General features: G+C 42.5%; 1 protein-coding gene across 2 annotated transcripts; it reads left to right on the forward strand.

Annotated features, from left to right (window-relative positions):
* The first annotated feature begins 26,950 nt into the window (after window positions 1–26,950).
* Window positions 26,951–185,925, forward strand: STAC3 (SH3 and cysteine rich domain 3). 2 transcript variants are annotated; one of them, XM_073613823.1, is made up of 11 exons: window positions 26,951–27,117; window positions 77,971–78,235; window positions 111,849–111,946; window positions 115,942–116,023; window positions 158,931–159,028; window positions 165,172–165,235; window positions 165,641–165,690; window positions 177,365–177,456; window positions 178,263–178,314; window positions 181,095–181,232; window positions 184,652–185,925. In XM_073613823.1, exons 2-11 carry the CDS (start codon window positions 77,989–77,991, stop codon window positions 184,748–184,750), a joined length of 1,020 nt encoding a protein of 339 aa, XP_073469924.1. In that variant the 5' UTR covers window positions 26,951–27,117; window positions 77,971–77,988; the 3' UTR covers window positions 184,751–185,925. The 2 variants fall into 2 exon arrangements, with proteins under 2 accessions (XP_073469924.1, XP_073469923.1); XM_073613822.1 differs by lacking the exon at window positions 26,951–27,117 and adding an exon at window positions 54,527–54,678.
* Window positions 185,926–288,358: the final 102,433 nt, after the last annotated feature.

The following is a 288,358-nucleotide window of genomic DNA, read 5'->3' on the forward strand; positions in this document are numbered from 1 at the left end:
AACAGATTAAATGACTTACAGAGACACCCATTCTAAGGCTTCAAAGAGAACTAAAAAGAATAATAAACTGACGAGCGGGACAACCTTGTGGACCATACCTCTACCTTTCAACCCTTTTTCTTCTTTCTCTTTCCTTTTCTCCACCTTACGATTAAAGCTCATTATCAGAATTTATTTGACCTATATACACTCTACTTGTAAACAATATGTATAGCAGGTATAAATCATTTAAATACCTACAAAAGTAACTAAGGAAATGATATATATCTTTAATTTAGGTTTACGTGAACCCAATGTTTAATATTTGAAATTTCATGATATTTACCTATATAAACCCTACTGTAAAACAATGAGCTTACTTTATAGATCCTTGTAAACTTACTTTATGTATCTTTATGTATCTTTATAACATTGTATACTCAATAAACTTCTTTTGACAAGGAAATATTTTATTGAAGAACGGCAATATGTACATATATAAGCAAATGTCTACATATAAAGGAATAGTAAAAAGGGGTACAACAAGGATACACAAAATATATTGTAGCATCAAATGGGTCGTTTCAAGAACTACAAGAGCTACAAAGAAGGGGGCTTGAACTGCCATGTAGAATGTAGGCGTATATGACAAAAGAGGGCATGCCCCTGGTAGGAAGAGGGTGGGTTGCAAGGTAAAGTCGGTATAGGAAGTAATAATCAATAGAGACAGTAGTTGGGATAGCATTTAGAGATATATCTGGGAGTTACAAAAAGGGGTTGGTGGGGGAAGGAAGTTAAGAGCAACCTCAGTGTTCCGAGAAGGGCACCTAAGGAGTAGGGATGAGCCAAACACCCCCCCGGTTCGGTTCGCACCAGAACCTGCGAACGGACCGAAATTTCACACAAACCCCATTGAAGTCTATGGGACTCGAATGTTTGAAATCAAAAGTGCTAATTTTAAAGGCTAATTTGCATGGTATTGTCCTAAAAAGGGTTTGGGGACCCAGGTCCTGCCCCAGGGGACATGTATCAACGCAAAAAAAAGTTTTAAAAACAGCCGTTTTTTCGGGAGCAATGATTTTAATGATGCTTAAAGTGAAAAAAAAAAAAGTGAAATATTCCTTTAAATATCCTACCTAGGGGGTGTCTATAGTATGCCTGTAAAGTGGCGCGTGTTTCCCGTGCCTGCACAAAATGACATTTTTAAAGTAATAAAAGTAATTTAAAACTGCTTACGGCTTTAATATAATGTCCGGTCCCGGTAATATGGATGAAAATCAGTGAGACAAACGGCATGGGTACCCCCCCAGTCCATTACCAGGCCCTTTGGGTCTTCTATGGATATTAAGGGTAACCCCGCACCCAAATTAAAAAAAAGAAAGGCGTGGGACCCCAGGCCCTCTGAACAGCAGTATACAGGCGGTGCAAACAAGACAGGTACTGTAGGTTTGTTGTTAAAGTGGGAGTCCGGCGACCAATCTTTTTTTTTTTTTTTTTTAGGTCATTGAGACACTTTGCTAATCCCAAAATAATACTCACAGTTTGGGTGTAATATTTATGCCTCTGTCTGTTTTCGTACTGAAGAATAACTTTAAAAAAGTGATGCTGGCTGTTTCCATCTTGCTTGTGGGCATGTGAAGCCCACAAGCATTGATTTCCTGGATGCAGTGAATGCTGTTCATTTACAGCTTGTTCACAAGCAGGATCATTGTTCCCGCACTGAATCTTGGGAAGCCTGACACTAAGCTCCCAGGAGACAGTGCGGCGCCGGGGAAAGGCAATAAACACGCCTACTCCCATGGGAGGAGAGACAGGAAGTGCCACAATAAAGTACAATATAAAGGTAATTATAGTGATAAAAAAACTGTTCATGCGGCATTTGAACATCTATGCAATTAACTGAAGGGGGTAAGATTAAGTTAAAAATTTTTGAATGGAACCCCGCTTTAAGTAGAATCTGTTTGTAATTTTGAACTGGTACATTTTTAAAGTGTTTAGCTCCAGCAAAAAATCTATTTTAAGCTTTTTGGAAAAAATAGGGAAGGGTTATCACCCCTGTGACATTTGTTTTGCTGTCTGTGCTCCTCTTCAGAAGATTTCACATCACTTTCTGTCCCAATGACAAATGTTTTTTGAAAATTTGGGGTTTTTAGTGAAACAAGGATTGGTGATGAAGCATCAGTGGAAAGGAGAAACGTTTTTCCCATATTAACTCTTACAGGAGAGAATTTCCCTTCCTATGGGGTAGATTTCATCTCACTTCCTGTTGTTTCCTTCTGTGTGCAAGTAGGTAGTCATTTGTAAGTTGGATATTTGAAAGTAGGGGCCTGCCCTATATACTCTGCAGAAATTCGGGCCTTAGGTGTTGGTGTTGCCACAACACTGTAAGCCCTCACAGGGCCCTGCTGTGAAATATTAGATCAAGAATTGTAATTACATGCACCTGTTAGAACAGGGACAGAAAAATTGGGCCTTTGGTGGTGGTGGTGCTGGTGCCACAACACTGTAAGTCTTCACAGTTACTCTTGGTGGGCGCAAAAACGGGCCCTGATGTGAAATATTAGATCAAGAATTGTAATTACATGTCCCTGTTGAACAGGGGCAGAAAAATTGGGCCTTAGGCACTGGTGCCACAACACTGCAACCCCTCACAGATACTCTAGTTGAAGTGCAGGAATGAGCCCTGCTGCAAAGTATTGCATCAAAAATTGTAATTACACGCCCCTGTTAAACAGGGGCTGAAAAATTGGGCCTTAGGCACTGGTGCTGGTGCCACAACACTGCAACCCCTCACAGATACTCTAGTTGGAGCACGGGAATGAGCCCTGCTGCAAGGTATTGCATCAAAAATTGTAATTACACGCCCCTGTTGAACAGGGGCTGAAAAATTGGGCCTTAGCCACTGGTGGCGGCGCCCAGAACCAAAAATATTCTTACAAGCTATCAGCATGATCATTGAGGAGGAAGAGGATAGTCACTCAGCATAACAGGATAGTCACTCAGCATCAGCATAGGGAGTCTTGACGAAATCTGACATTTCAAAAAAAATATTCGGTTACATCAGCATCAGGTGCTTGGTATCTGGTGATGATCCAAGACTGATTCATTTTTATGAAGGTCAGTCGATTGACCGAGTCGGTGGACAGGCGCACCCTGTGATCGGTTACAAAGCCCCCAGCAGCACTGAATGTGCATTCCGAAAGAACGCTGGATGCAGGACAGGCCAGTAGCTCAATTGCATACTGTTCAAGCTCTAGCCAGTGATCCATCCTCAAGACCCAGTAACCCAGAGGATTTTCGGTGGGAAAGGTGTCCAAGTCAGATCTTGCCCCTAGGTATTCCTGCACCATGTAAAACAGACGCTGGCGATGGTTGCCGGAACCGATCATACCTTGGAGCTGCGGACTAAAAAATTGTCTGAACGCATCGGTCAGATGGCCACCTTCTCCACCGCTCCTTCTTTGACTGACCAAAGCCTCAGCAACACGTTGTCCAGGAACAGGAGTTTGTAACCTCCCGGTCTCTGGAAACGCGTTGCACAGACCTTTCTGCAAGGCCTCACGAAGATGTTTCATGCTCTGCTCCCTCTGCTACAGCAAGATAAGGTCCGCAACCTTACCCTTGTAACGTGAATCAATGAGGGTTGCCAGTCAGTAACGATCCCTCTCCTTGATACCACGAATACGAGGATCCTTCCGTAGGCTTTGCAGGATCAGGGAGGCCATGCAGTGTAGGTTTGCTGAGGCATTCGGTCCGGAGTCCTCTGGGTCACTAAGGACGACATGATCCGCAGCCACCTCCTCCCAGCCACGTACAAGTCCATGGGTTTCTTGGGACTGTAAATGATCCCTTAAAGACTGCTGCTGATGCTGAGTGCCAGGCTCCACCTCCATGCTGGCACAATCCTCCTCCTCCTCCTCCTCCTCTTCCTGTGTTATCGACGGGCATGCAGGAACACTGTCTGGATAAAGGGGGCCTTGAGAGCTAAGGAAGTCCTCCTCTTCCTGCCTCTGTTCTGCCTCAAGTGCCCTGTTCATTATTCCATGCAGCGTGTGCTCCAACAGGTGGACAAGGGGGACAGTGTCACTAATGCATGCACTGTCACTGCTCACCATCCTCGTGGCCTCCTCAAATGGTGACAGGACAGTGCATGTATCCCTGATCATGGCCCACTGACATGGAAAAAAAAAAACAAGCTCCCCTGACCCTGTCCTGGTGCCATAGTCGCACAGGTACTCACTGATGGCCCTCTGCTGTGTGTGCAGCCACTGCAGCATGGCCAACGTTGAGTCCCACCTGGTGGGAATGTCACAGATTAGGCAGTTCTTGGGCAGGTTAAATTCCTTTTGGAGGTCAGCCAGCTGAGCACTGGCATTATATGACCGGCGGAAATGCACACAGACTTTCCTGGCCTGCCTCAGGACATCCTGTAAGCCCGGATACCTGCCCAAGAACCGCTGCACCACCAAGTTAAGGACGTGAGGCAAACAGGGCACATAGGTCAGTTGTCCCTGTCGGAGGGCGGAGAGGAGGTTGGTGCCATTGTCGCAAACCACCATTACTGGCTTAAGCTGGCGTGGCATCAACAACCTCTGAACCTGCCCCTGCAGAGCTGACAGAATCTCTGCTCCAGTGTGGCTCCTGTCCCCCCAAGCACACCAGCTCAAGCACCGCATGGCATCTTTTGGCCTGCGTATTTGCGTAGCCCCTTGAACACCTACGGAGCACCGCTGGTTTCTGAGGACAAAGCACAGGAAGAGGCCATGGAGGAAGAAGAAGAGGAGGGGGTGGAGGAGAGAGGTGTGTCAGAATCACCAGTAGTAGCATTTTGGAGGCGTGGTGGCGGAACAACCTCCAAAACTACTGCAACTTGTCCTGCATCCTTCCCAGCTGCCAGCAGAGTCACCCAATGCGCCGTGAAACTTAGATAATGTCCCTGTCCATGCCTGCTGGAACATGAGTCAGCAGTAATATGCACCTTACCACTGACCGCCCTGTCCAGCGAGGCCAAGACATTGCCTTCCACATGCCAGTAGAGAGCCGGAATCACCTTCCGTGAGAAAAAGTGGCATTTGGGAACCTGCCACTCAGGAACTGCACATTCTACAAACTCGCGGAAGGGGGCAGAGTCTACCAACTGAAAAGGTAGCAGTTGAAGTGCTAGCAATTTTGCCAAGCTAGCATTCAACCGCTGGGCATGTGGATAGGTGGGAGCGAACTTCTTTCTGCGGTGCAGCAGCTGGGGCAGGGAAATTTGCCTGGTACAATCTGACGTCGGTGTACCAATTGCAGATTGCCCGCAAGTACTTGGCTGTGACACACCTAATTCTTCACCTTCATTCCTCTCAGTGCAGGTCTCAGAGAGGAATGAAGGTATAGTGGGGTTGGAGATCCCAGCTGATGAGGAGCAAGGAGAGGTCCTCTTTGTTCTTTGGTGTGGGTCTTTTAGGTACGCTTGCCAACGAACTGCATGGCAAGTCAACATATGTCTGGTCAAGCATGTGGTGCCCAAGCGGGAGATGTTTTGGCCACGCGAGATACGCTTGAGACATATGTTGCCAATAGCAGTGGTGCGATCTGATGCACTCGTCTCAAAAAAGGCTCACACCAAAGAACTTTTGGAATAACGCGCAGAGACAGCAGTGCCCTGCACATGCGGAGCTCTGCGGTGTGAGGCAGTCAGTGTGCTGCCCTTAAGCTAGCCCTAGGAGGGCATCCTGCCTCATTGGTGATGTGCCTCCTCCTCCTCTCTCCTATCAGGCACTCACGTGGAGTCAGTGACCTCATCATCCCCTCCCTCCTCATCACTGGAGCAAACCTGGCAGTATGCTGCAGCAGGGGGAACATGACTGCCAGATTGCTGTCCTTCTTGGGCACCCCCTCTGTCTGAGCTCACATTACTGCCTTCCTCTAGCTGAGTACCATCATCGGAGCCTTCAAAACGCTGGACATCCTCCTGGAGCATGTACCCAACACTGCGGGGGACTCCTCAGGAGGACATGGTGGGGCTAGGGAAGGAGTGACTGATGCCATTGAGCCGAGGGAGGAGGCCGCGTTGGCAGCCGCTTTGCCAGACAAAGTACCCTGAGCCTGGGTGAGAGAGGATGAGGACGGCTTGGTCATCCACTCGACCAAGTCTTCTGCATGTTGCGGCTCAACACAGCAAGCTGCCGAAAAAAAGGCCAAGCGTGTCCCACGGCCACGTGCTGATGAGGATGCACCGTGTCCATGACCAGCACTGTTGCCTCTAGACACAGAGCCTGGTTGCCCTCTTTTATTGGCTTGTGACTGTCTGCCTCTCCTTGTTGGCCTTCCAGACATACTAATGGCCTGCAGTGAGATGTAACTGCACAAAACTGGGATGTATATATATATATATATATATATATATATATATATATATATATATATATTGATTATACTGCAGCTAGCAGAATCAACTGCCTGCCTGTAGTATTATTAGTATGAGGACATCTGCACTTGTCTTCAGGTAGCTATACTGTAGGTGCAACTGTGCAGGGTACACAGTACACTAACTGGAAATACTTCAAGGGCCTGCCTGTGCTATTAATAGGATCAGAAGAAGCACACAAGCACTTGGCTTCAGGTAGCTATACTGTGGGTGCAACTGTTCAAGGTACACTGTACACTAACTGGAAATACTTCAAGAGCCTGCCTGTGCTATTAATAGGATCAGAAGAAGCACACAAGCACCTGTCTTCAGTTAGCTATACTGTAGGTGCAACTGTGCAGGGTACACAGTACACTAACTGGAAATACTTCAAGAGCCTGCCTGTGCTATTAATAGGATCAGAAGAAGCACACAAGCACTTGGCTTCAGGTAGCTATACTGTGGGTGCAACTGTTCAAGGTACACTGTACACTAACTGGAAATACTTCAAGAGCCTGCCTGTGCTATTAATAGGATCAGAAGAAGCACACAAGCACCTGTCTTCAGTTAGCTATACTGTAGGTGCAACTGTGCAGGGTACACAGTACACTAACTGGAAATACTTCAAGAGCCTGCCTGTGCTATTAATAGGATCAGAAGAAGCACACAAGCACCTGTCTTCAGGTAGCTATACTGTAGGTGCAACTGTGCAGGGTACACAGTACACCAACTGGAAATACTTCAAGAGCCTGCCTGTGCTATTAATAGGATCAGAAGAAGCACACAAGCACCTGTCTTCAGGTAGCTATACTGTAGGTGCAACTGTGCAGGGTACACAGTACACTAACTGAAAATACTTCAAGAGCCTGCCTGTGCTATTAATAGGATCAGAAGAAGCACACAAGTGCCTGTCTTCAGGTAGCTATACTGTAGGTGCAACTGTGCAGGGTACACAGTACACTTACTGGAAATACTTCAAGAGCCTGCCTGTGCTATTAATAGGATCAGAAGAGGCACACAAGCACCTGTCTTCAGGTAGCTATACTGTAGGTGCAACTGTGTGGGGTACACAGTACACTAACTGGAAATATTTCAAGAGCCTGCCTGTGCTATTAGAAGAAGTACACAAGCACATGGCTTCAGGTAGCTATACTGTAGGTGCAACTGTGCAGGGTTACAAAGTACACTAACTGTAAATACTTCAAGAGCCTGCCTGTGTTATTAATAGGATCAGAAGAAGCACACAAGTACTTGGTTTCAGGTAGCTATACTGTAGGTGCAACTGTGCAGGGTACACAGTACACTAACTGGAAATACTGTAAAAAGCACACAAGCACCTGTCTTCAGGTAGCTATACTGTAGGTGCAACTGTGCAGGGTACACAGTACACTAACTGGAAATACTTCAAGAGCCTGCCTGTTCTATTAATAGGATCAGAAGAAGCACACAAGCACCTGTCTTCAGGTAGCTATACTGTAGGTGCAACTGTGCAGGGTACACAGTACACCAACTGGAAATACTTCAAGAGCCTGCCTGTGCTATTAATAGGATCAGAAGAAGCACACAAGCACCTGTCTTCAGGTAGCTATACTGTAGGTGCAACTGTGTGGGGTACTCAGTACACTAACTGGAAATACTGTAAAAAGCACACAAGCACCTGTCTTCAGGTAGCTATACTGTAGGTGCAACTGTGCAGGGTACACAGTACACTAACTGGAAATACTTCAAGAGCCTGCCTGTGCTATTAATAGGATCAGAAGAAGCACACAAGCACTTGGTTTCAGGTAGCTATACTGTAGGTGCAACTGTGCAGGGTACACAGTACACTAACTGGAAATACTGTAAAAAGCACACAAGCACCTGTCTTCAGGTAGCTATACTGTAGGTGCAACTGTGCAGGGTACACATTACACTAACTGGAAATACTTCAAGAGCCTGCCTGTGCTATTAATAGGATCAGAAGAAGCACACAAGCACCTGTCTTCAGGTAGCTATACTGTAGGTGCAACTGTGTGGGGTACTCAGTACACTAACTGGAAATATTTCAAGAGCCTGCCTGTGCTATTAGAAGAAGCACACAAGCACATGGGTTCAGGTAGCTATACTGTAGGTGCAACTGTGCAGGGTTACAAAGTACACTAACTGTAAATACTTCAAGAGCCTGCCTGTGCTATTAATAGGATCAGAAGAAGCACACAAGCACTTGGTTTCAGGTAGCTATACTGTAGGTGCAACTGTGCAGGGTACACAGTACACTAAATGGAAATACTGTAAAAACACCTGCCTGCCTGTCAGTATATTAGGAAGAGAATAATAGGAACGGATCTAGCTAAACTGAATACAGTGTATATATATATATATATATATATATATATACTGTATACAACACCTGGGATGCATATATATATACACTGTAAGTGCAGCTAACTGACTCGATCTGCCTACTCTAAATTAAATCAAATGACACTATCTCTCTGTTTATCGATCTCTCTCCGCCGCAACACACTACACAAGGCCGCCATGCAGGCGGCCTTATATAGTGTGGGGTGTGTACTAAACCCCCTGCGCCATAATTGGCCAAAGCCAGGGAGACTTTGGCTAATTATGGCTCTCTGTACACAAGGCGCTGTGCTTGAAAAAGCATGCGGGTCATAGTGCATGCTTGGCCAATCATCAGCCAGCTATGCACTGCGATGCCGCAGTGAATTATGGGCTGTTACACGCCACTCGATTTTGGTGCGAACGGTCCATAACGTTCGTAATTCAGCATGCGTTCGACTCGAACACGAAGCTCATCCCTACTAAGGAGGGAGCTTGAGGCTGACCATCCACACCAGTCAGCAGAAGTGTGGCCATAAGGCGGAAGAAGGGTGGTCTGGTCTCTCTAAGTATCAGGGATAGGTATGGGAGAGCAGAATTGAGGACCATTTGGGGGGGAGCCTAGAGAGGACCGCAGTTAGGGTAGCGAGCCGATTATGGTAGTAAGAGAGAATCATCAAAATCAGGGTGTAAAAAGTGGGTAATCCAGGGCCTCCAAAGTTTTTCATAGGGAGCAATTTTGTCTAGAATGACAACTTCCGTTTTAGCATGGATCATTGCTTGAGTGAGTCTATTTGTCATTGCTAGGATTCCTAGTGATGGAGATTTCCATGCCTTAGCATTGGTTTGTTTAGCTGCCGTGGTGATGAAGAGTAATGCCCCGTACACACGGTCGGACGTTGATCGGACATTCCGACAACAAAATCCTAGGATTTTTTCCGACGGATGTTGGCTCAAACTTGTTTTGCGTACACACGGTCGCACAAAGTTGTCGGAATTTCTGATCGCCAAGAACGCGGTGACGTCAACCACGTACGACGAGACTAGAAAAGGCCAGTTCAGAACCAAGCGCGGCACCCTTTGGGCTCCTTTTGCTAATCTCGTGTTAGTAAAATTTTGGTGAGAGACGATTCGCGCTTTTTTAGACTCATGGTTTTCAGATCGTTTTCTGCTGTTCAGTTTGTGCTTGTGGGTTTGTATCTGCTCTTCAGTGCATGCAAGCAAGTTACGCGTGACTTTGATTAGTCATTGTGTTCTTGTTCGTTCATTACTGTTTTTCAGGTCGCTCTTCACAGGCCTTGCTGTTCTTCAGTGCGTTCTGTTACTTCGTTCTGAGCAGCCGACCGTTTTCTAGCCATGTTGCATATACGTACTCCTCGTAGAGTTCGTGCTGTGCGGGGGCTTGGTGTTGGGGTCCTGACCTTGACACAAGTCCAGTCCATGAACAGGGTGGGGAGGAGTTCATGGACCAAGAATTGGTTGCTTCAGCGTGACTAGTTCTGTCATATGCCTTTGCTCCGTGAGATCCGTGAGAATAATCCTGATGATTTCAGGAACTTTCACCGGATGACGGACCCCGTATTTAACCATTTTTTGGCTTTGCTGACCCCCTATATCAGCAGGCAGGATACCTGCATGAGGCAAGCCATCACTCCGGAGCAGAGGCTCGTTGCCACCCTGCGGTACTTGGCGACGGGGAGAAGCCTGCAGGACTTGAAGTTCTCGACAGGCATCTCCCCCCAGGCTCTGGGGATCATTATCCCAGAGACCTGTTCTGCCATCATCCAGATCCTGCAGAAGGACTATATTAAGGTTAGATTTTTATCCTTTAATATCACATTTTATTGTATTTAATGTTTGATAATATATTGTATTTCTTTCCTCATTCCCTAATTACCATGATTGTAATATGCTGTGAATATCCCCTTTGTCCTCATGCATGCTGGATTTTTATGTAATTATTTTTTTTGGTCCTTCATACATATTTGCCTTCACTTACCTCCCCAGCATGCTCTCCTGGCCCTATATTCACCTCATGTATTCACTTAACAATGTATTTTATCAGCTCCATAGTAGTGCTTTACCCCAAACACCCCTAAAATGTTTTTAAATGTGATTTGTGCTTTAAATTCAGGCAGAGTGCCAGAGGCTTTTTTTGGGGGGGGTCCCCAAATCATTTGGAACCCTCCCTTCCCCCAACTGCTAAGTCAGCTGATACCAATTCTCTATCTATCCTCAATCATCTATCTGCTGACTTTGCCAAACCCATACACACTACACTCATCTCTTTTGTGGTCAGATTTATGGATGAATTCCCCAAAGCATGTAGTGCAAGGGCCTGCCTGTATACTTTCAAATGGTAATGTTTAAAGTTTTTGTATCCTATTATTATCTTGATAGGTAATAGCAGAATTTCCAAATGTGCTCAAATGTGTACAGTGTGTATTGATATCTTTGTATTATGACACTTCTTACCTGTCCAGTGGGCTGCCAATAGTGTAACTAAAGAGGGGCTGGCCAAAGTAATACCTATTATTTAGGCATTCATCTCTCAATGACGTGGAGAGGGTTACCTGTCCAGGAGCTCCCCCCCCTATAATGTTAGAAAGGGCCCAGTAGAGGGGGGGGGGGCGGAATATGATAGGTGTACCTTATACTTTGGTCTTTAAAAATTCCCATTAATAAATGTTATCTTGATGTTGGCCAAGAAGGTTTGTGTCTAATCTGCTTTCCATGTTTTAATGTGTAAAAAGACTAATTTTTTTTTTGTTTTCCTCAACAGTTTCCTTCCACGCCACAGGAATGGCAGACTGTGGCCTCCCACTTTGCCCAGCGGTGGGACTTTCCTAACTGTGGAGGGGCAATTGATGGGAAACACGTCCACATCCTCCCACCACCCAACTCGGGGTCATACTATTATAATTATAAGGGGTTCAATAGTATTGTGATGTTGGTGGTGGTGTCAGCTAATTACGAGTTCCTGTATGTGGACGTGGGGAAGAATGGGCAGATGTCCGATGGTGGAGTCATCGCCCAGACGGAGTTTTACAGGCGTCTCCAGAATGGCAGCTTGGACTTGCCACCTCCAGAAGACAATGTGGAAGGACTCCCATTCGTCTTCATTGCGGATGAAGCTTTTGCGCTGGGGGACCATCTTATGCAGCCATTCCCGATGAGGACCCTCACCCCGGACCAGAGGGTTTTTAATTACCGGCTGGCCAGAGCCAGAAGAGTGGTGGAGAACACATTTGGAATCATGGCCAGCCGGTTCCGCCTATTTCTTACACCCATACATATGGCGGAGTACAAACTGAATCACATTATCCTGGCGTGCTGTGTTCTACATAACTTATTACGGCAACATTCTGCCAACTATGCTGGCTCAGTTGGGCCTGAGGCCAGATCTATAAATGAAACAACCCTGACGGCGCTTGAAAGTGGCCGTCCTGGCTTGCCCTCCCTGAGTGCCCGTGATGTCCGGTTAAGATACCTTGAATTCTTTGCGGTTATGGGGGCTATCAATATGCCAGACAGTGTGTGAAACCTTTATCAAATAAAAAAAAAATTCTGCAAATCTTTGGTGACATTTACTGCTTGTGTTTGTTTTAGCTGACCCTGACAGAAATGTGGTGAGTCCTGAAAATGGCGTGATTGTGTAATCTTATACAAAGCACTGTTGGGTGTTATTTACTAAAGGCAAAGACACTTTGCACTAAAAGTGCACTTGAAACTGCACTGAAACTGCACTTGTAGTGCAAAGTGGATTTGCCGTTATGAAATAACCCCCATTGTCACAGAAAGCAGCAATTGGAGCACCACAAATGTGTTGTAGCGTTGAGACAATTATCCACACATTCTTGATTAACAATCTTTTTAATACCAGCACAATCACATGTGCATTTAGAAAAGGTTTGTAAAACAAACCAACATGTTTGTTGTAGAACAATTTTTGGAGTGGCATTAGAAAAAGTAGAAATGTCCATTTAAGATAAAACAAGCATGTTTCAAACCAACAAGAAAGACACAAATCTTGAACTTACAAAGTTCACATTTGGTAGAACTTGAAGGCAATATCAGACATGAGTATTTAGGAACTGTGTTTGATTTTGCGTTCAGATGGGGTGAAGTCACCCCAGGAAAAGCCAAATTTTGAAGATGCACACAAATGTACAAATGTCAACATGTGCTAGCTGCCATCACGGGGGATCAAGGGACGTGTTTTGGGGGAGCAACCCCTTCCTCTCAGCTACTTTATTATTGAGGAAGGGGTTGCACCCCCAAAACGCGTCCATTGATCTCCCGTGATGGCAGATAGCACATGTTGACACACTGTGTGCATCTTCAACATTTGGCTTTTCTACAATTCTTCAAAAAAGTTAAAAATTGTAGCACACCATAAAAGAAAGGGCTTTGGAGGGGTTTTAAACTCTCCCCAAAACATCAATGATGTTCTTATTTTTTTGAATAACATCATTGATGTTTTTCTTGATGTTTTCCAATGCAACATTACACCCCATGATCTCCCTGATCAGGATCTGTGCACTTTCCGAGGTGAAATGCCCTGAATCCACAACATCACGATCACCTAAAAAGATAGAAACAAAAACACACCAAGTATTATAAATATGCCGGCATCCATCTCTTACCTGAGCCTGTGGTCGCAGACACTAACCTGTTGTGGTGACTAGTTCCACCACGTCTTCTTCCTCCTCCTGCTCTTCTTGTGTTTGGGGTATTTCCCCTTCTTCCAGAGGTGGGGGGTCTCTGGTCTCCTCGGATGAGGGGTGTCCTCCGAGTCTTTTCTCCCCTATGTAAAAAAAAAAATGGTAATCTTAGCACACAGATATTTGAGGCAAGAACTATAAATATGAAACATTGCTTGGAAGTGGGGTACAATTGTCTATTTTGGCAGAGTTCCAAGATGTAGAATTTTCAGTGTCCTTTGTCAAGCTTCAATGCTTTACCTGTTTTGTACAAGCTTCACAGATGGAGACACCCCTATAGTATACACTGGAGCACCTGTGTGGGCACCCTAATAAAAAGGGTGTTCTTGTGTCCCACACTAGTGCTCCAGCGTCCAGATGTGTAAACAGCTGCTGACTGTCCTCTCCTTTTTTTGGTTGTGAGCCCTTAATAAAGGCATTTTTGGTTCAATTATACTCGCCTATGTGTGTTTTCCTTCAAAAAAAACAGTTTGTTGGTGAGGAGGCAGGTACATTTCAAATATACAATGTGAAATTAACAAGGGACACCAACACCAAACAATCTCATTGAGATTCAATAATATAAGATATCAATGGTGTTGTGGTAACTTGACACACAAAACACACCCAAAAAAATTCTTTATTAAAAAGCATAAAAAAATTTTTACCAAAAAACAGCCTTGAAAAAATTTTTTTTACAATTAAAAACAAACCAAAAAAAAATTGGTCAGATGTGACAAACCAAAATATATTGAGGGAATCACAATAAATAATAAAGAAAGGAGTTTGTGAGAAGTCTGTGTGAATATAAGCAGCAAAACGACTTCATTCTTCTCACATTATAAAGAAGAAGAGAGTGCGCTGTATTAAACTATTTTTTACATAACACTGTGATGAAAGTGCTGTATCCATTGCGTACGCTAATTTTACCAGACCGAGCTGTTCCCTCTCAGAATTTCTTCTGAGCATGCGTGGCACTTTGCGCGTCGGAACTGGCCACACACGGTCGGAATTGATGCGATTGTATTTTGTTGTCGGAAAATTTTATAGCCTGCTCTCAAACTTTGTGTGTCGGAAAATCCGATGGAAAATGTCAGATGGAGCCCACACACGGTCAGAATGTCTGACAACACGCTCCGATCGGACATTTTCCATCGGAAAATCCGACCGTGTGTACGGGGCATTAGCGTTTGAATTAGAGATAGGTCACTGACTGGGGTTTGTTGTTAAGGAGAGCCACATTTGGATCAGGAGGTAGGGGGCGTATCAAAGAGGGTCAATAGGATTTGGAATATTTTGGTCCAGAAAGTTCAGTTCCATCCAATATGAACATGTGTTCCTGGGGCTTGACAGCCTCTAAAGCAATGTGAGGGGTATTGGGGGGGAAAATTTGGATTAAAGCGGAGTTCCAGTCCCCCAAACATTTTTTTTTAAAGACTGCTCTGTAACTGTCTCAACCTGTAAATGAACATTTCTAACATGTCATATTTTTTGCACTTTTACTTTCTTTAAAAATAGTTACTTACTGATCTCGGAAGCAGGCAGGTTCTATTTTAGTTGTGGGCATCTGAAGCCCTCCCTTGTTCATTTCCTGGATTTCTGTGCAGCTGTCTACCCATCATGCACCACCAAATCTTGCACGTGTTCAGTAATGCCTATATATAATCTATATTTAGATAATCACTATATCAAGCAATGTGTAGCCCGTGCTGAGACTGTATAACATAGAGTCACACACAACGGATCTTACAAGCACCAATATATGTTCAGTGTTATACGGTCTCAGTGGTCTTGTAATGTAACTGTGTGCAGGGAGAGAGAGGAGTTGTCAGAATTAATCGATGATGTTGGGGTGGGCGGGACCAAATAGCTATCGAACACCAGCCAATAGGATGGGGTCAGGGCAGGCCGCTATGTGTATGCGGCTCCGCCCCTTTTCTTAACAAGCCCAATAATTGGCTGGTGTTCGATAGCTGCTCGGTCTCGCCCACCCCAGACATCACCGATGAATTCTGACAGCTACTCTCTCCCTGCATATGTGAGATTTCAGCAGTAGGTGATCCGCAAGGAGTCATGGGATACATAACGCCGCTATCCCAGGAACCCTTGTGAATCGCCTAGTGACGCAATCACCTAGGCGATCTAAAGGAGGAAGTAATGCATACATTAAAAAAAAGGTATTTACCAGCAAAAATAAAAAAAATTGCCCATTGTGAAAACTATGAGCTAAGGGCATGCAGCACAGCCAAAGATAAAAAAAATGGGTGGAACTCCGATTTAAGGTCTCTTTCCCATTTATTCACGTATGGCGTAGGGTGCCCACATGTCCCGGATTGCCCGGGACATTCCCGCAATTAGCAGGTCTGTACTGGGTCCCGGACAATACAGTGTCCCGGAATGAAATTGACAGAGTGCGCAAACCCCGCTATAGTGCTGGCGCTCGCTCTGCCTCCAGCTGAGGAGAGCTGAGACCGCCCCTCCGCCCGAGCACAGCCAAGCCGCGGGGGGCTGAGACCACCCCCCCACCTGAGCACAGCCGAGCCCGCCCAAGCCAAGGGGAGCTGAGACCACCCCCCGCCCGAGCACAGCTGAACCCACCAGAGCCAAGGGGAGCTGAGACTGCCCCCCGCCTGAGCCGAGGGGAGCTGAGGCCGCCCCCCACCCGAGCAGAGCTGAGGTCGGCCGAGCACAGCCGAGTGGAGCTGATGCCACCCACCCGCCCGAGCAAAGGGGAGCTGAGATCGCCCCCCAGCACAGCCGAGCTGAGACTATTTTTACTGCTGACAATTACCTTCTGTGCTACTTCTCAATCTGTTAGCTCTGTCCAGCACAAGTGGAGTGGGGGGTCTGTACTAAGGGAGGGGGATCTATACTGAGAGTAAGGGGGTCTGTACTGAGGGGGGTTTGTACTTATTGGGGGGGGTCAATACCTATTGGGGAGGTGTCTGTACTGATTGAGGGGGTCTATACTGAGGGGGGTCTGTACTGAGGGGGGGTCTATACATATTGGGGGAGTCTGTACTGAGGGAGGGGAATCTATACTGAGGGAGGGGGGTCTGTATTTATTGGGGAGGGGGATCTATACTGGGGGGTGGTCTGTACTGATAGAGGGAGATCTATACTGAGGGAGGGGGGTCTGTACTGAGGGAGGGGGATCTGTACTGAGGGAGGGGGGTCTGTACTTAGTGGGGGGGTCTGTACTGAGGGAGGGGGATCTATACTAAGGAAGTGGGGTCTGTACTGAGGGAGGGGGGTCTGTACTGTTGGAGGGGAGTCTATACTTAATGAAGGGGGTCTGTACTGAGGGGGGACTTTACTTGGCAGGGGGTGACACCATGTTTTACCGCACTGGTGGGGTGACACCAACCCTAGCGAAGCCACTGCCACCCACCTCCTCTATCTTCTCTGGGCCCACTCCAGCATGCTCTAAAACAGTTCCCCGGGCCGCACTGCCATGGTGGCAAGTGACATGCTGCATCTAGTGGCAGTTGACGGTGGCAAGTGACACACTGCATCTGGTAGCAGGCGACGGTGGCATGCTGCATCTGGTGGCAAGTGACAAGCTCAGGGTTCCAATGATTCTGCATTATGGTGAGTTGAACTATTTCATTATATATTACAATGTAGTAATGTAGTAATAGAAATAATATGATTTGATCATCCTGACACCATATCAAGCATGATGTTGGGATGATATAAGTGCTAAAACCAGCCATTGACCTGACAAATCACTCGCCCCTGAAATCCCCATCAACTCCGAGACTACATTCAACACCCCCCACTGTATCCAGGCAGTGAAGGAAGATGGTGAAGTCCAGGCTGGGTAGAAGTTGGGGTTGCGAAGGAAAGAAAGAAGGGGGTTGTGGGGGAATTGGAGACCATAACAAATTTTTAGTCTATCCCAGATGGCCAGATTGTGTTTAGTGATGGGGTTGATAATGGAAATTCTCTGTGAGGGTGTTAGCCAAAGTATATTAGCTGTGGAGAGCAGATAGCAATCTATGCCCTATACCCAATCTATACCCAGAGCAGTGTTTCTTTGGTAGCATGATATTTGGGAAGCTGAGCTAATTCTGTTGCATAATAGTATTTTGCAAAGTGAGTAACGCTGAGGCCTGGGTGGTGCTCCTTTATACTCCACCCGCACCTAAATGCGGGAGCCTCATGCACTGGGACTAAACTTCCAGTGTGCATGGGGCCTTACATCTTTGTTCCGGTCAGTCTTCCCACACATTTGTGTCCCCATCAGAGCCCCCCGCACATTTGCACGCTGTGTAAAAGATACATGTTAAAAGGGGGGTAGGACACGGAAGGTGCAGCAAGGGGGGAGCAGGGAGTGCCTAACCCGGGTGACACATCTAGGTTATGCCGCCCCCACCTGCACTTGGAACCGCTGCTTGAAGGGTGTCACTGCGGCCCGATTAAGTGTAATGGACAGGCAGGTCCATTACACTTGTCCTGCCCAGTGTCCAAACAGTCTATGTTTTTTCTGCGTGAGGCATCCCAGAGAAGGGGAGGCCTCAAAGAAGGCCCTGGACTAGAGGGGGGTGCAGAGGAGGCCCTGGACTGAGGGGGGGGTGTGGAGGAGGCCCTGGGCTGGAGCTGTGCAGAAGAGGCCCTGGGCTGGGGGGTGCAGTGAAGGCACTGGGCTGAGGGAGGGTGCAGAGGAGACCCCGGACTGGGGGTGGGCTAGAAGAGGCCCTGGACTGGAGGGTGCAGTGGAGGCCCTGGGCCAATGGGGGGTGCAGAGGAGGGCTTGGGCTGGGGAGTGCAGAGGATACCCTGGGCTGGATGTGCAGAGGAGACCCTGGACTTGGGAGATGCAGAGGAGGTACTGGGCTGGGGGGGAGCAGAGGAGGTGCTGGAGTGGAGAAAGGGGGTGCACAGGAGGCCCTGGACTAGGAGGGGAGTATACAGGAGGCCCTGGACTGGGGGGTGCTGAGGAGGTCATGGATTGGGCGATGCAGAGGAGGTCCTGAACTAGGAGGGGAGTACACTGAAGGCCCTGGACTGGGGGGTGTAGAGGAGGCCCTGGACTTGAAAAGTGGGCTTAATAAAGGACCTGGATTTGGAAAGCAGGATGCAGAGAAGGCTCTTAACTTGGGTTGGGCTATAAAGGAGGCCTTGGACTAGGAGAGGAGTGCAGAGGAGGCCCTGGACTAGGGGGGTGGGTGCATAGGAGGCCATTGACTAGAAAATGGTGATTGGTGTGGCAAAGGCTCCTGGATAAGGGGGGTACAAGGGAGATACTGGACTAGGGGAAGGGGTGCATGGAGGTCCCAGATTAGGAGAGGGGGTGTCCGGAGCCCCTGGACTAGGGCAGCAGATGTCTGGAGGCCCTAGACTATGAGAGGGGGATCTTGGAGCCCTGAAGGACCTTCCAGCTTCAGGGAGAAAGAGGCTGGATCTAAAGCCTGGGCTGAGGAAGAGCCTGCCTGGGCCCTGGAGGATGAGTTCACAACATAAATGGGGACATTTATCAATTGTCACAAGTAATGCCAAACAGGAGCAGAGAGACAGGTCGTGTGATCGTGTCGTGTGTGTAAACGGGTCGTGTGTATAAACCCTGTTTGGTTGTACTTCTGTTGATAACATCAGTGCAGATTGTTTTGCACTCCTGTTACCCATTTTCAGCTGAGAGCGGGTTTAAGCCCACTCTCGGCTGATGTGACAGAGTCGGTCCAGGCTGGGGAAAGATTGCAACCATATAGTTGGGATCTGGGATCTGCTCACATGCCTGGACCAGTGTCCTATCGAAAATAGTCCCCCATCGGATAGTGTCCGCCCTGTAGTGCGCAGGCACTGAGGAAACCATCGGATAGTGTCCCGGCCTGTCAATTTAGGTGGCTGGCCATGTCTTGGTAGGTTTGCAGTTGTGCCATACTCTTTCTATTTATGAATGATGGATTGAACAGTGCTTCATGAGATGTTCAAAGCTTGGGATATTTTTTTAGAACCTAACCCTGCTTTAAACTTTTCCACAACTTTATCCCTGACCTGTCTGGTATGTTCCTTGGTCTTCATAATGCTGTTTGTTCACTAAGGTTCCTTAACAAAACCTCTGAGGGCTTCACAGAACAGCTGTATTTGTACTGAGATTAAATTACACACAGGTGGACACTATTTACTAATTAGGTGACTTCTGGAGGCTATTGGTTTCACTAGATTTTAGTTAGGGGTATCAGAGTAAAGGGGGCTGAAAACAAATTCACGCCACACTTTTCAGATATTTGTAAAAAATTTTGAAAACCATTTCATTTTCCTTCTACTTGACAATCATGTGCCACTTTGTGTTGGTCTATCACATAAAATCCCAATAAAATACATTTACGTTTTTGGTTGTAACATGACAAAATGTGGAAAATTTCAAGGGGTAAGAATACTTTTTCAAGGTACTGTAGATTTGTTTTACCCTTAGGCGCGAAGGGGTTAAAATTATTACATATTAAAACTGGGGGGAGAGGGGATACACAAAAACTCCCATCTAGACAGGAACAGTGTGGGGAATTATGGCGAGAAGGTCTCTTGGTCAGATTATTTTAGGCGTAGGAGAAGCCGGGGCCAGACTCCGCCTCCAAGTTATACCCAGAACTAAAATATCGATTTTGGGTGGACTTTGCCTCAAACCCAAAAGTCCATGTAAGTGCAAGATAAGTCCAAATAGTTTTCCCATCATCAGTGTCTGGTGACGCTTGATCTTCCCAGGCCAGAGTCCTTCAACCCACTGAATGGCATGCCTCTGGGTCTGGTAACTGGCTACGTGCCCCACTGTCAGGGTCTGGAGGCTGACTGAGTAACCCACTGCCAGGGTCCAAAAGCTAGCATGTCAGATCCTTGAGAAAGCACAATGCTTGGAGCTTACAATTTCCTAATACAGCAAATGTGCCAATGCTGGGATTCCAAGTGTCACCTGAAGGCTTAACTCGAGTCCCAGGTCCATACAGGTACCCTGATGCCAGTGTGTCCCATTGCAATAGGACCTTTCACATCTGAGTTACTAGAAACTGCTCCGCATTTTAACAACCATGCAGGTTAACCTGAGGTATCAGTTACCTAACCTGGCTCCACTGATGCACCTGGGATCGCAGAGATTATGCCCAGGTCTGGACAAGGCTCAAACTGAACTCTGCCCTTACATAAAAGATCTTTACTACTTGGGCTGTAATAGCGAGTGCAACTCTCACTTTCAAAACAGGTTTCTGGACCACCGGGCCTTGGCACAACAGAAAATGGCTGCAAAAGGAATTCATCGGGCACTAGACCATCAGAGGCAGGCTGGGCATCAGGCACTGGCCCATCAGTGGCAGACTGTACATTGGGTACCGGACCATCAGAAGCAGGCTGGACATCAGGCACCAGACACTCAGAGGCAGGCTGGGCATTGGGCACTGGATCTTAAGAGACAGGATGGACATGGGGTAGTTGACCAACAGGCTGGGCATCAGGCACTGAACCATCAGAGACAGGTTTGCACAGGGCACCAGAACATCAGACTAGGTATGAGACTGAGGATCAGCGAAGTCAGGCTGGGCATCAGACACTGGCCTATTAAAGGCAGGCTAAGCATCGGGCACAGAACCATCTGAGGCAGACTGGGCATTGGATCAGGATCAGAAAAATCAGGTAGAGGATCAGTTGTCAAAACTGGACAGTAAGCAGGGGATCAGGGACATCAGACTGGATGTCAGAAGGCATATCTATGGAAACAAACTAGGTAGCAGGTCGAAGATCAGTAATCAGAATGGGACCTTATACATACTGGTTTTGAGAAATGGTTGAGTGCCCCATTTGGCCATTTAATCAATCTGTACCAAAGATGACTAGAACTTAGGCTTGAGCAGATGTAATTGCAGTAGAGTACTGAGAGTCCTTAAAATGAAAGGGCAGAAGTCAGAGTTGTGGATGAGTCAAGAGTAGACTGACTCAGTTGCTGGAGTGGCAGGCATGACTAGAGCAGTTGGCATAGACAGGGCAGGCACAGTTGACATTGGCTGGACCAGAGCGAGAGGCAAGGAGGCAGGCTGGACTGGACCAGAAGGCATGGAGGTAGACTAGACTGGATCAGAGGGCATGGAGGCAGATTGGACCAGAGAAAAACGTCCTCTTCTTTTTTGGTTTGGGGTCCTGCAAGTGGTTGCAGGGCTATGAGCAGACTGTGCAGCTGATAGAGGAGAAGTAACAGTACTGAGAAATGGTGAAAAGGGGATAGCATAGGAGGATTTCAGAGGGGTATGTCAAAGGCAACAGAGTAGTATAAATAGAAAAATAGTAGAAAATAAAGCACTATACACCCAATCGCAGTCTTCGATCTTCAAACCAAAACCTCCTCCTTATTCCAAAAACCCGCTACAAAACAAAAAGAGAAAGAAGATTTGCAGTCCAAGGACCACGGCTATGGAACGCTCTACCTACCCACATCCGCATGGAAGAAAACCATCAGGCCTTTAGGAAGAAAATCAAGACATACCTCTTCTAAGGAGCTGGACAACACAGGAGAGATCAAGCGCCTCGAGGCGATTCAGTTTGCATGTGCAGCGCTATACAAATCATTAATTCATTCATTCATTCATTCATTCATTCATTCATAAGGAGTCTCCAATGTATGAAATGCAGGGAAAGTGTAGCTAGTGGAGACAGGGAATGATATACAGTTGAAAGCAAAGTATACTAAACTACAGCTGTGCCTGCTATGGGTAATGGAGAGGAGGATCTTTGAGCAAACTAGTGTCCAGAGGCAGGAATGGATTGATGCAACTTAGCTGAGGCTGAGTAGGGTAGATCTGACCAGGCTTGGAGCAGGGGTTGAAAAAAAACTTGATTCACAATCCCCTTGTCTAACTAGACCAGTGGTGCCCAACTGCTGGCCGGTGGGCCAAATGTGGCCCACAGCACCCTCTGATGTGGCCCGCCACCTCCTGCTCTGGGATGGCGGGTTGGCAAGCCCAGATCACAGGTTCCCGACCTGCCATCCCCGAGCATCAGTGTGAAGAACGGAGCACTAGAGGAAGCAGAGCCGATGCTTCCTGTATAGCGCCGGCTCCTGTCACAGAGGGAGTTATACCAAATGCACTCCGCCTGTGACAGGAGCAATACAGGGAGCATCAGCTCTGCTCTCTACTGCAGCCACATGCTTCCTCTAGTGCCAGCTCCTGTCAGACTGATTGCTGAAGGTGGGTCGGGAACCAGCCAGCAATACCCGCCAGCAGTACCCACTAAGAGTACATGCCAGCAGTACCCACCAACAGTAGCAACCAGCAGTACCAGCCAGCAATACCAACCAGCAGTACCCACCAGCAGTACAGGTCAGCAGTATCCGGCGTGTAGCAATATCTGCCATACCTGCCTGGGGCACAGCAGCAGCCACCAATGCCTGCAGGAATCCTGAGGAAGAAGTGAAGATTGAGGATAGTTGAGGTGCAGGTAAACTGCAGTGCATCTGTGTGAAAGCAGCCTTAGGCCCCTTTCACACAATCGGTCTGATCGTGTTCGCCTGTCTGTTTTTCAGGTGGACCCAATCAGACCCCCCATTCACCTGTATAGAGCGGCAGATGTTAACGGACTTGTGTCTGTTAACACCCTCCTATCTCCAACCCGATCCACTTGAAAAAAACAGAAGGGGATCCGTCCCCTTCTGTCTGGGCGGATCAGATCGGAGGGCCCATAGAGTAGAGCGGGCTGTGTCCGTGTCCGCTCTGCATATGCAGAGCAGACACCGACCTGTCATCTGCCCACTACACTCATTGTGGCTCATGACTGGTTACCAAGTAGCTAAAGTGGCCCTCGCTCCTTAAAAGGTTGAACATCCCTGAACTAGAGAATATACAGCATTGATACAATCCGGCAGAGCTTTTGTGAATACATAAATAATGCTCCAAAAAGTTGGGCTCATCTTCTAGTAGCCACAATAGATTCCATCTGAGACACACTAGAAGGAGGAGAAAAGTCATTGCCACCTTTAGAATTACAGTACAATGCCAGCTCTACAAAAACCTGAATCAAGGGCTAAATTTCTCCAAACAAAACCCTGCCTTGATTAACAACAGAATGAGCCAGATGGATGCATTCTGACAACTGTTCCCTGGTCTGCTGCTTCAATATTTGGTGGCAGTGTACCCTTTCCTCTGTCACTAGCAAGACATTGTACAAAACCTCCTTCTGAGCGTATCTTGCAGGAATTGGCAGATGTTGAGACTAGATACTTCCCGGTTCCCAGGTGCAGCCAATCCGATCGTTAGTGTCCTCAGTGTTATGTAAGGGATGCTGAATGCAGGTATCCTGAAGGGATGACCAGATCAGTGGACTACATGTCAAGGAACCAGGAACCAGACAAAGTATGATTAAATAAAGTTTATTAATATAAAAACAACTGTGACAACACCAACAAACCATGAAGAAGGTAAATGTGTGAAATAGATGTAAAAGTGCAGCAAACTTAGAAAAACAACCTAACACATGTTATATACAAAGATGGAGGGAGCTCACATGAACAGGGCAGGATCAAGACTACGACTGGCAACAAGCGGAGTATACAAGGTACTGGAAGCAGGTCACAAATTACAAGGAACAGGATCAAGCAGGGACATGGCTCAGAGGTGAAACACTACGGCAACAATAGTCATTTAGGGAGGGATTATGTACCTTCCCAGTAGCCATTGTGAGGTGCAGCCTAATTACTAGGATAAGCTGATTGCAGCCCGCTCATTAGGGGTGCAGGGGTGCTGCCCCCACAGCATTTCCACACACATGTGAGTCAGTAACCAGGCTGTGCAAGTCTTTTTTGTTTTTTTATTTTTTGGGTAGAACTTGGGTAGAGTTAGGGTGAGGGCAAGCCTAGGGATGTTCCAGTAACAATTAACTTGAATAATGAGGACACTACTTTGCACTAAAACTTCAGGGAGAAGGCTCCCCTTTTTGAAGTGTATAGAATAGATGAACAGTACAAACCAAGGACTCCTCAAGAAGAATACAGTCCTGAGTGTACAAAATAGAAGCTGGTAGTCTCCCATAAGAGCTAAGAAAAACCTTTATGCCGTGTACACACAACCGGACTTTTCGACCGAACTGGTCCGATGGAACAAATCCGTCGGACAATTCGATCGTGTGTGGGCTTCATCGGACCTTTTCTGTCAAAAAATCTGTCGGACTTTAGAAATAGAACATGTTTCAAATCTTTCCGACGGACTCGAGTCCGATCGAACAATCCGTTCGTCTGTATGCTAGTCCGACGGACAAAAAAGGATGTAAGGGCAGCTATTGGCTACTGGCTATGAATTTCCTTATTCTAGTCCGGTCGTACGTCATCACATTCAAAACAATCGGACTTTGGTGTGATCGTGTGTAGGCAAGTCCGTTTTGTTGGAACTTCGTCAAATCTCCGTCGAAAAGTCCTTCAGAGTTCAGTCGGACGAAAAGTCCGGTCGTGTGTACATGGCATTAGGTTCTTAGGTTCAGAAGGCTGGTACTCACTGTCTCCTGGCAGCCACGTGAAGGATCAGACAGCTTCAGTACTCCAGCAGTCTGTGTCCTGGAACAGAGGTCAGCCAGCCAAACTGTATCTTGGACCCCATAAAAGGTGCTGATTGTTGCAGGCAGATCTCCCAGGGAGGCCACAGCCCTCAGGCTGGGTCTTACGCCCCCAGGAACAAGCCCTCTGCTCTGGGGACTAGCCCATTTATACCTCTCTCAGGCCCCTGCAGTTCACTTGCCATATTGACCAGAGGCTGGTTGGGGAGATATTAACATGCAGGCTGAGGTCATATTCTCCCACCCACTATGTCCCAGGGTCCACTGTAATTGTAAATGAGTAGTAACTAAGCCTATAACTACAGAGCCCAGAGCAGACCTAATCAAATAATGCTCTCCCTGATTACAAGGAAGCCACAAACTAAATTTAGCAAACAGTAGCTGTATGGGGTGCTACATGTAGTTTCAGCACCAACATCACTTGGCACAACCAGAGACCCGGTACCAGTGATTATCAATGTAATTAAACACTACTCTAAATACCAATGTAACAGGGCATTCCTTTCACTTATCACTAATGTAATTGGTTCTTTCTCCCATTGGTCACTAATATAAGGGGACCACTAACCTCCAGGTTAAGGGGGCAATTTTCCTACTGACCACCAATTTAAAAGGACACTAAATTTTCATTGTCTACGTTTAATTTCTAACAATTATTACATTGGATTTAAACCCAAACCCAAAAATGTAATATATTGCAGCTTACCAATCCTTAGATGTGGTGGCATCTTTAGTTTCCCTTTTTTTGGCTTTTTTCCTTTTGTTTTCACCTGGTGATCTGGCCAGTGACACACCTCCTGTATTATAGTGCTTATAATCTGGATGAATAGGCATATAGACACCTTTGGACAGCAGCATTGCTAATCTGGGAGGTGGGTAGTGTTAGTGTATTTTAATCTGCTAGTACAGCCAAATAAAAGAAGCTGAACTCCAGCTAACACTTTTTAAGCAGTTACAGCAACAGTTTTTTTTTTTTTTTAGGTTTTACATGAACAAAAGCTGATAATTGTAAGCACCTCTGTCAGTGATAAATGGTTTATCTCAACCCTCTAACTGCTACATTTGCAGGACAGCTTGTTTTGTTGAAAAACAACAGACCTCCTGGCCAGATCACCAGGTGAAAAAAAAGAAATAAAACCTATAAAAGAAAACTAATTCAGCCGTCACATCTAAGAATTAGTTAGCTACAATATAATAAATGTTTGCTTTTAGGTTTAGTACCACTTTAACTTAATAGTTATTACAACACAAATTATCATATAGCATTGGATGTGATCATTCATGGGTATCAAGTGTTTAAGTAAACATATCCTTCATTCTTTTATTTGTTCTTATATTTACAACTTACTGATCATGCTAAGGTACTGTAAGCTTTAGATATAATCATTTTGCAGGAGAGGTTCCTTGGGGCCTGAACGTTATTTTTAGGGGTTCTCTGTGTTAAAAATGTTTTCAAAGGCTATTCTAAGAGATTTCTGGTTGTTGGTTATTGCACAGTTTTGATTATTTTGTTATTATTATTAGTTTTGTATCTAGTGGATATTGATATTATCGGAGTGAAAAAAAAATTTTCATTTAGTCATCTCACAAGAATGTATAATTGCTCATGGTGCGTCATTGCAGTTGCCTTAAAGTTTTAAAAAGTAACTCTTTATAAACCTGTGATGAAAGAAGAGATACTTAAGGAATTCTTTATTGCCAGCTCCTATGCCATGTGTCACCTCAGAGGACATGGAATGCCAGCAGCAACATTTAGAAAATTCTGGGATCTGTAGGAATGCAAAGAATGTAAGTTTCGAAATTTAGAATAGATGGTCTTTTTTTTTGCTCTATAATCATTCTAAATCAATTTTTTTAAGTTTACTATTCATTAGCACCTCCCTTTAGTAGAATATTCTTTCAGAGACACATACTGTATTTTTTTTTTTTAATCCTGTCTCCTCCACCCTTGCAATTCCTGCTTGGGCCCTCACCAGCCATGTTACTTGTAGCTTATGAGGGCTCCTATTTCTCTGTGTCAGCCTTAGCATCTCAGCTGTCCTGTCACCTCTACTCTTGTCACTCCTCCACATTCAAGGAGCAGTTTATGGTTGGGCTATCGGTGAGGAGTGAGGGTCCCATCTCTATCTCAGATCTTTGGCTGTACAAATAACCAGGTGAAGATAAAGGAATCACTAGTGGATTTATACCTGAAAATCTCAGGTAAGGAGCATTAATGAACCTTTTTTTTTGCTTTTAAACGCTCTGCCCAACTTATTATTAAATATGGAATGCATCAGTTTAGATATGTGAAGACAAAGTATAATCAGCCTTAGCTCTGCAGGGCATAATTCGTAATTATTAAACACCATGCCACAAATATCTCCATATACTGTAGTTCCTTTACTCTGTTTTCCTCCGTTTTTTTTTTTTTTTTGATATGGGAATATTGATAAGACATATAGGTGGAGTGAAAAGCAAAGCAATTCTATTAGGAAAATAATTACAGTTTTCTTTTAGATGGCCTATTCATTCGCACAACGTTCAATTATACTCCTGGTTATAGATAAAATACACAACACATATCGCACTGGTCAAAATACGTTTTAGTTTGTAAAATTATGTTTAGCTGCCGTGACTTCCATAGTTGGGGTTGTTAAAACTCTACAGCAATGGGTGAGAGTAAACTACTAAACTGAGCAATGACTCGCATAGCTCCCTCTGAATTTTGTGGAATTTAGAAGAACCTAAAAAATTATATGTTAGTGCAAATTAAAAAAAAATGTCTCTGTCGCAAGTGCACTAATATGGCTACAATCACCTCAAGCACGTGTAAATTAGAACAAATTGTAGAATCCAAAATAATTAAAATCATTTTGAAGTGCTTCACTGATATTTTATTTATTTTCGATTCTACATGAAGTGTACTGATAGCACTGTTAGGTAGTAGCTGGTTTCTATAATATATTATATATTTTTATGTCTGTGATATGTTTGGGGTAGCATATAGTAGCGCGGGGATATATATTTACTCATAAAACAAATTGTACCCATGAAAATTGGTACATCAAAGACAAAATCAATTGACTTAAAATCAAAAAACACTGCATAGCTTGAATTCAAATTCACTTTTTTCCCATTTTAAAAAAAAATTAAAATTATTCTATTTGTGAGATATGCACTTTAAAAAAAAAAAATTTGTAGCATCTGTGAATTAAAAACTGATTGCAAAATGGTGTTAAATGGTCACTGCTATTTTTGTTTAATGCTGAATAAAACTTTAAACTTGTCCTGGACTATTTTTTTTACAAAAATTTGAAAAGTTAAATATAACTTAGAAGTTAAAGGAATAGGCTAAATTGTCAAAATTAAAGTTTCTTTTTAAAAAAAAATACATATATATTTGAACTGAAATAGAAGACATTTCTCGCATTTTCAGCAACCCATTTAGGTTTTTGCACTGCAAAGAAAAGTCTTTTAAAACCTGGTGTACAGTATGGGAGGGTGGCAACATTTACCCATGCTGGTCTCAAGGCAGAGAAGCTGAATGTGCTCCGTTTCATTGTCACTCCCTCAGAGTGTTGCCAACTTTCCATGCAACACGCTGACTGGATTTTAAAGATGATCCGTCAGAGTATAAATATGGGAGCAGATGTTGCTGACTTGTTTTTGCAGTGGCATGCTCCAGAACATTCATTCTTTTCCCTGCTTTAAACTTTCATTCACTAAATAGTAAAAGAAGGATAAAGATAACAACCCTGGAACCTACATCTTCTAAAATAAATCAACATTTTCTTCTGACGGGTTCCTGGTAAACCACCTTCCCTCAAATGGAGATGAGAGAGCCATACGTTTCTAGGATTAGGTCACAGGTGCAATCAAAATATGAAAAAGTCACATGTAATGATCATGTACAGGAGGATAAAGAGATTGTTATTAGTTTGTAATGCTTTCATTTCATATGGATATGTACACAAAAACAATTAGTTAATACAATTTTGTAGGCTGTTGTAGTATCTATTGTGTTAAAAAGGGTTATGAATTTGCTTGGTGCCTTGGGGAAACTGAGGACATATGGGGGGTTATTTACGAAAGGCAAATCCACTTTGCACTACAAGTGCACTTGGGAGTGCAGTTGCTTTAAATCTGAGGGGTAGATCTGAAATGAGGGGAAGCTTTGTTGATTTTATCATCCAATCATGTGTAAGCTAAAATGCTGTTTTTTACTTTCCTTGCATGTCCACCTCGGATCTACAGCGACTGCACTTCCAAGTGCACTTGCAGTGCAAAGTGGATTTGCCTTTTCGTAAATAACCCCTGTGTCTGCAAACATTGCGTTGTAGATTACAGGAGACCTCTGTTGATAGATTACATGACTACTAGCAAATATGAGAAATGTCCATTGGCCCAAAGGATACTTCATCTGCATGTGTTCAATAAACTTAACTATGAGTAAACTTCCTTCATTGTGAAGGCTCAGAACCAGGAAAATCACTGGAATCAGCTTTCATGAAATGATTCTGCTCCAAGTCTACAATGAATGTGTCTATTTGAGTACCTGAATTATAATGAAAGTACATGCTTCACCTTGTTTTCTTTAAAGTGTTTTGTGGTCTAACCGTAAATAAAATGGCCGTACTACCTATATTAACTTTTGTCTTCTCACATACCCATGTATGAACATTGAACACAAAAACATCTATAGTAGCATAAGTCTGAGGGTGGCATCAAGTATTTAATAAAGGAAATAGAAAGGGCAGTAATGATGTGCAAAGTCCGGTACCTCCAACAATCAATCAGAAATGTGACTACACTAACAGGAACCTGATTGGCTGATATGGACTGTTAGCACATCATCATTGCTCTTTGCACAGCCTTACTGAATAGTAAAGAGGTATTTCATACCTGCCATTATATGACTCTGTAGTTTCCTTTTTCTCTTTAAATACAGTACTTGCTTTAAATCATTCATATACCCAAATTTGTTTACCTGTTTTACTTACACTGACTACATTAATAATGTTATAGGCCAATATTTTTTTCTAAATGATTTATAGAAGTGGGGCTTTTAATGTATGTCTGTCTGAGGAATGGCATTCTAAGATTCTATCCTATATCAAAGCGTTTCAAGCATTTTTTGCATTCTCATAAATATGTATTGAAAGAAAAGCAGTTCTAGTAAGAACAAAAACCTGTGTATACAGTCCCCAACACAGGCAATGAATCGTCCTTGTATCATAGCTGTGTGAACACTAGAAGATCTGTGTGTTTCAATAAAACCGATCTTTCCATTGAGTGATCAATATGCTCAGAGAGTGATGAATTCTCCCAGCATAAGCTCAGTGCTCAATACATCAAACATTGTAGAAAAAGTGTATGTTAAAAAAAAAATATCAAACTTTCACATACATTAACTGACCAACAACATAAAGTGAATATATGTGCAGATAATTATATTCCCCCATGTGATATTCCTTGGAAAACTAAACAACTCCACTTGTGAATCCTCCACCAATAGAATATTTCTCCGCACTCACCAAATCTCAGTGCCTATTTTTTTTCAAAAGGAAGGCATACACGCATGTACTTAACCACTAAACACATTTTGATGTATACTGTATTCACTTAAGTAATGTTGTTGGTCAGTTGTATGTGACTGTTTATATATACCCTGTAAGAGACCATTACTTTTGGGCACTTGGATTTTAGTGCATTGTTTTTTGTTTTTTTTTGCATTGTTTTTTTATTCCATTTATGATCCTTTTGGTATATATTTTTTAACACATTTATTATACAATATTCGATATATTAAGCACTGAGCGTATGTTGGGAGAATTCATTGCTCTTTGAACATATTTATCACATATTTGGGGGTTGATTAGCATAGCAGCTTTTTACACTGTTTATCATATATTTTAAGGGGTCACTCTATTGTGCAGAGTGGGTTGGTATTTTTATTTTTGCTTTTCATTAAGTTTTTAGACCGCATTATTGTGAGTATTTACATGTCGTGTATGGTGTAATCCGCAGCAACCAATCAGAAATGGTTCTTTAGCTGGTGTGATTACATTAATATGAAATTGTAACAGAAACTATCCATTACTGTATGTTGCTCCTGTCCTTTGAGGTGTCTTGTCAGATATAACTAGATATGCATAGGCCACAGATATTAAAATGATTATTGATGAATTTATTAGGATAAAAAATTAAAATAAGAATTCACTCACAGGGTAAGGGTTAAAATGGCTAGTCACAAGGGGAAGCTCGCTGTGTAGTCCTGATCCAGATAGCTGGCGGTGTGGCGCGTTCGGAGCATGCGTGATCACAGCCTGAAGAATGAGCATGCATGCTCCGAACTCGTGCCTACTGGCCCTGTGCCCCACATCCAGTGATGTCACAGCCGACGGGGGAGATGACCAGCTTGACTCAGAGGCTTGGAAAGCCCTGCAGCTAGTGAGACAACAGCAGCACCCCTCACTGAGGGCTTTCTGGATCAGGACTATACAAAGTGCCTCCCCTTGTGACTATTTTATTTTTTTTATCTTAATAAATTAATCATTAATAATTTTAATATACTACACTCAGATGAGTGCCGCTGTTCTTCACATTATATATCTACAGAGCTGCTTCCTCTTCCACAGCTGGCTGCACCTCTAGAGCGCTATATACATCTTTAACCCATGAAACTTGTTCCTAACCCATTAAGGCCTGAACTGAACCCCTAACCACTGGATTTTATTATCATAATCACCTTTACCTATAGTTTTGTTTCCCACTAATCTGTCTCTCTCCAAGTGCCACTATACCCCCCCCCCCCCCCTTCTGATACAAAGACATTTATTAAACAGACTTGTTGATAGACGTGATCGTGGTCTTTGACTGTATGTAAAATAGAGATGTTTTGCTTAGTTGTGGCTATAATGTACCACTATATATCAAAACAAGAAAACAAGAAGATATATATATATATATATATATATATATATATATATATATATATATATATATATATATATATATATATATATATATTTATATATATATATATATATATATATATATACACAGTATACACACATATATAAAATATATTACTACTTTAAAGTACACCTGTCATGAGATAGGTGTGGAGGTATCCATTACTGGCTTGCTCGGCTGTGTCTGGCTTCAATACTTTTGAAATACAGACCTAGAACAACATGTTGCAAATGAGTGTTGGAAATGTGTCAGCAATTTTTATTTATCTTTAACCTGCTCTAGATCAGCGACTCTGACAGCATTGAAGCCAAAGAATCAGCATGACAGTAAGGTAATTGGAATTCTCAAAGGAGAGGCCAGCAATGGCAGCCTACATCATTTTGCTGTCATTCAGCTTAGAGAAAGTATATCTAAAGCCCAAACTTTGTTTCTTATAGTTTTGGATAGAGTACAGAAAGAGTAAAAAACGGCCATATAATTTTTATATTTGCTGGCTATGCACCATTGGGAAAAAAAATCTTTTACTTCCTGTCCTAAAAGCACAACAGAAAGTTACAGGAAATCTCCCAAAGGAAGGGGATTTGTCCTCTTAGATGTCCCTGGGACAGGTGTCCCCATTGGAGGATGTCCCCCACCGTTGTTCTGGGGGTAACTCTCATACCGTGTACACACGATCGGACATTCCGACAACAAAATCCATAGATTTTTTCCGACAGATGTTGGCTCAAACTTGTCTTGCATACACACGGTCACACAAATTTTGTCGGAAATTCTGAACGTCAAGAACGCGGTGACGTACAACACGTACGAGGAGCCAAGAAAAATGAAGTTAGCCAGTGCGGCTCTTCTGCTTGATTCCAAGCATGCGTGGAACTTTGTGCATCGGAATTGTGTACACACTATCGGAATTTACAACAGATTTTGTTTTGGGAAAATTTGAGATCCAGATCTCAAATTTTGTGTGACGGAAATTCCGATGGAAAATGTCCGATGGAGCCTACACACGGTTGGAATTTCCGACAACAAGCTCCCATTGAACATTTTCCGTCAGAAAATCCGACTGTGTGTACGGGGCATAAAACGTTGGATTTCTCCTCGCTTTCTTTCATGCTGATCATGAACATTAGTACAAATAGAAGGGTTCATCTCCTCAATGGGGACATAGACAGCAAGAACAACCTGGCAGAGCATCTAATCTTTTCTTCTTTTTTTTTTTTTTAAATCGTTTATTGAAAGATCTTACAGTACAAAGTATATCCATCTCAGTATACTGCAAAATACATAACATCAACTGAGATCTTCCAGTGAGAAAAGAATAATAAAAGAATTAAAGAAAAAAGAACAAAACAAATAAATGCACCAATGCAAGAGCTAAAGCATAATAGAGCACTATAAACTTGGGACCGACCAGACACCCCATATGGGATCACACTGTATCCAAGTCTGGCCCTATTCAATAAAAAAAAATAGTGCTCTGTGAAGGATGGGACTTGTGCTACCTCTCTGTGACTACTGTAACATTCCAGAGAAACAGCACCGCCCCCTGTGGTTGTACGCCTCAAAGTTGTGAGGAGATAACATGTATGATCTCATATAAAAAAAGATGGATGAAGAACAGTATCCTTCTGTTGCTTAATAATCGATTAAATCTGACATTGTCCGAAAAACAATTAAAAAGAAAAGGAGGAAAAGAAAAGAGAGTAGGAGGAGGGGGGTTAGGGGGAGTGATGCCAACACTCAGATCAAGTATAACTATCATACCGTGATGATCCCTGGTACAAGGGATATACCTAAATGCCTTGCCCAGGGTTCCCAAATTGCTTCAAATGCTTTGGTGCTGTCCAATATATTGCTAACTAAACTTTCCTGGGACATAATAAAAGAAATTTTCTTTTTGGCGGCTACAATGGAAATTTTCGGTGTCTTCCAAGCTTTAGCGATCGTAATTTTTGCTCCGAGCAACATGAAAGTTATCAATCGATGGGAATATTTAGAAATTTTGGGGATGTGCCCATTCAGTAGAGCAATCTGTGGATTTTTAGGTATCGGAAGGCTTGTGACTCTACGAATGAGATTGCAAATTTTATTCCAAAAACCTCTAATTCTTGGGCAATCCCACCAGATATGCAGCGTAGAACCCTGGGCTTGGCACTCCCTAAAGCATAGAGGGGAGGAAGAGGGGAATATCCTAGCCAGTCTTGTCGGAACCAGATACCATCTAGACATCACTTTCCAATTAGCTTCTACCAATGAGATGTTCAGTATACCTTTATGAGCTCTTATTCCTCTTCTGTGCCATTCCTCCAGGTCCCTGGTTTCCTGTAGGTCTTTCTCCCAGGCTTCCATATATGAAAATTTGGAGGTAGGTTCTGATAAGGAGAAGTAGATTGTGGAAATACCCCCTTTTTGCTCTGTGCCCTGGCCGCACCAGCGTTCATAATTTGAGAAGGCCAGGGGGGGGGGGGGGGCGGGTTTGTTTTTCCAAATTGAGGAAAGGAAATGGGAAATTTGATAGTATCTAAATTTCTCCGAATCGGGTATGTCCAGCTTATCTGTACAGAATTTCAGGGAGATCGGACCCGATTGAGTGAAAAAGTGTCCAATCTGATACATCCCCTTATCCAACCACCATTGAAAGGATTTGATATTCATACCCGGTCTGAAGAGGGGGTTATGGAAGATGTGAGCCAGCGGCTGTGTTTCTGAAGTTAGAGAGGGCAAGTGTTTCATATCATCCCATAATCGCAGGGAATGTGAGAGAGTGGGGGACATAATAGGTGGTCTAGATTTGCGGGGGGTCCAAAAAAGGAAATCTAATGTGAATGAGGGAACCGCCTGTCTTTCTATATTGATCCAGTCCGGTATCTCGTGTCTAAAGTAAATCATTGAAAGTTGAGCTAGTCTAGCTGCTTGGTAATACTTAAATAGTTCTGGAAGACCCAGACCTCCTCGTGCTTTGGGGCTGTAAAGGATCCTTCTAGCTAGTCTGTATCCCTTTTTGCCCCAAATAAATGTAATTATCTTGCTTTGGAATGATTTAAGAATTTGCATGGGTTTCAATGGCTTCTCCCTTCCTTTTAGAATTAAAAAACTTATTGAGATGAGGGACTAAAGTGACAGCAAATGTTTTGTAATAAAGGTTGGAGAATCCATCTGGGCCTGGAGCGGAGCTAGTTTTTAAATTTTTAATCACTTCTAGGGTTTCCTCTGTGGAGAAAGGTGCCTCCATCAAATCAGCATAATTTTTGTTGAGGTGGGGTATATTTAGGTCTGCCATAAAGGCCTCTATTCCGGATTCCTCAACTGAATTGCCCCTTTGGTACAATTTAGCATAGAAATCTTGAAATGATTGCAGATACGCTGAGGATTTAAAGTGGACGTGCCATCCTGTTGACTAATCTTAGGAAGAGCGAAGTTGCGGGGTTTCGGGAAAAGTTTAGAGGCTAGTATAGTATTCATTTTATCTTTATGTTGATAAAATTTCGCTCCGGTCCAAAGCAGGGAAACCTCGGCTTTAACCGTGAGAGCTAAGTTCAATGCCACTCTTGCAGCATCCAATTGTGCAGTATTGACCTTTGACGGGTCTGATTTGTGTAGCTTACATAATGCTGCAAAGTTATTTTTCATCTAATCTTTTCATGGTCTATCCAAAGCCGAACAAAAGGTTTTGCCTAGAGATAGACTTTAAAACACAACTCCAACCAGAATGTAATTTTTGATTTTGATAAGGTGAGGAAGTGTTAGAACATTTATCAAGTTTTTACTGTTGTTTGCTCCCCCTAGATTTCTCATAGATTTGTCAGAGAACTGCTACCAGGACAAGGCGTGAGGGGAACTCTCCCCTGTAGGTCACAGAAATAAAAATGTCACGCTGTCTAAACCTTCCCTGTTGTATCTAAAGCTAGAAACACTACTGGAGGTATGCTTTGAGGTGCAATGTACTCTACTACATTTAACTCCTGCTAAACACCCCCAACTGCTGCATTCTCATTTCAGGTACATTTACAGTTATTTACAAGTTATTTACAGTAAAATACACAGTATTATGCATCTGCTGTTACAACATAGGTGATTAATCTCTACACTTATCGCAGGAAAACAAGATACAAAAGCAGTTTTGAACACCAGTGTACATATGCTCTAACTCCTTATAAGTATCTAAAGTTAGCTGTACACAGGCAGATGTGTTCTCAGTTCCACAGAAGGATTCCCTATTCTAGTCTCTTAGATCTCTTTAATTCAAGTGCCAAATCAAATGATTTGCCATACAAGCTATCTTTTCCTTGTTTTTTTAAAAATATTCTTCCATGCAGACCTTAGGTATATACCTTATTTTAAAATTTGCTACATCTACAAAATCCAAATAAAACTATAAATATATTCAGTATTTTATTAAATGAGGTATGTCACATAAAAGTAGCATAAATAACATTAATTTCAAGATATTAAAATGACTAGAAATACATAAAGTATATTGCCCTTTTACTAAAACCCACATGAGGACTTAAGCACCAGATGATTCCTATAGACATATGAATTTCACCAAAATAACTCACGGTTGAGCCCATCTCCTCTTTTCCTGCACCTTCCTTTTCTGCTTTCTGTTTGAAGCCTCTCTGCTACTTTTTACTCTCCTATTCAAACCGGTCTGGTGACAACAAAAGTCCTTCCTTTTCTCTAGTGGTGTCTCTGGGCATTTTTTTCCTCCCGGACATCATGGTGCTCATGCCAGACCAGCATGATGATAGACCCCCAAAGGAAATATCCATGATGGCCAGGGCTCACTGAGGTGGCTGGGCATCATTCAATCTAGGAAAGGAATCAGAAAATCCATAGGGAAAGGATCAGAGAGAAAGTAAGTAATGTAGCTAGCTAGAGTTGTGTTTTTTGTTGTTTTTTTCATTCATCAGATCATTCAGATCATTATGATTATTACCAATGCCCATTTTTGACTGGTTCAGTTTAAGTCTAGCCTTAAAAGTTAATTCTGGCCCCGTACCCCTCCCGCTATTAGTTGGCAAAAAAGAAATAAAAAAAAAAAATTAAATAAAAAACCCTACTTAATGCAAAAAAAAAAAATCCACAGTTACGTGGCATTTCAGTCCCGAGTGTTCTTCTATTTACAGCTTCTTACCTGGTAAAGCTGGGTGATCATCTATTATTAAACAGGTCCATAATTTATTTGTTTACTATGCTATCCTTTACCACATACATGGTGGTACTATCCCCCAGCTTATTAGCCTTTCAACATGGTTTGGGACTTTGGGAAGAGTCCCCAAACATAGGGGCAACCTATTAATGCCTGGAGTCTGCATGCTTGCTATCCTGCTGAACTAGACTGATTTCCCTTTAGGCAGTACTTTAGTTAATTGCTTTGCATCCAGGTGTTTGATGTTAGAAAACTTTCCCCATCACCAATGTAGACAAGTACATTTTAATTGCTCGTATGGATTTTTACTTATACCCTATATTTTATTTTGGTATATTTATCATTTAAAAATTAATCACAGCTGTCAAAACTAATACCAAATGAGTTACTCAATAAGGATGATCCCAATGTTCGAGTCGACATAAATTCGACTCGAACATCAGGTGTTTGTTTGTTCACAAATGAAACCAAACATATGGGGCGTTCACAGCAAATTCAAGTGCTGCGGAGTGCCCCATAATGCACTTCAAGATCGTAGTGCATTGGTGGCTCCTGATTGGCCAAAGGGTGCTAAGTCCACACCCCACACTATATAAGGCTGCTTACACAGCGGCCCTGTGAAGTGTGATATAAACGTCTTCTTTTGGAGAGGAGAATTGAGCTAGATTAGGCAGGTTAGTTAGTATATAATGTATATATATATACATTGCCTGCACTGTATATTTTATCTATACAGTGCAGGCAATGTATATATATATAATATTTTTATACCATGTAATATATATATATATATATATATATATATATATATATATATATATATATATATATATACATATATATATATATATATATATATATATATATATATATATATATATATATATACAGTGCACTCAGTGTAGACTATATATACAGTGCAGTCAGTGCAGAGTATATAATAGTGCATTGAAGTGGTTAAGGGGAACCCTATGACAGAATTAAGAGAAAAACGGCATGGGGTCCCCCTCAAAATCCATACCAGGCCCTTTGGGTTTGGTGTAGATTTTAAGGTGAACTCCACGCCAAAATTAAAATAAAAACAGCATGGGGTCCCCCCCAAATTCATGCCAGACCCTATGGTTCTGGCATAGGTTTTATGCGCCACGCCAAAATGTTTAAAAAAAGTTGGCGTGGGGTCTTCCGGTGGTTGTGGGGGTCTGCGGGTGGGGGGCATATCGGAATCTGGAAGCCCCCTTCAACAAGGGGGGCCCCAGATCCTGGCCCCTCCATGTGTACCCCTACCTATTCTCCAAAAAAGTGTCAAAAAGTAAAAACCACAATAGACAGTTTTTGACAATCCCTTTATTAAAAAATAGACCCGACGGGCCCGAAAAATATATATATAAAAAAAAAACTCTTGATGGGAGGCATCCCGCCGACTGCTGTCTCTTGGCTGTGACAGCTGTTATATAGGCAAGGGTGGGACCACCCGGTGATGTAACCAAGTGCCATCTGACATCAGAGGGGGGCGGTGTCATTTGGTTACGTCAGCGGGTGGCTCGGCCCTTGCCTATATAACAGCTGTCACAGCCAAAAGACAACAGTCGCCGGGAGGCCTTCCATGGAGGCCGAGTCTTTTCTTTTCTATTTTTCAGGTCCGTCAGGCGAGGTGCGATTGAAGATGGATAGACATCGCGGGACACTTTTAAATTTATTTTAAAATAAAAGGAATTGTCAAAAACTGTCTATTGTGGTCTTTACTTTTTGACACTTTTTTGGTGAATGGGTGGGGGGCGGGATCTGGGGGCCCCCTTGTTAACCTGGCCCCCCAGGCCCAGGTTTGTGGGGACAAGGCCCTTGCCCCATCAACATGGGGACAAGGTTCTTTGGGGGGGACCCCAAATCACCCTCCCCATGTTAAGGGCAAGCGGCCTGGTATGGTTCAGGGGGGGGGGGCACTCGCTCATCCCCCCTTTCCTAGCTTGCCAGGCTGCTTACTCGGGTAAGGATCTGGTATGGATTTTTGGGGGACCCCGCGCTAATTTTTTTAAATTTTGGCATGGAGTTCCCCTTAAAATCCAAAGGGCCTAGTATGGAATTTGGGGGGGGGGGGGGGGGGCACACATTTTAAAAAATTTTTGGCAAGTTTAAATTTTTTCCTTTAGAAATGTCATTTTGCTGTGGCACTGTTGTGCACATCAGACAGATGCACCACTTTACAGGCAGACTAAGGGACCCCCCCCCCCCGGAATGATATTTAAAGGAATATCTAATTTTTATTGTTTCACTTTAAGCATTATTAAAATCACTGCTCCTGAAAAAACGGGTCCCTTCAACCTAACCTTAGTCTTAACCTAACCCCTAAACCTTAGTCTATCTCCTAAACCTTTGCTTCAGTCTAACCTATAAATCAAAACCTTTCCCAAAATCGAATCCTAAACCTAACTGCTAAACCTTAGCCCCTTAACTTAACTTTTAAATCTAAGCCTATCCTCAACTCTTAGCCCCAAACCTCATTCCAACCTCTAAGTGTTTACCTTAAAGTGGAACTTCAGTCATTTTTTCATCTTTCCTATCTATTAAATCTTCTGCCCTTGTTGTTTTAACTTTGGATAGTAAACCATTTTTTTTTCCTGCTAGTAAATACCGTATACAGCCCACTTCTTGTTTCTTGAATGGTAAAAAGCCTAGGCTTTTGACATCATGCACAGCTCTCTCTCTCACTCTTGTGAAAGTTTACCAGGAAGGGAGGGGGGATGAGTCATAAGAGGGCCAATGAGAGCTGCAGATCTGGAAGTGTGCCCCTGTGTGTCTGTGTAAATCCAGGAAGTGAACAGGCAGCAGCCTCAGCTGCCCACAGTTAAAATGTTTGCAGCCAGACTCCGTGAAGGGAGATTTCTGCAGCATATTTGGCAAGTACAGAATCACAGTATATGTAAAATAATATGCAAAGTGGTTGGAGGGAAGCTTCAGAATGGCAAAGATGTTTTTATTTCAAATTATGTGAGCAGACTGCAGTTTCTCTTTAACTTCATTCTAACCCTTAAACCTTAGCTTCAACCTAAGCCCTTGAAACTTAGCTTTACAGTAGGCCCTAAATAGTCCTAAAGTTCAACCTCTGCCTCAATCCTAGAATTATCATGGAGATAATTCTATAACTATTATAGCCTCAACATTAGGATTAAGATAAATCAATGCACAAAACAAAGCTATGCTGTGAGATGCCAACAATAAACATTTTTGATTAAGAAAAAAACATTTACCCTCGTATGACCCATCCTGCAAGAAAAGAGATTCAGCACTGGACAGCACATTACCAAGCAATAAGCTTGCATACACACTCCCTCCTGAGCAAGACTCGCCAGTCTTGCCCTGCTGACAATGAATGCAGGTAACTTGTGTAGTCTATCTGTGTTCTCCCTATTATTAATTTTAAACAGTAACCAGCAAATAACGTTGAGAGGTTGCAAAAAGGAGTAATATTGGGTTTAGCAACATCTGTTTAGGTCCAAAGTATACAAATAACTAAAAAAATAAAATCCTATGAATTTGCTAGCCATTGTTATAAAACTAAGCAACTCAGGTTTGGAGGTATCTAAAAGAGGATCTAGGAGACAGAAACGTGTACATTAGTAAAGGTTTCAGCAATGTAACAGAATATAGTTTCAGAGATGGGGGGGGGGGGGGGGGGGGTGCGGAGTCTGAGGTTAAAGCTGATCTCTCTATTTTTTCAATCTAAAGCTGTCCCATGTAATTTAAAACCACTGTGGGGCCAATTAAAACAATGTAGGGTCTTCTTTTGATTTTTACATTTATGCTGCTATAAATGATTGTCAGCAGTGCATAATCAGTGTTTTTGGTGCCTCTATTTAAATTTGCGAAATCACAGTAGAACCCTACATATAATGAAGTCCTCTCTACACAGCTGTATACACTGCAGTATATTGTTCATAATGGCCTACTGAGGGTGATTTCTACTTTGTTAATGATTGGACTCCAGCTTGTTGAAGCCAATGGCCTTTAATTTCAAAGAGATATAGGTATTTTTGTATGCCACATATCTGTGATGTTGTTAGTTGTAGTGTTTTGAGATAAAACCATTTTTTCACCTTACAGTTAGGGGTCTTCTTTTAGAATATTGTTGTTGTTGTTATATACAACTATGTAATTTATAGTTTTATATTGTCATTTTTACATGGTGAGAACAGAATTTTATTTGGATAGGTTCAGGTTATCAGTGGTCTGCATCTAAAGTAAAGATAATCAACAATTACTCTTTATTGCACTTGTCTGATCATTTGACCACTGTGAGCTTTTGTATTTGATGTTTCTGTAAAGGTGGCCCTTTTATGGAGGATACTACATATGAAGCTGTTACTTTGGCTCTGTTCAGAAGACTTGCCTGCATGGAGGGGTGCTTGTTATTATCAAGGGCAACCGAGCAGTCTTAAATGTCTCATATATGTTGTTTTGCAGGCATTCTACAGAGAATCAGTAATCATGTGCATTCCAGAATACAACAAACATTTTCAGCAACACATGAATGAACTCATTATATGCCAAAGCAGGGCTTTTTTTCAGGGATGACTTGGTGGAACTCAGTTCCATCACCTCTGGCTCAGACCCTTTGGTGCCTGCTCACCACAATCACTTGTAAACACAGAAGTCTGGTTTCTGTGTTTACAAGTGACAGCTCTGCACTCTGTATGTAATGCAATCCTGGTATTTAATGCCCCTTTAAGACCCTCCTACTGTTTTTGTGAAATTTGACTGAACACACCCACTATTTTATGTGATTTGGAGGGTGTGTGTAGGGGGAGGGATTTTGTGGGGCCGTGGTTAAGTTCCGGCACCTATTGTTTAGGAAAAAAAGCCCTGTGCCAAAGCATATTCATAAAGCATATCCATAGCCTTTTGCATGGCAGATAAAGGCTATGTTTACAAAGTGGTAAAAATTGTTTGTGCACAGTGAAGACCTTATTAGATCTTATCCTGTAACCATAAAATACATTTATGGGCCAGATGTGCCCTCATAATTATCGAACTGAATTGCTTTATCAACATATCAACTTTTCCTAGGTTATAACCTAGTTTCAAATTTATTTAGATTTGTCAATCTTTGTATAAAACATAGTGTTCACTTGGGTAAAAAAAATATAATACCTGCACATAATTTGTTATTCCCTGTAGAATACCCTTGAGCATGAATTATGCAAATTGAAACCAGCTTTTACAGTAGTTCTGTAGCCCCAATGGTCCACACAAGAGGGAGCAGGGGGGAGAGGCTAGAGCTGGCAACCATGAGATCTGGTATCTCTTTGCATATCAAAGTAGGGTTGGCAGTGCTCCATATTTATTTGGTCTGGCACTGGAGTGGCTCCCCCGCAGTGGCTCCCCCGAAGTGAAGCTGCCGCTTCACACTTGTTACATAGCCCAAACAAACCTCAACTCCAGCTCCACAAGCAAACCCCCCACCAGTTCAACCTCCAGAGCTGCTCCAATTGAAAGATAGCTTGTAGTGTTATTTCTATATATGTGCACTAAGGCTGGCCATACGTGGTCGAATTTCGAAAGAATTTTCTTTTGAAAATCCGAAAATTTGTGCGTTTTGTGATCTGATGATGCCACCATTGATTTAGAAATTCAGCCAACCAAGCCTTCAGTTTCACCTCATGTTGCTACAGAAAATAATTTTCATGGCTGGGAATCTTCTTTTCTTTCCGGGAATTTTCTCTTCGCATTTCTTTTTTGATTACATGGATTGTTTGTACCTATAGTTAAGCCTATAATAAGGCTTACCCATAGGTATTGTAAATATCTCCTAAACATGCACCACCATCGTTGCATGCACTCTGAAGGAACAGCCACCCGTGCTGTTTCTTCAGAGCCCTGTGCTGTGACCGGCGGCTCCCGCGTGCATGCGCGGGAGTGACATCATGCGGCTCCGGCCAGTCACACAGCCAGAGTTTGCGGACCCAGAAGGAAACTATGAGTAAGCACTAACGTTACTGCGAAACATCAGCTCTCTTTTGTCCTCTGTCATTTCTGTTTTTGATGTGAATTTTTTCCATTTAAAGGCTAATTTTTTAAGAGTGCGGCTGTCCAGAACTTGTTCCTGTTTTCTGCTATTAGCAATCACCAGCACCTACGGCTTCCGAACCGAGAGGATATCTACTTTTTGTCTGTTAAACACTCCTAGAGCGGTGACGTCTCTTCCTCTATTATCTATTCCTGGACCCAGAAGGAAGACAGGCGAAGATGGCTGCTGTCTCCAGTGGTGACAATGAGGGCTTCATTTGCAGGTAAATTTTCACATAATGCTTTACTTTGCAGGTCAGGAAGAAGAAAGAAAAAAGAGGCAGTGTTTACTTCCTCTTTAATGCCCTGGAATATTTGGATCCACTCTTTTCACTCACAGATTGTAGGGGGGCCTGGTAGTCCTCAATGTGACAAAATGATATCTTGCGTCACAAATTTCCCAGCTTTCTATGCTTCATGTTACTTCTGACATCCCATTCTGGGTACTCCTAGAACTCCCTAACAGTGAACCAACCCCTGTTTCAGCTTTACTTTGTCTCCCACATAAATTATATCCATCTTTATTGAGCCCCTTGATGATGCACAGTTTGAAAATCTGGGGCTCTGTCTGCTACACAGGCAATCTTATGTCCCCCTTTCTACCTCTTTTACAGACCCTAAAAATCCCTTCTTTCTGCCTAGTATGGAACAACTGAGAGCATTTACGTAATGGTCAACCCGTTGATTCAAATGAGCACACCTCTTCTTATCATCTCACACTTTCCCATATTGGGCCTCCATACAGGGGACCTATGACGCACTTTCCTAGGAATCCTTCCGATATATTCAACTCCGACATTGGATCGTTGTCAAAGTCAACCTCCAACACTCCTTGGGGAGTATATGCCAACATTCCTTGGGGTCCCCTGGCCTCATTTCAGCTATCTATGCATCCATAAATACTGGTAATACCTCAATATCTACCTTTGAGAATGAGACCTCCATTGACCCTGAGGATTCAAGCAAAGCCTGGTCTATAGAGAAGAAATGTTCTTTTATCACTACCATCCCTGAAACAGCATAAAAAGTCATTTTAAGCTATTACTGGGTCCGGTCCCATATAACACATGCAAACCCAACCTGTATTGATGTTTCAGAGACTGTGGCTAGCATGGGGATGTTCTCCACATAGTTGTCTTGTTCACAGCTGATCAGATTCTGGTCCAGGGTCTTTGGTCTTTGCATACATTATTCCTTCTGAACTTTTGCAAAGATAATAAATTTGCCCTATTACATTGTCTGATCCCAGGCCTTTTCTCAAATCAACAAAAATTGGCAACCTACTTATTCTTGGCTGCTGAACGGACTATAGCCAAAGTATGGAATAAAGTATCCATCTTTTTTGTGGGGGGTGAGAGACTGTATGATCACTCTCATGTTTAATGAAAAGATATGTAACATTTTAAATGATTCCCATTCTAAATTTCTTTGAACATTGGAACGATGGAACCATGGCTAGCTTATACTCTTCCAATTCTGGACTCAGTTAGTTTAGGCCATCTGTAGTCTGTCACCTGGCTTGACCCTGAGCTGTTGGGGACTCCACCTACCTTCCTTCCCCTTTCCTCTCAACAACCCCCCTTTTTTCTTCTCTTCTTCCTTTTTTCTTGTTCCACCAACTTTTTTTTTACCGTATCCTTTGCACTCTTATGCCTGGCCTACATTCTTTTCTTCTTGATATACATATGTCTCTGTGTTGTTCAGCCTGATAGGACTTGTTGGGTCGTAGTATGAACCACAAGGTCAGACCCCCAGAAAACTCATGTTGCTGAACATTTCATATTTTTATTACTGTTTGTATATTAGGTCATGCAATTGTTTTTGTGCCCTTCATGGATGATTTGTTGCACACATTACAGTGAGTCATGTGAACCAGCATGAAAATGGCAGATGCAGAATGCCAGCTCTAGAGCCATTTCAATTTCAGCTTGGCTCCAGCTTCATTAAAGCCCCACTCTGTGCATCGCAAAACAAAAAATAAAATCCAATGGGGCCTCAACACACTGCAGGGGCTAAATGCTATTTAAGTCTAGGGTTGGAGAAATAAGCTGTAATATTTACCCTATTCCTTGCTCTGTTTCCAGTCCAGTCTTCACTAAGGCACTATTAGGCAGTTGCACTAATAATCTTGCATCATATGTGAGGATAGCAAGGGCCCATGTACAACCCAGCACATTGGAGAGACGTGGGTGACAGGTGCCTGCCTAAGCAAGGAATAAAGAAACGATTACAGCTTATTCCTCTACCGCTAGATTTAATTAGCATTTAACCTTTGTAGTGTGAGAGGCCATACTGCAAGGGTATTTTTATTAATTCCCAATTTCATCTTTAATGCCAGGTCTAAAGCTTATCTAAAGAATGCTCAAAGCAATAGAGGAAGCTCTGCGTATAAACTTGCCAATCCTTTATCAGAGTGCCCCAGTATTTAGAGCTCCTCTAGTGTTCTACAAAGAATCAGAAAGAAAGAAAATGACACACAGGTTCCAGGAGGTGCCGTTAGTATATGTTTATTGGCAGTTTTATATAATTTGATTGCTCATGGGTTTGCTTTAAAGGGAGGGTGTTATCATTTGCAGCCAATTAGATGCTTACTTTCATTTTCAATCTGTACAGGAAAAAATGACAAGTGGGATCTTAATAAATAAGAAAGTAAAAATATTCTTTCTCCGGTTGCTATGGACAAAACACCCACTTTCATATACCTTGGCTTATAAATATAAGCTAAAATATATGTAAGATTTTCAGTCGTCAAGAGTACATAGTAAGTAAATGTCTTTGTATATTGATGTTACAATAAGTAAACCAAAAGTTTAAAATTCTTCTCAGAAAATGTTTGACACTTCGTAAGGGTAGAAAAAAGTTTTCATATTCTCGTCTTAATTTTAGCAGAAGAGTTAAAGTATAACATATTACTACCCTGTTTCCCAGTCAATTGCTGGACTTCAGATATCTAATTGGGTAAAGTGGCCACATAACAGGCACAGACACGGCACAGCTGTTGTCAGACATCAAACATGGTTTTTAATATCTCTGAGTCTACAGTTACACAGTCAACGAAAATAGTGCACTCTCATAATCCTGGGTGGGGGGAATTGTGTGGAGCTCTTGTTATCAATGCCTTAGATTTTAACTACCGATGTGCTGACCAGTCCGAGGTGTATAATGGACAAGGCATAATAGTGACTAAAAAGTCTTATTTCTCAGAGTGTGTAGAATAAGAACCATAAGGGTCAAGTTACTTCTGTGAGTTGCAGCAACTCAAGTGTTGGAAAAGCATGTTATATGTGCTGACGCATAGTGGTGCCATTCATTTTCATAAGCACCCCAATGCACTATGGTAGCACACATGCATTGTGGCATATCTGATTTTTGGAACAATTTTGTGTGTAAAAAACTTGTTGGGTTGTCTAAATGCAATGTGCTGTAACCTGTGACATAATGGATGTTAATATACTGCACAAATGTAAATGGGCCCTCATCGTTTCTTTATGTCAGCAACCTAGTGCAAAACATATTGACATATAGCAAAGGATGGCAAGTTGAATCTGGCTAGTGTCTATTAGGCAATTCACACAATTTAAATTTAACACAATATTAATAAAACAGGCTGTCAACAGTTTTTGGGACAATTCACCTGGAGAACAGCAGCTGAAATAAGGACATTCTGTTGAAAAAACATTACCTTAGTCACCCACAGACACTGGGGAGTATGAACTAGCGTGATGCTTTTAGTAGATTGAGTGAGTAAAATGTCCATATCAAGTTATACTTTAACCTAAAGAAACTCAGGAGCAGTGCTAACAGGTGGATCAAGGCTTCATGGTGTCTGGACAGCACTTGCAACCTCTGTTAGAGATGGAGCACTCAGCTCATTTTCACATTTCGGCTTATGTCTTTTCATAGCCTTTGCTTATAGGTCTACAATAACTTCAAAGACAACTTCATTTTAAAAGTCTCCTACCTCCTCAGTGTAAGCCACATGCCTAAATTTGTACTTTCAACCTTATGGCAGAGACTTTTACTGTGAGACCCTGCCTGGTAGACATGTGCAATTTGTTTCAGTTGGAATGTCAATTCGGACAAATTTTTGGTAAGAGTTTCGTATATTCGTTTTCTAACAAAATACAACATTTCGGAATGATTAGAATTTCGATCGGTTGAAAAATGATCGACTGATTCGAATTCTGTGTGAAGAATAGCTTGTTGTTAAGGAGTGGGCCGGGAAGCCAGCCGCCACATACTTAACAACCGATGACTCACCAGCTGTCAGCGGGCTTCCCTGCTGAGAGCTAAAATGTAAACAAAAGAATGCCAGCAATGAACTGGAATCGTTTTGAAAATTTGGAATTTGTTAGAAAATTAATAAATGAAACACCATTAAAATAAATTAAACTAAACTAAATGAATCCCGAAAGGAATCAACAAAACAAATATAGTAACATCAACTAATCAATCTGAAATTAATTTAAACACATTTTTACGTTCTGCACGTCTACTGCCTGGTGGCACACAGCCTTTGCTTATACAAGCCTGGGCCATGCCCTGCACCTACTGAGCATGAGCATCACTCATTCTATTAATTTCTATAACTTGTCCGTACTCCTGGCAGTCCCACAATACACCGGAACATGGACTAGTCATAGTGCAGAGTAGAATGAGCAGCACACATGTGAGTAAACACAGGATGCGCCTGGGGCAACCCCATCAGGCAAGGGTTGTGGAGATGAGGCCTTTGTCCCCATCAACATGGGGACAAGGTGCTTTGGGGGGCTACCCCAAAGCACCCCCCCATGTTTAGAGCATGTGGCCTGGCACGGTTCAGGGGGGGTGCTTTCTTGCCCCCCCTCTTTTCCTGCGGCCTGCCAGGTTGCGCGCTCGGATAAGGATCTGGTATGGATTTTGAGGGGAACCCCTACGCCATTTTTTAAAAATTTTGGCGCACCGTTCAGGTCTGGTATGGATTTTAAGGGGGACCCCTACACCTTTTTTTAAAATTTGGCACAGGGTTCCCCTTAATTTCCATATCAGACCCGAAGGGCCTGGTATGGATTTTAGGGGGACCCCCACGCGATTTTTTTAAAATTTTGGTTCGGGGTTCCCCTTAATATTCATACCAGACCCAAAGGGCCTGGTAATGGACTGGGGGGGGATCCCATGCTCTTTTTTTTAATGATTTTTATCTATAGTGCCGAGACCCGACAATTCATTACAGTCGCAATCAGTTTTAAATGACAATTTTAACTTTGGAAATGTCATTTTGCTGTGGTACTGTTCTAAACATGGGAAAAATGCTCCACTTTACAGGCATACTATAGACACCCCCCAGGTACAATATTTAAAGTAATATTTCATTGTTATTGTTTCACTTTAAGCATTAAAAAAATCACTGCTCCCGAAAAAACAGCCATTTTTAAAAAGAATTTTTGCATTTATACATGTCCCCTGGGGCAGGACCCAGGTCCCCAAACACTTTTTATGACAATAACTTGCATATAAGCCTTTAAAATGAGCACTTTTGATTATTCATGTTCATGTCCCATAGACTTTAACGGTGTTCGTGTGTTCTGCTGAATTTTTTGCCTGTTCGGTATGTTCTGGTGCAAACCAAACCGGGGGGTGTTTGGCCCATCCCTACTGGGCACCAGCTGAGTTCTAAACAGTGTAGTGTAGCACAACATAGAGGCTGACTCTTGTTTCTTTTCCACAGCTTTCACAAAATGCCCATTTCCTCCTAAATTCTGCCCCTACAGTGACAGTCTCGCTTGCTGGGCACCCACACTTTAACTGGTGGAGGGGGTGTGAGGAAGGATCCACACACTCTGATTGGCCAACGGTACCATCCGTCAATTACACTAGATCTGCCCCCTGTATCTCGGCAGTGCATGTGAGGGAGAACGGCCGGCACAAGCAAAGCGACGCCCCATGAGTGATGGGAGAAGGTGCAGTATCCAGTCTATTTCTCATGTGATCAACAGAACTATCAGTTATATGAGCAAGAGCATTCTACAGTAAATGATGGCCAGCCACAAATGCTGATTGTTGTTACTTTACCACACTGCAATGTAAATGATGTGATTTGTGCAAACATCTTCTAGCTGAAAAGGTGACAGCAGCAAGAATGAATGATCACATTACTAAAGATTTGAGAAAAAAAATCATGACATCTGAACATCTTCCAGTAAATTTTAGGTGCATTCCTCCCTTACTATATTAGCAAGCTTCGTACATATTTTTTTTACCTTTAGGAAGAATGATGCAGACTCACCATAAGTACAGAGAGAAAACAACTTTGCCCCGTACACACGGTCGGACATTCCAACAACAAAATCCATGTTTTTTTTTCCGTCGGATGTTGGCTCAAACCTGTCTTGCATACACACGGTCACACAAATCTTGCTGGAAATTCAGAACGTCGAGAACGCGGTGACCTACAACACGTTTGACGAGCCGAGAAAAATGAAGTTCAATAGCCAGTGCGGCTCTTTTGCTTGATTCCGAGCATGCGTGGAACTTTGTGCGTCGGAATTGTGTACACACGATCGGAATTTATGACAACGGATTTTGTTGTCGGAAAATTTGAGATCCAGATCTCAAAATTTGTGTGACGGAAATTCCGATGGAAAATGTCCGATGGAGCCTACACACGGTCGGAATTTCCGACAACACGCTGCCATTGAACATTTTCCGTCGGAAAATCCGACCGTGTGTACGGGGCATTACTCTGTATGTGCTCTGTTCACACCATGCATGAGCTGTGGTGCGTTGAGTAAAAATGCAGCTCGTCTACATTTTTATTGCAGCACAACGCACATCATGACAGCACATAAAGTGCAATGAATTGTCTTTCATTCATTTTGACTATATTTAAAAAAAAAAGGAAAAACTAGGCAAATGCAAAGCATTTTACCAATTGCACACAACAGAGGGCACGCATTAAAAAACCATAACGCACGCCCACTGATGTGAACGAACCCCAAGTGCTAGTAAAAGACAAGTCAAAGACAAAAGTTTCCTCCTTCCCAATGAATTGATGATTTTTATAGCGAGTGTACGGCAGGCCAGACATTACTCTTTTTTTTTTCATTCAACCAGTGTTTTGAATGAAAAAAAAAGAGCTGATTCTCCCATCCACACAATCACTCCTGCTGTGCTTTTATATTCTGCTGGCAGGGATGATACGATGATCAATGCTGCCTGCTATAGCTGGCGGCACTGGTCATTTGGGAAGAACCAGACAGGCTGGTTGCACACAAGATGATCTATAGATCAACTTGTGTACAACAAGCTAGTCTGTAGATTAATAGAAAATTCACCCAGTCCCTGCTTAATTGGCCAAATTTCGATCCATGTATCCATGATCCATGGCTTGAACAACCCCACCCCCAACCATAGCTATATATACCATAGCTAACCAAAGCAGAGGGGAGCCTCAGGGCAATGAGCTGAGGGGGCCCTGTCATTCTGTATGGGGTCCCATGACTACTGCAGGCAGCCTGCTGCAATATCAGTCAATGCATTGTGCTGCTAAATTGTAGAAGGAGGAGAACTATGTGCCCAAAGACATTTTGTTGATGGCGCCTACTTAAAGCAAGCTCCCTGACAAAGGTGTGCTGACAGCAGTTGTGATATCAGTTTGGACAGCTGGCAGCACAGTGTCACTGGTTCTCCAGAAATGAAACCACCACACACACACACTGAACCCTTTAACGCACTTTAGCCACAGTGCAGGTAGTGATATCACAGCAGGTGGGACAACAGCAAGCTCTACCACTGGTCCAGGCTGACCAGAAGCACTAATTACTGCAAGAGAGGGTAGTGGATTGCTGGCATTCTCTTTGAAAAGCGGGATCAGCAACCCTGGATCTGCGCCTTGAGTCAGATGTCTGCTGAACAAAATAGACCTCTGGAGGAAGCTAGTGGTAACATTGACAAGGTCCCATAATCACACCTCCCTCCAACTCCATTTTCATTACAGTCCACCCCCTCTCCTAGTCACAGCAACTCCCTGCCACCACAAACCCCCCCATATCAATTCACCTTCTTTACACAGTTACAGCATCTCACACCCACCTCTCGCTGGTTACTTTGCCTCTCTACCAACTACTCTACTTTACAGATCACAGCACCTCTGAATGCAAACCTCTCCTCCTCCATTATGCTATCTCCAGTCTACCCATCTTTTACCTCTTTCAGAACTTCCCTCCTATCCATCTCCCCCACCCTGTTTTATTACACTGCCTTTGTGCCATGCATCTCTCACCCTCCAGGTCACAGCACCTACCTTCCACCTCATACACCCCATCTTACACCCCCCATCCCACCTCAACATCCAATTGCCAACCCTTCCCCTTTCCCTGTGGTGTGTGTGTTTTGGGGGGGTACAGCTTGGCATCTTTGCCTTGGGCACTGGATGGCCTTGTCCCAAAACTGGCGGCAGGCAGCCTTGATAGGTAAATCACAGGACATATTCATAGGTATATCATCACCACTGCTGAATGCTGCCAACATTGGGGATTTAAACATGCCCTGCCTGCCAATGTCACTGAGCCTGCCATCAGCCTGTATTGCACAGGTGAGCAGATGTGGGAAGAGGAATGTCCAGAGGTAACAGACAAAGGATTACAATTTGGAGTGTTAGCTCTCTATTTTCAGGATACATAAAATCATAAGTAATGGCAGTGTTTCTTTTTTTTTCTTTTTAATGATTGTGCTGAGGTTTGTATATTTCCCTGAGACTCTGGCTTGCAGGACAGCAATTTCAGCATATTTGATGAGTACAAGAAGGCTTTTGTTTTAACTATGCCCCTTTAAGCCTCTCCCACTCTTACCCCATGGTGGAGCCAGTAATGTGGCTCTTGTAGTTTGCATGCTACAAGAACCACATTACTACTCTACTTAAGCTACCCAGAGGAACCCTCTCTCTTCCCCCGTCTTTTACCCTCCTCTCTTTCAGCCCCCCTCTCTCTCTCATACGCCCTTACCCCATCTCTATTTAGTGTAATTTGTTTTAATAATTTATTTCTTTTAACAAAAATCGTTTTTGTTTTCATTTTATTTATTCCCAAACAACGTCCTCAGCAACAGGCCCATGATGCTCTTAATCTGGCCCTGTCCCTGCCCCTCCTTTAGTGTTCATCCATGTCGCATGCATGGATAAAGGCCTTTTATGAATGTTTAGGTGGACGCCATGCTGTTAAAGCAGTAGTAAACCGCTGTGTTTTTTTTTTTTTTGGAACCTGCAAGGTAAAGCCATAATGTACTTGTATGCATCGCATGCGAGAACATTATGTGAAACTTACCTTAGAATGAAGCCTTCCAGCGGTGAGCTGTCAGCACTGACAAGGATTCCATCTTCATCCGGTCTTCTTTCTGGGTTCGTGGACCTCGGCTGTTTGAGTGGCCAGAGCCACGATGACGTCACTCACGTGCATGCACGCGGGAGCTGCTGTTTATGGCACAGAACTCTGAAGGGACGCATGTGCTGGTGACGTCACCGTCTGCATATACAGTAAATATCTCATAAACGGTGCATGTTTAGGAAATATTTACAGTACCTATGGGTAAGCCTTTTTATAGGCTTACCTATAGGTACAAATTATGCATGGGAGTTTACTCCCACTTTAAATTACTTTTATCAAGGGAAATACTGACACAAATCAGACTTCCTCACATTTAGAAAAATCTAGGAAACAGTTTTTCTGTATACCCTTATCCTGGACAGCAAACTAGGACAGATTTTCAAAACTCCAAAAGATTTAGCAATGAGGATTTTCACTCCAAATAGACATAAAATTAAAAAGTAGGTCAGGTTTTATCCTGATGCAGTGTACTTAAAGGGGGATTCCGGCCTAAAAAAAAAAAAAAATTAAAAGTCAGCAGCTACAAACACTGTAGCTGCTGACTTCAAATAAGTACTTACCTGTCCTAGGTGCCCGCGATGTTGGCCGCACGAGGCCGACCTGTCCCTCGGATCTTGGGTCCCGGCACCGCCATCCTAGGTAAGGGATACAGGCAGTGGAGCCTTGCGGCTTCACTGTCAGTTTCCTACTGCACACGCGCGAGCGGCGCGGCACTCTGTGAATGGCCCCGTGGTGTTCTGGGAATACACACAGTTCCCAGAAGACAAGACCGCTCACCAAGGAGCAGATGACGCCGCGGAAAAGGAAGAGGCAGATTAGGAAGACTGCCTAGCAACAAGGGTTTAGGTAAGTTTAAATTTTTTTTTTCTAATTTTTTTTTTTTTTTAGGATTTTTGGTGTATTTTTTTTTTTTTTTCAGGGTGGCCCTCCACTTTAAAGCAGAGGGAGGAATTCATAAATTAAGCAAAACTCTTATAGTAACTCTGTCTAATAAGAAATACAAGCATGTTGGGAGTGTAATATGGTAGCAAAGGTAAATAATAATCTAAATGCACTCTACAGCTAATGCCTAGCATACATTTTCAGAAAATACAGATTTTGAAGAGATCGTACGATAATCTAATCATTAGTATTCATTAGTATACAGCTTTCGAGAGCTGATCATGACAGTTCATGCAAAATTATCTAAAAGGGTCAAACACAAAATTTTTTCTCAAATGATACCAGAACGTACAATTTTTGTTTAATCAGTATAGCATTCGTCTGAAAAAAATCGGAAGATCAAGACCTCGCATGCTCAGAAATTACAGAATACATTACAATACAAATCAACACATTACATCACTTTCAAAGTTGAATTCTGTAAAACGAGAGTTTCGTAACTTTAGTAACCTCTTCATTTTCAGTATGAGACTAGCATGCAAAAAAAAATGGACGATCATTCAGGGGCTTTAGAGTAGCTTCCATCCTCTAAAATTACACAATACAAGGGTTGGGAAGATGTCTCAACAAGGTTGAACAGATATCTGCCAACCCCTGCATGACTCATTGACCACTTTGACCACTGCGATCTTACCAATCCAGTCACTTAGTTAAAGTAGTAAAGGCACAGTGAAAGCTTTTTCAAGATGATGGGTTATTTAATTTTTTGTGTTATAAAATTTACTTTGGAAAATCATATTTATTGTTTTTTTCACACTTCTACATTGCCCAGTGGTCCAATGGGAAAATTGCTTTTCATAGACAGTATATGGTCAACCTGCATCCCTATCTTACTATTACCCTTCACTAGCTATAAAAAGACATGCTTTATTCTTAGTCACCAATAGTGGATGGCATGCATAGTTCTGTGTCACTCAGCTCTTCTTGCGTAAATGTTTTGCCCAGTAGTACTGTGCACTGTTCAGAAACTATTGCCTCATTCTGTTATTTGCAGGAAGTGACAAGTGCTGATCAAAGCCAAATATCCTACTGTATCCAGTATTAGGGGATTAGCTGATGCCCATATAATCCCAGTCATATAAATCCAGTCCATTATAGAACAATGCTAACAATTATGTAATACGGCTAGGACATATTTATCTCTCCCACCCACCTCTAATTAGAGACTGGAACAATAAAGTCCATCAACATCTTTCAGCTTGTCCAAATCTAAATGTGTTAAAGCACGCTCTAGAGAGGAGTAAAAAGGTTGCAGTTTCTGGGCTTGAGAAAGGGATCTTACCAGTCATGCAAAAGGTAACATAGAGTTCTTCCAGTGTGTTTTAGTACTGCCATGCGTGCCTAGTATCTTAAAGCTGGTGAAGTCTTTGTTTAAGTATGCTTATTTAACATGAATAAAGGAAGTACTCACAAGTAACAGGTTGCAGGGAATAACTGTTTCTTAATATAATTTTTTCATAGGACAAAACAAAATTCTGTGCAACTGTACAGGCATTCCTGGCTTCTGTAGTATGAAATAACCTGTGGATGCTTCATCCTGTGTCTGACATGTTGTATCTAGAATAACATGTGGGTAGGATAGGCTTCTCTGAAGAGAAGGGTTTTCAGGGATATGTATATGTGCATTTTTAATTAGTAATTTGTTTATTTATGCTTTTCAAATATAGGCTTATATTTTAGGTTGAGATGGTAACTGGTGGTGGGCAGCATAGCTTTGTCCCCGTGATACCATTCATATAAAGATAAGTCGCTGTAAAGACCCAGGACATACTGTATTTATAAAGCAATGAATGTGACATTCACCAAACATTCACAAATGGTTAAATATTCACTGTAATTTACAACATTTGCACCAGGAAGATTCACCTGCAGCAAATATTTTTGATACATATCACATTCCCTTTTATAGAAATATGCCCTTCAATTTACACTGACAAATTCATATGCAATAGCAATATAATATTTACCCAATGAAAATAATTAAATAAGAAGCGCTAGGAATATTTGTTCGGAAGATAACAGTTCACGGAGCACTTTTCAACATGGAAACAAACTGCAACATATATTTTCAAGTGTTTTTCTTTGGTTAAATAAGTTACATATAGAGAGAGAGAGAAAGTATTTAAATTGAAGAAAATGTTCCCAATAGCCTTTGGTATATAGAAAATAATTTAAGATGAAAAAAAACCTGTAGCTAATTAAAAGACATCCATAGTCTTCTTAAAAGTTTTTTTAGACATGAGTGTAAATGTCTATGCATTGATTTAATCTATGCCTTCATTTAATTATTGTGCTGAATGGAAAGATATTTGTACATGTGCAAAAATATATTTACCCATTAGCTATATACTGTAGGTCCTGCTTCGTGAATATTAGTGCTGCACAGTAATTGCTCTTTACTGATCTTTTATCTATGAGAAAGTCTTGACTCTTGACAGATGCCTAGAAAACAGTAGCCTCCCTACCTGAGATATTGTCTCCGCAGTAGTTGATTACAGAAGTTGTATGAATTACATTTGTATATGAAATGCAAAAGTCTAATTTGTACGAGTAGCATGTAACTACAAACACTTAAGCATACCCCCCCCCACCCCACCCAACAAAAGAGTAACATTTAGCAGCTTATTAGTCCTTAGATGTACTGGTTGCATTGGTTATCCTCTTTTCGGGCTTCTGAGCCTTTGGGGCTCATTTATTAAAGGCAAATAGGATGTTCACATTGCAAGGGAAGTTTTTTTTGAGAGCTTTGTAAATGTGGTGATATTACTTGTTTTCAAAGAATACCCATTCATCTGCAAGGAAAAAACCCTACAGTGTCCACATTAATTTCTTCTTTGTATCTATGGGGACAGCCATAGTTTTCCTACAGGCTGTACTTTAAACATGTCTGCCTTCGTAAGATGAATCCTACGTGCTCTCTTGATTGCTGGCGGTGTGATGTGGCTCCAGGGGACTTCTCACACATCTTCTGGACCTGTCCACACATAGGTTTTTGGGTGGAGGTGATGGCTCTGTTAAATTCCATTATCTTAGCACCTTTACCAGTTTCTATGTCTGTATGACTTTTGGGTTTGGTTGAGGGTATTCTTCCTGCAGAAGAAGAGAGGACATTGCCAATATTACATTGTTTTATGCCAGAAAAGCTATTGCTTTGTATTGGAAGAACATATAAAAATAAATATAGCGCCCGCAAACACAATAAGTGAAAATTTGTGAACCAAATAGAAAGTCCAAAATACAATAAATGAAAATAAAGTCCAAATAAGGTGACTGAAGGTGATCCAATCCAAAGTGAAGGAAATATAAGGTGCTTCAGAGAAATTTAGGTGTGCAACACCCCCTCATGTATCCCCACTCACCAGATCACAACGACCCCCAGCTTTTCAGTCTGGTGGGTCATTAAAAGCTTGATAGAGAATCCTGGGATGACGGATAAGGTCTTTGATGACGCCCTGTGGGAGGGCGAAACATTGACGCTATTTCCGGTATTACTGACGTCACTTCCAGTCCCGTGGAACGCACGCCAGCAACTGCGTTTTTACACTCACAGCTCCATTTTGAGGCTTGTTTTATCTTATTTGTTGTAAGTACCCACTCCCTTTTTCAATAAAACCTTTTTAATGGTACTTCACTATCAGTTTCCTTTTGTTTTTACTTCTGGGTACCTGCTGTGTTCTGGCTGAGAAACTCTTTAAAGGATTTCCGGACCTGAAGGCATATCACCTTATCCCCCATCCCAGGATTCCCTATCAAGCTTTTAATGACCCACCAGACTGAAAAGCTGGGGGTTGCTGTGATCTGGTGAGTGGGGATACATGAGGGGGTGTTGCATACCTGAATTTCTCTGAAGCACCTTATATTTCCTTCACTTTGGATTGGAGCACCTTCAATCACCTTATTTGGACTTTAGCTTCACTTATTGTATTTTGGACTTTCTTTTTGGTTAACAAATGTTCACTTATTGTGTTTGTGAGCGCTATATTTATTTTTATATGTTTTTCAAGTGATTAGCACTTTGTGTATAGCAGCTGCATTTTTTTTTGTTTGTTTGATACACCATTAGCGCAAGCGTATATATTTAGTATATATATTTTTCACACTTGTATTGGAAGAAACCTTCCTTGCCCACACTTTTATATTGGAAAAAACTGTCAATAACAGCTTACCATTACATAGAGATACTTACATGAACAGGGGTTGCCCCCGCAAGTATGATAGAATCTGGGCTAAGCGGTTGGCCGAGCCCTATATGGCCTTGGATGCCTATGCTAATTTTTTAATATGATACTGTTACATTTATTGTTATACAGACTATATGGGTTGTTGCTGACACGAGCTGTTATAGTTGCTTTTTTGATTTTTATTCTATATGAGTTTGTTGTTATTGCGGTGACTGTAAGGACTAATGCCTTAGTCACAATATATGTTTATCTTTTTACCCCGACCGCTGATGTATATACTAGTTATGACATTGAAAATGTGATCTGGTGAGGGTTTTAATGATGCATTAAGATTTCGCTCAACGTGTATTGTGTTGGTAATGTGTTTATATTTTGTTTGTATTTGTGTTAGTTTTGTTGATTTAAAAATAATAAAAAGATTTGGAAAAAAAAAACATGTCGGCCTTCATCTCCATTGCATAGTTGATTGATAGGATTAGTAGCTTACAGAAGAATGTTAAACGATTGCCTAGTCTCCTGTGAAAAAAAATTAAAATTTAGCAGCTATAAAAACTGTAGCTGCTGTCTTTTAAAAGACAGCCACTCACCTGTCCAATGATCCAGCGGTGTGCTCACCCCAGCCAGTCTCACCTGCTATCTTCTTTCGTCGGTGTCAGCATCTTGCCTGCTGTGCATGTACGAGCAGCGTTGCGCATTTTGAATGGTCCCGCAGTCTTCTGGAACCTGTCACGTGTCCCAAAAGACTGAGGGTGGAGGGAGGGATGGAGGAGAACTCTGATTGCCTAGAGGTGGTCGGAGCAGAAGTGGGAGATGGTACATGGCCAGATCTAGGGGAGTGCTGTAGTGGGCTGCACCCCCCAAAACGGCCACTGCGCATCTGCTAAGCTGTTCGGAAGATCGGTGGATCTTCGTTTTCGCTTGCACCAAGTACTACATATGTGAGTGTTTCTATTTTACTTAATAAATAAAGCTTTTACCAAACGGAGAGCACTATCCTTTTGCCATTTTTATTTTATATGGCCGTATTGGAGTATCCTGTACCTGGTCCTTGACTGATGTGCTGCATATTCATTGGTTTATGATAAAGGCGTTTGTGACCCTCTATAATCAAAGGGTCCATTACATCAGGTGAGAGGCCATTTGTTACCGTGGTGGTGGGCTCCTGGAATCACCGTTTTTGCAAGCATGCATTTTTCCACACTTTAAAGATTCTTGTGGACCGGATATATGGACTGATTATTCACACACTGTGGTGGAATGTATTGTGCTTTTAGTCCTTTCATATCATTCATTTATTAGCGCTGCACTTTCTGTTTTGTTACCCCCCAAAACCCCCTGAAAACCCCCCTCCACCCTGAACATAAAACAGGAAGATTGGGACTTTAAATGAGGTGGGCAAATGAGGCCAAGGGGACAGTCACAATTGCATAAACCATTTTATTGATACATAGTGACACATTGACACAGTTTGAATTCCAGTAAAAATAATGATATCAAATCGTATAACAATCACATCCTGACCGATACATGGGGAGCATGGTGAACAGCCCCCAAGTGGTACTGGAAAAAATATTAATTGAAGTAGCATGGGGTCACAAAATAAACAATAAAAGCTTGTAGGTATATGGACCTAATAAAAAGTATATGATTGTCTGGTGCATGCCGTAAGCCCGACGCGTTTTGTGTATCAAACACTCTTCAGGGGCGTTATAGCACCAGGATCTAAAAAGATGCTCTGCCCGGCAGCTGAGCTCCTTTCCCATCTCAGCACTGTACACAGCTCCTCCTCCCCACACTACACAGAGGTGAAATCACATTATTTTACTTACAGCCATGATCTTCACAGGGTGTATCTGGCTACTGCAGCTACACTGCTGTTCCAACCAGGGAATTTTACAGATCAGAACGGCAACATAGCAGCCAGCTACACCATGTGAAGATCGTGAGTAAAAGAATGCGATTTCAGCTCGTGCAGTGTGGGGAGGAGGAGCTACAGTGATGGGATAAGAAAGGAGCTCTGCCAACTGCCATGCCAGAGCTGATCCCTGTCCTCTGCCTCTCCAGCCGTGATCCTTGTCCTCTGACTCTCCAGTGGTGTTCCCTGTCCTCTGACTCTCCAAATGTGATCCTGTCCTCTGCCTCTCCAACCGTGATCCCTGTCCTCTGACTCTCCAGATGTAATCTCTGTCCCCTGTCCTCTGCCTCTCCAGGCCTGATTTCTGTCCTCTGCCTCTCCAGCCCTTATCTCTGTCCTCTCAAGCTGTGATCTCTGTCTTTTGCCTCTCTGGCGGGGATTTCTATCCTCTGCCGCTCCAGCATTGATCCCTGTCTTCTGCCTCTCCAGCTGTGATCTCTGTCTTTTGCCTCCCCAGTGGTGATCACTGTCCTCTTTCCTGCTAGCAGTGTTCCCTATCCCCTGCCTTTCCCGTGGTGATACTTGCACTCTGTCTTGCCAGTGGGTGGCCCCTGTCCTCTGTCCTACCAGTAGTGGCCCATGTTCTCTGTCTTGCCAATGGTGATCCCTGTCCTCTGCTTCTCCAGCAGTGACCCCTGTCCTCTTTCCTTCCACCCTGTCCTTCACCTTGCTTACCCCTGTCCTCAGCTCATCCCTTGCTGTCTTTCCATCCTTTGCCCTGCTGACTCCCTGTACACTGCCCTAAAAACCGATAGCTTCTGTACACTGCCCTACAAACTGCTGATCCTATCCTCTGCCATGGTGATGCCCTGTAAGCTGACCTACCATCCTCTGCTCCTGTTATTTTATTTTATTTTATTTTTTTCAAATATTTTATTTAAACCAGGAAAGGCAGCATCAAATCAATAGAGTATAAAAATCGGTGTGTCCATTTACATAACATAAAATATATCCAACCAGTAGATAACAGCAGAAAATACATACATTTCAAGGAATCAACATAAGTATAAATATATTCATTAACCTCCAAGATCTCACCAGACAAATTACTAAAAGGGAGACACAGGGCTGCCCACCCTTTTTTGTCTTTTTCTTAAAAGAGAGGATATAGAAAGGAAGTAAAGAGGATAAGAGGGGGAGGGGCAAGTTGGGAGGGGAGGGAAGAAAAAAAAGGGGAGGGGGGGGGGAAGGGAGGTTTGAGATGGTACGTTGCAACAAGGCAGCCAGAGAAAAGAGGTTTCATTGAGATAAAAGTTATGTTTCGAATAGAGCTTCCCCTTCTTCAGAGAGGACAAACATATCCCATAATCTTCAAGTCTTGGTGTATTTTTCACATTTGTGTTGCCCGTTTGTATTAAGTCTTCCATCCTATTTATTTCTTCCACTTTATGAAGCCAACAACTGGTGGTCGGTGGGTGTAAAAGTTTCCAATTGAGGGGAATACATGACTTGGCAGCATTCAGGAGGTGATGTAAAATCGATTTCTTGTAAATTCTTGCCAGAATGGTCGAAACGTGTAAAAAAAAAAGAGGCAGGATCATCAGGAATTTTTGGATGAGCCTCCTGACCTCTTTTCAGAAGTGGTCAAGTTTGGGGTAGAACAAAAAGATATGAAGTAGCGTTCCCCTTCCCCCCTGACATTTTTTACTGTGAAAATCAGGTACCCGCTCCTACCCCCCCCCCCCCCCACTCCTCAAAAGTGCCAATTTTTCCAGTAGAGTGGGGGACAAGTCCTTAAAGTGATACTTCCCCTTTTGGGTGGAGCTCCACTTTAAGTATATTTGTGTACTTGTGTTGATTTTTCATCCTAAGGAAAGTGACAAGGACACTACATTTCTGGCAAAATTTCCAGGTATTTTTCTGTGCTTGCCAAAATCATCCTTAGCCCGAAAAAATTTAACGTAGCCATCACATCTATGGACTGGTGAGATGCAATATATTTTGTTTATGTTTTTGGGTTTAGAAATGTTTTAACACTTCATTTTGGACAGAGTAGGGAATGGTTAAAACTTATGTCATATTTTTTTTTTTTGCCATCTTTGTTGTGTTGATGAGATGTAGATGTTCTGTAGACAAATTAGAAAATGAAAGGAACTCTTTCCAAAGTGGCAGAATATCCCTTCATAGACAATTGTCACTGGAACAGTGTGCCCAGCTGGAAGAGTCTACCTCTCTTCCTGTTTTGGTGTGATACTAAAATTTGGGATTTTCTACCACTTTCATTCGCGGAGACAGTAATCACCAGGACAAATGGAGAGGAGGAATCCACAGCTGGCACGCAGATATAAATGAAAAGCAGACCCCTCATCACTCATCATTTCAAACTAAAAAAAATTGTAAATAACTTTCGAATCACTGTATTGATCACGAATCAATCAATGAAAAATCTTTTTTTTTTTTTTTTTATTTGCACGTTGGGGTATTTACGTTATTCTCCCTTGGGTTGATTATTGATAATAGTTGTTGTCATTTTATCCTATAAATTAGTGTAAGGCTTCAGGCCTCATTCATGCGGTATTTTAGTGCCAGCTGCAGCAAGAATTGAGCAGATTTGTGCAGCTGGATTCACAGGTAGTTGCCATGGCTCAGCCTGTATAAAGCAAAGGCAGGCTTACTGTGACCACAGCTGTCTGCTGGTGTTTGGATGTAATCCCCGGTATGCAAACTATCCCTAACTGCAGATAATCGCTCCATGTGTGCTTATATCAAAACATCGGTGGGCAGCTGATGCTGCTGTCAGTCTGTTCTTGTTTTGGACAGGCTGAGTTGTTGCAACCACCTGTAAATCCAGCTGCAGGAATCTGCTGAATTCTTGCTGCAGCTGGCACTAAAATACCATGTGAATGAGGCCCTATTGTGTGTAATATAATGGTTCATTATGTAGTGCACATCACAGGAGCACATAGTTGTGAACTATGGTGTTTTACTTAAATGTGTAGTATGTATGGAAATTAATGTATAATTGCCAACATTTCCTACCCTATGAAGTCTTAGATTACAGTCTTGTTAATAACACAATAGTTTATTATAATTTCTCGGGGGAAGCCATAATTTCTTCTGGCATATTCATACCATTTTTCCTGCTTAGTACCATTTATTTCAACAGTCTTCTAAAGCCTGGTACACACAATGAGATTATCGGACGAATAATTATCAGATGTAATGTGTTGAATTGTTTTGTAATGTAGTTTTTCGTTTCAGAGAATGCGTAGTCTTGCTCTTACGATTTTTTTCTAAAACTGTGCTAATTAAAGGAAAATCGGACGTTGTGTTCACTTACAATAATAATTTTCTAGTCTGCACCTTCAGGTTTTTCATCCAAAAAGTCGTAATCTTCTGTCAAAAGCACTATACTAACAATCAGATAATCAGCCGATTGTTCGTCGTGCTAGATTTTTCTTCCAATCTTTTTATCGTGTGTACCGGCCTTTAGACTGACTGAAAACAGTTTGATGGCTAAATTGACTTCAGTAGTCATTCATCAAGGCTATTGATTGTTGTTTTTAACTAACAGATAGGTGCTCAAACAATTATCTACAAACCTGTTGATGAAATGGGTTCCTGAAAATATGGAATAATAAGCGTAGAAAAAGTCACATCAAAACCTACTTTCCAGTAAACGTTAATAACTCAGAATGCGACCTCATTAAAAATGTACTCTAACGTCCCTTTAAAATAGCTACTTGAAAAGTAATGTAAGCAGGGCTCTGAGGAAATGTTTTTCCATTTGTTGTGCGCACATTCCTAGGACAGGTCACATTCCTGCACAATGTCATGCATGGCATCTCTGCAGAGACACACCACACAGTGTGACAAGCCCCAGAGTATGCACAACACAGACATAAAAAAATAGTTACATAAAAAGACACCTCTGCATCTTCCTGTACAGAAGTTTGGTTTTGGAAGAATATACTGTATACTGATTTTAGAATATACTCTATATACTGATTTTAGAAAATGTGAGGACTCCTAAATATCATTATGCTTTTAATTGTAATATCATTGTTCCTTCAAAGTTTATTTCCCATATAAGGTGGACAAGGGGTTAACTATACAATTAAGATTCAAAAGATGAAATGAGCTACACGCTCAATTACCAAGGCAATGCAAAGTGTAATGATGACATACAACATGCAGAAACCAATCATGTGTTTCTTCTTTTATCAGTTTGGAACAGTCAGAGAAATGGAAAAAAATATTATTTGCTATGAGTTACTGACATTGCACAATGATCTTTTTTATATTAAAATTTTAAATTAATAATACGAAATGTAAAGTGTGTCTGAAGCCAAAACTTTTTTTTTTTATTTCATCTTGGATTTAGTATTTGCAAACCCCCTGTCATGTTTTTTTTTTTTTTTTTTTTTGTTCTCTATGTTCCACTGGGGAGATTTTATTTCCTTTACTTTTGCATAGACAAAACAGGAAGCTAGATGCAATCTCTTCAAAGTGAGGGCAATGATCTCTAATTCCCTGTACACACGAGCAGACTTTTCAACCAGACTGGTCCGATGGACCGAATCCGGCAGACAATCCGACCGTGTGTGGGCTTCATCAGACCTTCAGCGGACTGTTTCTGTCGAAAATCTGAAGGACTTTAGATTTGGAACATGTTTCAAATCTTTACGTCGGAACTCCGCCGGACCCAGTTCCTATTGAAAAATCCGCTCGTCTGTATGCTAGTCCGACGGACGAACACCGACATTAGGGCAACTATTGGCTACTGGCTATGAACTTCCTTATTTTAGTCCGGTCGTACGTCATCACATATGAATCCGCCGGACTTTGGTGTGATCGCGTGTAGGCAAGTCTGTTCGTTTGAAAGACTGTCGGAAGTCCATCAAAAATCCGTCGAAAGTCCGTCGGAAAGACTGTCAGACCTTTTTTGCCCGAAAAGTCTGCCCGTGTGTACAGGGCATAAGACATCTTTCACCAGAATATGTGTGTCTATTGGAAGAATTCCCCTCCAAATTTTGAATTATATTATTTTCCCCAGCAGGAATCTCTAGACCATGATAAAAAGCTCAATACACAAGTAAAGGCGCAAAAACTGGAAGAATGTAAAACCATCATAATTGGCAGATGTTAAACACAAATACTGTTGGTATGGTATATATGATACTATATTAGAGGGGAGGGGAATGATATATTAGTCCATGACAGTCCATGTAGGAAACATAGGGGAACGAAATAATGGTATGGGATCCACAACCAGGGCTGCCTACCAAAAGAACTGAAACCGAGCTCCAGGATCTGAAGTAAAAACACAAGGGGAAAGGCGCCTCTGGGTGTAGTATAAAACCAATTTATTAGAACAGTGGTGTACAGCAAGCCACACACCCGGCAAGCCAGCAGAGGTTATTGTGACTGACCTGACGGACTGTTCTTATGATGGATCATCTCCTCAATCCACTACATGCTGTTTTTTGATCATCCAAATGTGAGTTGTTTGCACATTGACTTCTAATAAATTGGTTTTATACTACACCCAGAGGCGCCTTTCCCCTTGTGTTTTTCCATGATAAAAAGCTGACAGAGGTTCTAAGCCTTCACCATTCTGTTCAACACTTTTTTCAAATGTGGCTTTAGATAAATTTTAAGAGATCGTTCACACTTCCAATGCAATCATATTTTATGGTGAGCTGGATACTAGTTGAAGTGTCAAAATCAGGCTGTTAAAGACCAGCTGTGCATTTGAGATATCTTTAGATGTAATTCCAGTGTTGAATCTGTGCATGTGTGGCCAGCTTTAGACCATACAGGATTTATTATGGACTACAGCTTAATGCTGATATGAATTAGGCAAGATAGACAGGATAACATAAAGGCAGAAGAGGTCTTTATGTTGGCCAATTACACAGAAGAAAACGCTCACATGGTCGATATCATATACCAGATAAGACCAGAACTGTGTGGACTGCAACAGAGTGAACCAGACATAAATAGGTGAAAGTAAGTTTATTAAGGTAAATGCATATACATGTGAACACACCACCAATACAGAGTGAACAAACCAAACAACCAAACAGTGATAATACACAACCAGCATATGTAGCAAAAGGGAGTACCAGAATCGTAGTCAAGCCAGGCCAGGGTCATAAACAGGAGATCAGTAGCTGGGAAGGGAAACAAACAGGACAAGAGAGGATGGATGGATCACAGGAGGGACGGGTCAGGTACAAAGCTCAGGGTCCAGGGTTTAGGTAACAGACAGGGAACAGGACCAACAGGTTCCAGGAATCAGGCTTCAGGTTCAGGAATCAGGTTTCAGGATCAGAGTAACAGGATGCAGGTCAGGGCTCAAGGACAATACCAGGGCAAGATGAGTGTGCACTTGCCGGGTATTTATACTGCAGCTTTGAATTAAGGTCAGGTGACACCTGTCTGCAGAGGGGAATACCTGCTCCATACTGCCAGGATTCCTCCGCTGGTGGATGCCAGTACTGCAGCCCAAAGGTGACAGAATACCAGCAGGAAAAAGCTCTTTCGACTGCTCCAAACTGCCAGGAGACACCTGCTGGTGGACCTCAGTACTGCACGCCAAATGATCGATATTACCAGCGGAGGAGACCTTTCCTGACAGTCGATCTCTGGTGCTGGCACCCCATGGAAAAGTGGTCCAAGATATGAAATCCACAGTCCTACATTCTCTACTATATAAGGACCTATGTCGCTTGTGTCCATGGCATTCGTTTGAGATGCTTCTAGGATCATTCAAGAGTCATTGACAGGTGCATTTGTCCTGTGCCTGACATCCTTCTGACTTGCATTTAACCTGCTTCAAGGGGGTTTTGCATTTCCATAGATTTGTATGGGAATGAAAGAACTGTCTAAAATAAACCAAAGCCCATCGACACAGGCCCTAATAGTAATGCTTATTTACTACACTGAGCTTGGTGGTTTAAAAAGTACAGACTTGTTGCTGTGAAATAGCTTGGAGTTTTTTGTACTTAGTACACATCATTTCAAATAATGGTAAATTGTAGGCAGTAGAGAAGGTGGCATTGTGGATTTATAATCTTCTTGCTATAGTGAACCTGTTATCTGTTATAAACCCTTAAAGACCTGCTTAATATGCTCCACAAATTATTTGCCATTATCTTCATTGACCACAGCATTTGTATTTGTATGCTTCTCTGATTTTGTTTTGCTTTGTTACTAGGGACTCGACTACTGAGGTAAGCCACACCCACATTCCTGCATTTTCCGCAATGCGAGTACCCTTTTTTGCTGCTAACTGGACTGGGGAATGGCATTTGGGTTGGGCTAATTCATTAGGCCAGAAAAGTTGGGTATATTTTGATTTCTTTCTTTAACATACGATAATAGCAGGACATGAGTAAGTGAGGTACAATTTCTGGAGTTGTTTTTTAAAGCTTCAGGTTACATAATTACATAGTTAGTCAGGTTGAAAAAAGACACAAGTCCATCCAGTTCAACCTTAAAAATAATAAATAAATAAAATAAAAAATATCGTACCCTCAGTTGATCCAGAGGAAGGCAAAAAACCCCAGCAGAGCATGCTCCAATTTGCTACAGCAGGGGAAAAAAAATCCTTCCTGATCCCCCAAGAGGCAATCAGATTTTCCCTGGATCATCCAGGACTGTCATCCTGATCTTGGCTTACATGGTTACATAGAGTAATTGGTAAGGTTGAATAAAGACATCAGTCTATCCAGTTCAACTTGAGTGTGTGTGTGTGTGTGTGTGTAACTTCGATTTTCCATATCCCTGTGAATTGACCTCACCAACTGTGAAAGGGAGTTCCACATCCTTACCACTCTAAAAGTAAGGAATCCCCTACAAAGTTAAAGAGTTAACACTTTCTCAGTCATTGTGTGGCCAGATCTTTTTTGTTTTTTTTTGGTTTTACTACCTGATGACCTAGAATAACCATGCACCCAGTAAATTTTCAAAAATCAGAAATTTCATCCTGCAAGCTTGTACCAGGTAAATAGCTTGGTATAAGAGCCAGAATCAGTTTTACCGTCCTGGAGCTTGCACAAATGAAATCATTTGCAGCTCCTGTGTTTGTGTTCTGAAATGTTCTCTATAAAAGCTGTTTTTTGCTGGCAATAACTGCAGTTGTTAGTCTTGTTTTGACAACCACAAATCACTAAAAGATCCTTTTTTCAATAATGGCACAACCACATTTTAATGGAATGCCAGTCAAATGATTTTTTTGGATAGAGTAGTGAAGGGTTAGAACCTTTATGCTCCTATAGGGCAATAACTACTTACTTCCCTGTGGTATCAGGAAAAAAAATTAAGAGGAATCTTTATATGGGGAAACCAACGGAAATTGGACATTCTATCGCCCCGCTCAACAGGAAAGGAACAAAAGACTCCATCTTGCTTATCTAAGGAAATTCAGTTATCACGAGGTAGGAAAAGAGACTGGACCCAGTGGAGAGGTGCTGCCTCCTAGGCCAGTCCACGGCACTGTTCAAGGTGTCTACAGCTGATTGGACCATCCAGCCTGAGAGAGGGGGATTGCAGGTGCACATCCAGACATACCTGCACCGTTGGGGTGAAGTGTTCCAGTGCAAGGTGACCAGTTGGGTCACTAGAAGTCGTTCGTTTGGGCCTTGACCACAGGATTTGATGAAAGGGGCACTTGCCCATTTGCAGAACACAAGGACACTGCACACAGTTAGAGTTGCTTCACTTTGCTCATCCAGCTCTATGAACATTGTATACAGACATCGTTGCTCTTAGTTACCTTGCTGACACCTATAGGGCCACAGGACACCAGGTCGTCCAGATGCAGAGACACTGTATACAGACACCATTGTCCTTTCACCTTGTGGAGGAAGAGCCTGCATTCTTTACTTGATAATCCGGGCCAGTTGTACTGTTTGGCTCTGCTATTCAGGGGTTTAAGTGCACCAACCAGAGTGGCTAGCTGAAGACCCAAGGCCTCATCCTTCTTCAAAGGGACTGAAGTTACTGGTGCCATACAGGCACGCACACACGTCCAGGGCTCGGTATATGTAGTGGGTGTGTGGGATAGTTTGCCTTGGAAGCTAACTCCTTAAGTGTTGATTTAAGTACAGTGTTGGTAGTTGGGCCTGTGGTGTCAGGGAACAGAAGAGAGAGGTCTGACATGAGAGAGTGTCATTCCTCTGCTCTCCTCCTGCCTGGACTCATAGAGCCAATTTGAGTAGAGGTAACCAATCTGGTAGAGATTGCCATATTGTGATTTATTGTTATTGAAGTGTTTGCCTCTGCTTTTGGGTTATTCTCAGGTTTTGAATCCACTGAGAGCAGCCTGAATATAGTATTGAGCTATATTGCTCTTAATCTCAGTTATTGCTCTGCAGTTGATTACTTGAATATATATACTGTCTTTTACTTTTCCACAGAAAAATTGTAGTAAAGACAATTTCTGTTTTATCATAACGTGTGCGTTTCTCATTGGTCATTGCACTTATACTATTGCCAGGTGTGCCAAGAGGGGCTGAGGCTGTTCTTAGGATTGAGAGGCAGAGTATGGAACCAAACATACTTAAGCGGATTCTCTGGGGGTAGCGCTACAATTGAGTGGGGCAAAAGAACCTTTAATTTCTGTTGGTGTCCCCATAGAAAGATTTCTCCTAATTTCTTTTTCCGGCACCACAGGGAAATAAGTAGTAATTCCCCTATAGCAGGGGTCGCCAAACTTTCTAAGCAAAGGGCCAGTTTACTGTCCTTTAGGCTTTAGGGGAGCCAGACTGTGAACAGTGGGAGTATAAAATGCTCCAGCATCAGTGCCTCATCATTGGTTTTAATGAGAGGAATAGTGCCCTGTTTTTTATATCAATGAGCACAATAGTACCACATTGATGGTGTCAGTAGGGTTAATGGTACCCCATTGATGGTGTCAGTAGGGGGAATGGTACCCCATTGATGGTGTCAGTAGGGGGAATGGTGCCCCATCATTGGTGTTAGTTGGTGGGCCAGAGAAAGGCAAGCAAAGGTGATCACTGCCCTATGGGAACAAAAAAACATCTGTTTCTGTCTTTTTGGTTCACAGTGAAAACAGCCACTGTAGACACAGCCTTATTAAAACAAAGTTTAGGCTGGAGTACCCCAACACCTAGCTAATGTTTTCTGAATTTAGAACTGCTAGAAATCTTCTATCCTGTGTATTCCAGACACTAGGAGCCTCTTTTCTAAGACTTAGTCTTAGGTCACATAAGCCATTATGCTGGTGACACATTGCAAGCAGAAGAATCATCAGAAAGAGGCTTCCATATACCTCTATTGACTCATTGCTATGCTGGCCTAGAATGCTGCCAAATCTCCCTGGATAACGTGAGAGCAACATCTTGCTGCAATGGCTAGCGAGTATTCCTGTTAGCAACAATTTGTCAGTGACAGGATTGCTTGCTGGACGTGCCTATTCCAATGTACTTTGATACATGGTGACTCATTTGAAGCAGTAACATCAGGCAATCATCCAGTCTTCAATTACATGCAAAAGGTTCATTTGAGGGATATGTATTTATTTATGTGCCTTTTGCCATCTTCTGCTAGGCTAGTGCTGTTTCTAGTTTTTCTGTAGATTGGTTCAAACTGGGTGAACATTTACTTTTAAACATTTAAGCACTACAGAATCTCTGAAGTCATTTCCAAAATATAACTATCTTAATTGGTTTTCTATAAAGTGTCAAGATAACAATTATGTAACCTTTTAATTAAGAGTATGTAAACTCTTGGAGGGGATGATAAGGGACTATATACAAGATTTTAGTAATAAGAACGATATCATTAGCAGTAATCAGCATGGATTCATGAAGAATCGTTCTTGCCAAACCAATTTATTAACCTTCTATGAGGAGGTGAGTTGCCATCTAGATAAAGGAAGGCCCGTAGATGTGGTGTATCTGGATTTTGCAAAAGCATTTGACACAGTTCCCCATAAACGTTTACTGTACAAAATAAGGTCCGTTGGCATGGACCATAGGGTGAGTACATGGATTGAAAACTGGCTACAAGGGCGAGTTCAGAGGGCGGTGATAAATGGGGAGTACTCGGAATGGTCATAGGTGGGTAGTGGGGTCCCCAGGGTTCTGTGCTGGGACCAATCCTATTTAATTTGTTCATAAACGACCTGGAGGATGGGATAAACAGTTCAATCTCTGTATTTGCAGATGATACTAAGCTAAGCAGGGCAATAACTTCTCCGCAGGATGTGGAAACCTTGCAAAAAGACCTGAACAAATTAATGGGGTGGGCGACTACATGGCAAATGAGGTTCAATGTAGAAAAATGTAAAATAATGCATTTGGGTGGCAAAAATATGAATGCAATCTATACACTGGGGGGAGAACCTCTGGGGGAATCTAGGATGGAAAAGGACCTGGGGGTCCTAGTAGATGATAGGCTCAGCAATGGCATGCAATGCCAAGCTGCTGCTAACAAAACAAACAGAATATTGGCATGCATTAAAAGGGGATCAACGCAAGAGATAAAACGATAATTCTCCCACTCTACAAGGCTCTGGTTCGGCTGCACCTAGTATATGCTGTCCAGTTCTGGGCACCAGTCCTCAGGAAGGATGTACTGGAAATGGAGCGAGTACAAAGAAGGGCAACAAAGCTAATAAAGGGTCTGGAGGATCTTAGTTATGAAGAAAGGTTGCAAGCTCTGAACTTATTCTCTCTGGAGAAGAGACGCTTGAGAGGGGATATGATTTCAATTTACAAATACTGTACTGGTGACCCCACAATAGGGATAAAACTTTTTCGCAGAAGAGAGTTTAACAAGACTCGTGGCCAATCATTAAAATTAGAAGAAAAGAGGTTTAACCTTAAACTACGTAGAGGGTTCTTTACTGTAAGAGCGGCAAGGATGTGGAATTCCCTTCCACAGGCGGTGGTCTCAGCGGGGAGCATTGATAGCTTCAAGAAACTATTAGATAATCACCTGAATGACCGCAACATACAGGGATATATAATGTAATACTGACACATAATTACACACATAGATTGGACTTAATGGACTTGTGTCTTTTTTCAACCTCACCTACTATGTAACTATGTAACTATGTAAATATGTCCAGGGTCTATTGCATTAAAGCTATTCTTAAGTTTGAACCATTTTTTTTACAGTTAAAGCTGGTATTTCTAGAAAATTTTCCATATCACACTTCTATGCCTTTCATAGCATCTGTCATTGTCTGTGATCAGCTGCCTAGCCAAGTAAATATTTGCCTGCATTCCACAGTCCTGGTATCTTGTACAATGTGTTTTTATGCTTTTTAATTGACCATATGGAATATTATCAATCCGCCTGTCAATATAATTAATTATTAGGAGCCAGTTGTGTTATGCTTACTTCTGAAAATGAATTGGACTTTGTTTTCAGATCCTTGAAATAAAAATTTGCAGTGGATATTTATTAAATGAATTTAAACAATTTAATCTCTTTTCAGAAGAAAATTAAAACATAAAAAAATAAGTAAAAGAAGCTCAATTTAGCATCAATTGTGTTGTTATTTATGTGAGCATGTTGTTATTTATATGAGAATGCCCTAAATATACACCATGTACCATGAATGCATTAACAAAACTCACTACTAAGTCTGTTCCTATGGCTACATCCTTTCTTTGTAATATTAATTGCTGAACTAGCCAATGTTGCTATTAACCACTTAAGGACCCAGCCTTTTTCTGACATTTTTGTTAAAGTAAGTAAGTAAGTTTTGTAAGTAAGTAAAGAGCAGTATTTTTTGCTAGAAAATAGCTTAGAACCCCCAAATTTTATATAAATTTTTTAGCAGAGACCCTAGAGAATAAAATGGTGGTCATCGCAATTTTTTAGGTCACACGGTTTTTGTACAGCAGTTTTTCATACACTTTAACCACTTCCCGCCCGCCGTATAGTAAGATGCACTCTTGTTGCATGTTCCTAGGACACGGCGCGACCCCTATCTCGGTAAAGAACCGATGATGCGGCTCTTTACCCATGTGATCGGCTGTGTCCAGTCACAGCCAGTCTTATGTAAACAAGGAAGTCAGCTCACACTGACAGAGTGTGTGGTGAGGAGCGCCGATCAGCGGCATCTCTTTGCAGGGGAGACCTGTACAAGTAATCAGTGCCCTGATTACAGTACAGCCCCAGAAGTGCCCATCAGTGACACCAATCAGTTCCCATCAGTAACACCAATCAGTGCCCATTAGTGATGCCAGTCAGTGCTGCCTTTCAGTGCCCATCAGTGACTGCTCATCAGTGCCGCCCATCAGTGTCCATCAGTGCCGCCTATCCATGCCACCTATCATTGCCCACCAGTGCCACCTATTAGTGCCCATCAGAGCCACCTATCAGTGCCCATCAGTGCAGCATATTAGAGAATATTAGTGCCTCCTCATCAGTGCCCATAAGTGCCCCCTCATCAGTGACCATCAGTGCAGCCTATCAGTGCCCATCAGTGCTGCCTCATCAGTGCACATCAGTGAAGGAGAAAAATTACTTATTTACAGAATGTACTGACAGAAACTAAGAAAAACTTTTTCAAAATCTGCATTTTTTTTTCGTTTTGTTTAGCAAAAAATTTAAAACCCAGCAGTGATTAAATACCACGAAAAGAAAGCTCTGTTTGTGTGAAAAAAATGATAAAATTGTCATTTGGGTACAGTGTTGCATGACCGTGCAACAGTGTGACAGCACTGAAAGCTGAAAATTGGCCTGGGCAGGAAGGGGGTAAAAGTGCCCTGTAGGCAAGTGGTTAATGAATTAATAAAACAAAGCATAATATATACTCCAATTTATATATATATATATATATATATATATATATATATATATATATAATGACAGATAATGTTATGCAAATAGATACATGTCATGCTTTAAAATTGCGTGCGCTTGTGTAAAAGCGCCAAACTACGGTAGTTAAAAATCTCCATAGGCGACGCTTTAAAAATGTCTACACGTTACCAGTTTAGAATTACAGAGGAGGTCTAGTGCTAGAATTATTGCTCTCACTCAGACGTTCGCGGTTGATACCTCACAAATGTGGTGCAAGCAATGTTTACACCGTTTACAATTTTTTACATTTTTACATGGTCCCTTTAAAAACCCCAAATTTTTCCTCTACCATTAAAAGCAAAAGATCAAAAACATTTTTTTTTTATCTTTTGCTTTAAGAAAAATTACAAACCATATTTACATGGCCAGAGAACCATAAGTGACATCATGACGTTGCTCTGGTCCCTCAAGAGCATAGAGCTGAGTGGTGGCCATCTTTTAATCACTTATCTCTATGGCAAGACACTGCCAACGCTGGATGGTTCCCGAGCGCTATAAACAAAAAAGACCGAAATTTTGAAAAAAAAAAGAGTGGCCCAACTAAAAAACAGCATTTGAATATGTATAATACACTCTGCCGCACAATCTCTCTCACCGATCCTTAGAAATCCTATTAGCAGGGATTCCCAGGTAGAGTTCGCAGCTGCTGGCCTTCTCATCACAAGCCGTGTGGTCACGCCCATAGACATTTCGTCATTCTGTCTTTGTCAATAGGTATTGTTTTTTATGGACTAACCTGTCACATGGTGCAATTATTTTGAACTGTTGGTAAGCAAAGTTTGTAATACACCAGAAGAGCGCTGCTTTTGCTTTATTGATTATAACTGCGTGTTATCGTTTAAAAGCATATGGGATGTTGATAGCAGATGACGGCCGGGCGGTGGTTCAGTTATCCTGACTGGGCGTCATATGACGTCCAGCAGTATAACATGCCGCCGCGCGCCCGCGGGGGCGCGCATCGCGGCGATCGGTGAAGCGATGTGTCAGTCTGACACACCGCTCCACTGATCTTGGTAAAGACCCTCCGGCGGAGGCTCTTTACCACGTGATCAGCCGTGTCCAATCACGGCTGATCACGATGTCAATAGGAAGAGCCGTTGATCGGCTTTTCCTCACTCGCGTCTGACAGATGCGAGTAGAGGAGAGCCGATCAGCGGCTCTCCTGGCGGGGGGTCTGTGCTGATTATTTATCAGTGCAGCCCCCCCCTCAGATTACCACACTGGACCACCAGGGATCGCCACTAGGACCACCAGGGAAGGGGGCAACATGTGGATGACCAGGTATGTACCCCATGGCCATCCACATGTGCCCAATGTGCCCAGTCAGTGCCCAATCTGTGCCAATCAGTGCCCACAAATGGGCACTGATTGGCACCATTATATTGCAGTCATGCCCAGCAATGCCACTCTTAGGGGCATCAGTGCCACCAATCAGTGTCATCAGTGCCACCCATCAGTATCCATCAGTGCCACCTGTCAGTGCCCATCCGTGCCCATCAGTGCCCACCTATCAGTGCCTATCAGTGCCCATCCGTGCCACCTATCAGTGCCACCCATAAGTACCCATCAGTGCCACCCATAAGGTACCCATCAATGCCACCTATGAGTGCTCATCAGTGCCACCTATGAGTGCCCATCAGTGCCACCTATGAGTGCCCATCTGTGCCGCATACCAATGCCACCTATCAGTGCCCATCAGTGCCACCTATCAGTGCCCATCAGTGCCACCTATCAGTGCCCATCATCAGTGCCGTCAGTGCCACCTCATCGGTGCCCATCAGTGCCGCCGTATCAGTGCCCATCAGTGCAGCCATATCAGTGCCCGTCATTGAAGAAGAAAACGTACTTATTTACAAAAATTTTTAACAGAAACAAAGAAAAACTTGTTTTTTTTTCAAAATTTTCGGTCTTTTTTAATTTGTTGCGCAAAAATGAAAACCGCAGAGGTGATCAAATGCCACCAAAAGAAAGTTCTATTTGTGGGAACAAAATGATAAAAAAATTGTTTGAGTACAGTGTAGCATGACTGCACAACTGTCATTCAAATTGCGACAGCGCTGAAAGCTGAAAATTGGCCTGGGCGGGAAGGTGTCTAAGTACCTGGTATTGAAGTGGTTAATGTACACACAGCACCCCATATTGACAGAAAAACACAGAATTGTTGGCATTTTTGCAGATTTATTAAAAAAGAAAAACTGAAATATCACATGGTCCTAAGTGTTCAGACCCTTTGCTGTGACACTCAAATATTTAACTCAGGTGCTGTCCATTTCTTCTGATCATCCTTGAGATGGTTCTACACCTTCATTTGAGTCCAACTGTGTTTGATTATACTGATTGGACTTGATTAGAAAAGCCACACACCTGTCTATATAAGACCTTACAGCTCACAGTTCATGTCAGAGCAAATGAGAATCATGAGGTCAAAGGAACTGCCTGAAGAGCTCAGAGACAGAATTGTGGCAAGGCACAGATCTGGCCAAGGTTACAAAAAATTTATGCTGCACTTAAGGTTCCTAAGAGCACAGTGGCCTCCATAATCCTTAAATGGAAGACGTTTGGGACGACCAGAACCCTTTCTACAGCTGGCCGTCCGGCCAAACTGAGCGGGGGAGAAGAGCCTTGGTGAGAGAGGTAAAGAAGAACCCAAACATCACTGTGGCTGAGCTCCAGAGATGCAGTCGGGAGATGGGAGAAAGTTGTGGAAAGTCAACCATCACTGCAGCCCTTCACCAGTCGGGGCTTTATGGCAGAGTGGCCCGACGGAAACCTCTCCTCAGTGCAAGACACATGAAAGCCTGCATGGAGTTTGCTAAAAACACCTGAAGGACTCCAAGATGGTGAGAAATAAGATTCTCTGGTCTGATGAGACCAAGATAGAACTTTTTGGCCTTAATTCTAAGCGGTATGTGTGGAGAAAACCAGGCACTGCTCATCACCTGTCCAATACAGTCCCAACAGTGAAGCATGGTGGTGGCAGCATCATGCTGTGGGGGTGTTTTTCAGCTGCAGGGACAGGACAACTGGTTGCAATTGAGGGAAAGATGAATGCGGCCAAGTACAGGGATATCCTGGACAAAAACCTTCTCCAGAGTGCTCAGGACCTCAGACTGGGCTGAAAGTTTACCTTCCAACAAGACAATGACCCTAAGCGCACAGCTAAAATAACGAAGGAGTGGCTTCACAACAACTCTGTGACTGTTCTTGAATGGCCCAGCCAGAGCCCTGACTTAAACCCTATTGAGCATCTCTGGAGAGACCTAAATATGGCTGTCCACAAATGTTTACCATCCAACCTGACAGAACTGGAGAGGATCTGCAAGGAGGAATGGCAGAGGATCCCCAAATCCAGGTGTGAAAAACTTGTTGCATCTTTCCCAAAAAGACTCATGGCTATATTAGATCAAAAGGGTGCTTCTACTAAATACTGAGCAAAGGGTCTGAATACTTAGGACCATGTGATATTTAATCTTTTCTCTTTTAATAAATCTACTAAATTGTCAACAATTCTGTGTTTTTCTGTCAATATGGGGTGCTGTGTGTACATTAATGAGGGAAAAAAATGAACTTAAATGATTTTAGCAAATGGCTGCAATATAACAAAGAGTGAAAAATTTAAGGGGGTCTGAATACTTCCCGTCCCCACTGTATATATATATATATATATATATATATATATATATATATATATATACTATTGAGGGTAGCTATTAATTTCCATACATTAATGCTCATACATTTTATTATTAGCTTTTCATGAAGGTTGTGTCTTGCAATGCAGTACTGCCAGTACTGCGGCGATCTACGCCATGTCCGGCCCATCCTCCGTCCCCCCGCTGTCTTCTGGGAGACACACAGGTCCCAGAAGACAGCAGGGACCAGTCAGGACACGCAGCGCGATTCGCGCATGCGCAGTAGGGAACCAGGCTGTGAAGCTGCAAGGCTTCACTCCCTGATTCCCTTACTGGAGATGCCAGCGCCTCCACCCAGGAGCCGAGGGATGGGTCGTCTTCGGGTGAGGACATCGCGGGTGCCCTGGACAGGTTAGTGTCCTTATTTTAAAAGTCAGCAGCTGCAGTATTTGTAGTTGCTGACTTTTAATTATTTTTTTTTCGGCGGAACTCTGCTTTAAAAGTCGTATAGTTATAGGAAAACTAGATACCTAATAAACACCAGTTACATATCATTTTTTAATCCAACCACATAGTGCCATATGTAAAAGAACGGTAACATCACAGAACTGTGAAGATTTGTAGGTCACAGGGTAAAGTTTAAATCAGGTTTGATTATTATGAGTCATTTTATTTTACATCTTTAATTACCAAAATGGGGTTGATTTACTAAAGGAGTCATGCTGTTCACATGCCAAAGTGTGTTTTACTTTGTAAAGTTAAGGTTAGTAAATTCGGCAAAGCTGTGTTCATCTCAATCAACCAATCATGTGCTAGCAAAATTACATTTTTCTAGCTAAACAGCCTCCCCTTTTTTAGTAAATCATCCCAATTGCACCATTCATTTGATCTAGCTCAATAATACAGTTAACTAACTAACTAATTCATTGTATCCCCCTGATTTGTGCCCCCAAATTGCTTTAGAGTCCTGCATCCAATTTCCATAGTCAACGACCAAATATAAGCTAACATTACTATTCATACTATGACATTATTCTTCTAATAAATGTGTAATTATCTGTTTCAGGTTCGGAAGCTAAAGGAAATGTTCAAAAAGAAGAAGAAGGAAGATGAGCCCCAGCCTCCAAGCCCAGAGACTCAGCCAAATGGCGAGCTGCCCAACTCGGGCCCAATCATTTACTATATCTATGAGTCAGAAGAGGAAGAAGAAGAAGAAGACCTTGAACCTCCTCCAGAGCCACCTCGTCCTGTTAATGACAAACCTCACAAATTCAAGGATCATTACTTGAAGAAACCAAAGTTCTGTGATGTGTGCGCCAGAATGATTGTCTGTAGGTCATTCTTCATGGTCTTCTGAATTTGCAAGGGAAATATTCTATCCACTGCTAGATATAATAGATAGAAGAAAGTGTGAAATGGGGAATCTGCCCAGTTTTATATCTGGGCTGAAAGTCAAAGTGGTACAGCAATACTCAAGCATATAAGATTGGTTGAGGCATGAGTTACCAAGCCCTGTCACTGATAAAGAAAGAGACCTCAGCACATCATGCTTTTGCCAAAGGACTATGGTATTTAGGTCTTGTTCCTAAATACAGGTCATACATACAGGTATTTGCGTGAAAATGTCCTATCCACTGCAATTGATAATATGTATAAGCAATCAGGTTTATATCTCGATTAGAATGGCTGTAATATTTGCAATATGGTTGTCTTGTCATGAGGTAGAGGTACAGGGAAAGCTTTCTTTTATACAATTGGGGTTTGAAATCAAGCCAGTAAACAGCCTGTGGTATAACTATTGAATAAACAAGGCTCCAGTGGTATAGTAACAAAATGGTGTCTGTTGTACACCATATAGGCCGATGCCTTTTATTGACAGGGTATTGTGAAGTAAACAGGTCGGATGGCATGGTCTCATAATCAAACATAAAGAAAATCTTCACAAATACAGCCCTGATGCAGGGTCTCTTTTTCAAGGCAGCGGGACTCAGGTCTTTAAAGTGGTTTTAAAGGCTCAAGGTTTTTTACCTTCATGCATTCCATGCATCATGGTAAAAAAACATTTTGTATTTAGCAGCCCCCAGCCCTCACCCCCCTCTAAAATTTATCGGAGCCCCATCCTGATCCAGCTATGTGTACGAAAGCCTCAGCTCTTCCAAGTCTCTCCCTCCTCATTGGCTGTGACAGCAGGCGCAATTGACTCCCGCTACTGTCAATCACAGCCAGTGAGCCAAAGAGGAGAGAGCGGGGGTGGGGCAGAGCCGTGCTCCTTGTGTGAATGAACACATGGAGCAGCGGCTCAGGTGCCCCTAGAGCAAGATGCTTGCTGTGGGGCACTAGACAAGAGGGAGGGGCCAGGAGAGCTGGCAGGGGACCTGAGAAGAGGAGGATCTAGGCTTTTTTGTGCAAAACGATTTCACGGAGCAGGTAAGTATAACACGTTAGTTATTTTTTAAAACCAAGCTTCAATATCACTTTAACGCAAACCTACGCTTTGCCCATTTAGGTCAAGGCAACTTGCCTGCTTCTTCATTGAGTAACTGGGAGATAAGAATATACCCAGTTTATGGGTATGAAGAAGCATGTGACTCACTCTTTCCTCTAATGTGACAGCAGTGGCTATTAGTGATTGGCCTCACACTGCCATAAAGGGGCAGAGAAAGAGTTCTAAGCCTTTTTTCCTTGATCCTGGAATCTAGGTGTGGGATGGGATAGAGTGAAGGGGAAGTAAAAGAAAATTAGTATTTTTCAGCAAGGAAGGGAACATTAACAAAACCTGTTGCCAAGCTCTGTGTGGGCAAAGTACAGGTTTATGGCTTAATGATACCTGGGTGGCTTGTGCCTACAATGGAGATTTAGATGCCTCGGCCTATCATCTCTGTACTAAGGATGACATAAGTGTTGATTAACTAAAGCCAAATACTCTATTCAATTTGAAAGTGAAGTTGCACTCTATAGGGGATTTTTCCCAGAGCCCAGTGAATCTGGTAAAACTATTTTGCAAAGAAAACCCAATCATGTACAAGGAAAACAATAAAAAAAACAGCATTTTGCTTGCACATGATTAGATAATGTAAGCCAGTACCTCATTCTCCAAGCTCTGGGGAAATTTTCCTTGCAAAGTGAACAGTCCAATTTGCAAAGCAAACAATCTATTTGCCTTGAGTAAACCAACCCCTTAATCTTGCAGACAGGCTAAGGTATACTTCTGTACTCCTATACATATGAATAGGTGTAATATTATCCACAAGCAGATGCAATCATATTCAAGATCTGATGGGCGCAATCTTTGTTGGGCATGTGAAAATATATAAATGCAGTACAGAATGTAATGTAAATCTAAATAAAGCTTTGGCGGGACAACATAGTTTGCTAAAATTCCATTAACTGGTCATACAGTTGGCTCTCCTTACATGTCAGTCCACTGGCTTCTGAGAAAGCGCCAGGGCAGATGCAAAACCTGTAGGGTGATACATTTTATGAGCAGTCAGTGGACTTTTAAAATAGTGCTCCCCCTATACTATGTTATTTTCAGAGCTTGTAACATTTTGGAAATATGCTAAAAGTAATAGTCTGTAGTGACAGCTGATGCCGAAGCTGCATATTTTCACTAAAATGGCAGATTTTGCACACTCTTAAGCCTAGTACATACAGGCCGAATGTTCCCCAAGTGTATGGCAGCCGGTCCAACAGAAGGCTTGTTGACCGGAGAAAGTCTGCCGACTGGCTCCCTATCAACACTCTTGGCCAATGGCTGAGAGTGCTGACCAGTCTGTTCTGGTGGGGGGATGCCCCCCTATCTGAACACAATAGCACAGCGGGGGGGGGGGGGGGGGTCGCTGTACTAACATCTGATTGTTAGTACAGTGGCTCTGACCTGAGCTGTCAGTTTTATTTCATTCATAAAAACTAGTGGTGTGTATGAGGCTTAAAACCTAGTTCAGCAACTTGAGGTAATGTTTGTCTGTAATTAATAGTCTATGTATGTACACCTCTAATGTTTACAAGACGAACAATAATAAAAAATATCATTGTAAATATCCTGAAATTAAGTACTGATAACAAATGAAAATTCCTGTTTTATTGAACTGCAATGCCTAATTTTCTACAAGAAGATCTGGACAGTGAACAGTTAATATGTAAATGCATAGCAAACAGAAGGGTGAATTCTAAAATAGAAGGTGTGAGTTTTGCCCTCGTCAGAAGACAGTAATCTTGTAAGTGACATCTTATTGAAAATGCAGAGCAAGTAGCGGGTGGTCAGCACTAACAATATGTTTCTATATTTCACATTCCAGTCTGTTAAAAATGTCATTCTCGAGATTTTAGGCCATAAACAGTGCTTGTCTGTTTGTCTGCCCTAATGCAGTTTTTTCCCCAGCTTCCTTTTGGTGGTATTTTATCACCTCTGCGGTTTTTATTTTTTGCGCTTTAAACATAATAGAGCGATAATTTTGAAAAAAAAAAATATTTTTTACTTTCTGCTATAAAACATATCTAATAAAAAAAAGTAAAAAATAAATTTTTTCATCAATTTAGGCTCATATGTATTTTGCTACATATATTTGGTAAAAAAAATCCCAATAAGCATAAATTGATAGGTTTGCGCAAAAAAATTATAGCGTCTACAAACTATGGGATTTATTTATAAAATTTGTATTTATTTATTTAATTTTTACTAGTAATGGCAGCGATCAGCGACTCATCGTGGGACTACGATATTCTGGCAGACAAATCGGACACTAAGTGACACTTTTGACACTAGTGACACTAGTACAATACAGTGATTAGTGCTAATGACACTAGCTGGGAAGGGGCTAACATCAGAGGCGATCAAATGGTTAACTGCGTGCCTGACTAGTGTTTTACTACTGTGGGGGAGGTGCTTTTACTAATGGAAGACATTGATCCATCTTCCTGCTTTGCAGTAATTCAGGATCAATGCCTTCTTTACTGACAGTACGACAATCTGCCTTGTTTACATAGGTAGATTGCTGTTCTGCCTGTGTAATAAATGATCGCCGGGTGCCAGCGGACATCGAGCCATGCACAAGCCTCAGGCAGCGTGGACTCGTGCCGGATACCCAGAAATATATACATGATCCTGCGCAGCGGGGACGCCCTGTAGCAGTAAATCTGCTATGGGGCGGTTGGCAAGTGGTTATTAATTTGCCTCTCCAAATTTCCTACAATTATTAGATACACACATATGTGTTTCTGTTTATAAATGGAGTTAACTGGTTCATAACACAATAGTATGCATTAAAAAGTATTTTAGCGAAGATGTATTATTTTGTCAGGTGTACCATCTCACCTGAACTGATCATGAAGTTTGAATTGGGGGAACCGAGGTGAGAGATGTATGGCAGATAGCCCGGAACATCAGAAGAAAAGGAGTAGGAGTTTTCTGTGGGCCACAAAAATACTTTGTGTTTTTTTTCTATCCATTTTTACTTACCCCTTTGTACCAACTAACAATATACTGTATACCAACCTTAAGGTTCTGGGTGTCTGATGTAGACATATGAGCATATTTTAAGCTATTAGCATTCCCAGATACTCGAAAGACTAAATACTAAGGACGCTCCATATTGACTATTCGGATCGTCTATATTTCTGCATTTTGTTGTATTTCTTTTATATATTCAGGTTTTCATACCATTTGCGTCTATGCTTCTAACAGGATTTAAAAGAGAGTATTGAAAAGCAGTTTATACAGGTGGTTTATAAACATTTGTCTGTTGCATATTTATTTAAAATCAGTGTACATGATAGCAAAACTCATAGCACATCTCCAAGATGTTTCTTAATATATGGTGTAGAGTTGGTCTAGGGTACTTTTTCTTAAGTGGAATTTGCATTGGTATTTTCCAGCTTGTATTTCCATGTATGGGAGAAGACAGGTAACCTGTATTCAACAATGCCTCTGTAGCCTTTGCACTTTTTTGTGCCTTGTTTGAAATATTCAATCTCCCTGTCCACTATTTTTTTTTCTCTTTTTTTCTCTTGACTATTCACTATTTTTTTTTCTCTTGAACATAATAAATATGTTAAATATGTAAATATATTGGGCACTTAGACGGTCAGGGCCGAAACTAGGGGACCTCATTGAGAGGGGCGCCAGTGGCATGGTTTGGCTATGAAACAGTAGAGCCACACAGATAGTGAGCTCTGACATACAGAGCTGCTTTTTTTTGGCTATACACAGACTAGCTTCTTCCTTCACACAGCCACAACATCAGCGGGCCCCCTTGCAGCCACCACTATGATGAACATGTGCTCTACCACATTGGGGAGCACAGACAGACTCACCCTTCCCTGACAATATTTCCAGAGCAAGCTGACATCTCTCCTCCCTCATCAGTGACAGCCAACTCCAGCCTCTCTGTGTCTTCCAGCATTGCGGCCCCTGCTCAGTCTAGTAGGTAGCCCAGACAGTCTAGACAACCTGACAACTAGCCTCATTTGCAACCCAAATATAATCCACTTTGAAAGCAGATATTACTCAGATAAGACATTAACCCTTTCCTGTAGGGTCTCCACTCAGGACTCTAATTATGCCCGAAGAGAGTGGTCTCCATTAAACAGCTGCAAACCCAATCCCCTCAATGAGAAGTACAACTGAAGCTTCATCTGGATGACCTAGGGAGTCGCGAAAGTCAGAACAACATCAAACTATGGGGGATCCCAGAGGCTACAGCGGGCACCAATCTACTCCCCACCTTAACGACCATCCTAATTGACATCAATGGCGGCAATTGTTGCCGATCACATCTCCATTCATTTTTGGATAGTTTTTTTTGTTTTCATCTTTTTACCTTTTGTTGAGGGTAAACACTGCACCTAAGGCCCCTTTCACACGGGACGGATCCGTGTTGATCCGCCCCGTGTTTATTCGCTGCTCAGCGGGGATCGCTCCGTTTTCCCCAGCTGAGCAGGCAGATGACAGGGCGGGACCCGCACACTGTGCAGGGACCGCCCTGTCAGATCTCCGCTCTCCCCTATGGGGGATCGGAGGAACACGGACCGTCTGTCCGTGTTCATCCAATCCGCTCTGCAGACGGATAGAAAAATAGGATTTTCTTCCGTCCGCAGAATCGGACGAGAGCGGAGGCGGACATACATGCATCCCTATGGGATAGCGGATGACATCGGGTGTTAGCGGATGTACATCCGCTGACATCCGCTATCCCATAGGGATGCATGTATGTCCGTATTTCATCCGAAAACGGATGGATGAAATACGGACATACGGTCCGCATGTGTGAAAGGGGCCTAAGGCCCCTTTCACACATGCGGATGTATTTCGGATGAAATACGGACATACATGCCTAAGGCCCCTTTCACACATGCGGACCGTATGTCCGTATTTCATCCATCCATTTTCGGATGAAATACGGACATACATGCATCCCTATGGGATAGCGGGTGTCAGCGGATGTACATCCGCTAACACCCGATGTTGTCCAGCTCCGCTCTCGTCTGATTCTGCGGACGGAAGAAAATCCTATTTTTCTATCCGTCTGCAGAGCGGATCGGATGAACACGGACAGACGGTCCGTGTTCCTTCGATCCCCCATAGGGGAGAGCGGAGATCTGACAGGGCGGTCCCAGCACAGTGTGTGGGTCCCGCCCTGTCATCTGCCTGCTCAGCTGGGGAAAACGGAGCGATCCCCGCTGAGCAGCGGATAAACACGGGGCGGATCAACACGGATCCGTCCCGTGTGAAAGGGGCCTTACATTCATCCTCATTGCAGCGAGGTACGTCATTTCCCTTTTCCCATTGGCTCCTGAAATAGCAGTGTCATCAATCCCAGGAGTCAATGGGCATCCCCCACACACAACGTGATTAATTCCCACTGCAAATGCGCGAGATCGGGAGGTGCATGTTGGGAAGCCAGCTGCACCTAATCCTAGAAAAGAGAGTCCCAGCAAGCTTCAGTTGCCCACAATCAGGATGGCTGCTTGCTGGATCAGGCTTTCCAAGTAAGTTCTAAGATGTATACAAAGACCAGAAACTTTATAATATACAGCACATGCCAATTTTAAATGTATAAGCGGCAACTGTCACGGGGGTTATTTAAAAAACAAAAAGTAAGCCAAAGCTTTTTTGGCTGTACTTCTCCTATGGATCACAGGAGTGTAGTTCATTGTGGAGTCCTGTGACCCGTTTTCAGCTGACAGCAGGCTGAAGCCCACTGTCGGCTGATGTCACAGAGCTAGTCCAGATTCTGAAAAGGTCCCCACCATATGGTTGGGATCCAACCAGAACCCTGAACCGGCACCTGGCTCAGCCTCCTAGCGATCCGCCGAGAGCCCAAGCCAGCCACCCCCTCCCCTCCACAGCCCAGCACTCCAGTGAGCACTGGAGAGGAGAGCAGAGAGCTGCTGACTGACAGTCAGCAGCTCTCTGCTCAGATTGGAGGGTAGAACTGAGGGATCAGCAGTGATTGATCGCTCAGTCCTCACAGCAGAGGTGACGGGGGGACAGATGCAGCATCAGATCGATGCTGCATCCACCTAGGTAAGTATAATGTTTGTTTTTTTGAAAAAAGCCATACTTCTCTTTTAATACCTACCCCGACAAGCCACAACCTCAGCTCTGGAGATTGATCGGGTACATTCTGTGAGCCCTAACACCTGATTGGATAACTCCAGTCCCAGAACTGTCCTCTGAGATTATTTCAGAATTGAGAGGGGCGCAGCCGGACTCATCCGATCTCCCCCACATCACAAGTGCTAGAGCTGCAGCAAAGATTCATGTAGCCACGTAGCGTTTGTGATGTTAAGGAGATCGGGTGCCAAGGGGAGAAGATTGGATGAGCCATTCTTTCTCTCCAGATGACAGCTGACAAGTAACCAGCGGGCACGTCGGTAGTGCCTGCTAGTTACATAGTATAGATGCAGCAGGCAGGTGTGGGGTTCGGCTCCCACTGGGCTCCACCTCCAGCAAGTGTGGGGTTAACTGTGATGTAACCCAACAACAAAAAAATCTTATAAGTGCTCCACAAACCCCCAACATTCTATTCCTAATCCATGAAATCTAATGAATAAGGCTGCTGTGACCACTGAAATATTTAATATACCCTTTTTAAATAGTATTAATAAAGTGCATATATGCTATATTTCAATAGTCACAGCAGCCTCTATCTTTATATTACATTTATTATGAATAGAATGTTGGGGGGGTTGGGAGGGGATTTTTGTAGTTGGGTTACATATTAGTCTTTACCAAGAACTCCTACCTCACTTACTAATGACCTGTGAACTCTGCATTACTTACTAATGACCTATGAACTCTGCACCACTTACTACTGACCCCTGAACTCTTCATCTCTTACTGCGGACCTCTGAACTCTGCATCAATTACTCCTGACCTGTGAACTCTGCATCACTTCCTACTGACCTCTGAACTCTGCATCGCTTACTATTGACCTGTGAAATCTGCGCCATTTACTACTGACCTGTAAACTCCGCATCACTTACTGCTGACCTCTCAACCCTGCATCACATACTGCTGACCTCTGAACTCTGCATCTCTTACTACTGAACCTGCACTCTGCTTCTATTTTAACCATGGTAAATATTCAACACATGCTGTGCTTTCTTTTTCTTGCTCAGGAGGACCCAACTTATGATCCTGCACACAGGCCCCATTACTTTCTATTTTACTGTGAGATAGAATGCTACATATTTCAGTGCGGTGCGCTGCATGCCACACCCTACTTTCCCAACCACTGAATGACATTGTCCCAGTAATGTGGGGGGAAGGGGGGGGCGCCAAACTGAGTTTTTACCTTGGGTGAAAGAATGTCTAGCTTCGCCACTGTAGATGGTATCTACATTTTCACGGCTCTTTAAAATTATGTCAGGCTGGCCATTTAGTAAATGATAGAATGTGTCATTCTGGTTTTCTAGGTTTTGGTGTTTGCTTGTATTTTGCAATGCACATTTTTTAACTTAAAAGAGAAGTATGTTTTTTTTGTAGATTCATACTTACCTAGGTGGATGCAGCATCAGACCGATGCTGCATCTGTCCCCTGTCGCCACTTCACTGAGAACCGAGCCACCGAACATCGTCGATGGCTCGGTTTTCTCACCTCCCCGAGCAAAAAGTTTCTGCCTGTCAGTCAGCATCTCTCCTGCTCTGCTCCTCAACGCTCATTGGAGTGCTGAGCTGTGGAGGGATGGGGAGTGGCCGTCTCAACGTCTCATCGGCTCACTGCGAAGCTGAGACGGCCATCAGTCCAGACAGCTGGCGGATCCAGACTTCCAGAGTCGGGATGACGCAGTGCCTGGACTGATTCCAATGACGTCAGCAGAGTGGACTTCAGACCGTTCTTCGCTGAAAACGGGTCACAAAACAAATTGCACTCCTGTGACTCTTAGGAGAAGCCCAGCCAAACAAGCTCAGGCTGGACTTCTCCTTTAACAGATTATTCTTCATTAAGCATTACATTTTTTTCTATGGATAAAACGTTTTTGTAGCAATGCATAGTTTTGAATGAATTTATTATTTGTAATTCATGCATTCAGATTTCTTTTTTAAGAAATTATGATACATTTGATTTTTTTTTATTTCAGAATATTTATACAATGAAAAGTATGAATGTATTGTTTCTTTTTATGAAAAAGATAATATTAGTCTTAGTCCTAGATTTGATTCTGAGGATATTTTTTAAATACTAGCAAGTGGTAGAAGTAGTCTCAGGTTTCATTTTAAGCCAGTTAGGACTATTAACCAGTTTATCTACCGTGTACTCTATATTGACCAGGCAATTTTTACATTTCTGGTATGGACCTGTTTATTCAGAGACAACTTTATCATTACCTGAGATAATGATGTAATGCCAGCATGTAAGGTGAGTAGTACATGAGTTCAGGGCTGCTCCGTCCCTTGTATTATACACAACAAAAAAGCATCCCCTATGGGACTTCGTTGCAGCCAAGAAAGCATTATACATAGATATTAATAAAAAGTAAATGTTTATTGTACAAACAATGATAAAATGTTTAAAAACCTCTGGTCTATATGCACATTATACAATGTTGCCCTTCTATGGAAGGAAAAACATGGATGTGTTGAACAGATTATTGTTCTGCCACCCATCTCCCAACACATTTTAATTGTTGAACAATTTTCTTCAGGGTATATTTGGTGAGAGTGCATGAATATACAAGATTGAGGAACTACAATATTACAGTCTGTCCTGGAAGAGTTCCATGCCTGTGGTGGCCTGGCCTTATATCCCACAAGGGGTTGGAATGCATGGTCAAATGGGGGGGGGGGGGGGGGGTGGCAATTTTAGAAAAAGAACATGCAGACATGAAAGCCAACAAAAATATATAAGATGTCAGGCCTACAATAAGGACCTGTCCATCATGGGTCCTTGGCTAGAACAGGACTTTTGATTGGAGATGGGGCCAGAAGCCCTGTTCAAGCCCAAATAGTGAGATGACCTCTCTAACAGCAACACAGACAGAATTTTTTTTTCAAGTAGAATAATAGTCTTTGAAAATATCTGGTAATTCTGGGGGGGGGGGGACATGTAGAATTCTGTACCCCCTCCCAGGATGCAGTGCTTGGACTTGAGATGCAAAACTGCTAGGCCCAAACATTGTCACATTGCATCAATAACAGTGAGTTGTACTATAATGATTTTAACCAGGAAATAAAACTAGTTTCATAAGTAGAGAATGGGACGTCGTGGGAGGTTTTGTTGCTTTTATTACTCCTTATCTGATATGGTATATAGCGTTTATGTGGTCTGATTAGTTTATGGGACTTGGAAGAGTGGGTCATGCAGAAAGATTGTCTACTTTACGTGTATATGTGTGACCAGCACACCTGGTGTAGTTAGGTCGGGTCTTGTTTAAGGGATTAAGAAGGGGGGGTAAGTTTGAAGGAAAAAAGGGGGAGGGAGATATAAAAGGAGGGGTGTGAGAGGGAATTTGGGAGGTTGAAAGGGGCAGTAAGCGGTGGGCTGTGGTGGTTGTGTGTATGTGTTTGATGTGGTAGGGACAAGTGAATGTTTGACGTTTGAGGTATGTATCGTGTCAGCATGGCAGGCTGGTATGTGTGGGTAAGGTTGAGCGTCCGATAATGTGGAAATTATCTTAAACTCAATGGTAGGATGAGGCCAGTTTAGGGGAGAGGAAGGTTCATTGTTTTCAGATATTCTTTGGAAGATTGAAAATGGGTCCAGCAAGCTCATAGAGTTAAGAATTTATGCGGGGCGTTTCGGGAGATTGAGATGAGTTCCTCCATCTCCACAATTTTATTTATCCAATTATACCAGTCTGAAAAGGCAGGGACTTTGGGGGTGCCCCATAGAATAGGTATGCACATTTTAGCTGCGTTAACTAACATCATGGCTAAGGATTTATGGTAAGGTATGTCGTTGGAATCTTGGTGGTGGAGTAAGAATTGTTGCGGTGTGAATTCCAGGGGGTATGTAGCTGTTTTTTTCATTTGGTCGTAGACATGTTTCCAATAGGCTTGGATGGTTGGGCAACTGCACCAGATGTGTAAGAGATCGCCAGGTACTTGTAAACATCTCCAGCATTTGTCTGAGTTGGATGCATCTAATCTATGTAGAATAATTAGGGTGTGGTACCAACGGAAAACAATTTTGTAATTGTTCTCCTGAATAGAGACATTTATGGAGCCCTTGTGTACGTGTATAAGTTTTTACATGAGGTGTTTGTTAGGTTTATGCCTGAGTCTTGGGCCCAGACCTTGCATGCTATCCCCTCACCAGCTTGGGTATTGTCCCAGAGAATGTTGTGGATCTTGGAGATAACATGACGTTGAGGTGTTTGACTTAGGCATAAGTTTTCAAAGGGGGTTAAAGCTTCGGACAAATCTGTTTTGTGTTGAATAGTGTTTATGTAGTACTTAATTTGCCAGTATTCTAGAAAGCTTAGGTTTTGTTCAGCCAAAAGTGTGTTCATATGATCCTAGGTATGTAGTTTGCCCTCTTGAAGAAGATGATGTAAGCGTAAACTAATGTCAGGTTGTTTACTGGATAGTGGATGAGGGGCAATCCATGGGGGAATTCAGGGTTCATTATTACTGGTGTTAAAGGTCCCGGAATCTTTGTGAATTTAAGTTTGTGGCAGACCTCGGTGAAGCAGTCCAATGAGGGACCTATGGTAGGGTGTTCTGTTAGGTCTTTTGGTGTGAGGTTGCGGCAGATCCAGGGAGCGCAGCAAACTGGGAGAGTGGAGAAAGAGTTTTCAAGTATTACTCACCTGGTGATATGTGTGCCATTCTATGATACGCTGGAGGTGGCAGGACCAATAATAATGTTGTATGTCGGGGAAACCTATTCCTCCTTTGGATTTAGGTTTTATCTATCTGGGTGTATCTAGTTCTGGGGCGTCTTTGATTCCAGAGGTAGGTTCTACATACTTTTTTAAGTGATTGTATGAAGCTGTTGGGGGGTTTGATAGGTATCGTTTGGAGTAAGTAGAGTATGCATGGTAGGATGTTCATTTTGATGATGGCAAAGTGGATTTGCCTTTAGTAAATAAACCCCATAGTGTCTGGTTTCCATGAAAATGGGAAGTTTTGTTTACATTTTATCTGCCTGGGACAAATCCTACCTGCTCCCTGGAAATTAATTTTGTGAGAAAGGTGAGTATACGGCTGGCCAGAATTTAGAAGTGAGATGGGGCGATAATTTGAGGCTATCTTGTGGTCTTTTCCAGGTTTTGGGATGACACGTGTGGGCTTCCAATAATTTTGTTGGAGGTGGTCTTTGGTTGTGCTATTAAATGCTCCTAGGAAGGGGTCAGTTAGTAAGTTTGAGAAAGTTTTGTAATTGGTCATACAGAATCCATCAAGGCCAGGGCTTTTACCGAGTTTCATTTGTTTAATGGCTGAGTGGAATTCTTCGGTGTTAAGGGACCATCTATTTCATGTGCTTGTTTCTATGTTATTGGTTTAGGGCTGTACTGTGAAAGGAAAGCTGCAATAATAGATTTACACAATCTGTTGTCAGCTTGTGGTTTTAGTTCAGGAGGAAGGTTGTATAATTCAGTGTAGTATTGTGGGATATTTTGATTTGAGATATCGTCGCTCTTGGATAGCAATTGCCCTGAGGGTGTAAGTATGGAGCGGATTGTGGTGCTTGCCTTTTTAGCTTGCAGGGCTTAGAGCTAAGAGCTTTCCGCTTTTGTTGCTATGCTCATAAAAGAGCTTTTGGGAATGTGTATAATTTTTCCTGGTCTTCCTACCTAGTTCCTCTCTTAAACGTTCTCTCACTTGATCTAATTCTGTTTGAATGTTTCGTGCTTTAGTTAGTTTTTGGGTCTGCTCTAGTCTCTGTATTTGTCTCAGCAGGGTGTTAATAGATTCCTGTTTGGCTCGTTTACGAGTAGCCAATATTTTAATAAGTGTGCCCCTGATAACACATTTATGAGTTTCCCATTGAGTCAGGTGGGTCGTATCGGGGGTTCTATTAGTTTTGAAAAAATCCTTGCTGTTTTTGTTGATTGTGAGGGTGTGTGAGGGGTCTGTGAGTAGTGATGCATCTAGTTACCAGGTCTTGGAGAATTGTAATCATTCTGGGAGTGCTAATGTTACGGTGATAGGGTGACATAGGTTCAATGGCTGCTTCAGAGAGTAAAAGAAGGTCTTTTTGTGTAAGTATAGTATAGTCTCTTATTTCAGGGTGCAAGGTGTGCCATGAGTCGTGAAGGAGTAAATCGTATCTGAAGCCTGATTTGCCTGAAGTGTCTTGTCTGAAGTGCTCTGTAAGGAATGGAAGATGTCCCTGAGGATGTGTCCTCTAGTGGGTTTAGGGCAACATTAAAGTCCCCTCCTAAAAGGAGGATGCCAGATTGGAAGGTTGATAGAGAGGTTGATATATCACGGAAGAAGCTGACTTGAGCCGAGTTGGAGTTGTATATATTTGCTATTGTTATTGGTTTTCCCCAAACAGAGCCCTTGATAAAAGTGTATCAGCCTTCTTCATCTAGTATTGAATCAGTTATTTCTATGGGCAGGTGCGTAGAGATTAAGATGGAGACCCCTTTAGTTTTGGCAAGCGGATTGGTTGTGTGGTATGCTTTCGGGAAATCTCTGTTTGTTAGTTTGGGGATATGGTTGGATTTGAAAAGTGTTTCTTGGAGGATCTTCTTTCTGGTTGGTTAAGTCCTTTCCCATTGAGGGATACTATTTTAATTTCTGCCATTTTGATTTTGAGTAATGCTTTGGGGCTGTAGTCCTCAGTACAAGAATAAGCAGAATCCCACTTGGTTGGTAATACAGTCAGGTCCATAAATATTGGGACATCAACACAATTCTAATCTTTTTGGCTCTATACACCACCACAATGGATTTGAAATGAAACGAACAAGATGTGCTTTAACTGCAGACTTTTATCTTTAATTCGAGGGTATTTACAATTGACTGCTCAGCTTTTCCATGGCCAGGTGTGTGTTATTCCCTCTTTATCACATAGTATAGTATAGTATAGTATAGTATAGTATAGTATAGTATAGTATAGTATAGTACTATATAGTACTATATAGTACTATATAGTACGATAATTTGAGGCTATCTTGTGGTCTTTTCCAGGTTTTGGGATGACACATGTGTGGGCTTCCAATAATTTTGTTGGAGGTGGTCTTTGGTTGTGCTATTAAATGCTCCTAGGAAGGGGTCAGTTAGTAAGTTTGAGAAAGTTTTGTAATTGGTCATACAGAATCCATCAAGGCCAGGGCTTTTACCGAGTTTCATTTGTTTAATGGCTGAGTGGAATTCTTCGGTGTTAAGGGACCATCTATTTCATGTGCTTGTTTCTATGTTATTGGTTTTGGGCTGTACTGTGAAAGGAAAGCTGCAATAATAGATTTACACAATCTGTTGTCAGCTTGTGGTTTTGTGGCTTGTGTGTGTGTTATTCCCTCTTTATCACATTTACATGGAGCAGATAAAAGGTCCAGAGTTCGTTTCAAGTGTGCTATTTGCATTTGGAATCTGTTGCTGTCAACTCTCAATATGAGATCCAAAGAGCTGTCACTATCAGTGAAGCAAGCCATCATTAGGCTGAAAACACAAAACAAACCCATCAGAGAGATAGCAAAAACATTATGTGTGGCCAAATAAACTGTTTGGAACATCCTTAAAAAGAAAGAACACACCGGTGAGCTCAGCAACACCAAAAGACCCGGAAGACCATGGAAAACAACTGTGGTGGATGACCGAAGAATTCTTTCCCTGGTGAAGAAAACACCCTTCACAACAGTTGGCCAGATCAAGAACACTCTCCAGGAGGTAGGTGTATATGTGTCAAAGTCAACAATCAAAAGAAGACTTCACCAGAGTGAATACAGAGGGTTCACCACAAGATGTAAACCATTGGTGAGCCTCAAAAACAGGAAGGCCAGATTAGAGTTTGCCAAACAACATCTAAAAAAGCCTTCACAGTTCTGGAACAACATCCTGTGGACAGATGAGACCAAGATCAACTTGTACCAGAGTGATGGGAAGAGAAGAGTATGGAGAAGGAAAGGAACTGCTCATGATCCAAAGCATACCACCTCATCAGTGAAGCATGGTGGTGGTAGTGTCATGGCGTGGGCATGTATGGCTGCCAATAGAACTGGTTCTCTTGTATTTATTGATGATGTGACTGCTGACAAAAGCAGCAGGATGAATTCTGAAGTGTTTCGGGCAATATTATCTGCTCATATTCAGCAAAATGCTTCAGAACTAATTGGATGGCGCTTCACAGTGCAGATGGACAATGACCCGAAGCATACTGCAAAAGCAACCAAAGAGTTTTTTAAGGGAAAGAAGTGGAATGTTATGCAATGGCCAAGTCAATCACCTGACCTGAATCCGATTGAGCATGCATTTCACTTGCTGAAGACAAAACTGAAGGTAAAATGGCCCAAGAACAAGCAGCAACTGAAGACAGTTGCAGTAGAGGCCTGGCAGAGCATCACCAGGGATGAAACCCAACGTCTGGTGATGTCTATGCGTTTCAGACTTCAGGCTGTAATTGACTGCAAAGGATTTGCAACCAAGTATTAAAAAATGTAAGTTTTATAGATGATTGTTAATCTGTCCCATTACTTTTGGTCCCTTAAAAAGTGGAAGGCACATATACATACTGTTGTAATTCCTACACCATTCACCTGATTTGGATGTAAATACCCTCAAATTAAAGCTGAAAGTCTGCAGTTAAAGCACATCTTGTTCGTTTCATTTCAAATCCTTTGTGGTGGTGTATAGAGCCAAAAAGATTAGAATTGTGTCGATGTCCCAATATTTATGGACCTACTGTATATAGCTGGTTGTGAGGGCGGGGGGGGGGGTGTTAAGGGAGGGCATGGGAGGTTGGTGCTACTAGGAAGAAGTTGAGGGACAGGGATTGGGAAATGTTCTGACTGCCAAGATAGACCAGCTAACCTGCTGAGAGTGGGAAAGAGAATTGGAGGGGATCAGCACAGAACTACAGACTGTGCTGTTGCAGGGGGTGGTAGGATTGAAGAGGATGACTACAATTGTTTTATGTTAACGGTGAGTTTGGTTGTCATATAACAATGCTACTCGCTTGGTGAGTAGAAGAGGAAAACAAATAGACATTCGATGCATGGAATGAGCAGACAGCATAGGGATTTGTGAGGAATGGTTGTATTGAGAGTGTGGTGTATAAGTATATGGGCTCCCCTTTACTGAGCAGAGTAAGGTCTGGCTGGGGTGTGAGTTGGAGATAATGTACTGGTCCATTATACATCTTTCGTAAGTTGGTGTAGTAGATAAAATACGTGTAAGAGCAATAGCATATCAGCAATGTGCTTTTTTTCCCGATGGCGTCTTGGTACAGAAAATCGCCATATTGTGAGAAACTTAGGGGGTGCATCTATATTGACAATAAAATGAGTGTTATATCCCAGAGTGGGTAGAAGTCAAGTTCTTGACCTATGAAAGGCATTTAAGCTCACAAGTCATATTGTGCAGTGAGATGTACACCTCTCAATAGATCGAAAGAGGTTTGCTGCATCAATTGAGTTAATTTTACGTACTTTATCCCTCACTCCCTCTTCTCTGTGACATGCTGGGAGGGCCCTCTGTATACTTACTTACAATGCAAGACTACTAGTCCTGCACTGTATAGAATGTGATTGACTGACAGAGCACTTAAAAAGAAGCCGTTTTGGGGACATAGTCATGGTAGGAAGCCTGCAAAATCGAGAGGTAAGATAAATAAAAGTTTTATTTTCATGATACCCTAGAATAAAAGAAAGATTTTTTACAGGTATAGGGTTGGTGGCGCTGCCCGCCACCCGAAAAGTGATCCTCCACAGTGAATCACTCTTTCCGGGTGAGTGTGCAAGCAGGGAGGGTGTCTTTCATTTCCGTCACCTGAAAAGTGAACCACTATTTGGGTTGCTTATCCCAGGTGAAAAGTGGGGGTAAGGAGTGTTTTCCGTGTTCTCTTTACCCAAGAATTTTTATGTATTGGTTTGTGCTCCTTTATTTAGTGAGATTTTATCCCTGTGATTACTTTGCATTTTGAAAATAAATGTGCAAGTACAAATACAAGATTGTGATATTTTCTTATCTGGTCTGCATGTGCTTTACGGTTAAATCAGAAACCACCCACATGAAGACCCTGAACATACGTGACTAATAATTGCTTGTGAAAGACAAAAACACAATCTTGAAGGTAATGGAGAATAAACTTAAAAAATTCCAATAAAGATAAAAAAAATAAGAAATTAAATGAAATTAATAATGAAAGACTAGTGAAAGATTCCTTAACCCTTTCATGACTAAGCCTCTTTTTGAAATTTGGTGTTTACAAGTTAAAATCCGTATTTTTTGCTAGAAAATGACTTAGAACCCCCAAAAGTTATATATATTTTTTTAGCAGAGAATCTAGAGAATAAAATGGCGATTGTTGCAATATTTTTTATCACACGGTATTTGTGCAGCGGTGTTTTAAACGCAAATTTTTGGAAAAGTGACACTTTCATGTATTTTAAAAAATCCAAACAGTAAAGTTACCCCAATTTTTTTGTATAATGTGAAAGATGATGTTACGCAGAGTAAATAGATACCAAACATGTCACCCTTTATAATTGCACGCACTCGTGGAATGGCGACGAACTACAGTACCTTTGAATTTCCATAGGCGACGATTTAAAAATTTTTTACGGTTACCAGGTTTGAGCTACAGAGGAGGTCTAGGGCTAGAATTATTGCTCTTGCTCTGACGATCGCGGCGATACCTCACATGTGTGGTTTGAACACCGTTTACATATGCGGGCGCGACTTCCATATGCGTTTTCTTCGCTGCGCGAGCTCGCGGGGACAGGGGCACTTTAAAATTTTTTTTTTTTTTTTTTTTTTTATTTAATTTATTTATTTTTGTACTTTATAAATTGTGTTTAAAATTTTTTTTTTTTTTTTTACTTTTATTGCTGTCACAAGCAATGTAAACATCCCTTGTGACAGTAATATGTGGTGACAGGTACTCTTTATGGAGGGATGGGGGGTCTAAAAGACCCCCCATCCCTCCTTTACACTTCAAAGTATTCAGATCGCCGAAAACGGCGATTCTGAATACTGTGTACTTTTTTAAATTCGGCGCCATTGGCAGCCGAGTAAACGGGAAGTGACGTCATGACGTCGCTTCCGCATTTACAAGAAGAAGGCTGGAACGAAGCCGCTCGCAGCTTCGTTCCAGTCCGCCCCCAGCCGCCGAAGGCAGCCGAACGGACACCGGGCCTCCCGATCGCACGGGAGGCCCGGTAACAGCGGCGGGAGGCGGCGGGAGGGGGGGATGTCCCCTCCCGCTCCTCCGGTATAGCAACCGAGCGGCTTTTAGCCGCATCGGTTGTTATACTCGGGTAGCCGATCGCCCGCTGAAAACAACGGTACCGGGATGATGCCTGCAGCTGCGGGCATCATCCCGGTATAACCCCTGAAAGTGGAATCTGGTACATTTAAAAATGATGTTTCTACTTTGAAGTCCAATCAAAAACATTGCATGTAGTGTCAAAATTTCCAGTGACTTTTGTGCTTTAACCAGAGTGTTTCGTGCCTAAATTTGGCCACGAGTGTACCATAGAACAAGTGACTCCCGTGCTCCCCTTCAGTTCCCCACTCACCACAAACCTGCAGGGGTAGAAAGTGTGTAGTGAGTGTCTAGGCAGTTCACGGGAAGATCACCTCCTCCTTGGCTCAATAGATACTGGGGTATCTGGAACCTCAGCCCCTCCAGGAATTGGGAAATGTTCTGACTGCCAAGATAGACCAGCTAACCTGCTGAGAGTGGGAAAGAGAATCGGAGGGGATCAGCACAGAACTACAGACTGTGCTGTTGCAGGGGGTGGTAGGATTGAAGAGGATGACTACAATTGTTTTATGTTAACGGTGAGTTTAGTTGTCATATAACAATGCTACTCGCTTGGTGAGTAGAAGAGGAAAAAAAATAGACATTCGATGGATGGAATGAGCAGACAGCATAGGGATTTGTGAGGAATGGTTGTATTGAGAGTGTGGTGTATAAGTATATGGGCTCCCCTTTACTGAGCAGAGTAAGGTCTGGCTGGGGTGTGAGTTGGAGATAATGTACTGGTCCATTATACATCTTTCGTAAGTTGGTGTAGTAGATAAAATACGTGTAAGAGCAATAGCATATCAGCAATGTGCTTTTTTTCCTGATGGCGTCTTGGTACAGAAAATCGCCATATTGTGAGAAACTTAGGGGGTGCATCTATATTGACAATAAAATGAGTGTTATATCCCAGAGTGGGTAGAAGTCAAGTTCTTGACCTATGAAAGGCATTTAAGCTTACAAGTCATATTGTGCAGTGAGATGTACACCTCTCGAAAGATCGAAAGATGTTTGCTGCATCAATTGAGTTAATTTTACGTACTTTATCCCTCACTCCCTCTTCTCTGTGACATGCTGGGAGGGCCCTCTGTATACTTACTTACAATGCAAGACTACTAGTCCTGCACTGTATAGAATGTGATTGACTGACAGAGCACTTAAAAAGAAGACAATTCAGATCTTCACTATGAGTGCCTGTCTTTTTCATCCATGAGGATACCCTATAGGGAGCCGCAGAGGTGTTCACTGCAACGTATTCACTCGAGGCAGAACAAAAAGAAATACCCCCTGAATGGGATTTTGAAAGACCACCAACTCTGAAGTATAAAAAAGTATCTTTTAATTGAATATGGTCTAGGATAAAAAGACGTATAACGTCTACACATTAGATAAATATATCAAACAAAAAACAGAACACCAATACAAAGAATGAAATACAAACTGACATATGTATGCTCCGAAGGGTGGTGTACCCTAATACCCCACGCGTTTCCAGTATTTTGATACCTTCATCAGGGGTTGAGAGTTGAATATATTTACATGTTTTAATTCAATTGGAATGATTCCATGTTCAAAGAGCAAAAGAGGCAGGCACTGACACTGAGGAGGACTGCTGTACACAGGACCCCTATATCCACAGGACACATTGAACCAGGGACTTTTGGATATTATCCCCTCGCTATGCAGCCTACATTTAAAGCTCTAGCAATACTCTGTCCAAAGTACTTTTTATAAGCATTCACTGTCTATTAGTGGAGCCTTATTGCTGCCAAGCACAGTTTCTGCTATACAGATGTTGGAAACGCATTGTATTTCAAGCCTTCTACCACCCCGGGCTGGCATCCATCTGACACTTCCTTTGGTTTAATTGCCTCTTTTGTTCTTTGAACATGGAATCATTCCAATTGAATTAAAACACATGTAAATATATCCAACTCTCAACTCCTGATGAAGGTATCAAAATACTGGAAACGTGTCGGGTATTAGGGTACACCACCCTTCAGAGAGTACATATGTCAATTTGTATTTCATTCTTTGTATTGGTGTTCTGTTTTTTGTTTGATGAAGTTATGTAATGTGTAGATGTTATACGTCTTTTTATCCTAGACCATATTCAATTAAAAGATTCTTTTTTATACTTCAGAGTTGGTGGTCTTTCAAAGTCCCATTCAGGGGGTATTTCTTTTTGTTTTATTGCACCAGGGATAGTACCACCGTACTCTACATCTGACATGGTGGAGGTCCCTCTTTTTTCTATTCACTTGAGGTGGAGACCCCCTGGAGGGGCTGAGGTGTCCAGATACCCCAGTATCTATTAAGCCAAGGAGGAGGTGATCATCCTGTGAACTGCCTAGACACTCACTACACGCCTTCTACCCCTGCAGGGGTGCAGGTTTCTGGTGAGTGGGGAACTGAAGGGGAGCACGGGAGTCCCTTGTTCTATGGTACACTCATGGCCAAATTTAGGCACAAATCACTCTGGTTAAAGCGCAAAAGTCAATGGAAATTTTGACACTACATGCAATATTTTTGATTGGACTTCAAACCAGAAACATAATTTTTAAATATACCAGATTCCGCTTTTTAAGGAATCTTTCACTGGACTTTCATTATTAATTTCATTTCATTTCTTATTTTTTTATCTTTATTGGAATTTTTTAAGTTTATTGTCCATTACCTTCAAAATTGTGTTTTTGTCTTTCGCAAGCAATTATTAGTCACGTATGTTCAGGGTCTTCATGTGGGAGATTTCTGATTTAACCGGAAAGCACATGCAGACCAGATAAGAAAATATCACAATCTTGTATTTGTACTTGCACATTTATTTTCAAAATGCAAAGTAATCACAAGGATAAAATATCACTAAAGGAGCACAAACCAATGCATAAAAATTCTTTGGTAAAGAGAACACGGAAAACACTCCTTACCCCCACTTTTCACCTGGGATAAGCGACCCAAATAATGGTTCACTTTTTAGGTGATGGAAGTGAAAGACACCTTCCCTGCTTGCACACTCACCTGGAAAGAGTGATTCACTGTGGAGGATCACTCTTCGGGTGACTGACAGCGCCACCAACCCTATACCTGTAAAAATTATTTTGAAGGGGGTCCAAGTTGGGACCACATCAAGGGAGGCAGCAGCCCAACCCACACCTAAGTACAGGATATAACCAGATTTATACTAAAAGAAAGATTTAACCTTTGCAGTCACAAATAGAGCTAATGCATTATTTAGGACTATGAGGAGTGATGATGATGTAGTTTTACTGTGTCCTGTTGCCAATACTGCCAATACTGTCTTAACTGCCTGTGTTGCACCCAGCAAAGAATTGTCCACAAAGCACAGTAACTGATGTCCACTTACAGGCACACTGAGATTAGGACATGTAAAAGGACAACTAGAGTTTCTAGAGCAGTCTTCTTGTGTTAACTCTTCACCAATGCTGGAGATGTATATTTATTAGCTTCGGGCTTTGGATTCTCACTCTCAATGCATTGACAAAACAAATGCCCTGGCTACCCACTTTTCCAACAGAACTTGGAATGAAATTTCATTTGCCAGGTGTGGTCAGCTTTGCAAGAAACAACTTAGTATTTCAACCTCTTTTTTAACCACTTCAATACCAGACAATTTTACTCCCCCAGGCCAATTTTCACCTTTCAGCGCTGTCACACTTTGAATGACAATTGCGCGGTCATATAACACTGTACCCATATGAAATTTTTATATTTTTTTTCACATAAATAGAGCTTTCTTTCAGTGGTACTTAATCACCACTGTGTTTTTTTATTTTTTGCAAAATCAACAAAAAAAGACTAATAATTAAAAAAAAAAGATTTCCTCGTTTCTGTTACACAATTTTGCAAATAAAGAACCCTTTTTCATAGATTTAGGCCAAAATGTATACTGCTACATTTCTTTGGTGAAAATAACCCAAATCAGTGTAGATTATTTAGTCTGTTGGAAATGTATAGACTCCACAAACTATGTTGTATATTTCTGAAAATCGATCAATCCATTCCTGATGTACTGACTAATTTCTGGAGGCCCAAAAATTCCAGGACAGTACAAATATCCCCCACATTACCCCTTTTTAGAAAGTAGACAGTCCAAGGTATTTAGTAGGAGGCATGGCGAGTTTTTTTAAATTGTAATTTTTGTCACAATGTTTAGAAAAATGAAGAAATTAAAAACAATTTTTTTTTTTTTAATTTACAACTGTTTTTCATACTGTCATCAGTGCAGTACAGTGTCATCAGATAACTGGTGTGGCAGTGATCAGGGACAGTAACTGGTGACAGTATGTAAAAAAAAAAAAAAAAGAAGTAAAAAATGTATTTTCTTAAATTTATTTTTAAAAAAATGTATTACCTTTTTTTTCTTTTTTTTATATTTTTTATTATTTTAAATACAGTGACCAGAGGAATACAGTGTTGCTACAGTAACACACTACTACTTTGGGGAGGTGATCAGGATTTTGTATACACTATGATTGCTTATAACTGTGAATTTTACAGTTGTAAGCAACCTTTTTTTCTGAACGACGACTACTCATTCAGTGTTTACTATTGTGATTAGCTGTGATTGGCCAACAGCTAATCACAAGGTACAGATGAGCTGTGATTGGCTTTGTCTGTACCATGTGATGACTTTGACCAATCACAGAGCTCATTACACTAGTACACAGTGAAAGGCATGAATCAAAGCCTTTCATTGTGTACAACTGTCACGTGATCTGCTGTGATTGGCCATAGCGATCACATGGTGCCAGCAGTGGGCCTGTACAGTGATCTCTCATCGGCTGGGTACTGTGGACATGGCGCTGACAGATTTCTCCCAGTACAACAGTACTCCCTATTGTGGAATGATGGCTGGATGGGAGCACTGTTGTTCTGGGAGGACGTGGAAGGGGTTAAGCACCACCACATCCTATAGATGCTTCTCTCTCTGCACTGAGTGACATTAGTACTATATGCCATCTTACATATTGGTTGATTTTGCTAGACAATTGATAAGTCTTCCTCGACCAAGATTCACAGCAAACCTTTGTACTTAGTGGAATGTTAATTATGGATAATTCTTGCTTTATTTTTTCAGTGTTTTCTTTGTTGTAGCTCTCTTGGGTCTCTAGACAAACTGATCTTTGGACCTGCTTTCCAGATGCATTATAAATAGTTGACCTGCATCCATTTTTTTCTTTAATGCCTTTCTGAAATCCTGCAGTGCAAATGCAAAACTGCAATATAATCTTCTGTTACAAAAATTAAAGCAAACTTTTTCACCCAATCATTTTAAAACCTTGGGGGTAGGAGATACAGTGTGTCCTAAAAAAAAAAAAAAAACTTCAACAAAGTTTATAAGTTTACATAGTTACATAGTTAGGTTGAAAAAAGACACAAGTCCATCAAGTTCAACCAAAAAAAAAAAATATACAATCCCAAATACACAAACCTACACCCACAGTTAATCCAGACGAAGGCAAAACCTCCCAGCAGAGCATGCTCCAATTTGCTACAGCAGGGGAAAAAATTCCTTCCTGATCCCCCAAGAGGCAATCAGATTTTCCCTGGATCAACTTTACCTATAAATGTTAGTACCCAGTTATATTGTGTACATTTAGGAAAGAATCCAGGCCTTTTTCAAAGCTATTGACTGAGCTTGCCAGAACCACCTCTGGAGAGAGTCTATTCCATATTTTCACAGCTCTTACTGTGAAGAAAACTTTATGTATTATGAGATGAAATCTTTTTTCCTCTAGACGTAAAGAGTGCCCCCAAGTCCTCTGTGATGACTCCATGCCTCTTATCAGTTTGGTTGCCCTTCTCTGCACTTTCTCCAGTTCCCCGATATCCTTTTTGAGAAATGGTGCCCAAAACCAAACTGCATATTCCAGATGAGGTCTTACTAATGATTTGTACAGGGGCAAAATGATATCTCTCTCTCTGGAGTTTACACCTCTCCTAATACAAGAAAGGACTTTGCTCGCTTTGGAAACCGCAGCCTGGCATAAGGTATATCTTCTATGACCTGCTCCTTTCCACCTGCTGCTGCTCCCCTGAAAGGGCCGGTGCTACCTATAAGCAAGGTAGGCTCCAGCCTGGAGGGCACATCAGTCTGGGGCGCAGTGGTGGCCCATGCATTGTGGGCATACAGGCGCTGCCCCCGTACACCTCCGCCGCCCTCCCTATTCATCTGCCCGGCCAGGATGCTGGACACATGAAATACTATGGCGGGGATAGGCGGGTGGTGTGTATTTTGAATCACATGATTAGAGCCAGGGGCTCTAATAGGCTTCAAAATAGGGTGGAATCGGGGCGCAGAGCACTGTGTCCTGATCCCACCCTGTTGTGTGGCATAGCGAATTAATTTTCACTATTTTTACACTAACTTTCCTCCCTGCCAATCAGCAGGCAGGTCAGTGAGACTTGTCTCCCGATTGGCCAAAGCACTAGGCAATCCTTTTGGATGCCTAACGCTTTGGCAGAAGAGGAGACATGGTGGAGGAAGCCGAGGAGCCGAGTGGACACAGGAGCCACAGCCGCTGATTCATGCCAAGGAGGAGAGCCACCACTTCCCGCCAAGGAGGAGAGCCACTGAGGAGAAGAGCCCCGTCACTCCAGGAAAGGAGCAGAGCCCTGCCACACGAGCGATAAGTGCCGCCAGACTGGCCGCGCCGGGGGTTAGTGAAGTGACAGCCAAGTTGGGGGACGCGTCTGGCTGAATTTTATGGGCACAAGTGGCTGCATATACTAGGCACAAATGGCTGTATATGATGGGCACAAGTGGCTGCATATGATGGGCACAAGTGGCTGCATTTGATTGGCACAGGTGGCTGCATATGATGGGCACAAGTGGCTGCATTTGATGGGCACAAGTGGCTGCATATACTGGGCACAAGTGGCTGCATATACTGGGCACAAGTGGCTGCATATGATGGGCACAAGTGGCTGCATTTGATGGGGACAAATAGCTGCATATGACAGGCACAAGTGGCTGCATATGATGGGCACAAGTGGCTGCATATGATGGGCACAAGTGGCTGCATTTGATTGGCACAGGTGGCTGCATATGATGGGCACAAGTGGCAGCATTTGATGGGCACAAGTGGTTACATATGATGGGCACAAGTGACTGCATATGATGGGGCACAAGTGGCTGCATATGATGGGCACAAGTGGCTGCATTTGACAGGCACAAATGGCTGCATATGACAGAAACAAGTGGCTGCATATGATGGGCACTAGTGGCTGCATATGATGGGCACAGTGGCTGCGTTTGATGGGCACAAGTGGCTGCATATGATGGGCACAAGTGGCTTCATTTGATGGACACAAGGGGCTACATATGATGGGCACAAGTGGCTGCATATGATGGGGCACAGTGGCTGCATATGATGGGGCACAGTGGCTGCATATGTGCACAAGTGGCTGCATATGATGGGCACTAGTGGCTGCATATGATGGGCACTAGTGGCTGCATTTATGGGCACAATTGCTGCATTTGATGGGCACAGTGGCTGCATTTGATGGGCACAATAGCTGCATTTGATGGGCACAGTTGCTGCATTTGATGGGCACATTGGCTGCATTTGACGAACACAGTGAGGCTGCAATTTATGGGGGGGTTCAGTATTTTTCAGTTTGTTTGCGCCCCTCCAAAAATTTTGAGCACCAGCCGCCACAGCTGGGGCGCCATGCTGGCAGGGGCGGACTGGGCCAGGGCACAGTATGGCAATTTCCTCCAAACCACTCTGAGGCCCTCAATATAGCATACTCAGTACTCATACTTGCTGCAGGCTGCTCGCACATAGAGTCAGACTGATACTCATAAAGAGCTGAGGTGCTGCAGAGGAAGGGTTACCCAAAAGACACAGAAAACAGGGGCGGAGTCTACAAGAAAGGGGTGTGGCCAGGCTCATTCCCAGCCCATCTTTTTCTTTGGTGCATGCATGAGGCGAAGCTCTGCAGACTGAGAGAGAGAGCTACAGTACTAGGGAGGTTGCCTGGTAAGTTAGTTGTTCTGTAGTGGCAGGATATATGAGAGATCACAGAGGGAATCCATCATATTTTAGTAGTGGTTGCTGATCTGCTGGCTGGTTGCTAAGGTCATTTAATTTATACATGAGCCCAAATGTTGCTAACCTGTAATGCTCAAACTAAAAATCAATATACTACCCTAGCCTGTCCATATACTACCCTAACCTGTCCATATACTACCCTAACCTGTCCATATACTACCCTAGCTTGTCTATATACTACCCTAACTTGTCCATATACTACCCTAGTCTGTCTATATACTACCCTAGCCTGTTCATTTTCTACCCTAGCATCTCTTTTTACTACCATAGCCTCTCTATTTACTACCCTAGCCTGTCCATATACTACCATAGCCTGTCCATATACTACCCTAGCCTGTCTATATACTACCATAGCCTGTCTATATACTACCCTAGCCTGTCCATATTGTCAATATTTTATGTGGCCACAATTATTTCCCAGCACTGCCTTAACCCTCTTGGGCATGGAGTTCACCAGAGTTTCACAGGTTGCCAGGTTGTCCTCTTCCACTCCTCCATGATGACATCACAGAGCTGGTGGATGTTAGAGACCTTGCGCTCCTCCACCTTCCATTTGAGGATGCCCCACAGATGCTCATTGGGGTTTAGGTTTGGAGACATGCTTGACCAGTCCATCACCTTTACCCTCAGCTTCTTTATAAGATTTTAACAGACAGGGATAAGGTTCACCACTACTTAATCTTACACAATTGGCATAAAAATGGTAATATAAAGGTTCTAATGCCAACTCACCAAATAGGTGTGGTCTAAGCAGCACAATCATTGCACAAAAAACTAGATGGGAAACCCAGTTGAAAAGTGAGGCCCCAAAACAACAAGAAGCTGCTCAAAAAGACACTTGTGGCCTCAAAAAGATAATGAAAAAATTTAGTTAGTATTACATTTTTTTTTAGTTTTATTAGTATCAAAAAAAAAGTTTTATTAGTCACATAGAAAAAAATACAGTACTGAGCCCCTAAAGAGTTAAAAATAATTTAACGTCTGTAAATACACCCTGAAGGCGTCACCGCTACCATAAGTTTGGGCTGAATCCCCAGGATTTGTGAGTTTTGCAAATGGTGAACTTTTGGCAGAAAACTTAGCAAGTTCACCATCAGAAATAGGAACAACCAATAATGCCGTGCATAGCCTTTGGCCATGGTCAGCTGAATCACAAAGCTAATAATTAGAAGGAAACTTTTATAAAAGTGTGAGCCAACAGCAGCCATATTGTCAGTATGTATTGGAGCTGTTAGGAAGAGTTAACAATTCTGTGCAGGCAAATATTTTTTCTTTGGTCATCCCTACTGACAGGAGCTTTGTCTAACATGTACACACTGCATCAATCTCCACACTGTCACAAACTTTTTTCTGACCATATTACCAAGTTGTGCACTCATCTACAACATCCTTAAGGCTTCAAATATACAGTAAACCTTGGTTTGAGAGTAACTTGGTTTGAGAGCGTTTTGCAAGACAAGCAAAACTTTTTAATAAATTTTGACTTGATATACAAGGGATGTCTTGATATACAAGTAGTGTCATGTCACAACTGAGTATAAAAGAGAAGAGAATCGCCTCTAAGTGTAGCAATATGGTTACATTTAATGAAGGTACAACATTTAGCAACATATTGCTACACTTAGAGTCGCCTTTCTTCTCTTTAATACTGTGTAGCTCCTGCTGGATTTTGCTTCTAATCCCCTTGTAGAGGCTGCCATTTGTGGATGGACATTTTATGGTTACACAACCTGGTCCCATTGCTATATTCTGTTTATAAGGACTATAAACTGAAGGACCTATGAATAAATGGTTGTGAAATGAATCATCTGAGTTTCCATTATTCCTTATGGGGAAATTTGCTTTGATATACAAGTGCTTTGGATTACAAGCATGTTTCTGGAACGAATTATGCTCGCAGTCCAAGGTTTTACTGTATGTCTTTTATACCCCTTAAGGAGCACAGAGGTGCACAATCCCCTAACACTGGTCTTGCAACTTTTGGATTCTGCAAAGATATGCTCCCCCTTTACATAGTATTACATTTATAGGATACCCCAGTCTCAGCTGCTAAATGATTAAGACAGCAGGGGGCAGAGACTACAGCAGATTGGATGAAAGCATAGGTTGACCAGCACTGGTGGGGAGCAGGAACTGGCAGGATCAACAGGAACAGGACAGGATCAATAGGAACTGACAGGATCAACAGGTTTTTACGAAACATTTACTTACACCAATATGGAAACCTTATACAACTACATTTACAAAGCAAAAGGGAGCTGCTTACACAACTATAGTATTTGGGTTTAGCTACACCTTAAAGGGGGACTTTAGTCAGTAAATTAAGTTCTGCTAGATCACTTCATGCTGCCCCCTTTTGCAGGTATAGCTATGTAAAATATTAAAAATAAGTGTTGATACTGTTTTAAAATCCAGTAAAACACTGTCTCAATCTGCTCTGCACATGCTCAGTTTCTCTCTATTGTTAAAAAGAGGCTAATCTGCTGACATTTTAAAGATTCACTGCTCCTCAGGAGCTCTGGGCTTCAGCAAAATAGCAGCCTCTGGCAAGAAGAAACAGGAACAATGCTGGAGGCAATTTACAGCAAACACTAATTTTAGTGGCATTATTATTAATGTGGAGGGTATGTTGCTAAAGAACATTATTTTTTTATCAAGTTTTTATGAGTAAAATTCCACTTTAATGACTACAATGGGAAATTGACATGGTAGTGACTAACTAATGTATGTTTCTATATATCTTTTGGGTTGGTGTTCATCCAATTTGTTGCTAATCACAGCTGAGATAAATATTGATAACTTGGCATGCCCCATTACTGCCTCTCCTCAAACTGTGTTGGTGTTATTTGCTAAAGGAATACAGAATCTTCACACAACAAATTAAACATTTACTTTAATTATCCAATCATGTAAAAAGCAAATTCCTATTCTCTTTAACCACTTGCCGACCGCCGCACACACATATATGTCAGCAGAATGGCACAGGCAGGCAAATGGGCGTACCTGTACGTCCCTTTGAATTTTCCGCCTATCGGGCGCGCCCGCCGCGCGCCGCAGGATCGTGCCCGCGGGTCCCGTGAACTCGATGTTTGCCGGCGTCCCACGATTGTGGCGAGGAGAGGCAGAATGGGGAGATGCCTATGTAAACGAGGCATTTCCCTGTTCTGCCTAGCAACATGACAGGGATCTACTGCTCCCTGTCATCGGGAGCAGTGATCTCTGTCATGTCGTAGTGAGCCCATCTCCCCCACAGTTAGAATCGCTCCCTAGGACACACTTAACCCCTTGATCGCCCCCTAGTGTTTAACCCCTTCCCTGCCAGTGTCATTTATACAGTAATCAGTGGCTGTTTGTAGCTCTGATCGCTGTATAAATGACAGTGGTCCCAAAATAGTGTCAAATAGTGTCTATTTTGTAGACGCTATAAATTTTGCACAAACCAATTAATATACACTTATTGTGATTTTTTTTTGCCAAAAATATGTAGAAGAATACATATTGGCCTAAACTGTGGAAGACATTTGTTCTTTTATATATTTTTTGGGGATATTTATTATAGCAAAACGTAAAAAAATGCTTTTTTTTCAAAATTGTCACTCTTTTTTTGTTTATAGCGCAAAAAATAGAAACTGCAGAGGTTATCAAATACCACCAAAAGAAAGCTCTATTTGTGAGAAAAAAAGGTTGTCAATTTTGTTTGGGTACAATGTTGCACAACCGCGCAATTATCAGCTAAAGTGACGCAGTACAGAATCGCAAAAAATGCTCTGGTCAGGAAGGGGGTAAATCCTTCCGGGTCTGAAGTGGTTAAATACCCAATCATGTGCAGATGATGAAAGTAAACAGCAACTTGCTTTTATACATTGTTGAATTAATAAAGTAAGTATTCACACAATTTATTGTAAGGAGATTCTCAACTCCTTTGGTAAATCAACCTTGCTATGTCCACTAAAGAACACTATGATCATGTAAGTATTGGCCAGGGAAGGGTCTCTGATACAGAAGGCTATCTTGAACACGTATTGCAGTGTAGGCAAATTAAGAATTTCTTGCTTTAATGCAGAGCTTGCTAGGAGTGTTTGAGGATGTGTTTGCATAGTGCGCAGAGAGCGAATTGTACACTGGATGCAACTTTACGTTGTATGTAAAGCCAAAACATTTCTTTTTTTAAAACATGTATGGCATTGAGAAGTGTTAAAAACCTTGTCAGGATTTTTTTCTTTCTTTCTTTGTCCTTTGGGTGAGATTCTCCTTTATTTTCTGTTCCAGAACCATGGTAGGAAACAAGGGTATATCCCTAGACATTTGTACACAAAATGGGTCCTGTTGGAAGATTACCCTTCGCACTTCTGTTCCTGTGATAACACTTTTAGATTTCCAATCACTTTTGTACAGGACACACCACCAGGATCAGTAGTGAGATATCAGTGAGGATCAGTAGTTCTATCCTAAGACTAAAAATCGGCTTTATGCACAAGTGATAATGTGGGCACGCCCCTCTAGTCCTACAGTAGTATATTAAGATTGTTATGCAGTCTAATTACTGTAGTGTACATATTTTTTACCTCCCTCTTGACCAGGGTCCATGTGGTTAACTTGTGGAATAATCAAAATCAATATCTGAATTTCCTTGGAGTACTTGAAAGTTTTGATTTGGGCACCAACACTGGTATATCGAAATGATAATTCTCACAATATTAAACATAATATATACAGCTTTTTTCATTTATTGACAATATAAAACACTGTATATATATTTTATTGCTGTTTGTGAATGTTTCTAGACTATCAGTTACCTTGCATTTATTTAGTAGCTTTCCGCCAATTGATCCTAATTTGCATTAGTGCTTAGTGTGTATGTGCAGCTAAAATCTTTTTCTTTTAAAATAAAGGGAAGAGGTGTTTGAATCTCTGGAAAATTTGTACTGCTATCCTGAGCTCCATTAGAGAGATTTACCCTCACTTTGTGTTCTATTGACCACACTTCATCAGAAAATATGTGAGGGAAACTCTCCAACAGTAACAGAGAGAAATAAAAATTCTCCAGTAGATTAGAGGGAAGGCTAAAACACGTATCAGATTTTTTATTTCTGTCTGTGTCCCTGTTGCAGATTTTGACTCACTTTCTCTCTGGTGAAACCATTGCTCCAATGGAGCCTGGATAGCAGTAAAATCTCATCCTTCCCTACTTTATCCAAAGCTTGGCATGCACAATCTATGGCTGTATGCATGTTCCCTGTGTTAGACTGGGAATGATTATGTTGGGCGTACCCTGATCAAAATGTGGCCACTTCAGGCAGGGACAGTTTCTGCCCCAGAGACACAGTAGGAAATCTCTCCATAGAAAGAGGATCTCCTCTAAACTGTTGTCCCCAGAACAGGTCCCATTGAAAGATTACCCTTTGCCTCCTGTTCTTGTGACACCTCTTTTAGATTTCCTATTGCTTTCTGTACTGGACACAATGGCCACCAGGATCAGTAGTGAGAGTGAATCTCCCCATTGGGGACACAGACTTCAATAAATATCTAACATGGGATCTGACTTTTTCTCATTCTAACTGAAAGATATTAAAAAAATGGTTTAAAGCATTAACACCCCTCTAGTCCTATAGTACTATATCAACATTGTTCTATAGTCTGATAATGATACATTTTCTTCACAGAAAACCCGTATAGAATGAAATATGGGGCTGCCATTGTTGATCTACTTTCTGTGAATTCTAGCTGCATGGAGGTCTCTGGCCCCAGTACTTTCTCAGTCATTGACCTGAAACAAGCACACAAATTAGTAAGCAGAACAGTTATGGTCTGCATACTTGTTTAAGGTCTATGCCTTGGAAAATATTGAAGCTAATATATCCTAATGGTAGCCAAGAAACTAGCATCTCACAAGGAGAAGTCAGCAGTGTCAGCCACTAAATTATTTCACTACACACTTTCTGAAATATCTGCCTGGGGTTGAGTTTAAAACAGATTATTTCACTGAAAAAACAAAGCTGCTTGCAGGTATGAAATATTTAGGGCCAGTTCACCCAACATGCAGGCCAGTACATTTTTTTCTGTATTAAAAACACATGGAAAGTAGGTTATATGGTTTTCGATGGCATAGTTCACACAAGTGCTTGCAGTTCTAGTGTGTTCCAGAAAAAAAGTAGAACATGCTGCATTTTTCCTTCACTGTACTGTACTGGAATGCTGTAAAATGCACTGAAATGCACCTAAACGCACAAAAAATGCACTGGAACACACATGTCCTTATTTAAGGTGAAGAAAAAAATGGGGGTAAAAATGCACTGGACTGCATCAAAAATGCATCAAAAGCACGTAAAAAACACTCATGCAGAAAAGTATCTGGAATGCTTCCGGACTGCGTTTCTATGGTGTGAACTGGCCCTTAGAGGTGCTTTCACATACATGTACGATATCAACTGCTGAACCTGAATGCTACATTGTTCTAAACATACAAAGCTCTGACAATGTTGGGCAGTATTAAATCCTACATGCCGCTTCCCATCCCCTCCCAACATGTCTATTGACCCATCACCAAAACAGGCTGCCTCATTAGTCTATAAAAATGTATTTGATACAGGAGATGGCCAAGATCCTTTACAACCAGGAAGCATTAGAGCTTTACTCATTCAGAATGGCCCAGCATATGGCCATAGCAGGGTGCCTGAACTTTATACCTTCTAACAGGTATAAATGATACCATTTGCCCAATGTATGTCAATGACAACAAGCGTTCTTCAAAAGAGAATTCTATCTGAGCAGTTTGGAATGGTGGAAGGAGTAGGGCTAAAACAAATCTCGGCTGTGCTCCCTGGGTCAGGCTGACGGGCCAGTAATGTGTATGAGGCATACTGTATGTGCAAGGTCTGCTTGCTCAACTGGCAGCACATCTTCACAGCAGTGCTGTGGAGGTTTAATAAAACAATTAGTACTATATCATCTTATACAGACATAAAAGTGACAATTCCACTTGTTTTATTCTATTTTATTCCTAGTAAACAACAAGTTTGGATTACGATGCAAGAACTGCAAAACTAACATTCACCATCATTGTCAGTCATACGTGGAATTCCAGAAATGTTTCGGCAAGATAGTAAGTTACTCTGTATATTGGGATTTATTTCAAGCTCTGTGGTTTTAGACTTGTTTATAGTTAATACACATGAAGTTATAGAAGTTAACTTTGTATAAAAATTATGTTTCATCCTGTTGTTTCAAAAAGAAGACTTAAATGTATTCTATGTATCTATAAGCACTTTTAAATAGTATCCAACTGTAGAAGTGCCAGTTAGGATAATTTCCAGCCAACTTTTTGATTTTGTTTGCTTTGTTTTTCAAAACCTAGCTAAAATTCCTGCTTTTGTTCTATGTTATAACATGCAGACCAGCTTTCCTGCTTTATAAATCAGAGGAATTTGGTATATGGAGAAAACTACATCTGTAGCATGTAGCAGGTTTCTCAACCAGGTACACCGTCTGTGTCTTATCAGGCTAATATAATTCACTGCTACTATTTACAAAAGCCAAGCACACTAAGAACAATTGTACAGTCATATGATTCTGCGGTTTTGTGCACCAAGATCACATGATCAAATACAGGGACACATAGGAAAGAGTTTCTGCACTCTACATTATTCCAGGAAGCTTCCGGGCCTCAGACCTGGGCCTCTTTGTAACACAGCGCACTCTCCCCAGGCAGGAGACCAGGGAGGAAAATCAACACAGAAGCACACACTTCCTCACCAGGCAGAGCCTTGGATGCAGGAGAGTTTTCCAAAGTCACCCTTACTGTTTATAGCTTTCCCCAGCATGCACCATTGGCAATACATCTCCTAGTGGTTGGCCAGAGAGACAAACATATTTATCACTCAGGTTATTGGATGTTCTTACACTTATGCAAGGTACACTCCCCAATAGCCGGCAGATGCAAACAATACTAAGCTTATAGTAAAAAAAGCAGAACTATCTTTTAGAGCTCAGGCTGACTATAGCCTAGAAGCACTCAGTTTAGACTATGGACTCCACTGCTTAGAGCAGGGTTCCTACACTCATATAAAAACAAATCTCTTGAGCTTGGGGGCTTAGTCTATAGGTGAGTGATGTGGCCAACCCTCTGGATAAAACAATACCTGCAGTCTTGCTGCCCTCCTCAGAACAATGGGTAATTTTAAAACTGAAACATAAAAGGAGGAATGGAGGGCGCACCGACCTTGTGCATTACCAATGGTAAAATTTATCAAATAACTATAACAGCAATAGTCATACTCACAAACAACATATAAAAAAGGCTTATTGGTAGATGAGACTGCGCCTCTGAACGCATGCAACCCAGACCGGATATTCACAGCTTTGGCTCTGAGAAAGAGGGTACGTCCTTGAAACGCGTTTGTGATGCCATCTGACCTGGCTTGTTTGTAAGTATGACTACTGCTGTTATAGTTTTTTAATACATTTTACCATTGGTAATGCACAAGGTAGTTGCCTCCTCCATTCCTCTTTTTATATTCCTACACTCATACCCCAGTGAAGTAGACTTCATCCCCCGAAGTCTGAAAAATCTAAAAAATTCTCTCACAGCTGAGAGCTGGGTATCCTATGTTAAAAATGAAAAAAAAAATGGGTTTACTAGGGAAAGGGCTAGCAGTAATTACATTTGCAGGTGGAAGTCCACATAAAACACAAATGTTCAAGGCAATTATTTCTCACAAGAAATTTAGAACAAATGTCACTAGGCCCAAATAACTGACAGTGACATATACTCTTTGAATCACATAGATTACAGTACTTCCTACCACTAGCTAATTAAATAGCAGAGGCACAAATCACATAACACTACAAGTGCAATGTTCCTTGATTGCAGAAGTACCAGTCTTGCTAAAATGACACTACAGAGCATGGATTTTCAAGTAGATGTTTCTTTCCTAAAAGTCCAGCCCTATTACTTGATCCCTACCTAGGTGCAATAAAGTATAACACTGTACTCTTTGCATTCCTTTTATGCAGCAGTTGCAGATTTTGTAAAAGCATTGTCAGTAGTAGTTACTGACTTGTGCACGAGGATTACTCCTGGGAAAAAAAAGTACCCTGACTAACATCTATCTAAACACAAAATGGATCATAAAGGTCCCAACAAAGACCAAATTCAAACTTATGACAATTCAACTGTAATTACTGGCAGTCCAGGAACATCAGCTAGTAATCCTCTTTGACATGCAACCCAGCAACAAGCCAGCAGAACAGCAACTTCAGGAGCAAGCAGCAACAATGATGCTATTCTCAACATCAATAGGGCCTCTTTACATGAACACCCTAATGTGACAGGAACATGCTGTTGCTAATGGCAGCCAGGATTGAATCCAGCAGTACACACAAACAAACAGTAGTGTCCTTTTCCTTATGCTTCAACAGGAACATACTCCAGCATAACATCTTCTAGTAGGGAAACAGTCATTTTTCTAGCTCACCAGTAATATCAGGAGCTAACATTTGTGCCTTTGTGGGAGCAGTGGAGGGAGCCTTTTCATTACTCCAATGTTCCTTATCTTCCGCCTTGTCTGCCTATATTCCCTTCAGGGACATTAACTTTGCAACAGTACCGTCTGCACTATTTGTAGCAATAGTAACCCCAGTTTGCTCACCACTCCCTTGTGAAGCTAGCTCAGTGGCAGGAGGAACCTCTGGTTCTGCCTCTGATATGCAGTGCTGAAAGTCTTGACCATGGCTGTTTAAAGCTTGTGTGTAGAAATGGCAGGACAGGTGTTCTCAGTGGTCTCATATACTTTCACATCCAAGATCTTCAGATAAGGGGAGACAGTGGGAGTTGGCTGCTACAAATTGGTCATATTTTCTTTTTTTCTTCACACTGTGGTTGCAGGATTCATTTGCACAGTTGAGTAGATTCTCTTCCCAGCTTCTTTTCCAGTCATGTAGCCCCCCCAGACAAGCAGGTGTTCAGGCTTTCCCCACCAAGGCCCACACTGCTGATCTTCTGTAAATCTGTTTTGCACCCTCTTACCTCTCTGTGAAAGTGACAAAGACCAGTGGTGAAACTCTCCAATAATAAAAGCATTACTCTCTACTTTGTGTGGCAAAATGGTCTTGTAAGAGTCTATTAGGCTTTTCTAGACAATCACTGCATGTATATCACTGGACCTCACGTTGTATGGCACCAAAACTGTAGCACCCTCTTACCCCCTGGAGGCAGTTAAGGATTCCCAGGTGGCTTGATTGGCCATTTTACCACAGGGTGGAATCCTTGACTCATTGTGGGGTGGAAGAAATCGGGTGGCAATCACTTTAGGACATTTTACAGACTTTAATATAGGACCAATTAACTCAGGGAGAGAGGCATTAGATCACAGGATACCAAAAAAAGATCAAAATGCAGACTTAGTATCACCATTCACAGTCCATTCAGAAAAATTTCCTTTAAGGCAGACCAGTATTGTCATGTGTGGGTGGCTTAAGGCCAGTAAATGAAGGGGAAACCTTGCTTCATAGACCCCATAGGGCATGTGAACTTCACAGAGTGCATGACCTCCAGCCATGGAGAACACAGAACCTTCTGCCATGGGGATAGAAAATGTAAATAATAACTCCAAACTACTGTCTTTCTACTGATGATTATTCACCAACATCAGTGCAAATATTTAAAAAGAAAAAATGATTACTACAATTTGTTACTGTTCTACACCACTATAATCTACCACAACATGTGACAGAGTCACTTTGAGTCGTGATTATTTCTACTGCCTATCATTCCTAACAATTCTTTTCTTTCAGACATTGGAAGGATGTACAGTTATTATAAGGAATTTGTCAAAATGACTATACCTATGTGAGAATCTGCAGATTGAAACTGCTATCCTCTGGGCTGCATAGCAGTGTATGGGGTGGTGACATCATCAACAGTAATAGTAAATAGGTTCAGCATCACTAAGTTATAAGTAGTATGAGGTCTGGGAGTCGGAGAATGGCAGCTGCTAAATAAAGCCCCTCACACAGGAACTTTTTCCCATGACAAATTCTGTTTAAGCTATGTTCTTTTATGGGTAATCTGTTTCTTATGTTTACTCATTTGTTTTACAGCCCCCAGGTTTTCGGCGTGCATACAGTTCTCCACTGTACAGCAATCAACAATATGCCTGTGTAAAGGAATTGCTCCCTTTCTGTGAGTTTTATTACTTCTTACAGTTTATTAGATTTCAGAAAAAAATTACTTCTTTGAAAAGCAGACACATTATCATTCATGGAATTCAAACTATTAATACAATTATATGAGTAACTTCTGATATTGTTTCAATCAGAATTGTTCATAAAAGTGAGTTCAGCGCTGTTTTGAATATCTTCTAATTTAATTCATCTACAAATTATTATTATTCATTTTATTCCGTCTTTCAGGGGATTAAGAACTGTTATTTTGTTGCTAATACTGACACTCTATCCACTAGGTGGCAGTTTATGCTTTCCTTTGAGAACGCACAGTATGTCCCTACATACCAGATATCTGAGTTGTTAAGATTTAAAGATCGCACATGGAGAATTAGAGATTAATAAATCTTGAGAATTACTGATTAGGTGTTTTGCAACTCTCATTACATATTAAATAAGCCTACATGATATACAATTACTTGCATTTTTGTGATGATTGCCCAAGCTTTCCAAGTCATTATGTTATTACTAATAACATCCTAATGTTCTTTGACATATCTAATTGTCTCACCAAAATCATTAAAGGGACAACTCTGAATATTCCACTCCAATCAACAAAGTCACATACATTGGAAAGGCAGGTCACATTCTAGAATGCATGATTGACTTTTCACAAAAAAATTGTTGTACAAACTAAACAATATAGTGCAATTTTATCATTCTGTTTGCTGTGAAGCTAACGCAGTTATGGTTACATCGCCTATCACTGGTGACAGGTATAGAGAGAAACGAGAGAGGGATTATCAGCTGTCTGTCTGTGACAATATTGTTGATTCAGGTTTTGCTTTTACCTTAGGACATACACAATGGGTGACAGAAAAAAAAGGGGGCAGATGGGAGGTAGGTCTGGAGTCCTCAGTTACTAAGAGTGGAAGAAAGGGTGGTTGTTTAGAGGTGGAACTATAATAATAAGGTGCAAACAGGGTCTGGGAGTGGGGGCTAAAGAGATGGGGCAGAGAAAGTAAGGTGAACCACCTAGGAGCAGGGGGAAGAATAGAAAATAAATGGAGGGAAGGTGAGTGATGAGAGCTATTTATAAAGTACCTTTGCCTCTTATTCCACTCCCATCATCAGGCACATGCCTTCATCTAATATAAAGACATAAGTCAATGTTGCCATATCTTGTAAATTACTTCTGGGGTGTATTTTTGTGAATGAATTTCCTTATGTTTTCTATTATATTAAGCTACATCAGGAGGCAGACCTTAGCGGAACTGAGGAGGTGTCTTAGAATCAGTTTCCCAAAAAATTTTGTGAGGATAAATGTATTATTATGAAGAAAGTAGGATTGATCAGCAGGGATGTGAAAGTCCCACCTCTCCTTGCTTTGTTACGTCAGTCAATTACCGTCTGGAATCAGACCAAGCCAAGATGGCTGCCCCTGCACCGGAGACACTCCGTAGATGAGCATTGCAAAGTGATCTCCCTAAAGATGGCTGCTGCACTTCTGCATTAATGAACATTAAATAATTATCCCTTTCCACATTTCAGAAAGATAATACAGCAGTAACAATGCAATAAGTTATGCAGCAGTTATCAGCTAAAGTCCAAATTACATTGATAATGTTTCTGGCCTCCTGTATGGATTAGACTGGGAATGTGGGGAAGGAGTCAGTTGGCTTGGATCTTTGTGAGCAGTTTCCTACATTCATAGTTAAATATATACTTACTGTACATAGTTGGTAAGGTTTAATAAAGACAGCAGTCCATCCAGTTCAACCTGTGTGGATGTGTGTATATTATGTCTCTACCTCTTCCCATATTCCTGTACATTGTGTTCAATAAGATGACCATCTAAGAACTTTTTGAAATTAGTGACATTACCTGCTGAAACCATCGAGTGTGGAAGTGAGTTCCAAATCCTTACCGCTCTAAAAGTAAAAAAAAGACCTTACTCAGTTTAATGTTGTACCGCTTCTCATCCAATTTAACTGAGTGGCCACATGTCTTCTTGAGCGACCTTAGACTGAATACTTTCCTCCCTATGCTGGAGTTACTATTAAGATATTTGTATATTGCTATCATATCTTAAGCCTATCTTCTCTAGGGAGAATAAGTTTAATGATTGTAAACATTCCTCATAACTGAGATCCTCCAGCCTTCTTTAGTTTTATTGTTATTTTCTAGACTCTCTCCAGCTCCAACACATCCCTTCTGAGTACTGGAGACCAGAACTGGACAGCATACTCAACTGAACCAGAGTTTTGTAAAGTTGTAGATTTATAGTGTTATCTCTTGAGTAAATACCCTTTTAAATACATGCTAATATTCTACTGGCCTTGCTTGCTGCAGCTTGGCATTACATGCAATTGCTGAACCTGTGATCTACTAGGACCCCCAGATCATTTTCCATCCACGATTACCGCAGAGGTTCTCCCTTTAGTATGTAGCTTTGTATCATCAGTAAACACTGAGATTGAACTATTTATACCCGCCTCTATATCATATACAAATAAGTTAATCAGGATTGGTCCCAAGACAGAGCCCTGGGGTACCCCACTTATATATCACCCTCCTCTGGATGTGCCCCTGTAACTAGTTTACTATCCAGGTACATACACTAACCTCAACACCAACAGACCTCAATTCATGGATCAAGCATCTACGAGGGACCGTGTCCAATGCTTTGGCAAAGTCTAGATACACTACATCCACCGGCCTTCCTTTATCCGGATTACAGCTCAATTCCTCACAGAATGTTAATAGGTTTGTCTGGCAAGAATGATCTTTTATAAATACCTGCTGATTACTACTAATGATACTATTCTTATCTGCAAATTTCTGGATATGATCCCTTATTATCCCCTCCATAGTTTTCAAACTATTGATGTTATGCTGACTGGCCTGTAGTTTCCAGGTATACATTTTGGTTCATTCTTGAATATTGGTACCACGTTAGCCTTACGCCAATCCGCTGGCCCCATTCCAGTCAGGAAGCTTTCCTTAAAGATTGGAAATAAAGGTCTAGCAATGACCTGGCTAAGTTCTTCGAGGACTCTCAGGTGCAAGCCATCTGGTCCTGGAGATTTGTTCACATTAAGTTTTTTCAGTCTTTTTAGAACACTGGCCTCTGCTAGCCACAAGAGTACATTCCTTGCTGTGTTGCTAACACTATCATCTTGTTTATTATACCCCTCCTTTTACATAGTAAAACTGAGGAGAAGAATGTATTTAATACAATTGCCATGTCACTTGTAACCAACTTCCCTTGATCATCCTTTATGGGGTTAATATGCTCTGACTATTTTTACTATTAATATATTTATGAAAATTTGGGATTCTTTTTACTCCCCTCTGCTATGTCTCTCTAATTTTCTATTTTTGCTGCCCTGATTGCTCGCTTACATTTCTTTTTGCATTTTTTGTAGTGTTGGAAGGTTGACAGTGTCCCCTCAGCCTTATATTTTTTAAAGGACAATGTAGGGAATGTAATTGCCACGTGATCACTGATAGCTAAGTTTTCTCTTACTTCCACATTCACCATCAGCTCTGGGTTGTTTGTGATTAGTATGTCTAGCAGAGCCTTGTTTCTAGTTTGGGCATCCACCAACTGACACCTAAAATTTCCATCAAGACATTTAAAAAGTGCTGATCCTTAGAGTGAGCAGTTCTATCTGCACAGTCAATATCTGGATAATTAAAGTCACCCTTTATGATTACATTGTCCTGTCTTGCCACCATTTGTAAACTGTGACAGATCAGTCTCTTCTTCATCCGTCAGGGTTGGGGGCCTGTAGCATACCCCCTATTTTAATTTTCCATTCGTTTCTTCCCTTTGTTGTTCCAGCCACAAGAATTCCACCCCTTCCATTGCCCTGTTAGTAATGTCATCCCTCGTGTTCACTGTCAAATCACATTTTAAGTACACACACCCCTCCCCTCTTCTACCTACCATGTCCCTTTAATGCAGGGAGTACCCCTGGGCAGTTGCAAGCCAGTCATGTGAACTGGCAAACCAGGTCTCTGTTACTCCCATGAAGCCCAAATACTCCTCATACATCAGTAGTTTCAGTTCCTCCATTTTGTTCACCAGACCCCTAGCATTATTAAACATGCCTTTTAGTTTTGTACAGCCGCATATTGTTTTATCCCTGCTTGTTCCGAGGCTGCATTAGGATTCTGCCAGCCCAGGAGGGATATGGGGTGAAAACTGAAGCACAGAGATGGGTCTTTGCCCTTTTTATGCAGTACAGTGATATGAGCTCATAGGGAGTCTACATAGAACTATGCGCCTGTGGAATGAGAATTATAAGCTGCTAAAAAGTGGCAATATGAAGTGTGAAGCTATCAGGGCCAGGAGATTTGCCTGTATGGGTGTTCTTAATCACCTCTGACAGTTCCGCCATTGAGATTGGGTCCTCCAGAGTCTCAATGGTTTGGGAGTTAATTTTAGGTTGTTTGGACACTGCCAATTATGTAAGTATCTTCTCTGTTGTAATATCATAGTAATTTTTCGTTTGGGTGTGCAGGTAGATCATATACAGTAGTGATGTATAACATGTGTTGAAGGCATTTGCTATGTTCTTAGGGAGATGGGCCTTCTTACGTTGCAATGCATTGATATTAGGGATAAAGGACAGATTCTGTTGTTCCTTTAGAGCAGTGTTTCTCAACTCCATTCCTCAAGGCGCCCCAATAGGTCATGTTTTCAGGCTCTCCATTATGTTGCACAGGTGATTTGATCAGTTTCACTGCCTTAGTAATTACCACAGCTGTTTTATCTGAGGGAAATCCTGAAAACATGACCAGTTGGGGCGCCTTGAGGACTGGAGTTGAGAAACACTACAGTTTATATTTACTACAATGATTGCATTTCCATGTTCTGTGTACTGTGTGAGACCAGATATAGTAAATGCAGGGTCCTGGGTTTAGTAAGACTTTAAGGAAGGATCTAATGTCATTGTCCAACGTAAGATGGTTCAGTGGGGACTGGGAGTCTTGGTGAGTGTACATCTGGGACATAGAGAATGAGAGGCTCAAGGGCAAGGAGACAAGAGTGTCTTTCTCTAAATCTTGTGGGGGAGGGAGCTCCCATGCCTCATCTAGGGCCCGTGGTTGTAGACAACTCCAGGGGGCAAGGGGGTTTCTGTGTTTATGTTCTACCAACATAGCCCAGGTTGTGGTGTGTGGAAAGGGCTAGTATGACAAGACATTTGTTGGACATTCAACTGGATATGCCATCTCTTTTAACACAGATCATAACTGTTGTCAGCAAAATGTGCACGTGACTGAATGCTACCCTGGGAGGTAGAAGAAGCCAGCTTTTGTCAGATCGGCTGCCGTACACATGGTTTCTATTGAACAGGCTGATGCCGCCCGATATTTGGTCCATGTGTACTAGGCTTAAGTGGGGATACTTTACCAGAAATCCGTTAGATTGGGATCCAGTCGGGGCATATGGACATTATATAACTTTCTTTGTGGATCAAGATTCCATGGAAAGAAATGCAGGAAATTGTCCAGTTTTTATCATGCCGATCAATCAATAAATCACCTTGGCACACAATGCTATCTGAAATCTGTCTCTAACCTGACAGGACTAGCTGGTTGAGTTTTGCCCACTTGACCAAACGCTTACAGTTCTCTCCTATTTGGAGGCCCTGGCTATGCAGAAAATTCAGCTGTGTCTACAAGATAGGGTTGAAGGTTGTCCAATTCCCAATCTGAGAAATCAGGGGTACACCGTTTTGTCTGGATCATTTCGAGCTCAGACACTATGCTATGCATTCAGGATTAGGAAGGGGGCAACCTATGCAGACACCAGTTAGAAAAAACAAAAGTATTGCATTTTCTGTGCACTTTGCATTTTTAATGATCTGCATTTTTGTAATATCTATAATATCATGTAATATCATGAAAGGAGTTAAATTGGTACAGAATTTACATTTTTAAAATGCATGCAGTTTTCAGCGTCTCAAAAGTGGACAAACCACGGTGATAGGTAAATTCAGAAATTGTTTTGGATTTGGTTTACTGTAGCTGAAAATTCTTTAGGAATAGCTTTGTTACCAATGAAGTAATTAATGCATCCATCTGGAGTAAAATACAATACTTAGGCACACACTCAAGGTCAACCTTTTATAGATCATAGGATTGCAGTTAAAAACATAAACAATCTTTGAAAGTGTAAGTTAGAGAATGCACTGAGCGCTGTTGTGTTGTAATTGAGACAAGTTTACAGTAACTGAACCAATGTTTGGTTCCCCAGAAATGACACTGAGATTCATTAATAGCTACTTTCCGCCTTTCTGTAAATTGTGTTTCTCTAGGTCATATCATAGATTTCTATTTTCCAGGCTGTCAACAAGCATGTCTCTCTTGTTTTGGATGGTGGTGTTCACTTACAGGCCATTGTGTTCATTTGGAAAACTGACATTTTCACATCACAACACGTATTATGATTTATTGAATGAACCACAATTTCTTATGACACTATATAAGGATTTATTGCATAAAGCAGAGTTTTCTATGATGCTGTTACACTATTGTTTCTTTGATAAGTGAATGATAATGGTGAGTAATAAGTTTGCTTTGCCATTGGGTTTCCAGTTCACTGTAGCCTGTCTGCCTGTAACAGCTTCTCTCTGACTGACAATACCATACTGTAATCTATAAAAAGGTACCGTACATCTAAAGTAAGAAATAAATTATTTAAAATAAATTATTTGTTGCATGCTCTTACATGGCTAACAATATCTACTATGATTTTTTATTCCCTATATAAAATAATTCAGAATGATGTGATCAGTATGTGCTTTCTTACTATTGACCATTAGGTGGTACCATTGTGCCATCATACTGACATTCTTTTTCAAGCATCTCCCAATAGCCGTGCCTGAATTTTGTGGGTTAAAATAGAATGTATTCAGTATACATTTGGTATGACACATACATGTGAATTAGTTTATATACAGTGTAAGGAGAACATAACTGTAATCCATGATTTAATTATAGATCAACTCATTTCCCAAACACTTTCTATACATTTGTCTCTTGAACCCACAATTAGGTTCGAACTTCCACTCTTCTAAATGCATTATTGACTGCAGGATCCAGCCCTTGTGTAGTGAGGGGTTATTCTTCCCCAGACGCATGTGGTTTAGTGTGCACTAATGTATATGGATTACCTCTTTCTTTCAAAGTAACGCTACCTAACGTGGAATAGAGCAGGAAATTTAAGGTCAGCTTATTAAAAAGTAGGCAGAACTTCAAATGTTCAAATGTACCCTGATTAAGTATATTGGTGTGAACATGACCCATTAAAACCACTAAATTTAATTAATTAAGTACGTTGTTCATGCTTTAAAAAGATAAAAACGGAAAAATCTAAAGATGGTGGGGTACACCCATAGCAGACAATGTTTATAAAAGAGTATGGCATAATTCACTTAATTTTAGATTTTTTTTTATGTTTTCCTATATGCAGGATGTTGTCTGTTTACACCAGATTTTCAAAATAAATGTGTGCATTTTGCATATCAAACAGTTTTCCTAATGAACATGACACAAACTGTTGTCATTGAGTCTGAAGTGTGTAAATTTCACTTTACATACTCATACACCCTGAAGATTTATATGAATTACATATACATATGCCATACACTGACTGTGGGTCTGAAGGTACACATCAAAACCCATTTTATACTTCAGTGAAATACCTGTAAAATGCTGGTCAGATTAGGACCAAGCTGGAGGTCACACCTCATTAAACCTCTGCAGTGATAACCTTCATGCCTCATCTTTCATCCCACACTCCAGCATCCTCAATTAACTTCTGTGACTAGCCTTTTTAAGTCAGGCCATATCATTTTATTTAACAAAACTTTGGTTAAAAAAATTCTATTTAGGTGTAGCTCTCTTTTGGGGTGGGGGTTATGAGAAATGGCCCTCCCCAAACAAGATATTGCACTAAACCTGTAGGTAAAACATGTAAGTAAGTAGGGGAACCAGAACTCTTCCACCTAGGTGGAAGACTAGGTTTGATAATAAAATTGGCAGTAAAAGAAACTAATCTAAGTAATCTAAAAAAAGTAGTTGTGAGCAGATGAAATGCTACAGCCAGCATATAACATTAACCATAAGCATATAGATGAAGTATAGAAGTATGTAGGTGACCAGTATGGAAATAATACAAGTTTTATACGCAATGTAATAAGAGATTAATAAAATAATAGTACAAACAGGTTATCAGCAAAGGGCCCAGCATGAGTCCTGGTGGAACTGTACACATATACCTGGGTATATTTAGTTTTTAATAGAGATATCTCCAGACAAATATTGTAGCAAAGTTCAGTTGCAGGGGACCCTGAGGATGATCAGGATGTGGCATCTGTCTTAGTGTTGGAGACCTGAAGACAAGGTCTATGATGATGAGGAGCAGGGCTGGACTGGGACAAAAATCTGGCCCTGGACTTCACCCAGAGCGGCCCACTTTAATTTTGAAAACATGCACGTAACCAGTATATAAAACCATACGCAATTGAGCAATATGGATACTTATTGAGTTTGGGATGGATCTGAGGGAAGCGGTGCGGCCTTTGTATGGGGCATCAGAGCGACCTGGAGGAAAATTGACACCTTGCCCCCTGGTAGGGTAACCACACTTCCAGACTGCCATTCTGAGACAATTTTGCCAAGGACCGGGGGGGAATGTAGTCTCAGGGTTGACAGGGAATTCAGCAGTGGGGGTAATTTGTCGAGTGAATGGCTGGTGCTGGCAATGAAAACATCCGACACCATGCTTAATATGGTGTCAGGATGGTCAAATCACATTATTTCTATTACTACATTGTAATATATAATGAAATAGTTCAACTCACCAGAATGCAGAATCAGTGGGAACCATTACCTGTTACCAGATGCAGCATGTCATTTGCCACCGCCGCCTGCCACCAGATGCAGCGTGTCATTTTCCACTATCGCCTGCCGCCAGATGCAGCGTGTCATTTTCCACTATCACCTGCCACCAGATGCTGCGTGTCACTTGCCACCGTCGCTTGCCACCACATGCAGTGTGTCACATGCCACATCGTCTGCTGCCAGAAAGAGGGCAGAGAGAGAGAGAGAGCAGAGAGAGAGAGAAGGGGGGCAGAGAGAGAGAGGGGGGGAGGGAGAGAGAGAGGGGGGACAGAGAGAGAGAGGGGGACAGAGAGAGAGAGAGAGAGAAAGAGAGAGGGGACAGAGAGAGAGAGGGAGGACAGAGAGAGAGAGAGGGGGGCAGGAAGAGAGAGAGAGAGAGAGAGAGAGAGAGGGGGGGGCAGGGAGAGAGAGAGAGAGAGAGAGGGGACAGGGAAAGAGAGAAAGAGAGAAAGAGAGAGAGGGGGACCGGGAGAGAGAGAGAGGGAGGACAAGGAGAGAGAGAGGAGGGACGAGGAGAGAGAGAGGGAGAGAGGGGGGACAGGGAAAGAGAGAACGAGAGAGAGGGGGACAGGGAGAGAGAGGGGGGACAGGGAGAGAGAAAGAGCGAGAGAGAGACGGGGAGAGAGAGGGGGGGACAGAGAGAGGGGGGACAGGGAGAGAGAGAGAGGGAGGACAGGGAGAGAGAGAGGGGACAGGGAGAGAGAGAGGGGGGGCAGGGAGAGAGAGAGGGGGACAGGGAGAGAGAGAGGGGACAGGGAGAGAGAGAGGGGGGGCAGGGAGAGAGAGAGGGGGACAGGGAGAGAGAGAGAGGGGGGAGGGGGATAGAGAGGGGGGACAGGGAGAGAGAGAGAGGGAGGGAGGGAGAGAGAGGGATGACAGGGAGAGAGAGAGAGAGAGAGGGAGGGGAGAGAGAGGGGGGACAGGGAGAGAGAGGGGACAGTGAGAGAGAGAGGATGGACAGGGAGAGAGAGAGGGGGACAGGGAGAGAGAGAGAGGGGGGAGAGGGGGGACAGGGAGAGAGGGGGAGGGGGAGAGAGAGGGGGACAGGGAGAGAGAGAGAGAGGGGGAGGGAGAGAGAGGGGGACAGGGAGAGAGGGGGACAGGGAGAGAGAGAGGGGGGACAGGGAGAGAGAGAGAGGAGGGACAGGGAGAGAGAGAGGGGAGGGGGCAGAGAGAGGGGTCCGGGTCTGCTCAGTGACAGTGCTCATATCACTCGAATGGTGCAGGAGGGGCTTTAATGTGGCTGTCGAGTTGACTACTTGTTTAATCTTCCTGCTCCCTCTTGCTCTTCATCGATGTAACGTGCAGGCAGGGAGAGAGTGTTGGGAAGCGGTGTGTCACAAGCTGGCTCATTCACAGCTGAGACTGAGAGCAGTGTGCGAACCCCCTCTTCTAGGGCAGCTGCACCGAGCCGCTGCCCACACACTGACACCAGGGATGTCCCGGAGGATGCAGCGGCCGTCGGAGAACTTCTGTCCCTGCCCACCAGCGTGACCTTTCTGACATCTATTGCAGGGGCAGAGCCTATCGGCTCTGTGCTACAGGTGGTGGGTGGGCCGGCAACAGATGCAGTGAAACACTGAAGCATCATCCCGACCCAGTCCACTCCTGAATTGCCGCCTCAGTCCCATGGTAGGGCTGGCCCTGGACAGTACAGCAGTGCTCAAAATAATGGCTGCACGGGCCGCGCAGCCATTATTTTGACAGGCTGTCACTGAAACCGGCCTACTGAGCCATCGGCCCACCGGGAAACTCCCGGTAGTCCCGATGGCCAGTACATGCCTGATGAGGAGACTGGCTGTTGTCCAACCAGCCTGGAACGTAGTCCAACCAGCCTAGCGCTCTGACTTGGGCTTAGGAAATTATGTTTTTGACTGTGCTGTTCTTAGCTGAGCAGCAATTTATTTTCTTGGCCTGGCTAGGTCTCCCTAAACCTCCAGAAGAAGCCTCAAGAAATAGGGTAGGAGGGTCAGCCACTGAGTTATTACTGTTTATCTGACCTCAGCCAATACCTGGGAGGTAGATGCAGAAGGTGTGGATTGGGAGAAGTGTCTGTTCAGAGTATTTCTCCTGGAGCCCCTGCCCCTGCCCTGGAAGGTAGCCGGTATTACTGAAAAGCTGTTGCTGTTAGGCCTCAGCATGTGCTTGACTGAGAGCCTTGGAGGAAAATGGACTTAAAGAGACTTAGAGACTTGGAGGACATTAACTGTAGAAGCTTGGCTGGAAATGGAACCCTTTCACTGAAGAGTGTCACAGGGAAGCTAACTAAGGAGCTGTCTCTTGACATTGTGAGTAGGAACTTTTGGCTAGAGCTCCAGGTGTGCTATGCTTAGGTGGTGAGGCATTACTTAAGGCTGCTACTGAAGGGTTTGCTTGAGAATCTGTCCTCCTATGCCTGTGTGTGTTTTGGAGTATTCTGCGCCCTCATCCCACTACCTGCCTGTGTTCAAGTACTGCAACACTGAGCCTGCATTTTGTTGGTGTACTCTGGAATTGGTACCTGGGCCTTTCCTAAAAGCCCCTGCTTCTGGTCTGAATTAGCAAGAGTTCTTCCATGAGGACATGTAGTCTAAACCCAGTGGCGGCCGGTCCATAGGGGGCACACGGGCACCGCCCCATCATACATGCATCCAGACCCTAATCTACATGCAGGGTGCCGGACGCATGGACTCCAATGTTTATTTTTTTTTTAAGCACATGATTAGAGCCTGAAGCTCTAGTTGGCTTCAAAAAAGGGCGCAGAGCACTGCTCTCTGAGTCCACCCACTTGTGTGACATTAGCGAATGAATATTCGCAAATGTCTTCCTGATTTTCCTCCCAGTCAATCAGGAAGCAGCTACTGAGTTCTGATTGGCCAGAATGTCTTAAGACTCCCGGCCAATCAGACCCACTTTCTGAATGGAATGCTTAGTGATAGTCTAACTGGGTTGTATGAGGAACTATTGGCCACAGGGTCCCCTACTCCCTGCAGGTCACTCTGCAACTTGGTGCAGGTTTGCTGGAATTCCATAGACATGTGAGGAACTACTTTGGTACATGTTTGCTGCACTACAATACCAGTGTGCCAGCTAATGCTCACAGGTAGTCTGATGTTGTTTGGATAACTATAGGCCCCATCATACCTTTAACTTTCTGTCAAGACAGTCTCAGACTTGGAATTCGAATTTGCAGGCACTACAAGTAGCAGCATGACCTTCCATCCAGTGCCAGAGAGTGCTCAGAGCTGCTCCAACTATGTTGCTTGGGGAACTAGAGCTTCCGGCATGCTTTCTGCCTTGCCAGCACAAAATATCAGCATGGCCACTTGGCTTTAATCCAGCACAGAATGTTCACAGTTTGTCTAACTTTTTTTGGCAGTTTGAGAACTAAATGTCCCAGCATGCCTTCTGCTCTCTGACAGAACACTATGGGACTTGGTGCAAGCGTGGTCAAAGTTTGAGGGATGACAAGTCCCAGGTCCCTCTAGTGTTGAAGGCTGGGCCTTGTTCTTGCTTTGTTACAAGTGTGAGGCACTACAAGTCCCAGTATGCCAATGGCTGTTGTTGTTTAGAATCACGGTAGTGGTTGTAAGATCTTTGGGGCACTGCAAGTCTCAGCGTGTCCCTGTTTAGTTGGGAAGAAAATGCTAAACATTGCTGTTAAAAAGTTGTTGGAGGGACCACAACTCCCATCATGCCTTCTGTTCTAGAAGTGTCCTCATTCTGCAACTAGATGCAAAATGATGAGATGTGTTGCAAGTTTGGTACATGTTTGATGCACTGCAAGTCCCAGCATGGCTTCTGTCTTTCATTGGGCCACTTTGGCCTTGATTTTGATTGGGCAGTTGGAGAACTTCGAGTCCTGTGAGTTTGGCGATGTTGGTGATTGTTGTACCTTTGCAGTGAATTTGAGGACCCAGAATTCTAATTCCCAAAATAATTCCGAGTTTCTTTGGATCGCTAATAGTCCTAGCATGCCTTCTACCCTCAGGACCAAAAAAAAAGACTGCGCTAGCAATAAATTAAATAAAAAAATGTCAAAACCAAATGCACTATAAAAAGGAATGTGGTAAATAAACAAAAAATTAAATAACATAAAATGTAGAATAGGATATATATCCAACACAACACACCATGTGCTAAATAGAAGCATGCGCGGATGCACTAACAAAATAAATGACTTATGTTATCATAAAAGGTGTACATAATAAACATGTGCAACTGTGGAGTGCTAAGGAAGAGCCTATCAATGCACTTAAACAAACAAAAAATATTAAATATATAAATGCATATACTCTCCTAGTTTTACAAACAACAATATAGATAGCACTGATGCGGACTACTAGGACAATGCTAGGTGGAATAATAAACGAAAAAAGTCACCAATAACAAGGTTGCAAACTAAAAGTATTAAGTTAGATGAAACTCTTCCATATTGGAGACAATTGGCAGACTACCAGCTATCCACACCATGTAGTAAGCAGGACAAACGGTGGACTGATGTTGGAAATGTCCGGAAGAAATCTTTGGAGGACCACAAAGACTCGCGTTCCGCAAAAAAGAAAGAAAAATATATGGTGTAAAACCTTACGGTACCATAGGGTCACCTGCGCATATACGCGCTACTCACGGGACCGAGGATGCAGAGCAGGCAATCAGATACTAGGTCGGTTCGCCGCTAGCCAGCGTGCGTTCCACCAACTCCAGGAAGTGATGTCACTTAGGTTGCTGGTTTGGCGTAGGCAGGATGTTACGTCCCGTGAGTAGCGCGTATATGCGCAGGTGACCCTATGGTACCGTAAGGTTTTACACCATATATTTTTCTTTCTTTTTTGCGGAACGCGAGTCTTTGTGGTCCTCCAAAGATTTCTTCCGGACATTTCCAACATCAGTCCACCGTTTGTCCTGCTTACTACATGGTCTGGATAGCTGGTAGTCTGCCAATTGTCTCCAATATGGAAGAGTTTCATCTAACTTAATACTTTTAGTTTGCAACCTTGTTATTGGTGACTTTTTTCGTTTATTATTCCACCTAGCATTGTCCTAGTAGTCCGCATCAGTGCTATCTATATTGTTGTTTGTAAAACTAGGAGAGTATATGCATTTATATATTTAATATTTTTTGTTTGTTTAAGTGCATTGATAGGCTCTTCCTTAGCACTCCACAGTTGCACATGTTTATTATGTACACCTTTTATGATAACATAAGTCATTTATTTTGTTAGTGCATCCGCGCATGCTTCTATTTAGCACATGGTGTGTTGTGTTGGATATATATCCTATTCTACATTTTATGTTATTTAATTTTTTGTTTATTTACCACATTCCTTTTTATAGTGCATTTGGTTTTGACATTTTTTTATTTAATTTATTGCTAGCGCAGTCTTTTTTTTGGTCATATATATCACTAAAAGTGTAGCACTTTTTGTTTCTGCTGCTGCAACAGGCTAGTTTGATTAACACTTTATCACTTATTATTTGCGAGCGCTGGTTTTTATGTTTATATGTTCTACCCTCAGGAGCCTTGATACAGGCTTCTTAGATCTCTGAGGAACTACAAGTCTCAGCATTTTCCTCACACAATGTTGGGAGTTGGTGCAGTTTTGTTACCAGTGTGTTGGTATTCTGAGGAACTACAAGTCCCAGTACAGTTAGATAAACTGTAGTAGTGAACGCTGAAACTTCCTGTAACTTTGTTGCACATTTGGGACAATTTTCTCTTCTTCAGGCTCCATTCACGCTTGTGTGACTTGTCATGCGACTTTGGACTCATGTATTTCGGGTAGAAGCCATTCAAATCTATGCAGCTTGAGGTTACTATTATTAATATTGTTATTGTTGCTATAATTTATTGTAACTATTATTATTATTTATTGTTACTATTATTATGATTACTACTTAGCATAATATTAGTAACAATAATAATATTAGTAACAATGAGGCTCCGTTCACACTTGTGCAACTTGTCAACTGAAACATAAGGCTGCATGACAAATCACAGCCCTTGTATTTTAATGAAAGCCATTCAAATCTATGCGAATTAAAAAAAAATGATGCAACTTTCATTCAACTTGAGTACAATAGGCGGCAATGTAAACTCTCAAAAGTTGCATGAAAGTCACATCTTAATGTTACCAATGTGACACTTGTGCAACAGTCAAAGACAAAGTGTGGGGGGTAGATTGTTTGGCACCTTTGGCACGGTGTCACATTTGGCACCTTTCAGGGGGGAGCAGATACCTGTCTAATACAGGTATTTGCTCCCACTTCCGGCAACAGATTGCTGCAGATTCCGTGGCGATCTACGCCATGTCAGGCCCCTCCTCCACCCCCCTGCTGTCTTCTGGGAGACACACAGGTCTAAAAAGACAGCAGGGACCAGTGAGGGTGCGCAGCACGACTCGCGCATGTGCAGTAGGGAACCAGGCTGTGAAGCCGCGCCCTTACTGAGGATGGCGGAGCCTGCACCCAGGAGCCGAGGGACAGACTGGCTTCGGGTGAGGACATCGCGGGCGCCCTGGACAGGTAAGTGTCCAAATATTAAAAGTCAGCAGCTGCAGTATTTGTAGCTGATGACTTTTAATTTTTTTTTTCTTCCTTCTATTGCGCTCAGGGTCCTCCAAATCTCCAAATTCCTATTTTTTAGTTGCTGTGGTTTGACTACCTGTTAGAAGGTGGCAAAATTCATTTTCTGTGGTCCCATTGAATGTAGCAACGTAGCCAACTTCTCCCACTTGCTCCAGAGGTGGAGTAGGGACTAAGGACTATAGAGTTTTTAGTGTGCGTAGTGCACATGACTGCAAGTCTGCAACTAACATGACTGCTTGTTCCAAACAAAACTAAGTTGGGGGTTGGGAGGTTTGGGAGCTCATAGAGGATCAGTAAGAAATGATTTCATAAAAAATCAATTACAGGGCCATTCAGTGGTGTATTTAGGTTTTGTGCTGCCCTAGGCCTGACTAAACGCATGCACCCCCCTAATTTAAATACGACCCACCCCATCCTGCCGAGGCCACACCCCTTCCTGTTTAAGACCCACCCTATCATCTGTAAACAACACCCCTTCCTCTTTAGGCTCATTTGGCACCTTTCAGGGGGGAACGGGTACCTGTTTCTGGGAGACTGCGCTGTCCCCTCTGAAGTTTGCCCCCCCTCCTCCTTCCTCCACTGGGCCATTCAGAAAGTGCAACGCGCTTCGCACATGTGCAGTAGGGAACCGGTCGGTTTCCCTTACCATGAATGATAGTGGCAAAACCCGAGAGCCAATCCGAAAATCGGCTGAGGTGTCGACATCGCTGGATCCCTGGACAGGTAAGTGTTCTAATATTAAAAGTCAGCAGCTACAGTATTTTTAGCTGCTGAGTTTTAATGCTATCACGGGGGGTCTCACTGTGCCCATCAATTGCAGCCTCACTGTGCCCCATCAAACGCAGTCACTGTGCCCATCAAATGCAGCCACTGTGCCCATCAAATGCAGCCACTGTGCCCATCAAATGCTGTCACTGTGCCCATCAAATGCTGCCACTGTGCCCCATCAAACGCAGCCACTGTGCCCATCAATTGCAGCCACTGTGCCCATCAAACGCAGCCATTGTGCCATCAAACGTAGCCATTGTGCCATCAAACGCAGCCACTGTGCCATCAAACGCAGCCACTGTGCCATCAAACGCAGCCATTGTGCCATCAAACGCAGCCATTGTGCCCTCAAACGTAGCCATTGTGCCATCAAACGTAGCCATTGTGCCATCAAACGTAGCCATTGTGCCATCAAACGTAGCCATTGTGCCCATCAAATGAAGCCACCGTGCCCATCAAACGCAGCCACTGTGCCCATCAAATGAAGCCACCGTGCCCATCAAACGCAGCCATTGTGCCATCAAATGTAGCCATTGTGCCCTCAAATGCAGCCACTGTGCCCATCAAATGCTGCCACTGTGCCCATCAAATGCAGCCACTGTGCTATCAAATGCAGCCACTGTGCCCATCAAATGAAGCCACCGTGCCCATCAAATGCAGCCATTGTGCCATCAAACGTAGCCATTGCGCCCTCAAATGAAGCCACTGTGCCCATCAAATGAAGCCACCGTGCCCATCAAATGCAGCCATTGTGCCATCAAACGTAGCCATTGTGCCCTCAAACGCAGCCACTGTGCCCATCAAATGAAGCCACCGTGCCCATCAAACGTAGCCATTGTGCCCTCAAACGCAGCCACTGTGTCCATCAAATGCAGCCACTGTGCCCATCAAATTCTGCCAGTGCCCATCAAATTCTGCCAGTGCCCATCAAATGCTGCCAGTGTCCATAACACTGATATACTTTATTAAAACACTGTACCTGCTGTCCTGGGGGTTTCCCTCGTGCTCCTCTCTCTCCTCCTGACGTCACAGCCGCAGGGCCGAGGAGAAGATGCAGTGCAGGGGAGGGTAGGCGGAGCTTAAGGCTCCACCTGTCACCTGTTGCTTATGGGGGCGCGAGTGACACACGCCGCCCCCCCGCATGAGATAAAGCCCCCCCATCCGTCTTGCTGATTCCCGGCTCCCGCTGCCGCCTCCCGCACACTTGCAGCCCACGGCGGCCGGCTTTCTGTAGCGGCGCCGTGGTGTATGGGCGTGCTTGTCAGAGAGTAGGGGGGCGTGAGATACACGCCCCCATCCTCTGCCAAGCAGGCCCATACACAGTGGCGCCGCTACAGAAAGCCGGCCGCCGTGTGCTGCAAGTGTGCGGGAGGCGGCAGCGGGAGCCGGGAATCAGCAAGACGGGTGGGGGGGCTTTGTCTCATGCGGGGGGGCGGCCCTTTTTGCCGCCCCCCGCAAAGTGCCACCCTAGGCCTAGGCCTTGTCGGCCTAGGCCAAAACACAGCCCTGGGGCCATTAAGTGTATAGATAATTTTTGGAGAATAAGGATATCATTTAGTGTCACCATACCAGCTTAATAGCTGTTATGTTGTATGGTGTGCCTTTAAATCAGTATATATGAGAACCCACATATGATGTTACTTTTGGAACTTTAGTTGTCGTTTTACAGATTTATGTTTTTTGTTTCTTTGACGTGCACCATTTTGACCGCATTTTTGTGTTTGTGCTCACTATTAGGATTTATTCCTGTCTTTCAGTGCTTATACTTTTTTTACAGTGTAGCCTTTTTTCTCATGCAAGAGCATAGCAGCATTGAAGAACAGAGTGACCCATATTATCTAAAGGGCAGGGCAGGCAACAGACAGGAATTGTGGACAGAGGCAAGCTGAGCTGTAAATAAGCATCAGAGTCTGGAACAGAAAATCAGGAGCCTTGTAAATAAATGTTAAGGTAACAATACACATATTGATTTGTGACTGATTTAGGGACGGGTGATCACAAAACAAGTGATTCGTCATCAATTAAAATTTTAAACGGTGCCACACATACAGAATCAATTGAAAAAAATGATCTGTCAGAAACAATCTTTTGAAATAATTAAAGTATCTAAAAAGGCTCACCACATCGATCAAATGAATGTCTTTGGTTTATGATTCCTATTCAGTTTGATCATTTTCGGCACATCAAATGATCAATATTGATGCCTGTGTGGCCACGTTTAGAGAAAGATTTTTGCTCTGGCAACTCAGTGAAGCTGAAAATTTCCTTTATATAGCATAGTTACATAGTAGGTGAGGTTGAAAAAAGACACAAGTCCATCAAGTCCAACCTATGTGTGTGATTATATGTCAGTATTACATTGTATATCCCTGTATGTTGCGGTCGTTCAGGTGCTTATCTAATAGTTTTTTTAAACTATTAATGCCCCCCCGCTGAGACCCCGCCTGTGGAAGGGAATTCCACATCCTTGCCGCTCTTACGATAAAGAACCCTCTACGCAGTTTAAGGTTAAACCTATTTTCTTCTAATTTTAATGAGTGGTCACGTGTCTTGTTAAACTACCTTCCGCAAAAAGTTTTATCCCTATTGTGGGGTCACCAGTATGGTATTTGTATATTGAAATCATATCCCCTCTCAAGCATCTCTTCTCCAGAGAGAATCATTTCAGTGCTCGCAACCTTTCATCATAACTAATATCCTCCAGACCCTTTATTAGCTTTGTTGCCCTTCTTTGTACTCGCTCCATTTCCAGTACATCCTTCCTGAGGACTGGTGCCCAGAACTGGACAGCATACTGCAGGTGTGGCCGGACCAGAGTCTTGTAGAGTGGGAGAATTATCGTTTTATCTCTGGAGTTAATCCCCTTTTTAATGCATGCCAATATTCTGTTTGCTTTGGTAGCAGCAGCTTGGCATTGCATGCCATTGCTGAGCCTATCATCTACTAGGACCCCCAGGTCCTTTTCCATCCTAGATTCTCCCAGAAGTTCTCCCCCTAGTGAGTAGATTACATTCAGATTTTTGCCACCCAAATGCATTATTTCACATTTTTCTACATTAAACCTCATTTGCCATGTAGTTGCCCAACCCATTCATTTGTTCAGATCTTCTTGCAAGGTTTCCACATCCAGCGGAGAAGTATTCTCTGGAAGATCCAGTTAATAGGAGGAGCCCTTCCCTGATTACTACAAGAGTACTTCAGTTCCAGTGGGGTGGCGCTTCCTCCTTGAGCTATGAATCATTCCAGATGTTCAACTGTGTTAAGACAGCTACCTTGAACTTCACTGCATGGGATAATGGTAATGTTTTAAGCAAATAGGTTATTTTTATACCTTGGACTTCACTGCATGGGATAATGACAAAGTTAGGTTGTTTTTATACCACTGTTCCGATGTCTATAGTAGATCTAGCTTAACCAGATCCAAATCTTCAACCATTTTGTCAAGTCTTTAGTGAAATAAAAACTTTGATTTGCATTTTTTATAAGATAGGGCACAGTATGGAGACCAGAAGCACACAATATTCTATTAGAAGTCAGCGAATTTAACATGCAAAAGTTGAACAAAAGAGAAAGGGATAAGAAAGATTTGAGTTATACGGCTTTATGCACAGTGTGCTTTTTGGGTCACCTTTTCTCCTTACAGAAGAAAAGCAGCTTAAAAAATACGGCAAAAGCCACAGTTTTCACAAGCATTTATGTGTGTTCACGCAAGTTTATGCATATTTGGCATTAATGTATTCTATTGGCCAGAAAAATAATTTATTAGCCATTAGAATGCATTAACTTGTGAACGTGTCTAGTATTAACGTGCATTTTTTCTACCCAAACGCTTCTCTTCTAAACCAACAAGTGATGTTTTTTTTTTCTGCCTAAGTGGATATATAGGCTAACATGCAGGTGCATTTATAGGCAAACAAAAAAAGTCAAACCACTGTAAAACAGGTATTTTTTAATTTTTTAGCTGCAGTGTGCATGGAGCCTAACTGATGGTAACTGGTACTGTAAATACCCAAATGATTACAGAATAGAAATTCCATTGCACTGTAAATTTTTGGGATGGGTTTGAGTTGTATATTGATATGAATACAGTGTATGAGAATCCCCAATAACTAGCACCACAGAATAGTTCATTTTACTCAAAAGACATTGCCTTGCAAGGACAAACAGATCGGGGTTTATTTACTAAAAGCAAATGTGCTGTTCACATTGGAAGAGAAGTAGAACTTTGCAAGGGAATTAGGCCCAGAGTTTAGTGAATGTGGTGAAGTTTCACTTCACAAAGAATACCAAATCATGAATCATCAATCAATAATGCAAGAAGAATAAAAAAACAGCATTTTTGCGTGTACATGATTTGATAATAAGTCAATAGAACTTTACCTCATTCACTAAGCTCTAGGACAGTGATGGCGAACCTTGGCACATCAGATGTTTTGGAACTACATTTCCCATGATGGTCAACTACACTGCAGAGTGCATAAGCATCATGGGAAATGTAGTTCCAAAACATCTGGGGTGCCAAGGTTCGCCATCACTGCTCTAGGACAAATTCCCTTGCAGATTGAATCGCTATGCATCTTAAGTAAATCAACCCCGGGTGAAAGAAATTGAGTATACGCACTTAAATCACACAAAAATAAGAAAGAACAGGGAAGTAATGTTAGATAATGGTGGGGGAGGGGGGGGGGCAGTGGGGGTACTCCCAGTCTGAACCTTCCCTGTTCCCTCCTTATAGTATTAGCACGGATTGTAGTATTTGGGGTTATTGTTGATTTTTTGCAACTGGCCAAGTGGCTGTTTGGGAGAAGGACACAGGTACTAGATTGGTGTGGTCAAAATGGAGGTTGGAGTCTTTTTTCACATGTAATAGAAGCTGTTCTAGAGCAGCCTCTATCCTCGACACTGGTTTTTTTTTATCATCGATTTGGGAGTTAATTATTTACTTAATGCAGTTTAGAACATTTGGCATAAGCTCCTGGAACATTAGGGGCATGAGTGATCCCATTAAAAAAGCCACTGTATTTATGGAGTTAGAATCTTATGGCACTGAACTGGTATGCCTGCAGGAAACACATTTGACCAATGAGACTAAGCTACACATTAGAAATAAAAAATACCAGCTGCAATTCCACTCAGTGTACTCCTCTTATTCAAGAGGAGTGAGCGTTCTGGTTAAGAAAGGGTTGACATTTTCCTGCAGGGATGTCAGTATTGACAGTCTGGGTTGTTTTATTTTTATGTATTGTTTGATAGAGGGTAAGCCATTTGTCATAGCAAATCTGTATATCCCTCCCCCATTTAAGTTGGAGATTCTGTATCAACTGTTGGGATATTTGGAGGACAAGAAAGAGGTCCCGGTCATAGTGGTGGGGGCTTTAATGCAGTGCTGGATAATAGGTTGGATAGGTTTCCGCCTGGGTTCAGTGGGGGAAGAGTGTCGGAGGGCCGATTGGCACAGTTGCTTAAGGAGATTGGGTGGTGTGACTTATGGAGAGTTCGCAACCCTAATGACCGGCAATATTCCTGCTTTTCAGGGTCTCACCACACCCTCTCCCGCATTGACTTGGCCATAGGTAACCAGGAAGCCCAACCTTTTATAAGTAACATTGAATATCGACCAAGAGGGGTATCAGATCACTCACCACTGATAGTAACAATAATGGCGCGTGATAAAAACATTCAGAGAACATGGTCACTAAACCCAGTATGGCTGGAGTTAATAGGGAATAGAGATTAAATAGTTGCAAGATTAAGAGAGTTTATTGAATACAACAGGGGTTCTGCATCGGAGGGGGTGATCTGGGACTCCTTAAAAGCATATCTTAGGTGGCTTCTAATCCAACAGATATCAAAGGTAAAAAAGCAAACAAGGGCAAGGGGAGAGTATATTAGAGAGGAGGTTTTGGTGGCAGAGAGAAATTATGTGAGAGACCCAAACCCGGAAAATCAATAAGGTTGGATAAGGAAGCAGCAGGAATATAAAATGGAAAAAATTAGAGCGGCCAAAAATAGGAAACTCTTTCAAAGACAAAAGAATTTTGAAGAAGGGGAAAGAGTGGGCCGGATGTTTGCTTTACTGGCTAGAACTAATTCTCCCTCCTCAACAATTCCTATGATTAGGACAATAGATGGGGAATTATCGTCCGATCCCTCGGTAATCAGGGAAACGTTTTTTGATTTTTATAGTGAATTATATAAATCACGACATCATCCAATACAAGTAGAGATGGAGAAATTTTTGGAGGGAGTTAAACTGCCGGCTTTGTCGGCAGTAGATAGGAATAGACTGGATGCCCCTATAACATTGGAGGAATTAAGACAAGCCGTAGCGGAGATGCCCAATCAGAAGTTTCCGGGTCCAGACGGACTGCCCTCTGAAATTTACAAGCAATATGGGGAGGTGCTGGTTCCGGAACTTCTGAAGACATTGAACTGGACGGCTACAGCCGGTAGCTTACCCTCTTCGATGTCTGAAGCTACTATAGTACTAATCCACAAGGAGGGGAAAGACCAGCTTGACACATCCTCATATAGACCAATTTCATTGTTGGGCACGGATGTCAAGATTTTGGCGAAGGTCCTGGCAACTAGGCTAAATAAGTGTATCTCCAGTTTGGTGCATCCTGACCAATCCGGGTTTATACATAATAGGTCTACTAGCATAAATATTAGAATAACTTATTTGAATCTTCAGACCCCTGTAGAGAATAAGGGTTCCAGAGTGGTCTTGTCCTTGGATATTGCCAAGGCATTTGACACTCTGGAATGGGGGTATCTTTGGTGGGTAATGGGGAAATATGGCTTTGGTCCCTTATTTATTAAATGGCTTAAAATACTATATCAACATCTTAGCGCTAGATTGAAAATTAACAACGCATATTCGGAAAGGTTATCCCTTGAGAGAGGAACAAGACAGGGGTGCCCATTGTCACCTCTTTTATTCGCTTTGGCAATGGAGCCCCTGGCAGAGGTAGTAAGAAACTCACCTGGTTTGCAGGGTTATAAAAGGAAATCGGGCGAAGTAAGAATAGCGTTATATGCCGATGATGTTCTACTCTTCGGCGATATGGGGCCGTCATTAGTAAAAGCGATCCAATTGGTGGAAGGATTCGGGGGGATGTCGGGGTTGATAGTCAACTGGGAGAAGTCTATGCTTCTCCCGGTTGATTCGACTGCCGACTCTCTCCCTCAGGGTATCCCATGTTTTAAAATAATGGAGAAGTTTAGATATCTGGGTATAGTCCTATCTAACAACCCAAATCACTATATTAGAGATAACTTATGCCGCGTACACACGGTCGGACTTTTCGGCTACAAAAGTCCGACAGCCCGTCCGACAGATTTTCAACGGACTTTTGGCGGACTTTTGGCGGACTTGCAGCAGACTTTCTAACGAATGGACTTGCCTACATACGATCACACAAAAGTCCGACAGATTTGTACGTGATGACGTACATCGGACTAAAATAAGGAAGTTGATAGCCAGTAGCCAATAGCTGCCCTAGCATGGGTTTTTGTCCGTCGGACTAGCATACAGACGAGCGGATTCCTGGGTCCAGCGTAGTTACGACGTAAAGATTTGAAGCATGTTTCAAATCTAAAGTCCATCAGATTTGCGGCTGAAAAAGTTTGCTGATAGTCCGGGGAAGCCCACACACGATCGGATTGTCAGCCAGCTTTGGTCCATCGGCGTCCGTCGGACTTTTGTAGACGAAAAGTCTGACCGTGTGTACGCGGCATTAGTCCCACTGCTGGAGAAATTTAAAAGGAAGAGAGACATTTGGTGTCGACTCCCTCTATCTGTAGCAGGCCGAGCTAACTTGGTCAAAATGATCTGGATGCCACAATTAATGTATATACTCCATAACTCTCCGGTTTGGATCGGAAGAGATTGGTTTGTAAAATAAACTCTCTTTTTCGTGAGTTAATATGGAGGAAGGGGCAGGCCAGGATTAGCCTACAAACTTTGCAGCGCCCTACTAGGGAGGGGGGACTGGCGGTTCCTCACTCATATAAGTATTTTTTGGCTGCCCAACTACAGCACTTGGGAGGTTGTGAACACACGGGAGAGGTGAATACTAGTGTGAAAATTATGTTATCAGGCAACCCACACAAAGCTTTGGTAGAGGCATTGGAGGCTGGCTCTCTCCGGTGTGCGCTTCCAACATATAAGATGGTTACAAAAATTTGGCAAGTAGTTAAGAATGAGGTGGGATACAAGGGAATTACTGAGTTTTCACCTATATGGCATAATAGACAGGTACAGGAGCTACAATCAATAGAGAAAAACAGGTTGTGGGAAGGGCATGGTATCGACAGATTGTCCTAGTTGTTTGAGGGTAACACTCTAAAGTCCTTCACTGACTTGGGTCGGGAGTTTGGAATTCCAAAGGAAACATTTTATTGTTATCTTCAGATTCGGCACGCCTTGGATAAACAATCTAGAACGAAGGCATTGGTATGGTGTAAAGCACCGCTTCTTAACAAAGTAATAAGGACAAATAGCTTTAAGGGCTTAATATCAGCGATTTACGGGCAATTGATGGCCAGTATGACAAGATTACAAACACTTTCTCGCGCCAGGGAGGGGAGGGAGGCCGATGTGGGAGAGTTGACGGATGATCAGTGGGATAGGATCTTGGAACTTGGCCCCCTGGTGTCTGTCTCTCCGTCGCAGCGGGCTTCGCACCTCTTGCTGGTGCACAGAGCTTACTATACCCCTAAGAAGTTACATAGGTTTGGTCGAAGATCGGATGATAAGTGCCCTAAAAGTCTGGAGACGGGTGATCTTATTCACATGATGTGGAGATGCCCGAAATTAGCTAGATACTGGTCCGAGATCCTAAACATTATTAAACGTAGGTTTGGGATTAGATTGGAATCTGAGGCCAAGATCTGTGTGCTGGGTTTAGTTAAACAGAACATCGGGAGTGGTTATGCAGTTATAGCAGTGGTGAGATGTCTATATCAGGCGAGGTAATTAATAACGCAATCATGGTTGTCAGCGGTGCCCCCTACTCCGGAGGAATGGGTTAGAACAATAGATGCCTTGGTGAGAACAGAAAGGACAATTTACATTAGAAGGGAAAGCTATAAGAAGTATGTAAGGATATGGAATTTATGGCTTCAAGGATGAGTAATATGTCAGGAAGCTTCTAAACAATGCTGGAGGTATTATTTGGTTTTGTGCGTAAGAAAGTGGGAATAGTTGAATTAAGAAATACACTTAAATTTAAGGATAGATTAATAAGGGTATACTAGGTTCTAGCTTAGGGTTTATTCAGTGTCTCAAATGGGTTGGGGTGGGGGGTGGGTTATAGGGGAGGGAGGAGGGGTGGGTATGGATAAGGGTAACCTAAAGGAAAAGGTGGTTATTTTAATGTTAAGTCTTGGAATTAATGTTTGGAGGGTCTCAGGATCGCTATTTGTATTGTATTATGTGATATTGTTGCTTTGTAAAATGGTATAATTTTAAATTTAATAAAAAGGATTTAAACTGATAAGTAAATCAACTCCATTGTTTCAGAGGTTTGGGGGTTTTTTATTTATTTTTTTGGTACTCTAAGTCAGACAATATATTTCTTTTTTTTGTTTCAATGTTTTTATTAAGGTTTCACAGAATACATGCAAGCGAATCTATACATTGATATGCATAAGATTCATAACAATGCTACATACTAGGTACCAATAAAAACATATAACATCGTAACAGTATTGAGTTAAATCTTTACTAAGGCATATTCCTACAAATAGCCGGAACATTGGGAGCATAACGAACAACAAACGGAGACAGTAGAGGTACTCCCCTAGAAGTGTGTTGAGAAACTTTGCCTGGATCCTGCAAGCCACCTAAGCACCCAATCACCACTATTGGGAGCACTCCGTGAGAGACAATATATTTCTGAGTGAGATGAAGCTAAAAGTGAAAGACTGTTAGCAGGTACGTTGCTGGGTCTGCAAAAGATCTGGGGCTAGAGCCCAAAGCAGGGGTCACCAACCTGGGGGGGAGGGGGGCACGCCAATGGTAAGCAATTTTTTGCGGGCAAAGGAAGGCTGGTGTTGGCGTTTCAATCATCATGGCACCATGGTTGATATGGTGTCAGGGTGATCGAAGCGCATTGTTTCTATTGTTATATTGCAATATATAATGAAGTGGTTCAACTCACCATAATGCAGAATCAGTGGGAGCCCTGGCATATCACTTGCCATGTCACCTGCCACCATTTGCAGATTATCACTTGCCACCATTTGCAGATTGTCACTTGCCACCATTTGCAGATTGTCTCTTGCCACGTCACCTGCCACCATTAGCAGATTGTCTCTTGCCACGTCACTTGCCACCATTTGCAGATTGTCATTTGCCACATCACCTGCCACCATTTGCAGATTGTCACTTGCCACGTCACCTGCCACCATTAGCAGATTGTCACTTGCCATGTCTCTTGCCACCATTTGCAGATTGTCACTTGCCACGTCACTTGCCACCATTTGCAGATTGTCACTTGCCACGTCACCTGCCACCATTTGCAGATTGTCACTTGCCACGTCACTTGCCACCATTTGCAGATTGTCACTTGCCACCATTTGCAGATTGTCACTTGCCACCATTTGCAGATTGTCACTTGCCATGCCAGCCAGTGCCACCAAATGTGCATTCTCGCTGCATTGGTGGGAGGCTGGCAGCACTGGCCCATTTAGTAAGGGCAGGAGAGCGGAGATGTGGGGCGGGCAGTGAGAGATGATGTAATCTCTCTGCTCCCCGCCGCACCGCCGACATTTAAAAGGCTAGCGCTGTGAGGGCAGAAGAGCGCTAATGTGTGGCAGGCAGTGAGAGATGACGTCATCTATCTGCTCCCCGCCGCATCCAGACTGGCCAACTTTGACAGTTCTCACCCATGCCGGCCAAACCTGCCCCCCGGCCGGCCAACCCCGAAGGCCACCCAAGCCCCCCCTTCACTAGCCATTAGCCGTTCTACTTTATTAGCGTAGAACGGCTGGTACTGGTACTCTCATAGGCAGTAACAGTGGGGAAGCTAGACATTATTTCACCCGGGGCAAAGAATGAGTTCGGTGCCCTCCCCGTAATGGGACAAGAAGTCTAGGCAGAACTGAGAACTCAAAGGCCATAGCTGTTGAGTCAGCTGTCTGTCCTCTCCCCCGTGCTCCTTCTGGTCCCCCCCATGCTCCTCTGGTCCTCCCCCTGCTTTTCTGTTCCCCCACATGCTTATGCGTTCCTCTCCTGCTCCTCTGTTCTCCCCCATGCTTATCTGATCCCCCCATGCTCCTCTGTACCCTCGTGTTTCTCTGGTCCTACCTGCTTCTCTGTTCCCCCACATGCTTCTGCATTCTTCTCCTGATCTTCTGGTCCCCCTTGCTCCTGTGGTCCCCCTGTGCTTCTCTGGTCCCCCTGTGCTCCTCTGGTCCCCCGCGTGCTGCTCTGGTCCCCCGTGTGCTGTGCTGGTCCCCCGCCTGCTGCTCTGGTCCCCCACATGCTACGCCGGTCCTCTGCATGCTGCGCTGGTCCCCCATGTGCTGCGCTGATCCCCCATGTGCTGTGCTAGTCCCCCTGTGCTCCTCTGGTCCCCCTGTGCTCCTCTGGTCCCCCTGTGCTTCTCTGGTCCCCCTGTGCTCCTCTGGTCCCTCGCGTGCTGCTCTGGTCCCCCCTGCTTCTCTGTTTCCCCAAATGCTTCTGCATTCCTCTCCTGATCTTCTGGTCCCCCTTGCTCCTGTAGTCCCCCTGTGCTCCTCTGGTCCCTCACGTGCTGCTCTGGTCTAATGCCTGCTGCGCTGGTCCCCCGTGTGCTGCGCTGGTCCCCCGCATGCTGCTCTGGTCCCCCGCATGTTGCGCTGGTCCCCCAAGTGCTGCTCTGGTCCCCCATGTGCTGTGTGCTGCGCTGGTCCCCTGCATGCTCCGCTGATCCCCTGCATGCTGTTTTGGTCCCACATGTGCTCTGCTGGTCCCCCCCGTTCTGGTTCCCGTGTTCCTCTATCCCCCCCATGCTGCTCTATCCCTCCCCCCATGCTGCTCTATCCCTCCCCCAGCACTCACCTCCTCTCCCTGCTTAGATATGTAGCACGGCATACAGACATGACAGTACACAGACAGGCATACAGACATGATCCTTAAGAGTGGACACTGAGAAGCTCATCGTACGATCCAGAAGACATGCAGCCACACACAGCTGTGACATGAACTTCCTCGGCACTCGTTCTCTTGTTCTTTCCTTCCCCCGCTCTCATCTAGATTCTCTACGGCAGCAGACAGGATGTAGAGTGGGGGAAGGAAAGAACAAGAGGACTAGTGCCGAGGAAGTTTATGTCACAGCTGTGTGCGGCTGCATGTCTTCTGGATCGTACGATGAGCTTCTCAGTGTCCACTCCTAAGGATCATGTCTGTATGCAGCCGTGCTGCATAACTAAGCAGGGAGAAAAGGTGAGCACTGCGGGGGGGGGGCGGGGAGCCAGTGGAGCTGAGGGGTGGAGGTCCGATGGCTCAGTGCCAGTACATGCCTGCCCATCTCTCCTCCACCTCCAATGCCGCCCACCGCAACCCCGACCCGCCCGCTCGTCTCTCCTCCACACCCGCTGAGACTCGGGGCTATGGGCTCCACATTCGGGGCTCCAGCCTCGATAGCCACCCCCTGGCGACGCCTATGACTGTGAGCATCAAAAGGCAGGGAAACAATACAACAATCATCAGACAATCACAGACATTCCAGCACCTAATGATAGAGGAATACACAAGCATTTGATTATCATTGTATATGGCTGTAAAATACAACTTGTCTTTCGGACAAATTTAAAACAAATCAAAAAGTAAATAGGAACATAAGCAGAAACAAACAAACAAAAAGGATGAGGTATATTTAAAGAGTAGAAACCATCAAAGACAGAGACATTTTAACCTCCTTAGTGGTAATCCTGAGTGTGGCTTGGGGTGAATTTTCAGTACCAAAAGCGGTAACCTCGAGCCACACTCTGGATCGCATCGCAGGATTCAGGCAAAGTTACTTACCTTGTCCCCTGGATCCTGCGATGTCTCCCCGCTGTGTGTGCGAGCTGTGTCCTCCGCTGAATCTATCACAGCGCCGAGCTCCGTTTCCTGCGAGCGTTGAGACGCATGGGGACGGAGCACAGGGCAAAGTTCAAAAAGTGAAAAACACATAATACATACAGTACACTTTAATCTTACAGATTACATTACTGTATCACATTATTTCACATCCCTTTTGTCCCTAGTGGTTTGTCCAGTGCCCTGCATGCAGTTTTCTATTATATATAATGTTCTTTCTGCCTGGAAACTGGATATTGTCCATAGCAACCAAAAAGCATCCCTTTACATCAAAAGCAGTTTTTGACCAGCTAGAAAACCGCGAAAATAAATTAGAATCACTTGCAGAATTGAGCGATAGTGATTTGTGGGGAAATTCGTCATCAAACACTGAAAGTAATGTCAGCGACAATTCTGCAACTGAGCAAATTTCAGTGTTTTTGATTTGTTTACATTATTGAATAATGTTTATTATTATTATATTAGTATTTGTTATAATTATTTATAGTTATTTATTATATTATGATTTATGATTTCGTGTTTCAAACTTTATCATACCCGGGATGTCTACTAGACTCTTGTTTGGACAGATTTAAGTGTGTTATTCCTAAGAATTACAGACCTGCAATATAATGACATAATCATACCGCCAGGGAGGTTAATAATAAAAAATAATAATAATTTTTTTTAAAATCTTTAAAAGGATATATATAACCTGTTAATATTTAAAACACAAAATCACAATGTGGTTTGGCCACTCTATCGTGTATTCTATCGATTCACATGAAATGGTGAATTTTATTGATAGGTCCACTGTAAGCTCACTATGCCAGCAACCCCCTGCTGTTAAGAAAGACATTTCATTTTTCTCTGATCCTGGAGAATATTCTTCCGCAGTAATTGGTTTCAGTTTTAGCACACATTTGATTTTGATTAAAAAAAGAAAAAAGTAATATGTAGGGGTGTTGGTCCAGAAATATATGCAACTGTCCTTGGAGATTTTCTACCACTTATTAAAGCAAGTTCTACTTTCATATGCTTTGTGAAGGTTTTTTCAATTCTGGAACAATTTTTATATATATAATTAATGGCTGAACTCACTAGATATGTCTTTCCTGGCCTAACCAATTAAGCCATGCTATTACATGCATAAAATGGCATGATATGGTGCACAATATCACAAAATAATATTTTTGCTATAGGCTTTATTTTAACATTTTTAATTTTTAGGATTTTTTCTTACATTATGTATGTCATGAATATATTGAGCTTATGCTATAAATCTATGAAATACGTTTATACAACCATTTGTATGACTTGTGATTGTTAGATTTGTCCCACACAGAATGAGACAATTGCTTTAATTTTTCATGGTCTACCTAAAGGGTTATTTACCTTCTAACGTTACATACCATCATTGGATTGCCCAAAATGTCCCCATACTCTTTTTCGCCAGACTTTCAATATCAACTTCATCATCAGTTCTACTGAAGTCTTCAAAAGATGTCAATAATTTAGCTTTTCCTTACATTTTGATAGCAACGAACAGAGAATGGAGCAGCTGAAAGAAAACCATAACTATTTTATCATTTTTATTTGTATGAATTGAAACAAATACACAAACTAGCTACAACTAGTGAGATTTTTGCTGTTGTTTTTGTGAAATGAAAATATGGAATTAAGGTACAGTTACTGACAATGTTACTTGGATGTTACTTAAATTACTTGAATTTGGCATATCAGGTTTATTTCTTCATTTAGATTTCAGCTTCAATAAAGCAGGGAGTCATGGATCAATTGTTTTTATTATTCTAATTGAAGAGGTAGAGATATTTAGTGCGGAACATATCCCAGAGGGTAGTATTGGGGGCATTAGTGGTAGGTTGACTAAAGCACATAAACCCAAGGTAAATACAGTAACAAGTCCTAGTTGCAATCTCAGAACACCCAATAAGAGGATAGTATGCGACCGGTTTAAACAACGTGGCATGTTCACCAATGACGGACGAGATGGGTGAACTAGAGATACTGTTGTACAAGGAGGATTTGGATTTTGTGGGAATTTGAGAGACCTGGTTCAACAGCTCTCATGATTGGCTGGCAACCATTCAAGGGTATACCCTTTATCGCAGGGATAGAGAGGGTAAAAAAAGGGGAAGGGGTATGCCTATATATCAAGAATATTGTACAAGTGAATGTGAGAAATAACATCACTAAGGGAGCTAGGGAGGAGGTGAAATCCTTATGGGTCGAGCGCCAAAGGAATGAAGCTAAAGGGAAAATATTACTGGGAGTATGCTATAGGCCCCCTAACCTGAGGGAGGAGTGTGAGACAGATCTCCTATCACAAGCTGGATTATCAACAAGGATGGAATATGTTATCATAATGGGGGATTTTAATTATCCAGACATAGACTGGGCGGAGGGAACCACGCATTCGTCTAAGGCTCGCCAGTTCCTAAATGTCTTGCAGGACAATTTCATGGTTCAGATGGTAGATGCACCAACTAGAAATAAAGCGTCGCTGGATCTACTGATTACTATCAATACAGACCTGATCACGGATGTGGAAATATGGGGCAATTTAGGAAATAGCAGTTGGCTTCAGTATAAATCACAGAAATAGGAAACATAAGGGGAATACAAAGACAATGAATTTCAAAAGAGCCAACTTCCCTAAACTATGAACCTTGTTAGAAGGGATGGATTGGGATAAAATCATAGGAACAAAGAACACAGAGGAGAGATGGGTTTGCTCTAAGAGCATATTAAATAAGGGCATTAGCCTAAGCATCCCATTGGGTAATAAATTTAAAAGAGCAAACAAAAGTCTTGAATGGCTTAACTTCAATGTAAAAATGCATATAAAAGCAAAGGGGGCCTTCAAAAAATACAAGGCTGAGAGATCATCATCAGCATTCAGACTTTAGAAAGAATGCAACAAGAAATGTAAGGATGCAATTAGGGCGGCTAAGATGGAACAAGAAAGACACATATCAGAGGAGAGCAAAAAAAAAATCCCAAGAAATTCTTTAAGTATGTAAACAGTAAAAAAGGGAGAACAGACCATACTGGCCCCATAAAGAATGAGGAAGGATATCTGGTTACAAAGGATAGGGAGATAGCGAAGGTATTGAATTTATTCTTCTCCTCATTCTTCACGAGTGAATCGGGGGGCTTCAGTAACCAAAACTGCAATGTTTGTGACACATCACAGGGAGTACCTCCATGGTTAACAGAGGACAGAATTAAAATTAGACTTTAGAAACTTAACATTAATAAATTACCGGGACAAGATGGCTTGCATCTGAGAGTACTTAGGGAACCCAGTCAAGTAATTGTCAGACCATTGTTCCCAATTGTTACTGACAGTCTACTGACTGGAATGGGTACCAGGTGATTAGAGAAAAGCCAATGTAGCGCCAATATTTAAAAAGGGCCCAAAATACATCCATAGGAATTACAGACCAGTTAGCCTAACATCAGTAGTATGCAAACTCTTAAAGGGACTATATACAAGATTTTAGTAATGAGAACGGTATCATTAGCAGTAATCAGCATGGATTCATGAAGAATCGTTCTGGCTAAAGCAATCTATTAACCTTCTATGAGTAGGTAAGTTGCCATCTAGATAAAGGAAGGCCCATAGACATGGTGTATCTGGATTTTGCAAAAGCATTTGACACAGTTCCCTATAAACGTTTACTGTACAAAATGAGGTCCGTTGGCATGGACCATAGGGTGAGTACATGGATTGAAAACTGGCTACAAGGGCGAGTTTAGAGGGTTGTGATAAATGGGGAGTACTCGGAATGATCAGGGGTGGGTAGTGGGGTCCCCCAGGGTTCTGTGCTGGGACCAATCCTATTTATTTTGTTCATAAACAACCTGGAGGATGGAGTAAACAGTTCAATCTCTGTATTTGCAGACGATACTAAGCTAAGCAGGTTAATAACTTCTCCGCAGGATGTGGAAACCTTGCAAAAAGATCTGAACAAATTAATGGGGTGGACAACTACATGGCAAATGATGTTTAATGTAGAAAAATGTAAAATAATGCATTTGGGTGGCAAAAATGTGAATGCAATCTATACACTGGGGGGAGAACCTCTGGGGGAATCTAGGATGGAAAAGGACCTGGGGGTCCTAGTAGATGATAGGCTCAGCAATGGCATGCAATGCCAAGCTGCTGCTAACAAAGCAAACAGAATATTGGCATGCATTAAAAAGGGGATCAACTCCAGAGATAAAATGTAATTCTCCCGCTCTACAAGATTCTGGTCCGGCCGCACCTAGAGTATGCTATCCAGTTCTGGGCTTCAGTCCTTAGGAAGGATGTACTGGAAATGGAGCGAGTAGAAAGAAGGGCAACAAAGCTAATAAAGGGTCTGGAGCATATTAGTAATGAGGAAAGGTTGCGAGAACTCATTCTCTCTGGAGAAGAGACACTTGAGAAGGGATATGATTTTAATTTATAAATACCGTACTGGTGACCCCACAATAGGGATAAAACTTTTTTGCGGTAAGGAGTTTAACAAGACACGTGGCACCTGAATGACCGCAACATACAGGGATATACAATGTAATACTGACATATAATCACACACATAGGTTTTACTTGATGGACTTGTGTCTTTTTTCAACCTCGCTTACTATGTAACTATGTAATATGCAAGCAAAAATGCTTTTTTTAAATTTTCTTTGCACGTGATTGGGTATTCTTTGCAAAGTGAAGCTTTACCTCATTTACTAAGCTCTGGAGTAACTGCACTTTGCAATGTGCACAGTCTATTTTCCTTTAGTAAATCAACCTCTTTGTATCCGATATACTAATAAACATAAACATTTTTTTTGCACTAAAGTATAATTAAGCCAACAAGAGCCATACCCATATATTATCTGAATACATAGGATGATCTAAAAACATACTGTATATAAAAAAAATATTGTGTGCTTCTTTATAAGAATCTTTGTATCCAATGCAGTACACATTACTGTAAATACTGTAAATACAAAAAAAAATTTGCAAAACATTCACTCATGTGAATATATAAGTAGATAAATGAAAGATGATAGCATATGTAAGTATTAGCAAAAAAGTGATAAATCACAAATGTGTTTGGGAAAAAGAAGTAAAAAAATAGTCCATTCTTCCCATCATGTGATTATGCACTCCAATTCCACCAACGGCGTGAAGGGTACTGAATTTTCAACACAAACTTGTGCCCTCCACCACACTTATGCCTCTTACCAAAAAAAAATTGGATCTCCAATTACAGAGATCAAACCAGCATACATAACTGACACCTACAGGTGTCCTGCAGTTCACTGGATCAGATCTATTGGATCTCAGCTACAGGTATCAAATGGCTCTGAATATAATAACTCCGGACCACATTACATTATTTAGCTGCCATGGAAAAAGAGAAACAAAGGATGCACATAGCGTGAGTGTGTATTTATTAAAAATGTAGAAGTTTACTAAAATTTGTAAAATCAAACTCATGCAATCGCAGGCAAACACCTCACCTCACAGCCAGCATCTTTGGGCATAATGATGTCCAGGTTCTGGCCCTGCAATATGCTAACCAACTACTGTAAGTCATTCCTGAAATAGTTGCATTAGACTTAACATGTAGCCCATATCAATATTTTCGTTGCCTTATTTAATATCCTTTGCCATGAAACAAGTGCTTGTCTATAGTGAGCGTGTCCTTTACTTCACTTCTTTTCAAGGTTTGTTGTCTTCTTCGAAATCGTATAGTAATCTTTACAAGAATCACATTCCAGCAAATTGCTTTTAATTATTTTAACTCTACTGATACACTTTAAATGAGTCCCATCAACTTGGCTGAATAGGTTATTCATAATTGGAAGGGCTAGAAAGTGTCTTTGTTAAAGATTATTTTTTCTCTGATTGTTTGGAAGAATGTTTGAAGAAAGCTAGTTATCTATCTGTGTCTCATTTTAATTGTTTTATTAATTAGAACATGCTGTTTGTTGTTTTTTACAAGTGATGTCCTCTGGCTTGTTTCAAATTAATTGAAATATTTTGAAGTAAAGTGGCAGAAGCGGTTTTATGCCTCTGGTTAATTATGATGATACCAATGTTTATTTTACTGTGGGTTAGGGTCTCCATAAATGTTACCACACACATCTTTTCCATGATTCTACATCAGCAATAATATGGCCACCCATTTTTGAGATTATATGATTGTCGGTTGATGAAAAGGTTGTCCTATGTGAAAAAAACAACATCAGTATTCACATGTGCCTAGTGCAAAATGATCTTTTAAATGGAGGCTTCCATAATATGTATGTGTGTGCAGTTTTGGAAGAAAAAAAAAAGAGAACATACTTATTCTTTAACCACTTGCTGATTGGCTCCTGTACATCTACGTCGGCACTTTAAAGATGGATATCTCGTAACGGCAGCAGCTGCTGCCACAACTAAGGTATCCATCTCTTCAGGAGCCAGTCGTGTTTACAATAATGGTGGTCTCTGTGGGTGGATTCACCGCGAGATCACCGTTACTAGCGGCGGGAGAGGTTCCACCCCCCTCCCGCCGCTCTCCCGTGCCCTCCGCCACTTACCGGAGCCAACGGCAGCGACAGAGGTGATCGGGACCTGTCCATGGTGGGTATGAAGATGAGTGAGGGGAAGATGGCCCCCACCCATCTCCATACCATAGCAGGGCAGAAGCAATGTCATAACGTCACTTCTGCCCATACGTCTTAAAGTCATTTTTTCAAATAACAAAATTTTTTTTTTTTATTGCATTTAAGTCCATATATGAGATCTGAGGACTTTTTGACCCCAGATCTCATATTTAAAAGGACCTGTCATGCTTTTTTCTATTACAAGGGATGTTTAAATTCCTTGTAATAGGAATAAAAGTGACCCAAAATTTTTACTTTAAAAAAAAAAAAAAACAGTGAAAAAATAAAAAAATCAAGTAAAATAAATAAGAATTTTTTTTTTTTAAAAAAGCGCCCATCCCGACGAGCTCGCGCGCAGAAGCAAACGCATGTGTGAGTAGCGCACCCATAAGAAAACGGTGGTCAAACCACACATGTGAGGTATTGCCACAATCGTTAGAGTGAGAGCAATAATTCTAGCCCTAGACCTCCTCTGTAACTCAAAACATGCAATCTGTAGAATTTTTTAAACATCACCTATGGAGATTTTTAAGGGTAAAAGTTTGACACCATTCCACAAGCGGGCGCAATTTTGAAGCGTGACATGTTGGGTATCAATTTACTTGGCTTAATATTGTATCTTTCACAATACAAAAAAATGGGCTAACTTTACTGTTGTCTTATTTTTTTATTCAAAAAAGTAAATTGTTTCCAAAAAAAATTCGCTTGTAAGACTGCTGCGCAAATACAGTGTGAAAAAAAGTATTGCAATGACTGTAATTTTATTGTCTAGGGTGTTAGAAAAAAAAACAATATATAATGTTTGGGGGTTCTAAGTAATTTTCTAGCAAGAAAAACTGTTTTAAACTTGTAAACACCAAAATCTCAAAACAAGGCTAGTCCCTAAGTGGTTAACCATTTCATTCTTACACCTGTATTGTACATCACTATGGACCAGAGCAATTTTTACATTTCTGCTATGGGCCTGTTTATTTTTTCAATACCCTTGTCATGACAATGATAACAAAGTAATACATAATAATTTTTAGGACAAACAAGGCTTTCATTTGGTTACATTGTCTTGCAAAAATAATGTTATTTTTTATGCAATCCAAAGACAAACATCATAACAAAATAACTTTTTTCTACTCTAATTAGTGTTCGTACAAAAAAAAAAAAAAATGTTACTGTAGAAAAACACATGTTTTATTTTTTTATTTGTCCTGTTTAAAATGACAGTAAAATTATACTTTTTGCTACAAAGCATTGCAAAGTTATTCACAAATGAAATAAAAGTTTTTTTTTTTTTTACTATTTTGCTTTTTCTTAATGCAACACTAAATTAATGAACAAAACAAATAACAATGAACAAAAAGTTTAAATGTTAATGGTTAGAAAAATAGAAATAAAAAAATAAATCAGCAGGAAAATATTAGTTTTGATTTAAAAACTAGAAAAGCATTTGCTACAGTACCACACAATAATCTAATAAAAATGTTGTACAAGCTAGGACTTAACCCTTTGGTGGTTCTGTGGATTTGCAGTTAATTAAAGAATAGATACCAGAATGTGTTCATTCGGAACAGACACCAGTCACTAGAGGTGTACCACAAAGCTCTGTAATAGCTCTTGTTCTAGTTAATCTTTATGTAAATGATATAATTAAAGGGTTGGTGGGGAAGATATGTCTTTTTGCTAATGGCACAAAGATGTGTAAAAGGGTTGACATCCCAGTAGGTGTCTGTAACATGGAACATGATTTGGCATTTGAGGTAAGATTGGTCAAAGCAGTGGAAACTGCAGTTCCGCAGTTCCATGTAAAAATAATGCACCTAGGGAAACAGAATCCCATGATAGAGTACGCTATTGTGGGTACAATGCTGGAAAAAGGGAGCACTTGTTTTAGGTGATTGCTAAATGAATAGACAGCAGTGTGGCCCAGCAGGGGTGAAAAGTGAATAGAATTCTAGGATACATCACTCCAGTGGCGAAGCTAGACATTCTTTCATCTGGAGCAAATACTTAGTTTGGTGCTCTGACGAGGATAGTGTCAGTAGGGCAGTGGATAGTGTCAGTAATTTTTTTAGTTGTATTATTTTTTACAATTTTTTAGGAGCCCTGTTGGGGGGCTTTGGTGGAATATTAGGGCCTAAACAGACCCCAGATGTCTCACTTTTCAGACAGAAAAAGGGACTGAGGACAGATTTCCTGGTCCCTTTCTCTGCAGTCTCAGCTGCACTGGACAGTGAATGAATGGCAAATACTCTGTGCTGAGTGGCTTCCTGTTCATTCATGAACCGAAGCATAGTAAACACATTTTACTATGCTTCTGTTGTGAATGCACACAGTGAGTGATGCTCAGTGACTGGTGCTCAGTGGGGAGTGAGATTGGGGGCACTGGTGTTCAGTGGGGGTGAGATTAGGAGCACTGGTGCTCAGTTGGGGCAGTGGTACTCAGTGGGGTACAAATAGGGTACTGGTGCTCAGTGGGGGGTAGGGATGAGCTTCAAGTTCGTGTCGAACTCATGTTCGACTCGAACATCGGCTGTTCGCCAGTTCGCCAAACAGCGAACAATTTGGGGTGTTCGCGGCAAATTCGAAAGTCTATGGGAGAAATCAAAAGTGCTAATTTTAAAGGCTTATATGCATGGTATTGTCATAAAAAAAGTGTTTGTGAACCTGGGTCCTGCCCCAGGGGATATGGATCAATGCAAAAAAAAGTTTTAAAAAACGCAGTTTTTTCGGGAGCAGTGATTTTAATAATGCCTAAAGTGAAACAATTAGCACTTTTGATTATTCATGTTCGTGTCCCATAGACTTTAACAGTGTTCAAACAAATTTTTTGCCTGTTCGCAAGTTCTGGTGCTAACCGAACAGGGGGGTGTTCCTCTCATCCCTAGTGGGGGGAGAGAGGGCACTGGTGGTCAGTGGGGGACAAAAAGAGCACAGGTGCTCAGTGGGGGAAGAAGGGGGCATTGGTGCTCAGTAGGTAGACAGGGGAGGTGCTAGTGCTTAGTGGGAGAACAAGAGGGGCACTGGTGCTCAGTGGGGAAGATGGGGGCACTGGTGCTCATTAGGGAAGAAGGGGGCACTGGTGCTTAGTGGGGAGACAAGGGAGGCACTAGTGCTTAGTGGGAGAACAAGGGAGGCACTGGTGGTCAGTGGGGAAAAAGGGGGGCACTGGTGCTCATTGAGTAGACAAGGGGGTCCTGGTGCTTAGCCGGGGCACTGTCAGTCAGTGGGGGAGGGAACACTGATGCTCAGTGGGGGGAGATAGGGGTCCTGGTACTTAGTGGGGGAGATGGGAGTCCTGGTGCTCATTGTGGGGAGGTGGGGAGTCCTGGTGCTTAGAGGGCAGATTGGGGGTACTGCCAGTCAGTGGGGGGGTCCTGGTGCTTAATGGGGGATATGGGGGTCCTGGTGCTTAGTAGGGGCAGATTAGGAGCACTGCCAGTCAGTGTGGGAGAGGACAATACCTGGCTGCTTGATCCATCTGGAATGTGGGGCTGAGACCCTTGTCTACATCATTATAGACATAAAGTGCTTTGCAAGGATAGAAGCTTTGACATACCCCCTTGCAAAGTACCCTCCCAATGATGCAGGCATATAGCCTAGTATTGTTCTTGAGGGGCTGAACCGTCTCTGGTTTGAAGTGTAAGGGGATCTCGAACCATGTTTTTGAGATTTTATTTTCCTAAAGGGACAGTACAACTTTTGTAAGCAATGTATATTTTTGTAAAAAAAAACAAAAAAAAAACATGGGGTCCCCCTAAATTTTAAAAAAAATACCCTTATCCAGGCATGCAGCCTGAGTGGACAGGAAAGGGGAAGTGCAATAAACATGTGCATCCCCTGAAATGTACCAGGCCACATATCCTCAATTTTGGGAGGGTCTGCAATAGGGGATTATCAGAATCAAGAAGCCCACATTGGAATAATGAGGCCTCTGGATATCTGGCCCACTCATGTGAATAAGTACAGGGTTCATAGCAAATAAAAACAACCACACCATTAAAAAGTAATTTATTGAAAAAAATATGTACTCCAAGATATATCCAACGTCAATCACATCCAGCATTGTGGGTCCACGACCATCTTTATGTGTGAAGCCCATTGATGTTCATCCTAAACCCAAAGTAAATGTGATACGAAAGGCTAAATTTTTTCCCTAAAATAAAAAAAGGTTAAAACGTACCTGTCATATCTTTGCACAGAGCAGCCCCTTCTTCCTCCTTCTGGCATCCATCGCCAGAACTGTCAGCTCCTCTTCTCCTGAATGTAGCTCCTCCTCTCCTGAGTGTGCCCCCATAGCAAGCTGTGTCTGTAGACACACGCAGTGCAGCTCAGACATGCTCCCCCCACTCTCTCCTCACTGGATTTGTCTTACAGCCATTGGCTTCTGCTCTAGATCCAAAGAGGATACAGGTAAGTATTTAGGGAGAGGGAAAGAAACAACAAGTGGAAGCTTTTTTATTACCATCCCTACCTGGGACCAATATCATGCCAGTCACATTATAAAATGTTAGCATACCCACATTTCTGTTATGAGGTGCTGTGGTGAGAGATGTAAAGAGACCTGTTCTATGGCTTCAATAACAGCAAATTAGCTCATTGCATAGACAATACTTTCAGGCATTTTTTTACTGTCTGTATTGTGTAAATTAAGATTTCCTAAAAAAACAATGTTTTAGTTTTAGAATGGTTATGCAGAGTAAGCCACCTCATAAATATTGTACCTCTACTTTCCATATGACTATGTAAGTTGCTTTTGACATTCACTTGTACTTATACTGTGAAGGAGTTGGGGCTGATAGAAAATGCCCCCCCCCCCCTTTTTTTTCTAACTGTGACTATTTCACAGTATCCTAGAAAAATGATTCTAAGCCCCATCACTATAGTAGAACTAATGTAGACTATAAAGCGCAACTGCAGAAATTCTAAAAAATCCACCCTTGCAGTGACCCCCCCCCCCCCAAGGTTAGTTGCACATGACTAAGGGATTGTGGAAGAGGCAGTTTCACCTACCTGATTCTTTGCAATAGTGCTGTCCTCTTATGCCTGAAGCTCCGATCTATGGACAGAGCCTTAGTGTCATCACGTATACTGCAGAGACATTAAGGTGGTTCTAAAAGCTAAACATTTTTTACTTTAATGCATTCTCTGCATTCTCTGCATTAAGGTTAAAAACCTTCCCATGTCCGTGCTTCTTCCTCCCTAAACACTTACCTGTCACCACTATCAGTCTAGGACTGCCACTTATGGCAGCCATGATCTCCTCTCTTCCTGCATACACAGGACATAGTGGCAGCAGCGGGAGCCACTGGCTGTGAGAAAGAAGTGGGGGGTGCCCAACTTGGGGGCAGCTTGCTATGGGGGCACATGGAAGGGAGGAGGAGCCTAAATAAGTGACGGGGGACCTAGATGAGGAGGAAAGGGATCACTCTGTGCAATATCACTGCACAGAGCAAGTAAGTATAACATGTTTGTTACTTTAATAAAAATAAACCAGAAGCTTTACAGTCGCTTTAACCTTGTATTGTAAGTTTAGGAGGCTGGAGTGCAACTGGAGCAGCTGCAGGGTATTGGTTGCAGTGCTGGAGGGAATCTCCTAGAGCAAGGAGTAAGGCATGTGTTTTTTACCTTAATCTTCTCTAATGCCCTATATACACGGTCGGACATTGATCGGACATTCTGACAACAAAATCCTAGGATTTTTTCCGATGGATGTTGGCTCAAACTTGCCTTGCATACACACGGTCACACAAAGTTGTCGGAAAATCCGATTATTCTGAACGCGTTGATGTAAAACACGTATGTCGGAACTATAAACGGGGCAGTAGCCAATAGCTTTCATCTCTTAATTTACTCTGAGCATGCGTGGCACTTTGTGCGTCGGATTTGTGTACACACGATCGGAATTTCCGGATTTAGTTGTCGGAAAATTTTATAGCCTGCTCTCAAACTTTGTGTGTCGGAAAATCCGATGGAAAATGTGTGATGGAGCCTACACACGGTCGGAATTTCCGACAACAAGGTCCTATCACACATTTTCCGTCGGAAAATCCGACCGTGTGTACGGGCATTAGACTGTAAGGGTAGATTTTTAAACTTCCCTGGAGTTGGGCTTTAAGCATGATATTTACAAAGTACACTAATGCTTTAAAAGCAAAAGTAATCAACAAAACAAAAAAAATGTATGTACTGTTTTACAAGTTATCATTCCATAGAAGCAGTGGCTGAATCTGTTTTCTTTTTCAGATTTTTTTTAACCTGGTGATCTTGCCTGTATCACACTTCCTGTCTTAGGGTAACAAAGCACACTGTTCTATACCAAGGGAGGAGCAGCATTATCACTCTAGGCTGTTCTCCTCAATTGAACTTCAAGCTCCATCTCTTCTCCTCATCTCCAGTACATAGAGGGGTGTTAATCTGGAGTTTATGGAAGATAGCTGGGAAACCTGATAGCATTATTTAAAATTTCAGTTTAATCCACAGGGAGGTACAAGAACAAAAGTTTTCTGATCAACAGATATTTTTCTGTCCTTGGAGTAAATGTAATGAACCTGAAAACAGAAAACGAATGCAGCTTTGTTCTCAGGTTTTAATATATTTAAAAAGCTGCAAATGCTGTTATTCTGTAAGTGGCAACAACACTGACTAACAATCCCAGACTGATCTACTCACAGATGCATTTCCAGTGAAATATGTGTTGGTGAGAATTATGGCAAACATTTAAACAATGTATTTGTTATATATATATATATATATATATATATATATATATATATATATATATATATATATATATATTTTTTTTTTTTTTTTTTTTCTTTCAACCTAGCAATAGTCATAGCATGCAGAAAACAAGCATTAACAGTAAGCATTCAATTTTATTGACATGATATCACCTTTTTGGTTTGGTGAGATAAAAATGATTTGTCATCTTGATATTAATAAGAAATATTTGTTCTTTGTGCCACAGCTGCTGCCAACCGCACAGACCCAGTGTTTGACACACTGAGGACTGGAGTTATCATGGCAAATAAGGAGAGAAAAAAGGGACAAGATGACAAGAAAAATGTAAGGAATCCAAAGTCTGAATCTAAAGACAAAAGACAATTAGATCTTAATTATGTTTTATATGAAGATTGCACTTTACCTTTATAGGAAGTAGTTTTCAAATTCTACACTTTATAGTTACTATAAGGATTCTGTTAACTTTGACATGTTTAAGAAGAGGTATACTTTATTTTATATGTATTATTATGCAATTCTTTAAAATACAATTTCAATGAATATCTCTAAAACTGTCCACTTTAAGCTCAACACAAATGACCTGAGGGCACTCTGTGTGACATGCGAAAAAGATGTTTAACCATACTGCCACCGTAAGACCCCTCGCATACTGGGGCAATGGCCGCATTAGCTTTGTTTAAGACCCCTTTCACACCAAGGCATTTTTGCAGCGTTTTAGCACTAAAAATAACGCTCATAAAACTCTCATAATATGCTCCCCATGCATCTCAATGGACCCTTTCACACTGAGGCGTTGCGCTGGCGGGGCATTGAGAAAAGTCCTGCAAGCAGCATCTTTGGAGCAGCTTTTGGGCATTGAAAAAAGCACTTCAAAAATGCCCCTCTCCATTGAAATGAATTGAAAGCGCTGTAAAAACGCCTGAAAAACGCCTATAATCCGCCCTGAGCTGTAGAAAAGTCACATGATCTCACAAAAAGGTAAACATTGCAAGCAGAAATGAGAGCATCTACAACAACAGGACTGAAATTGTGGGAAGATCAGAATGATTAAACAGACCATCAAAGGAATTTGGGACTAGTGGGAGCGGGATTAGGGTTCTGGTTTTGGGACTAGTGGAAGTGGGATTAGGATTAGGGTTAGGGATTTGGGACTAGTTGGAGCGGGATTAGGGTTAGGGATTTGGGACTAGTGGGAGCGGGATTAGGGTTGGGATTAGGGTTAGGGATTGGGACTAGTGGGAGCGGGATTAGGGTTGGGATTAGGGTTAGGGATTTGGGACTAGTGGGAGCGGGATTAGGGTTGGGATTAGGGTTAGGGATTTGGGACTACTGGGAGCGGGATTAGGGTTAGGGATTTGGGACTAGTGGGAGCGGGATTAGGGTTAGGGATTTGGGACTAGTGGGAGCAGGATTAGGGTTAGGGATTTGGGACTAGTGGGAGCGTGATTAGGGTTGGGATTAGGGTTAGGGATTTGGGACTAGTTGGAGCGGGATTAGGGTTAGGGATTTGGGACTAGTGGGAGCGGGATTAGGGTTGGGATTAGGGTTAGGGATTTGGGACTAGTGGGAGCGGGATTAGGTTTGGGATTAGGGTTAGGGATTTGGGACTAGTGGGAGCGGGGTTAGGGATGTGGGAGTGGGATTAAGGTATAGATACTTACGTTGCAATGCTCATCCGAGTATAATTTTTGAACTTGTCTGGGTGCCCTCGCAAGTCCTCGTATAGCAATGCAAATTGTCCAATTGAGGTGTGCACTTGGAGGATGGGATGAACCCAATAGCGACGGTGCTGCCTCTGTTGGTGGATATGCTCCCAATAGAGTAGCACAAATAACAAAAACAGCTCCATGAACTCCATCTTCTTTATTTACCCTCTTTCACCTTAACGAGATACCAGGAAGTACACACGAAGTGATGTAGGGAGGTGGAGTTGTTCTTTTACCCCGATGCTTCAACAACGCTTGAAAAACGCTGTTAAAATGCCTGCAGCGTTGCGTTAATTTTACCGATAACGCCCCTAAAACACTGTAAAAACGCGGTAATAACGCTATGGCGTTTTTAGGGCATTTTTGAAGCGCCTTGGTGTGAAAGGGGTCTAAGAGGCGCTTTTCGGCCGCTAGTGGGCCGCTTTTAACCCCAAGGAAGGGGTTAAAATCTCCCATGTTGTGGTACTTCCAAATCGCTTTTCAGGCGCTTTGGAAGCGCTGCCCATTCATCCCAATGGGCAGGGTGTTTTTGGAGCGCTAAATACAGCGCTCTCAAACTGCCCCAAAGATTCTGCTATTTCCAGCACTACTTTGCCTGAAAACCGCCCCAGTGTGAAAGGGGTCTAAATGTTACAGCTGCACCGACACTAGCACTAACACTAGAGACAATAGCGACTTCCAGCCACTATAGTAGCTGGGAATTTGTTGACCATTTTATTGCAGGCTGATGGCTATGTAGTAATAGCCTCCCAATCATTTTGACATGGTAGGGAACATGCAACCCCCTTGCCTGACTCCCCCCTTCCCCCGCCCTCGATATGTCCCTAGCTTACTTATCCCTCCTGGGTGCTTACGGCCTACATGAGAGATTTCAGGAGGGAGAGCAACAGAAAAGCAATGAACATCTGTTTGCTGATCTGTCATACAAAGTATGAACCCAAAAGCACTCAGCTCTGAGCATTTTTGGGTTTAGATTTTTTGAACCCCGGCTGAGAAAAAAGCTGATTGGCCAGAATTTTGGGTACTGATATTTTTCGTGGTTGGCATATTTGGTATCTCTTTATTTGAGACAACCTCATCTTTTATAGTTCACCAAACAAATTAGGGATTTTTTTAGTGTTTTTGTGTTCTAAAATTCAATTGTGTGTATTTACTAAAAGAATAAATTTAAGAGTACTGCAAATATCCTGTGACATAAAAAAACTGCAACTACCACCATTTTGTTCTACAAGATCTCTTTTTTTCAGAAATTATAAAATGTTTTGAGGTTTAAGCTGCATTTTCTTTTCCAATTATTTTTATTACAAATTTAAAAAGGATTACATGTTTCCAACATTGTCGAACATAAAAATGCAAGTATGCCAACATATAATAACAATACATCTAAGCTCAAAGTAAAATAATATAGATTTAGCTTGTGAATATATTTTGATGAGCACACCTCTTATATAAATGAGCTATCACAAATATTCAACAATAGGGTATAAAGGCAAAGAAATATACCTGTATTCACATTCCCTATCGCTCCTGTAGAAGGAAATTGGAGAGAGAGAGGGAAAATGGGATGAGAAGACCAGCAATTCATCACATAGGTCCCCATGAGTACGGAACCCAATGGGGTAAGAGGGCAAAACTGAAGACCGTAACGACCGTCTCGACTCCCACACATCACTTATAGCATCGGGTCTTTTATTGTGTAGCTTGCTGGCAAATGAAAAGGAACATATAAGGGAAAGAGTATGTGGTAAGAAAAACCGAATAAGAAGGAAAAAAGGGGAGACTTCGGAAAGAAGAAAGATGAGAAGAGAAAGGGAAGGGGGAAGAATAAAATGAGAGAAAGAGTGCACCCTATCACATCAAAGTATGGCTGTGAGTACTTCATAAGACATCCAATAAATAAGAATTCAGGGTTTCCAAACTTTATCAAAATTAGCCTGTTTGTCGAGTAATATGGCCGAAAGGCGTTCATTGACCTTTATCCAGGATAACTTGTTTTTCACCAGGTCCAGGTCAAGCTGTGTTTTCATGTAGAAAATATGCAATTTTGTATGTGTGTGCAAAATGAAAAAATGGCTTTGGCAGCAAAAGAGCTAATTTTTGCATAGTCTAAGGCTGCTTTACTAAGACGTGTCAAAATTTCTAATGGTCTAATTCATAGCAACTGCTTCTTGCTAAAAATATTTTTTTTAAAAGGACTGTATGTGTCCTTATAAACTTACTAAATGCTAACAAACAACTGTAATTTTTATTAAAAATAATCTTTTTTCTCATGTAAGGGAGAAATTGGACCAGACTTTATCATGTTTTTTACTTCTTTTGGATGAGCTGTGTTTTTTTAAAATGTATCTTTTTTAACCTTTGAATTAGAAGAATAAAATGGCTAACAAAGTAAAAAAAAAATACTGTATAAAATGTCAGTCAAACTGGCTCACTCTGTTCTCAAAAAATATATATAAATAAATAAATAAAACTGGGGTATACAGTAGAAAAAAATACATCAAAAGTGCACCATTTAACAATCTATTTTTTTTTTCTTGAGCAATCAAAAAGATATATAAAAAAAAAGTTTACTTTTTATTTTATTTTTATACAGCAAAATTATCAGCCCAAATTGAAAAGAAAACAGTTCAAATAGTAAGGGAACCTAGTACAAGAGCAGTGTTCTCTGTTATACAAAATAACAATAAAAAAAGGCGCTGTGAACATAAAATATGCATTATATAAACACCAGTGTGAAGGCCTAAGTGATGAAGTGTGTGACAAATAACGTTGGGAAACTGGTTAAGTGGCAATCAGATGTCCCGTCAGCGGAAGTGATACAGTGAACATTGGGTCAGACCGCGGTTTAATACATCATGCAGGCTGAGTATCTTTAGCAATGCTGGATTGTTTTAGCTTCTTGTGAGTGTGTTTTTACTACGATAAAACACATTTTAGTAAAACAGATTTACACTATTGGAGACCCTTTTTCTTTATTGTTTACCATATGGGGAGTTCCACAAGAGAGGAGAGTCAGGACCAGAAACCATGTTAGATGGAAGTCATCTGTATAAGCGTTAAATGCCAATCTTAAAAAAAGAGAGGCATTGCTGCCTTGTAACTTCTAGTCTGCTGGGAGAACTGTTGCAGGATGGGCTCATCTTTATTTGAGCACTGAAGCACTTTTTATTAATGGTGGAGAGACTGAACTTTCCTGAGTAGAGTTTATTTAGAACTGTTGCAAGATGGACTAATCTTTTTTTTTTTTTTTTGCATACACCTGGTCACTTGGGCTTTCACAGTGGTGTTTATTTTCTATAACACATATTTTATGTTCACAGCGCCTTTCTTATTGTTATATTTTATTACTTATTTTGGGTGTATTGAATGAAGGTTGCAGTAATGTGTTGCACATTGCATTAATATTATTTTTGGGGTATTGTACGTCTGCAGCGCTGAGTTTGGGGATTAGACTTATGTTCCCTGTTATAATCTAAGTCCATTGCATTGGTTTATTACAGATAAATAGGCCCTTCACTTTGTAAGGGAAATTGCACATTGCAAGGGAATTTTGCCAGACTTTAATGAATGTGGTAAAATTTCACTTTGCAAAGAATGCCCAATCACTTTCAAGGGAAATAAAAAAAAACAACATTTTGCTTGCACATGATTAGACGAGGGATGTCAGCAGAGGAAGTTAACTTGCAATGTGCCACTTCCCTTGCAAAGTGTCTCTTTGCCATTAAATAATAAACTACTATGTAACAATTAACCAATATAATTTTAGAGGAGCATGTCAAATAAATGTCCACCAATGTATGAAGCACCAAGTCAGAAGGATGTTTTACTATTAGCATAACAAATACTATTGTTTAACCGGACTGTGTAATTTTATAATTGAATTGAACTGTGGTATCATGTTAACTCTGAAATGGATCAAGAATACTTCAAGGGTCAAGAATACTTCAACCCTTCTAGGGCATCTGCAGGATGTGTCCTAGCAAGTTCCTTGCATCTGCAATATCCAAACATTGGCAATCAATGGCTTATTAGGGCTGTTTACTATAGAAATATTATCTTTACTGACCTATACAACTATACAGGGACGTAACCTGCTTCTCTCCTAGCTAAGCCTGATACAAAGACTTAAATCCTTGTGCAGCTCAGTCATGTGACCTACCTTATAACTTTTAGGACACATCTTTCCAAAATGTCTATCAACATGGCAGGCTCTCCAACAGGGCAGTACTCATGTGGAATATTAGCATAGTGGCTTCAGAATTATGGCTTAAACCCCATCCATTTTGATCATGCTACCATTTATGTTGGCGACCATCAGTGACCTAGATCTTTCATGGCAAAGGGCACTTTTGTCAGGTTGATGAAGGGACCTTGTGCCTCCAAATTTGTATATGATTTCTACACCAGTTAGCCTTTAAATGTTTTATGCTCAATTACTTTGTTTCTTAATACACACACACACACATAGTATACGTAGTTTCTTTAGCTGTGCTGTCATTTTCTTTGAGAAAACAGCATTTTTTTATGGTTTTTGCTTTATCAGCTCTCTTGAGAATCGAAGCTTGAACTTTTCCAAGGTCTTCCAGTCTTTCTTTGCTGTGAAAACTGGTGCGGTGTTTGAATGGAAAACAAGACAAGCACTGATATGATAATTGTGTCCATAATATTGTGTGAAGTCTTTAGATAAAAGAGTCTCATTTTATTAAAATTGTCCTTGTCTTTATCTGCCTGTATTTATATAACTGGGTCATTTCCCATTAGCCTGCTGCTATGATTGACGAGGAGCCTGAGCCTCCCAAACCAGAAGAAGGCAAGCAGGAAGGAGGTAAGAATTTGCCCTACCGTATTTGAATGTGGCAACTAATCAAGTTCAAGTATGTAAGCATTCAGTACTGTGTTGTCTTCTGTTTGGTATATTCTTTTATGAACATTTTATTATGTACAGTTCACCTTACAACCTGTGAACAAATATGTCAAACACACAGATTAACCAGTAATGGCTGCTTTCCGTAATATTGTCTCTGACATGAAGGTCAGACTTATGATTCTGCCGAAGGTCAGTTTAGCCTTTTATCCTCTCCATGCAGTTAACGAGCACCAATTATAAATGAGTAATAATAATTGCAAATCCCGTGTTTTAATTGTTTCTGAAAAGAGCTTTGAGGTCTCGCAATGAAATGTGCTACACAAGGGCTGTCATTTTCACCACTGTTGTCTTGTTTAATCCCAGATTCTCCTGATGGTGACAAGAAAGGTGACAAAAACCCACAGGATGCAAAGGTAATTGCTGATCTGCAAATGTTTTTGTTCTACAGAACTGGCAGGCAAGAAAGTTGATTTTAGGGGGCTAGCACACGTTTATGTTTCTACTTTTACTTTGCAGTTATTTTCATAAGAACAATTCTAGTTTTAATGTTATTACTAATTAACGTGCTGTTAATATAAAATCTTTTGAGATATGCCATAAAACTATACATTAAACATGAGAACTGGAGATCTCCACTGGCATTAGGTGTCTGTGAATCGTGGTGAATCACCATGCGGCACTAAGTGACAAGCATACAGCTGCAATCCTGTGTAATATGTGCATTGCTAGTGGTGGAAGAAAAGACATTAAGGCTCGGTTCACATATGAGCATGCAGCGGCTCACAGCAGGAGTCGGGTGCGTCCTCGTTCACCGTTTCAGGCCCAATTTCAGCCTGAATTTTTGGCTGAATTCAGACCTGAAATGGACCAAAAACGCACAGCATTCCTGTGCAAATCGCGCCGGAGCCCCTGCGGAGATATGTGAACCGACTCCATAGAGAGCTGGTGACAAACTCCTGTTATTGCGATACCTATGTATATTAGCCTTAAATAGATTTTAAATTTATTTTAAACATTGTAGAAATATTATAGTGATTTGTGATGAGGAAATAATTGGACCACAAGTAGATATTTTCCTCCCCAAACACTTATGAAGCCATGCATATTCAGAGTATACCATGACTTGAATCACCAGCCGTATGCATTCATTGGCAACAGGGAATTTTCCTTTTCAGTTATTGCCAAAGTATATCTGGAAAACCATGTAGTTTATAGAGAGCTTGACTGGAAGCCAAATATGTGATTCTGGAAGATGTCCAGTTAATATCTATGGGTATCCCAATGTGTTGCTATATATAGATTACATTTTTTTTATTGTGGTTCATTTAAATTAAATGGTAATAACCATGGATACATATGTAAAGGTTTCAGTAAAAAAGTGGTTGTAAAGGCTGAAGGTTTTTTTTTTTTTTTTTTTTTTTATCTTAATGCATTCTTTGCGTTAAGGTAAAAAATCTTCTATTGTCAGCTCCCCCCTGCCTTCCCAAATGCTTACCTGAGCCTGATCCAGCACTGCTCTCTCTCTTCCTCCTCACTGTGTCAATCAAATCCCGTGAGGAGAGAGCAGGGGACAGGGCACACAGAGCACAGTTTGGAATTGATCTTGCACATTTGCCACAATAGGAAGCAGCTATGGCATGGTAGCACACAGAGAGAAGGAGCCCAGAGTGTCAGTGGGGGACCCCACAACGCTGATGTTATTTGCACATCAAATTGCACATCATTTGTCTTAGTGCCTGCTGATTGACAAGCTACACTCTTGTAAATAACCAGTGGTAATGCTGATAGCCATGCCCTCTGCAAAAGCGTTTTATCCCACTGTAGTTCAATTAGCTGTACATGACGGTGAAATTCCTGCTCTGGATTAAGGAGCAGTACTGTAGGATTGCCACCTCATCACAAAAAGCTGCATGATTTCACCGGCAGGAACAACAGGTGTTTGTGAGACTTTTCAGTAGGACTAAGGTAAAAATATAAGTGCAGATGCACATACAACTAAGTGCCGCTGCACCGTTTTTGATAGTAAACCATAGTTCTACTTTATATAGATGATAAGTGTTAAATGCCTTTTTGGCTCTTCTGTTTTCCTTGTGTAGCGCAACCCCTGTAGGAGCCGCTGGATAAAATGGGTCCTCTGTTCTTTGCCTTGACCTTCTCAAGAACCTCAGCCCCTCTGACACACCAGGTCGAGTGTACAAACATACAATATTGCAGGAATTCACTGAAAGTAAAACTTTGTGCCCAGCTTTAGCGCTATCAAATAAAATGGGCACCAAACTAGATAGTAAAACCAAACCTCATATATTGTCACCCAATATGATTGCTAAATTGGCAAGCATAAAATGGATTAACAATGGTAATAACACAATTTAGCAAACAAAGTGATTAACAGTAGGGACTAGGCGTAAGATGGCATTTGGCATCCAGATCAGCATAAACTGTGGCAGGCCCACCTCAAGTGTAGCAGTAGTGAAGTTTAATCTACAGAGTGCTGGAACTATTCTGCCATAGTGCATTTATGGTAGCGATGCTAGTCCTAGACTGACTGGGTATGCACTGTTCAAAGGAAAAGGAGGATAGTAGCGGAGGGGGCAGGGGAACAAAGGTGACTTGTAAATAATTATTATGGGAGGGGCCCTTTAAGTGGGTCACTTCACTTAACGACAGTGAAGTATAGGTACCGTATAGATATGATATAGTCTTGGCACAGGTGCAAGTTTGATGTGGTTCAAATGCGGTAAAGGTTTGGTATTATGTGGTATAGAGTTGGTATTGGTGTAGCCTAGGTTTGGAATAAGTGTGGTATAGAGTACAGTATGGGTGCAATATGATTTGGGTACACTTGGTGTCCTGCTTTCAGTGGTTCAGTCCCTGCTAGCAGTTTCAGCAATGGATAGATAGCCCTGTCACCAGTCCCTGGGATGCTGCAGGGACCTCTCTCTGTAGAAGGGGGGCCCACTTAGTCTCTCCATGAAAGCCCCTGGTGATCAGCAGTGGGAAGCAGAGGGTGAGTTGATGCTCCAGTCTCCCTGCAGCAGAGGTGCAAGTGATGTGATGTGGGTGGTGCTGCGCTACCCCTGGGTGTCACTCTAAGTCTCAGGCTTGCATCTCTGCTGGTATGGTCTTCCACTGACAGGCGAATTTCCAGACAGAGGTGCCCTCTCTCTATCTCCCTTGGTGCCAAGAGGAAGAATTTCCTGGGAAGTATAATAAAAATCATCTCTCCTCTCCTCCTACTGCACAGTGCATATTGGGATCTGTAGTGTAAGGAGTCTATTCATCCCATTATATGGCTGACATCTCAAACTACAACTCCTAGGCTTCCCAGAACTCTGAATGGAAATTTACGGGCTTGATTGGCTTTAGTTCTCCCCCTGTTGGCCAGAGGAGAATGGTGCACCATTACATCAGTATCTCAGTAAAGGGAGAGAAGAATAAAAGGCAATGGGGGTTGTTTACTAAAGGCAAATCCACTTTGCACTACAAGTGCACTGCAAGTGCACTTGAAAGCGCACTGAGAAGTGCAGTTGCTGTAGATCCGCGGGGGACATGCAAGGAAAATAAAAAAAACAGCATTTTAGCTTGTACATGATTGGATAATAAAATCAGCAGAGCTTCCCCTCATTTCAGATCTACCCCTCAGATTTACAGCGACTGCACTTGTAAGTGCACTTTCAGTGCACTTACAAGTGCACTTGTAGTGCAAAGTGGATTTGCCTTTCGTAAATAACCCCCAATGTCTCCTTCTCTATATTGTTGTAGTCCAGCACCTGAAAACACTTGCTAAAACCACTGTACAAACTATTCTTAATATATTATACTATGAGTATTTATAACTATGAAAGCCAAGCCTGAATTATCTATCTGATAGTTTTACTGTTTGCCAAAAGAATTTAGTATTACTAAATCAGAATTTTGGGTCTTATGAAATCTAGAGTTGCTACAAATGAACTCCAGCTTTTGATACACTTTACGTAGTTCATTTGGGCCACCCTGTCCCTTACTAACATGAGGCCGCTGGATGTGCGGTATAAACTGTATGTAGCTGAGTTTACATACAACATACCACACTGTGTTCCGGGATCGAGCCGAGACTTCATGTCTCATAGCTGGAACACAGTAGGGTTTATCTGATTGGCACTCAGTCATTTAGAGAATGCGATGTATTCTAGTAATGAATACAAAAGCTTTCTCTGAATGGCTGAGCACCAATCAGATTCTACTGTGTTCCAGGTATGAGACAGGAAGTCTTGGCTCGAACCTGGAGCACAGTGTGGCATGCTGAATGTAGCCTCAGTTGCATACAGTTTATACTGCACATCCAGTGGCTTAACATGTTAGTGAGTAGGGATGAGCCGAACACCCCCCCGGTTCGCACCAGAACCTGCGAACGGACCGAAAATTCGCACGAACGTTAGAACCCCATTGACGTCTATGGGACTCGAACGTTCGAAATCAAAAGTGCTCATTTTAAAGGCTAATTTGCATGGTATTGTCGTAAAAAGGGTTTGGGGACCCGGGTCCTACCCCAGGGGACTTGTATCGATGCAAAAAAAACTTTTAAAAATGGCCGTTTGTTCGGGAGCAGTGATTTTAATGATGCTTAAAGTAAAAAAAAAAAAAAAGTGAAATATTCCTTTAAATATCGTACCTGGGGTGTGTCTATAGTATGCCTGTAAAGTGGCACGTGTTTCCCGTGTTTAGAACAGTCCCTGCACAAAATGTCATTTTTAAAGGAAAAAATCTCATTTAAAACTGCTTGCGGGTTTAATGTAATGTCGGGTCCTGGCAATATGGATGAAAATCAGTGAGACAAACGGCATGGGTACCCCCCAGACCATTACCAGGCCCTTTGGGTCTTGTATGGATATTAAGGGGAACCCCGCACCCAAATTAAAATAAGGAAAGGTGTGGGGCCACCAGGCCCTATATACTCTGAACAGCAGTATACAGGCGGTGCAAACAAGACAGGGACTGTAGGTTTGTTGTTAAGTAGAATCTGTTTGTAATTTTTAACGGGTACATTTTTAACGTATTTAGCTCCAGCCAAAAAATCTTTTTTAAGCTTTTTGGAAAACATAGGGAAGGGTTATCACCCCTGTGACATTTGTTTTGCTGTCTTTCCTCCTCTTCAGAAGATTTCACCTCACTTTTTGTCCCAATGACAAATGTTTTTTGAAAATTTGGGTTTTTTTGTGGAACAAGGATTGGAAAGCATCAGTGGAAAGGAGAAATGTTTTTCACATATTAACTCTTACAGGAGAGAATTTCCCTTCCTAGGGGTAGATTTCATCTCACGTCCTGTTGTCTCCTTCCGTTTGCAAGTAGGAGTCGTTTGTAAGTTAGATGTTTGAAAGTAGGGGCCTTCCCTATATACTCAGCAGAAATTTGGGCCTTAGGTGTTGTTGTGGCCACAACACTGTAAGCCCTCACAGGGCCCTGCTGTGAAATATTAGATCAAGAATTGTAATTACATGCCCCTGTTGAACAAGGGCAGAAAAATTGGGCCTTTGGTGGTGGTGGTGCCACAACACTGTAAGTCCTCACTCGCTCTTGGTGGGTGCAGAAATGGGCCCTGCTGTGAAATATTAGATCAAGAATTGTAATTACATGCCCCTGTTGAACAGGGGCTGAAAATTAGGCCTTAGGCACTGGTGCTGGTGCCAAAACACTGCAACCCCTCACAGATACTCTAGTTGGAATGCAGAAATGAGCCCTGCTGCAAAGTATTGCATTAAAAATTCTAATGACATGCCCCTGTTAAACAGGGGCTGAAAAATTGGGCCTTAGGCACTGGTGCTGGTGCCACAACACTGCAACCCCTCACAGATACTCTAGTTGTAACGCAGAAACGAGCCCTGCTGCAAAGTATTGCATCAAAAATTGTAATTACAAGCCCCTGTTAAACAGGGGCTGAAAAATTGGGCCTTAGGCACTGGTGGTGGTGCCCAGAACCAAAAATGTTCTTACAAGCTATCAGCGTGATGATTAAGGAGGAAGAGGATAATTACTCAGGGATAGTCACTCAGCATCAGCATAGGCAGTCTTTGAAGGGATCTGAGATTTCAAAAAAAATTATTCGGTTACATCAGCATCAGGTGCTTGGTAGCTGGTGGTGATCCAAGACTGATTCATTTTTATGAAGGTCAGTCGATCGACCGAGTCGGTGGACAGACGCACCCTGTGATCGGTTACAAAGCCTCCAGCAGCAACTCCCGAAGATGTTTCATCCTCTGCTCCCTCTGCGATGGCAAGATAAGGTCCGCAACCTTACCCTTGTAACGTGGATCAAGGAGGGTTGCCAGCCAGTATTGGTCCTTCTCCTTGATACCACAAATACGAGGATCCTTAGGCTGCAGGCTTTGCAGGATCAGGGAGGCCATGCAGCGTAGGTTTGCTGAGGCATTCGGTCCGGAGTCCTCTGGGTCACTAAGAAGGACATGGTCCGCAGCCACCTCCTCCCAGCCACGTACAAGTCCATGTGTTTCTTGGGACTGATCCCTTAAAGACCGCTGCTGATGCTGAGTGCCAGGCTCCACCTCCATACTGACACAATCTTCCTCCTCCTCCTCCTCCTCCTCCTCTTCCTGTGTGATCAGCGGGCACGCAGGAACACTGTCTGGATAAAGGGGGCCTTGAGAGCTAAGGAAGTCCTCCTCTTCCTGCCTCTGTTCTGCCTCAAGTGCCCTGTCCATTATTCCACGCAGTGTGTGCTCCAACAGTTGGACAAGGGGGACAGTGTCACTGATGCATGCACTGTCACTGCTCACCATCCTTGTGGCCTCCTCAAATGGTGACAGGACAGTGCATGCATCCCTGATCATGGCCCACTGGCGTGGGGAAAAAAAAACAAGCTCCCCTGACCCTGTCCTGGTGCCATAGTCACACAGGTACTCATTGATGGCCCTCTGCTGTGTGTGCAGCCGCTGCAGCATGGCCAACGTTGAATTCCACCTGGTGGGCATGTCACAGATTAGGCGGTTCTTGGGCAGGTTAAACTCCTTTTGGAGGTCCGTCAGCCGAGCACTGGCATTATATGACCGGCGGAAATGCACACAGACTTTCCTGGCCTGCCTCAGGACATCCTGTAAGCCTGGGTACCTGCCCAAGAACCGCTGCACCACCAAGTTAAGGACGTGAGCCAAACAGGGCACATGGGTCATTTGTCCCTGTCGGAGGGCAGAGAGGAGGTTGGTGCCATTGTCACAAACCACCATTCCTGCCTTAAGTTGCCGTGGCGTCAACCACCTCTGAACCTGCCCCTGCAGAACTGACAGAACCTCTGCCCCAGTGTGGCTCCTGTCCCCCAAGCATACCAGCTCAAGCACCGCATGGCATCTTTTGGCCTGCGTACTTGCGTAGCCCCTTGAATGGCTACAGAGCACCGCTGGTTCCGAGGACAAAGCACAGGAAGAGGCCATGGAGGAAGAAGAAGAGGAGGGGGTGGAGGAGAGAGGTGTGTCACAATCATTAGCATTTTGGAGGCGTGGTGGTGGAACAACCTCCAACACTACTGCACCTTGTCCTGCATCCTTCCCAGCTGCCAGCAGAGTCACCCAATGCGCCGTGAAACTTAGGTAACGTCCCTGTCCATGCCTGCTGGACCATGAGTCAGCATGCACCTTACTGCTGACCGCCCTCTCCAGCGAGGCATGGACATTGCCTTCCACATGCTGGTAGAGAGCCGGAATTGCCTTCCATGAGAAAAAGTGGCGTTTGGGTACCTGCCACTGAGGAACCGCACATTCCACAAACTCACGGAAGGGGGCAGAGTCTACCAACTGAAAAGGCAGCAGTTGAAGTGCTAGCAATTTTGCCAAGCTAGCATTCAACCGCTGGGCATGTGGATGGCTGGGAGCAAACTTCTTTCGGCTGTGCAGCAGCAGGGGCAGGGAAATTTGCCTGGTACAATCTGACATCGGTGTACCAAAAGCAGATTGCCCACAAGTACTTGGCTGTGACACACCTAATTCTACACCTTCATTCCTCTCAGTGCAGGTCTCAGAGAGGACTGAAGGTATAGTGGGGTTGGAGATCTCAGCTGATGAGGAGCAAGGAGAGGTCCTCTTTGTTCTTTGGTGTGGGTCTTTTAGATACGCTGCCAACGAACTGCATGGCAGGTCAACATATGTCTGGTCAAGCATGTGGTACCCAAGCGGGAGATGTTTTGGCCATGCGAGATACGCTTGAGACATATGTTGCAAATAGCAGCGGTGCGATCTGATGCACTCGTCTCAAAAAAGGCCCACACCAAAGAACTTTTTGATTAACGCGCAGAGACTGCAGCGCCCTGCACATGTGGAGCTTTGGGGTGTGATGCAGTCAAGGTGCTGCCCTTAGGCTGGCCCCTGGAGGGCATCCTGCCTCATTGGTGATGTGCCGCCTCCTCCTCCTCCTCTCTCCTATCAGGCACCCACGTTGAGTCAGTGACCTCATCATCCCCTCCCTCCTCATCACTGGAGCAAACCTGGCAGTATGCTGCAGCAGGGGGAGCATGACTGCCAGATTGCTGTCCTTCTTGGGCACCCCCTCTGTCCGTGCTCACGTTACTGCCTTCATCGAGCTCAGTATCATCATCAGAGCCTTCCAAACGCTGGGCATCCTCCTGGAGCATGTACCCAACACTGTGGTCAAACAGTTTGAGGGACTCCTCAGGAGGACATGGTGGGGCTAGGGAAGGAGTCACTGATGACATTGAGCCAAGGGAAGAGGCCACTGCTTTGCCAGACAAAGTACCCTGGGCATGGGTGAGAGAGGATGAGGAGGATGAGGACGGCTTGGTCATCCACTCGACCAAGTCTTCCGCATTTTGCGGCTCAACACGGCCAGCTGCCGAAAAAAAGGCCAAGCGTGTCCCACGGCCACGTGCTGATGAGGATGCACCGTCTCCACGACCAGCACTAGACACAGAGCCTGCTTGCCCTCTCTTATTGGCTTGTGACTGTCTGCCTCTCCTTCTTTGCCTTCCAGACATACTAATGGCCTGTAGCTGCACTAAGCTGGGATATATATATATATATATATATATATATATATATATATACTGATACTGCAGCTAGCAAAATCAACTGCCTGCCTGTAGTATGAGAACACCACCAACCTTCTACAGGTAGCTTTAGCTGAACATTGTGCAGAGCTCGCAAAAAACTAACTTGTAGCTGTTTTAGCTGCCTGCGGTAGTGATAGGATCAGGAAAACACCACCAACCTTCTACAGGTAGCTTTAGCTGAACACTGTGCAGAGCTCGCAAAAAAATAACTTGTAGGTTTAGCTGGACACTGTGAGCAGGACGCACCACACTAATCTGTAGTTTTAGCTGAACACTGTGAGCAGGACGCACCGCACTAACTTGTAAGTTTAGCTGAACACTGTGAGGTGGACGCACCGCACTAACTTGTAGTTTTAGCTGAACACTGTGAGGTGGACGCACCACACTAACTTGTAGTTTTAGCTGAACACTGTGAGCAGGACGCACAGCACTAACTTGTAGTTTTAGCTGTACACTGTGAGCAGTACGCACCGCACTAACTTGTAGGTTTAGCTGAACACTGTGAGGTGGACGCACCACACTAACTTGTAGGTTTAGCTGAACACTGTGAGCAGGACGCAGTGCACTAACTGTAAATAGTCTAGCTGCCTGACTGTGGTACTAATAGGATCAAAAGAACACCAGCAATTTTCTTCAGGTAGCTGTAAATACTGTAACAAGACAAGCCTGCCTGTCAGTAAGAAGATAACAGGAACGAATCTAGCTGAACAGTGTGAGCAGGACGCACCGCACTAACTTCTAGGTTTAGCTGAACACTGTGAGGTGGACGCACCGCACTAACTTGTAGTTTTAGCTGAACACTGTGAGCAGGACGCACCGCACTAACTTGTAGGTTTAGCTGAACACAGTGAGGTGGACGCACCACACTAACTTGTAGGTTTAGCTGAACACTGTGAGCAGGACGCACCCCACTAACTTGTAGGTTTAGCTGAACACTGTGAGGTGGACGTACCCCACTAACTTGTAGTTTTAGCTGAACACTGTGAGCAGGACGCACTGCACTAACTGTAAATAGTCTAGCTGCCTGACTGTGGTACTAATAGGATCAAAAGAACACCAGCAGTTTTCTTCAGGTAGCTGTAAATACTGTAACAAGACAAGCCTGCCTGTCAGTAAGAAGATAACAGGAACGGATCTAGCTGAACACTGTGAGCAGGATGCACTGCACTAACTTGTAGCTTTAGATGAACACTGTGCAGAGGTCTCACTACACTAACTTGTAGGTTTAGCTGAACACTGTGAGCAGGACGCACAGCACTAACTTGTAGTTTTATCTGAACACTGTGAGCAGGACGCACCGCACTAACTTCTAGGTTTAGCTGAACACTGTGAGGTGGACGTACCCCACTAACTTGTAGTTTTAGCTGAACACTGTGAGCAGGACGCACTGCACTAACTGTAAATAGTCTAGCTGCCTGACTGTGGTACTAATAGGATCAAAAGAACACCAGCAATTTTCTTCAGGTAGCTGTAAATACTGTAACAAGACAAGCCTGCCTGTCAGTAAGAAGATAACAGGAACGGATCTAGCTGAACACTGTGAGCAGGACGCACTGCACTAACTTGTAGCTTTAGATGAACACTGTGCAGAGGTCTCACTACACTAACTTGTAAGTTTAGCTGAACACTGTGAGGAGGACGCACAGCACTAACTTGTAGTTTTAGCTGAACACTGTGAGCAGGACGCACTGCACTAACTTCTAGGTTTAGCTGAACACTGTGAGGTGGACACACCGCACTAACTTGTAGTTTTAGCTGAACACTGTGAGCAGGACGCACCGCACTAACTTGTAGGTTTAGCTGAACACTGTGAGGTGGACGCACCACACTAACTTGTAGGTTTAGCTGAACACTGTGAGCAGGACGCACCCCACTAACTTGTAGGTTTAGCTGAACACTGTGAGCAGGACGCACCCCACTAACTTGTAGTTTTAGCTAAACACTGTGAGCAGGACGCACTAACTGTAAATAGTCTAGCTGCCTGACTATGGTACTAATAGGATCAAAAGAACACCAGCAATTTTCTTCAGGTAGCTGTAAATACTGTAACAAGACAAGCCTGCCTGTCAGTAAGAAGATAACAGGAACAGATCTAGCTAAACTGAATACAGTGTATATATATATATATATATATATATAAACAACACCTGGGATGCATATATATACACAATACACTGTAAGTGCAGCTAACTGACTGACTGTTCTGCCTAATCTATCTAACTCAAATCAAATGACACTGTCTGTCTCTCTCTCTCTCTATCTATGAACGCCGGAACACACACTACACAGGGCCGCCGTGCAGGCGGCCTTATATAGTGTGGGGCGTGTGCTAAATCCCCTGAGCCATAATTGGCCAAAGCCTCCTTGGCTTTGGCCATATACGGCTCTCTGTTCAGACGGCGCTGTGATTGGCCAAGCATGCGGGTCATAGTGCATGCTTGGCCAATCATCAGCCATCAATGCACTGCGATGCCGCAGTGAATTATAGGCCGTGACGCGCCACACGAATTTGGCGCGAACGGCCCATATCGTTCGCAATTCGGCGAACGGGCGAACAGACGATGTTCGAGTCGAACATGGGTTCGACTCGAACACGAAGCTCATCCCTATTAGTGAGGGACATAGTTTGCTTGGGCCAAGCTGGCCCAAATGAACTATGTATAGTGTATCAAAAGCTTGAGTTCAGCTTTAAAATTCCAGCTCATATTATGGATTTTGTGTGCCAAGAGAATGATGGACCTGTGTGAAATATATTTTCTTAAGGAGTTTGTCTCTCAAAGTGTGGAGTAGATGCATCATTCAAGCACTTCTCTACTATCCATACAGTAATTGAATTACTAAAAACATTTAAGGGCTTTCACCCCAACCCATTATGTATTGCAATACATTTCTCCAAATCCATGATATCAATTATATACAATAAAACACCAGCTAAACACTTTCTCAACCACACCATTCCTGCACTGTCCAGATGTCAGTGAATACCTGCTATGACAGAAATAAATTATATTTCACTCTATTCTCTTTGACTGTTGCAGAACAAGAAGGCACAGCCAGGGTTTATGCAATCTCATTATTTTGTTGCTCTTTACCGGTTTAAAGCACTAGAAAAAGATGACCTTGATTTCCAGTAAGTATTTCTTTTAATGGTTGTATTACTGCCTACTCCCATGACTGGTCATTAAAGAGGAACTAAACCCACCAATTTAATTGTTTCCCCAAAGAAAGCTTATAGTAATGTTAAAATTTTTTAATTTTAAAAGAGGTGGTCTAGAGCTAATAAGACTTGTTCCTTAGAAATGTTCCTCTCCTCATCTTCCAGCTGGTTCCCCTACTGTTACCCCTGCCTTCCTGTTTGCATGCTCCTGGCTGGGACCTAAGCCAAACTGTGTTTGCTCATAGAAGCACACAGTGTCTAGCATGCCACACCCCTGCTTCCTCCTCCTCCCTTGCCCAGTTGTGGCAGCCTATCAATCCTTTATCCTTAGAGAGATTCTACAAGCCAGCTGTTCAAGGGAAGCAGAATCTGCATTTGGCTACGTTGAAGGAAATTAGACTTGATATTTTGGAGAATAATAACAGTTTTATTTTTGAGCTCTTTTCATACTTAAAGCTCCTTGTGGTCTGGTCAGGTTAGATTTGTAGAATATACTTAAATATAGGAAGAGTTTGTCTTAAACAACTACTAATTACAAATATGATATATGTTCTAATGGCTATTCAAATACAAACTATTTGAATATTATCAAAATATAACTATTCTATTATAATTCTTATAAGACCATGCTGTTCCTTTAAAAAGTTTGCTGTTTTTCATTAATAAAAAGAAAACACTGTTTAATTTACCTAATCATCTTGTTGCTCATGGTTTAAATCTTGAAAACTTATTATTACCAAACGTTTAATTATACTAAATTACTTTGAATTTCCTCTCAGAGCTGGAGACAGAATTACAGTTATTGATGACTCCAATGAAGAGTGGTGGAGAGTAAGTAATATTTAGTGTATACTTATCCCCAATACAGTGTAGCCAATGGGATGCATTCAACTGACATAAATGCTGCAGCACACAATATCAATACCTAAAGGTATGTGCAGAGCTGCCAGTTTTCTTGCCATATTCAATAAACTACTTGTAGCAACTCTTCAAAGTAATGTATTACCAGTAAAATGTAACTTGCTATACAAATTATTTTCACCTGCGCTGTCCACTATATACTCAGCTGCTGTATCAGGTCACCCCTAGTATGATCACAAACTATTATTCAAATATATATATACAGCGCTTCAGCCAAAAATTCATATGTGCTCAATTCAATTCTCCAATTCATGCAAACATATACATAAACTTGATAATAAATACGATATAAAACTTCATATGTGTCCATATATAAATTAAAATGTTCTATAAAAATGCATATGTGTCCAAATACCAATATATATATATATATATATATATATATATATATATATATATATATATAATATAAAGTGTTCTGATTCAAAATAAAAGTGCTAATTCAACGAGCATTGGAGCCGGGACTGGCAGTAGGAAAGAGTTTTATCTAGGTGCTGGGAGAAAGCACTGGGTAATTTAAGTGTTACTGGATCTATGCATTTTTAAAATAAAAGAGGATTTATGCTATGGTGTTCCTTTTTAGTTTTTTTCCTGTGGTCTGCATGAGTGTATGAGAGGGAGGAGAAGGAGATATTAAAGGGACCAGGATTGGTGGAAACCCCTGTTGTTTTCTATGAGCGCATGTTGACCCAGGGCTGAGTGGGTCAAACTATCAGGTGAGTGAGGAGTGAAGGTGGAGGATAGCCACGTTGTAACAAACAGTGGAAGAGAGGACACATTAAACGAGCATTTTATTTTTGATTCAGAACACTGAAAGTGGACATTTGCACTTTAAGGCCTCATGCACACTGGACGTTATAATAACGTTATAAGAACAGCAGTAGATTTGCAGAAAAATGTGGAGTTTTATATGGTATTTATTTTTCTGATATCAAATGTATGTACTGTATATGTTTGCATGAATTGGGGAATTTAATTGAGCACATATTAATTTTTTGCTGCAGTGCTGTGTATATATATATATATATATAAATATGCAGTATCACACACAGCCATTCATGTCTAAACTGCTGGCAACAAAAGTGAGTACACCCCTAAGTAAATATGTCCAAATTGGGCCCAATTAGCCATTTTTCCTCCCCGGTGTCATGTGACTCATTAGTGTTACAAGGTATCAGGTGTGAATGGGGAGCAGGTGTGTTAAATTTGGTGTTATCGCTCTCACTCTCTCCAACTGGTCACTGGAAGTTCAACATGGCACATCATGGCAAAGAACTCTCTGAGGATCTGAAAAAAAGAATTGTTGGTCTATATAAAGACTGCCTAGGCTATAAGAAGATTGCCTAGACACTGAAACTGAGCTGCAGCACAGTGGCCAAGCCCATACAGCGATTTAACAGGACAGGTTCTACTCAGTACAGACCTCACCATGGTCGACCAAATAAGTTGAGTGCACATGCTCAGCGTCATATCCAGAGGTTGTCTTTGGGAAATAGACACATGAGTGCTGCCAGCATTGCTGCAGAGGTTGAAGGGGTGAGGGGTCAGCCTGTCAGTGCTCAGACCATACGCCGTACATTGCAAATTGGTCTGCATGGCTGTCATCCCAGAAGGAAGCCTTTGCTAAAGATGATGCACAAGAAAGCCCACAAACAGTTTGCTGAAGACAAGCAGACTAAGGACATGGATTACTGGAACCATGTCTTGTGGTCTGATGAGACCAAGATAAACTTATTTTGTTCAGATGGTGTCAAGTGTGTGTCAGCAACCAGGTGAGGAGTACAAAGTCAAGTGTGTCTTGCCTACAGTCAAGCATGGTGGTGGGAGTGTCATGGTCTGGGGCTGCATGAGTGCTTCCGGCACTGGGGAGCTACAGTTCATTGAGGGAACCATGAATGCCAACATGTACTGTGACATACTTAAGCAGAGCATGATCCCTTCCCTTCGGAGACTGGGCCCGTAGGGCAGTATTCCAACATGATAGCGACCCCAAACAAACCTCCATGATGACCACTGCCTTGCTAAAAAAGCTGACGGTTAAGGTGATGGACTGGCCAAGCATGTCTCCAGACTTAAACCCTATTGAGCATCTGTGGGGCATTCTCAAACAGAAGGTGGAGGAGCGCAAGGTCTCTAACATCCACCAGCTCTGTGATGTCACCATGGAAGCGTGAAAGAGGACTTCAGTGGCAACCTGTGAAGCTCTGGTGAACTCCATACCCAAGAGGGTAAAGGCAGTGCTGGAAAATAATGGTGGCCACCCAAAATATTGACACTTTGGGCTCAATTTGGACATTTTCACTTGGGGTGTACTCACTCTTGTTGCCAGCAGTTTAGACATTAATGGCTGTGTGTTGAGTTATTTTGAGGGGACAGCAAATTTACACTGTTATACAATGTGTACACACTACTTTACATTGTAGCAAAGTGTAACTTCTTCAGTGTTGTCACATGAAAAAATATAATAAAATATTTACAAAATTGTGAGGGGTGTACCCACTTTTGTGAGATACTGTATATATATATATATATATATATATATATATATATATATTTGATCAAAATCTAACTTGAACTTGAAGCAGTTCACTTATTAGACAAAGTAACATGTTGCTGTTGGTTCTCTTATTCTTACCATTTAGTTATTCAAATTTTGCTAAGCAATGTATTATTTCTTTCATTTCCAATAGGGAAAGGTAGGGGAGAAAGCTGGCTTTTTCCCTGCCAACTACATCATCCGGGTACGTGCTGGAGAGAGAGTTTACAAAGTGACTCGGTCATTTGTTGGAAACAGAGAGATTGGACAGATTACACTGAAGAAAGATCAAGTTAGTATATTCTGACCTTTTCTGCATTATTCATATAGGAGTGGGAAAGAATCTAAAACAATATTCTATAAGTATCTCTGCCTTGTACAGTAAACATTTTTTCTTAATTTCTACTGGCAAGGTATTGCCTGTTGAGAAGGAAGAGATGTGCAGTATATAAGAAAAGCAAACTGGAGACCGGAATTTCTCATCAAGAATAATGGTTTACACTAAGCACTTACAGACACACATACTTTATAGAGAAGCACATACAGCACTTGTACTTTCTGATTTGAAATTGCTTCATTTTATAGTACTTGTACTTTTTGAGTTGAAATTACTTCACTCTTTGCATTAACTGGACTGTGCAAAAGAAGATCTATAAGTGATTATGAACCTACGTGTGAGGGGTGCTTGTTATGCCTGGCAAAGATTCTTCAATATGTTTGCAAATGTAGAAAAATAATTCCCTTTTCTCAATATTAAAAGTGCAACCTTATTTAAAAACACATAATCAAGTGTTAAAAACGAGCCTATCCATCCATCTGTGTATACCGGACACAACGCCTAATCCTTGGTAGAATCCACTGGATGCCAAAATGTGGAACTATGCTTGCAACACTCCACTCTTGGTGCTGGCTTCAACATCCACATGTTGGGTAAAATTAGCAAGTTCAGCAAAATGCCAAACCATATCTGTCATAGTGAGATCAGTAGTGGTGGGAGATTTCCCTATCAAGATCACAGCATAACTAAAGCCTAGCCCACTGCATCAAAAACTAACTTGGGTCACACTCTGCTTTAAAGTGGACCTAAGCTTTAAAGTCGAATTGAGGTCACGCTTTTTTATTTTGTATACATTAAAGGAGGGTTAACCCCGTCAGGTTTTTTCTTTTTGTCATTTTTGTCCCATTGGCAAAATTTCCCTTAACTCCCTTAACTGCCCCATTGGAAAATTTCCCCTTCATTCCTGTTCTTGCGGTGACCAGGACCAAAAGAAAGGGTGAATTTCCCTATCTAGGACATGGACAGCAATAAAAACATGGCAGGTGTTCGAATCCCTCTGCACTCCAATTTAAAACTAAACTAAAAAACTAAAAAAAAGTTTTGTCTTTAGTTACACCTTACCTTTAGGTCATAGTTACATAGTAGGTGAGGTTGAAAAAAGACACAAGTCCATCAAGTCCAACCTATGTGTGTGATTATGTGTCAGTATTTCATTACATATCCCTGTATGTTGCGGTCATTCAGGTGATTATCTAATAGTTTCTTGAAGCTATTAATGCTCCCCGCTGAGACCACCGCCTGTGGAAGGGAATTCCACATCCTTGCCGCTCTTACAGTAAAGAACCCTCTACGTAGTTTAAGGTTAAACCTCTTTTCTTCTAATTGTAATGAGTGGCCACGAGTCTTATTAAACTCTCTTCTGCAAAAAAGTTCTATCCCTATTGTGGGGTCACCAGTACAGTATTTGTAAATTGAAATCTCCAGAGAGAATAAGTTCAGAGCTCGCAACCTTTCCTCATAACTAAGATCCTCCAGACCCTTTATTAGCTTTGTTGCCCTTCTTTGTACTCGCTCCATTTCCAGTACATCCCTCCTGAGGACTGGTGCCCAGAACTGGACAGCATACTCCAGGTGCGGCCGAACCAGAGTCTTGTAGAGTGGGAGAATTATCGTTTTATCTCTGGAGTTGATCCCCCTTTTTAATGCATGCCAATATTCTGTTTGCTTTATTAGCAGCAGCTTGGCATTGCATGCCATTGCTGAGCCTATCACCTACTAGGACCCCCAGGTCCTTTTCCATCCTAGATTCCCCCAGAGGTTCTCCCCCAGTGTATAGATTGCATTCATATTTTTGCCACCCAAATGCATTATTTTACATTTTTCTACATTGAACCTCATTTGCCATGTAGTCGCCCACCCCATTAATTTGTTCAGGTCTTTTTGCGAGATTTCCACATCCTGCGGAGAAGTTATTGCCCTGCTTAGCTTAGTATCGTCTGCAAATACAGAGATTGAACTGTTTATCCCATCCTCCAGATCGTTTATGAACAAATTAAATAGGATTGGTCCCAGCACAGAACCCTGGGGAACCCCACTACCCACCCCTGACCATTCTGAGTACTCCCCATTTATCACCACCCTCTGAACACGCCCTTGTAGCCAGTTTTCAATCCATGTACTCACCCTATGGTCCATGCCAACGCACCTTATTTTGTACAGTAAACGTTTATGGGGAACTGTGTCAAATGCTTTTGCATTTTTTACCTCCCTGGAGTGTGGCTCGGGGTGAATTTTCAGTACCAAAAGCGGTAACCCCGAGCCACACTCAGGATTGCATCGCAGGATCCAGGCAAAGTTACTCACCTTGTCCTCAGGATCCTGCGATGTCTCCCTGCTGTGTGTGCGAGCTGTGTCTCCGCTCGATCTATCACAGTAGCAGGCTCCGTTCCCTGCGAGTGTCATGACGCACGGGGACGGAGCACGGCACCAAATTCAAAAAGTGAAAAACACACAATACATACAGTACACTGTAATCTTACAGATTAAAGTACTGTATCAAATTATTTCACATCCCTTTTGTCCCTAATGCTTTGTCCAATGCCCTGCATGCACTTTTATATCATAAATACTGTTCTTTCTGCCTGGAAACTTGAGAATGTCCATAGCAACCAAAAAGTGTCCCTTTACGTCAAAAGCGGTTTTAGACCAGCTAGAAAACAGCGATAAGAAATTAGAATCACTTGCAGAAATGAGCGATAGTGATTAGTGGGGAAATTCGTCATCAAACACTGAAAGTAACGACAGCGACACTTCTGCAACTGAGCAAATTTTAGTGTTTTTGATTTGATTACATTATTGAATACATTTTACTATTATTATTACATTATTATTTGTTGTAATTATTTATAGTTATTTATTGTATTATAATTTATGATTTTGTGTTTCAAACTTTATCATACCCGGGATGTCTACTAGACTCTTGTTTGGACAGATTTAAGTGTGTTATTCCTAAGAATTACAGGCCTACAATATAAAACGCCAAATTTCCATGCAAAACAATGTACCGCTTTGAGCATCAAAATTCTGACAGAATCATACCGCCAGGGAGGTTAATTGTACAGAAAGGCAAACAATTAATTAGCAAAGGAGGTCCTGCACAGCTCTTTTAAACCATGCAACCCAAATCTGGCGTATAGGATCATGTGACCCACAGCAGCTCTGGATTGTGGGTGGCAGCATCAACCGTCGTGTTTCACTTTCATAGAAGCTGAGTTCATGGTAAACCATGGTTGAAAAGAGGAATTTCAAGGCTTAACCTGCCTCACTAATGCCTGTCTGTGTGAACAAATTGACCTAGCTCTATAGCTTATGTTGACTGTGAGTTGACACATCAAACTTAACCATATATTATATTTTCTTTGTCCTTTATCTAGATTGTTGTACAAAAAGGAGAGGAAGTAAATGGTTACATCAAAGTTCTGACAGGACGTAAGGTGGGGCTTTTTCCTGTTGACTTCCTGCAAGAAATATGAAGAAGTGAAAGTATGGAGAGCCACTATCTAACAAAACCAGAGAAGCGGAATGTAATTCTCATTAACGTTGTGAATGCAGCCACTTGAGGGATGTACTGCTCAGCTGGAGACCAGAGATGTTAGCCATTGTTATCTTTATGGACACTGAATTGAGAAAGTTATTAAAAGATGTGCTATTGCCATAGTTCTGTCTGAACGTGGGATGTCAATTACTAGATCATCCTCCAGTTGTTGACTTGGAAATAGGTTTCTTCTCATTGGTCCTTTAGGTTTTTGGGGGTTCAGTTTCCACCAGTTTTAAAAATTAAAATATTCTAATGGAAACTAGTTACCATAAGAAGTGTTTAAAATGTGAATTGTTGGATTTAGCATAATGTGAACTAAAATTCCATAGTTATTTGATATATTTGGAGTACACTTTATTGGCCCCCTGTTCAACAAGATAGATCTTGAGGGAACATAACGATGACATGTTATAGAGGAGTTGTGCTGCTCACTTACCTTGTCTGTAACCCAGTCCAAAGAACATTGTAATCATGATCTCTTATATACCCACATGTGTGCAGTCACTATGTGTTATGTTACAATTCCTGTCATGCTGTGCCCCAAGAACAACACAGGACTGGATGTACAGCTTTGCCAAAACATTAAATCCACATGTTTCAAGATTTGATTAGGCAACTAAAACATTTTAATATTAGCTGTAAAGAACATCAAATATATGCAGTATTCAAATTCTATATTAACAATTGCAAATCCAGAACAAAGTCCTTCATTTTATATAATTTATATAATGTTGGAAATTTCTATGTTTATTGTTATTTATTCTATGCTATTTCTGTTGTGCTGTTGAAATATGTTGCCGCTCACATTGTGGTTTGATTTAAATATCCAGTAATACAATAGACAATTTTCTGCATTGTCAAACATGGTTTACGTTTGCCAGCAATGGCGTCAAGTGCAAATATGTCCTATAGATCGCTCTACCTTTACGTTAAGATATGACAAAGTAATTTAGCCAACTGTCCTATTTATAAGGCTGTAGCAAATAACCTGGATAATTTACTTACTGTATACTGGAGATGTTACAGTGAGGAAAATGAGAAACTACTCAACCTGATGACATATTTGCTACATATTTCATATCTATGGTAAAATAAAGCATTTCAAACGGTTATATATTTCAGATTTTTTCCTCTATAAGAGAATTTTAAAGCAGAACTTTGATACAATGTACAAAAAAATCTTACAATATTACACATCAAAATAAAAGCTGAATTAACAGTTTATACATATAGAATAGCCACAGTCTCTCAGCAGTGTATAGGTGCAGGCAAAACGTTGCCCAAACTCCAAACTATAAATAAAAAGAGATGTCTGTTCTGGGAAAACTGCTGTTTCTGGCACTTTATTGAAAGTCCATTGGGCATACTGTTACACAGAAGCTAAATGCGTCTTGTTTGTGCTTAAAAGAGAGAAAATGATGGTAAATAGTTCTAATTATAATCCTAGAACAGACAGTCACAGAAAGAGACTCCCAAGTGGCTAGCCATCACCGTCCTTGTCTCAGTAAAAGGTGCTGATGAATTACTCACCTTATTCCTCACTCCCACTGGCATGGTGTATGACCAATTCCCTGAAGTCTTTTCTTAAAGTTCTCTGATGTTGTCATATACAATGTATGGCCAGCAGTTCTGCATTGTACATGAGGACAGAGAGGGTCCAACCAAATCCTGATATTTTTGGAGCGAGGAGAACTCTAGCTGCTGGGGGAGTGAGGAATAAGTAATTCTCTTTATTCATCATCTCATAGATGAAGTGAGCATTTAATTCATGCAATGCAGGTGCCACAGCACAGGTATATTTTACACTAGTCCAGAGTTTAGCTTTAAATCAATAGATAAAACTTACAAAAGGTTCCTAGTGGGCTTTCAAGCTAGCCATCCAAAAAACAAAACAAAAACTAAATTGCCTCCACTACTCAAGTGAAAAAAAAGGGGCTTGTTGCATACTTTGCTAATACATACATATACGATTATTGTATAGTTTAGCACTACCCCCGGAGGAGCCACCGGGTAGTTTGGGTTCTCTGTTCTGTGCCTCAAATTTGTGAACAACCTCAACCCCTCTGACACACCAGGAGCAAATAGAAACCATAAAGCCCCTTTCACACAACCATTCCGATCAGTTTTTCAGGCAGACCTGATGGAATGATCCATTCATCTCTATTGACCGGCGGGTTAAAGAGGACTTGGGTCCATTTATACCCCCCCGTACCTCCAATCCGATCTGGTCCACTAAAAGCAAATGGAAGGGGATCTATTCTCTTCAATGTAGGCAGACAGGATTGAAAGGGAAGCCGTAAACAGACAGCAGAGTCCATTTACACCCCACTGCCCATAAAGCAGAGAGCATTCAGTCCATATCTGCTCTGCATAAACTGAGCAGACACGGACCTGTCATCCACCTGCTCTGCTCTGATCAGCAGGAGATCTGTCTAGAAGTCCTTCTAGAGCAGCCATTCTCAACCAGGGTTTAGTGGAACCCTGGGGTTCCTCCAGAGATTGCTAGGGGTTCCTTGAGCTGTGGCTGATGAACCACCTTTTTGATGGTGCCTACAGGGTTCAAGGTTCAACATCACTTAGCAAAGCCAGCAGCATGACACAAAATATCTTTTTAGCTGTCTTTAAGGGTGGCATTCTGAGCACCACTTTAAGGGGAACATTCTTCCTATTGACCACCAGTATAAGGGGCATCGGTCCTATTTACCCCTGATGAATTGGTTTTAGTAAGGGTTCCTCGAGACCTGAAAATTATTTTTGGGGTTTCTCTAGGGTTAAAAGATTGAGAAAGCCTGTTCTAGAGTAACCTAAAGCAACAGTCACCGGCTCTCTGTTTACTGAAGACTGAGAACCAAGCAATCAGTGGTTTTTGATTGCTCGGTTTTCAGTCTTAGAGGCGTTGGGGGACAGATGCTGCATTAGATTGAGGTTTTATTTTATTTTTTTTCAAACTCCATACTTCTCTTTTAAATAACATAAATAAAGTAAATAAATACCTGTACTGTACAAGCTTTTACATTTTGACATTCTTTTTTGATGCAAATATTGCTAGGAATTTTCAATAAATTCCCTTGTATGCTAGTTGGACTGCTAGGAGAGATGCTGCAGCATCTACAGAACAGACTATCCTTTAGTAATACACACTGTGAAACTGCAACATGTCTATAATGATGACACAAAGTTATGTTGCCCCCAACTGTTACAATGACTGGTCTGTCATATCTTAACCCAGGGGTAGGCAACCTTTTGAGCACAGTGTGCCGAAAAATGTTTTCAAAGAAATTGAGCGTGCCGATTTTATAACAAAAAAATGTCAACTTCACACTCTCAATCACATAAAGGATTTTTTATAAAGTAAATGCTGTAAACTACTTTAGTAGTGAGAAATTAACATCCTGCACGCACGCCTCAGATCAGCCTCAATTCCTGCAACTCCACACCTCAGATGAGCCCCAATTCATGCACCTTCACGCCTCAGATCACTGTCCCCCCTGCAAATCTGTTTCACCACTGTACCCTCTGCTCATCTGCCCCACCACTGTACATCTGCCCCATCATTGTACTACCCTGCACATCTGCCCCACCACTGTACTACCCTGCACATGTGCCCCACCACTGTACCCCCTACTCATCTGCCCCACCACTGTAACCCCCTTCTGATCTGCCCCACCAATACACCTCCTTTCACATCTGCCCCACTGCTCTACCCCCCTGCTTTTCTGCCCCAACACTGAACCCCCTGCTCATTTGCTCTATCACTGTAACCCCCCTACTCATCTGCCCCACCATTGTAACCCCCTATACATTTGCACCACCACTGTACCACCCTGCTCATCCGCCCCACCAATTTACCCCCTTTCTCATCTGCCCCACCACTGTAACCCCCTGCACATCTGCCCCACCACTGTAACCCCCTGCACATCTGCCCCACCACTGTAACCCCCTGCACATCTGCCCCATCTCTGTAACCCCCTGCGCATCTTCCCCACCTCTGTAACCCCCTGCGCATCTTCCCCACCTCTGTACCCCCCTGCTCATCTGTCCCACCACTGTACCACCCTGCTCTTCTGTCCCACCACTGTAACCCCCTGCTCATCTGCCCCACCAATGTTCCCCCTTTCTCATCTGCCCCACCACTGTACCTCCATGCACATCTGCTCCACCACTGAACCATCTTCTCATCTTTCCTAACACTGAACGTATCTGCTCATCTGCCCCACCACTGTAATCCCCTTTCCCCACAACTGTACCTCCTGCACATCTGCCCCACCACTGGAACCCCCTGCTCATGTGTTCCACCGATGTACCTCCTTTCTCCTCTGCACCCCTCTGCATATCTGACCCACCGCTGTAACCCCCTGCTCATCTGTCCTTTCTCCTCTGCCCCAACAATGAACCCCCCTGCTCATCTTTCCCACCAGTGTAACCACCTTCTCATCTGTCCCACCACTGTAACCCCCTGCTCATCTGTCCCACCACTGTAACCCACTGCTCATCTGCCCCATCACTGTACCCCCCTGCTTTTCTGTCCCACTCCTGAACCCCTTCTCATCCCTCCAACCACTGTACCTCCTGCACATCTGCCCTACCACTGCACCCCCTTGCTCTTCTGTCCCACCACTGTAACCCCCTGCTCATCTGCCCCATCAATGTACCCCTTTTCTCATCTGCCTCACCACTGTACCTCTCTGCACATCTGCTTCATTGCCATATTCCCATGCTCTTCTGTCTCACTACTGAATCACCTTCTCATCTGTCCTAACACTGAACCCATTTGCTCATCTGCCCCACCACTGTAACCCGCTTTCTCATCTGCCCTACCAATGTACCTCCTGCACATCTGTCTTACCTCTGTACCCCCCTGCTCTTCTGCCCCACCACTGTTCCCCCTGCTCTGCTGCCCCACCACTGTAACCCCCTGCTCATCTGCCCCAACAAAACACCTCCTTTCACATCTCCCCACTAATCTATCCCCCTGCTTTTCTGCCCCAACACTGAACCCCCTGCTCATCTGGCCCAACACTGAACCCCCCTGCTCATCTGGCCCATCACTGTACCCCCCTGATCTTTTTCCCCACTGCTGTACCCTCCTGCTCATCTGCTCCACTGCTGTACCCTCTTCTCATCTATGATATGTGTGATATGCAGAGTGGTGAAAGGAAGCAGAGATGAGACATGTCTACCTGTCCTGGCACCCTCATCCTGCTGATCCACCTCTCGCATCCAGCCCACGTGCTTGTATGTGATGTATGTGATATATGAGATGTCACATACAAGCATATGGAATGGATGCACAATGATGAGCTCAGATCAGGGGCATTTTCTGAAAGCAGTGGGCCTGTGTGCAGGATCATAAGTCGGGCTGAAAAAAAGTGGTTGGGTGTGATTTTCATTGCACTGAATACTGGCTGTGGCTTAAAGGGACACAGAGAGCTGGGGTTCAGTAGTAAGTGACGCAAAGGTTCAGGAATAATTTCAACAAAGTTCCCAGAAACTCAACAGTAATTCTACAAACTGTCACCTGATTGTGCTTTTCTCAATCACAGTGAAATCCCTTCTTTCTGAGATTGGTAGTGGCAACCAAGCGAGTCATCTTCCGCCAGATGGTGGATTGTGCTTGGCTTTAGTAGTGGCCAATGACAGTCCTCCTCCTCCTGGAAACAGGGTCCACCCCCCCCCCCAGCAGAACTGCACCCAATCTCTTCCCCATCACAAAAGCTGAGGTTCGCGGCTACAGCAAAGTTAGAGGACCAAACAATGTTTCCCATCTTTTACAATGTGTGGGGGCACAGTGCCTCCCCCTCGATGCAGGTGTGGTGTGAGGAATTCTGAAATTGGAATGCATTAGTGTCTCACCGACACTTCCCTGCGCTGCTCTGCTGATGGGGAGGGAGTCGAGTGACAGGCAAAAGAGGCTTCGTGTGCCACTTGCAGATGTGGCAGCTATGTAACATTTGCATCGATAAAAAATGAAAAAAAATCTGGCAAGTATTCTATCTGTTTCTGTTCTGTTTTAAAGTTCAACTCCAGGCAAACCGTGAAATATACAGATGAAATACACATAGTGGAGCTCATTAACCCTTTCCTGCCCCCTCCAGGTGGCTCTGTAAGTAGGTCTAAATGCCAGGAGGCAGGTAAGACACCCTGAACATGTGATCACTGTGATTTACTGTCACAGTGGTCACATTATCAGGAGCTCATCCTGTCAGCCTCCAATCATAAACAGAGAATAGGAGCTGTGTGCGTCAGTTCAGTCTCCATGCTGCAAGCGTGCAGTGAGTGCACCCTTAGCCCCAGATGCATATGAGGTGTGTGGCCATTAGGAACCACCCTCCCTGCTACCGTGCATATGTGTATTATTATACAGGATTTATATAGCACCAACAATTTACAATATAAAGGAGAACAGTACAATTACAACACAGTTCAATACAGAAGGAATAGGAGGGCCCTGCCCATGGGGCTTACAATCTAAAGGGAGTGGGAGGTAGTACAAAAGGTAATAGCTGCATGGGGTGATCTGATGGAAGTGACTCAAGTACAGTTTTTATAGGTGGAGGTGGGGTAGGCTTCCCTTCCCTGAATAAATGAGTTTTTAAGGATCACCTAAAAGCGGACAGGGTAAGAGCTGACCAGACATACTGGGGTGGGGAGTTCCAGAGGATGGTAGAGGTTCTGGAAAAGTCCTTGATGCAAGCATGGGGGTGGTAACAAGGGAGCTAGAGAGCAGGTGGTCTTGGGAGGAGCAGAGAGAACGATATAGGCAATATCTGCAGATGAGGTAAGTAATGTAGCTTGGGGCAGTGTTGTGGATAGTTTTGTATGTTGTGGTTAGTATTTTGCATTTTATACATTGGGCTAGTAGAAGCCAGTGAAGGGATTGGCAGAGGGAAAGGGGTGTTAGAGAGGTTGCAGGGAGTGCAGATGTGGGAGAATACGAGGTCGAGGGTGTTACCGTTGGAGTGAGTGGTGGTTTGTGTCCATTGTGTTAGGTTAAAAGAGGAGATTAGGCTGAGTAGTTGAGGAGTGGCTGAGGTGTTAAAGAGGTTGTAACCCCCCCCCCCACAAAAAACATTTAAGACAAAGGCATAATGAGCTAGTATGCATTGCATACTAGCTCATTATGAAATACTTACCTTTTTTTTTCTTCATTTATTTATTTTTTTATAAATTTTTACAAAAACATATACCACTGATCGAGAGGCACCTCGTATACATACTATTATTACATCTTTACAATATTGTGTATACATTCACACTTAAATAACCTTCAATACATTAATATACCCAGTTTGTATTTACTTCCTTTAAAAGGGGAAAAAAAAGGAACATTTAGAAGACACACAACTACTACCAATACCTCAGCTCCCTCTCCTCTATGGTTCTCTAACCTTTTGTGACCCCTCTATCCTTTTATAACCCCTCCCTCCCCTCTCCTCCCTAATCTTTTTTAATAAAGTGCAACTGTCCCTTCCATACACCGTGTCTATTTAAATAACGGATATATTATGTATTCTTATTTCTCTCTTCTCACTCTTATTCACAACTTCCCTTTGTCCTCTCCACTCCCCCCTTATTTTCTCGATAATATCCTCCTAATCTTTGAATATGATCTCCTCTCCCTAGTTATTCCCTTTAAAAGGGACATCCCATTTTATCTAACCAGGGCTTCCACATCATTAAGAATTTGTCCAGTTTCCTCCGTCTAACAAATACCACTTTTTCCCTCCATACTGTGGCATCCATCACTTTAGTCCATTCTTCTGATGTCGGGGGTCTCCCTGATTGCCAGTTCTGAGCTATTATCTTTCGAGCTTGGAATAAACATCTTATTACTGCAATTTTACTATTTTTGGGCACAGTATTTTCCTCTATTTTCCCCAACAGACATATAGCACCATTCAGGTCTAACTTAAGCCCAAAAGTACTATTAATATCCTCCATTATCTCTGTCCAGTACCTGAATAGTTTTGGGCACCTCCAGAACATATGAATCAAATCCCCTATTCCTTGACACCTTGGGCATTTGTCGTCAGCTCTGTATCCGCACCGAAAAAGCTTCTTTGGAGTGTGGTAAACTCTATGTAGCAAAAATAGCGGCAATATTTTCTTTGAAGGGGAGACTGACACCTGGGAGCTCAAGTCCAATATCTTTCGCCACTGTTCTCCTGTTATTTTTTTACCCCAGGTCCTCTTCCCATCCCTTCTTATTTTTAGCCAGTCTTTTCCCATTAATGGTTTTACTACATATCTGTTCATATATCTCTGATATTAAGCCTTTGGGGGATCCTGTCATAGCTATTTTTTGTATAAGAGGTACTTTACACCATTCCACCCTTTGTGTTTTAAAGTGGGCATTCAGTGCATGTCTAATTTGAAGATACCGGTAGAATGATTGTTTTGGGATACTGTACTCACCCCTCAACTCCTCGAATGATTTCAACGTACTCCTATCATATAGTTGCGGGAGTTTTCTGATACTACAAACCTCCCACTCATTTATTTTACGCAAGGGGATTAAATCTGGAAATTGCTTGTTGTCCCAAATTGGGGTATAGAAATACTTACCTTAGAACGAAGCCCCCGCAGCAGAGCCAGCACACCGCTGAGATGGCTGACATCTTCCCTGGTGTTTCTTCCGGGTTCGCGTGCTCTGTGAGTGGCTGGATCCGCAATGACATCACTCCTGCGCATGCGCGCAGGAGCTGCCGGTCACGGCACATGGCTCTGAAGAAAGGGAACGGGTGGCCATTCCTTCAGAGCGCATGCGCTGATGACATCATTGGCGGGGCATACAAAAAATATCTCCTAAGTGGTGCAAGTTTAGGAGATATTTACAGTACCTATAAGTACAAACAAACCAGGGGAGTTTACTACCTCTTTAATATTGACTGGAATGTTAAAGTCACATTGGTTACATGGTCAGAATGAGGTTAACTTGTTAAAGTATACAGTGGTGTCCTGTCTCCACCCGCAGCCTGCTGATTGCACAGTTAAAGTGAAGCAAAAGACTGATGAGTTCATCCCTCTGCTGTTATCAGCATAATCCTTGTATGCACATTTGAATGCATCCCACCTGATGGGTTCTCAGTCTTACCCCTCCCTCTCTCATTTTGAATGCTGCTGTGTAGGGGATTGTAAGAGACTGACAGAAAGTCAAATTCAGGGACTTACATTAGTTAGTTAGTGTATTAAAAAAAAAAAAATTTAATTATGTATTAATGAATACAGGAATTAATTTACCCTTGTTTTCGTCATCTGTTTGAAGTTATTAGCAGCTATTATTTTACATTGTTAAAAAGGTCTGAACTCTTAGTCTTTAGATGCTTCCACAATAACATTGTTTTGTATTTCCATTTTCAGCCCCTTTTGTAAATGTACTTTACAGAAAGACTTTTGCCAGCCGTGTTGACTGTACCTTTTGACAATTACAGACAAGTATTTATAGAACATTCTTTGAGAGCTGAAAACTGATCAGTTATTAAGCTCAGTCCAAAATAAGCACAAGCCCTTGTGACTTTACCAGCTGTTACCAGTCTAATGCCAGCTTCAGCTAACAAATAGATCTATATAAGCCAGCTTCTGGATCTATTAGTTGTAAACTCCATTACTCAGGAACTAAGAACTTTTTTAAATCCTAGCTGTTATTGCTTTCTGTGCTATGACCTTTCCAACTTGGTAAACTGGACACTTCCTATGCTAATGAGAGGGGAGAGGTAATAATCTTGATGCCCATAGATTATATTGACAGCTGGGTTTTAATGTGTGTGTGGATTCAAAACTAAAAAAAATGCTCTGCGTCATATTTTGGCTGTTGACTTGTCCCTTGGTGTCATCTCAACTTTTAATACACCTTCCTCTCTGGACATAGGATACATTTTTTCCACTGGAAAATATGAGTGAAGATTTTCTCAGTTACGTAAATAAATACCTATTGGGATCCACAGTTACCCAAATAATTGGATTTACAGCTTCTACATATAGTTACAAGGGTTGTTTGATAAGGTACATAGTCTATATAACCTTTAAAGAAACTCTATTATTCTACTGTTGAAAAAAAACAAAAATATTAACATACAGTATATAGTACAAATATGACTTCCGAATTAAGTTTTAAAAAAAACAACCTGTAATCACTGCTATATTTGTCACATGAATCTAACTTTGTGATAGCAAAATGTCTACAATAACTACAGCTATCTGTTTCCCTGGAACAAAACATCTCTTCCGAGCTATAGTAAGACCATTCCATATATCTGATACAAATCATGACTTAATTATATTCACTTTAGTTGATGATCCTCTCTACGCAGGTTAGGTAGTCACGAGTGGCTATGTCATTTACATTTCAACCCTGCAGTGATCCTACAGGTCTGTGCAACAAATGGGACAAGGATTAGGACATTTACATTGCCCCTAAGGAGCAATAATAAGCACTTCTTATGCTGGAAGTTTTAATTATAAAACATAGAGATTTATAACATGTTCGAAAAATTCAATGTGACCTGAATGACCCTTTCCTATTTATACTGGACAAAGAGAAAGAACTTGTTTAGTACTCATGTGCTACTTCAGTCCATAATATGAATCGCAGAGGTCCAGCTACAAATGATGTGCATATGTTTCCCTTCATATTAATTTTTCTCCTTAAAGTCATCCAACCTGATCTGCAAAAACCTTGAACATAAAATATATTTCTTTGCCCAGTTTCCATACAGAACTTCTTGTTTCAACTCACAATTAGAACAAACATAAGTCTGAATTCATCAAATGCATCTTGCACTAGTCACCAGCCCACCAGTGCCCACTGGTCTACAATGTCAAGAGGTGTCCTGTACAGAGGGCTTATACCACAAATTTATATCAATAGCTCCTTTATTTCTGCATAACAGAAATACAGCATAAAACTTGAAATGGTAATATTTCAAGTTTAACCTGTACTTTGTCCAGACAGGAGTCTAAACTCTGTCTTTTTTGGAAAATTTTTGCTGTATTAATCCCAGATTGGATGTAAAATTATTTAATCTGTCCAGTAAAAAGCCCTGTATAGACAAAAATGATTGTTAATATACAGAATTTATATAGCGCCAGCAGTGTGCACAGCGTTTTACAATAAAGAAGGAGGCAGTACAGTTACAATACATTTCAAGACAAGATAGTTTGTGAGAACTTATGATATTAAAGGGAGGGACAAGTGAAACAAAAAGTTAGTAAATGTGTGAGCATGAAATGATGGGGAACGTATACAGTAGTTCAGTTCTTAAGTAGAGGCAGGATAGGCTTCCCTTGAAGAAATAAGTTTTCAGGCATTGCCCAAGAGTAGACATAGTAGGAAATAACAAGATAGGTTGAGGTTGGGAGTTCCAGAAGATGGGAGAGGCTTTGGAAACGTCCTGGAAGCATTATGAAAGGAGGTGATAAGGGAGCTAGAAAGCAGGATGTCTTGGGAGGAGCAAAGAGGGTGGTTTTGGTGGTATTTTGAGACAGAGTTGGTAATGTAAGTGAGAAAAAAGTTCTGTAAGGTTTTATATGTTGTTGCTATATTAAATTTTTTTGCTTTATTCTCGGACAGAAGCCAGCGGTGGGATTGGCAGAGAGGGATGGTGGACACTGTACAGTTGTTAAGGTGAATGAGTCTGGTAGAAGCATTTAGGATAGACTGAGGAGGGGATAGCCAGTGTAAAAGTTAGACAACAAGCAAAGAGTTGCAATAGTCAAGGAGAGATGTAAAGAAAAACGACGTGAACAAGTAGCTTGGCGGTAGCATTAGTTTGGAAGGGCCATATGATGGAAAATGTTATAAAGATGAAGGAAGCAAAATTTGAGCAGTGACTGAATTTGGGGTTGAAAGGATAGATCAGAGTCCAGGATTACACCTAGCACCCTAGCATGAGGGGAAGGACTATTAGTGGCAGCACAGGGGCTTAGTGTTCATCACTTCCACCTTGCCGCACTGGGGTCGTCAGTTTGAATGGGGAAAATGTTATGGGTTTTAGAACGAGTAAAAGGTTAGTTCACAATGCCTTTGATGTACAGCTGTGGAAACCCACGAACGTGCATTTGGCTTTGTTTCCTACCCATGTATGTGCAGTCTGCTCTCTTGCAGTTCAATGTTCTGCAACAGTGAAATAAAGCAGACAGTGCATGCACGGATAAGGAATGAAGCTGAGTGGTCATTCACAAGTTTCCAGGGCTGCGCATCCCACTCTCAGTACAACCTGGCATCAGCAGAATGGAGAAGTGAAGACAATATAATGATTAACTGAAAGGTAAACATCCTTTTACAAAACAAAGCACAGCATGCTACTTCCTTCACAACAGAGTAAAACATATATGTGGCGTCCAGAAGTGGGTTTAATCCTGGGTGCCGCATACATGTGTTCCTTTATTTCTGCTGGAAAGAATGCTCGCTAGCATGCCAGGGTTTGATCTAGTTTATTGAGTGTTATTGTCAGTGTAAGCAACAGTGCCAGTTAGTTTCAGTGCCAGTTAGTGACAGTTATTGTCAGCGTTATTGTCAGTGTGTTTTAGATAAGAAAAAGGCCTTATATTTAGTGTCAGTGTGAGAGACTATACCATTAGGAAACTCATAGAAACATTAGGAGACCTGGGGCTAGGGGCCCTAGCTGTTACTCAGGCAATGCCTGAGGGAATGAATCCAGCTTAAATAACGTGACTGGGCATGTAACTGATTGAATCAACAGCAGGTGAATTATCAATGATGAACGCATGCCTTGTGGGTGTCAGAAACCATGAATCAGACTGAGACAGAAGTACAGTTAAATCACACTTGTTTAATAATAATAAAAAAAGGTAAAACAGAGTAAACGTAGTCAAAACATAGCCAGAGTTCAGGAACCAGAACGGATAGTCAGACAAGCCAGAGATGAGCGTAGTAGAACAGCAAGCAGGATCTGGAGCCAGAAGGAATGTCTGCCAAGCAAGTCTTAAACAGGAACACAGGAGAGCGTCTCTAGAGATGTGACCAAGGCGAAGGCAGAGATCATCTGGACTGGACAGCTTAAGTAGGCAGGACTGATGAGCAGGATATCATCAACAGGTGAGTCACTGTGGAGAGATAGGAGCTGGCAATTAGCCGACAGCTGAGCATCCAGCTTTGAAAAGGAAGGGCTGAGCCCAGCCCTGACAGTGGGATAATAGGTAACAGCAGAAACTTGCATGTTAAAGAACCACATGTACCAGCATGCCTGCTGGTCTGTGGTAATACAATTGACAGATCAAGAGCTTTGCTGATGATCTGTAACAGCAGATTTATACAAGGCAAAGTCTAGCATGGACTTTGCTTTATGCCACACTTGCTCAAGAGCACAGCTATGGCTTTTGAGACTTCATATGTTGTCTGGTCGGCAGGGATGTAGTGGTCAAAGTCAAATTCTCTTTGTAGTGAGGGGAGCAAGTTTGTCCAGGGAGAATGACATCAAGCTGTTTTAGACCTTCAGTGCGTGGCCAGTCAGGCCCAGACAAGGGTGAGATTTTATCATAGAGGCAGCCAGCAGCAGAATAGAGAAGTATTGAAGCTTTCTATGTGTAACTGTTTGCTGGTTGGAGGGTTAAGGTGTTGAGGACAGAGGAAGTGTGTTATATGTTTCCGGTCAGAAAAAGGAAAAGGGGTGTTATAGTGCTAGATAAATGTATAGAGGCAGTAGAATTCAAGATCAAGGATGTTACCATCAGAGTGAGTAGACATATGTACTCACTGAGGTTTATTTACTAAAGCTGGAGAGTGCAAAATCAGGCTCACTTCTGCACAGAAACAAAACAAACAAAATCAAACAAGTGACTAAAAAGTGGCACGCTCGTGTAATAATTGTCCACATACAAATGGTACCCCTTTCCGAATAAGGGTGACACCAAGTCCCACACAATCTTGCCAGCACTCCCTATGTAATCTGGGCAGTTCGGCGGCTCTACAAGACTATTTTTTCCCTCGTAAACCATAAAACTACATGTATAGCCTGTGGCCCTGTCACAGACCTTATACATCTTGACCCCGTATCTGGCACGCTTGCTGGGAAGATACTGTTTGAAAGACAAGCGGCCAGAAAAACTAATCAGGGACTCATCAACGCAGATAACTTGATGGGGAGTAAACAAGTCTGCAAAACTTTGGTTAAAGTGGTTTATGAGGGGCCGAATTTTGTAGAGCCGATTGTATCCAGGGTCTCCACGAGGACAACAGAGTTCACTGTTGTTGAAATGAATGAACCGCAAGATCTACTCGTATTGTGCCCTGGTCATGGAGGCAGAGAACACGGGCATATGGTAAATTGGGTCAGTGGACCAATATGACCGCAAAATACTCATGCCCATGTCAAGGGATAGGCCCAGAAAGGTCTTAAATTTGGAAACCGTAATTGGTTTCCAATCTCTGGCAAGGGAGGACTGGGGATTAGCGGCAATGTATTGACCAGCATACAAATTACTTTGGTCCACAATAGATATATAGAGATCTTTGGTGAAAAACAGCGAATAAAAATCAAGTGATGTAAAATCAACTGTTTTCACCTGAATGCTGAGTTGGCCAGTGAATGGGGGAAGTATGGCTGCTGCAGAAGTGGTGGGCTCCCAATTAGGATTGGCGAATGCAGCAGAAAGGGCACTATGGGCTTGACGGGCCTGTCTTTGTCTTCTTGGTGGCAGCGGGACACTACTTGTGCTTGCCACCTCAAACTGTGTGCTTGCCAGCTTGAACTGTGAACACTTATGGGACTCGCCACGTCACCACGTGTTACTGCAGTGCTGGTTTGACTACGACCAGGGTGTACTAGGCCGCTAGTGCTTGCCAGTTCACCAGGAGGATGAGCGGCACTAGTACTTCTCTGCTCCATACGAGAGCCCTGCGGTTCTTACACCTCAACAGCAGAAGAAGATCGGGGTCTGGTACGCCTGACCTTGGCAGGGACCACAACTCCGTAGTCAGAGCTATCTGTCATGGAGCTGCTGCCATCTACAGGCACGTACAGTATTCTGAGCCTGAATCTGACAGATGAGTGACTTCCTCTTCACTATCTGTCTTGCTCAGAAACGTGTAGGCCTCTTCACTAGTGTACCTTCGATTTGCCATTTTGAGCTCTAAATTTAGTGGTACACTAGTGAGACTCACAGATAAAAAAGCTCCTAGGCTGTCAGCAACTGTAACAAACGCTACCAAAAAAACTGTTAGTGATCACAGGGATAAGGCCTGATTCTGCGAACGCTGCAGTTATGTGTGTTGTGTTTTGTAATTGACAGTGATCGATCGATACTGCCCTTGGGTGGGCTGGGCTGGGCTGGGCAGAGGGGCAAAATGCAGGTGCTAACAGGTATCTGGGCTGATCCCGCTATTACTGCATTTTTGGGAACCCTAAACTGCTGGGGACGCTAGTATAGATCTGATCAGATCAGATATTGATCAGTTCAGATACTATACCACTAAGGGAGGTGTATGCTGCGTGCGTGGGTGTTAGGTACTGGCACTAATCTGACGCTGCCTGGGGCGACGCAGACCCTAACTGACCCTAAAACCTAAATGACATCACCCGCCGGGTGATCAGGGGGTTAAACCTTTATTGGGTAATAGGGATGAGCCGAACACCCCCCTGTTCGGTTCGCACCAGAACTTGCGAACAGGCAAAAAATTAGTATGAACACGCGAACACCGTTAAAGTCTATGGGACACGAACATGAATAATCAAAAGTGCTAATTTTACAGGCTTATATGCAAGTTATTGTCATAAAAAGTGTTTGGGGACCTGGGTCCTGCCCCAGGGGACATGGATCAATGCAAAAAATTTTTAAAAACGGCCGTTTTTTCGGGAGCAGTGATTTTAATAATGCAACAAGTGAAACAATAAAAGTGTAATATTCCTTTAAATTTCGTACCTGGGGGGTGTCTATAGTATGCCTGTAAAGGGGCGTATGTTTCTCATGTTTAGAACAGTCTGACAGCAAAATGACATTTCAAAGGAAAACAGTCATTTAAAACTAATTGCGGCTGTTAATGAATTGCCGATCCGACAATACACATAAAAGTTCATTGATAAAAACAGCATGGGAATTCCCCACAGGGGAACCCCGAACCAAAATTTAAAAAAAACGGCGTGGGGTCCTGGGGTCCCCCTCAAAATCTATACCAGACCGTTCAGGTCTGGTATGGATTTTAAGGGGAACCCTGCGCCAAGATTAAAAAAAAAAATGACGTGGGGTACCCCCAAAAATCCATACCAGACCCTTATCCGAGCACGCAACCTGGCAGGCCACAGGAAAAGGGGGGGGACGAGAGAGCACCCCCCTCCTGAACCGTACCAGGTCACATGCCCTCAACATTGGGAGGGTGCTTTGGGGTAGCCCCCCAAAACACCTTGTCCCCATGTTGATGGGGACAAGGGCCTCATCCCCACAACCCTTGCCCGGTGGTTGTGGGGGTCTGCGGGCGGGGGGCTTATCATGATCTGGAAGCCCCATTTCTGACATCACGGGGAATGCCACAGGGAAGTCCCGTCAAGCCCCCATGCATGAGAGGGGGGCAGGGTCACCGGGTGGCCCCACCCCCCGTTATTTAAGACCTGTCAGAAGAGGAGAACACAGCGGGAGCCTCCCATCATGCCATCATGTATGCGGAGCGGCCCGAGGAGAAGAAGGGAAGGAGACGCCGCAGAGGAAGATGCCGGACGAGAACACCGGAGGAAGAACCAGAAGAAGAAGAAGAAGAAGAAGATGGAGGAAGAAACTGAAGGAAGATAGAAGATAGAAGAAAGAAGATAGAAGATAAAAGAAAGAAGAAGCATTTAAATAAAGGAATTGTCAAAAACTGTCTCTTCTAATTTTAAATATTTTTGACAGTTTTTTGTGAAATTGTAGGGGTACATTTGTACCCCCTTACCATTTCACACAGGGGGAGGGCCGGGATCTGGGGGTCCCCTTGTTAAAGGGGGCTTCCAGATTCCGATAAGCCCCCCGCCCACAGACCCCCACAACCACCGGGCAAGGGTTGTGGGGATGAGGCCCTTGTCCCCATCAACATGGAGACAAGGTGTTTTGGGGACTACCCCAAAGCACCCTCCCAATGTCGAGGGCATGTGGCCTGGTACGGTTCAGGAGGGGGGGTGCTCTCTCGTCCCCCTCTCTTTTCCTGCGGCCTGCCAGGTTGCATAGGGTCTGGTATGGATTTTTGGGGGTACCCCACGCCATTTTTTTAAAAAGTTTTGGCTGGGGGTTCCCCTTAAAATCTATACCAGACCTGAAGGGTCTGGTATAGATTTTGAAGGGGACCCCACGCCATTTTTTTTTTAAATTTTGGCCGAGGTTCCCCTTAATATCCATACCAGATCTGAAGGGCCTGGTATGGAATTTAGTGGGACCCCCACGTCATTTTTTTTTTAAATTTTGGTTCGGGGTTCCCCTGTGGGGAATTCCCATGCCGTTTTTATCAATGAACTTTTATGTGTGTTGTCGGACCGGCAATTCATTAATAGCCGCGAGTAGTTTTAAATGACTTTTTTTCCTTTGAAATGCCATTTTGCTGTCAGACTGTTCTAAACACGGGAAACATGCGCCCCTTTACAGGCATACTATAGACACCCCCCAGGTATGAAATTTAAAGGAATATTACACTTTTATTGTTTCACTTTAAGCATTATTAAAATCACTGCTCCCGAAAAAATGTCAGTTTTTAAAACTTTTTTGCATTGATCCATGTCCCCTGGGGCAGGACCCAGGTCCCCAAACACTTTTTATGACAATACCATGCATATAAGCCTTTAAAATGAGAACTTTTGATTTCTCCCATAGACTTTTAAAGGGTGTTCCATGGCTTTTGAATTTGCCGCGAACACCCCAAATTGTTCGCTGTTCAGCGAACTGGCAAACAGCCGATGTTCAAATCGAACATGAGTTCGACTCGAACTCGAAGCTCATCCCTATTGGGTAATAAACGGCGGGTATAAAAAAGCAAACTACCTAACCAGCATCAGCCGTAACACTTATATGGTGATCACTGGTGAAAGGGTTAACTAGGGGGCAATTAGAGGGTTAAAACCTTTATTAGGTAGTATATGGGAGTACCTGATGCTATAAAAAGCTGACGGTGAACCTAAATACCTACCTGGCTAACTAGCGTCACCTGTGACACTAATACGGCGATCAGAAAAAAGATTGCTTAGTGACACTGGCGACAGGGGATGAAAGGGTTAACTGGGGGGGTGATCAAGGGGTTAAACCTTTATTGGGGGCGTTAGGGGGGGTACCCTAGACCTAAAGGGGCCTACCACTAACTGCCCTAACACTTATAACAGTCACAAATTACACCAATGCAGTAATCAGTAAAAAAAAACCTGCTATTGGTGTCACTGTGACAAGGGGTGACAGGGGGTGCAGGGGGGGTGATCGGGGGGTGGGTTTATGTGCCTATGTGTGCTAATGTTAGTGTAGTGTTGGTGCAGACTCACTGTGATGTCTTCTCTCCTCGGGAGCCGGAACGAAAAGACTCCACGAGGAGAGATGACATCACTTCCTCTGCTTCTGTTTACATTACAGAAGCAGAGGAAGCTTCTCATTCGCCAGGAGCGATCGTGAGGACCCCTCAGGACGGATCGCTGCTGGAACAATGCCGACCATTTTGGGCTCCATGGGGGGGGGGGCGCGTCCCCTGCCTGTGGGAGGGGAGTAACATACCCATATGTTACTCTGCCTGCCCGTGCCATTCTGCCGATGTATATAGCCGTGAGGCGGTCGGCAAATGGTTAAAGTTACCAGGAATGATAGTTGGTATTTCAGAAGAGAAAAAGTAGTGTGGCCAAGTCATCAAGGAAGTACAATACCGGTAGGGGAGGCTGATAAATCACAGCAATCCACAGAGAAAAAAAGATGAATATTGTGAGCTTCAAAAGAGAGGGATGTATAGAAATAACTCGAAAAATGCAGGGATAGAAGGATTCCAACTTCATCTCCCTTGCATCCATTGAGTCTGAGTAAGTCAAGTGGAGGCCATCATGAAATAGTAAAGGCTGGAGAGTCAAAGTCAGATTCCTGATGCCAGGTTTTATTAATGGAAAGTAGGTTAAAGGAGTTGGAGCAAAAACGGTCATGGACAGAGCTGAGCTTGTTACAAGCAGAAGGCACATACGAAGAGGGGCCTGGTTCTTGGAAGCAGGGGAATAGAAACTACAAAATATGGATTGCAGCTGCAAGAGGAACTGAAAGTTAAATAGTGGAGGGTAAGGGTAAAATATTCCCAGCTGCAGAAACAGGAGGGTGAGGGAAGAAATATGGGATTAAAATTGATAAATGTACATGCCCAAATTACCTGGAGGTTATGTCAGCATATGGGTTCAGAGAATTAGCAAGAGGGCAGAAGCGAAGGTGATTATTTATATATATATATATATATATATATATATATATATATATATATATATATACACACACACACACACATACGCACACACACTATATTACCAAACGTCTTGGGACGACTGCCTTTACATGAACATGAACTTTAATGTCATCCCAGACTTAGTCTGTAGGGTTCAATATTGAGTTGGCCCACCCTTTGCAGCTATAACAGCTTCAACTCTTCTGGGAAGGCTGTCCACAAGGTTTAGGAGTGTTTCTATGGGAATGTTTGACCATTCTTCCAGAAGCGCATTTGTGAGGTCAGGCACTGATGTGGACAAAAAAGGCCTGGCTCGCAGTCTCCGCTCTAATTCATCCTAAAGGTGTTCTATTGGGTTGAGGTCAGGACTCTGTGCAGACCAATCAAGTTCCTCCATCCCAAACTCGCTCATCCATGCCTTTATGGACCTTGCTTTGTGCACTGGTAAAAATCATTTGGTGGAGGGGGGATTATGGCGTGGGGATGTTTTTCAGGGGTCGGTCTTGGCCCCTTAGTTCCAGTGAAGGGAACCTTTAAGGCGTCAGCATACCAAGACATCTTGAACAATTTCACGCTCCCAACTTTGTGGGAACAGTTTGTTTCTAACATGACTGCACCAGTGCACAAACAAGGTCCATAAAAACATTGATGAGCGAGTTTGGGGTGGAGGCCTTCTCTTCCACATCAGTGCCTGACCTCACAAATGCGTTTCTGGAAGAATGGTCAAACATTCCCATAGACACACTCTTAAACCTTGTGGACAGCTTTCCCAGAAGAGTTAAAGCTGTTAGAGCTGCAAAGGGTGGGCCAACTCAATATTGAACCACACGGACAAAGACTGGGATGCCAGTAAAGTTCATGTGCGTGTTAAGGCAGGCATCAATACTTTTGTTAATATAATGTGTATAAATATATATATATATATATATATATATATATTTTAAACAGGGTTAATGGTGGGACACAAATGTAAGAAGAGAGTATACTATAGTGGAAAGGAAGAATAGAGATAGAATATCACAGGGTGGAATAAGTAGGAATTGCACTTGGAAAAAAGAGTGGAATGGGGAAAAACAGATTTAAGCAGACCATACAAGGATCAAAATGTATCCGGTTCAGCAGGGACTGGCTGAATTTCGATCCATGTATGGGCAGGCTGATTGTTCCCAAGTCAATCTATCGATCGACTTGGATACAACCAGCCTGTCAGATTGTTCTTAATGCGATTACAGTCAGCGGGTATAGTCGCTAGCAGTATTCATTACATTCTGCGAGTGGGGAAAGCTCCCCAAGCCCCCCTGCTGGCAGAATACAATAGCGCTGTGGGAGGCATCCCCCCATCAATACTGTGTTGATGGGGGAATTGTGCGATTTTCTATCCTTTCATCCAAAGAAAATCGAGTCATCTATGGCTTGCCTTACTTACAGACTGTCCAGAGTGGAGTACTTTTTATAAATATTTTCTTTTTTCTACCTTTGTTAAACTGCTGTATTACTTACCACTTACAGTATGTAGAAATTATTATAACAGAGTTCCTGAGCCCCCTTGGCAGAATGCCTTCCCCAAGGAATATAATTAAAGCAGATCTTCACCCCAAGGCAAACTTCCTTCAACTCCACCCCACCTCCACTCCGCTACACAAATATAACTCTTTTTTTTTGTTTACATTTTTTAAAATTGAAAATATTTCGTTCCCACCCCCATGCACTGGATAGCTTCTGTGCTTGAAGGTAGAGGCCTGTACTGTTAATCGTTCTGAACTCAAGTCACTGGATACAGCAGACACACCTAAAACTATGGCGGTGTTGTATGGGTTGAGAACCCTCTCCACTGGTCCTATAGCGGAGCAGGGTAAAGCAATCCAACCTGGGCCCATGTGGATCCACTCTGCTCTTTCTTTCATATCTGGCCTCCAACACAGTCTCTTACATCTACCCCCCTGTTCCCAGGCTTTCCTTTTTTAAATGCTCCTGCCCCTTTACCAACCCTCTTGGGCTGTATAGTTCAGTTTCAGCTAATCTGGATGAAAGAATTCTGCTTACAGCGTACAAGTCCCAGCGTCCCCAGCATTCCTGTATGGGTTGTGTGATAACTAAGCTGCGGAGCACTGCCATCTTGTGAATAATAGCTGTTTATACTGTCACCACAGGATGGCTCTGGGGACAGTGTGGTAAGATATGCTACGTCCTATAATTTAGATCAAAAGCTAGAATTTATAAAGAACTGACTTTTTAGGCATACTAAAAGGGGTATAACAAAGTTTATTTTATTTATAACAAAATCATGGACAAACACTTGATAAAACATATATATAAAGTGAGAGTGCTTAAAATTGTCTCTCAGGTCCGCTGTCTGTCCAGAGTCCAATTGAGCTCAATGGATACGACTGGTCGGCCTAGGTGAACCTGAGTGAGGTGGTCAATCTGATACAATAGCATATAGAGTAACCTAAATAGATCAAGACCTAAGGTAAATAGTAATAAGTAACAGTAGCCAACTCATGAGATGTCATTTCTGCTTTTCAAGATACAAATAACATGCTTGACTAGTTTTGTTCCTGATTGTGCAGGACCAAATTTAAACCCACAAGCTCTCTAGGCTGATTCCCTTTGGTGTCTGGTCTTTTGATGATATCATGACCCTCCTAATTCTTTTTCACACTATACCGCATGTACCTTGGGATGTTGATTGATCCACCATTGACTCCTATTGTATGTATACAGATCTACACCAGCTGAGACCTCTGGGACTACCTTCATCAAAGTAATTGATGTAAAGACATCTACGTTGTATATAAAACTTTTCATCTTTTTATAGATCTTCGGGGTGGGCCTGTGCTTGTAGTGTGACCCCATACCTACCTTTGCATGCCCCTGTGACTTTATTGGAGTCTGTGTCCATTTGGTTGTTCTGCCGCCTTTTCAGCAATTTATATTATATGTATTGATTTAGCTCCAGAAGAAGCATGTTTACAGGCATAAAACTAGTCAAGCATGTTATTTGTATCTTGAAAAGCAGAAATTACATCTCCTAAGTTGGTTACTGTTACTTATTACTATTTACCTTAGGTCTTGACCTATTTAGGTTACTTTATATGCTATTGTATCAGATTGACCACCTAACTCAGGTTCACTTAGGCCGACCAATCGTATCCATTAAGTCCAATTGGACTCTGGACAGATGGCAGACCTGAGAGACAATTTTAATCACTCTCACTTTGTACATGTGTTTTATCAAGTGTTTGTCCATGATTTAGTTATAAATAAAATAAACGTTGTCATACCACTTTTAGTATGCCTAAAAAGTCTATTCTTTATAAATGTTAGCTTTTGATCCACTGCCATCTTGTGGCCAAATACAGTTCTGTATATCAGTAACATTACACATCGTTACAGATGAAAAGGGAAACCTTTACACTAAGACAGGCTACTGAACAGTGGCGGCTGGTGCTTCATTTTTTTTTTTGGGGGGGTGGTTTGTTTGGTCGGTCGACTCCCTCCCCCGTCGCTCGATCGTCAGCCCACCAGCCCCGCACTTGCCCCATCAAGGCCACGGGCAGCGCTTCCTCCTCGGCAGCTTCACCCTGCGTCTCCTCCTTCTCTTCTTTATGGCGGCTTCCCCTGTGTTTCCTCCTCCTCGGCGGCCAATACGATCACTTCTCCTCTCGGCCAATCAGGTCTCAGGACCTGCTTGTTGATTGGCTGGGAGGAGAATTAGGTAGACAAGAGCAAATATTAATTCGCTATTTTCACACAAGTGGGTGGGCTCAGGGCGCAGTGCTCTGTGCCCCAAGCCCACCTTTTTTTGAAGCCAATTAGAGCATCAGGCTCTAATAATATGCTTAAAAAAAACTCCATTGGAATCCATGCATCCGGTGCCCTGGTGTTTTTTTTTTTTTTTGCCTCTGTATCTCTTTCTTGTTTAAGAGGCTGCCCCCCTTTTCTCCACTGACAATTCTTTCCCTCAATCCTCTCTGTACACATTTTTTGATAATGGCTCATTAATCAGTTTAATTAGAAAGGCAGATGTTTTTCCCATTAAAGCTCAATTCCGTGAAAACCAGGTTAGTTGCCAACCATAATGATACAATTTTTAAAAAGCTTTGTCTCTATTTTTCAGTATTATAGAGTGTATAATCAATAGCTCATTAGCTATCAGTTATAATTTGTGTACTGTAGAAACTGATTTACAGCACAAACTGGAATGATCTGTTAATGCTAAAGATTTGTTTCATATTACATTTTAACTATACCTTAGAGGCATTTGGATCTTCATGGCAACATATAAACTTGAATACAGTTAAAATGATAAAGTACAAAACTTTAAAAACATGTTTCAGATATGCAAATTATGTTTTACATTACAACTATGGTGAGGCTATGGATTAAAATTTCCTGGCACAAGCCTAAAACAAGCCTTTAACAAACCTCTGTAGCTGCAGGCACTGCAAAGCAACTCATTCTCAATATCTATAGAAAAAAATGCTTTCATTTTCCTTTGCTCTCTGTAGCTTTTCTTCCCTTGCTAGCAGTGAGTCGTAGCATACCAGACTTTTTGACCTCTAATGTAACTACAGAGCATGTACACAGGAAGGGGGGAGAAGACCACTTGCATTACTTCACTGATTTTATTGTGAATTTTAACCCCTTCATGCTGACTATTCCCAAATATGCGGCCCCATTGGACTGGGCTTCTTTCTGTCAGGCAGCATATTTGTGTATCTCCCTTTTGTGCTGGGATCGCGCTGCACGGCGCGCTCCCACCACAGAGGCCGGGGTCTCACCAAGATCCCTGGGTCCCGTTCCAATGATCGGGACCGGATTGGCTGATTCCGGGTCACCTGACCTCTATGATAGCCTCTGATTGGCTATCACAGTGATCAGTCACTGTGAAGCCTGACCCTGTGTTTTCTGCCTCTGTGAATGGATGAGACAGATACATTGTATCTTTCTCTGTCCTTGCAGAGATATTTAAAAAAAAAGTGTGTAGAATTTATTTTTTAAATAAATACATACAAAAAATACCTAGATGAAGGTTTGATCTAGGTCAGCCCCAGGGTTAGTGTTTGGGTCAAGATCAGGGACAAAGGTCAAGGTCAAAGGTCAGGGTCAGGGACAGTATCTTTTGGACAAGGTTTTTTTTAATTAGTATCAGTGTCAGTAATTGTCAGTGTCAGTGTGCTTTAGGCAAGATAAAAAAAAAAAAAAGCAAAATGGGCACTATTATTTCTGGGCTGTACTCCGGGTATAAACAAGAACTAACATACACATATGTGGTATCGCGGCGATCATCAGGAGCAGGAGAATTTATTACTTTAATTTCTTTAAATTTTCTTTATTATCTTTGGTGGTATGTTATGATAGTAGCAAGAAATATACAGTTACATTGAAAAGAAATTTTATTTTTTTTTTACTATTTTTAGCCAGTTTTTCTTAGATAAAAAAAAAAATCAGAAAATATCCTATAATTATTTACCACCTAATGAAAGCCCAATTTGTCCTAAAAAAGACACAGTATAATCCACCTGGATGCACAAAGTAGGTATGATAATATGTACAGGTTTACTAACACATGTCAAAGTTACAAAATTGGGCTTAGGCATTAAGATTTGTTTTACCCCTAGGGGCGAAAGGGGTTTAAATGACCTTGCCAGCACAGGGTCCCTTCTATAGAATTACATACCTGGTAAGTCATTGTACTTATCTTTCCTGAAGCCTCTTTGATGAAACGGTGTGGCAGGTATTCGAGTCAGATGGGTTAGGTAACTTTCTGTATCATTGCATGCTGCACACTTGCATGTATGTCCTGCAGTGACTTATGAAAAGACGGGACATAGTAAAGTACAACATGATTAGCAGTACAATTTCATAGATCATTCATCCATTAATAATAAACATAAGCAATTGCTCTTGGTGAGCCAAAATTGTCTGGGCATCAGTTCAAAGTGTACTCGACAAATGTTTCATGGCTCATGCCACTTATCAGGAGTAAAATGCTCTGAAATTAAATCAATAACATATAAATATAGGTTACCCTTTAAAAAGAGAACCGTCTCTCAAAAAAAGGGGGATCTATAACTTTCAAAATGGTCCAATAGCGACGCCCAACCTATATCCTAGGGAAGACGGGGGACAGGAATGAAGTGACATGCCTCATATAAAGTCCCATTCTTTCCTCTTTCTTTTTTGTTTAACCACTTGACCACTGGGCACTTAAACCCCCTTCCTAACCAGACCAATTTTCAGCTTTCGGTGCTCTCACATTTTGAATGACAATTACTCAGTCATGCAACACTGTACCTATATGACATTTTTGTCCTTTTTTCCACACAAATAGATCTTTCTTTTGGTGGTATTTAATCACCTCTGGGTTTTTTGTTTTTTGCGCTATAAAAGAAAAAAGACCGAAAATTCTGTAAAAAAAATGCATTTTTCTTTGTTTCTGTTATAAAATTTTTCTAATTATTAATTTTTCTTCATAAATTTTGGCCAAAATTTATGCTGCTACATTTCTTTGGTAAAAATAACCCAAATTGGTGTATATTATTTGGTCTTTGTGAAAGTTATAGCGTCCACAAGCTATGGTGCCAATCTCTGAAAATTGATCACACCTGATGTACTGAAGGCCTATCTCATTTCTTGAGACCCTTACAAGCCAGGGAAACACAAATACCCCCCAAATGACCCCTTTTTGGAAAGTAGACATTCCAATGTATTTAGTAAGAGGCATGGTGAGTTTTTTGAAGTTGTAATTTTTTTTCCCACAATTCTTTGCAAAATCAAGATTTTTTTTTCTTTTTTACAAAATTGTTATATTAGCAGGTTATTTCTCACACGCAGCATATGCATAGCACAAATTACACCCCAAAACACATTCTACTACTCCTCCTGAGTACGGCGTTACCACATGTGTGAGACTTTTACACATCGTGGCCACATACAGAAGCGCAACATGCAGGGAGTACTGTCAGGCATTCTTGGAGCATAAATTACACATACAATTTCTTGACTACCTCTTACACTTTTGAAGGCCCTGGAGCACCAGGACAATGGAAACGCCCAATAAATTACCCCATTTTGGAAAGAAAACAACCCAACGTATAATCTATGAGGCATAATGAGTCTTTTAAACATGTCAAGTTTCTGGAAAATGTGTAAAGAAAATGAAAACCCATTTTTTTTACACAAAGTTGTCCATTTATACAATATTTCTAACACATAGCATGTACATACCAAAATTACACCCCAAAATACATTCTCCTACTCCTTCTGAGTATGGCGATACCACATGTGTGAGACTTTTACACAGCCTGGCCACATAGAGAGGCTCAACATGCAGGGAGCGCCATCAGGCATTCTAGGGGCATAAATGTCAAATCTAATCTGACTACCTATTACACTTTTGTGAGGCACTCTAGTGGCATGGATGTGGCATGGATGAGAACCGATGTAGCATGGATGAGCATGAATGGGGATGGATGAGCCCTGGATAGGGATGGCTGAGTATGGATGGGATGACTGAGCATGAATGAGTATGGCTGAATATGGCTGGGTACGGCCGAGTGCGGCTGGGTACGGCCAAGTAAGTCTGGGTATGGCTGGGTACGGATAGGATGGCTGAGTACGGCTGAGTACGGCTGAGTACGGATGGGATGGCTAGGTACGGCTGGGTACGGATGGGATGGCTGGGCACGGCTGAGTACGGCTGGGTACGGCTGGGTACGGATGGGATGGCTGGGTATTGCTGAGTATGGCTTAGTATGGATGGGGGTGGATGGGATGGCTGAGCATGGATGGATGAATGAATATTGCTGAGTATGGATGGATGGCTGAGCATGGATGGATGGATGAGTATTGCTGAGTATGGATGGATGGCTGAGCATGGATGAGTATTGCTGAGTATGGATGGATGGCTGAGCATGGATGAGTATTGCTGAGTATGGATGGATGGATGAGCATGGATGAGTATGGGAAGGTGTGCAGAAAACACTGCGCTAACTAAAATGCAAAAAGGAGCAGCTACATACAGTATGACCAAGAAAGTAAACAGAATGGTGAAAAAATGTATCGCATAATAAACATATAAAATACTGTATTAGTGTAGTAAAATGAAAAATCCATATAAAAGTCCATAAACTAAATATATGACGGACAAGAAATAATTGCCTGTAACCAAAGTGTATGTGGGCATGCCCCAGTTGAACACCCTTAGGTTGAAATGTGTAGGGATGCTATATCACTCTCCACGTTGCCCCTCATTTTATTGTGATCACTTTTATTGATATTGTTTTTTTAGAAATAAAATACCCCCTTTTTTATCTACACTATGTGGAAGCAATATTCTTTTCTCCACATATTATCCTGATGTGAGTGGGTGTCCCGCCCTGGTACACCCTTCCTACAAGATTCCACCCTTGAGTTCCAGAAGTGACGGTCCACTTGTATGGCCCTTGGAGTTCCCCTGGAGTCCGCCTCAGACGTTCCAACCACCAGGACATCACTTCATCTGCCATGTGTGGCACACTGCCTTGAAGACTCTATGTCGCTGACACTTACTATTCAGTTATTCATGGTGTTTCCTTTTGACGTTGTTTCCACGGACGGATCAGCACATCCATTACCAACACTTTGGGATCCACACTTCCGGGTTGCTGTTTTTGTGTTTACACATTGTTGGACTTCTTCCATCACATACACTTTGGTTACAGGCAATTATTTTTTGCCAGTCATATATTTAGTTTATGGACTTTTATATAGATTTTTCGTTTCACTACACTAATACAGTATTTTGTATGTTTATTATGTGCTACATTTTTTCACCATGGATGAGTATTGCTGAGTATGGATGGCTGGCTGAGCATGGATGGATGGATGAGTATTGCTGAGTATGGATGGATGGCTGAGCATGGATGGATGGATGAGTATTGCTGAGTATTAATGGATGGATGGCTGGCTCAGTATGGATGGATGGATGGCTCAGTATGGATGCATGGCTGGCTGAGTATGGATGGATGGATGGTTGCAATGGGCACAAATCAGCACTACACATCCAGCCCACAGCGCTGCAGCAGCATCTGATCTCTTCCCTCTCCCCTCTCTGTACCGATCTGTACAGAGAGGGAGAGAGGACCCGGACGTGACGCCGGTTTATTTACAAGTGATCACGCTGTCATTTGACAGAGCGATCACGTGGTAAATGGCCGCTGACAGCGGCCATTTACCGTGGTCTGTGATGGAGGACCCGGCGGTCACAAATGTTCCCGAGTGTGCGTCCCAAGGGCCGCACGGGAGCAAGATTCTGGGAGGAGGTCAATGTACGCCATCCCAGAGTTATCGAGCCGCGCTGTAGCCGTCATTCGGCTATAGCGCGGTCGTTAATTAGTTAAATGTATATTAGGGATGGAGGCTTGCCACTGCTATGATTAGGTTGTGTCAGGTCACATTATTAGTGCATATTATGAAGAGAGATTAAGGGACTTTAAAGGTGCAAGACCATATAATATCATAAAATCATTATTCACTTCTTTTATATATTGTAATTTGTTTCTCAGTGCACAGGGATCTTTGTTTTTTCATTTGCATGGGCAGACAGTTGATGGGCTGCAGGAAGTGTCAATGGACTTCAAGAGAGCTGATTAGCGTGTTTGTAGTCCACTGAGAACTACAAATCCTTCAGCAACGGTGGAAGACTGGACTTTAATTTTTACATTTAGAGATTGCTATGAAATCATGCTGATTTTTTTAAATAATGGGAGGGGAGAGGAACTGTATGATAATGGTAAACAGTATCAATAGAGAGAGTGAAAAGAGAGAGCAGTAAAAACCTGACAGGTATTCTAAAAATGTAAAATGCTTTTAAATAACTTGTCTGGGGGATCCTCTTAACCTGATGTGAAATGGTTCAGCTGTAGGATGTATACAACCTACTACAGCAAAACTGACATTTACAAAGAAATAAAAAGCTGTTTAAATTGTCCACAAATGACAGCTTCTAGCTGCTTCGTTCTGTTTATAATCAAATGGCCAGGGATTTCCTTTATATTTATATTAGACCATTATCCTAGATGAGGGTCTGGTATAGATGTCAATGGGCAACCCAACACACACAAAAAAAATACACATTATCTTTTAAGGCTGCATTAACACCCGAGCGTTTTCAGCTTGTAAAATGCCCCAAAAAACGCCAGAAAAATGCCCAACAAGAAAAATCCCATTCATTTAAATGGCCCCTGTTCACATCTGAGCGTTTTGTAGCCTGAAGCAAAATGCCTGAAGCTCAAAAATGTACATGAGCTTCTTTTTGGGCAGATTACGGGTGTTTTTCTGCTTTTTATATTGGTGACCTTTTCACATTGCAAAATCGCGGCAAAAAACGCGGTCAAAATCACTGTAAAAATGCGCGACTTTCTGCCGAAATGCTCAGGTGTGAATGCAGCCTAAAGGGGCTCAACATGGGGACAGGGTACTGGGTGCATGCTTGTCCTCCTCCTCCTTTCCTAGCCTGCCAGGTTGCATGCTCAAATAAGAGTCTGGCCTGGAATTTGTGGGAGGGGGGCATGCTTTTCTTTTGCATGGGGGCCCCATTAAAATCCATACCAGACATGAAGGGTCTGGCATGAATTTTGGGGGATCCCACGCAGTTTTATTATGTGTCAGCCACTATCACTACCTCCTTGTTATGTTTTAGCTGTCAACTGGAATCCCTGAATGACTGCTGAATGGGCTGGGCGGGGATGACTCACTGGTTGTTAGGCCACCGCTGCCTCTCTAACCACCAGCCTGAGTGGGACGCTGTCACATTTATGCTTCTAATTTCAGTACTGATGAGTGAAGATCACTTCTGACAGTTAGGCTTCATTTAGACTTGCAGTTTGGGGGGAATTTCAAAAATGTGTGGTTGAGTCATGTTTTTGCTGCCCGTCAACTGCCCCCTAAAGCTGAAATACGCAGCTGATGGGGGTGTTTACATGGCGTGGTTGTGATGCTTCGTGCTCAAGTTTACTCTTTATGTAGCAACTGGCAAGTGGCAAATCCGCCGAATGCTACACAGTCAAGCAAACAAGGAAGCGCCACAACTGACTGCAATGCACACTGTTGCAGCGTGTTTGTCAGCAAAAATGGATTAAAACAGGCAGTGAGGAAGCATCACCTCATTTCCTCACCACCTGTCAGTAGCCCCTAAAGCACGATCTGAACCAGCATTATTTGAGTAAAGCAAGTTATTATTCCGCGTACACAAGGTCGGATTTTCCAATGGAAAATGTTCGATGGGAGCTTGTTGTCGGAAATTCCGACCGTGTGTAAGCTCCATCGGACATTTTCCATCGAAATTTCCGTCACACAAAATTTGAGATCTGGATCTCAAATTTTCCGACAACAAAATCCGTTTTCGTAAATTCCGATCATGTGTACACAATTCCGATGCACAAAGTTCCACGCATGCTCAGAATCAAGTACGAGACGGAAGCGCTCGGTCTGGTAAAACTAGCATTCATAATAGAGATAGCACATTCGTCACGCTGGAATTTTTAAAAATCTTTTAATGCAGCGCATTCTCTTCTTTAAATGGTAGAATAATGAAGTTGTTTTGCTACTCATATTCACACATAGTTCTTAAAAAATTATTTCTTTATTATTTCTTGTGATCTCATGAATATTTTATTTTTTTGTTTTTCTTCAGATCTCCATAATAATTAATTTAATTTTTGTTTATAGTGTTTCTTGTTTTTTTTGTATTTTTTTAAAATTTTTTTCTAGTGCTCTCCATAATATTGTTTTTAATATTGTGAGTCAAGTTACCACAACACCTTTATTATCTTGTATTTTTTTAACCTCAAGGAGGTTGTTTGTTGGTGGTGTCCCTTGTAAATTTGACATTGTATTTTGGAAATGTACCTGCCTACTCACAAAAAACTGTCCTTTTTGAAGTAAAACACAAGTATTGGCAAGTATTTGTGAACACAAAATAGACATTTATTAAGGGGTCATAACAAAATAAAGAGGAAGGCAAAGCTGCATAAACTGGTAAAATTGGCGAAGCCTTTGTACCCCAGGGCACACATCAACTATTTTACAGCCAAAATTGGTAGCCCGAGGAGTCCATATAATAGTGAGCACAATCCGATCCTGGACTACAAGAGATCAGGAACAGCAGCAGATGACATATATGTCCCCAGGCTGTGGTCATACAACAGCCTGCGTCTTTTGGCAGACCAGACTGAACCCACGCCATCACTTTCTTGTCTTACTTCCACTCTTCCTTCCAGGCTTCCTTCCAGGCTGTGGCTGTGGTGTTGGAGGTGTGGCAGGAGGTGGAGGAGGAGGATGGTCCAACTCACACAGGGGGGTTTTGGGAGACACTGTAGGTACACATGTAGCCAGGGCCAGATTAAGAGCATCATGGGCCTGGTGCTGAGGATTTTGGTGGGCCTTTTTATGGAAACAAAATGAAAATGCAAACAATTTTTCGCTAAAACAAATTAAATAAACTCTCACCAGTAATATCAGCCATGCAGCCTCTGAGCAGCAGCAACACCACCAATACCACCTGCTATGCGGTCTCTCACCAGCAACATAGGGAGACCACATTTCCAAACTGTCATTCAGAGACAACCCCCTCTTCCCAAAAAAAGATGAGGGTGGGGGATGTAGTCTCAAGGTTGGCGGGGAAATTGGCGGTGGAGGTGATTTGTCAGGCAAATGGCTGGTGTTAGTACATAAAATCAATCATCCTGACACCATGCTTGATATGGTGTCAGGATGATCAAATTCCATTATTTCAGTTACTACATTGTAATATATAGTGAAATAGTTCAACTCACCATGATGCAGAATCAGTGGGACCTGAGCGTGTCACTTGCCACCAGCAGCCTGACCCCAGATACAGTGTGCCACTTGCCACCAGATAGTGTGCCACTTGCCACCAGCAGCCTGCCACCAGATACAGTGTGCCACTTGCCAACCATAGCCTACCACCAGATACTGTGTGTCACTTACCACCAGCAGCCTTCCAACAGATAGTGTACCACTTGCCACCAGCAGCCTGCTACCAGATACAGTATGCCACTTGCCACCAGCAGCCTGCCACCAGATACAGTGTGCCACTTGCCAACCACAGCCTACCACCAGATACAGTGTGCCACTTGCCACCAGATAGTGTGCCACTTGCCACCAGCAGCCTGCCACCAGATACAGTGTGCCACTTGCCAACCACAGCCTACCACCAGATACAGTGTGTCACTTACCACCAGCAGCCTTCCACTAGATAGTGTGCCACTTGCCACCAGCAGCCTGCCACCAGATACAGTGTGCCACTTGCCACTAGCAGCCTGCCACCAGATACAGTGTGCCACTTGCCAACCACAGCCTACCACCAGATACAGTGTGTCACTTACCACCAGCAGCCTTCCACCAGATAGTGTGCCACTTTCCACCAGCAGCCTGTCACCAGATACAGCGTGTCACTTGCCACCAGCAGCCTGCCACCAGATACAGTGTGCCACTTGCCAACCATAGCCTACCACCAGATACTGTGTGTCACTTACCACCAGCAGCCTTCCACCAGATAGTGTGCCACTTGCCACCAGCAGCCTGCCACCAGATACAGTATGCCACTTGCCACCAGCAGCCTGCCACCAGATACAGTGTGCCACTTGCCAACCACAGGCTACCAACAGATACAGTGTGCCACTTGCCACCAGATAGTGTGCCACTTGAAACCAGCAGCCTGCCACCAGATACAGTGTGCCACTTGCCAACCACAGCCTACCACCAGATACAGTGTGTCACTTATCACCAGCAGCCTTCCATCAGATAGTGTGCCACTTGCCACCAGCAGCCTGCCACCAGATACAGTGTGCCACTTGCCACCAGCAGCCTGCCACAAGATACAGTGTGCCACTTGCCACCAGATAGTGTGCCACTTGCCACCAGCAGCCTGCCACCAGATACAGTGTGCCACTTGCCACCAGCAGCCTGCCACCAGATACAGTGTGCCACTTGCCAACCACAGCCTGCCACCAGATACATTGTGCCACTTGCCAACCACAGCCTGCCACCAGATACATTGTGCCACTTGCCAACCACAGCCTGCCACCAGATACATTGTGCCACTTGCCACTGACAACCTGCCACCAGATACAGCGTGTCACTTGCCACCAGCAGCCTGCCACTCCCTACAGGACTCTTCCAGGATGGGTAGAAGGGACAGGACCTGCATAGTCAAACAAATCCCTGGAGCCCCCACCCCTCCTCATCTGGGATGGTATGGTTGTGTGTAAAATGAATGCCAGGAGTATTGATCAGACCAAGTTCTATAGAGGGGGGGTGTGTACAGCCTTTGGGCTCACACTGGTGTGCTGCAGTTTGGGTGCACTGCTTGTGTATCTGCAGTTTAGAAATCAATAGGACTGTGGGTAAAACGCAGGAAAACTGCGGATACACCAGCAATGGGCCAAAACACAGCAAAGCAGTGTGAACCCACCTAAAAGCACAAGGAGCCGAGTCTACATATTGACTGCAGTTATAAGAGCCATTGCTGAAGATAAAGGTAAAAGAGGGGGAGAGAAGGGAGATAAGAGTCCAGTCACTGAGCTCACACTTGGATGGGAAGCTTATCACTCAGATATACGTTCACCTTCTATCTGCCGGCTGCAGTTGCTCTGTTCACAATTTCCCAGCCCACACGGCTCCTTCACTGCACACAGAGAGAGGAGAGAGAGGAGGGGGAAGGCAGAGCCATTTGTGTAGGGGGGGAACTGTGCACTGTGACACTGAAATAACCACAGTGAGACAACACAGATGCAGCCAGACACCCCTACATTTACACACAGCTTCTCCTGTCCCAGAGAAGTTTATGGACATGAGAAATCAGGCTTATACTGCTCGCTGTGAGGGCCGATTTTAAGGCAGGGGCCTGGAGCTGCAGCTCCATCAGCCCCTATGTTAATCCGGCCCTGCATGTAGCAGTGTGTCAACGTCCCGGTAATAGACGTGTGAGAACTAAATAACTAAGAAGTGGACTTTAAGGGCACACAGGTATATTGTCTAGAAAAGATAAAATTGTTTTATTTAAGTACAACTTTCATTAAATAGAAACAGTTAATGCATAAAATATATAACAGAAGATATATCCATATAGTTGATATTCTATAACCCACACATGACCAAAACATCACTTCACGCAGTACGTAAATAGAGCAGTACATCCAAAAATGGGTAGAGAACGAATTCCCATAGAGGTATTCCAAATAAAGGATGTAAATGAGCAGATTGGTAAGTCAGGTTGTGAGTCCAGGTATGTGTATTCTTAATAGCTCGACATGTTGCGCGTATGGATACGCTTCTTCAGGAGCATAGGAGGTTCAGGTAGTAGTCAGACACAAAATGACAAAGTATATATATATATATATATATATATATATATATATATATATATATATATATATATATATAGTGTCTTTGCTGGTAGACAACAAAGTCTGCTTGTATAACAAGACCAGAGATAAAGGGATAGCACTATAGAGGCACCATAGATAGCCCGTACCCCAATGTTTGGGTTACAAAAAGACAAAGTCTATTGTAGATGTCCGTGGGTAACAAGACTTAAGGCATTTATTTCCTCAAGCTACCAGCCTATTATTACCCATGAACATCTACAATAGACCTTGTCTTTTTGTATCCCAAACATTGGGGTACGGCTATCTATGGTGGGGACCACCGGCTTCACCAACTCCAGCAGTTTCTCCAGCGATGCCTGTCTCTTTTGTTTATGATTATAATGCGGGTGTTTCACCTGCCACAGACAGGGCAGCTCCCTGTACTTGTCTATGAATAGGGGGAGGAAGTTGTGATCATTGAAGCCATCCATTTTCTCTGCAAGACACAACACAAAACAAACCCTAATGTCAGGCTAAACTCTTGTCCCAATATAGGCCTCAATCTATAAGCAGTATAGACCACTGATACCCCAAGTTCAAATTGTACCTCCGTTCTAACAATCAGCGCTTCCGATACCCCTTCCTCCGCTCACAGAGCGTACATATGACGCATGTGTGTTACGCTTCATATACACTGCGCATGTGTGAAACCCCGCCCACCCCTGGCGTTCTTTCTAGTCTATTCCCCACCCCTTGTCTTTCAGTGCAGTGGGAGAGCACATGGCGGAGACAGAGCAAGTGCATGCAGACAGCAGCAGCAACGACGAAAGCCTGGAGCCACGAATGTCACGATCCCGGAAGAGATTTAATACCTCAAATATGTCCTTTGTAGAGATGGTGGAGATGGTGGACATCTTGAAGAGAGCCGACTATGATGGGAAGTATGGACCTTACCTAAACCCAAATGTGAGAAAGGTCAAGATCATGACTAAAGTTGTGAAGAGTCTGCGCCGGAATTTTGGGGTATGACGATCCAAGGATCAACTGAGGAAATGTTGGTCAGACCTGAAATTGAGGAAGCACAATCAGTACAGAAAGATCAAGAGGGTTCTTCAAAAAAATAAGTTGTTGTCATGTGTTCCTATTATTATTACTTGCATGCTGCTCCATGCGCTTTTATTTACTGTTGTACAGTTTAAAATGGCAACTTTCAGGTTCATATTATTATATTATTAGTTATTGGTTCATAGTAAACATTGTTCGTTCGCCCACCAATACGATGTTTTTGGCAGATACAGGTTAACTACATTTGTTCAGGCCTATTTGTATTAAAAGAAGTTTATGACGTTGTCTAGATGGGTTTGTACTAGAATGAAATGCAAACTTGATTCAGTGTAAGGAGAGGACACTCAGCAGCTGTTTACACATCTGGACGCAGGAGCACTAGTGTGGGACACCAGAACAAACTTTTTAGGGTGTCCCACACAGGTGCTCCAGTGGATACTAGGGGTGTCTCCATGTGTGAAAATTGTACAAAAAAGGTAAGTATTCCAGCTTTAGAAAGGGAAAAAAATAATGTCTTCAGTTTGGAACTCTGCCAAAAAAGAACAATTGTATGACACTTCCAAGCAATGTTTAATATTACTATTTCTGGCCTCAAATATCTGTGTGCTAAGTATACCTTTTTTTATTCGCATAAGGGAGAAAAGACTCGGGACATCTGAGAACACCAGGGACCCCCCACCTCTGAAAGAAAAGCAAATCCCCACACCACAACCCGAGGATGTGGAGGAAGGAGAGGTTTATGAAGTGGGCGAAATAGTGACCGCAACAGGTGACTGTCTTAGACAACAGCTTCAAGTAATAGATGATGCCTGCATATTTATAATACATGTTTTTTAATTTTAGGTGATGTGGATGTTGTGGAAGAAGATTTGCATTTCACAAGTGCAAGTGCACACATCCTCATCGGGGAGATTATGGTGTGCAATTGTGATTTACAAAAGATCAAGGAAGACATCAATGATATTGAAAAAAGACGCAAAAACATCATTGATGTTTTAGGCCGAATCTAAAAAACACCTAAAGTCTTCATTTTTTTGATATTTTTCAACAATTTTTTAAGTATCTTGAAAGTCAAATTTTGAAGATGCACACAGTGTGTCAACATGTGCTATCTGCCATCACAGGATATCAATGTACGTGTTTGGTGGGAATAACCCCTTCCTCACAACTGAAAGTAGCTGAGAGGAAGGGGTTGCACCCCCGAAACACGTCCATTGACATTAGGCATGGTATCAGGAGGGAAATCCCCATTTTGACTCTCAATTTGTGTGCATCTTCAAAATTTGGCTTTCATAGGGGTGACATCACCCCATCTGATGAAGGCAATATCAACACAGTTTGGACATACTAATGTCTGATATTGCCTTCAATTTATCAAAGCTTAATTTTGTAAGTTCCTGAGTTGTGTATTGTTTTATGGTTTTAAACATGCCTGTTTAACACAAAAAGGCTATTTGTACTGGCAAACACAAAAATGTTATTCCAAAAATATGTTGGTTTGTTCTAAAAACCCTTCTCTAAAGCACATGTGAATGTGCATAGAGTAAAAAAAATTTAAATCAACAATGTGTGGCTTTTTCTTTCAATGCTCAATAGTAGTTTTGGTACTAATTTGGTGTTTACAGTGACAATGGGGGTTATTTACAAGGCAAATCCACTTTGCACTACAAGTGCACTTTCAGTGCAGTTTCAAGTGCACTTTTGCACTTGTGGATTTTCCTTTAGTAAATAACCCCCACAGTGCTTTATAATTTGCCACAATCATGCCATTTTCTGGACTCCCAAAAATTCATTCATGTGTGCTGAAAATGATGAATCTTTTTTATCACTAATGCATTACATACATTATCAACAAAAACAAGGTGTGTGTGTGTAGCAGACCCTCAACATAATAGTTCGCTGAAGAAGAGATTGTCACCTCATGTATCAACTAAATTACGTTTGCACTATTGAAGAAAATGGCCAAAAAGAAGAGCCCATTGGAGAACCTAGGAGACAGCTAAAAGAAACACAAACATTAAATCAAAGGAATATTATTTCAGTTTTACAAAAAAAATTACTTTTAAAATGTTTCTTAAACATTGTCTGGCATATCAATGGCCCCCCTACCCACAAAATACTCTAGATACTTTTCGCAAACTTTGCAGGCGCTTTGGGGGGGGGTAAGCCAGGACGGCCAGCTTCAAATGCCGTCAGATGTGTTGGATCTGGCAATAAACCGGCCTCAGTCCCAACTGAGGCCACATGGTTAGATGCATTTTTTTCCTAAAAAGTTATGTAATATGCAGCATGCAAGAACAATGTAATTGATTTTATATTCCGCCATGTTTATTGCAGTAAGGAATAGGCGGAACCGGCTGGCCATTATCCCGAAAGCGTTCTCCACCACTCTTCTGGTTCTGGTTAGCTCTAGTTAAAAACCCTCTGGTCCGGGGTGAGGGTCCTAATGTAGAACGTCCGCATCAGGTGATCACCCAGCTCAAGTGCTTCTTCAGCGACAAAGACGAACGGGAGTCCTTGTACATTCTCTTCAGCAGGTGGCAATCCCAAGCCACCATTCTGGAGCCATCTGTAGAACTCGGTCTGGGTGATGACTCCACCATCCGATATCCAGCCATTCTTCCCCACGTCCACATAGAGAAACTCATATGTCACCGACACCACCACTAACATCACAATACTATTAAACCCCTTGTAATTATAATAGTATGACTCCAAGTTGGGGGGTGGGACTATGTGGATGTGTTTCCCATCAATTGCCCCTCCGCAGTTGGGAAAGTCCCACCGATGGGCAAATTGGGAAGCCACAGTCTGCCATTCCTGTGGCGTTTAAGGAAACTGTGTAGTCAAACAAGAAAAAAAAATGAGTAATTTTGCAAGCAGATTAGACACAAACATTCTTGGCCAACATCAGTATAACATTTATTTTAAGGAGTATTTAAAGACAAAAGTATAAGGTCCACTTATCAGATTCCTCTCCCCCTCTGATGGCCCATTGTAAAAATTTTAGGGGGGGATGTTTTGGACAGGTAACCCTCTCCACTTCATTGAGAGCTGAATGCATAAATAATGTGTGTTACTTTGGTCCCACCTTTACTTATACTATTGGCAGACCACTGGACAGGCAAGAAGTGTCACATTAAAATAAAAATAATACACACTGTCCAAATTCAAGCACTTTTTGACATTCTGCAATTACCTATCAAGCTAATAGGAGAACAAAACTTTAAATGGTACCCTTTGAAAGTATTCTGGCAGGCCCTTTCACTACATGTTTTGGTGAATTCAACCATAAATATGACCACAAAAAAGGTAGGTATAGTGTGTATGGGTTTGGCAAAGTCAGCAGATAAAGGATTGGTATCGGCTGACTTAGCGGTTGGGGGGAGGGATGGTTCCAAATGATTTTGGGACCCCAAAAAAAAGCCTCTCGCACTATGCATGAATTTAAGCACACAAATAACATTTAAACACATTTTAGGGGGTGTTTAGGGTAAAGCACTACAATGGAGCTGACAAAATACATTGTTAAGTGACTAGGCTAGGTGTGTATGGGCCCAGGATTACATGCTGGGGAGGTTAGTGACGGCAAATATGCATGAAGGACAAAAAGGGAAGTTTAAAAACTTCCAGCATGCATGAGGACAAAGAGGACATAATTCAGCATATTACAATTATTTTAATTAGGGAATGATGAAAGAAATACAATACATTAGCAAACATTAAATACATAGAATGTGATGGTAAAGGAGAAATCTTACCTTAATATAGTCCTTCTGCAGGACCTGAATGATGGCAGAAGAGGTCTCTGGAATAATGATCCCCAGAGCATGGGGGGAGATTCCTGTCGAGAATTTGATGTCCTGCAGTCTTCTCCCGGTCGCCAAGTACCGCAATGTAGCGACTAGCTTCTGTTCGGGAGTGATGGCTTGCCGCATGTAGGTGTCCTGCTTGGTATTATAAGGGGACAGCAAAGCCAACAGATGGTGAAAAACAGGATCCGTCATCCAGAGATAATTCTTGAAATCATCAGGATTATTCTCCTGGATCTCCTGCAACAAAGACATGTGCGAGAATTGGTCACGCTGGAGTAACCAACTCTTGGTCCATGAACTCCTCCCCACCCTGTTCATGGACTGGGATTGGGTCAAAGTAATAAGAACCCCAACATCAAGCCCCTGCATAGCATGAACTCTACAAGAAGTACGTAACCACAACATGGCTTCAAAACGGTCAGCTGGTCAGAAGGAACTAACAGAACGCACTGAAAAACAGAAAAGCCTGAGAAGAGCGAGCTGAAAATCAGAATTGAGCGGACAAGAACGCACTGCAAAATCAAATACATACTATAAAATACGCACTGAAAAACAAATGCAAACTGACAACACACACTGAAAACCAGATACGAACCCACAAGCACAAACTGAAGAGCAGTAACGATCTGAAAAGCACGAGTCTGAAAAGTGTGAATCGTCTCTCACCAAACTTCTACTAACACAAGATTAGCAGAAGGAGCCCAATGGGTGGCGCACTTGGTATTGAACTTCCCTTTTCTAGTGCCGTCGTACGTGTTGTACGTCACTGCGTTCTGGACATTCAGAATTTCCAACAAGATTTGTGTGACCGTGTGTGTGCAAGACAAGTTTGAGCCAACATCCGTCGGAAACAATCCATGGATTTTGTTGTCTGAATGTGTGATCGCGTGTACACGGCATTAGAGTGATGAACAGATAATCTTCATTTGCCAAAAAATGTTTATTACACATTGACATTTCTCCAACATTAAACAACCACGTTCATTTCTTTAACAAAAATGTTTATGATTCAGTCAAACACAAGACAAAATAAATATTTGCAGTGCCATTAATCATCAGCAAAATCCCTTCCAATTAGCCAGACACAACAGTATATGCTTTCGTGCTAATGCTGGCCAAATTTGCAAATTTGTCTCCGATTGATGTCCCACTACTACTCACCTGTGAGGGAGACCATTGCACCCTCTGTAGCGAATGTCCAAGGAAGTCCCCAAACAGACACCCATCTTTCTGCCTAAAATGAAGAACCCATACAGACTCAAAATTTCAGTAAATCCCCAAAATAAATGTTTCATGAGAAGCTCCCAAACATGATTGTCTTTTTATGTGTCTTCTTTGTTTTTGTAAAAGCCTTGCATGTAAATCAGGACAGGTGATGTGCTACAGCTTAACACTGCCCGCAGACTAGAACCATGCATTATGGAGAAAAAGGAAAGCAATCACATGACCTGGATATATAACATTTATTTATTATTGGTACTAATATAGCACCATCAACTTACACAAATATGTTGTACATGTTCACCAGTCCCTGCCATTAAAGAGCTTACTCTCCATACACATACTAGGGCCAATTTTAGATAGGATTCAATTAACCTACCAGCATGTCTTTAGAATGTGGGAGGAAACCCATGCCGGCACAGGGAGAACATGCAAACTCCAGAAAGGCAGTGCTGTGGTTGGGATTTGAACCAATGACCCTAGTGCTGCTAGGAGAAAGTGCTAACAACTCAGCCACTGTGCTGCCCAACATAAAAACTGGAATTTCTGCTACTTCAATTGTCTTGATTTATGTAAAGATTATTTAAAACTTTGCAACAAAGGATGCAAAAGAGTTTACATATGGTATTATGTCAGTAGGTAAGGAGAGGTTAATGGGTAAGTGTTGGATCCACCATTTGTTTGCTTATATTCCAAATGTGCATTCCACCATGTGGCAGCATGGCTGAGGAAGTTGAATCTCGTCTTGAATATGAGCATTATAGGTGTTCCTCCAGTGCATAAGCTTTATCACCCACAAACATCATTGGCAGAGTTGGCTTGCTGGTTCCTGAAATGGGACAGTTTGGTGGTAAGCTAAGGTTATTTTGTTGCAACATTTGCCCAAATTATTAGTAGAAAACAACTAAACTCTGGGGTTTTATTTTAGGTTTTTAAACTTAGATGTACTAGGGGACTTCAAACACTGTTCAATCATTGTTAAGATAACACAATATTTACATATTTTGGACCTCGAATCATGATTTAGAAAATTATTTGTCACATTATGAGTAGACAAAGATGCTGGAACCTGAACTGTGATATGATCCCATATCAAAGTAGCCACCCCACCAGCCATATCTAGTAACATTAGTACAGTTGGTACTAGAAATTGGCATCTTTCCCAAATAAAAGCAGCTTTTTTCACCATTCCTGTTTGGTTAGCTTATTTATGACTCTGTTGTCTAAAACAACCCATGTATAGTATGTGTTCAATACACAGTTTGTCATTGACTTCCTATTCATAAAATCATAATGCAGAATTGACATAGACCATACTACAGAAAGGAACCACTCTTCCCCCTACCCTCATACTTCTGCTCTTACCACCATTCACCCCCAGCCAACCTACCCCTTCTATCACCACTCTTTATCCCCTACCCACCCACCCCTGCTCTCACCACTCTTCATCCCCTACCCACCCCTGCTCTCACCACTCTTCATCCCCTGCCCACCCACCCCTGCTCTTACCACTCTTCACCCCCCACCCACCCACCCCTGCTCTCACCACTCTTTATACCCCACTTACCCACCCCTGCTCTCACCACTCTTCATCCCCTGCCCACCCACCCCTGCTCTCACCACTCTTCATCGCCCGCCCACCCACCCCTGCTCTCACCACTCTTCATCCCCTGCCCACCCACCCTTTCTCTCACCAATCTTCATCCCCCACCCACCCTTTCTCTCACCACTCTTCATCCCCCTCCCACCAACCCTTTCTCTCAAGACTCCTTATCCCCCACCCACCCTTGCTTTCACCACTCTTTATCCCTTGCTCACTTACCCCTGCTCTCACCACTCTTCATCCCCCGCCCACCCACTCCTGCTACCACCACTCTTCCCCCCATCCATTCACCCCTGTTCTTACCACTCTTCCCCCATCCACTCACCCCTGTTCTCACCACTCTTCCCCCTTAACATATGACCATGCCTGCAACTGCTTCCCAGACCTGCTGTGATATTTCACTTGCAACCACCTCCACCTGCTCTTACCACCACATCTGATACCATCTCAACCTCCCCTCTTTTCTAACCCTGCCTGTTCAATTTCTCCTCGTGTTCTCAGAGCTGACCATTCAGCACCCGAAACTGGTCCCCCTTATTGTGCTAAACCATTTATTAAACAGTCAAAAATTAAGCCTCAGTTGAGCTGATGGTTCAATGGAATGGAGTCTACCCCCTCCATTCATAGACCACAAATTATTCATAGAAGCTGTAGTTCTGGTTTTCATGAATGGCAGAGCTCGGCAAAAAGGGTGTGCATAGTTGGGCATTCTTGATGAATGTCTGTCACAGCTCCTTCAGTTCTATTAATCCCGGCTGTAACAGGGGTTGGAGGGCATTGGAGCAAGACGATTTCTGCTTAACAAGGACAAAACAGCACAAGGGACAAATCACATAAATAATATCCCCTGTGCTAAAGTAAACTCAGGTCTTAAGCTGATTTTCATATCTATTGACTTGTATGGGGAAAGAAGCAGTTCTGATGTGAACAAAAGCCCGTTGACACAAGTTCTAAGGATGCTGTAAAGCCAACAGCTTAATAACAATAGAAGGAGTGAAAATAGCATGTTTACAGCTTACAGACCAGATGGAAAATGAGACTCAATAACCAATGTTTTGAACTTCAAATTGACCTCTTCCTCAAAGTAGACTTGTCTCATAACCACCTGATTCAACCCTCAGGCCAGCATAAGCGATTCAGCATTACACAGAAGTGACATCACAACTGCATCAGTTCCTGTTTCAGGGTGGTCCCAGATAGACATGTGCAGAACGGAAAAATTTGTTTAGTTTCGGATTGATTCTTTATGTTACTAATTCTGTTTAGTTGATTTGTTTCAGAATTCATTTAGTTTAGTTTTGTTTTGTTTCATTTTGTTCTGTTTATTCATTTTCTAACAAATCCCAAATTTTAAGAACGATTCGAATTTGGATCAAAAACTGATCGACCAATTAAAATTCTGTGTGAAGAAGAATAGCTGGTTGTTAAGCAGCGGACCAGGAAGCTGGCCATTGTGTCCATAACAACCGATGACTCATCAGCTGTCAGTGGGCTTCCCCACTGACAGCTGAATTATAAACAATAGAATGCTGACAATGAAAAATTCTGAAAAAAATGTAAACAGTGTGGGGTCCCCCAATCCATAGCAGGCCCTGGTATGGATTTTAGGGGAAACCCCATGCCCAAAAAAAAGACATGATCCCCACAAAATCCACACCAGACCCTTATCTGAGCATGCAGCCCAGCAGGCCAGGAAAGGGGGGGGGGGTCGAGCAAGCCGAAAGCACACCAGGCCACATGCCCTCAACGGGGGGGTGCTTTGGAGCAGGGAGGCTCCTACATAAAAGGACCTCAACCTGGATGTGCACCAACTAGGGCCCCATCAAGCGCGAAAAAGAGTTTGTTCCTACAAAGGGTTGACAGGTGATTCCTGGCTTTGACAGCTCAATCCAGCATCTTCAGACATCACTTCCACCCTGGAGCCACTATAGAAGGTAGGACTGACAGCTCAAGCGTGAGTGGGATGTTGCACGGAGCTCTCTCCAGTTTTACACTGAAATCACCAGACAACTTTGTGAGTGGGCATTTTAATGTATTTTATGTTTTCCTAATAAAACTGTGCTACACCAAGTGGTCCACTGGCACCTCTCTCCCCCTCCTTTTCCTCCAAGATGTACCTATGGTTATGATAAAAATAAGACTATCATATGATTTGAAGAAGATAAGATGACAAATAAGAAGGGCATAAATGACATAGAGGCGTCATCACATTAAAATCACAATCATGTAATTGTAGTCCTAGGAACAGAAGGAGTCGTGTTCCTGGCAATATACAAACACTACAGGCACAAATAATCATATTTATGTCCCTACTTTAATTTAAATCTAATTTCAATTCTGTCTTCAAACATAGACTAGTATTTAAAATACAACAGTTGTGCTTTCAAGCGCAATCGCCATTTGTGTACAAACATTTCCAGTGTTCCAGCTTGATGTTATTTATTTCAACATTAGCATTGATTACAGGATATCCATTATGTTAGTGTTAAAACAATAGGCTGTGATTGCAATTGAAAAACTCTAAACCATGCTATTGAATCTACAATCAGGAGGATAATCTATCAAACTGCAGCTGTAATTTTCAGTTCAACCGCTGTGTTAAAGCAGCCCAATTATCAAATCACAGGGGATACAGTCTCTAAATTGAGGGAAAGAACCCACATCAATAGGATTAGAGGGCATAGGATGCAGCTATTTTGCTGATCAATTAATGGTCATCAGAATTTACTATATAAAATCGCTAGTTAAAAATTATTTGTGAATATCTACCTCCACCATTGGTGGAATTGTTCTTGAGCTTCCAACGTTGTGAAAAAAAAGTGTGGCAATCACCAAATATGGTAATATTTGTAAATGGTCTGGTGCAAGTCTTACAGAAAATTGCACCCAAACTTTATTATTGTTGGACATACTCAATCTGGTGACATTAACGGATAATCTCATGTTTATGAAGTAATCAAAAACCTGTTGGCAACTGCTTCTTTGGGAAACAGTTGATCAGCTAGAAAGCTTCCTCTCAGTAAGCCCCAGGGTAGTAGCATTACAGCACTTTCATTCCCTTTTGCATAGCATAAACATAAATGCTTGATTTGGGTGTTTGTGTTAATGAGAAGGTCGGACAGGATATATGTCTGAGGACTGATTAAATTGTTTCTGCTCATCCATCAGCTGTTTAAATTTAATGTTTGATTACCATGACAATCAGGTCCCAAATGTGAGCAAGACTGCTTTGCTCCCTTGTTTGTAGAAGGTGTCCTCCATATTTTGCTATGGAGAATGCACTTGCAGGATGGTGATACCATTAAGATCGTTCCACCAGCAGCCCAGTGGAACCTCCATAGAAAGCTTCCCAGAATGTTCCCAGTATGAAATGCAAAGGTTCAGCTCGCAGAAAAGTCACTTTTGGATGGGGTGGGGGAAACTTCCCTGTCAGTGTCATAGACAAGGATCAAGATCCAGCAGGGGATCCAACTCTACTTTATTCTACTTTACTCCAATTAAACCATTAAAAAAAAACATTTTAAGTCAAATCCCCCTTTGGACTGCACAATTGGCTCAACTGTACAATACTTTTTTTTATGTTGACATATACAACATTTTTTTAAATCATAGCAATTGTGGCCATACGGTTAAAATTCCAAATCCCCAAAAAGAGGGCATTTTAAAACTTTTGAAGTGCGTTGAAATGTTCTTTTCTTGTAGAATTGTCAAATAAATGGGAATAAATGGGTAAAACTTAAATATCTTTACTTCAGACCTCTTGATTTGTTTTTCCACATCTCAGTTATAAATTCCTCCTTTTTGAAGTAATTCTGTTTTTTGAATCAGCTTAGATTGAAGCCTACAAGCCTCCTGAATAAGCTAATCAACTAAATTGACCATCTTTCCCAACATGTTCCAGTGCCACCACAACCACTACGTCATAAATATTGGTCATTAACTTGCACAGTGCAGCAACTGTTTCCTGCTTTTTTATTGAGATCTGTCACTAAATCTTGAGCTTGTTGATTACCAAAGGCCACATACGTAAGACAATTACACTACACCTTAAATGTCTCTATAGCAAGAATGTAGTGAGCATAGTGAATGCTATGAAAAAGGACTCAACCAAAATAAATTCATACCCAGCAAATAATTTCTACAAATGCCAAAAATTAAAACACATTGTTATTCCTTGCAACCATGGCAATATGTTCAGTTTGCCCTCTGTTCCTGTAATTGGGTCACGTTTTTTCTGGAGGTCTGTATAGAACTTAATACAAAATTACCATGCAATGTCTTTACCTATCCTGCAATAGACATTAACTCTTTGATTGATGCTCAAAGGGATGCCAGGGATGTAAAATTGATTTCCTTGTAAAATTAGCTTGAATCGTATGATTATAGTACAGTCAGACCCTTCCACTCAGTCCTAGATTTAATTAAATAGTAACTCCACTTTTATTAAAAACAAAAAACAAACAAAAAAAACAACCCCCCTGGGTGAGCTATATAATTTTAGGGATTTGAACAAACGTTTTCACTGATTTCTACCATTTTCTGGTCTAAAGAAAAAGTTGTTTGTTCCACTATGACCTTTGGGTACTGATTCTGAATGGGAGTGACTAGTTCATTATAATCAGCTTGTGCACTTTCCCTGTTCTGATGAGAAAAGCTGTCTACATCCCCTTTAGAAGTATTTAACCTTGGTAGAGTATCTTACCAAAACAAAAATTTATATTGCAGAGGGTACCTAAAATCAAACTTGTTGTCACCAAAGTGGAGTTACCCTTTAAGTGAGCTAGTATTGCCTTCTATGACACAGAAATAGGCACATTTTTGCAAAAAGGTAAGGTCAAATCCTTGCAACATACAATATCTCACAAAAGTAAGTACACCCCTCACATTTTTGTAAATATTTTATTATATATTTTCATGTGACAACAGCGGTTTAGAAATTAATGGCTGTGTGTTGAGGTATTTTGAGGGGACAGCAAATTTACACTTGTTTTACAAGCTGTACACTCACTACTTTACATTGTAGCAAAGTGTCATTCCTTCAGTGTAGTCACATGAAAAGATATAATAACATATTTACAAAAATGTGAGTGGTGTACTCACTTTTGTGAGATACTGTATATAGTTTACATCAGGGGTGTCCAAACTTTTGTCCTTCCTGGGCCACATTGGAGGAAGAGGAATTGTCTTGGGCCACACATGAAGTGCACTAATAATAAGGACAGCTGGTGAGCAGAAAAACTTACTAACAAAACTTAATTTTTTTGTATTTTTTTTAATATAAAAGTAAAAGAGGGCAACATAAAACAAGTGTGATATTTGACACTGTTTTTGATATGCACCAATATCTAGTCTAATGGATGTAGTAGCAATTCTCAATAAATTCTCAAGGTGCTTATCAGCAGATTCTAATTTTGCCCTGCGTATGCTTTATCATTCAAAACAGTTGCTTACAAATATAGGTGCTGCCGAAAGCTGATGGTATGAATAAGGCGTGATTGTAAAGAGTGCGATATTTTTCTTTGGGAAGATAAAACTTATAAAAGCCCAGTAAAGAGACACTGGGGGTCATTTACTAAGATGAATGCACTGCGCTGATTCAGACCTTAATTGGTGCGCTGGATAGATCCTTAATCCAGCGTGTGAACCAGCGCACACACAGGAGTACCTGCACGCGAGAATGTTTCCAGCGCGATGGGATCGTGCTGGTTCTCAGCGAGGTACATCTCGCGTTCGCTGCAATAGTAAAAATACATCTTCCTATTAAAGCAGCGCGAGAAAAACCGGCATGGGTTCCCCCTGCGGATGCATGTCAGGCCCTTTGGTCTGGTGTGGATATTAAGGGGAACCCCCTACGCCGAAAAAACGGCGTGGGGATCCCCCCCAAATCCATACCAGACCCTTATCTGAGCACGCAGCCCGGCCGGTCAGGAAAGGGGGTGGGGACGAGCGAGCGGCCCCCTCCCTCCTGAACCATACCAGGCCGCATGCCCTCAACATGGGGGATGGGTGCTTTGGGGAAGGGGGGGGCACTGCGGCCCCCCCACCCCAAAGCACCTTGTCCCCATGTTGATGAGGACAAGGGCCTCTTTCCGACAACCCTGGCCGTTGGTTGTCGGGGTCTGCGGGCGGGGGGCTTATCGGAATCCGGGAGCTCTCTTTAATAAGGGGGCCCTCAGATCCCAGCCCCCCACCCTATGTGAATGAGTATGGGGTACATGGTACCCCTACCCTTTCACCTGGGGGAAAAAAGTGTCAAGAAAAAAACACCCTAGACAGGTTTTTTTTTTAATTATTAGGCAGCTCCGGGGGTCTTCTTCTGACTTTGGGGGTCTCTTCCGCGCTCTCTGGATCTTCACCCAGTCTCCGGCTCTTCTCCGCGCTCTCCGGCTCTTCTGTCTTTTGCTAGCGGAGGAGCCCGCTCTTCTCCCGCTGTCCGGTTTTTCTGTCACTGTCTGGTTCTTTTCCACTCTGGTTCTTCTGCCAGGCTCCCCGCTATCTTCTTCAAGCTCTTTTGCTAGCAATGGCCCGGTCATCTTTTTCTTCTGTTTCTTCATCATTGCCACCACCACCTTCTCCCCTCTTCTCTTCTTCGAATGTTGACACAACGCTCTCTCTCGCTCTCTCTGTACTGCCGTCTGCGGAGTGTGTGGTGACTTATATAGGCATGGGGCGTGGTCACCATGTGATGTCACCGGGTGACTCTGCCCATTATGACGGCACAGTCCCGGGGCATTCTGGGACTGTGACATCACCTGGTGGCCACGCCCCATGCCTATATAAATCGCCACACACCTCGCAGACGGCAGTACAGCGGGAGAGAGCGTCATGTCAACATCTCAGGAAGAGAAGAGGAAAGAAGACGCCTCAGAGGGCCGGGCTCCTCCGCTAGCAAAAGAGTGGCAAAAGAGCAGAAGATAGCGGAGGAGCCCGGCAGAAGAGCCGGAGAGCGCAGAGAACTGGAGACCGGGAGAAGATACGGAAAGCGCGGAAGAGACCCCCAAAGTTGGAAGAAGACCCCCTGAGCTGCCTCATAAATTACTTTAAAAACCTGTCTAGTGTGTTTTTTTAATTGACACTTTTTTCCTAGGTGAATGGGTAGGGGTACGATGTACCCCATACTCATTCACATAGGGTGGGGGGGCCAGGATCTGGGGGCCCCCTTATTAAAGGGGGCTCCCGGATTCTGATAAGCCCCCTACCCGCAGACCCTGACAACCAACAGCCAGGGTTGTTGGGAAGAGGCCCTTGTCCTCATCAACATGGGGACGAGGTGCTTTGGGGTGGGGGGGCCACAGGGCACCCCCCTTGCCCCAAAGCACCAACCCTCCCATGTTGAAGGCATGCGGCCTGGTACGGTTCAGGAGGGGGGGCGCTCGCTCGTCCCCACCCCCTTTCCTGACCGATCGGGCTGTGTGCTCGGATAAGGGTCTGGTATGGATTTTGAGGGGGGACCCCACACGTTTTTTTCAGCGTAGGGGGTTCCCCTTAAAGTCCATGCCAGACCGACCCATGCCGGTTTTTTATTTAAAATTTGGCGTGGAGTTCCCCCTCAAAACTCATACCAAACAGTGCCGGGCATTGGCGGGGATCCAAGTCAGATCCCTGTTCAATACAGTCGGTGCCCTGTCGGGTTGCTATGGAAATGGCAAACCACAGCTAAATGCAACCGCAGCTAATCGCAACCGCAGCTAATCGCACTGTACCAATGCAGCTGATCGCAGTGCCTGGAGTCTTAAATTTCACAGAAAAAAAAAACATGCTTTTAACTGCGGCAGAATAGCCATCCATGTGAAAGGGGCCTAAGGCCCCTTTCACACTGGGGCATTTTTTCAGACATTATAGCGCTAAAAGTAGCGCCTGAAAAACGCCCTAAAGAAGTGGCTCTATTCACTCCAGTGTGAATCGGGCTTTCTATGCATGTTGCTTTTGAGTGTTTCTGCAGTGCTTTTTGTGGTTTTTGGACCGGCGTTTTTACCATGATTTTTCTGCGATTTGCGTTTTTTCTTTTTTTTACACTGTATATAGCCAGTTACTTAGGAGGGGGCCAGGGAGCCGGCCGCCGTGTCCTTAACAACCGATGAGTCATCAGCTGACTTCCCGCTCAATGTAGAAAAAAAATGCCGGCTAAAAAAAAAAAAAAATCGAGGAAAAAAAACAGCGTGGGGTCCCTCCTTAGGTCCATACCAGGCCCTTGGGTCTAGTATGGATTCAGAGGGGACCCCCATGCCAAAATTAAAAAAAAAAAAAAAAAAATTTGTGGGGGTCCCCCCCAAAATCCATACCAGACTCTTATCCGAGCATGCAGCCCAGCAGGTCAGGAAAGGGTGGGGACAAGCGAGCGCCCCCCTCATGAACCATACCAGGCCGCATGCCCTCAACATGGGGGATGGGTGCTTTGGGGCAGGGGGGGCTCTGCGCCCCCCCACCCCAAAGCACCTGGCCCCCATGTTGATGGGGACAAGGGCCTCTTCCCAACAACCCTTGCCCGGTGGTTGTTGGGGTCTGCGGGCGGGGGGGCTTATCGGAATCTGGAAGCACCCTTTAACAAGGGGGCCCCCAGATCCCGGCCCCCAACCTATGTGAATGAGTATGGGGTACATGGTACCCCTACCCATTCACCTGGGGGAAAAAAAGTAGTGTAGTGTTAAAAAATACAGTAGACAGTTTTTGACAAGTCTTTTATTATGCAGCTTCGCTGGTCTTTTCCGACTTCTCCACTCTCTTCTCCGTGCTCTCCGGTTCTTCTTCCGTCGTCCTGTGCCCTCTGCCGGGTTCTTCTGCTCTTTTGCCCTCTCTTTTGCTAGCTCTTGCCCGGTCTTCATCGTCTTCTCCCCTCTTCTCTTCTTCCGATGTTGACTCGTCGCTGTCTCCCGCTGTAATGCCATGTGCGCCGTGCCCAATGACTTATATAGGCATGGGGCGGGGTTACTGGGTGATGTCATCCGGTGACCCCGCCCCCTTATGGCATTACAGCCCGGGGCATGATGGGTCTGTGACATCACAAGGGGGCGTGACATTCTGATGACGTAATCTGACTGCCACGCCCCCATCGTTATTTAAGAAATGCAGGACATCGGCGCCGACAGATCAGTGGGACGCAGCACCCGATGACCACGCCCCCTTATGCCGTCACAGTCCCAGCATGCCCAGAGACTGTGACGGCATAAGGGGGCGGGGTCACCGCCTATATAAGTCAGAGCAGAGCGCACAGAGAGCATTCCAGCCGGGGAGAGCGTCGTGTCAACATCGGAAGAAGAGATGAAGAGAAGGAGCGGCGAGACAGCGGCGACAAGACAGCGGCAGCAGACCGGGCCCCTCGCTGGCAATAGAGCTGGAAGAAGATAGCAGCGGGGCCCGGGAGAAGAGGCGGAACACCGGGAGAAGTCGGAAGAAGATACCGGAGCTGCCCAATAAATTAATTTTGAAACCTGTGTACTGTGGTTTTTTTTATTGACACTTCCCTAGGTGAATGGGTAGGGGTACCATGTACCCCATACTCATTCACATAGGGTGGGGGGCTGAGATCTGGGGGCCCCCTTATTAAAGGGGGCTCCTGGATTCCGATAAGCCCTCCGCCCACAGACCCCGACAACCAACGGCCAGGGTTGTCGGGAAGAGGCCCTTGTCCTCATCAACATGGGGACAAGGTGCTTTGGGGTGGGGGGCCGCAGCGCGCCCCCTCCCCCAAGGCACCAACCCCCCCATGTTGAGGGCATGCGGCCTGGTACGGTTCAGGAGGGGGGGGCGCTCGCTCGTCCCCACCCCCATTCCTGTCCGGCCGGGCTGCGTGCTCGGATAAGGGTCTGGTATGGATTGGGGGGGACCCCCACGCCGTTTTTATCGGCGTAGGGGGTTCCCCTCAAGGTCCATACCAGACCCAAGGGCCTGGTATGCTCCTGGAGGGGGAACCCATGCCGGTTTTTTATTTAAAATTTGGCGCGGAGTTCCCCCTCAAGAACATCTGAGCACAAGTCGCGTGCCGAAGTCGGATCATGCAAGACGGCAATCCGACTTTGATCCGACTTCAATGATAGTCAATAGGCTGAAGTAGGATCAAAGTCGGACCAAAGTAGTACAGGGAGCATTTCTAAAGTCGGAACGACTTGTGTCGGACCAGTTAGGATGGCTCCCATAGGGAAACATTAAATTTCACACGTCATGCGACATGAGCTCCCAATGTCGGAGCGTTTGTCGGACCAGTGTGAACCCAGCCTAAAGGTCTAAATGGGCCATTAACATGCATCACAATTGAACTTAGGAATGTGTCTTTGCAAAGTTAAACTCATTAAAATCCTTTCTTATTTTTGCTTGGGGATAGACCGCAGAGGGATTATAAGTTTTGGGGGATGTCTACACCCCTGATAGGGTGAAGACACCTCCCAAATTTTGCCAATTTCTCATTCAAAATTATTCACTTCCCATCACATAGCCAAACAGGAAGTGAGGGTAAAACCCTACCAATGTATGTCCTTGGGGAAACACAGGTCAATCCAAATAATTTCCCCATTCGGGAAATTGCACTCTAGCATTTTACTTGAGGACTGAGGCTGAAAACCACTGCTCAAAAAGAAAATTGAATACTTACCACTCTGAAATGTTAATTTTCCTGGTCACTATCCATGGCCGCATACGCACAATCCATGCATTTGTTAGCATGAAGGCACCAGGAAAGTAACTTAAAACTAGAAAAAAAAAAAAAAAAAAAATGGAAAACTGGATTTGTCTAAGACATGCCAATCAGCCTAGTTAAGCTGCAGCTGGGAAATCCGTTGCATGAAAAGAACACACATAAAACAAAGAATCTGATACAATTTTATTGGTCCAAAAAAACAAAACAAAAAAACAACAGGACTTGGAAAAGAAGCAAGGAAAGCAAAATACACACATGTATGTTAATTTGAGACACGAACAGAACATGTTTGAGGTTTGACCCTTATGCAGTGTAAATGAACAGGAGTTAAAAGGAGTGCACCCACAAATGGACACCTATTAAGGATTAAAACAACATTAGGCACAACAGCTTGAGAAAGAATTTTAAAAATAAGGCAGCAGACAGTTAAATCAAAGTGAACAACGTAAAAACAAAAATTGCCAACATAAAAAAGATTTCATGGTAAAATAACCACCACCCAAAAAAAAACAACAAACCAAAGTAACAAATAAATTGCATAAAAACACATATGTTTTGCAACAACATAACAAACAAAATACAAATAGAAAATACATGTGTTAGACACTCGATAAGGACACCAAAAAAATGTAACACACACAATCTTGGCTCTTTTCAGGGCAAACCAAAGCTTGCTATCTGCAAGCTTTATATAACATAGGTTTGTGTGCTAATGACGCAATTGCAAACACATGGACAGTCCATGAAACACACAAAATGCAAGTTCACCCAATGTAGAGACTGAACTTCAAAGTGGGTACACCTGTTAAGGATGTCCTTAAATTACTAACCCAAAAAACACACTCTGAGCATGCCCAGAAACATCCAAGTAATGTTCACACACAAAAAAGCACGACCAAAAAAAAACCGAGCATGCCCAGAACAACCCAAATGCAGCTAGCACAAAATAAGCCACCCACTGTCCAAAATTAAGCACATCATCCAGCATGCACCAAAATTACAGATGGGACATAACACCCCCCAGTCCAAGGGGGCAACTAAAGAGCCTAACACGTGCAAAAGTTATACAACAAATACCATTGCAGTGCAGTCTAAGGGAACTGACTTGGCAATTTTATTAGTCCCCACTTGACTGGCTTACCTTCTAGTTATTGGCCTTAAAATGGGTATGGGGCCCAGGTCCCAGCCTAAGGGACATATATCAATGTCACCAATTAGACAACCCCAAAAACGAAACAAAGAGAAATGCCTTTAAATATGCCAAATTGCTTAAGGGCCAGTTCACACCAATGCAGTCCAGTGCATATTTTATGCATCAAAAATGCATTGAAATTCGGTTATATGGTTTGCAATGGCATAGTTCACACCAGTGCTTGCCGTTCCAGTGCGTTCCAGAAAAAAAAGTAGAACATGCTGCATTTTTTCTGCACTGGACTGTACTGGAAAGCTTAAAACGCATCAAAAACGCACTGGAACGCACTTGTCCTTATTTAAGGTTAAGAAAAAAGAGGGGGGAAAAAAGCACTGGACTGCATCAAAAATGCACCAAAAACGCACTGGAACGCCTAAGGGCCAGATCACACCATAGAAACGCAGTCCGGATGCGTTCCAGGTGCTTTTCTGCATGCACGTTTTTTATGCGTTCCAGTGCCTTTTTGGTGCATTTTTGATGCAGTCCAGTGCTTCCCCCCCTCTTTTTTCTTAACCTTAAATAAGGACAAGTGTGTTGCAGTGCGTTTTTGGTGCATTTAGGTGCGTTCCAGTGTGCTTTTGATGCATTTTACAGCATTCCAGTACAGTCCAGTGCATAAAAAATGCAGCATGTTCTACTTTTTTTTGGGGAACTGGAAACGCACTGGAACTGCAAGCACTGGTGTGAACTATGCCATTGAAAACCATATAACCTACTTTCCGTGCGTTTTTGATGCAGAAAAAAATGCACTGGACTGCATGTGGTGTGAACTGGCCCTTAAGGAATAAAAGTTATTTAAAACTACTCGCGGCTATAATGAAATGTCGGCAATACACATAAAAGCTCATTGATAAAAACAGCATTAAGAAAAAAAACAAAATTAAGAAAAAATCAAATGTGTGGGGTTCCCTCGAATATCCATACCAGGCCCTTCAGGTCTGGTATGGATAGTAAGGGGAACCCCGTGCCAAAATAAAAAAAATGGCGTGGGGGTCCCCCTCAAAATCTATACCAGGCCCTTCAGGTCTGGTATGGATTTTAAGGGGAACCCCGCACCATAATTTTTAAAAAAATGGCGTGGGGTCCCCCTCAAAATCCATACCAGGCCCTTCAGGTCTGGCATGGATTTTAAGGGGAACCCCGCGCCAAAATAAAAAAAAGGCGTGGGGTCCCCCTAAAAATCCATACCAGGAAAAGTGAGGGGGACGAGAGAGCGGCCCCCCCTCCTGGACCGTACCAGGACACATACCCTCAACATTGGGAGGGTGCTTTGGGGTCCCCCGCAAAGCACCTTGTCCCCATGTTGATGAGGACAAGGGCCTCATTCCCACAACCCTTGGCCGGTGGTTGTGGGGGTCTGCGGGCGGGGGGCTTATCAGAATCTGGAAGCCCCCTTTAACAAGGGGACCCCCAGATCCCGGCCCTCTCCCCTGTGTGAAATGGTAAGGGCCTACCATTTCACAAAAAAACTGTAAAAAATGTAAAAAATGACAAGAGACAGTTTTTGACAATTCCTTTATTTAAATGCTTCTTCTTTCTTCTATCTTCTATCTTCTATCTTCTTTCTTCTATCTTCTATTTTCTTTCTTCTATCTTCTATCTTCTATCTTCCTTCGGTTTCTTCCTCCATCTTCTTCTTCTTCTTCTGGTTCTTCTGGTTCTTCCTCCGGTGTTCTCGTCCGGCATCTTCCTCCGCGGCGACGGCGTCTTCTTCCCTTCTTCTCCTTGGGCCGCTCCGCATCCATGATGGCATGGAGGGAAGCTCCCGCTGTGTGACGCTTCTCCTCTTCTGACGGTTCTTAAATAACAGGGGGCGGAGCCACCCAGTGACCCCGCCCCCCTCTGATGCACGGGGACTTGACAGGGACTTCCCTGTGGCATTCCCCGTGACGTCAGAAGGGGGCAGGGTTACGTAACGGGTGACCACGCCCCCCTCTGACGTCACGGGGAATGCCACAGGGAAGTCCCCGTTAAGTCCCCGTGTGTCAGAGGGGGGTGGGGTCACCGGGTGGCCCCACCCCCCCAATATTTAAGAACCGTCAGAAGAGGAGAAGCATCACACAGCAGGAGCCTCCCTCCATGCCATCATGTGGAGCGGCCCGAGGAGAACAAGGGAAGAAGACGCCGACGCCACGGAGGAAGATGCCGGACGAGAACACCGGAGGAAGAATCAGAAGAACCAGAAGAACCGTTTTTTTGGTGAAATGGTAGGGGTACATTTGTACCCCCTTACCATTTCACACAGGGGGGAGGGCCAGGATCTGGGGGTCCCCTTGTTAAAGGGGGCTTCCAGATTCCGATAAGCCACCCGCCCGCAGACCCCCACAACCACCGGCCAAGGGTTGTGGGGATGAGGCCCTTGTCCTCATCAACATGGGGACAAGGTGTTTTGGGGGCTACCCCAAAGCACCCTCCCAATGTTGAGGGCATGTGGCCTGGTACGATTCAGGAGGGGGGCGCTCCCTCGTCCCCCCCTCTTTTCCTGTGGCCTGCCAGGTTGCGTGCTCGGATAAGGGTCTGGTATGGATTTTTAGGGGGGCCCCATGCCATTTTTTTTAAATTTTGGCGCGGGGTACCCCTTAAAATCCAAACCAGACCTGAAGGGCCTGGTATGGATTTTTAGGGGGACCCCACGCCATTTTTTATTTATTTTTTGGTGTGGGGTTCCCCTTAATATCCATACCAGACCTGAAGGGTCTGGTATTGAATTTCGGGGGAACCCCACACTTTTTCTTTTCTGAATTTTGTTTGTTTTCTTAATGCTGTTTTTATCAATGAACTATTATGTGTATTGCCGGACCGACATTTCATTAGAGCCACACGTTAAAAAAAAAAAAGTCTAGAGGTGCAACCTATGCAAATGCAAATGCTTTTACGTTGCCTGACATTTACTAATATTTTGCCGGTGCAGTGAACCAAAGTATTTGAACAAGCGCAAATGCCGTTTGAGCATGCGCAGTGTATAAATTCACTTCCCGCAGTTTAAGCCCTGTTTCACACTTGTGCGGTGCGAATTGAAGTTCAGGTTTCACTGGTGAGTTAAAAATCTCCTGTTCAAAGGATTCATTGCGTTTTTGCTCAGGATTAGAGAGCAGGGAGAGGGGGAGGGAGGAGGGAGGGAGGGAGGGGGGGAGAGGGGGAGGTGTAGTTAGGAGAAGTAGAAATTCCTTGTTCAGAACGCAATGCATCTGCGAATCAGATGTGTTCCCATAGGAGATAATAGGCTTGTAGTTCGCACCGCAATGCCCAAAAAACGCACACGTTTTTTGTGCAATGCGCAGTGCGAATGCAACGCACATATGTGAACCAGATGCATTCATATGAATGCATTTTAAAATGTCCTGCGAATTAGATGCGGTGTAAGCCGCATCTAATTCGCATAGGTGTGAACCCGGGCTGAATGTATTTGCCGGCGCTGCTGGCTTGTTCAGAGAAAGTCACTTTCTCATTCTATTTTGGCCATATTTGTGATATGGACAGTTAGTATTACACTTCCCCACATCACCCCACATCACCCCCATTTTATTGGCACTTCCAGCTTGTTTAAATTTGAAGTTAAAGATGCCGTACACCAGGTCTATAGTGGCGTACAGATCACCTCTTCCCGTGCGCCGGAAAGAGAATAGTAAATGGAGGATAGTGCTGTGTTACCGACGCAAATGCTTTGTAAATACGAAAATGTCATTTGCGCATCGGAGTGCACCGCATGTCATGGGGCAAATGCTTCGTAAATCAGCCCCACTGTCAACTTTTTTCTTTGACTAAGTGCAAATGCATTTTTTCCAAAATAATTCCCAAAAAAGTAACCGTTTTAGGTAACTTTACAATTTTGTGTTGGGTCGCACAAATAGCCGCCCTTGGGCCACATGTGGCCCATGGACCGCAGGTTGGATATCCATGGTTTACTTAGAGGGAACTTTTCATAATGAAACTAAAAGATTTTTTTTTGTTGTACTAGGTGAAACTTACCTCAGTTCCCCACTGATGTGGTTCACTATTTCAAATCCCTTTGGAAGGTGCCATCTGTATTTTTTACGGTATGTTACGTGGAAAAATACATTTATTGACCAAATGAGAAGCCTGATCAAAATTATGAAACTTCTGATTACAATATAGGAAACACAAGTATTTATAGGCAATTTATTTCGCATAATTTAGGGTTTAGCTGTCATTCACCTAATTATTTTATCATCTTGAGTGTGAACGTACAGCAAACACAAAGCGTATTCAATGATTTCTTGTCCTTTTTGTAACAAATTTTAGAACAGTTATGCAGTTTCTGTTAACTGATGATTTACAGGCTGTTGTTTAATAAGAAAGTGAAAAATCCAAAAAGTGACAAACAAACACATGTAGAACTACCCCCATAGGAGCCGCTAAGTAAATTGCCCAGATCTTTTTCCCAGTAGTTGACTCGCAGCAAAAACACAGTTCCAGTTACTCTTCAGGCTTATTAACCAGTCTAGGGGTATGCTTTCTGATGCTTTATTGAAGACCTTGGATAGGTAGTGGGTAATTGTAGGACACTTCAGTAACCCTAAGCAATGATTTGTGGACACTGAACTTTCTCTTGTAGAACTTCAGGACATAGGACACAATTAAACACACTGACTCTAGCAGAAGAGGAATGGCATCTGCACCCAATCTCTAGGATCTCTTTCACCAGTCTGTACTCACAAATGTCCCTGGAAAATTTGTTGCCTCCTTCCAATATCCTCCAGACACTTTCACCTCGTGATAACAGACCAGATCCTCAGGCGACAGCCACTCAGTCAGCTTCAGCAACTTTCTGCAAAGTAGGCCTCCAGGTAGCCAAACCAAAGCCTCAACAACCCACAGGTACATGGCAGAATGGCCAAGGGGCTCTAGGCTCTAGGCTAGGGCCCCTTGATCTCCAACTCAGGGAAAAAGACCAGATTGCTCTCAATCCCAGAGTATGTACCATCTGGGAACTAGACATGTGCACTGACAAAAAAATGTGTTCTTTTTCGTTTCATTAATTTTTTTGCTTTTATTGGAAATTCGTAAATTCGGAAGTTCGAAAATTTGGAATTCGGAATTTCCGAATTTTCACATTTCCAAATTTTCAAAATCCGAATTTTTGAATTTTTGGAATTCGGAAATTCAAATATTTGTAAATCAGAAAATTAAAAAATCTGAAAAAAAGAAAGAAAATCAGTAAAATTTGAAATAAATAACTAACTAATAAAAAATAACTATTAAATTATAGGTATTGGAATTTCCTTTCAAATTTGGCTATTTATGAGCGTAATGAATACAAATTCATCTGAAATAACGAATGCCGCATCTAAACAAATGGAATGGAACAAATTAATAATAATAAAAAGGTTTTATTATTATTGTTATTTATTATTATTAGATTGTTACATTCCATTCGTTTAGATACGGCATTCTTTATTTCAGATAATTCATAACTTCGGATAAATTCATACTCATTACATTCACTAACAGCCAAATTTGAAAGGAAATTCCAATACCTATAATTTAATAGTTATTATAAGTTATTATTTCAGATTTTCGGGTTTTCAAATTTTCAGATTTTCATTCTTATTTTCGGATTTTCAAATTTCCAAATTTCCAAAATTTCGAAATTCGGAAATTGAAAAATTCGGAAAATTCGGAATGAATGATTATTCAAAAATTCGGAATTAACGAATATTCAAAAATTCCCAATTAATGAATTTGCCAAAAATCGTTAAAAAACGAATTCGGAACTAAACAAATTGCACATGTCTACTGGGAACCTCTCCACAGGGATTGGTCAGGGCTGCATGAATATTCAGCTACTGATTAAACTCTTCCTACCCTCTTACAAAACATTTCTGGACCAAGCAGTCCCTAAAACACAGAACAGGCCAGAACAATCAAACACAGCCACACTGACTACAGTGACCCAGAACTAAATTTGCCTAACAATGAAATGCAGCTCCACTAAATATACCTGATTCCTAGCCCCTATCTAGGTGGGCCGCTACGCACGTTAAGAAAAGGACAAATGTGCAAGAGCAGAACTAATATCCCAAAAGTGAGCAGCTGTTCAAACCACAGTTTTAACACAACCTAACGAGGAACAAAATTTTCCCTAAGTTCTTAAAATGGTTCTTTAGCTGAAATCCAAACAAACTTCATTGCTTCTCTCCTTGTATCCAGCTGACGTTTGAGATCAGTTAGAGACACCTCCAAGGTCATTCAGAGTGCAAAGACAGATGCATTTGACTTGCAGTGACGTCAATCTAAGCTGCATCAACTTTATTTGAATTGCCTTTGCAACCTCATTGACTTGTATGGAGAGAAGCAATGCTGATGCGAACATAGCCTGTCAACACAGGCACCTAAGCCTCGTACACACGATCGGATTTTCCAACAGGAAATGTTCGACGACAGGCTGTTGTTGTCGGATTTTCCACGGACAAATTTGGATAGCAGGCTTTAAAATTTTCTGCGGACAAATGTCTGTTGTTGGTTTTTCCGAGCGTGTATACACAAGTCCGTCGGACAAAAGTTCAAAGTACAAACACGCATGCTCGGAAGCAAGGACGAGCCGGAAGCGGTCGGTTTTGTAAACTAGTGTTCGTAATGGAGAATTAATATTCGTGACGTGGCAAGTTATGAAATCTAGAAATGTAGCGCACATTCTCTTCTTCTTTAATGGGATAATAAAGAAGCTGCTTTGCTGGTGATACTGATGGAGTTCTTCCAAACGTATTTAAAAAGGCTTTTTTTTTCTAGTGATATCAAGAATAATATTATTATGTTTTTTTTTGGTCAAGTTACCACAACACCATTATCCCGTAGTTTTTTATATCAAAGATACAACTATGTTGGTGTCCCTTGTCAATTTTACATTGTATTTTTTAAATGTAACTGCCTACTCCCAAACTGTCATTTGAAGTAAAACACATAGCCAAGTATTATTCTCCAAAATTTTTTTATTGTGCATTAACCACTTGCCGACCAGCTGCCATCATTATACTGGGACAGGTCGGCATGATCCCGCGAGCCGTCGTTGCTATACGTTGGCTCCTTTAAGCGGGATAGCGGGCGTGCACCGGTGCCGATGCTTGTGGCCGATGGTCGCTATGGCTGTTGGCCAGAAGCGATCACGGGCACGAGAGGCAGAACAGGGACGTGTGTGTGTAAACACACAAATCCATGTTCTGTTCTGTGAGGAGAGACAGTTCGTGAGTTCCTAATAGCTAGGAATCACAATCTGTCATCCCCTCTAGTCAGTCCCCTCCCCCTACAGTTAGAACACACAGTGAGGGAACACAGTTAACCCCTTGATCGCCCCCTAGTGTTAACCCCTTCCCTGTAAGTGACATTGATATAGTAATCAGTGCATTTTTATAGCACTGATCGCTGTATAATTGTCAGTCATCCCAAAAATGTGTCAAAAGTGTCCGATGTGTCCGCCAAAATGTCGCAGTTCTGATAAAAATTGCAGATTGCCACCACTACTAGTAAAAAAAATAAATTAATAAATTAAAAAAATGCTATAAATCTATCCCCTATTTTGTAGACTCTATAACTTTTGCGCAAACCAATCAATATACGCTTATTGCGATTTTTATTACCAAAAATATGTAGAAGAATACATATCCACCTAAACTGAGAAAAATTTTGCTTTTTTTAAAAAAAAAAAAATGGGGAAATTTATTATAGCAAAAAGTACAAAATATTGTGTTTTTTTTCAAAATTGGCGTTCTTCTTTTGTTTATAGCGCAAAAAATAAAAAGAGATGATCAAATACCGCCTAAAGAGAGCTCTATTTGTGGGAAAAAAAGGACGTCAATTTTGTTTGGGTGCAGCGCCACGTGACCGCGCAATTGTCAGTTAAAGCGACGCAGTGCCGAATCACAAAAAATGGCCTGGTCATTCAGCAGCCAAATCTTCCGGGGCTGAAATGGTTAAAAAAAGAAAACAAATCAAATCATTATTCAACCAAAAAATAAAATAAAAGCCTCATGCATGTGTCCTACTTCTTAAATATAGGGGGTCAACAATGCCAAGAGTTGGTGAAAGCAGCGGTCCGTCAATTGGAGATAATTTCGAAAATCATCCGGATTATTCTCCTGGCGCTCCCACAGCAAAGGCATATGACATAATTGGTCACGATTAATAAAGCAAATAATTTTTGGTCCAAGAAATCCTCCTCCTCCTGTTCCTGTTCCAGGACTTGGATCAAAGCAATAACTCCAAGGCCAATAATAAATAACACGTTATCTCCTCCGATTTCAAAACATGGCTGGTTGACGAACGGCCGTTCAGAAATGTGTTGAAAAGCTCCAATTCAAAAGCCCAAAATAAAAAGCGTGAATCAACACTCACCAAACTTCAACTAACACGAAATTAGCAGAAGGAGCCCAAAGGGTGGCACTAAAGAGCTGAAAAAAACACGTAGTACGTCACTTCGTTCGTGTTTGTTGGCCGACAATTCCTTGCTGTTTGTATGCAAGACAAAATCCAGGCACACGCCTTCGGACTAAAGTCCGAGGTTTTGTCTGCGGAAAATCTGATCGTGTTTACGAGGCTTTAGGTTTCATGTACACTGGCCTATACTGGCAACTCCTAAACTTGAATTTAGGAGCTTTTGCCTCCTAAACTCAACTCCATAAAATGTGTCAATGTACACATAGTCTTTTAGGCAGAGTTTAGGGGCTGCAGCGTTTAGGTGAGATTCAGCCTCTCTCTAATATATATGAATAATGAAGGTGGGCAAGCCTTTAAGTGGATGGAATAGATAGAAACTGGTAAACACGTATTTGTAAAATGTAAAAAAATGTTTTAATGTGCTAGGATGTCTGTCAGGGCCCATTCATGCATTATATTAATATCTTATATGGGTATGTTTTTTATTTTTATCACCTTTTCTCTCCCCATTATTGATATACCTTTAGGATGTGGATGTGGTTAACACCCACACCATTTTTATCTTAACTTTGTATGCATCAAATTAACACATACACACCATATTAACCACTCGAGTCTTGGGTGCCATTTTAAAACAGTAGCTGTTTGTTCAAGCTCCATTTTAAATGGCACCAGGAATCAGTGGTTCTCTTGGGTCCTGGAGACAGCCAGTACATAAAGAAAGAGGGTCGGGACTTTAAGTGAGGTGTGTATATTGTGGCTAATCGAAAGAGTCAGAATAAAACATGTAGTATTTGCTTGCCATGATTGAGTAGGTACATGGCAGACAATACATGCAATAATGGCACATAATATAATCATGTATCCAAACCATTTACATGTTAACCGGTTCCCGACCGGCTCCTATAGATATACATCGGCAGAATGGCACGGCTGCGCAAAGTAACGTACGTTACTTTGAATTTGCTGCGATCTCCGTGAGTCCGGTCGCGGGTCCCACGTACTCGATCGCCCCGGGCATACCGGCGATCGCCTCACGGAGAGGACGAACGGGGAGATCCCGTTGTAAACAGCATCTCCCCGTTCTGCCTAGTGACAGTGTCACTGATCTCTGCTCCCTGTCATTGGAGCAGAGATCAGTGACGTCACACACACTGCCCATCCCCCTGACAGTTAAAATCACTCCCCTAGGACATACTTAACCCCTCCCTGCCCCCTATGGGTAACCCCTTCACTGCCAGTGTTATTTACACAGGAATCAGTGCATTTTTATAGCACTGATTGCTGTATAAATGACAATGGTCCCAGAAATGTGTCAAAAATGTCCGATGTGTCCTCCATAATGTCACAGTCACAATAAAAATCGCTGATCGCCGCCAAAACTAGTAAAAAAAAAATTATTAATAAAAAAAACTATCCCCTATTTTGTAAACGCTATAACGTTTGCACAAACCAATCAATAAATGCTTATTGGCTTTTTTTTAACCAAAAATATGTAGAAGAATACGTATCGGCCTAAACTGAGGAAAAAAAATGTTTTTTAATATATTTTTTGGGGATATTTATTATAGCAAAAAAGTAAAAAATAATGCGTTTTTTTCAAAATTGTCGCTCTTATTTTGTTTATAGCGCAAAAAACAAAAATCGCAGAGGTGATCAAATACCACCAAAAGAAAGCTCTATTTGTGAGAAAAAAAGGACGTCAATTTTTCGGAGCCACATCGCACGACCGCGCAATTGCCAGTTAAAGCGACGCAGTGCAAAAAGTGCTCTGGTCAGGAAGGGGGTAAATCCTTCTGGGGCTGAAGTAGTTAAAAGCATAAATAGAATATACAGTAGTATTGTCCTCAGTAATAAAAAATCACTATAATATAACATTTATAATCCACGGTATTGCCTGGATCCAAAGACCATGTAAGTATGTATTGCATCTAGGTTAAGGCTGACGCGTTTCATGGGATCTATCCAATCATCAGGGGCGGATGCATGATGCATCTATAAAGAGAGACAGCCAGGGTCCAGTGCTAAGCTGAGGAGCTAAAAAAATCAGCTGCCGGGCTTCCTATCTTTTTACAGAGCTTTCCATAGGAGCTTGCTATAGACCAGTGAGTAAACGCAATGCTTCCATGTTGTGTTTACATCGAAAGTATAGTGGCATCACGAGTCATGCCAAGGCACTTCCTCTCAATATGGAGGGTCAGGAAGAGCTACTGCAACTTTGTCTAGCCTCTTCCTGCAGCAAAAGGTAATTGCAATTGTGATCTATTGCTGCCTAATTGCGGCCAGCAAAAGATTCTAATCGGAAGTGATTTGTTGCTGCACAGCTACATAAGCGGTCTGTAAAAGATCTCTACTGTCCAGATCTCAACCCTATTCCCTCCCAAAATGCCTCCCCAGGTCACAACTATGATGTTGGATGCAGTGTGGCCAACCGGCAGTTTTTTTTACTGGCAGCCAGTAAAAAAATGGCACTTATCTCCTACCAGTAAATGCAAGTGACAGGAAAAGGTTGCCAGTAAAAAAAAGCTTGCAGGCCAAGACCATCCCGGTGCCTGCTACAGTGTGTTTGGACAGCGCCGGCTGGGGGGGGGGGGGCGGGTGTGGCGGAGGGGGTGCCTGAGCATGTCGTATAATGTCAATGGTGCAAGGGAGCCAAAAGGAGCAGCCAGAGCCTTGTGCGTGGGTCTGCAGGATGGGAGCGGGACAGTCAGTGCTGTTTGGGCTGAAGTGGACTGAATGGACCACCTGGCAAGGAGAGAGACTATCACTGTGAATCAGGAGGAGACGTGTCATCATCATCTGTGCTGCTGTACACTGCTGTCAGTGTCATTGTGAGAGTCAATTTCATGTGTGTGTGTGCTGCTCATTGTAATGTCTTGCCCTCCTGAGTCCTGTCCCTGAGCTACTTACTTACTATATCGAAAATAAAATAAGAAACGTGTTTTTTTTTGCCTTAATATCTACCTTAAATCACATTGCTGATTGCATATTGTACATGTTTGTAGCCTAAATGCTGAAATTTGCACTTAAAACGATTTTTGTAACTATTGGAAATGCCAGTAAAAACGTGGCTGTGCCAGTAAATTTTGAGTGTCGTGTCAGTAAATTTCAATCTGGTAGGTTGGCAACACTGGTCGGATGACCTAGATGATATTTGCTTTTACTGAGAAACCATCAAATGTTCTTGTAAGTGAATATATTGTCATTTGAATTTTTTAGCTTTCACAAGCCTGTGAAAAAGTTGCCTTTGTGTTAATGTGTGTCCTTGCCAATCTAACTCAATGTTACTCTAATCACTTATGCAAACCAGATATTTTCCCCTTGCAAAGCAACACTGAAAGGAGAATCAAGCTCTCCTAAATTAAAATGCATACAGTATGTTCACTTTAGAATTCCACTACATTACATAAAAGTTAAACTAATGTGACATCATTTTAGACAGTAGACATTGTTGAATATATTTTGCAGTAAATGAATGGGGGTGTGCAAGTTACGTAAATGTTGCTTTTGGAAAAATTACTACTGGAGAATGCATTGTTTTCAATTTTTTGTACTTTTTTTTGTTTACTACTATTGATGTCTATTTACCCTTGCTACTGCAATACATGGGAATCTGAGTACACAACCACAGACTACAGTCAGGTAATTAAATAGCACAATATGATATATTGAATGTATTGTAAATTATTTCATTATCTGGATCATTAGAGCATTAGGTATGTTCACCACTAGCAGGTGCTGCAGCATCATAATTAAGTAAGGTGAGACACTGGCGTTTTCTGTGTTGGGGAAACTTACCTTACATTTTGTCTCCAAGTGAAAGTGGGGCTGTTATTGATAAATAGGCAGGCCATCTGCTCTCTCAGAACACATTAATACCAGCAGCAGCTGCTTTCCTTGTCAGCTTTTTAATCAAACTGCCATAGATCTTGCAACCTGGTCAGATGCTTAACTGTTTCGCAAAGAAATGCTCTCCACAACAAGCCATTTATAAGCTTTCTTAGGTGTATGCTGTATTGTCTCATCTATTATTCATTTTAATAGAAGCAAGATATTCAGTTTGCGAAACTGATCTTTATCAGCACAGAACAGAGACAGTGTGACCCTATTGTTTAGCAGAATATATTATAATGATTTTTTTTCCCAAAAAATTGTGTTAGTTACTACTAGGGGCTGTGATATTTTAATAACGTAAAATTGAGATTAAATTATTTTCTTGGATTTTGCCTCATTTGCAAAAAAAGATTGCTGCTTGGTCAATAATTGGGAAAACATATACCACTTTAGGCTTGCAAACTTCAGGGATCTGTCATTCCACCCTTTTTTTTTTTCACATGTACACTCACACGCTGTTTTGCCTCAGATTCTTTTCCCAAACTAGTGCAGTGGCAGCCAGGCACACAGTCTAGGGCAGGGGCAGACTGACAACTCGTGGGGCCCCCCTGTGTCCCCTCCCACACTTAAGCCACACGCACACAAAGCCCCACCTACATATTGCACTGCTCACAAATGCTTTAAAAACAGCAATAGAAGAAAAGCAGTGTTCCACCTTCTAGCAGAAGCTAAACTGTAATTGACACACATGGTTCGCCCCCCATAAATCAGCATACACTAGCAATGTCAGCAAGCAGAAGCGTAACTACAGGGGTTGCAGGGGCCGCAATAGCGACCCAGCCTAATGCTCCACTATCATATATTGTTTGACTGTCTGGATAGAAGGAACAGCAGGGGTGGCATATAGAGGAACCAATGCTCTCCATTTTTCTCAATGTAACAACTGAAAGCCAGTTACTCCCTCTTGCCAGCATGCAGCAGCTGCAGGAGGAAAATGGAGGGAATTGATTCTTTTATATGCCACCCCCACTGCCCCTCCTATCCAGGTCCTGCTGCAACTGGGCCCCTGTGTGCTCCCTTGCCCTCCAGTGTTAATTTCGTCTACTAAAACATTTTAGTCGACTAAATGAACACTATTTTAGTCGACTAAAATATGACTAAAACTAAAACAATTGAGATAACTAAAATACGACTAAAACTAAAATGGCATTTTAGTCAAAAGACTAAAATGGGACTTAAACTAAAATGGCATTTTAGTTAAAAGACTAAGACTAAAACTAAATTGAAATTTGACTTCAAAATTAACACTGGTCTGTAGTGCATGTTCATACCTCAATACCATAAATAATAACATATGAGATGTTTCACTCCAGCAGTATATAATGAATTTGGAAACTGTCGAGAAATGTTAACTAATGCATTACAATTTAATTACACCCATTATATTTTAGACGACTAAAATGAGTTTTAGTCGACTAAAATGTACTGGAGATTTAGTCAACTAAATATGACTAAAACTAAAACAATTGTAGAAGACTAAAATGGGACTAAAACTAAAATGCCATTTTAGTCCTAAGACTAAGACTAAAACTAAATTGAAATTTGCTGCCAAAATTAACATTGCTGCCCTCCCCCCTTGCCTCCCGCAGCACTGTCAGGTTCCCCCCTTCCCTCTCCCACTGGCTGCTGTGGGGCATGCTTTCAGGATAGAGAGTGGGAAAGGCCCGCTAAATAAGTCATTTATTGTCCCCTTCCTTTTTTTAAATGGACACAGTGAGTGATCAGTACTTAGGCTGCAAAGATGGAGATTGAGGGCTGTGTCCTCAATCTCCTTTCTCTGGCTGAAATGTGAAACATCAGAGGTCTGTTTAGACCCCTGGCATATCACCAAAGCCTCCCAATGGGATCTTCTAAAATTGTAAAAAGTAATAAAAAATAACATTTAAAAAAATAATAATAAAAATAGTAAAAAACGTTAAAAAAATGACAAAAATAAAAAACTACTGACCCCATCCACTACCCTACTGACACTGTCCACTGCCCTACTGACCCTACCCACTGCCCTACTGGCACTGTCCACTGCCATACTGACCCTGCTCTCTGCCATACTGACCCTGCCCACTGCCATACTGACACAGTCCACTGCTCTACTGACACCGTCCACTGCTCTACTGACACCATCCACTGCTCTACTGACACCGTCCACTGCTCTACTGAGACCATCCACTGACCTACTGACACCCTCCACTGCTCTACTGACTAATACCATCCACTATCCCACTGATACCATTCACTGCCCAACTGACACCATCCTATGCTCTACTGACACCATCCTCTGCCAGGGTTGCAAAAACCGCACATGTGACCAGGCTCTGGCGTTCTGCTACTGTGGGGGGTGGCCCAAAACAGCAGGAAGGAGGCCCGTTGCAGAACATGTGAAAGGGTCTTGCTGTGGGATTGTAATAAAGAAACCTTAAATGGGAGTATAGGGCTGCAGGCAGTGGGAAGGGCTCAGGCTGGGGGTCAGGGGGGCCCCTCATGGTTCTAGTTACGCCTCTGTCAGAAGCATATAGCAAGTCAGCTTTTTATGCCCAGTGTAAGTAAATCATGGTGACAGTGAGCAGAGGCAAGAATGTCACTTCATATAAGCTTTAATGCAAGAATAGAGGAAAACAGCAGTGTAGCATTTCCTTGCAGCAGATAAGGAATGGTTAACACTCACAACTCCTGCACGGATGTCAGCAAGTCAGAACGGTTATACAAAGAGCACAGCAGAGAGCTTTACCCACTTTCACTTTTACTTCCAGCTTGCTATTCCATTAAATCTGAAATACTGTCTGTGCACTCCCTCCCACATCAGATGTTTTTATGATCTGTTGCTCAAAGTGTGACACAAGCTCCGAGCATGGAGCTGCTGTGTATTCCTCTCCCCCGTGCCTGCTCCAGCTCACACCAAAGAGTCCTCCTGCATTAGACCCGGCTTCGCTACAATGCTGAGAGCGTCCTTGAGTATGAGTATAGTAAGATGGCGAGCATCATGGGGCCCCCTACTGGCCCATGGGCAGTGCCTGAATGCCGATATGGTCAGTCTGCCCCTGGTCTAGGGGTATATTTTTTGATGCTTTATTAAAAGTTGAACTTGGGTGGGGCACAGGGAAGCTGTGGGATAATCCAGTAGAACAATGTTACACAGGGAACTGCAAAATTGAGTGTTGAAAAAATAAATGACATTAATGACTCAATGATAAGTGCAGAAATAATACACCTTGAATAAAACGTGCAAACATAAGTTAAATGTCCATACAGTGCACATACGGAGAAAATAAAATTAAAAAAAAGACTTTCCAAAGTGATGAGTGATGTAAATTTTCATAAAGTGCCAAGTGCATGGATGGGACCTCCACCTCAGACAAACACTGCCGCTTACCGGAAAGCGATGGTCCCTTGTTACAGGGGACCACGCTGAGCAGATGGCTGCAACCCCAGCCCAGAATCTCACAAGCGATGCTGTACCCAAACAAAATTGAGGTCCTTTTTTCCAACAAATAGACCTTTCTATTGGTGGTATTTGATCACCTCTGCAGTTTTTATTTTTTGCACTATAAACAAAAAAAGAGCGACAATTTTGAAAAAGAAAATATTTTTTGCTATAAAAAAAAATAACCCAATTAAAAAAAAAAAAAAAAAAAAATTATTCATCAGTTTAGGCCAATATGTATTTTTCTACATATTTTTGGTTAAAAAAATCGCAATAAGTGTTTATTGATTGGTTTGTGGTTATAGCGTCTACAAAATAGGGGATAGATTTATGGCCTTTTTATTTATTTATTTATTTATTTTACTAGTAATGGCAGCAATCTACAATTTTTAGCCCGGGCGGACAATCTGACCGCGTGTGGAAAATTGGACCTGCAGCTGACTTTTTCGGTCAAAAATCTGACGGACTTTAGATTTGAAACATGTTTCAAATCTTTCCGACGGACTTGAGTCCGGTCGAAAAATCTGCTCGTCTGTATGCTTGTCCGATGGACGAAAACCCACGCTAGGGCAGCTATTGGCTACTGGCTATCAACTTTCTTATTTTAGTCCGGTCCTACATCATCACGTACGAATCCGTCGGACTTTGGTGTGATCGTGTGTAGGCAAGTCTGTTCGTTCAAAACTCCGTCAGAAGTCCGCCAAAAGTCCGTTGAAAGTCCGTCAGAAAGTCCGTCGGACCAGTCCGGTCGAAAAGTCCACCTGTGTGTACGTGGCATAAGTGGAACCGTCCAGTCTTGATCACAGTTGGAGGCATAAGCTAGTCCTTATCCCAGTAGGACCCACAGGCTAGTCCTGATCACAGCAGGAGCAAATTAGGTTTAATGCTGGGAATTGTAAAGTAATGCAATTGGAAATGTAAAGTAATGCAGTTGCGCGCCAAAAACATGAATGCAAGTTAATCACTAGGGGGAAAACCTCTGTGGGAATGCAGGATGGAAAAAGATCTGGGGGTTTTAAATGATCACATTCATGCAATGCCAAGCTGCAGCAAGCAAAGCAAACAGAATATTAGCATACATTAAAAAGGGTATTTACTCAAGGGATAAAACTATAATTCTACCACTTTACAAAACTGTGGTCTGGCCACATTTTGAATATGCCATCCAGTTCTGGTCACCATTCCTCAGGAAGGATATGCTGAAACCGGAGAGAGTCTACAGAAGGGCAACAAAGCTAATAAGGGGACAGGAGTGCCTCAGTTATGAGTAACAACTACACGCATTAAACTTATTCTCGCTGGAGAAGAGACGCTTGAGAGGAGATATGATAGCGATAAATACCTCAATGGTGATTCTAGCGTAAAGAGGAAACTATTCAGTTTAAGGGAGCTTAAGAAGACATGTGACCACTCAATGAAGTTGGAGGTGAAGCAGTGCAAGGGGGTTCTTTACTGTTATGCCCTGTACACACGGTCGGATTTTCCGACGGAAAATGTGTGATAGGACCTTGTTGTCGGAAATTCCGACCGTGTGTAGGCTCCATCACACATTTTCCATCGGATTTTCCGACACAAAGTTTGAGAGCAGGCTATAAAATTTTCCGACAACAAAATCCATTGTCGGAATTTCCGATCGTGTGTACACAAATCCGACGCACAAAGTGCCACGCATGCTCAGAATAAATAAAGAGATGAAAGCTATTGCCTACTGCCCCGTTTAGAGTCCCGACATACGTGTTTTACGTCACCGCGTTCAGAACGATTGGATTTTCTGACAACTTTGTGTGACCGTGTGTATGCAAGACAAGTTTGAGCCAACATCCATCGGAAAAAATCCTAGGATTTTGTTGTCGGAATGTCCGATCAATGTCCGACCGTGTGTAGAGTGGTAAGGACGTGGAACACCCTTCCACAATCAGTGGTGTCAGTGTTAATAATTAAAAAAAAAACCTGTACACGCTTGCCCTTTTTTGGGCAGGCAGGCAAAATGACGTAATAGCGCCAGGCGGCGCCATTTTTAAATGTAAAGCAGTAGTGTTACCTATATGAAATCTCGGCGGTGGCACGTGCCTCTCATAACGGCCGAATAAGACTCCTCTGCAGCTTCTGACTACCTCCTGTTATTGTTCTCCTGCACCATGTCTGCAGCCTCTGACCATCTCTTCCGGGCACCATGTCCGCAGCCTCTCACCATCTCCTCCTGCACCATATCCGAAGCCTCTGACCATCTCCTCCTGCATCATGTCCGCAGCCTTTGACCATCTCCTGCACCATGTAGGCAGCCTCTGACATGTCCTCCTGCACCATGTCCGCAGCTTTAACCATCTCCTCCTGCACTATGTCTGCAGCCTCTGACATGTCCTCCTGCACCATGTCCGCAGCCTCTGACCATCTCCTCCTACATCATGTCTGCAGCCTCTGACATGTCCTCCTACACCATGTCTGAAGCCTCTGACCATCTCCTCCTGCACCATGTCTGCAGCCTCTGACCATCTCCTCCTGCACCATGTCCGCAGCCTCTGACCATCTCCTCCTGTACCATGTTTGCGGCCTGTGACATGTCCTCCTGCAACATGTCTGCAGCTTTGATGATCTCCCCCTGCACCATGTCTGCAGCCTCTGACCATCTCCTCCTGCACCATGTCCTCAGCCTCTGACCATCTCCTCCTGCACCATGACTCTTTCTTTTTTTTTTTCTCCCGCATATCAAATTTATTTAATTTATATATGATAAAGGTGACCAACAGTTGGGTTTCTATATTCTTCAGTCACATATGTGGGTACAGATCTTATTAGTAGAAATTAAAAAATCTGAATAGAGATATACAACACTCACCAAACTTCTACTAACACGAAATTAGCAGAAGGAGCCCAAAGGGTGTCACTAAAGAGCTGAAAAACCACGTAGTACGTCACTATGTTCGTATTTGTTGGCCGACAATTCCTTGCCGTGTTATGCAAGACAAAATCCAGGCACACGCCTTCTGACAAAAGTCCAAGGTTTTGTCTGCGGGAAATCCAAACAAAAGGCAGTTCTAAGAACAGGTGGTCAGAAACAAGTGAATGCTGCATTTTGAGCTCCCCAAACAAAAGCCCTATGAGCATAAAAGACTCATATACACCCTAAAACAACACAACACGCAAAATCCCACCCTCCTAAATAAAGAAAAAACGTTGCTTTTAGTTAGGAGACAGCAGCGAAAAGTGACTGCTGTGTTTAAATCAACCACAAACTAAAATAAAAAAAGAAAATAAGCTCCAATTATAAGAAGACATGCACATGCATAGAAAAGCCAGTTAAGGGGGGTGATTGCCCAAGAGCTAGCATTCAAAACGTATTGCTGACAATGATAGTATTGCCAATATGGACCTTCTGTTTGGTAGCAGAACTGTGAATATAGGTCTTGGGTTGGATAAACAAGACCACACCACTGCAATTTATAAAAAAGCACAGTTCGTTAACTAATCCTAATCTCCCCCTATGCAGTTGGTCATCATTCCTTACAACAGCTTCAATACACTGACACCATGGCTGCTGCAAGCCCTCCCCTTTTATTTTAAGGGAGCTGACTTATTTTAAAGCCCCATTATTGGCCACTCTGAGCAGCAGGACCAGGGTTCAAAAGCTAAGTTGGCTAGAGGAATTGGTCCAAAAATCAGCTGGGGCCCCTGAATTAACAGGAATCCATTGTTTCAGCGAATCTAAACCTTATCCCTAGAGTTGACATTCTTTCAGGGAATGTTTGGTAATTAAGTCCAACATCCTCCTCCTATAGAATTCTGGCACTATAAGCTGCTTCACACACTCATTATGGATTGTATGAAGCTGATGTAGGAACTCTAGGTTCACAGCAAGATTACAAACACATATTCAGCACCTGGAACATGTGATTCTCCATGTATCACCCTAACATTCCTTCATGTCTTTGACAAAGTAATACATATCTAATTTGAAAAAAAAAAAGACACAAGTTAATTTAAGTCAACCATTAGAAAAAAAGAATAATAAATAGAAGTAGAAAACACTCATATACAGAACCCTATACCCACAGTTGATCGAGGAAGAAAAAAATCCTTACAACACATGGTCCAATTTGCTTCAGTGGTGGAAAAATCCTTCCTGACTTCCCAAGGCAATCAGATTTTCTGTGAATCATCAATCTCTGGTGTTATTGCCTATTACCGTTACTATCCACTTATATTCTATGCATTTAGGAATGCATTCAGCTCTTTTTAAAAACAATCAATTGAACTAGCTAGGACTAATTCCTGAAGGAGTCTATTACACGTTTTCACAGCTGTTACTATGGAGAAGCTTTTTTTTTGGAGGTAAACGTCCTTTCCTGTATAAAGAGTGCCTCATTTCTAATGGTCACTCTATCTCTCTCTCTCTCTTTTTCTCCCTCTTTTAAAATAAGAAAGTATTTTGCTTGCTTTTGAAACTGCATGCAGCTTGGCATTGCATTTTATTATTAAGTCTATGAACACCCAGATCCTTCTCCACCATTGACTCCCCCAGCTGTTCTCCTCCTAGAATGTGTGATTGTCAGGGCTGGGCTCAGCCCTTCCTTTTCTGAGCTGGCCACTCAGCTGTCGGGTAATTGCCAGCTCCTATCTCTCCACAGTGACTCACCTGTGGATGATATCCTGCTCGTCAGTGCTGCCTACTTAAGCCGTCCAGCCCAAATAATCTCTGCCTTGGTCAACATCACAGAGATCTCCTGCGTTCCTGTAAAAGACTTGCTTGGCTGACATTCCTTCTGGCTCCAGATCCCACTTGCTGTTCCACTACACTGTTCCCTGGCTTTCTGACTTTCTGGCTTGTCTGACTATCCATTCCGGTTACCGAACTTTGGCTATGTTTTGGCTACGTTTGTTCTATTTACTTTATTATTAACCACTTGCCGACCAGCCGCCAGAATGGCACGGCTGGGCGAAACAACATTATTAATTTCGCTTTGGCCTGTGGCCTGTGCCCGCGCCCCCTGCTCACCCACGGAGCCGATGCGGGCTCCCGCGATCACTCGGGGCACACGGAGAACCAGGATCTGTGTGTATAAACACACAGTTTCCGGTTCTCTGAGGGGAGAAGTGACAGATCGTCTGTTCATACAGAGTACAGAGTATGAACAGCGATCTATCTCTTCCCCTACACAGTCCACTACCCCCTTCAGTTAGAACACACACTAGGGAACACATTAACCCCTTGATCGCCCCCTAGTGTTAACCCCTTCCCTGCCAGTGACGTTTTTACAGTAATCAATGCATTTTTATAGCACCAATCGCTGTAAAAATGCCAATGGTCCCAAAAATGTGTCAAAATGTGTCATTAGGGATGAGCTCAAAGTCCGGTCAAGGAGACTCCACCCCCTTGTTTGTTTTTTGCAGTGGAACCCAAGAGATGTCATTCAGCATGAACAGTTGTCAGAGTAAGTCATGCCTGTCAGTTTGCAGGACTACTTTCTTTAGTCTGGCATCGTTCATCATAATATACATGGATCCACATACAGTACATTACTGAATGATGGGGTTGACGATGGATGTATATTGTGGGAATTTTTTTCTAATAAATGGTGTGCTGTTACACTTGTTAAGAGAGGTATGGACTCCAGAGAGAGAGAAATCATTTTGCCCCTGTACAAATCATTAGTAAGACCTCATCTGGAATATGCAGTTCAGTTTTGGGCACCAGTTCTCAGAAAGGATATCGGGGAACTGGATAAAGTGCAGAGAAGGGCTACCAAACTGATAAGAGGCATGGAGGAGCTCAGCTATAAGGAGAGATTAGAGGAACTGAATGTATTCACTCTTGAGAAGAGGAGATTAATGGGGGATATGATCAACATGTATAAATATATAAGGGGTCCATACAGTGACCTTGGTGTTGAGTTATTGACTTTACAGTCAACACTGAGGACAAGGGGGCACTCTTTACGTTTAGAGGAAAAGAGATTTCATCTCCAAATACGCAAAGGTTTCTTCACAGTAAGAGCTGTGAAAATGTGGAATAGACTCCCTCCAGAGGTGGTTCTGGCCAGCTCAGTTGATTGCTTTAAGAAAGGCCTGTATTCTTTCCTAAATGTACATAAATACACTGGGTCCTAACATTTATAGGTAAAGTTGATCCAGGGAAAATCTGATTGCCTCTCTGGGATCAGGAAGGAATTTTTCCCCTGCTATAGCAAATTGGATCCTGCTTTTCTGGGGGGGGGGGTCGCCTTCCTCTGGATCAACTGTAGGTATGGGATTGGGTAAATGGGATTGTATGTTTTTTTTAATTTAATTAATTAATTAATTTTTATTTTTGTGTTTTTTTTGTATGTTTTTGTTTTTTTTTATGGTTGAACTAGATGGACTTGTGTCTTTTTTCAACCTGACTAACTATGTAACTATGTAACTTGTATGTAAAATATAATATACATAATTATGTTAATGTTTATATTACTGGTTAATATACTGTCATCTTGTGGTTATTTCGGTTGGTGCACCTGTCTTCTGTCTTTCACTTCTATTCTCTCTGCCCCTCATATTCTGTGATGTACTTCCTTTTCCTGTTCCTTCACTCTGTCTTGTAAGTAAGAAGATGGCCACTTCTGTCTAGGGCATTACCACATTTTGACCTGCAAATACTGTCTATCATTTACTGCATCCTGTTGTCTGCTGTAATTGCTGTAGTCAATAAAGACCCATGCTGATGAATTTCCCAGCAAATCGTTTGCAAACTAGCACGGAACAAGGCAATTCAACCTCACCCTTATCTTATCACCGCCTCAATCACTGCCCCTTGCTTCCATGAAGATATGCACCTATTATGGCCATCTACTCAGCTCTATAAATGACTCAAATGTAGAGTAATCTATCATACATTTACATCTTTCTGCTCATAGATCAGCACAAAGAGGACTTCCCAATTAAACTTTGAGGATTCAGCACTAGCCAAGACATTTCAATATTACTTTTTTGCTTTTTTACCGCCCCAATTACCGCCCCCCGCCCCCATCATAAAACCCTGGCCATTCTAGCCAACAGAAAATATAGCACATCCCCGGGGATTCACTTCCGCTCGGCACCCCCATAACTGTCTACATATTTGGAATTGATCCATAAATTATTTATTTAAAACAAACAATATAGAGGCAAATTGCCTAATGGGACTGCTGAACAGAAGTGAATTGCATCAGGCGCCTGCAATATATGTTATTTGTTGATTGTTATATGTAAGTATTGTCTGTCTAAATGTCAGTTATCTGCAACATTGTAAATGTGCCAGTGTAGATCTACTTAAGGTATCATTTCCTTAGAATAACACACTGTTAGAGGATGAATTTATTAACCCTTATGTAAAGTAACAGAATTGTTTTTTAATGATTCAGGTGAATATCACCATAATAAAATTTGATACAAACTCTTTTTTACAACTGTCTCGGCAAGGGATATGTCACTATTACAATAGTTGGAGTCAGAATAGTCAAAATATGTGGTAGAATTCCTACAGCCTGCTGTGTAGATGTGTATGTTTAATCTGCAATCAAGCTCAGTGCCATCCGCCATCTTGTGAAAAAACATTGTCGCACAACCTTACTGTGCTTCATCTGTGAATATTGAAACTGTTTCTCTGCATTGGAGTGTGTTATTCCACCTGTCTAAGCTGCTGTTTGTCTTCTTAAAGAGACAGTAACCATTTTTTGCAAAACTTTAAAAAAATGTCTAGACAAGGCTCCGAGCACTCTTTTATCACTGAATCTACACAGATACATTATGTCTCTGACCACACAGATGTACAGGGCGCAGAATCTGCAGATATTGCATAGTGTAAGATCCACACGCACAATAATACCAACACAGAAACAGAGAAAACTACGAAACCACTAGAGATGAGTTCTGCAGCAATCTGTCAGATCTATGGAAAAGAACTACATATTGCATGTCAGTTTTGCCATGCTTTAATGATCAGGTATTTGCACCCACTTCCGGCATAGACTCCCATGGGAGTCTATGCCTCTTCCTGTCCCCACCGCGCTGTCTCCTGGGAACACACAGCTCCCAGGAGAGAGCGAGGACCACTAGGGACGCGCAGCGCGACTCGCGCATGCGCAGTAGGGAACCGGGAAGTGAAGCCGCAACGCTTCACTTCCTGATTCCCTCACCTAGGATGGCGGCGGCAGCTGCCGAGAACCGAGCGGGTTCTCGGCGTCCCCTGCCGACATCGCTGGACTCCTGGACAGGTAAGTGGCCATGTATTAAAAGTCAGCAGCTGCAGTATTTGTAGCTGCTGGCTTTTAATATTTTTTTTTTTTGGCGGTGTGGGTGAACCCCCGCTTTAAAGGACTCTAATATAGGGGGCTCTTTAGCAGAACTGACTAAGACTGATGAACTAAACCAACAAAGAGATCTCTTACTGCAAGATGCCAAGGATAAGGCGGAACTCTGCATTGCTCAACTGCGGGAGACCAGATATCATAAATCCACATCTACTAAGCTCACAGCATGTTCTTCTAGATCTTCTCGCTCTAGAAGCTCAACATTAAGCGGCAAGCTGCTAAAGGCCCACACAAGTCTGGAAGCAAACAAAGTGCTCCTTTGCCAGAAAGAAAGCCGAATTGGTAGCTCACCAAGCAAAGGGGGAATCCCAAATAAAGATTCTGCAAATGGAAAGGGAGGAAGCAGCTGCTCTAGCAAGGCTAAAGGTCCTCAAACAAGCATTGGAATCAAGTATGGCCACTTCTGTTTAGACCTTTTGCAATCTGCTCGCATTCAGGAACACATTACAATGTTTTGACCTGCAAATACTGTCTTTTACTCATCTACTGCATCCTGTTGTCTGCTGTAGTCAATAAAGATCTCATGGGTGGAAAAGACATGTTTGGTGAGTTCAGCTATCTGATAAAGACTATAACCTGTGATTATATCTGCTTATACAGGCCAGGCATAGGTCTCAGCAAGGGATATGTCACTATTACAACAGTTGAGGTCAGAATAAAGGACGTGTCTAAAAGTTCTTTCCTTTGCTTCTTGTGGTCCCCTCATCTGCTGTTTTTCTTGTGGGCTCTTTGTAGAGCAGTATACACAATTTTATTCCAACAATTGGTAGTAATATTTTTATACCTAATAATAATAATAATAATGTTTTATGTGATTAACTAATTATGATAAGTTATGTAATTTGTAGAGATACCTTTCATCTCTGTGCACAACCCCCCCCCCACCCCCTTTGCAGCTCTCAACTCTGCACTCAGTCCCTCTTCCACAGCTCTCGCCTCTGCATCCAGCTCCTCCCCCCCTTAACAGCTTTCATCTCTAAATCCAGCCCCCCTCCACAGCTGTCATCTCTGTACCCAGTCCCCTTCCACAGCTCTCACCTCTGTACCAAGTCCCTCTTCCACAGCTCTCACCTCTGCATCCAGCTCCTTCCCTTCCCTTCACAGTTTTCATCTCTAAACCCAACTCCCCTCCAAAGCTATCACCTCTGTACCCAGTCCCTCCTCTACAGCTCTCATCTCTGCATCCAGCTCCCTCCCCTCCACAGCTTTCATCTCTAAACCCAGTCCACCTCCATAGCTGTCACCTCTGTACCCAGTCCCTCCTCTACAGCTCTCAACTCTGTACCCAGTCCCTTCTCTACAGCTCTCACCTCTGGATCCAGCTCCCTCCCCTCCGCAGCTTTCATCTCTAAACCCAGCTCCCCTCCACAGCTGTCACCTCTGTACCCAGCCTCTCTACACAGCACTCACCTCTGCAAGTACCCCTCACCTTACATCTGCAGATCTCATTTCTGTACACCCCCTTTATCCACATCCTGACCTTTGCATCCAGCCCCCTTCACACTCTCACTTCCAAACCTAACATCCCTATCTCCCCAGCTCTTGTCTCACCTCTGCTTCCCCTTCAGCTCCTCCTTCACATTTCGCACCTCTCCAGACACATGCCCTGAGTTCCCAGAGCTCTGGAGAGTTTGAAACGACTTTTCCTATTAAAGGCTGATTTTGAAGGGAGTTCAATTTTTCCCTGGAGAATCCTAGTCAAATTTCCACTAATATGGCTTGATAAACAAAGTGAATTTTTAGGCAAGAATACTAAGGAAATTTCTAGCAAATTGAATATGGAGTTAACCTCAAGGTTCCTTATTTTACAGAAAACCTGTGAAATTACCTATAGACTGAGAGAGTTCCAGATCATGTTTAATTTGTTACGCAATTACATTACATAATTACGGAGAGCATACACACATAAGGCCGTCACAGTATGCTATGAATTCAATACAGCTTAATATCACCTTTATAGTGTGTTATCATCAAGTCACCCAAGCCCAGCTGCCGAAGCTGCAGAGTGAGAGTACCATGCTCGTCTGCGCTCTTTGGTATGTTTTCACAAACATGTTTTCTTTAGATAAGTACTTGGCAGCATGACACTCTCAGCCAAATTCATAATCGCCATCTTAGTTTCTATCTTGCTTAAACACACTTTATATAATGCTCATAACTAGCATTATTATTGTGTGTTTTGCATATAACGCTGACTATAAAAGTGCTATGCACTAAGATGTATGATCCTGTAAAGATCATCTTATAATCCTTATACATAAATCCTCCTTTGATCATTACTGATCATACATCTAGTCTCGTTCCCTGACACGCGTTGTAATCAAGGAAGGCTCATCAGGTAAAATTGATGAATATACACCAATGTCATGATTTAATTTACAGTTTGAACAAAAGGCAAAACTTTTTTTTTCATTTTGGATGGAGTAAGGGAGGGTTATAGTCCCATCAGGTTTTGTTTTTATAGGTCATCTGTGCCTTATTGGGGAGATTTCCCTTCTCTTCCTGTCTCATAGGCAAAACAGGAAGTGAGAAGAAACCCCTCCAAAGTAAGGGAATCCATGGTTGTCACCAGGGTCACCGATGCTAGTGTCCCCATTAGAAGATTTTCCATGTATTACTTTTCTGCGGACAACCCAAAATTTGGGTTTTAGTTTTACTTTCACTTTCAATTATAACAGGACAAATAGAGAGGCTGAATCTCACTAATGCACCGTACACACGATCGGAATTCCAGCCAGCAAAAGATTGAGAGCAGGTTCTCTATTTTTCGGTCGGAAAAAGTTCCAATTGGAAACTCCGATTGTCTGAAGTAATTCCGACGTGCAGAATTCCTACTCATGCTCGGAAGCATTGAACTTCATTTTCTCGGCTCGTAGTCCTGATTTCCGCCCTTTCTTCTTCTCCCAGGCTGTATTCTCATGCATGTACAGTAATTGTCCAGCCAAGACTTGTTTTCGTTGTGCGATCACTATGACAACCGTGCCCCACGAATCAGAGCCAACCTGTGCTGAGTCTTGTGGGACCTCGGAGCAGCCACGTGGCAAGGGAAATAACATAGGCCCGGCATGTAAATATAGGACTTACGGCATCAAGAGTGTGCTGGAAAAAGTGGAACAAATGCACATGCGCCAATGACGTAGAAGGACGGATTACATACAAATCTGCAGGTAGGAAAGATTCTAAACAGAGCAATCAACTCAATGCTTGGTAATTCTTGAGATGATGGAAAATAGACATGATAGGTTTACTACTGCTTTCATTCCTAAATTGTTTTACCATAGGCTTTTATGGAGTTAATTTATTCATGGAAAAGCAGACAATGCTCCTTGTTGAGATCTCATCCATATAACACAATCTTTAAAATGATTAAAATGTTATAGTGACAACACATTTTATTAGGCCATTGGGGTAAACAACATTTTGTCAATTATCTGCTACAGTGGTTCTTTGGATGGCGCAAAGAGATTGGTGATGATGATTATGAAAAAGATATTTACACAAATAGAGAATTATTTATTAAAAATGTTTTAACAAAGCAGAGTGGATTCCTTAACTGGACCAAGCAGGGGGGGCTGATGATGACAATTCTTTTTATTCATTTTTTTTATTCTAATAAATGTATCATGGATTTTTATCACATCCTGAATAGGAAGGCAAATTTATTTTTTAAGATGGTATGGTATCATCATAACACATTGTCATGAGCTAGCTTTATGAAGGGCAAGAAGCACCATTAGTGCTAGTCAAGAATATTAAGAGGTACCTAGCCCCCTTTTATGAAAAAAAAAAATGAAGACAACCTAAAACATAAATACACTTACCTACCTACATGTTGCTTCTCCTTCATCTTTTGTCCTTTCTTTCCATGGTTAGTTTACAAAATAGTCTTATTTTACATGCAAAAGATGGAGTCCAAGATAGAGTGCATGAAGTCATGTGACTGCCGCATACGCACTGTATGACATTACATTTGTATGTATGACATTACATTCGTAATGTAAAAAGCAGTCCCCTGAGATCTCGCAAGATCTTGGGTTTTGGTCCATGCATTAAGGCTGAAAAAATACTGAAAGAGTTGTGTAGTACCACATACAGTAACATTAACCACTTCAGCCCCGGAAGGATTTACCCACTCAATGACCAGGCCATTTTTTGCGATACGGCACTGTGTCTCTTTAACTGACAATTGGTCATACAATGTTGTACCCAAACAAAATTTGTGTCCTTTTTTTAGCACAAATAGAGCTTTCTTTGGGTGGTATTTGATCACCTCTGTGGTTTTTATTTTTTGCGCTATAAACAAAAAAAGACAATTTTGAAAAAAAAAACAATATTTTTTACTTTTTGCTATAATAAATATCCCAAAAAAATGTAAAAAAATTAATTTCTTCATCAGTTTAGGCCAAAATTTATTCTTCTACATATTTTTGGTAACAAAAATTGCAATAAGCATATATTGATTGGTTTACGCAAAAGTTATAGCGTCTACAAAATAGGGGATAGATTTATGGTATTTTTATTATTATTATTTTTTTTAGTAATGGCGGTGAGTAGCAATTTTTAGCGGGACGGCGAGATTGCGGCGGACAGATCAGAAACTTTTGACACTTTTTTGGGAGCAGTGACATTTATACAGCGATCATTGCTATAAAAATGCACTGATTACTGTATAAATGACACTGGCAGGGAAGGGGTTAACAGTAGGGGACGATCAAGGGGTTAAATGTGTTCCCTGGGAGTTGTTTCTAACTAAGGGGGGAGTGGACAGACAGGGAGTACAGAGAGATCACTGTTCCTGATCACTAGGAACAGACGACCACTCTGTACTCCCCTGATAGAACGGGGATCTGTTTGTTTACATTGACATATCCCCATTCTGGCTCTCTGTGGAGTGATCAGAGCCGATGGCCACACGCATCGGCTCCGGCGCCGTGAGCGCGCCCACTGTATCTATTGCACGAAGCGACATAAACCTCTGGCAAACCACGCAATAGAGCCGACCTGCTGCAGTATAATGATGGCGGCTGGTCGGCATAACACCAGTGATGTCAGCATCTTGGACCAGAGAGGCTGGTGAGGAAAATATATTGTGCAGCATCACACACACAGCAATATTAGCACAAATTACATCATCAGCACCATGAGCATCTTGGACCAGACAGGGAGGATGATGATGAAAAACATTTGTGCCCTCTGATTCCTACTGTATCAAATTGTATTGTATTTGTACTGTTTACCCTCAAGTTGTAAAGCGCTACGTAAACTGTTGGCGCTATATAAATACTGTATAATAATAATAATAATAATAATTTGTGCATCACCACACATGCAGAGCAATATCAGCACCAGCATTACTACCATTAGCATTATGGACCAGACAATGAAACTGCTGATGATGAATATTTTATTTTTATTTTCTCAAAATGTATAAATGTAATGGGCAGTGATTAAGACATCAGTGGTAGAAGGGTATAGCTGGAACAAGATGGATCAGTCAGAAAACGTTAATATTTATGGCAGTTTGACAAAAATGAATCAGGAATGGCAAACCAATTTTTCATTGTTCTACAAAAAAAAAGTAAAAAACACTAAAAATCATCAACCGAGTGATATATTTTATATGAAATACAATCAAGAATTCTGAAAAGAATAATGATTTGATATAAAATCAGGTAAATAATAATTCTGTTTTTTGTTATAAGCAAGGTACATGTATCAGTGGATGTTATGCTTCATCGGGAACTTACCTCAAAACATAATCTTATATAGAAAAGGCTGTTATTATAATCTAATAGTATTAAGAAAAAAAGCACACAAATATCCTCCTACTTTATTAATAGCACATAATACACTGCAGCATAGCTCTAGACTCTCCAGTAATCTTCAAAGTGCTTCTTTTTAGCCAAATTATGGGCAATCTGCTAGATTTTAATATTATCACAATCAGCAATCACCTACCTCTACACATTCAGTAATATGATCAAAAATGTTTTATTATGGGGACATTAGTGTTATGTTTCATAGGGGAAGTGAGATGGATGGTAAAGCAGTGGTAATTTCTCCTACCGAGTTTCTCTTGTTACCTAATTTTTCACTTTTTTTTTTCAGGTCAAACAGTACTGCTGAGACTTCCAGTTCCACTCCTCTGCCATAGTGCTGCAGCTCTTAACCAGCACAATAAACTGTACTGAGCATTCCACCTCCCCCGGGCCAGTACAAATAATATTTGACTGGTGACCCTTATTGGACTTCAATCAGAGAGGGACCCAAAGTCAGTGACAGCCGTTGGGTGTTACATAACTATCTGCTCCCTGTTCACACCTGCAATCTTCCCCCAGCAATTTCCTTGCAGCTTTGAGATGTTATGTTACTGAAAACACAGAGCTGCTGCAAAGGAGGTCAGTGATAGAAGAATATAAAACCTTAATTAGTTAAAGAAAGCTAAATAATAATTTTATGATGATGATGATGACCATTTTGATTACTGAAGATTATTTGTGATTTTTTTTAGGTGAGTCCATATTATTTTCAGAGTCACCTGGATAATTTCATAAAGTACTTCCATGCTTACCATATATCACTTACAATCCTTTACATCACACCTTCTTTGCATATAAAAGTGAAAAGTTTTGTTATAATAAAATGTTCTTAACCTGTTCCCGTCCAGCCGCCGCAGTTGCACTGCGGCAGAATGGCCCGGGCAGGCGAATTGCTGATATGTTACATCAGGCACGCAACCGCTGAGGGGGCCACAACGTTCGGGTTCGATCCAGAACCGATCAATCCCCAGGCCCAGGCCAATGAAATCTGGCCTGGACCTGGTGATCGCTCCTGGTGAATGAAATCCTTCCCCTGCATGTGTAAGTGTAAACACAGCAGGGGAAGTGATGCCATCTCTCCTCATGTCAGTCTTTTCCGTTCCAGACTGAGGAGAGAGAGCATCTCAGAGTAAGTGCACCAACACTACACTGACACCAGTTCACATAGGCACACATTTCACCCCCCGATCACCCCCCCAGTTAACCCCTTCACCCCCCCGTCACTGTGTCACACAGTACAGCATTCAGATTTTTTTTTTGATCGCTGTACTGGTGTTATTAGTGACACTAATCAGTGTTAGTGGTATGCGCAGATAGGTTTAGGGACCCTCTCTACCCCCCCAATAAAGGTTTAACCCTTTGATCACCCCCTGTCACCAGTGATCACTCTATAAGTGTCATGGGTGAGGCAGGTTAGCTAGATTTTTTTTTTTATAGTGTCAGGGCACCCGCCATATTTTACCCAATAAAGGTTTAACCCTCTGATCACCCGGCGGGTGATCAAAGTTAGGTTTTAGCGTCAGATAGGGTCTGCATCACCCCAGGGTCTAGGGTCTGCGCTAACACCCACACACGCACCATACGCCTCCCTTAGTAGTATAGTGTCTAAACAGATCAATATTTGATCTGATCAGAACTATATTAGCGTCCCCAGCAGTTTAGGGTTACCAAATATGCAGTGTTAGCAGGATCAGCCCAGATACCTGCTAGCACCTGCGTTTAGCCCCTCCGCCCAGCCCAGCCCAGTACACCCAAATGCAGTATCAATCGATCACTGTCACTTACAAAAAAACAACTCACATAACTGGAGCGTTCGCAGAGTCAGGCCTGATCCCTGTGAACGCTAACAGTTTTTTTGGTAGCGTTTGAATCAGTCGCTGACAGTCAGGTGCTTTTTTTCTTGTGAGTCTCACTACTGTACCAGTAAATTTAGAGACCAAAATGTCAAATCGAAGGTACACTAGTAAAGAGGTCTACACGTTTCTGAGCATGAAAGATAGTGAAGAGGAAGTCACTCATCTGTCAGATTCAGGTTTAGAATACGAACCTGTAGACAGCAGCTGCAACCTGACAGATAGCTCTGATGACGGAGTTGTGGTCCCTGCCAAGGTCAGGCGTACCAGACCCCGTTCTTCTGCTGCAAGAACCACAGGGCTCTTGTATGGAGCAGAGAGCCAGTACTAGTGCCGCTCATCTTTCTGGTGAACTGGCAAGCACCAGCGGCCTAGTACATCCTGTTCGTACATCCATCACTGCAGTATCATGTGGTGATGTGGCGAGTTCCGTAAGTACAGTTCAAGCTGGCAAGGTGGCTAGCACGAGTAGTGTCACCAAGAAGAAGACAAAGACAGGCCTGTCGAGCCCATAGTGCCCTTCCTGCTGCATTAGCCAATCCATACTGGGAGCCCACCACTTCTGCAGCACCCATACTTCCCCCATTCACTGGCCAACCCAGAATTCAGGTGGAAACAGTTAATTTTACATCACTTGATTTTTATTTGCTGTTTTTCACCGAAGATCTCTATAGATCTATTGTGGACCAAAGCAATTTATATGCTGGTCAATTCATCGCCGCTAATCCCCAGCTGACCCTTGCCAGAGATTGGAAACCAATTACGGTTTCCGAATTTGAGACCTTCCTGGGCCTATCCCTCCTCATGGGCATAACTAAAAAGAGTGAGTTGCGGTCATATTGGTCCACTGACCCAATTCACCATATGCCTGGGTTCTCTGCCTCTATCACCAGGACACGAAAGGAGCAGATCTTGCGGTTCATGCACTTCAACAATAATGAACTCTGTTGTCCTCAGGGTGACCCTGAATTTGATCAGCTCTACAAAATTCGCCTCATAAAATTCCCCTCATAAACCACTTCAACCAATGCTTTGCAGCCTTGTTTACTCCCCATCAAGTTGTCTACATTGATAAGTCCCTGATTACATTTTCTGGCCGCTTGTCATTCAAACAGTATCTTCCCAGCAAGCGTGCCAGATATGGGGTCACGATGTATAAGCTCTGTGACAGGGCCACAGGCTATACATATAGTCTTATGGTTTATGAGGGAAGAGTTAGTTACGTAGAGCCGGAGAACTGCCCCAGACTACATAGGGAGCGCTGGTAAGATTGTGTGGGACCTGGTGTCACCCTTATTCGGAAAGGGGTACCACTTGTATGTGGACAATTATTACACAAGCATGCCACTTTTTAGTCACTTGTTTGATCACTTGTTTGATCACCAAATTAGCGCATGTGGCACCATGTGATATAATCGCCGGGGCTTTCCCCAGCGGCTTGTAGATTCCCATCTTAGGCTGGGGGGAGAGCCTGCTTGAGATGTAATAACTCGCTGTGAAGTGGAAGGATAATAAGAATGCTTTTGTTCTGTCCTCCCTTCACGCAGACATGAAGGTCCAAATTTCTACGGCGACTGGTGTTGTGGAGAAACCCCTCTGTGTCCACGAATATAACCTTAATATGGGAGTGGTGGACCTCAACAACCAGTTGTTGGCGCTGTACCTAATTGCCCGTAAGGCCAGACACTGGTACAAAAAAGTATTTTAATTGGCTCTGCTGAATGCTTTTGTGCTATACAAAGCTTCAGGACGAACTGGATCCATCCTTAAATTCCAGGAAGATCATCACAGCCCTTCTGTTTCCAGATGGTGCTGTGGCCCAACTTCCCAATCCAAATGCAGTAAGCCGGCTGCATGAGAGGCATTTTCTGCATGTCCTCTCTGGTACCCATACCCAAAGAAATCCCCAAAGAATATGTGGTGTCTGTAGAAAGCGTGGATATAGGCGTGACACCCATTATTATTGTCCCTCCTGTCCTGACCAACCTGGTCTTTGCATTGGTGACTGTTTTGAACGCTACCACACACTAGTTGAGTATTAGCGTAGGTTACAGCACTACACAGTCCTAGGCATACGTACACAGGGTTTCGAAAAAAGGGGTGATGGCCATCACATTTTGAGAGACCCTAATCTGCAACGTTCACTTTACAGTTTTTTTACAGTTTTTATAAACTTGAAAAAAGTGAAAAAAAAAACACACACCCAAAAATACAAAAAAATTTAAAAAGCCAAAAATACGGTAGTTGGTTTTATTTTTCTTCTCTCTCTATTGTTCTCTCTCTTATGTTTGGCTCTCTACTGTCCGCTCTACTGTTCGCTCACTATTGTTCTATATCTATTGTTCTCTCTCTGTTTTATTTTTACTATGTTTTATTGTATTTGCTTTGCAGGTATGGTATGTTATACTGTAATGTTTGTTTTATTGTTAAACATCATTTGCTTAGCAGGTACGCCATTCAGCTACAGCACGGGTTTATTTATTCTGACAACAACAGTGTTTGCTTCCACGATACATAAAGCCGTGACTCCAGCAAAGCATGAGGGCAGGGGTGGGGGAGCGATTTGCTCCTTACATTAGGGGCGGATTGCCCCCATGCTTCGGCATATATTTTTTTAGGCACAGATTGCAATGTTTTATTTTTACTATGTTTTATTGTATTTGCTTTGCAGGTATGGTAAGTCTTACTGTTATACTGTAATGTTACTTTGTTTTATTGTTAACCATCATTTGCTTATCAGGTACACCATTGAGCTGCAGCACTAGTTTATTTATCTTGACAGCAACAGCGTTTGCTCCCACGATACATAAATCAGCGACTCCAGCGCTGTAGGAGGTGATTTCACCACCACAGTTTAAAAAAAAATGGTGCATGTATGCCCATCATTAGAAATGCGTGGATGAAGGGCTGCATGAAAAAAGAACATTACAATGTATGCCCAACAAGGACCAGCAACGTACTGGTATGTTGCTGGACTTTGATTGGTTATACCAGAATGATGCCTGCAGGTTTAGGTATCATCTTGGTTTTCCAGGGCTCTCCTGTCCCAACAGGGAACCCGATGAATGCAACAAGCTGACCATAGAGCTGATCAGAGACCAGAATGGCTCCAATCATCTTTATGGCCTAAGAAACCTAAGCTACGAGCATTTCATGACTTAGGTTTCGCTCGGATATAATCAGCGCCATTGGGAAATTGGCAAAGCATTTTATTACACCGATCTTGGTGTGGTCAGATGCTTTGAGGGCAGAGGAGAGATCTAGGGTCTAATAGACCCCATTTAAAAAAAAAAAAGAGTACCTGTCACTACCTATTGCTATCATAGGGGATATTTACATTCCCTGAGATAACAATAAAAATGATTAAAAAAATGAAAGTAACAGTTTAAAAATATAATAAAAAAGCAAAATAAATAATAAAAAAATAAAAAAAGCACCCCTGTCCCCCCCGTGTTCACGCACAAAGGCGAACGCAAGTGTGTCATATGTAAACAGCAATTGCACCATGCATGTGAGGTATCACCGCGAAGGTCAGATCGAGGGCAGTAATTTTAGCAGTGTACCTCCTCTGTAAATATAAAATTTTGACCTGTAAAGGCTTTTAAAAATGTATGTAGTTTGTCGCCGCTGTACGTTTGTGCGCAATTTTAAAGCATGTCGTGTTTGGTATCCATGTGCTCGACATAAGATCATCTTTATTATTTCATCAAACATTTGGGCAATATAGTGTGTTTTAGTGCAGTAAAATTAAAAAAGTGTGTTTATTCCAAAAAAATTACTTTTGATAAATCGCTGTGCAAATACTGTGTGAAAAAAAAATGCAACGCCCACCATTTTAATCTGTAGGGCCTTTGCTTTAAAAAATATATAATGTTTGAGGATTCAAAGTAATTTTCTTGCAAAAAATTATATTTTTTCATGTAAACAAAAAGTGTCAGAAAGGGCTTTGTCTTCAAGTGGTTAGAAGAGTGGGTGATGTGTAAAACAAGCTTCTAAATGTTGTGCATAAAATGCCAGAACAGTTCAAACCCCCCCAAATGACCCCTTTTTGGAAAGTAGACACCCCAAGCTATTTGCTGATAGGCATGTTGAGTCCATGGAATATTTTATATTTTGCCACAAGTTTCGGGAAAATTAAACTTTAAAAATGTTTTTTTTTTTTTTTTGCAAAAGTTGTCACTAAATTATATGGTTCAAACATGGCATGGTTATATGTGGAATTGCACCCCAAAATACATCCTACTGCTTCTCCTGAGTACGGGGATACCTCATGTGTGAGACTTTTTGGGAGCCTAGCCGTGTACAGGACCCCGAGAACCAATCACCGCCTTCAGGATTTCTAAGGGTGTAAATTTTTGATTTCACTTCTCACTACCTATCACAGTTTTGAAGGCCATAAAATGTCAAGATAGCACAACCCCCCCCCCCCCCCCAAATGACCCCATTCTGGAAAGTAGACACCCCAAGCTATTTGATGAGAGGCATGTTGAGTCCATGGAATATTTTATATTTTGCCACAAGTTGCCGGAAAATTACAATTGTTTTTTTTTTTACACAAAGTTGTCACTAAATTATAAATTGTTCAACCATGGCTTGGTTATATGTGGAATTACACCCCAAAATACATTCTGCTGCTTCTCCTGTGTACGAGGATAACACATGTGTGAGACTTTTTGGGTGCCTAGATGTGTACAGGACCAAAAAAACAATCACCGCCTTCAGACTTTCTAAAGGCGTAAAATAGTGATTTTACTCCTCACTACCTGTCACAGTTACGGAGGCCCTGAAATGTCCACATAGCACAAAACACCCCCAAATGACCCCATTTTGAAAAGTAGAAGGTATTTGCTGAGAGGTATGGTGAATATTTTGAAGATCTCATTTATTTTTGAAAATGAAGAAAAGAAAATTTTTTATTTTCTTTTTTCAAATTTCAAAACTTTGTGACAAAAAGCGAGATCTACAAAATACTCAACATGTCTCTCAGCAAATAGCTTGGGGTGTCTACTTTCCAAAATCGGGTCATTTGGGGGGGTTTGTGCTATCTGGGCATTTCAGGGCCTCCAAAACTGTGATAGGCAGTGAGGAGTGAAATAAAAAATGTACACCCTTAGAAAGCCTGAAGGCAAGGATTGATTTTCGGGGTCCTGTACGCGGTTAGACTGCCAAAAAGTCCCACACGTGGTATCCTCATACTGAGGAGAAGCAGCAGAATGTATTTTGGGGTGTAATTCCAATTTAATACTTTATAACCATGCCATGTTTGAACAACATATCATTTAGTGACAACGTTGTGTAAAAAAAAAATAATTTTCCCGAAACTTGTGGCAAAAAATAAAATATTCCATGGACTCAACATGCCTCTCAGCAAATATCTTGAAGTGTCTTCTTTCCAAAATGGGGTCATTTGGGGGGGGGGGGGGGTTGTGCTATCTTGGCATTTTATGGCCTTCATAACTGTGATAGGTAGTGAGGAGTGAAATCAAAAATTTACACCCTTAGAAATCCTGAAGGTGGTGATTGGTTTTCGGGGTCCTGTACGCGACTAGGCTCCCAAAAAGTCTCACACATGAGGTATCCCCATACTCGGGAGAAGCAGCAGAATGTAGTATTTTGGGGTGTAATTCCACATATGACCATGGCCTGTGTGAGCAATATATCATTTAGTGACAACTTTGTGCATTTTTTTTTTTTTTTTTTCAATCACTCGTGACAAAAAAAGAAAACATTCAATTGTCTTGACATGTCTCTCAGCAATTTCCTTGGGGTGTCTACTTTAGCACCTCAAGAAATTAGATAGGTAGTCATAAACTAAAAGCTGCATAAATTCCAGAAAATGTACCCTAGTTTGTAGACGCTATAATTTTTGCGCAAATCAATAAATATACGCTTATTGACATTTTTTTACCAAAGACATGTGGCTGAATACATTTTGGCCTAAATGTATGACTAAAATTGCAAAAAAAAATCGCAAAAAAAATCACAGAGGCAATCTGTGATTTTTTCCCACAAATAGAAAGTTCTATTTGTGGGAAAAAAAGGGTGCAAATTTAGTTTGGGTGCAGCATTGCATGACCACGCAATTACCAGTTAAAGCAGAGCAGTGCCAAATTGTAAAAAGTGCTCTGGTCATTGAGCAGCCAGATCCTTCGGGGCTGAAGTGGTTAAAGACCCACATTTGTTTCTGATGAACTGGTCAAAATTATTTTAGTGGGTGGCCTTGTTGGTCCCCTGCCAACTGACATAATTTGACTGAAAAACCAAAGGAGTTGGGTGGACAATTGTTGCCCAAACAGTGAATCCACCCATTTAGATGAAATTGCTGTTTTGGTATTCTGACCACTGCTGCCAGCTGCTAATAATAATAAAATAATGAAGAAAATCCTTCATAAGAGTCCAGCGCTAAAGATTATCTAAAAACATACACATCAGTAATAAAAAAATACTGGTATGAATAAAGTAAATGGTGATTGCGCTGTGATAAGAGGGGAAGGAAGGAGGAGGAAGGGGAAGGGGCTAGCTCAAATGTATAGAGAGGTGATTGAAAAATGAAAAAATATACAAAATATAAAGGTATAATGAGCATGAGGGCTAGTATCATACTAGCACATAAAAAGTATAATGTAAATACTGAAACAGAAGAAAAGAAAAATCTCAGTGCAAAAGGGCTAGTACCATACTAGCACATATGTGGTAACTCAGCAAATACTTATCAAAAGAAAAATCTTAGTGCAAAAGGGCTAGTATCATACTAGCACATATGTAGTAACTCAGCAAATACTTAATGGTGACTCCAAGTAAATAAATAAATGGTGAACAGTCCCACCGCCTTGTAGTACAAAGTGCTCAAACAATGAGTCATCAGTTCCAAAAGGCAAAATGGAAAAATTATACAAAATATAAAAGTGTGATAAAATGTAATAAAGTGCAGTCTAATGAGCACTAAATCCGAATAAACTGAAGAAACAAAATAGCCTAAAACGTATAAAAAGCTATGAAATGAGTGACAAATACAGTGTGGGTACAAAAAAAAAAATTGAACAAAATAAAATATATAAATCAAACAAAGTCCATGTGCATGAGGGCTAGTATCATACTAGCACATAAAAAATATTGTAAATACTGACACAAAAGAAAAGAAAAAATCTCAGTGCAAAAGGGCTAGTATCATACTAGCACATATGTGGTAACTCAGCAAATACTTATTGGTGACTCCAAGAAAAATAAATAAATGGTGAACAGTCCCACCACCTTGTAGTACAAAGTGCTCAAACAATGAGTCATCAGTTCCAAAAAGGCAAGTCCACAAGCCACAGGAAAGGAAAACAAAGTCTTCAGTGGGGACACCTCTGTGCTCGCAAGCAGCTCACCTTACTGCTGCAAGACAACAGCTTGTAATCCAGTAACAAATCACCAGCAAGCAAGGGTCCCATCCAGTAGTTCAGGCGATTCAAGTGGTGGTTGTGCAGGATGGTATATAAAAAACATAAGCAGACAGTATATAGTATAACTCTGTGGCGGCCAAAGTGGAAAAAGGGACAGGATACAGAAGGGGGATGCACTCACTTTTGTAAAATGAGTGTGGGCGTCAATCCAACGAACGCCGAGTTCGTATACCTCAAAAAGGGTGTCTTCAAACCGTCCCCATTTCCTCAATGCTCGTCACAATGGGATGCATATATGTGGAGTATTGGAAGAGAGTGCACATAGCGTGATCCCGTATATAAATCAGTTTATTAGGTTAAAAACAACATGGTACACTTACATTTAGGAGAAGGCTATAGTAAAAAACATCCAAGAGCGCCGAGCTCGTATCCTATCATCAGTCTGTGACAGTTCCCGTGCTCCAAATCTCATGCGTATCGTCACGTCACATGACTTCCTCTGATGAAGTCACGTGACGTGATGATACGCGTGAGGTCTCATGCACATGGACTTTGTTTGATTTATATATTTTATTTTGTTCATTTTTTTTTTTTTGTACCCACACTGTATTTGTCACTCATTTCATAGCTTTTTATACGCTTTAGGCTATTTTGTTTCTTCAGTTTATTCGGATTTAGTGCTCATTAGACTGCACTTTATTACATTTCATCACACTTTTATATTTTGTATAATTTTTCCCTTTTGCCTTTTGGAACTGATGACTCATTGTTTGAGCACTTTGTACTACAAGGCGGTGGGACTGTTCACCATTTATTTATCTACTTGGAGTCACCATTAAGTATTTGCTGAGTTACTACATATGTGCTAGTATGATACTAGCCCTTTTGCACTGAGATTTTTCTTTTGATAAGTATTTGCTGAGTTACCACATATGTGCTAGTATGGTACTAGCCCTTTTGCATTGAGATTTTTCTTTTCTTCTGTTTCAGTATTTACATTATATTTTTTATGTGCTAGTATGATACTAGCCCTCATGCTCATTATACCTTTATATTTTGTATATTTTTTCATTTTTCAATCACCTCTCTATACATTTGAGCTAGCCCCTTCCCCTTCCTCCTCCTTCCTTCCCCTCTTATCACAGCGCAATCACCACTTACTTTATTCACACCACTTTTGTCTGTTTGGATCAGCCATTTAGGTGTTGCAGCAGTGCCCCTTAGCATAGGTATTTCTGACAGCGCAGGAGTTTCTTCATTATTTAATAAAAAAATACTACTATGCTGCCAACTGCTGTCAGAACACAAACTCTCAGCAGGGAAATTCACCTATGTTGGCTGTATAGTATTGATGGAGGAATCTATTAGATTTTTTTCTGTTCAGCTCACAGGCTAAACTAAAGAATTCTAATTGTGTATGACCAGTCTTGAGTCAAAGTTCCTCTACTGACTGCAGCCAATGTGAGTTGATTTTAGAAAGGAGTAAACTCTTCTGTCACTTTACTGCAATATATTATGTAGTGCTCACCCCTGGAGGGCTGTTGGAAATAGACAGGTTTCCCTTACCTGTCCAGAGGCTGCCAGCCCAGGTACCAGCTCCAGTTCACACCAACAAACACAGGCTCAGTCTAGGCATTGCCTATTTGAAGTTATATTGCGGTACTTGAAGACGAGAGATGAGGGTACAGGATACTCCAAAACACACGCATTAGAGGACAAATTCTCAGGCAAAGTCCTTGAGTAGGAGCCTTAAATCTTGCTGAAGGTAGAGGAGACAGCCAGCTAATCTGAGTCTCTGTAAGAGCAGTTACAGTCCACGTAGCAACCTCTTGCATTTGACCCCCAAAACACAAGCACCCCTGGAGCTCTAGGCAAGGTCCCACTCACAATGTACTGAGAAAGCGCCCCAACCAGCTTCATTGTGACACATTTCAGTGAAAGGTTTCCCTATTCCAGATAAACTTCACAGGCAGTGTCTTCCAGAAAGTTTCTTTAAGTCCAAGTTCCTCCAAGGCCCTCAACCAAGCAAATACTGAAGCCAGACAGCAACAGCTCTTCAGTAACACAGTCTGTCTCCCAGGGGCAGAGGCCCAGCCATACCTTCTGGGTGCCCTCTCCCAAGGATTGGCTGAAGTCAGATAAATATTCACAGTCCAGTGGCTAACCCTCCTACTCTATTTCGGGAAGCTTCTTCTAAAGGCAGGCAATAGCAAACAAACAACCACCCTTCGGGAGACCTGACTAGACCTAAAAAATTTAAAACATAACACTGGGTATAACAGGGAAAATTAGACTAATGCCGCGTACACACGACCGGACTTTCTGTCAAAATAGACTCTGATGGTCTTCCCAACGGAGCTCCGACTGAGTTCCGCTGAAAAGGACTTGCCTACACACGATCACACCAAAGTCCGATCATTTAGAACGTGATGACGTACGACGGGACTAGAAAAAGGAAGTTCAATAGCCAGTAGCCAATAGCTGCCCTTGCGAAACATGTTCTATTTCTAGGTCCATCAGAATTTTAGAAAGAAAAAGTCCGATGAAGCCCACACACGATCAGAATGTCCGACGGAATGATTCTGTCGGAGCTTTTCTGCTGGAAAGTCCGGTCGTGTGTACGCGGCATAAGTGGTGTGCAGGATTTTTAATGTGCCTTCATATTCATCCTCAGTACGAAATCCACAACAAGTATCAATTAAAATTCCAGATTTTATTACAGAATATTGTTAAAAAGAGGATAAAAAGTGATAAAAACTTGTGACAAGATTATGACAAAATTGTAGTGTCTATAATCAGCACTCTCTGCACCCTCCCCATAGCAGATCATAATACATATAATCATATATGTAGACATAAAGCTATAACCATCAATAGATGTACTGTACATAGCCAAAATGAGGTAAGGGTGCTGTGTTCCAACGCGTTTCACGATCTAGGCTTCTTAGGGGCTCAAAAAGTACAGCTGGTAAAATAAAAATACTGTAAATACAGCCATCTGTGAATACACATTAATATATGATAAAATACATATAGATATGTTGCTGTAAACAACATATGTGTCACATAATACTTACATAAATAAACCATACAAGAAACATGATCACCCTCCCCAAAAAGGGGAAAAAGAGAAGAACACGAGGCACCGGTAGAGACTCGGGTGGGCGGGTGGGTGGTCGGCCCGGGGGGAGAAGACAAGCCGAATAGGGGCGCACACTCACAGTTCCAGCACTGCACCAGGAGGCCTGCTCAGCTGAGTACAGCAGAGCCAAGTACTAAATTTATCCAGCCTAGGGCAGGGTGCTACATCCACCCCCTCTGAAAAACTGGCCTTGTCCTCATAAGCTAGGAAAACCACAAAAATAATGCTCTTGCTCCCAAGAGCAGAATATCTTACTTTACAGTGAATGGATAGAGGTGAAAAGGGGTACACAATAACAGCTTAACAAAATCAATGAAGTTTCACATAAATAAACACTTTGGAATACATAGCAATTATATCGTGCAATAGAAGCTGTCACAGGCAATGTCAGGTTTCGTCTTCTAGCTTCTGCTGACATCGCTGTTCAGGCTGCTAGAAAGGTCCTAGGCAAAGTGCACTCGGCATTACTCCACCTGAGACAAGAGCTGGTACTACAGAGGAAGCATTGGCTTATGTGGCTCCTGCTCCCTCCGAGGTCGCCTGCTTCCTCCTCTGCCGCCTCTGGTTCCATGCAATCTGATGCTCTGGGATGGTGGGTCGGAAACCTGTGATCTGGTCTTGCCAGAGCATGGGCATGGGTTTTTTCTGGTTTGAAGTCACAAGCCACATCAGACAGCTGTGGATTGAGCACCCCCTACAATACACCTTGTCACAAAGAAACACATTAGCATAGAGTCCAACTGGTGCTTTACCAACACCTAGTGGTAAAAGTGAACAACAGCACAGTTTTCACACATTTTACATACCTGTAGTGCTATTTAGTTTGATACAAAGACATCTTCTGTCCTGTAAATATATTCAGCCTAAGGCAGTGCACTACAATTATGCTGGTTATTACATACAATATTATTCCCAGAAGTGATTGAAGAGATGTATTATTTACTGTATCTATTAGCTGTCAACTAATGCCTGGTGTGTGTTCCCATTCAAAATCTTTAATCAGGCGTGATTTTCCTGTCAAGAGTTATTCTGCCAGTCTGTGTTTCTGTTCTCTTGTCTCACCTGTTTTGTGTTTTTGGCTGGAGTCTCCATTTGAGTTAGTCCACACCCCCCAACCATTACAATTTTTATGGGTATATCCTGGGATTTGAAGCAAATCCCAAGGATCTACCCCATGTCCCAGGGTTAGGTGTCAGTATCTGACCAGCCCCTGTACAGCAGAATTGGGAATACCTATCCCTGCTTCCCATTCCTGGTCACGTGATAACATCATGTGACTCAAAGCCACAAGGAATGTCAAGGATAGGCTTTGATCACTCTGTGTTCTGATCACACTGAGTACCTGGCCAGTTCATTGATCTCTATTCACTTATGGTTTCAAGATAGAAGTCAGCACACACAAGATGCTTTCTTATCTGCTGGTCTATTTGGACCCATTTATAAGTCATCGTCATGCCATTGGCTGGCCTACCAGAGGGCAATCTGGTGGTGGCTGTCTGTCCTATCGGGGAGAAGAGCCTTGGTGAGAGAGGTAAAGAAGAACCCAAATATCACTGTGGCTGAGCTCCAGAAATGCATTCGGGAGATGGGAGAAAGTTGTAGAAAGTCAACCATCACTGCAGCCCTCCACCAGTCGGGGCTTTATGGCAGAGTGGCCCGACGGAAGCCTCTCCTCAGTGCAAGACACATGAAAGCCCGCATGGAGTTTGCTAAAAAAACACCCGAAGGACTTCAAGATGGTGAGAAATAAGATTATTTGGTCTGATGATAGAACTTTTTGGCCTTAGATAGAACTTTTTGGCCTTAATTCTAAGCTGTATGTGTGGAGAATACCAGGCACAGCTCATCACCTGTCCAATACAGTCCCAACAATGAAGCATGGCGGTGGCAGCATCATGCTGTGGGGGTGTTTTTCAGCTGCAGGGACAGGATGACTGGTTGCAATCGAGGGAAAGATGAATGTGGCCAAGTACAGGGATATCCTGGAGGAAAACCTTCTCCAGAGTGCTCAGGACCTCAGACTGGGCCGAAGGTTTACCTTCCAACAAGACAATGACCCTAAGCACACAGCTAAAATAACGAAGGAGTGGCTTCACAACAACTCCGTGACTGTTCTTGAATGGCCCAGCCAGAGCCCTGATATTAAACCCAATTGAGCATCTCTGGAGAGACCTAAAAATGGCTGTCCACCAATGTTTACCATCCAACCTGACAGAACTGGAGAGGATCTGCAAGAAGGAATGGCAGAGGATCCCCAAATCCAGGTGTGAAAAACTTGTTGCATCTTTCCCAAAAAGACTCATGGCTGTATTAGATCAAAAGGGTGCTTCTACTAAATACTGAGCAAAGGGTCTGAATACTTAGGACCATGTGATATTTCAGTTTTTCTTTTTTAATAAATCTGCAAAAATGTAAACAATTCTGTGTTTTTCTGTCAATATGGCTGCAATATAACAAAGGGTGAAAAATTTAAGGGGGTCTGAATACTTTCCGTCCCCACTGTAAACTAATTGGCTTCATGTAATGATTCTATCTCTCACAGTCCAGCTCTCAACTCAAATTCAGGTACTCTCATGGTTTGCTTTTCAAAAATACATTTAATGATGTATTAATGATTACAGAGCTTCATTAATGTGTGCTTTAAAGTATAACTGAAGGCACTTTTTTAAGCTTTAGAGTAGAAAGGGACTAAAACACCTCTTAGGTCACTATGGCTGTCTGTATCCCCGTTAGGGAAAATCACCCTCCTCATTTGTCTTGGTAACCGAGAGTGAAAGTGAACGAAAACCCCAAATTTTGAGATGTCACCAGAATCAGAATAGAGGGAAAATCTCAGAATTCCCCCCACCTTGAAAGGAATTTCCTCATACTTCCTGTTTTGGCTATGGGAGAAGAAGTGATGAGGGATTTATCTGCAATGTGACACAGATGACAATAAATTGCAGCTGTCATAACCTTCCTTTACTGTATCCAAAATGAAAAGAAATGGGCATTGAATCTGAATACAGGTTCCCTAAGTAACCAAACAGAACAAATAAACATATCGGACAGTATAGTGATACCTAGTCATCTACAAAGGTTAATGCTTTCCACAATCCTCCATATTAATGTACAGAGATACTTTAGATTTACCACAATCAAAGTGTCAGGGAATGTTGACTTGAGAAGTAAAGACGTGTAATCTTGTACACAGCAGTCTGTGGGCTGTCAGCAAAAAGAAATTTTCCCCAGTTATTCTGGGCAGGTAAGCTTACAAAGAACTCCACAACAGCAAAACATTATGACATTGCAACAATGGACCAAACAGGAAGGCTGATTATGTGAAAAATGAAGACTGATGGCCATGTACGGTACAGGTTGTGCATTTTTTACATAAAAAGGTATTATTGCCAAACACAAGGTGTGACATATCCCTATCTGCTGACAAAGCCAGCAAGGTAGCGCCTGTTGTCTGTGGCTGTCTGTCACCTTAGTGTGCCATTTGTGACAGTTAAAACAAAAAAGGTATAAATAGTCCTTTTAGTTTATGGCTTGTGATATTTTGTGAGTAATTGCCTGTAGAGAATCTATATAGAAATCTGAGACAGTTAAAGCGGGGTTCCACCCAAATTTTGAACATTATCTCTATGCATTCTCTTCCTTGCCTAGATGCTGACATGCTGTGTAAAAAAATTTAAATCGCCGTAATTACCTTTTTTTTTCTAATCTTCTTAGCACTTCCTGGTTTTCCTTCCATGGGAGTAGACATGTTTCTAGCCTCTTCCAGACCTCCCACAGTCCCCTGGGAGCTAATCTCAGGCTTCCCAGCATGCATTGTGCAACAGCGTCATCACAACATCTTGGTGAATGCTGGGAGCACAGCATTCACCGCATCCAGGAAATACATGCTTGTGGGCTTCAAATGCCCACAATGAAGATGGAAACCGCCTTCAGTGAATTTTATAAGTTATTCTTTACAACGAAATTGGACACAGGCGGACTTATTACACAGAACATGTGAGTAGATAATCATGAGAAGAAAAGTTTGTGAATGAACTCCAAAAAAAAAAAAAAACGATAGATAGGTGGACCCCCGCTTTAAGTACAGCCATATAAAAAAAAAAATTATGTTAATACTTGCATGTGACTAAGTCTGGAAACATTATAGGAGTATGGCCAAAGCTATTTTGGCTACACTTCTCCTGTAGGTTACAGGAGTGCAGTTCATTCTGTCGCTGTCGGCTGACATCACTCAGCCGATCCAGGCTCAGGAAAGATCCAACTCCCTGGACTGGCATTTGGATCAGCCTCTTAGTGAGTTGCTGGGAGATTGAGCCAGTCGTTCCCTCCCCCTCTACAGCCCAGCAATCCAGTGATCGCTAGACGGAAAGAGCGGTGACTGACAGTCACCGACTCTGTGCTCGTTGAAGAGAACTGAGTGAGCACTAGTCTTTGATTGTTCAGTTCTCAGTATTTTACTTCTCTTTTAAGGCTAGGTTCTACATCATTCACACTTTTTTAGTGCATTTGCAGATCCACAGAAACACACTACAATTCATTTAAAGTGATATTAAAGTCTTGTTTCTATTTGTTTAAAAATAATAAACATGTCATACTTACCTGCTCTGGTTAATGGCTTTGCACAGAGCAGCCCAGATCCTCCTCTTCTTGGGTCCCTTGCCTGCGCTCCTGGCCCTTCCCTGCTGCCAAGTTCCCCCACAGCAAACAGCTTGCTATGGGGGCACCCGAGCCAAGCCGCTTTTCTGTGTGTCCATTCAGATATGGAACCGTGGCTCAGCCCCACCCCCTCTCTCTCCTCATTGGCTCACTGACTTAGATTAACAGCAGCTGGAGCCAATGGCACCCACTGCTGTCTCAGCTAATGAGAAGTGAGAGTCCCTGGACAGCCGAAGCTCTTGTACAACATCACTGGATCAAGATGAGACTCAGGTAAGTATTAAGGGTGCTAAGGGGGCTGCTGCACACAGAAGGTTTTATATCTTAATGCATAGAATGCATTAAGATAAAAAAAAGTCTGCCTTTAGAACCACTTTAACCTTATTTCCTGTGGGTTCCATTCACATCTATGCAGTTTCCTGAAAAGCATTTTTTGGAAAGGTACAGGGACTTTTTTTGCATTTTTGGCTCCATAGACTTCAGTGGAATTGCATCAAAAATGCGTTAAAAAGTGCATGCATTTTTGGTGCGTTTTCCTGCATGACAACAGACAGTTCCTCTTAGCAAAATCAATACTTCCCAAAAAACACAACACGCATTAAACTTATCAGGCATGAAAAACAAAAAATGCATCAGCAAATGGGCCGCAAAAATGCATCAACCATGCATACATAGATCTGAACTTAGACTAAGACTAGTACCATTTACTTTTAGATAAGAATGGAATCTGTGTGTGTATATATTTCAATCCAGATGTCAAAGTGCAAAACATGTAACCAGTAAAAAATTTTAAAGCGTTGCCTATGGGGATTTTTAAGTAGTGAAGTTTGGCACCATTCCACGAGCGTGTGCAAATTTGAAGGGTGACATGTTAGGTATCTATTTACTCGGCGTAACTTCATCTTTCATATGCAAAAACATTGGGCTAAGTTTACTGTTTTTTGTTTTTTTTTAAAGCACAAAACTGTTTTTTTCCCAAAAAAAACTAGTTAAAAAAATTGCACGCAAATCCTGTGCGAGATAAAAAGTTGCAACAACCGCCATTGTATTCTCTAGGGTCTTTGCTAAAAAAACATATATAATATTTTGGGGTTCTATGTAATTTTCTAGCAAATAAATGATGATTTTTACATGTAGGAGAGAAATGTCAGACTTGGCCTGGGTGCTCCAGAACGCCTGAAGGTGCTCCCTGCATGTTGGGCCTCTCTATGTGGCCACGCTGTGTAAAAGTCTCACACATGTGGTCTCACCATACTCGGGAGTAATAACAGAATGTGTTTTGGGGTGTAATTTGTGGTATGCATATGCTGTGTGTGAGAAATAACCTGCTAATATGACAATTTTGTGAAGAAAAAAAAAATCTTGATTTTGCAAAGAATTGTGGGAAAAAATTACAACTTCAAAAAACTCACCATGCATCTTTCTAAATACCTTGGAATGTATTCTTTCCAAAAAGGTGTCATTAGGGGGGTATTTGTAATTTTCTGGCATGTTAGGGCCTCAAGAAATTAGATAGGCCGTCAGTACTTCAGGTGTGATCAATTTTCAGATATTGGCACCACAGCTTTTGGACTCTATAACTTTCACAAAGACCAAATAATATACACCAATGTGTACTTATTTTTACCACAGATATGTAGCAATATAAATTTTGGCCAAAATTTACAAAGAAAAATTACGAATTTGCTACATTTTATAGCAGAAACAAAGAAAAATTCATTTTTTTACCGAATTTTCAGTCTTTTTACTTTTATAGCGCAAAAAATAAAAAACCCAAAGATGATTAAATACCACCAAAAGAAAGCTCTATTTGTGTGAAAAAAAGGAAAAAAAGTTAATATGGGTACAGTATTGTATGACTGAGTAATTGTCATTCAAAATGTGAGAGCACCGAAAGCTGAAAATTGGTCTGGTTAGGAAGGGGGTTTAGGGGCCCAGTTGTCAAGTGGTTAATATCCCCCTGCTATAGTAGAAAACCTCAAAACTTCTTTCCGATTTTCATGGAGTGACTCCAAAATCCGATACCTAGGAGTAGAACTCACCTCGAGGGTGGGCCTATTATACTCAGCTAACTTCCCACCCATTTATGAAAAACAGCAAGGATCTCACAGGTTGGGCACTACATGACTTATCCTGGCTAGGGAGACTGAACACTGCTAAAATGACTCTACTCCCCAAGTTACTTTATCTTTTTCGCGCACTACCAATTTCAATCAGAAAAGATCACTTGAGGACATTTCAAAGCAAGATGATAAAGTTCATTTGGGGCTCCTCAGGCCACCACCTATCGAGAAAATTACTGTACAGACCGAGGAAGCGGGGAGGGTTGGGAGCCCCAAACCTCCTGTGGTATTACAACGTGGCTAGACTGGCACAATTATCAATTATCTAC

Source organism: Aquarana catesbeiana, linkage group LG02, assembly GCF_042186555.1.
Source record: "Aquarana catesbeiana isolate 2022-GZ linkage group LG02, ASM4218655v1, whole genome shotgun sequence".
Classification (NCBI taxonomy): Eukaryota; Metazoa; Chordata; class Amphibia; order Anura; family Ranidae; genus Aquarana; species Aquarana catesbeiana.

Excerpts from the sequence above, each read along its gene's own strand:
- STAC3 (XM_073613822.1), top strand. Across the intron at positions 116,024-158,930 it reads AAAGGAATTGCTCCCTTTCT|CTGCTGCCAACCGCACAGAC; the intron begins GTGAGTTTTATT and ends TTTGTGCCACAG. Across the intron at positions 181,233-184,651 it reads TTACACTGAAGAAAGATCAA|ATTGTTGTACAAAAAGGAGA; the intron begins GTTAGTATATTC and ends TCCTTTATCTAG.